Consider the following 288,358-nt stretch of genomic DNA (forward strand, 5'->3'; position numbering starts at 1 on the left):
CTGAGACCAAGCTTGTGCTCTGTGTGAAGCACGTGGCTTTGCTAAACTCCATGCCTGCTGCTGCTGGTGGTGTTAGCAGAGCGCCCGTGCTTGTCATTGCAACTGTGTGATGTTGGCCCATCCTTCAAGTCCACCTGGTGGGAGCCCTGCCTTGTCTCTGCATGTGTGCTGAAACTTGGGCATAAGGAGGGCGGAGGCTGAGGGTCCATTGTTTTAGTTTATCCCCAGATTCCATTCTCACCTAGCTGGATGCTCTGTTCTCACATTACTCACACATGTGATGATGGTCTCCATGGAAACTGTACTTAATTAGAACTGTCCATCCTATTTTGACATGAATGAGACCATTCCAGTCTGTGGCTTTATGTTATACTTAATGTGGGCATTTGGCAGATGTATTTCATTAGCTGAAAGATGCAACTTAGAGTATGCAAAAAGTGCTGTTAGCCTTGAAGAAATGGGGTTGAGTTATGTTAAATCATTTGAATGAGCTGTCTCGTAAAATACTTAACCTAATTCACATAGCTACTTCTTATACATGTATATTTTTTAAAAAGCTGTAACTGGGCAATCCCATAAAATGAAATCTTAGTTCACATTACCTGAGAGGCAACTGTATCCTCTTCATCAGCATCTCACATTCCAAATCTGTCATCTTCCTTTCCTGACCTTCTGCCAACTCCCTGAAAACAGCAGATGCCGATTTGCTGAAACAGGGGTGGTGACAGCAGTGTGAGTGGCTCCAGCATCATGTTCTGAAGTAAATCCTTTTGCAGACTACAGCCTGGCTAACTGCATCTAACACTTGGGTCAGGGGTGGGGGCAAATGTGAGATGTGCCTCAAAGCCTGTCCATGAACATTGGAAACCCATGTATGTGTGAATACATGCCTAGAGTCCGAACCTGCAATCATATTTATAATTATATTTTGGGCACATATGCCAAAGTGGTGACAAAGATGTGTGTACATACATGTGTCATCGTTCTGATACATACCCCATAAATAACATGTTTACGGGCATGTGTAACATGGTGCCAAATGCTGCCTTATCTGATGCTCCCTGTCCGCCTCCTCAGGCCATTCCCCACCCCTCTCACTGTGGCTGGTGTGAGGCAGAGCCTCCCTGGGATCCGGCTGTGTCTGCGCTGCCTCTGCAGCCAGGTAGAAACCAAGGCGGCCTGGAGAGTTGGCACCTGGTTTCCTGGGCAGAGCACATCGGGAGGAGAGCCACTGGATGGCGCTCAGTCCAGCTCCCCAGGGACCAGTTAAATAAAATCACAAGCTCATCCGTCTCCCCAGGTCCCTGTTGCCCCACACATGGAGGGAGGACAGTGCTCAGTGACCCCAAGACCTTTTACAGCCACATGGTGATATCATTCTAAGAAAGTGATGTCTGCTTTTGTGTTAGCACAGAGTGAACAATGGAAAATCAATGCCAGTGACCTGGATGATCTCCCAACAGAGGGAAATGAAATCAGTGTTTTGGTCAAAGTGGACCTAATATGAACTAATATTAAACACTAAGACCACAACTGCAGACTTTGAACATTGCAAAATGAGGCTTCGAATGGCGTGAAGCTTTCTAGACAGGAAGGAAAGTCTTTATCATGGACGACGCGGGGCCCTTGCGGGACTCACCCAGCTGCAAGGAACCAGGGACAATCAGAGTGGGCTGATTTTACTGAAGTCTGTTCCAGTGCAAATAAGGCCTAATAAATTTGAAGTTAGGTCAGAGTTAAAGCTGAGAATCATTGGGACTCACTGCCTACGTCCGTGTCTAGGTAGGAGAAATACGTGCATCTGTGGTCACAATGCTTCCTTACAGAAAACAGTGGTTGTTCCTGAGGTTATTGGCACAAAATGCTGGGCTCTGAGCAGTGACATTTGAAGAAATACGAAGGTGTCCGTCATGTTTGAACTGTGTTGAGTGTGGAGGCTTTTGAAGATGTGCTGGGAGTGACTGCAGTCTATACCAGAAACGCATTAAAGAGTGACTTTGTTTCTGTCTTTGCAGAGGAAGAAGGTGGAGACCTGGTCCAGCCGGGCATCAGCTTTCCAGGGCCGGCAGAAGAGGATCTAGGTAGAGTACCTTCGTCAGCCCTACTGTGGCGGGGCCCGGACAGAACCAGGCACGCTCCGGGCAGCTCCCACCATCGGGACCTTCCCACAAACACACGTTAGCATGTTTGTCTTTAGAAAGGGAGCTAAAAAGAACTAAGTACATTGGGACACTTTTTTCCAAAAATAATAGTTTTTAAACATTACAGAAGTGCTGGGTGAGGAAAAGCTGTTCCTGGACCTCAGGAACTCAGGCAGCCGTTCACATAAACAATGCATGTCTCCAGAGGTGAAGGACCCTTCCTTCCCTTGCTCCTCTGTGACTAAACGTATTCAAAGCAACCTCAGGAAGCAGGGAGCTCCCATATTTGCGTTTTTCACATAGCCCTTCCTTGGCAGGAAGCAGCTCATCTCTCCAGCCAGCCCCACACACTGGGGTCTGGATGCTGAGTATGACTGTGCTCTTCCTTCCAAGGACCCGGGGAGAGGCTGCCACGACATACTTTCCCTGGTGCTGGTTAAAATCACGTGGAAATTTCATTTCTGAGCTGCCACTGGCACAGTAAAGCTGGTGCCATATTTTCCATCAGTCTTTTGACATGGAGCTATGCTTACAAGAAGAAGGCCAAATGCTTGTGTTAAAGATGTGAAATGTTGAATACATTTGACATCAAACGGTTGAATACAATCAACGACAAACCACAGCTGAAGACGGAAGCCCATCAGTGGCTCTGTCTGTGGTTATTCTCTAGCCTAAAAGAGGTTTGCTGTCTGTGGTTATTCTCTAACCTAAAAGATTGTTGCCCTCTTCCTCAACCCACTGATGGCTGTCTGCGGTGACAGCACTCAGGGCTGGGTCATGGATCACAAGTTCAATTCATATTTAAATGTGCATTTTTAAAAACGTAATTCGGACTTTTAGCCAATGCATCTGTTGCTGGTTTGATTTGCCTAAAGAATAATGCTGAAAATTGAAGGAGTCCACTTTACATAAAGCTGTGATTTCTGTTAAAGAAAAATACCGCCAAAAAATGTTTGCTTTTCAATGTAAGATGATGGAAATGGGTAGAGTTGTAAAGGATGACAGTCCATTATCCACTGCAACTGGGTCCTAAATTTGTTGCTAACTGACGTTCTACACAGCCTCTCTTCACTTGGAAATAGACGAGTGAAAGTACTTCAACTTCTCATTAGGAAGCAGCAATGGCTATTGTGTTGGAATAATTAGGCATCTGTTTTTCAAACCTCACTCTGGTAATAATCCATCGCGATGAATCTTCACTACTCAGTCCACCTAGGGAGGCTTCCAAATGCATGTGACTCATTTGACATTTGTTTTCTTGAGGCTTTGGAGGTAGCTCAGCTGCCTTTTGCACTGTCTCTGGACAATGTTAATGCCCTAGTTGTGTCTATGCCAGTTCTTCTCCATAGCAGTGGCCCCCACGTGCCCCAGGGGCCTTCTCTTGGGCACAGGCACAGTGAGAAGAACCTGGAGGCTGCAGCAAGGGGCACAGAACCGAAACAAGAGTGCAGGAGTCACTCTGGGGAGGCCAGCTTTGCCCGGATTCCGACCCTGGACTAGGCACACAAAGTGAGAATCAAGGGAGAGGCTGGGGGGCGAAGGAGGCAGAATGTCACACGGGTGGCTTGGTGCAGGCAGGATTGTAGAAACAGAAAGCATTTCTTCGTCTTAGTCCTTTGTAAGTAAGTTCAGCAGCATTAAATGCATTCACGTTGCTGTATAGCCATCAGCACCTCCGTCTCTAGAACTTTTTCCTTTTCGGCAAGTAAAACTCTGTCCCCATGAAACACTCACTCCCATTCCCCTCCCCAGCCCTGGCACCCCCATCCTGCTTTCTGACTCTGAATCTGACTGCTCCGGGGCCGTCCTAGAAGTGGAACCACACGGGATTTGTCATTTAGTGACCGACTCATTTCACACGGCATAATGTCTTCTTGTTACTGCACATGTCAATGTGTCCGATGCCCTTTCTTTTGGAGGCTGAGCCACACTGCACTGTGTGGATGGACCACACTGGTTTCCGTTCCTCTATGGACAGATCCCGGGTCACTTCTCCTTGACTGTTGTGAATGGCGCTGCTGTGAACACGGCGTGCAGCTCTCTCCCCATGTTGCTGCTTTCGGTTCGTTTGGGTAAACGTCCAGCAGTGGAATTGGTAGAACCCGTGGTGAACCAATGCTTCCTCCTTTTGAGGAACCTCCACACTGCTTAGGGACGGGGTGTGCTTTGCGAGCTGCCTCTATGGTCTTGCCATGGGGTGAGGGTTGGCGGTTGTAAGAATGAGAAGGGTCAGATGTTAGAAGCTTTGGAAAGAAGGAAATGAGAGGATTTGGTGACGATTGGCTGAGAGGACCCTCAAACACGTGCCTGGCTTTCCCCTCTTGGGGCGCGCGTGGGTGGAGGGAGAGGGAGGAGCCGCTGTAGCCGTCTGGTGAGCCCAGGGAGCTGAAACAGCTGGGCGCAGACGCGCGGTGACCTGGAGTCGAAGATTTGTGCGGAAGTGCACCTGGTGAGGAAGGTGGACGCACTGGTTCCAGTGAGTCTGTTTAGCCTGTTCACGGAAATATTAGGTCTTGACCCTAGTTCTATGTCAGTCAGGATCACCCTGGAGAAAGTTTAAAAACATACCAGTGCCCAGGCTCCATCTGATGTATTTGTCTGAGGAAGGACTTGGCTACTGTCATCTTTAAAAGTCCTTTACCTGATGCTTTTTTTTTAAATGGAAGAAACGCTTCTTGTTTTACTGTAAAAATATTTTTTCTAGCTTCATTAAGTTATATTCACAGATACAAATTGTGTATATTTACGGTGTACAACGTGACGTCTTGATACAGGTATATGCTGTAAGATGAGTTGTCAAAGCTAATTAACATCTAATTAACATTTAGCCACCTCACATCCTTATCATCATCCTGTGCTTGTGAGAACACTTAGGATCTCATCTCAGCAATTTTCAAGTATACAAACCATTTACCGTGTGGTACCTAGACCTCCTCACTTACTCCTCTCGTCTAACTGAGATGCTGCAGCCTTCTGCCGACACCCTCCCGGTTCCCCCCGACCCTCCCTCTGGTGACCACCCTCTGCTTCTGAGTTCTCTGCTTTCAGATTCCGCGTGTAAGTGAGGTCACATGGCCTCTGTCTTTCTGGGCCGGGCTTGTTCCACTTAGCATGATGTCCTCCAGGCTCATCTATGTTGTTGCAAATGCCAGGATTTCTCAGTTTTCAAGACCGAGTAGGTATTCCACGTTTTCTTTATCTGTGCCTCTGCTGATGGGCTTGAGGCTGGTTCTGTGTGTTGGCTGCGGTGAACAGCACCTCAATGAACACGGGAGAGCAGATTCCCCTTCCACACGTCGATTTTATTTCCTTCAGATAAATACCCAGAAGTGGGATTCCTGGATTATTCCTTTATCATTCTAATGTACCCCTAGGATTGAGAATCCTGATATAAAACATATGAAAGGATAATTAAGAGTAAAAGCAAAAAACACAAGAAGAAAGGAAGAAGGAAGGAACGAAGGTGGGAAGGATATCTGAGTTAGGTTCCTAACGCTATCCTAATAACATTGGGAGCAAATAGCATCATTTTAGTCATTTATTTTTCCAAATTGAGTGTTCCAATCTCCTCATCTTTAAACTGAGAGAGTTAAATGATGATTTTAAGGGATCTTCCAAGTCACAAATTTATGGATCTATAATTCTACTGGGTCAAATTAAAATTAAAAACACTTCATAATGATCTTGATGCTATTACAGTAAATGAGTAACCATCATTTCCAAAATGCGGGGGGACATTTTATAGCACAATATAGGTTAAAGTCATAAAGCAATGAAGTGACATTTGCTTCTGGTCCTATTTCAAAGCATCAATCTTTTTTTTTCCAACTGCCCTCAGTCTCCAAAAGCTCCAAGGAAAGCTGAATGGCATTGGCTGAAGCGCTTAAGATACCATTAGTGCCAGATGAATTAATAAAGCCGTCCATGCCTGTGTTATTACCCATTACCTCTTAAGAACATGTGCGTTCTCTGAAGCTCATAGAGTGTAATGTATGAAAAGTAATTTTATGATGGGGAAAATGGCTGTGAAATATAGGAGGATAAGGAAGTTTTCTATAAAATTAAAGTCACCAATAAAATAGATTAATGTGGCACATTCAAAATGAATACAATGAAAAAGAAAAATCCCACTTTTTCCAGAAGAGAGGTTTCTAGGGAAGACCTTCAGACACACTAGAATTAAATTGCCCTCTTAGTAACGTTTGTAACATTGGCTCATTATAGATGTTACTTCTAAGAATGGCATTTTTCTTTCATTTTCCTGAATGTTATATTTAAACCAGTTGTAAAGAGTTGGTAATTTATTTGCATCTATGAAGATTGTTATATTGACCCAAATTTTGCATTGATAAATGAATGCAAAATGAAATGAAAACAATAGGCAGATTAAATCATCAAAGAATATTAAGCACATATTATATATGCAGCATAACACTGAGAAAATGTACACACTGTGTGATTTTGAAATACCTGAATATTGAAATAATACTTAGAGCTTTCCGCCTGGCAGGCACACAGATTGTGAACACGTTTATATAATGGGACCTCAGATAGCTTTAGTCATCGCCCCAGCATTGAAGTGCACCAGCGTCTCATTCTAGTGATGATCCATATCTTGTCTCACAGGAATTCCCTTTGGGATGTTTCTTTACTTTTGTGTGTTCTTTCATAAAACAAAAACCTGGCTCTACCTGTTCTTGTCACTTTATTGTCCATACTTACTTCCTGCAGGGAAATGTCTAGACATAGTGGAAGCAGTGATGTGCTGAGTTTCTGTCTAGGAAGAAGGTAGCAATCCACCCTCAGTCTCCCAGGCATACGTTCGCCCAGGTCCTCAGCCACCAAGTCCTCCTCCTGCACTGACCACCCTCCTCCACTGACCACCGTCCCTCCACTCACCACCCTCCTCCTCCACTCACCACCCTCCTCCTCCACTGACCACCCTCCTCCACTCACCACCCTCCTCCACTCACCACCCTCCTCCTCCACTGACCACCCTCCTCCACTCACTACCCTCCTCCACTCACTACCCTCCTCCTCCACTCATCCTCCTCCTCCACTGACCACCCTCCTCCTCCACTGACCACCCTCCTCCACTCACTACCCTCCTCCACTGACCACCCTCCTCCTCCACTGACCACCCTCCTCCACTCACTACCCTCCTCCACTGACCACCCTCCTCCACTCACTACCCTCCTCCACTGACCACCCTCCTCCACTCACTACCCTCCTCCACTCACTACCCCCCTCCTCCACTGACCACCGTCCCTCCACTCACCACTCTCCCTTCACTGACCACCCTCCTCCTCCACTCACCACCCTCCTCCTCCACTCACCACCGTCCTCCTCCACTCACCACCCTCCTCCTCCACTCACCACCCTCCTCCTCCACTCACCACCGTCCTCCTCCACTCACCACCCTCCCTCTACTCACCACCCTCCCTCCACTCACCACCCTCCTCCACTGACCACCCTCCCTCTACTCACCACCCTCCTCCACTGACCACCGTCCCTCCACTGACCACTGTCCCTCCACTGACCACTGTCCCTCCACTCACCACCCTCCTCCACTCACCACCCTCCTCCACTGACCACAGTCCCTCCACTGACCACTGTCCTCCACTGACCACCGTCCCTCCACTCACCACCCTCCTCCGCTGACCACCGTCCCTCCACTGACCACTGTCCCTCCACTCACCACCCTCCTCCACTGACCACCCTCCTCCACTGACCACCCTCCCTCCCAGGTGTCCTGTAGCCTCCACTGCCACACTTCTTGGGAGGTTCGGGCTTCAACCTTGTCCCTCCTACACTGCCCAGTGGGAGCACCGTGACCATAGGAGGAGAAGGCTCCTTCTCCACTGTGACATCAAACACGTGGTCACGTGAAACGCCTGGTCTGTGGCACAGGAAAGGGGCTGTGACGTGCAGTGGAAGGTCAGTGTCAGTTAATCACAGGAAGGCTCACTGGGAAGCACTGCATTTTAACAAGCCCATTTTTAAATTTGTATCCGCACAAACACATCAGATACTTTTAAAGTTACACATATCTAACATTTGTGAAACTTAGGATGCTGGGGTTTTTATCTGAATTTCTGGGGTACATTCTACAGCTTTTCTCCTAAACATCACACATTCCAGCCTGGCCCTGCCTCCCGCCGGGCGGTGCCTGCTCCCAGGTTGCCCCCCAACACCCCTGCCACCCCCCGCAAGCCCCCGCCATCACACACATGTGGCTGTTGATCATTCCTGCCTCCACGCGCTCTGGCATCCATTCAAACAGCAGCTACTGGTGTTTTCTCCGCTGTGGGATGTGCCAGTGGGAATGACCTGGAAGTTCCCAGACATACATAGCAGGTTCAACGTCGGGGAGGAGTTGGAAAGAAATAAGGAATCCACAACTGCTGGAGGGAAGTGAACCCAGTGCCTGCAGGAAGCACTGACGGTGTTCCCTAAAAACACAGCCAGCAGGCACGTGAGTGCCGACTAAGCGCCCGGGGAAGACGGGGTGGACGGGCGGACGGGGCACAGGCTCGGGCTCCGGGGATTCAGAGGATCTCCAGAGGTGATCATTTGTAGTTAAGGACCTAATGTTGTCACATTGTCAACGGCTTCTGTTCTGCAGTTCTTTTAGAGCACTGAGTTTTAAACCGTGGGCTACAACTCATTCACGAGCCATGAATTCAAGTGACCGGGTCACTACCAGCAAATTTTAACATGGAAACAAAAATACAACAGAAAAATGTAGACTAGGCCGGGCACGGTGGCTCACGCCTGTAATCCCAGCACTTCGGGAGGCCGAGGCGAGTAGATCATGAGCTCAGGAGATCAAGACCCTCCTGACCAACATGGTGAAACTCTGTCTTTACTAAAATACAAAAACTTAGCCAGGTGTGGTGGTGCGCGCCTATAGTCCCAGCTACTCGAGAGGCTGAGGCAGGAGAATAGCATGAACCCCGGAGGCAGACATTGCAGTGAGCTGATATTATGCCACTGTGCTCCAGCCTGGCAACAGAGCAAGACTCATTAAAAAATATATATATATATATAGACTAGAAAATACCAAAGTACACTCTGGATAATAGGGGCACATGTTTAATGAAACATTTTTTGGTGTGTGTGGGGGTGTGTGGGTGTGTTAGGTTCTGATGTAAAATATACATCTTACTGTGGAATCTAATCCTAAAAGTTTGAAAGCCCTTGGCAGGAGCAGTGCCTTGCAGCAGTCGGGCTGGTGGAGAGAAAGGAAATCGCTTTTGTGCTGTCTCGGGGTTTGAAACAGGAAGCAGTGCGCGTCGTGGGTTCTCAGAGGCAGGTTCTGCGGGCAAAGCCTCCCCTGGAACTTGGGCAATTCACCCAACTCCCCTGTTCTTCTCATTCTTTGTTTGTTAAGATAATTGAATATGGCAATATAAGACCTCAGAACAAGGTGTGGCTCACAGCAAGTGTTCATTAAATGCTGGGTTTTACCATGATTAGTATCATTGTCATTGCTTTTACGCTGTGACAGGTAACCCAGCATCACCTGTCCAGGTGTAGAAGTGCATTCAGGAGGTTTCAGGAGTGCAGCTCTGGAGGACACAGCCACGGAGCGGCTGTCAGTAGATGCCCATCTTCCATGGACGTAAGGGCTGTCTAGTGTAGGACAATCAGTAGATGCCCATCATCCATGGACGTAAGGGCTATCTAGTGTAGGACAATCAGTAGATGACCATCTTTCATGGACATAAGGGCTGTCTAGTGTAGGACAATCTTCCATGGACGTAAGGGCTGTCTCGTGTAGGACGATCGGTAGATGACCATCTTCCATGGACGTAAGGACTGTCTAGTGTAGGACAATCAGTAAATGACCATTTTCCATGGACGTAAGGGCTGTCAAGTGTAGGACAATCAGTAGATGACCATCTTCCATGGATGTAAGGGCTATCTAGTGTAGGACAATCAGATGACCATCTTCCATGGACGTAAGGGCTGTCTAGTGTAGGACAATCAGTAGATGCCCATCTTCCATGGACGTAAGGGCTGTCTAGTGTAGGACAATCAGTTGATGACCATCCTCCATGGATGTAGGGGCTGTCTAGTATAGGACAGTCAGTAGATGGCCATCCTCCATGGACGTAAGGGCTGTCTAGTGTAGGACAGTCTTCCATGGATGTAAGGGCTGTCTAGTGAAGGACAATCAGTAGATGCCCATCTTCCATGGACGTAAGGGCTGTCTAGTGTAGGACAATCAGTAGATGCCCATCTTCCATGGACGTAAGGGCTGTCTAGTGTAAGACAATCAGTAGATGACCATCTTTCATGGACGTAAGGGTTGTCTAGTGTAGGACAATCAATAGATGACCATTTTCCATGGACGTAAGGGCTGTCTAGTGTAGGACAATCAGTAGATGCCCATCTTCCATGGACGTAAGGGCTGTCTAGTGTAGGACAATCAATAGATGACCGTCTTCCATGGACATAAGGACTGTCTAGTGTAGGGCAATCAGTAGATGACCATCTTCCATGGACGTAAGTGCTGTCTAGTATAGGACAATCAATAGATGACCGTCTTCCATGGACGTAAGGACTGTCTAGTGTAGGACAATCAGTAGATGGCCATCTTCCATGGATGTAAGGGCTGTCTAGTGTAGGAAAATCAGTAGATGGCCATCTTCCATGGACGTAAGGACTGTCTAGTGTAGGACAATCAGTAGATGACCATCTTCCATGGACGTAAGGGCTGTCTAGTGTAGGACAATCATTAGATGACCATCTTCCATGGATGTAAGGGCTGTCTAGTGTAGGACAATCAGTATATGGCTGTCTTCCATGAACGTAAGGACTGTCTAGTGTAGGACAATCTTCCATGGACGTAAGGACTGTCTAGTGTAGGACAATCAGTAAATGACCATTTTCCATGGACGTAAGGGCTGTCTAGTGTAAGACAATCAGTAGATGACCATCTTCCATGGACGTAAGGGCTGTCTAGTGTAGAACAATCAGTAGATGCCCATCTTCCATGGACGTAAGGGCTGTCTAGTGTAGGGCAATCAGTAGATGCCCATCTTCCATGGACGTAAGGGCTGTCTAGTGTAGGGCAATCAGTAGATGCCCATCTTCCGTGGACATAAGGGCTGTCTAGTGTAGGACAATCAGCAGATGACCATCCTCCATGGATGTAGGGGCTGTCTAGTATAGGACAGTCAGTAGATGGCCATCCTCCATGGACATAAGGGCTGTCTAGTATAGGACAGTCAGTAGATGGCCATCCTCCATGGACGTAAGGGCTGTCTAGCATAGGACAGTCTTCCATGGATGTAAGGGCTGTCTAGTGAAGGACAATCAGTAGATGACCGTCTTCCATGGACGTAAGGGCTGTCTAATGCAGGACAATCAATAGGCCATATGATCAAAGGTGAACCACAAAATCTGTTTAGGAATTGAAAAGAGAAACATTAGGCTCCAAGTCTTATCAGAGCCTGACAAAAAGCATGCATGTTTTATGTGCACTTCCTACCACCCCTTGGATTTGGCATGGGATGAATGCTAGCTGCAGTTAGCAGTATACATTTGGCTAACAGTCTTCAGAAGTCTCCCAGAGAACGGTGTTCCTCAGCCCTGTGAGGCATCAGCCCAGGTAGGCAGGGCTGAGGGCTGATGGCCTCCCTAGCGCGTCTGGTCCACGGTTCAGCGGGAGAAGCCCTGATGGGAACGGCTGGGTTAGAACACGCTCACATTGCAGAAAGCCTGTTGCTAGCAAACAAACGTCCATCGTAGAAGAATGTGTGCTCCTCCACCATAAATTTCAAAGAAACAAATGTCCATAAACTTAAAAAATAACCCATGAATGTTATTACACTTACCTTGACAACATGATCAAAGTTGTTTATTTCACACAATTTCATAAGCAGAAATCACCAGCTAGTGATCACGGTTCAGGCAAATGGTGGAAGTCGTCAGTGGCATAGGGATGGGGCCCAGCATGGGTGTCAGCTGTGGGTGTGGCAGTTCCATCCTGACCTCGGTGCATGCCTGCTCTGGAGTCTAGCATCGGAAAATCACAGCCCACAAGACCCTCGGGTTGCACTTGTGACTCACGCACTCTCTCGAGAGACGCTGACACCTCACAGCAGCCTGATGCAGCAGCGAAATGCCTGCACTGAGGCTGTCCATTAAAAGCAAACACCATGGCAGTTGCTCTAGCCAAGCATGCTCCTTGCTGAGAATTCCAGGAGGCTCAGCTGACAGCAAATGCGTGAGTACCCCAGCCCGCTGTGCCCATGCAGTAGAGATCTCACCTTCACAGCTTTGACTTATCAATCTAAAGGTTAATCAGACAAACTGGGTGACTACTGCCAACATTTTCTAAAGAAAGGTCACACTCTAGGTTTCTAATTGTCTTCCCAATGACCCTGATCCCGGGAAGTGAGGCCCCAGGTCCCGGTCGCACCGCCACCCTGTACCATCTGCGTGTGCACATTGGTGTCCCAGGCCACAGCGGAGGAGGACAGGAGAAGCCACAGGCCAGCCCCAGGGAGGCTCGGTGGGATAAGCTCTGCCTTTCCCTGGGAACAGCTGGTGGGAGAGGTGCAAGCACAGCCCAGCTCAGAGGGGCCATCACCCCTTCACTGGCAAGCGGTTTGCCTCTGTGGCATAGCACCTGCCCATCTCCCAGAGACAAATGCTGCCTGGAAAATCGCAGCATGGAATTTCTGAACCTAAAAATTGAGGTGAGACCTTGCTAAGCCCTCCTGGTCATGTGAGCCCTTTGGGAACTGCAGTTTTTCTCAGTAAAAGTTTCCTAATCATACGCAATTCCCCATAACTAAAAGAAACACTTTTTAATAACCAATTATAGATGCATAAGAAGTTGCAAAAACAATACAGAGAAATCCCGGGCACCCTTCCCCCAGTTTCACCCATGGGCACATTCATACAGTCCAAGGGCCAACAGGAAACATCCTTTTTCCAGACAATGGCGGTGGAACTCTCCGATCCATCCGTGCCTTCATTCATCCATCCATTTGAGCATTTACCGAAACCCTGCTGCCTACACACTGTGATTGAGATGTTGAACTGAAAGGTACCAGGAGCTCACACATCCCCTCCCCTTCCTGGGTTATCTTACGTGATGTGGGTCACAGTTTTCTTTTAACTGTTGACTTCTGAGCGCCCCCCACTCTGGAGAAGGCATTGGGTGGTGTCTCATGGCCACGTGAGCAGCCCGAGTGAAGCGAAGCCTGCACCCAATTAGACGTTGAGGAATTCACAGTGACGGGAAAGAGGAATTGTACAGAATTAGCCAGAGGTATGTTTTCTCCCCAATACGAATGTCCTCTTTCTGCCTGAATTTAAAGGCAACTCTCATTTTTTCTTATGCCAGTATTCCCAGAAGGCATCCCGCATCCTGCAAAGTGAAGGGGAACCCGGAACAGCCCAGGCGTTTTAAACGTCACACACGGTTCCTACTTTCTGTTTCACGTAACACAGAACCCGAGAGCACGTTTTAAGCTCCACTTTTAAAACTTGAGGAAATTGTATAAAATTCAGCGACTGTATCAAGGAACAGCGAGAAAATATTGTGTTGGAGAATATAAAAGGAAATAATATGAATAGCGATAATCTTTAAGAGCTACAGATGTGGTCAGGAGTGTGAAACTTCTATCAGTCATATATGGGCGTTTGTCACCTTCCAGGCACCACTGGAGGTCTTTGCTTACACTCACCGATGTCACTCATCCCTCCACAGCTGTGTGGCCTCTCACTCTGCTGTCACCCCATCCTAAGGGAGGGGACAGCACATGACAGACCAAGTCCCATAGTCAGTGAATATGGGCATGTGGCTGCACGTGGAGGCCCAAGCTCCTAGCCCGTGTGGCTGCTGCATCTCCCAGCAGGACAGGAAAGGAGGCCGGCCTGAGTCTGGGGGGTGGCGCTCAGGGTGATGCCACCCAGAGTCTGATGGAGCCACACGGCAGGACCCAGGGGAGATGAAAGCCGACCTCACGAGGGGAAGAGCCCCTGCAACGGCACAGCCAGTGGACGGGAGCATGCAGGGAGACCGACATGGAGGGAGGGGACACACAGGGAGACCGACATGGAGGGAGGGGACACACAGGGAGACCGACGCGCAGGGATATCTATCCCTGCAGGGAGACCGACATGCAGAAAATGCATGTGTGGCCTGAAATGGGATGGATGCATCCAACCAAAGAGAAAACAAGGAAGGAGGAGACATGGAAGGCAGCCTTGGAAACAAGGGAGAGTTGTTGCATTGATTGTTTTGCAGCCGATGAGCACGCCCACCCTGCACTTGAGTCTCAGGGCTGAGGTGTCTTTCTTTCATTTGAGGGGTAAAAGGACCTGGGCCAGAGAAACCGTGGAGGCATCCTGGGAGGGGCACAGAGAAAGGAGTCCTATCCCTTCCCTGAAGAGAGGGCAGTCAGCATACACATGCACATACGTGAACATACATGGACATGCATAAACACACAGGCATTCACACATGTGAACACACATGCACACACACATGCAGACACAAGCACACAGACACATGCACATGCATGCAGACATGAAAACAATTGCAGATATGCAAAAATATGCAGACACACACATACACATGCACACATACAGGTGCATGCACATGCAGACACACACAAACACACGTGCAGACATGAAAACACAATTGCAGACATGAAAAAATATGCAGACACATGCACACACATACACAGGTGCATGCACACAGACACATGCAGACATGAAAACAAATACAGAGACATGCACATATTGACACACACAGATGCACAAATATGCAGACACACAAACACATGCACATGCAGATAGGCACACTCACATGTATGCACACACGTGCATAAACATGCAGACACATACAAAACGCCTGACCTGTCTGCCCCTCCAGTCTGCTCGCTGCTCCCATTCCCTCCGTACTGTGCTATGGACTCTTTAATTCTTTTCCCTTTTCCTCTACATCTCACAGAGGGACGAGCTCATTAAAATGTTCAGTTCTCTGAATGGATGAGTGAGTGAGTGAGTGCAGGAGGGAATGATCGAGTGAGTGAATGACCGGGTGAGGGAGTGACTGGATTAGTGACTGAGTTACTGAGTGAGAATGAGTGAATGAGTGAATGACGGAGTGAACAAGTGAGTGGATGAGTGAAAGAGTACATGAATGAGTGACTGAGTACATGAATGAGTGAGTGACTGAGTGAGGAAGGGAAAGAGGGAGGGAATGAGTGAGTGAGTGGATGAGTGACCAAGTGAGTCACTGAGTGAAAATGAGTGAATGAGTGCATGAATGAGTGAATGAGTGAGTTACTGAGTGAATGAGTGAAAGAGCACATGAATGAGTGTGTGAATGAGTGCATGAATGAGGGAGGGAGGGAGGGAGGGAGTGAATGAGTGAGTGAGTGACTGAATGGGTGAGTGAGTGAAAGAGTACATAAATGAGTGAGTGAATGGGTGCATGAATGAGTGAATGAGGGAGGGAGTGAATAAGGGAGGGAGTGAATGAGTGAATGCACGAATGAGTGACTGAGTGAAAGAGTACATGGAGTGAATGAGGGAGGGAGTGAACAATGAGTGACTGGATGAGTGACTGAGTTACTGAGTCAATGAGTGCATGAATGAGTGAGTGAGTAAATGAGTGGCTGAGTGAGTGAATGAGTGGCTGAGTGAGTGAAAGAGTACACGAATGAGTGAGGGAGTGAATGAGTGAGGGAGGGAGTGAACAATGAGTGAGTGACTGGATGAGTGTCTGACTTATTGAGTGAATGAGTGCATGAATGAGTGAGTGAATGAGTGGGTGAGTGAAAGAGTACATGAGTGAGTTCATGAACGAGTGAGTGAATGAGTTCATGAATGAATGAGTGAGTTCATGAATGAGTGAATGAGTGACCGACTACGTGGGTGAGTGACTGAGTTCGTGAATGAGTGATTGAGTTCATTAATGAGTGAGTGAATGAATTACTGAATGAGTGACTGAGTACACGAGTGAATGAGTCAATGTATAAATGAGTTCATGAGTGACTGAGTGAGTGAATGAGTTTATGAATGAGTGAGTGATTGAGTGAGTGACTACATGGGTGAGTGACTGGGTGAGTGAGTGAGTATATAAGCTGTGAGTGAGTGAATGAGTGACAGAGTGGGTGAGTGAGTGAAAGAGTACATAAGTGAGTTCATGAATGAGTGAGTGAGTGACTAAGTGACTGAATGAGGGACTGAGTACGTGGGTGAGTGACTGAGTGGGTGAGTGAGTGAAAGAGTACACGAGTGAGTGTGTTCATAAATAAGTGATTGATTGAGTGATTGAGTTAATGAATGAGTGAATGAATGAGTTACCAAATGAGTGACTGAATATGCAGGTGAGTGAATGGATGAGTGAGTGAGTGAATGAATGAATGAGTGTATAAATGAGTGAGTGGGTGAGTGAGTGAAAGTACACGAATGAGTGAATGAGTGAGTGAATGAGTGCAAGAATGAGTGAAAGGCACAATCAGGGTTGTGCCTTTTGGTGCTTAAGTTATTTTTAAGCAGGTGAAACTCCCTACGGCTTCAAGAGGATGAGTAGATGCATTTTCTTCTGTTTGCTTGAAACAATAAAATACATGAAAAATGAAGCACCTCATCCACTGTCTCAGGCAGCGAGGGCCTGCTGGTCCCCACCAGCCCCAGGGTGCGGAGGTGAGGAAGGCTTTGTCACCACCGGGGTCACCAGGAATCGAGGTTCAGTAGAATCACCCCATCTTGAAGGCCGCAGCCTCAAGGTCCAAGTCTTCATTCCCCAGGTTGAGGACGTGAGCTGGGGACCCACGTGGCTCTGGGTGGAGGGTGAGTCCTGGATGTAGTGCTTCATTCTGTCTTTTGGAAGGGGTGATGTTACAAGGTGAGTTCTGGCAGCCATGGGGAGGAAGAAGTCCAGACCTCTGTGGGGTGGGGAGCTTGGAAAAAGAACCCTGAAGAGTTAGATTTGGAGTGGCTGGACCTAGGCAGGGGTAGAAGAACGGGTGTGGAGCCCAGGAGGAGCAGAGGGCATGCCATGAGGGAGGGGCCGTGGCAAGCAGCACCCCTGGGTGCCCATTGCTGGATCCTGCACAACCTTACATCTCAGGATGTTTCCCCACCCCCTGCTCCACCGAGACCCTCCCACCCCGGCCTCCTTTCCTCCACTGAGCTGAGCTGTGCACCTTCAGCGCGATAGAGCAGAAGAGCCGCTCCTCTTTGGAAAACTGAGAAGCTCTCCTCTGAGCCAGTGCTCTCCCCATCCACCAGCATGGGGTCCCTCCACCCGAATGCAGGCACACACCTGCTAAAATGCACCACGCACCAGAAGGGCCTCCCGTTTCTGGCTAGGAGAGCCCTGCCTGTGGCAGGCGGCAGCATTTGCAAGCCTTTCTGCAGTTATGCTAGGAGTTTTGGTGGTGTGGAAATAGGCAAGAAGTCGATGTCCAGCTGCTTGTTGGACTAGGGATCACAAATGTGTGTTTATTTTCCAAAAACAAAAGCCATCCTTCATCCTTCACGTCAGGGCTCACACTCGGCGTTGGTAGTGTAACCCTGGAATAAGAGGGTCATAGAATAAGACAGGGACCGGGGAACCTTGCACAAAATAAGCATTCCCCACGGTCTATTGTTTGTACCTGGGAACTTTCTGGAGCAAATGCCCATTGTCAGTAAGACTAACTGAATTTCACTCAAGGCAGATTTGTGGACTATTTTGTTGAAATGACATCTGTAGAAAAATTTAAAAGTGATTAAAACTGATGGCTGCTGCCGGATGATGGAGTCCGGTGCATCTCAGACAGCCCTCATTTGGAACCGTCTGTGGGCATGTCTAGGTTATTGAGTGTTACGCTTCTGTGTTATGTGACTTGTCCGTACCATTTAGCCTTCCAATTGGACACAAAATCGAGTTTGCTAGCGTCCAGCCCTAACTGGAATGGCGACTGCTCCCAAATTGCATTCTGGCCCTAATGAAATCTGTCTGCTTCATCCTCATCTGCCAGGACACAGCACATTAGCTCTTATGGGTTTTGTTGTTTGTTTTTGTCTTCAAATTGTTGATTCTGTGGCTGTGGCAAACCAAGTGGAGGTTTAAAATGGACTTTTAAATACAAATTATGAAGGGAAAAAGCAAGTCACCTCATATATACATGTGCGTTTACAAGGCACGTAGAACAAAGCTGACATTTATATAATGTTTGAGTTTCCTAAGAGCATGGCTGTGGTGATTATCCTATTTTTAGATGAAGAAATTGAGTCTCATCCAACCTTGATTAACTAATAAATGACCGTGTGGTTATTTGGACCCAGACACCCTTATGTTCCTACTAGATTTGAGCTCAGGTCATATAAATTTGGTTCTCCCTGCCATGGACCATGGTTCTTGAGTAAATTATGGAGTCTTTGAGACTTGTTTTTCTCAGGTTCCAAATATTGTGATAATATGTAAATTGTACAGTGATTCTGCAAACCATATCAAACCAATGTTAGATATTTGCATTCTAGTCACCATCTTTGGCTATTGGAAAATAATTGTATGTGCGTGCACGTCGGCATTCGGCGGGTAGTGAATGGCATCTGGATATTTAGTAAAACACATTCTCACGCCAGTGCCCATGCTTCTCCCTCTGCATGGCTAAGATGAGACCAGCTCTGCTTGGAGGATCCTGTCCGTCCCAGGCCCACCCGACCCTGCATCCTCCAGCTAATCCCAAAATTCTGAGTGCCAGGATCTCAACAACGAGCCACAGACAGGAGCCTGCGGTCCCTGCCGTGAAGGAGCTGGCAGAGCTGGCAGTCCAGGAAGGGATATGAAGGCTTAGCTTTCACATCTGAGGTGCTAAGGTGTCAGAAAAATTAACAACGCTGCCCTGGGAAGTGAAGAACACCAAAGTCAGCTCGGCTTTCTGCAGCGGCACGTCCCGTCCTACGCCTGAAAACCAAAAGCACAGAACCTTGTCTACTTGGAAATCTTTAAAACAAAAAAACATAAAATCTAAACATGTGCTTTGTGTGTCCAACTGTAGCTCCAGGTTCACTTACTGCCCAGAACTCTGTGTTTTACGTGACAAGTTCATTAACCTGCTGCTGAAGGAGACTTTGAAATTCAAGGTTGGACCCATCAGAAAATAAAATATGGAATCGATAAAGCTCCCTTTTCAACTCAGTACTTTATTTCCTCTCCAGTAAGAGACCTTCGTTAGAGAGGCACAAGCTGCCTTCTCTGAAGTCGAAGTGAAAAAGCCCTGATCCCCTTGTTTAACGGTTCCGTTGACCCTGAGCCTGGCTCTCCCCGTGCACCTTCCCCATGGATGCAACCTCTTGCCTAAACTAGATTAAATGTTCCAGACCCCAAAAGAAAAGTCCAGAGTTCATTGTGGGCCTGGGATCCATATGCATTTTCCTGCCTGCGAGAAGCCAGCCTGTGGGCCCGGCCCAGCTGGGGTGCCAGCATCCTGGGGACCTGGCTGTCCGCTGCCTGTCACAGTGGGTTTTGTGCTCAGCAGGTGATGGCCTCGGCAGGGCCCCCCATGGCCTCCTTTGGGGGCACAGAGCAGGGGAGCATGGGCGGGGTGGGGATCCTAGACCCGAGGGGCTGGGTTTGGGTCCATCTTCCCATACCTGCCCGGGGAGCCTCAGTTTCCAGTCTGCGGAAGGAGGAGGAGCTCCCAGCTGCTTCGCAGGGGCAGGAGGTGTGGGCCATCGCTGTTGGTTACATGTGAAGGAGAAGCCTTCTCCACCGAGAGCTCTCTGCCCTGGAGTGCTGGGCACGTCGTCCCCGTCTCTGCTTCCTGGCACACCATGGGCCATACACCTGATGGACGTGTTAGTGATTATACGACGAGATCAATGATTCATCAGCTATTGATGGTGTGTCCACAGTGGCTGAGGAGAACAGCTGCAGGCCCCAACCCCGGAGCTCATGGTTCAGAGAGGGAAGAAGATGGGAAAACACAGGCACGTGGAGGGGAGCGCCGCGATTGGGAAACCCAGAGAGTGCTTGGGGAGCAGGAGGAGGTTCATCCCGAGTGGTTTCCCGAGCTCTTCACCCCTCGCACTGGCGTGGTGCATCTGTCACTACTGATGAGCCAGAATCGATGCATTAGTGACTAAAGCCATCCTTCATCCTTCACGTCAGGGCTCACACGTGGCGTTGTCCACCCTGTGGGTTTGGACGAGTGTGTAATGGTGTGGACCCCCCACTGCCGCGTCACACGGAGCAGTTTCCTTGCCCTAAAAATCCTGCGTGCTCCCCCCGTTCCTCCCTCCCCGTCCCTAACCCCTGGCAAACACTGACTCTTTCACTGCCTTTTCCAGAACATCCCATGAATTCAAACAGGGTGTAACCTTTTTCATGGCTTGGGAGCTCATTTCATTTTAGCAACTGAATAATATTCCACCGTCTGATGTAACAGTTTACTCACCTACTGAAGGACATCGTCCAAGTCTGGGCAGTTAGGAATAACGTTGCTATAGACATCTGTGTGCAGGTTTATGTGTGGATGTCAGTTTTGAGTTTGTTTGGGTGAATAACTCGGGGTGTGATGGCTGGATTGCATGGTGAGAGTGCCTAGTTTTGTAAGAAACCGCCAAAGTCTCTTCCAAAGTGGCTGCACCGCTTTGCACTCCCACGGGCAATGAAGGAGAGTTCCCGTGGGGCCCATCCTCGCCGGCGTCTGGTGCTGTCGGGGTCCGGATTCTGGCCATGCTAGTCGGGGTGAGGTGGTGTCTTGTTTTAATTGGGAATACTTGGGCGGCAGGCGGCATGGGGCATCTTTGGTTCGCCCACTTGGCATCCGAGTGTCTTCTTTGGTGGGGTCCGCTTAGACCTTTCGCCCATTTTTCCCAGTTGGGTTTGACGTGGCAGCGTCCTGCCATGTAACAGTCTGGTTCTGATGCTTGCTCCGTTTCTTCAAACTGCATGTTCTGTGCTGAAGTACGCCTTGTGGTGATTTTGCTGAAAGCCAAAACACTTCGGCTTTGGGTGGAAGGAACTGAGGGGGGAGATTGGCCTGGTGTGTGAGGCTTCGTCTTTACCTGCCGGACATCAGCCCAGATTCACTGCACCTGTGGGTGTCCGAGACCAGTACCTGCTCCGGCATTCTTGGCTCTGTCTCCCCTGGGATGCAGCAGCCCTGTTGCTGAGTGAAGATGTGGGTTGGGGAGGTGTCCCTGGGTCCAGTGACCAGTCCCCTCTGTCAGCCAGCCTGCGCCCCAGGCCTGCCTTCCCCAGAGCTCCTCAGATGCCCCTTTCTCTAATGTAGGTGGGACACGGTGGTTGCAGGGGGCTGGAGTTAGTGTTTTCCTTCGACAGGCGGGCAGGCTCTGATAAACCCCAGCAGGGTGGGGTCTGGTTAGCAAGTTTCCCCTGAGGGCAAACCTCATTAGAAACACCCAATGCCCTGGCATTTTCCAAGATAGTTCCCTTCCCCTCTGCTGGCTGGAAGTTCGGGGAAATTTTTCTCAGTATTTACTGTGGGAACCTGGTTGAGCTCTCGGAGGTAACATTCACCAAGCGCAGGTCCCCCATAACTGGGTTCCCCTGGAGTTTTTCTCTCTCACTTGTCCAGGTGGCATCTCCAGAAATTCATCAGCAACAGCTCAGGTCCCTGGCGCTGGCCCTGCGGAGTTCTGCTCCCATCAGCTGAGGTTCCCAGAACCCGCTTGTCTGTGTCTCCAGTTTTGGGTCCGTGCTTTGCCTTGTGACTTAGTTCTCTGAAGAATGAAGAAGGAGAGTTACTGATTTTCAGTTTGCTTGGGGTTTTCCTTGCTGCCAGGATGGTGTGAGGCCCACCAAACTCCTCATGTGTGCAGCAGAAACTGAGGGTCTGACAGGTTGTTTGAAGCCACTGGGCTGTGGGAATTGGTTACAGCCAGGTCCAGCAGATGGGAGGACCTGGCTCCCCAGATGCCGTGGAAGGAGGTGGAGAGACAGTGAAGGAATTCCAGACAGAAGGAAGACACAAGCAACACCCGGACTGGGGGCACAGAGAGCCCACCCCACGAACTCTGTTTAGCGTTCAGGCCAAACCGAGGGGTCTAGAGGCAGTTAGACCACGTAGGAGAAATCCAGGGAATGAGCGGAGCTCTGGCGTGGATCCAGGACAGGGGCCTTGCTGTCTGGAGGGCATGGATTGTGTACCGAAGCAACGCAGACACCTCGAGGTTTTGTGAAGAGGAGAAGCAAATCAGAGCCACGCCTCCAGAAGAGAAAGCCGGACTGATGTCCATCATCGGGGGACGGGCAGGGAACGCAGCTGCAGGGACCACCAGAAGCTGCCGCCTGGCCCAGGAGAGGAGCGAGGACCCGAGTTCAGTGACAGGTCAGTGTGCCACATTGTGGAGAATGCACAGGACTTCTTGGCCCTCCGTGCACTTTAGACTTCACGATGACAGCACAGGTGGCCCCACAGACATGGATGGAAAGCACATCTCAAGGGAGCAGGAGTCCTGGCCTGCCGGGACGGCACACAGTGCCCCGTTGCAACACCCCTGCCGCCTCCTGTTGTGGAGACAGATGCAGAGATGGAGGTCGCCCTCCTAGGAGAGGGACAGGCCAGCGTTGCGGCCTTCCTCCCCACAGCTGAGTGCATGGGGAAGCTGGCAGGTGTGGAGCAGGCGGGGCCCGGGGCATCACACCCACAGGGGCCCGGGGACCTCCCTTTGCTCAGAGCATGGGATCCACAGTGCTGGGGCCAAGGCCAGTCAGAGCCTCACGCACGGGTCCTGGGTCGTCACCTCGGCCAGGAGGCTGGGCCTGCGGCCATCAGCAGATCCCTTACTCCCTACATCTCGGTTTTCTCATCAGTGAAGCAGGACACACAGGCTTCCGTGTGGCCATTGCAAGGATTTAAGGGGACACCTGTAAAGTCACCAGCAGAACCTGGGAGCCGAGTGGAGGAGCTTCTATTTCAGCAGAAAGAGGGAGAATGAGTTTTCCGGATCAGGAGACGGCAGTGACCTGCTGTGTAAACTTTCGAATTATACACGCCAAGTGGTTCTAAATAAATAAATCAGGTTAATTAGCAAGCAACAGCCATTTATTCTCTTTAATAGCCTCATGGGAAAAAATATGATATCATGCATTTTGGAATGAAAATTAGGGAGTAGCTCTCCATTGCTAAAAGGGATGCAGCTTTTTACATGGGTGACAGATGTGTATGTTTTAAAGTAATTTAAATGCCTTACCCCTTGCTCTTCATGGCAGCCACGTAAACTAAGGACTGGGGGCAGCTGGAGGTTCACTGGTCAGAACCAGCAGCACTGGGGTCGCACCCAGGCTGGGAACCCACAGATGGCGCTGCTTGTGAGGCCTCCCCTGAGACCTGGGAGCTTTCACGCCACATGTACAATAAGTTTTGGGGGCGGGAGTGAGGAAAAGGCCCCCTCTGGTGGTCCGGGCCCATGGTCCCGCCAGGGGCCCACAGCATGAAGACATAGCTCCCTCACACACACGTCGAATTTGGATTTGCTTCTCTGGCTTCTGCTGGGGAGCAGGATGTGGGGATGGAAGGACCAAGACACTCGACAGAGAACAGCATCACGGGGTCACTATCCCTCTTCCCACCCCGTGCCTCACAGCACAGACGGGGATTTGCTGACCCCACGCTGGCCAAGCCACTGCTGACTTCACGCAGCCCCAGCCGTGCCCCACACAGACCCACGGAGCCCCAAGGCGGCCAGGTCTCCGGTCCGGACGGGGCTGTGGAGCTGTGCCTCAGACGGCGGGAAGGACTCCCTGCCCCAGGCTGGCACCACACGGAACCTGGGTAGAAAATGGAGTCCTGTTTGGAGGACAGCTGCTCCCACATCTGGGGGCCTCCGGATCTCCAGGGCAGGGCTTTGGTGGTCCATACACATCCCCCGAGGAACACTCCTGGAGCCGTCTGCATTTTATTATTGTCAATTATGGCACTAGTCCTGTCCTTCAGCTAGAGATCCCGCAGTGTCTCTGCTCCCACGTCACATCCCTAAAAGGCAAGCTCAGGACGGCCATCCATGGTGGCCTCCCAGCAGTTCTTGCACTTCATAGCATTTAAAAGAAATCCAGTGAATAAAACAATTCAGCTTCAATTCAGTAACCGCGTGGAATTCCCCTTGTAAGTCGAGAAGTTGAGGGCCTGAGACAATCTTAAGCCGTTGGATCTGTGGGGAAAACAAACATCTGAGGACCAGAATTCGTTTGGAGACTCTGCCGCAGGTCCGGATTCAGCATCAGATCAACTGGGCTGTGCGTGCTTCTGAAGACGTTTCTGATCTGCATGACGTCGTCCCACGGGAGTTCAGCGGTGCCTCCACTCTGGACAGCAGAACTGATCCCCAAACGGGGCTGGCCTTGTCTTTCAAGCAGCGATCGGAGTGGGCTTTTAAAGGTGAACATCTTCAGGGCGAACGTCAGGCTCAGCCTCATGTTCCCAGAGCCCATCAGAGAGGCTGGCAGGCAGCGAGGGACGCTGATCCTTGCTCTTTGTGGTCCACCAATCTCCTTAGAAGGTTGTCTCTTTAGGGGACTAAGTAGAGCCTCACTGGTGCTGACTGGGAGGAAGGAGCCTGGCTCCCCCCAGCCGTGATTCCAAGCAGTGTGAGTCACATTCAGCGTTGTTTGCAGAACTGAAATGCTCCCTGTAGAGTCAGCTGGGGCAGCCCTAACTAAGTAGCCCAGAATGGGCGGCTTAAACAACAGGCATTGATTCTCTCAGGTCCTGGAGGCTGAAGTTCAAGACCAAGGTATGGCAGGGCTGGTTCCCACCGAGGCCTCTCTCCCTGGCATGCAAACCCCGTCTTCTCCCCATGTCCTCACAGCGTCATCCCTCCATGCATTTCTGTGTTCCCATCTCATCTTCTCAAAAAAATAGATCCTGGAGCTCTTTCCATATAATCACATAAAGAACCTTCTCATTGCCATTCCAAGGGTGCAAGTGACGTTACACAGTGAGATGGACACAGTCATCGGACCAGCTTAGTCTTCCTGCCACCTTGCCACAGACCTGGGCTTTCTGTGAACATCTCAGGTTCTTCCATCATTGTCAGACCAGCTTACAGTCTTCCCACCGCCTTGCCACCGACCTGGGCGTTCTGTGAATATCTCAGGTCCTTCCGTCATCATCAGACCAGCTTACGGTCTTCCCGCCGCCTTGCCACAGACCTGGGCTTTCTGTGAACATCTCGGGCCCTTCTGTCTGCATTTCTCTTACCACTCGTGGGTTCAGCATCTTCCCACATGATCCTGGGACCTGTTAGTGCTGTTTTCTGTGAACCCTCCTCCAGCCCTTGGCTGTTTGTCCCCAATCATTTGTTGGTGTTTTTCTTCTTGACTTCTCAGTGGCTTTGTGAGGAGATTGTCATTTTGTGCATGGCAGAGCAACCAATCCTTTCCCTGGCTTTCATTTGCCTTTACTCTGCTTCCATTGTTTTCTTTCTGTTCAGAAGTATTAAGTGTGCTCGAATTCCTTGGTCCTTTTTGTACAGCTTCTGGATTTTCAGCTGTTTTTAGGCCTCCCAGGGCAACAACTTCAAAGCCATTCACCCATGTGTCTCTAGGACTCTGTTGTCTCTCTTTTTTTCTTTTCTTTTCTTTTTTTTTTAACATATGACATTGTTGAAACTTTTGGGGAGCGAACTTACCTTAAAGTCATGAGTTCAAAACTCAAACCAGGGATCTGACAAGTTACTACCACCAAGTATTATCTAATGTTTTCGGTTAATTGCTTTTTAGTTGTATTTTTCTGGATGAAATTGATTGCTGTTAGCTGGTGGAATTACAGGAGCATTTTCCATCCATTTTTTCTGAGCTACACGGTTATTGCGACCATCAGAGTCCCAGTGTTCAGTCCTGGCGATGGTGGAACAGGAGGTGGGCAGACCTCAAAGCTGCGGTCCTCAGGAAATGGAAGAACTCAGGACTTACACAGCAGAAGCTCCACATTTCTAAAGATTTAGTGAATTCCCAGACCCAACCATGTGCGTATCCCAGAAAGAATAGTAGATTTTAAAAGTCACCTTGAGATGCTAATGCTGGGAGGTTCTTCCTAATCTCACCTCTACTTATACAGCATATGCTCACTCCCAACCTCTTAGCAAAATGCTCCAAATCGCCTGTGTGACGTTGGGTGGTGATGGAGCTTGGTGTATCTTGGCCTCATCTCCTGTGTGACATTGGGTAGTGATGGGACCTCAGCGTGTCTTGTCCTCGTCTCCTGTGTGATGCTGGGGGGTGATGGAAGCTTGATGTGACGTTGGGTGGTGATGGGACCTCGGCATGTCTTGGCCTCATCTCCCGTGTGACACTGGGCAGTGATGGGACCTTGGTGTGTCTTGGCTTATCTCCCATGTGACGTTGGGCAGTGATGGAACCTTGATGTGATGTTGGGTGGTGATGGGACCTCAGTGTGTCTTGGCCTCATCTCCCATGTGACACTGCGCAGTGATGGGACCTTGGTGTGATGTTGGGCGGTGATGGGACCTCAGTGTGTCTTAGCTTTGTCTATAAGGTGGATTTATGCTGCAGGCCGAGTATCCCTCTTCTAAAATGTTTGGCATGAGACATTTTCAGATTTGGAATTTTTTTGGAATAGGGAATGTTTGTATTATATACTTACCAAGTGAACATCCCTAATCCAAAAATCTCAACTCCAAAGCACTCCAGTGAGCATTTCCTTTGAGCATCACCGCGGCAGCCAGTAAGTTTCAGATTCGGGAGTAATGATGTTTTGACAATGCTGTGAGCACCTCTCAGTTCCCATGGTGTTCCCAGTGGACTTCGGTTCCCAAACGCTGTTCCTTCCTCTGCTGGAGCCTCCCACATTGACTCCCCAGGTGGACACTGCGGTGGCGACTGTGTTTTTACACTCACGTGTCCATAGCCCTGCTCTGTGGCAGCGCCTCACCTGCATTAACCTTCCTACCTTTTACCTGCACACCTACCGGGCAGGGCTGAGTCTCCCCACCTCACAGGGGAGGAATCAGGGGCTCAGAGGGTGGGAATGCATGTGGGTCCCAGGGCAGTCAGTGGTGGAGCTGGATTTAGACTCATTCATCTTAGACTCCAGAGCCCAGGACTGTAATCATGGGCAGTGATGCCTCTTTATTTTGGAAGCAGATAATGAAACACCTGAATTACAATCATTTGAACAAGCAAAGCTGGTTTGTTCTCATAGTGAGACTTCCCGAGGAGGACAGCTGTGAGTCCTGGCTGACCGCTGAGTCCTGCCACCAAGGACAAAGGCTTTCTTCATCTTTTCACTCTGCCGTCCTTATTGGGATGACTTTAAGTCCTCTTGGTTGCAAGGAGGTTGCTAGATATCCAGCTACTAAGTCCACATCAAGAGAGGAAGGAGGGAGCTACAGTGGTGTGAGCTATGTCTGTCCCTGTTAGTGGAAACCCAGAGCTTCCCAGGGACTCCCCTACATAACTTCCATTTACATCTCAGGCCCAGGGGTCTCTCTGGGCAGCCCTCCTGCAGCAGAGCCTAGAAAGGGGGGCAATGACTTTGCCACCTTGGAGAGGACAGAGCAGGACAAAAGGGAAGGAAAAGTGGTGTGGCCTTGAGTTAGGCTGCGAGCAGCAGGTGCCATCACAAGCCCACCCATTCCCCAGGACTTCACATCGTCTACACCACAGGCTCACGTTCACACATCCTATCCAACCCTCTCCTGTGAGTTCATAAATCCGTGATTGACATGGTGTGCCCCTCATCCTCTTGTCCAGGCTTCTTACAAATAACACATCCCACCCCAGCTTTCAAGTCTTCTCACCAGAGCCTTTGCTGCCCCATGCCTGAGTGACACCACCATCCACCCGGGCTCCAGCCAGAGGCCCCCTCCTCTCCCGCTGCTCCCTTCCGGGCGGGGCCGCCTGGTACATCTCTGAGTCAAGTCACCGTCACAGGCAAGCTCTCGCTTCTCACGTGCAGGACAGATGGCGCCAGGAAGAGGATGTCAGTGGAAAGCCAGAATAAGTTCAAACATGAAATTAGTGTCTCACAGCAGCTCTGGTCTTTGTCAGACTTTAATTAGGATCAGCACAGATTCATTGCCATGGAGAGGGAAGTAAAATAGGTAAATTTCAGTGCATTTCTGAGAGTGAGAAAAGTTTCTATTTTTCCTAAGGAAAGAAGAGAAGTGAAATATGCTTCCTATTATAACCTATCTATGTGGGAATAGAACGGAAATACCCAGAATGTAAAACACTCCTGCCTGTGTCTATGCAGCACGCACGGCTTGAGTGGGGCTGGCTTGAGGGGTCAAGGACGGGCAGGACTCTCCCTGCTATCAAGTGTCTGGCTTGGAATCCATCAGCCAAATATGGCTTACGTATTTAAGCACTGTGTGTATGTATTTTATGTACTTATTATTTCATTCCAGGTAACTGTATTATTTCAAACCATAGGTAAAGTCACCACTGTATTTAACATATTAGCTCCTTGTACTAATTTGGGAGTCTGAACCAATGGCTGGGTCCTTGCAGGAAATAGAGTGTGAGGGCATCTCAGGTGTGTACCGCAAGTGTGAGGGTGAGGACCCGGTCACCTGGCAAGGGGGCAGAGGGCTCTCCCTACTAAGCTACCTCTACTGTCTGTTCCAGGCACAGGCCAAGAAGGAACATGAGGGAGGCACCAGGTGAACTCTGAGCGGAACACACGCAGGTGCCTTGGCGCAGTGGTGTCTGCGTTGTTGTGACCTCACACTCTTCTCACTAGAAACGCATCTGCAAATGCAGCATTGATATTTGTATTGATTCATTTACAATCCACGTATATCTGGCACTTTACTGATACTGTATATATAATAAACATCCCAATAGAATATTTTAAAAGATGAATTAAAGATAAATGAATGAATAATGTATGATAATTTAACATTTTTATTTGTCAATAGTACAAAGATACTCAGTTTTGCTGTAAAATCTGACTACCTGAGAACATAGAATTACAGATGCTAATTATGTTTGAAAATCTCAGCTTTAGCTGTTTATGAGAAGCCCAAGCTCTTGTTCTAAGTTTAGCTTATTTAGATTGTTTATTTAGTAGGTGGCATAAAGAGATGTCTCACACAGTTATGTGACTCAAATGCAAGAACGCATCATCCTAAATCATAATTCATATTTTTCAAACCTATGCAGAAGGATATTGTTGTAATCTGATTGGTAATTTTCTTTCTCCCTAATATTCCTTGGTGGTTCTTAAAAACAAACCTGTAAGTTTTTCATGTTGGTATTCTTCATTTCGTTCCTCAAAAAGCTCTTCCCATGGCACACGTGTATTGCACACAGCAGTTACTTCCTCACTGTCAGCACCACCCCCCTCAGGGGGACACGGTGCATGCATTTAGCATCTCCCAGGACATGTGCTACCTGGAGCCCAAGGGAGAGTCCACCCATTTTTAATGTTTTCTGTTTGAAAAAAATACACAGCTCATCTTTACATTCAACTATTCTTTTAAGTATTTGCAGGAAAAAGAAAGTTCATTCAACTGATTGTATTACATACAATTTTCATGGACATTTTTTGTACAGTGATGACACTTCAGCTAAAAGAAAAATGTCCTCACCGAAAAAGACTTAAAATACAGAAAGCACTGCCTCTCCTGGAGGAACCAGCAATAACGTGGCTTCCAGCCACACCACGGCAGCGACTGCTGTGCGGTCCAGGCCTCCACCCCATCAGATGCAGCGATACCTGCTGAAAAGAGCACCTCCTCCTGGGTTGCTGGGTTCCACCGCTGGAACACCTGCCCCGAGGCTTTCTAGCTTTCCTCCTCAGGCCACTGGCCGAGTCTAGGCCCAAGCAGGAGCCCACCCCGGGCAGGAGGACAAGTACCCCAGGAGGCCCTGAGCCCAAGAACACTCCTGGCTCACCGCCCAGGCCTGGAGTGAACAGGGCATTGTTCCCACCCCAGTGCCAGGGAGGAGGGCAGAGGAAGAAAGTAAAGCAGAACAGAAGACATCATCAACTCCCAAGCCCAGAGCACTGGGAGATCTCACATCCCTGAAAACTTCCCAAAGGGCGGTGCCTCCACCAGGAACAGCAGCAGCTAGGAACTTGACAGAAATGTAGATTCTCAGGGCCCACCCAGGGGGCTGGCCTGCGATGCCCCAGGTGATTCTGATGCTGAGAATAAATGTGACGCTGGCTCTGTCTCCTGTCACCACCTTCAACCTGGAGCCGTCCTCAGTCAGCGTTGGCTTTGCCATTCCAGCTATAGGGACAGGTGAGTGGATGACCAGATGACTGAGCTGAAACAGAGGCCCTGGCAGTAAGGAGCCTGGCCTTCCTGTTTGGAAACAGGAGGATAAGCCAAGGAGGAAACATGGGAAAGGAATGTCCTGCCATCTTAAGGAAGGCCTGGGAGCTCCCCTTTTACAGAAAGCAAACAAATGCTTGATTTCGTAGGTGACTTCCAGGCAGAAAATAGTGGTGCTCCGGAAACGGTAAAAGCCTTTCCACAATTTTAAAAAAATAATTCTCTCCTCACTTATTGATTCCTAGCATTTCCTAAAATGCTTATGTGATATTTAACCTTCCTCATGTTTATAAAATTATAGTGGCTAAAAATCCTTCTGTATTAGTCCGTTTTCATACTGCTTTATATAAAGAACTGCCTGAGACTGGGTAATTTATAAAGGAAAGGGGTTTAATCGACTCACAGTTCAGCATGGCTGGGGAGGCCTCAGGAAACTTACAGTCATGGCAGAAGGTGAAGGGGAAGCAAGTCCCTTCTTCACAAGGCGGCAGGAAGGAGAAGGGGAAGAGCCCCTTGTAAAACCATCAGGTCTTGTGAGAACTCACTATCATGAGAACAGCGTGGGGGATATGGCCCCCAGGATTCAATGACCTCCACCTGGTCTCTCCCTTGAAACATGGGGATTATGGGGATTGTCATTCAATATGAGATTTGGATGGAGACACAAAGCCTGGCCATCTCACCTTCTCATGATGTCTTTCACACCACGGATTCTCTCAGTGGTGGCCGACGAGATGGACCAAAGACTTCAGAAGCCACAGGAGAGCTGAGAGGTTGGAGTGTTCATCAAATACTGAGAAAAAATTCAGGTTTATGGAAAGCACTAAATCCAAAGATATTTATTACCCAAAGAGAGTGATCCACCAAGTGCTGTCAAATCCAAGAGAGGGACCTGAGTTGCCAAAAATTCCAGACAACTGCTGATATGGTGAACATTAAAAAATTACAGAAGTTAAGCTTGAAAAATGTGGAAAAAATGGCAAATAATTGCTCTTTGAACAGACACTCAAATTGTTGTGATGATTATGACAATTCCACGTGCACACCTTACCCACTTCCAGCAGAGGTAGGTGAAGACTTGGGGTCGGAAAAGACTGTTTCCTATGTGTGAATATCAGCCAGTGATGTGGTCTGGCCTATCAGGAATTCAGTAGGCTGAAATTCCAACTGTAAAGAACATTTTTGGATTTAACATATAAATGGTTAGGTACAAACATTTGTTTTCTAACCTTCATCACTTTGAAAGTTCATTCCAATGTTTTGTGTTTAATAAATATTAAGAAACCATAAAGTTTCCAAATTTATTCCACATTTCCTTGAATGTGCTGAAACTTTGTGTTTTTTTCTTTTAAAGTTTATTTTTGAAGTAACTTACGTTCCTCCCCTCCCCCCTAAAAAAGCAGGCAATTGGTTAAGTATGGCACATTTATTAAATAGTAAGATATTAGAGAGCATATGTGTGTGTGTGTGTTCATATTCTTAACCTGGGACAAATTTCATAAAGATAATAATGAGATAAGGACAACCTTCATTCTGTATTCTCCTAGTTTTCCTAGAATAAGTTTCCAGGTGAAATTATTTGCTAAATGGACCTCCTATATTTCAAAAGCTGTTCTCTTCATTTAGTTCAGTGATTTGAATGTTAGTGAGGTTAGAATTTTTTTCAGCTATTTGTTATTAATTTGTATTTTCATGTCTATGAAATTATTTTATATTGATAATTTTTTGAAGGAAGTGTTTTCTTATTTACAGGAATTTTTAAAATATTAAGTATGTTATTTCACTCCAGCCTGGGTAACAAGAACGAAACTCTGTCTCAAAAAAAATTAGGTATGTTAGTGTTTAGGATGTATATTTCCTTTTTTATATTTTAATATTCTCTAAGAGGAAAATTCTCTTTTGATTTTGAAATGTATTTTTCTGACCAACTCGTGTGGTCTTGGGGTGTGCATAACTAAATTTTGTTTCTCTCCTTGCATTGACTGGCAGAAAGTTAGAGCTACGTGTAAATCATGCCTATAGCTAACTGTGAACCCTGAACATTTGAGACAGGTCTCAGTTTATTTAGAAAGTTTATTTTGCCAAGGTTGATGACCTGCACCCGTGACACAGCCTCAAGAGGTCCTGAGGACATGTGCCCAAGGTGGTTGGCGCACAGCTTGGTTTTATACATTTTAGGGAGACATGAGACATTAATACATGGAAGAAGTACATTGGTTCAGTCCAGAGGGGGTTCCAGGTCACAGGAAGGTGAGAGACACATGGTTGCATTCTTCTGAGTTTCTGATAAGCCCTTTGAAGGAGGCAATCAGAATATGCATCTATCTCAGTGAGCAGAGGGATGACTTTGAACAGAATGGGAGGCAGGTTTGCCCTGAGCAGTTCCCAGCTTGATTTTTCCTTTTAGCTTAGTGATTTTGGGGCCCCCGGATTTTCCTTTCACATAACGTGGGGAAGGTCCTGGAACACACTCTGTGTGGAAGCCTCCCTCCCGTGCCACTGCCATTCCGATCCTTCTCTCTCTTGCTTCATATCTGAATACACTATAAATGTACCTGACTTTCTCATTTGTATTTGCAAAATCAGATTAACTCCTTTGTAGAATGTGTCAGGGAGTTAATAAATAAGCAATACGAGATTGGTTTTCTAATGCTACAGAAACATCCTTGTGCAGGGGCGGTGCCTTCGTTCAAGAGTATTTTCAAATGGAATACTATAATTACCTAGCCAAAGGGTGGAAACATTTTTATGGCTCTTAAGATTTGGCTCAGTTTATTTCTCAGAAGGTCACACTAACTGATAAATGCCCTCAAATAATCAATTCTTGCTTTACTGCATCCTAATCATAACAGCATATTTTAATTTTTTAATGTATCTATTTGATTCAAAGAATGTGCAAAAACTTTCACTTTGATTTACAATGGAGTTACTTTTTAAAATAGGTAGAAACGAAAGATTGGGTTTGTGAAAATACCCTTTCTCTGCTTTCTACTGACGTCAGTTAGGAGGTTCTGTTATAGTCAAATGTTTTGAAACAATTTTAAGGAACTGAACTCACAAAAAGGCTCTTCCTAGGAGAGGAACACAAGTCCAGTGTAACTTTCTGAAGTCCTCAGGAGCGAGGCTGCCTTTCCACCGGCCCAGCACGGCGCATGGCCCCCGTGAAATCACACCTTTGCTGGGCTCTGAGGTGCACTCACCTGCACTTCTGTCTACTCTCCTTGCATATACGCTATTTCCAGATGATTCTTTCAAATTCATAGACCTGATCTAACCTGATCTATGGATTCCTAAATGAGATATTCTCCCCCAAAGAAATGTGTCATTTTAAAAAATGTGCAGTTGTTAGTCACTGATTCTGCGGGGCGGGGGAAGATTAATGGCATACATTCATATTGATGTTGCCTATTTATCATTTCATTTAGTAAAAGAATATGTTTTTCCTAAAAATGTTCTGTGCACTGATGGCAATGAACAAATACTGTCTGACCATTTTCAGGGCTTAAATTTAAATGTTAAATTTTATTTAAATTTAAAATGTGGATTTTAAGTTGCAATGTTTAGACCAAGGATTATGAGTTTCTGTCATCTTAAAACTTAAAATTAACTTAATTTTCATAAAACTTCAAGTTGATAAACTGAGAAGGTCATCAACAATACCTTAAAAATACTGTGAATCAGCCTAGGCAACGTGGAGAGACCCTGTCTCTACAAAAATTAAAAAATAACCTGGCACAGCATCATGAGCCTGTTGTCCCAGTTCCTTGGGAGGCTGAGGTGGGAGGATTGCTTGAGCAGGAGTTTGAGGCTACAGTGAGCTATGATCACACCACTGCACTCCAGACTGGGCAGCAGAGCAAGACCCTATTTTTAAAAAATACTATTAATACATATTTCAAAATTACATTTGCTTATGAAATAATTCTTAAAAGTCAAATGTTTTAAGACAAGCATTCTTTTGCTGTATTCTGGTATATACATTTGGAAATTGTCAGCAGGTTATAAATTTGTGTCAAAGCAAAAATATATTCACCCAAAACCATATAAAAGGTAAAAGAGAAAGATTGATTGGTTGGTTTAAATTAAGGAGCCCTTGATTTTGTTTCAAAGGAAACTCAAAGATATTTGGGAAACAATTATAATTACTTTTGTGAAGCGAAAAGTGTGTTTCACAAGGCAAATTCTCTAGCACAGAGAGTAAGGTATGACCTTTTGGCTTGAGGAATAATGAGATTAACTTTACAACTGAGAGCAGCTTTCTTTTGTGCTTTGGAAGTCATTGTTTTCAAAAGTTACAATAAAGATCTGTTTAAAAGCTACTTAGTTAGCCTATAAATAAGATGTCACTTGGTAATTAAGTGCAATTAACTTGCAAATATGCTCACCATAATGCTTAATCGAAAATGTAATGAAATTCTGAAAAAGATTTGAAGGGTTGAACACCTGAGTTTAGAATCACAAAACTCCTTATGTTCACCTTGTACCAATTGAAAGACATCTATAGCAGTTTTTCTTTAAAATTAGAACTTTGATATATGTGGAATCAGTGGGGATTTTTGTTTTAAAGATTTTTTTTAAAGATGGATTTTTTTATCCATCTCGCTATTGAACCTGCTGGTCTGAGAACCTGCTGGTCAAAGATGAATCACAAGGCTCTGTGTGTGTGTGTGTGTGTGTGTGCGTGCACACGTGCGTGTGTGTGCATGTGCGTGCATCTGTGAATGTGCATGTGTGTGTGTGTGTGTGTGAAATCAGACTTTGCATGACCTACTCTGGAACATATTATAAGAGTTAATGCAGTGGTTCATGCCTGTAATCCCAGCACTTTGGGAGGCGGAGGCGGGCGGATCACAAGGTCAGGAGATCGAGACACGGTGAAACCCCGTCTCTACTAAAAATACAAAAAACTAGCTGGGCGTGGTGGCGGCGCCTGTAGTCGCAGCTACTTGGGAGGTTGAGGCAGGAGAATAGAGTGAACCCAGGAGGCGGAGCTTGCAGTGAGCCGAGATCGCGCCACTGCACTCCAGCCTGGGCGACACAGCGAGACTCCGTCTCAAAAAAAAAAGGTAATGAAATCCTAAATATTAGCTGAGATTGTGTTGAATGGATGAAATCTTCCTAGCCAGCTCCATTTCCAAGGTGGCCTTTTCATTCCATTTGCCAGAGCATACTGTTTTTGTGTCCCAGGTGTTCATTTGATTAAGCTCTTTCTGGTTGCAAAGGGCAGGCACCCGGAGCCACCTTCTGTAGGGCAAGGTCCTGTGGAGCCACAGGAGGAATCGACGGAGGCAGGCCCGGTCTCAGCAAGTGCTGGCTGCTCCCTGACAGACGCCCAGAAGTCCCCCCAGGGGTAGTGGCCGCCTCTGTGAGGACACTCAGGCAGAGGACTGGGCTGCAGCCCTGGTCATCACGGCCTCAGCCCTGGACAGCTGAATTGAGCCTGGCAGCTGAATTGTTCTCCATGTTGCTGTGACCCCACTGACAAACTCCTGCCCTGAGTGTCTGGATTTCAAACACCCTGAGAAAGAGGATGTGATTTATCCTCTCCATCACCCACCAACGTGAAATGCACTTGCCTGGCCTCACCCCACGATGGGTCAGGAACGACGGCCAGGAGGGCAGGACGGTACGGGGCTGAGTGTGGCGACACGTGTGTTCACCATGCGGTTGGGTGGGTGTGCCTGGCACACACACGTGTTCATGCAGGGTGTGTCTGGCACACACACGTGTTGCTCACGCAGTCAGATGGGTATGTCTGGCACACACACGTGTTGCTCACGCAGTCAGATGGGTGTGCCTGGCACACACGTTGTGAACTCTTGCATTGTTAGTAAGATGTGTGATGGATTTGGTTTTACCAAAAATGGCGAATGTGGAGTTATTTTTAAGGCATACTTCGTGTGCTGCTTCTTGATGTGGTTTTATCAGACGGTGTTGTTTTCATCCACCTTGGCACAATGGCCATGGTGTTGCAAGAGGAGGTGAGTTCTGAGCAGAATTCTCACGTATCTCCACTTAGGACACAGTGTTGAGCATCGACGTGTGCCAGAGACTTGCAGGGCATTGAAAACAGACAATGGGCTGTCCCGTGCCGGCTCTCAGGGCCCAAGCCTGGATGACTTGGGCATGGATGGTGCTGTGGATGGATGGTATTGGTGATCAGCCAGCACAAGCACTGCTCTTACGTCCCTTGCATGGCAGACACGTTGCCATCCTCTTCGAGGCTCGACCTGAGAGTCTGTTGTGTGTGCTATAATGTAACAGTCATGACACGTGAGTAGCATTAGCCCCAGTTTCTCCATTAAAGGAATTAAACCTTTTGTGAGAGTCAACTCGGTGTAGCAAGACAAGCACCTGGGGCAGGTGGGGGCACCCAGAGTATTCAGGAAAACTGTTGGTTGATGGAGTGGAAGAGGCAGAAGCCAGGGCATCGTGGTTCTGGCTGAAACTTGGGCACCTACAAGCCATCCGAACTTGGGAATGTCACCTTCTTGGAGCAGTAATGTTGCCATCTGCCAGTCATGGGTAGTGACTGATGACTTCCTGGGATTGTTAGCAGAATCACATGAAATCAGCACCATGCCGATGACCATGAAAACTGCCTCTCATTTCATACCTAAGAACCAGTATCTTATTCATTCCTAAAAAAAGGATTATCTAACATCCATGGGGTCAGATTAGCCGTACAGAGGCAGATGCATTAAAATTCTGAATTTTCAAGTGAACTAAAAGATCTTCCTTTTTCCATTCCGTAAACCAGAGTACTGCCTTGATCTGGAAGCATTTTGAGCCTGGTGTGATGGACTTTGCGCCTCTGCTGAAGTGTGGTATAAATTCCCACAGGGCCAGCCCTGCGTCCTGACCATCCCCGAGGACTCTCTAGAGAAAGATGTCAAGAGTAGCCCTGTCCTCAGATGCAGTCAGCAAAGTCTTAGTCTGAACCCCATTTGGTCTCATATTCATTTCCTCTCCCTTTTGCCCAAAGCATCGCAATTCCTGTTCTGCCACTTCTCTCCCAAGTTTTCCCGCCTCTTTATTTTTATTTCCATTCAAATATTTCATTTTGACACCACTGAACTAATTTCTCCCTGTAGGAAGCACCGGCCAGGCCCAGGAGGAGACATGAGGGCAGTCAGTGCTCGCAGTGGCTAACATGTGATCTGCTTGCTGCAGGCCTGGCATGGTCCAGGATGTTTCCCTGTGTTGGCTCATTTAATGCCCACCATGACCCTCCAAGGCAGGGGCCCTTCACACCTAGGAGGAGTCAGGAAGTCTCCCAAGGCGGCACCGCTGGTATGTGGTGGATCGCTGCTGCTCTGCAGTCTGGCTTTCAAGCCTCTGGGTTCTCTTGGAGCTTACGACCTAATGGGTGTGCATGCGTGCATACATGTGTACAAAAGCATGTGTATCTATGTGTTTGCATGCGCTTGCAAGTTTGTGCATGTGCATAATCATGCATGTGTGGTTACACATGTGCACATAGTTGTGTGTGCCTTTGTGTGTGTGTGAGTGTGGGTTGGGGTGGAGGTGAACAAGGCAGGAAAAGCGGGAGGCCGTGACAGTTTTTATGTCATTAAAATGATTTCCTATCCTTGAGTTCCAAAGGATGTCTGCCAAAGCCTTCCCTGATTCTCGGATGCCTGCCACCACCACCCTGCCCCAGTCTCTCAGCTGTACCCCTTTGTCTGCAGGAGAAACCCTATTCCAAGGATTGTCTTACTCACCGGTTTCTCCTGTTAGACTATGAACACCACACCTTGCTTCTGTAGGACAGGGACCATCCTGCTCATCTCTCTATCCCCAACATCTGCTGTGGAGCCTGCAACTCATGATGCCTGTGGCTTCATGGATGCAAGGATGGAAGGATAGATGGAAGGATGGATGGATGAAAGGATGGATGGATGAAAGGATAGATGGATGGAAAGAAGGAAGGAAGGATAGATGGACAGTTGGATAAACAGATGGATGGATGGAATAAATGTCATAGGAAAAGTGCAGATAAAATTCTAATGTTCAGAGAAAAGAGAACTAAATTTAGGTAGGAGAGTTTAGGAAGATGCTTATAGGAGAAGAAAGCTCTTACGTGTGGGTCTTAAAGATGGATGGAGTGGCCGTAAGTAAGGAGGTGAATCAGAGCAAGACACTGCCGGGGGAACAGAGAGCTGTCCATGGTGAGGGCAGCTGTAGCCTCATGCAGAGTGCCTGCATTTGAGGATGAGAAGCTGGCCTGGGGCATCTGCAGGGCTTGGGGCTGCATGTCCCACACACCATGGCCTTAGTCCTCCCTGCGTTCCTTGCCTTTTCTTCCTTTTCCTTCCTGTTTTCTCTCTCATTCATTCTCAATTCTCTCTTCTTTGTATCACTATCTACATCACCCAAATACACTTCTTAACTAATTAAAATCTCTACAGTGTGTTCAAAAGTTATTTCTCACCTGCAGGACTCCCTTGACCTCCAGGCTGTCCGTTCCCCCATTTCATTATGCCCCCAAAAGGCTGTGCACGTTTTAAAACATGTTCTCTCCACAAACACAGAATTCCCTGAGCCCCTAAGCAGAACTGAATAGAGAGGAAATGAAAAGCATATTAAATTCCTCTTAGATCCCCAGGCTGATTTCTTTAAGGCTCAGTGCTCAGGCTGCATGATAAGATAACCATTTTGTGAAAAGATGAAAGCTGCTCCGGGCAGGCCGACTTTGTGCAGGTACAATACAGATAGGGAGGCGCTTATGTCTCCATCCTTCCTCCCCCGCTCCCATCTCACCACCTCTTTTCTGTTGAGATTGTCTAGAATGCCCTGGCCCTCTTTTCTATCCATTGGATTTTACCATTTTCATTCCAACCTCTCTTGTCAGAGGCAAAGCCCCAGGGTGCAGCCCTCCCCGCAGCGTGGCCACAGTCACTCAGAAATCCAGAGAGTCACGGCCCCCCGTGCACATGTGTGTGAATCTATCAGCGCAGTTCCCTCAGATCCCCACCCTGAGGCACAGCCCCTCATGTCATGACAGCTGTCACTCATCTTTTTTTTTTTCTTTTTGAGACAGAGTCTTGCTGTTACCCAGGCTGGAGTGCAGTGGTGCGATCTGCACTCACTGCAACCTCCACCTCCCAGGCTTAAGTGATTCTCATGCAGCCTCCTGAGTAGCTGCGATTACAGGTGCACACCACCACGCCTGACTAATTTTTGTATTTTTAGTAGAGATGGGGTTTCACCCTGTTGCCCAGGCTGATCTTGAACTCCCAACCTCAAGTGATCCACCTGCCTTGGCCCCCCAAAGTGCTGGGATTCCAAGCTTGAGCCACGGCACCTGGCCTGTCACTCATCCTTTTTCGTTTGTTTTCATAACTAACAGCATGTCCACCAACAGACTCTGAGAAAGCTCAGGCAGCACATATTCTCTGGGGCATAATCGCTGCTGTTGGCCGGATGCCTTCCGCATTGAGATTCAACCCACAGACAAGTTGTCAAGTCCATCTGGGTAAGGACTCGGAAGAGGAAAACAGATTACCACGTGACACAAGTAGCCACACCATTAAAACACTAGCGACTGTTGCTGTGATGGACAGCTCTAATCTCGGTGCCCTTGGGGATAACAAGCCCATCCCCACGAGCTGAGTGAGAATTTAACTTGTGCCTGGAGCCAGAAGCGTGACGCGGAGTGGACGGGGGTCCGTTGAGCCTTGCCAGGATCCCGCGCCTTCACCGGGAGCTGTGATGGGGCCACCTTTTCCCTCTCCAGGCCCCACTTTCCTGTTTGGAGGATGCCAACAGCGAGACCTGCCCACATTGCATTGCTTTGCATGTCTAGCTGTGCTTGATACAGAAGACCTTTTGTGTGGATGTGTGACACGCCTCAGAGCTGGCAGGTGGGACACAGTGTGCCATGAGCACCACGGCCCACGTCCTGTGGGACCTCCCTTCTCTGTCTTCTTCCTGTACCCCCGAGACCCCTCAGTCCATCCTCAGCAGCCGGAGAGACCCCTTCAAGTGTCAGTGGCTTCCCATCTCTTCTCTGCTCCTATGGCCTCCAGACTCAGAAGCCCGGCAAAGTCCTGTGATTGCCAGCACCACCCTTCAGGACCCAGACAGGGCCTCCTCTTGCCTGTTCTCCCTGTGGTCCTCCTCCCTAGCAGTGCCGCCCCAGGCACCAACTCAGAGCTGTGGCGCACGGTGCCCGGAACCCTCCACCCAGGACCCTCAGAGAGCCGTCCTACTTCCTTAGGTCTCTGCCCCAGTCAAGCCCTCCCCGCCACACCTGTCCCAGGGGGTAAAGCCTGGACACGCATGGTGATCAGCCCCTTGCCCAGCGTTTTTTAGAGTGTTTGTCACTGTCTGACGTGTGCCTGTTTATCTGTTTATTGCCAGTACCACCTCCCAGCTGAAGACTGTGGAGCAGGGGCTGTTTCACTAACTGTCCACCACGGTGCCTTGTTTGCAACAGGTGCTTTGTAAATTTTGTTTGAAAGGCTGGGTTGGGTCATTAATGAAAGAGAGAGAAAGGAAGGCAGGAAAACACTTTTAAAACTAATACCACAGAAGATCTATCTAAAACCTCTCCAATGCTATAATTCTATGACCTCATGAGAAAACAAAACAAAAGCAAAAAAAAAAAAAAAAAAAAACCCAAAAATAAAAAACACCCACCTAGTGACCATGATGTAACAACTTCCTCCTGGGCTGGGCGCTGGAGTTGGCTGCAGCTGCACCGCTCTGCTGCCTTGCAGACCCCTCCAGGGAGCTGGACACACGCTGGTGTCTCACCCCACGGAGGGGGCATCGCTGCGGCCAGAGCCCAGCGGGGGCGGCCGTGACCGGCGGTGATTCCTCTCAGAAGCTGCCTGTACCTTCTGGAAATATGAAATACGGCAACCCCACAACCATTGCTGGATAATACAGTTCTACCTTTGAAAATGGTTTGAAACTACACAAACATCCAGGTCTCATCTATTTAGGGCTACGATTTTAGAAACAGTAGAATTTTTCTTACAAAAACATTTAAATAAAAAAGTACAAAGAAGCGCCTGCGAGTACAGCAGCAGAATTGTTTCTACAGAATTCGGCCCAGGGATCCACAGTTCGGTAACCGGGACGGGATTTTCCACGGAGCCCAAGATTTTCTCGGAGTCCTTCCTCTCAAGAGCGTCAGAGTGCTTGAAAATATTAACCGTGTGTTATTTGGAGCAATTCCAGCCTTGGAAATTTGCGGAGGATGAAAACTTTGCCAACTGACCTAGAGGAGAGCTTCACCCAAATTCTTACCTCCACTGAGCCCCTAATGCACACCTCCTCTTTACGTTTAATCCATTTATTTATTCATTCCATTATCAAACATTCATTGAGACCTCTGTTGGTAGTTTAAGAAATTCTACTAAGTATACAGCATGACTCAGATTAAAGAGGCCAATTGGGACACACAATATCAAACATAAAAATTAATGTAAGACAATGCAGAGCGTAAACCTGGTAGCTACTGATATGTGCTGATATCACAGACTCCTGGGCTGCACCCCAGAGGTATGGTCTTGCTGCGCCTGGGATGATGTCCAGAAATTTGTCCTTTACACACTTCCTGGGTGATGCTGAGGTGTAGCCTCGGTTTAAAGCCCTTTGAACTATGGGAAAATAAAGGCAAACCTCAAACAGATAAGCAAATGCAAGACCCCAGCGAGCTGTCCCAGGACCAGATCTTGGATCCCATGAGTGGGAAACAGCAGAGCCCACTGGGTTCCGGACCCTCTGCCAGCTCACCCAGATGGGATCTAAGGATTTCCCTTAAGCTTTCCTCAGCAGTTATCTGGGTGGGGGATAAAGAACCATCAGCCATTTGTGTGTAACTCAAACTCACATTATCGGGTCAGTTAACGGATTTAGTAATTTATACCTTGCTTCATTTCATGAGGAACTGAAGTAAGAGCAGAAACGTATACAACGGAATGATGGAATGTCCACTGAATCCACAATCGTGGTCAAGGAACGTTAAGCGGGAATGAAGGGCAAAGAAGAAAGACACATGTGACTGTCACAGGACCTTCGATTATTGATTTAAGAGCCTCAGATGTGTCTCTGAGCCATATGGTGATCAGAGCAACCCAGGAAACAGCTCCAGCCACATTCTTTGTTCTGTGGAGAAGGAGGAGATTTAGAAGCAAAAAATAAACATACCTGCTTTCCTAAATTTTACAAAACAGAGCTTTTACTGAGTTCTAAAGCAAGTGAAGAAAAATTTTAAGTGAAGTGTGTCCATATTCGATTTTGAGTTTCTGTGTATGTCTTCCTCCATCACGTGTGTGTATTTATTTTATTCGAGCTTTATGGGGATAGAAGTAACACACCATACAAGTCATGCTTTAGGATGTACAATTCGGTGGCATTCAGTAGATTTACAGGTATGTGCAACCATCACTCTAATAAATTTAAAACATCTTTACCCCAAAAAGCAACCCTGTGCCTTAGCAGCCGCCTGCCCTCTCACCCACCGGGCGATGCTGGGAATCAACAATCTGTTTTCTGTTTCAAGATCTGCCTGTTCTGGACACTTTATACAAATGAAATCGTACATTGGTGGTCCCTTGTGACTGGCTTCTTGCCCGTGGCATAAGGTTTTGAAGGCCCTTCCCTGGCGCAGCACGTTTCCGGGCTTAACTGGTTTTCATTGCTGAAAATGATTTCATCGTGCGGTGCAGCCCCCATGTTTGTCCAATTGTCCGTCGGGCGGCATTCAGGTTGTCTCCACTTCTTGGCGACTATGAATGATGTCGCTGTGACATTCTTACACAGGCTTTTGCCTGGATGTGTTTTCATTTCTCTTGGATGTGCACCTCGGAGTGGACTCACTGGGGCATTTGGTGACTCTGTGTTCAGCCTTTTGAGGACCCGCCAGCCTGTTCTCCCTTCCCCAGCAGCGCGTGAGGTTCCAGTTTCTCTGCATCGTCATCGAGGTTTGGAACTGTGTCCTTTTCCCTCTGTCCACCCTGGGGGCTTGAGTGGCACCGCACTGTGGTTTTGATTTCATTTTCCTACTGGCGAATGATGCTGAGCGCCTTTCTGTGTGCTCTTTGGCCGTTAGGACGTCTTCTTTGGAGAAATATTCAGCTCCTTTTTTTTTGGATGCCCATTTTTATTTGGATTATTTGTCTTATAATAGAGTTGTCAGATTTATAGATTCTAGATTCAAGTTCCTTCTCAAATATGTGATTTACAAAAATGTTTCCCATTCTGTGGATGACCTTTGCATTTTCTTGATGCCATCTCTTAAACCATAAAAGTTTTTACTTTTAGGTAGTTCATTTTATCTATATTTTTTCCTGTGCTTTGGTGACATGTCTAAGAAACCATTGCCTGGTTCACAGTCACAAAGAAATGCATCTATGTTTTCTTCAAATAGCTTTACAGTTTGAGCCCTTTTCTGTCTTTAAGCCACTTGAGTTCATTTTTGCAGATTGTGTAAGATGGGGGGTTAAATTCATTGTTCGGTGTGTAGAAACTGGGCTATCCCAGCATTATTTGTAGGAGAGACTATTCTTTCCCCTCTGGATGACTTTGTCTCCCTTATCAAAAGTATCACAAGTGCAGGTGCATGTCTGAACTCCAGTTCAGTTCCATGGGTCCATGTGTGCACCCTTGTGTGGGGCCCCACCCTTTTGATTACTATCACTTTGTGACTCTTGGGATCCATAAGTGTGAGTCTTCCAACCTGGTTCTTCTCTCTCAAGATTGTTTTCACTTCTCAGGACCCATTGCATTTCTATATGAATTTGAGGATTGGCTTTTGCACTTCTGCAAACAATGCCATCTGAGGTTTTGGCAGGAATTTCAGGGAATCTGTAGGTCACTTGGTGTAGGACCTACCTCATCTTAACAATATTAAGTCTGCCAATCCATGAACATAGGATGTCTTTTCATTTGTGTAAGTCTTGCTTAATTTCTTTCAGTAGTAATGTTTTCTAGTTTTCAGTGTATGAATCTTTCACCTCCTTTTTTAAAGTTTACTTATTTTTTATTATACTTTAAGTTCTAGGGTACATGTGCACAATGTGCAGGTTTGTTACATAAGTATACATGTGCCATCTTGGTGTGCTGCACCCATTAACTCGTCATTTACATTAGGTATGTCTCCTAATGCTATCCCTCCCCCCTCCCCCACCCCATAACAGGCCCCAGTGTGTGATGATCCCCTTCCTGTGTCCAAGTGTTCTCATTGTTCATTTCCCACCTGTGAGTGAGAACATGCGGTGTTTGGTTTTCTGTTCTTGTGATAGTTTGCTGAGAATGATGGTTTCCAGCTGCATCCATGTCCCTACAAAGGACATGAACTCATCCTCTTTATGGCTGCATAGTATTCCATGGTGTATATGTGCCACATTTTCTTAATTCAGTCTGTCACTGATGACCATTTGGGTTGGTTCCAAGTCTTTGCTATTGTGAATAGTGCCGCAATAAACATACGTGTGTATGTGTCTTTATAGCAGCATGATTTATAATCCTTTTGGTATATACCCGGTAATGGGATGGCTGGGTCAAATGGTATTTCTAGTTCTAGATCCTTGAGGAATCACCACACTGTCTTCCACAATGGTTGAACTAGTTTACACTCCCACCAACAGTATAGAAGTGTTCCTATTTCTCCACATCCTCTCCAGCACCTGTTGTTTCCTGACTTTTTAATGATCACCATTCTAACTGGTGTGAGATGGTATCTCACTGTGATTTTGATCTGCATTTCTCTTATGGCTAATGATGATGAGCATTTTTTCATGTGTCTGTTTGCTGCATAAATGTCTTCTTTTGAGAAGTGTCTGTTCATATCCTTCACCCACTTTTTGATGGGGTTGTTTTTTTTCTTGTAAATTTGTTTGATTTCTTTGTAGGTTCTGGATATTAGCCCTTTGTCAGATGAGTAGATTGCAAAAATTTTCTCCTATTCTGTAGGTTTCCTGTTCACTCTGATGATAGTTTCTTTTGCTGTGCAGAAGCTCTTTAGTTTAATTAGATTCCATTTGTCAATTTTGGCTTTTGTTGCCATTGCTTTTGGTGCTTTAGAAATGAAGTCCTTGCCCATGCCTATGTCCTGAATGGTATTGCCTAGGTTTTCTTCTAGGATTTTTATGGTTTTAGGTCTAACATTTGAGTCTCCAATCCATCTTGAATTAATTTTCATATAAAGTGTAAGGAAGGGATCCAGTTTAAGCTTTCTACATATGGCTAGCCAGTTTTCCCAGCACCATTTATTAAATAGGGAATCCTTTCCCCATTTCTTGTTTTTGTCAGGTTTGTCCAAGATCAGATGGTTGTAGATGTGTGGTATTATTTCTGAGGGCTCTGTTCTGTTTCATTGGTCTATATCTCTTTATAAGAGACAAAATCTCACTCTGACACTCAGGCTGGAGTGCAGTGGTGCAAGCTCGGCTCACTGCAGCCTTGAAATCCCAGACTCAAGTCCCAAGTAACTGGGACTACATGTGCCTACCACTATGCCTGGCTAATTTTTGTGTTTTTTGTAAAGATGGGGTTTTGCCATGTTGTCCAGGCTGGTCTCAAACTCCTGGGCTCAAGTGATCCCCCCATCTCAGCATCCCAAAGTGCTGGGATTACAGGTGTGAGTGACTGTGTCTGGCCCTCTTTTACATCCTTGGTTAGGTGGTCCCAGGGATTTTATTATTTTTTATGTTATTTTAAGTGGAATTGCTTTTTAAATTTCCTTTTGGGGTTTCTCATTGCTAATGTATAGAAATACAATCGATTTTTTATTTTGCTCTTGTAACCTGCGCCTTTGCTGAGCAGCAGTGAAAGTGCGCATCCTTGTCTTGTTCTCTTCTCACAGGGAGCGCTTTCAGCCCTTCATCATTGAGTATGATGTTAGCTGTAGGTTTCCCACAAATGCCCATTATCATGTTGGGAAAGTTCCCTCTAGTCCTAGTTCTCTGAGTGTTTTTATCATAAAATGACGGTGTACTTTGTCAAACGCCTTTTCTGTATCAACTGTGCTGAGTATGTGGCCTTTTCCCCTTTGTTCTATTAAAGTGATTTATTACATTTATTGATTTTCCTATGTTGAACCACCCTTGCACAGATGGGATAAATTCTATGTAGTCACACTGTGTAATTCATATATGCTGCTATATTTGATCTGCTAGTATTTTTGAGGATTTTTTTTTTTTTTTTTTTTTTTTTGAGACAGAGTCTCGCTTTTGTCAACAGGCTGGAGTGCAGTGGTGTGATCTTGGCTCATTGCAACCTCCACCTCCCGGGTTCAAGCGATTCTCCTGCCTCAGCCTCCTGAGTAGCTGGGACTACAGGTGCAAACCACCATGCCCGGCTTACTTTTGTATTTTTAGTAGAGATGGGGTTTCACCAGGTTGGCCAGGATGGTCTTGACCTCTTGATGTCATCGTGATTCACCTGCCTCGGCCTCCCGAAGTGCTGGGATTACAGGCATAAGCCACCGTACCTGGCCTATTTTTGATGATTTTTGCATCTGTATTTATAAGGGATATTTATCTATAGTTTTCTTTTCTTGTCTTTATCTGGCTTTGCTAGCAGGGTAATTCTGGCCCTGATAGAATTACCGTAGAATGGGCTTGGAAGCATTCCTGCCTATTCTAGTCCTGGGAGACTTTGAGAGGGATTGGTGTTAATTCTTTTTTAAATATTGATAGAATTAACTTGTGTCACCATCTGGTCCTGGACTTTTCTTTGTCAGGAGTTTTTCAATTATTGATTCAATCTCTTTGCTTGCTATTGGTCTGTTGGGATTTTCTGTTTCTTCTTGAAGTAATTTGTGTTTTTTATGAATGTATTTATTTCATCTAGGTTATTTAATTTTTATCATGTATTTTTTGTAACATTCTCTTATAATCCTTTTTATTTTTTAAAAGTCAGTGGCAAGCCCTTTTATTTCTGATTTTAATAATTTGAGTTTTCTCACATTTTGAGTTTTAGTCTAGGTAAAGGTTTGCCAGTTTTGTTGATATTTTTTAAAAACAAAATTTTGATTTCATTGATTCTCTATTGTTTCTTTTTTTATTTATCTCTGTGCTGATCTTCTTTCTTTCATTCTGCTAGCTTTGGCTATAGTTTTCCTTTCCTTTTCTTAAAATTCTGTGAATTTTAAGATCAGCTTTTGAATTTCTAAGCAGTAACCAACTGGAATTTGATAGGGATTGTGTAGAATCTGTACATTAATTTGGGAATTCTTTCTGTCTTAACCACGTCTTAACCATTGGATTAAGCATTCCAATCCATGAATATGGTATGTCTTTCCATGTATCTAGATTGTCACAATTTCTGTCAACAATGCTTGACAGCTGTCGGCATTCAAATCTTATACTTTTTGCTAACGTTTTAAGGAACTTTTTAAAAATAGGGCTTCAGATAGGTTCCTTTTGCCATATGGTGGACTATGCCTTTCATACCATCATACAGTAAATACAGGAATAGGTTCAAACTCTCTTTCTTACTATGATCCTTGGCCTATGTTTGCACTTGTGTTTGACCAATGTTTTGACCAATGGCAGGGTGGGCTCCAGGGCCTGGGGGGCTTTAAGAGAAGCAGGATGAGCAGGTATCACTTGGGGGACAGAGAAAGGGACAGCAGAGCAGATGGAAAGACCAGGATGGCCGAGAGAGTCAGTGTGACTCCAGCACCACCAGGGCTGTCTCACCATGTTCAACAACTGCAATTACAGTTTCTGAGGAAACGTTGCTTATGTTTAACTAGTTTGTGAAAAATACACTGTGGTAGAGTATATCAGTTTTTATTTAGAAACTCGCTCCATGGTCCACTTTATAAAGCTTTTGTTGTTCTGTTTTGTCTTGGTTTGTTTGGTTTCTGCTTTAAGTTCAGCAGGCTTCCACTTCCAGCAGGGCAATTCTTTCTAGGATGGAGGGCAGGAGAGATACATGCTGAGGGTCTCCCCATCCCTTTCCTAAGCAGGAGAAAATGCAGGCAGATAAGGCTGGGTCAGACGAGCTTCAGGCAGGGAGGAAGAACTGGCATTCCTAGTGGGAAGGGCCCCCCATTGCCTGTAGTCAGGGGAAGGCTGGGGAGGACCCCTGTGCTCGGCCTCTTCCTCTCTGCTCTCACACTGGTGGCTGCCCTGGGTAAGCTGCAGGCTTTCCCCAAAGCCCTGGGCTGAGATCGTCACCGAGGTGTGCAGGCAGCTGGCTGGCTCAGGTCAGCCCCGTGTGGAACTACTCGCTGGGTTTGGACAAGAAAGTAGGAGAGTAAGGCTCCAAACACTACCTTCCCATCCATCAGCGGCCAAGTGTAAGATGTGGGAATGCTGCCCACCCACCCTCAGTTTCCTCAGCCTGCAACAGGGTAAGCGCTGCTCCGTGAAGACTGTCGGAGGGTCGGAGGGGACCTCCCGGGAAGAGCCTCCCAAGCACGACGTGCACCCTGTAAGTGCTCCATGAAGGGATGGAGGGTTGGAGGGGACCTCCCAGGAACAGTCCCACAAGCATGGCATGCACCCTGTAAACGTTCACTGCGTTCTTCACGTTTTTATTCCTACGCTCACAATATGCTGTTTAGATTGGGTAGGCCAGCCGTCCTATAAGTGCAACAGTAAGACTTGCATTTACATTCTATTCTGAATTTGGGGAGATGGTTGTACGTTCATGAATAATGACTATAATTGCTGTTTTTTCTCTTAATGACAAAAATGGTGTCGTGAAGAGCTGGAAATTAGGAAACTAAGATGCTTTCCGCCTTTTGTGTTTGCGACCTCATTTTCACAAAAAGAAATTACCAGCCCCTAAGTATTTATTATAACACATCGTGTACATCTAAAAAAACCCAAAAAAACCTAGCTCAGTACTCATTACACGTTCTAGTGTTGCCACTGTTTACAGCATGCTGCCATTGTCATTATTGTGATAATATTTTAAAGTACATGTTTCCATGCATCCATCAGGAAATCCAGTCCTGTACAGTGGAAATGAGAATGTGGTATCAACATGTGGCACAATCAAATTTAATTCATTTCAGTTAAATTTTATCTTTTATGCCGTTCTTTTATGGAGCCACATTCATAAGATAGCTTCTGGGCTAAACATTAGGCAGAAATAGGATACGTGAGTGGGGCAGTAATGGACTCGCTTTTAAATATGAAGGGAGATTAGAATTGTATTAAATTACACGTTAATGGAAAAACAAAGTAAAAGATAATAGGATGACAACTTTATGCTGCTGTAAAGTCTGGATTACAGCACATAGTTTTGCTATTTAGCAGTTGAATATTGAATTTCATTTGGAAACTTGCTTTTAATTATATTAAAATAATATCTAAATATTCCCCCAATATATTAAAGTGCCCTCGTTATAATTTGACTATTTGAGAAAGGAAGACGCAGCCGGGCCGTTACAGCAGGTGCTCCTGTGAGACGGCGTGGGCACCTGAAATATAACACAGTGAGGCTCACTTTGAAGTTAAGGGATCTGTTTATCCTTGAACTGGAGACTGTTTACTGTGAGAGGATGCAGGAGAAATCGCTTTGCTGGCCTCAGTGGGAGAAACAGCCCCACACCTTGCTGTCAGTCTTGGGATCCCTCAGGAAATCTTTATATTCCCTTCTGCTTTCACACCTGGATGTGAGAAGCTGATCCCTGACTTCCCAAGGACCCATGAAATTGCATCCCTTCCTTATCCCATGTTTCCGTGGCCATGCTGGCCCAGACGGCCAGCAGCCCTGGATCGTGAAACGGGACGTTTCGAGGCTATACCTAGGATTAGTCATTTGGTAAACTTTCTCAGCAGGGGATTTGTTTTTTGTTTTTTTTTGTTTTTGTTTTTGTTTTTGTTTTTTTGCCTTGGTTACCTGGAGGGTTGGGGTTGGACGCAATGGGAAAACTCTCACTCCCCATCACTCCGCTTGCTTTCCCCGGCATCCACGTTGCTCAGGGAGTCAGAGTGGGCGGCTCTGTGAGTGCAGGGGCATGACGGACTCACCCCAGGACTGCAGGCAGGGGTGCGTCTCAGGCTGCGGAGGGTGGTGGGGAGAGAGGAGCAAGTGGAAGAGACGCTTATGGTGATAGGGGAGCTGGCAGGCAGGAACTCGTTCCGGGATCCGAGGCATGGAGATGGCCCAGGGGAGGTAGCTGTTGGACAAACGTGCGGGGGATAGTTCCCTTCCTGAGGAGATGGCCACACTCAGCCCTTGAGGAGGCCACTTCTTGCTCCTGTCTGGGTCTTTGGCCTCGAGGACAGCACACAGCAAGGCCGAGTGGTGTGGAGCCGGGTCTTGGAGTGAATGCAGGGGATGCATTCCAGGCCTGGGAGCAGAGGCGGCAGAACCCAGGCAGCGACATCGACAAATGATGGCAGCCCGGTGTGCTTAAGGCCCAGCAGACGCACAGGGACGTGTGGACCGTGAGGCAGAGGGAGGCTCAGCAGCTCCTCTGGTCATCACAGAGCTCAGACGTCTGGTCTGGGCCTGGCACTGCTCCAGGGTGGCCCATGGCTGTCACAAGGCAGGCAGCTGAGCCCGCAGGGAGCTCGCTGTCCTAGCCGTGGACTTGGTTACAGGCCAAGAAGACAGGGCTCCCCTAAAAGTTGGCGGATGGGCTGGGGTGCATTTGAGGGGGACAGCCCCACAGCTATGTCTGGGTGGAGGCAGGGGAGAGGGAGACAGAGGAGGAGGCCATCATGATGGTCCTGGTGACAAGGAGGAGGGTCTGGGAAGGGAGGGGCCTGGGATGGAGGAGTCAGGTGTGGGGTTGTGGGGGGCCTGCCAGGAGGAGGAAGATGTGGGTGCAGAGACCAGGGGGAGCAACAGGCCGTGGAGCTGGCAGATCCTCCTTCTCTGCAGGTCACCCCAGCGCCCAGCTGCCCTCCTAGGGAGAGAGGAGAGAGCAAGCGACCTGCCCCTTGGTGGCTCAGCGGCCATAAGACAGGCTGTGCTGTGTTGTAGCCACGGCCTCACTCCCCCAGGCATTCAGGGAAAGCTCACTGCAGGCCGAAGAAGGGCACAGGGAGGAGTTGGGTGGGCAGGCATGCAGCCTGGCCTCTGGGAGGAGTTTGGTAGGAGGGGATGCAGCCTGGCCTCTGGGAGGAGTTTGGTGGGAGGGGTTACAGCCTGGCCTCTGGGAGGAGTGGGGTGGGCGGCGATGCAGCCTGGCCTCTGGGAGGAGTCGGGTGGGAGGGCATGCAGCCTGGCCTCTGGGAAAGGAGGCATAGCTGCCCCCACACAGATGGGGCCTCGAGAAAGCCCCTCCCATCCTCACTGGCCTGTAAGAATGTGAACTGAACAAATGATTTCGCAATTAATATATGTGTATGTGATACATGAGCTTCCCAGACAATATCACCCATCAAATACCAGATGCTATTTTTAAAACTTCTTAAGCTGTACCACACAACTGAAATCTAAGTGAAATACAACTATGCTTTTCCCCCAAATTGTTAATTTCCTTTAATACCACAAAATCCAGCTGTCAAGAGACCTGTTGAATCTACTAGCTGCTAAATCTTGGTCATTAACCATTTGGGAACATCAGTGTTCCCTCTCCACTCCTCACACTTTGTGATATAAAAACAACTGCCTGGCCGGGCGCGGTGACTCACACCTGTAATCCCAGCACTGTGGGAGGCCAGTGATCACCTGAGGTCAGGACTTTGAAACGAGCCTGACCAACATGGCGAAACCTCACCTCTACTAAAATTACAAAATTAGCTGGGCGTGGTGACGCCTGCCTGTAGTCCCAACTACTCAGGAGGCTGAGGCAGGAGAATGGCTTGAACCCGGTAGGCAGAGGTTTCAATGAGCTGAGAACGTGCAATTGCACTCCAGCCTGGGCGACGGGGCGATACTCCGTCTCAAAAAACAAACAAACAAACAAACAAAAATTAGCCGGGGCAGTGGCGGGCACCTGTCATCCCAGCTACTTGGGAGGCTGAGACGGGAGAACCGCTTGAACCCGGGAGGCGGAGGTTGTAGTGAGCCGAGATCGCGCCCTTATCCTCCAGCCTGGGCGACAGAGCAAGACTCTGTCTCAAAAAAAAAAAAAAAAGAAAAGAAAAGAAAGAAAAAAAAACCAGAAACCACAAACCTGCCCTCTCGAGTGCCCAGGCCAGACACGGACACTGATTACTGAAAACACAGCCCACGGTGGGGGTCACACGTTCCCCTTCCCCGCGCCTGGGGGTTTCCGCCGCGCTTCCGGGTGCTGAATGCCGTTTCTGTTTCCCCGCAGACCCGCAGTACTCATGGTCGCCCACGCAGCACTTCAATGAGGAGCGCTACTCGCCCGCGCCCAGGAGCATGAAGGGCCTCTCCGGAAGTCGGACCCAGCCGCCGCTGTGTCCCGGGCACACGTGCGGTCTGGCGCCCCCCGAGGACTGCGAGCACCTGCACCGCGGGCCCGACGCGCGGCCGCCCTACCTGCTGAGCCCCGCGGACAGCTGCCCCGGGGGGCGCCACCGCTGCTCGCCGCGCAGCTCGGTGCACTCGGAGTGCGTGATGATGCCCGTGGTGCTGGGCGACCACGTGTCCAGCAGCACCTTCCCGCGGATGCACTACAGCTCGCACTACGACACGCGCGACGACTGCGCCGTGGCCCACGCGGGCACCAAGATCAACCGCATCCCGGCCAACCTGCTGGACCAGTTCGAGAAGCAGCTGCCGCTGCACCGGGACGGCTTCCACACGCTGCAGTACCAGAGGACGTCCGCGGCCGCCGAGCAGCGCAGCGAGAGCCCCGGGCGGATCCGCCACCTGGTACACTCCGTGCAGAAGCTCTTCACCAAGTCGCACTCGCTGGAGGGCTCCTCCAAGAGCAACGCCAACGGCACCAAGGCGGACGGCCGGGCGGACGACCACCACCACGCCCACCACGCCAAGCACAGCAAGAGGAGCAAGAGCAAGGAGCGCAAGCCCGAAGGCAAACCCCGGCCCGGCGTGAGCAGCTGGTGGAGCTCGGACGACAACCTGGACAGCGACAGCACCTACCGGACGCCCAGCGTGCTCAACCGGCACCACCTGGGCCCGGTGGCCCACTGCTACCCCGACGCGCTGCAGAGCCCGTTCGGGGACCTGTCCCTCAAGACCTCCAAAAGCAACAACGACGTCAAATGCTCAGCCTGCGAGGGTTTGGCGCTGACGCCCGATGCCAAGTACCTGAAGCGCAGCTCCTGGTCCACGCTGACGGTCAGCCAGGCCAAGGAGGCCTACCGCAAGAGCTCGCTGAACCTGGACAAGCCGCTGCTGCACCAGGACGCCAAGCCCGCCCTGAGGCCGTGCCACTACCTCCAGGTAAGCAGGCGCAGGTCCCTGTGGAGGCCCACTCGGCACAGCAGGTGGTTTTGTCGTTATTCCATTTTTCATTGACAGATGACAACTGCATACACATTTAGGGTATGCAACAGGATGTTCTGATATACGGATATGTTCTGGGACCACTCCACTGAGCTGTTAAAACACACATTACCTTACATACGTTTTTTCTTTTGTGGTGGGAACACTTAAAATCCACTCTGGGTGATTTCCAAGTATTCAATACACGGTTGTTAACTGATGCTACTGTGCTGGCCAACAGGTCTCTTGAGCTGACCCCTCCTCACTGAAATGTCCGTTGACCAACATCTCCCAGTTCCTCCCCATCCCCAGTCCCTCTGGTAACCACAGTTCCACTCTCTGCTTCTATGAGTTCAGCTGTTTCAGATGCCACCTGTGAGAGCAACCGTGTGGCCTGTGTGCGCCGGGCTCATCCTGCTTTGCAGTTTCTTCCAGCTTCCCCATGTTGTGGAGAGTGGCAGGTCTCCCTCTTTCAAAGGTTGAATAGTGTCCCCTGTGTATGTACCGCGTCTTCTTTATCCATCATTTGCTGGTAGACTCGAGGGTTGACCGCACGCTATGGCTTTGTGTGTGGGGCTGCAGGAATGGCAAGACGTTATTTACAGGCAGCTCTCACGCGTGACTCCGGCCTTCTCTGGGAGGGCCTCTGGAGATCCCAATTCCTCCTGGGAACCATCCCTCTAAACACAGTGGGCCATTTCTTTAATGCCTCTAAGGCTGGAGGGTTTAACAACCACAGCAAACACAGACTAGCCTATGTGGATGTTTTCCACGTGAAAGCTGATGGACCGGCCTAATGGAAATGGGCCTGCGACATTTGTGAGTTCACTCCCTGCAGCTGACTGCAGCCTCTCTAAGCCCCACCACCACAAAGAGCCTGATTATGGAAAAGGCCTCTGTGTCTCTGGGGTGTGGCTTAAATGAATTTACCAAAGGCAAAAACAAATGAAAGAAGGTACATCCCTAGAGCTGGCGTATTGCGGAATTGTCTGTTTTATGTGATTTCCCTCTCTGTCTCTGAATTGTGCTATGCCGGAGTTTACTGGGGAAGTCCTCTGGGAAGCACACGCTACTTCTGAGGATGCTGCTAAGTGAAGACTCCCCTCAGTCAATAGTGCTGTTAACAAAACATAACTTGTGTGTCCCAACTCACAAATCCCTCCTGCTTGCCTAGAGCAGCAGCTGTGGGCTGCTCGTTGGGTTGGAGATGTCTTCATGGAGTAACGAACGGGACATTGATGGCTGAGCCAACGGGCAGTCAACTAACGGGGCAGCGAGAACCAGCAGCCGTGATGCTTTCTGGGAGTCGTGGTGGCAAATGCTTCCAGCGGCACCATCGCCGTCAGGTCCAGCGTCCACGTCTCAATAGCTCTGTTTTGAAAGGAAATGCTGACCAAATTGCCTTTGCAGGCAGGTTTATTCAGAGACAAATTGGTAGTTGCATAAAATATTATTTTATAGCAATGGAAGAGGCACAAATTTTGTTTGCTGTTTGCAAACCCTAATCATATCCAAATGCAAAAGTTGTGTCTGCTTGTTTAGAGAAACCTGCTGTAAAGAATTGGGGTTCACTCTGATCGGTCTCCTCGTTGTCACAGACACACAGCTCTCTTGTTTTTGTCTGTAACTGGGGTGTATAGTCTGTTCCCTGAGTGAACACTTCAGGACGCTGTCAGAGCCTCCAGGTTTTGCCCCAGGGTCACCTGCCTCCAATGCCTGCCACTCTTCCCCAGCCCTTCTACCCGTGCCTTCTCCTCAGGTCCTGTGCCCTTTGGACCTGCCTTCTCCCAGGAGTTTCTCCCACACACTTCCTCCCAGGCACACGCTTCTCTCCACCTCCAACAGCTACTCCATGGTGTAGGTGCAGGGAATACCAATCATTCACAAAGGTGAAGTGAGACAGAATGAACCTGCACACCGTCAGTCCCTTTCAAACACCATCCCTCCGAGAGTGACCTCATTCCCTCTGCACTCACGCCTTCCCACCCAGGCTTCACTGCGACAAATCCCACACGGCAGACAGATACAACTGTAAATATGCCTGTGTTGATCTCCAAAAGATCCACACGGAACAATGAGGATGCTTTCTTTTGAAGCATAACCACCTGCATTATGAGATATTGAAAACAATATCAGCCTGGTCAGTGGTCACATTCCCCTGAGGGCTCGCTGTCTCTTGTCGGCTTTTATTTGGATCAGGATCCAGAGAAGGGGCCCACCTGGCAGCTGGTGATGAGCCTCTTCATCTCGTTCAGGCTGAGGTTTCTCCTGTCTGTCCGCTCGTCCTTCTCCTGGATTTTCTTTGTTTGGAACCAGCTGGTTGGTCTGATTGTGTCTGTCAGTCTGAGTTCCGTGCCATGGGGTCATTTCAGACACTCTGGTCCTGTTGTTCTGCAGCCGGCCACCCACTGCTGGACTTCCCTGCCCCGAGGCCTCTCACCGTACATGTGTGGGTCACCAGGTACCTTTACGTTCATCAGCCGGGTTTCCTGGCAAGCCTGTAAGAGCCTTGAGGGCAGAGGCCAGGTCAAACCTCCCTTTTTCTGGGGTCCCCCCACAACTCTGCCGAGCGCTGAGAGCCAGCAGGGCAGGGAGCAACCTGGGTGGGGCCGAGATGTTGTCCCAGCAAAACGCATTTTCCAGACTTCAAAATGTGATGTCTTTTTATAGTAACAGGTAAAGAATGACAGGCTGGCCAGGCGCGGTGGCTCAAGCCTGTAATCCCAGCACTTTGGGAGGCCGAGACGGGCGGATCACGAGGTCAGGAGATCGAGACCATCCTGGCTAACACGGTGAAACCCCGTCTCTACTAAAAAAATACAAAAAACTAGCTGGGCGCGGTGGCGGCGCCTGTAGTCCCAGCTACTCGGGAGGCTGAGGCAGGAGAATGGCGGGAACCCGGGAGGCGGAGCTTGCAGTGAGCTGAGATCCGGCCACTGCAGCCCAGCCCGGGCGACAGAGCGAGACTCCGTCTCAAAAAAAAAAAAAAAAAAAAAAAAAAAAAAGAATGACAGGCTGTGATTTGACCCCAGGAAAAGGTGTGATTCTGGGGACACAACATTGAGGTGAAATCCCCCTGGAATTCAATGACGTGGCCACAAGACAGAGAGGAAAGAGAGGAGAAAGCAGCCACCAGGCCTCACACCCACCAGGGCTTCCCTGCAAACAGCTTCGTCTGCTTCTCCATGGGGGACAGCGGCCCTGCATGCAGCACAACACCTGCCATGGCCACCAGCCTCCCTCTCATGTCCACTCAGGTGAACATCCTCGGAAACTGAACCCAGAGCGTTATCGTGCCAACATTGGGAAGCACTGCCTGGAGGATGGGAGGACATCTGCAGCCACGGCTTTCATGGTGCTTGTTCACAAGGGCACTTTCTTGCAGTAGCAAGCTCCCTGCATCCCCACATCCACCTCCCAGTGAAACCACCTCTTTCGGGGATGCAGCTCGGTGACTTCTCTCCCCTCCTCACTGTCCCCAGTGGTCACCACTGGACCCTCGTGGAATGATCTATGAAGCTGAATATCAGGAGCTGTGTGCCACCTCCTCAGACTGCTTCTGTCTTAGGACCCAGCTGCATTGATGTCTGGCGTTTTCAAAGATGCCTGTGCAGGACTGTCCCTTCCTGTCGATTGCATTAAACTTTCTGGTAGAAAACTTTAGGTTTCTGGGTCCTCACAAACCCAGATTTTATTTCACAGCCAGGAAATAGTGAAACTAAAGGAATTTGTCTGTGGGTCCTAGTGTATGGATAAGATTTAAAAGAATTAGAAGAGAGAAGTAATGTTTATAAATTACATTCCTTTTTTTTTACTGGGAAGACTTGCGGCTGAATGACAGGATAACTTTTTATTTTCACCCTTGGTTTGTACAGAGCATGTGGTTCATATTAGAAGAAGATTTTTTTCTGGTTTTTAAGTAGTTCAAGACAGAGACTAAGTGGAATTGAAAGGCAATTCTGACCTCACGTTATTCTTTCACAAAGCTCTTATTTTCATCTTTTCTGTATCAGCAGACTAAGCATCTAAGGTCAAACTTTTAATGAGCATTGTAGGAATGCAGAAGGGATTCACTGAGGCTTAGCTCCGGATGCAAAAGACTCTCTATGCCACAGTCCACAGAAAGTCCCAGGGACATGCAGGGAAGGAGAGACGCCGCCTCCCCGGGAAGGCTCCCGGCGGTGTCAGATGGAGGGATAGAGGGTCCCTGCTGCCTCCCACAGAAGACCTGGCAGCCCCTCCAGCCCTTGGCCTCCGTCCCCGCCTCCTTCTCTGCTGTCCTCAGGCCTCCTCTCTGCGGCATCCCAGTCTCCCACCCCCTCCTGCGCTCCTGGTTTTCTCCTCTTCCAGTGTCCTCCCCACCTGGCATCTCCCGGCTGCAACCCTGGCCCTCCTGGGGAAGAGGTTCGGACCCTAGGTTTTATTTGACTTGAAGAGGTTCAGACCCCCCGTTTTATTTGGCGTGTTCACAGGCAGCAGCCAGTTAGGCTTTGGGTTTTACCTGTCAGGCTTTTTACCTGTTCACGTGTTGGAAGCAAACGGCAGAAAAGAACACAGAGGGGAGGGGGTGGAATGAAAACACGGAGCCATGAGCGTTTCCCGCCCGCGTGTGAAGTATTTCAGAGCCTCTCCCTGCTGCCGCCCTCTGCAGCGGGTCCCAGCACCGAGTACGGACCCTTCCTCGCAGCCGTTCCTCTGAAGGACGTGTCTGTTTTGTAGGCTGTGCAGATCCCTGCCTTCCAGGCTCAGCTACTACATTGGTGAAGTTTCCGGTCAGGCACAGAAACACGTCTTAAAAATCCATCTCCCCGGTCACCAGGTCATCCCTGTGGTGTAGTTTAGAAAAATCATCCATCTTTTACAAAACGGAGCCAGGCTCCCCTGTTTCTTGTCTCTACAATAAGCATTTAAAAGGCTTGTCACGGGGCCAGGCACGGTGGCTCACACCTGTAATCCCAGCACTTTGGGAGGCCAAGGCAGGGGGATCACCTGAGGTCAGGAGTTCAAGACCAACCTGGCCAACATGGCAAAACCTGTCTCTACTAAAAATACAAAAACTAGCCAGGCATGGTGACGAGTGCCTATAGTCCCCGCTACTCAGGAGGCCAAGGCCTGAGAATTGCTTGAACTTGGGAGGTGGAGGTTGCAGTGAGCCAAGATCGCGCCACTGCACTCCAGCCTGGGTGACAGAGCAAGGCTCCATCTCTAAATGAAATAAAATAAAATAAAAATAAATAAATAAATAAATTGTTTGTTTGTCATGGAATGCACAATGCTGACCATTTGCTTCTTTCTGCCCGGTCTGGGGTGGAACCTGAGTTTCATCAGAGTTGGGACAGCCTGGGCCACCTCTGGCCCTCCCGCCACAGGGCCACCTCCACGTGCTGGGTGGCCCCTCCTTGCTTGTTTCCTTCACACCCTCAGCTCAGCTTGGCCTCCACCTTGGCCTTTATGGAGGGTCCCTCTGCTCGCCATCTGTCTCCCGGGCCCGGGTGCTGTCCTTGTCCCACTTTACCTCTGTATCTAGGAGGGTCCAACACACTCGGTACCGATTCGCGAGGGGGCACCTGTGTCCTACAACGTTCCAGAGGACGCTGGCTCGAGCATAAGGATCTTTCTGGGCACCTCAGTGTCCCATGTTCCAGAACTTGGCAAGCAGGAAGGCCCCAGGTGTCCCAGTCCCCCACCCCACCACCCTCACAGTGTCCCCACCTGTTCAGGAAGGTCCCCACCTGTTCAGGAAGGCTGGAGTTGTGGCTTATAGGGTGCTTTCAACTCCAGAAAACCAATAGTTCTGACAAGCTTCTCAGAAAACTTTGTATTTGTAGTTTTAGGGCCGAAAGAGTGAGAGAGGAGATGGCTGTGGTTGGTTCCTGTCCTTAGCCATTCCAGTGCTCAGTGGAACGGAAGAACCAGCCAGTCGGGCCGTGCTCCACTCTAACGCACATTTGCAATTTGAAAGGAGAGCTTTTGTTTTAAGTGGCTCGTGGTGTAGATCTTGGGCCGTGAATGGATAGGAGAGTTGGGGTGTGGTCACACCTCACTTCCAATCCCGTAGTGGAACACCAGGGCTGGGAGGAGCTTCTCATCCCCTTTTAAGCTGCTCTGGACACAAACGCACAGCCCTGCACTCCTTCCACAGCCCCTTGAGTTCCTTGTCTGGATCTGTCCGGCACTAACACCTGGCCACCAGCTTCCCCCTCCATCTGCTGTGAGTCCTAAAACGCCTCATTTGGACAAAGCAGTGGCCTCTGCACCAGCACCAGGAGCCACGTGTGCCCGCCCCCCACACTCTATGTTCCCCATCCTGTGGCCCAGGCCACACCATCTCCTGACTGCAAAGCCCGTGTTGTGAGGGGCACCTCCACAACGGCCCTGCCTCTGGGGCACCCCTTCCTTCCCCCCAGCCCCGACTGCCACGGAATCCTCTCTCACCTTGAGAAACGTCACACAGGGCTTGGCAGGATCACGCTGGTGCTCACCGAGCCCGTTCATGTAATCAGGGACCATCTGCAGGAGTGCGGGAGATGGGCCTGTGCCTTCGAGCCTCCCGGATTACGTGAGGCCACTCACTGTCTCCCCGGCTGGACTCCTCCCATCACCCCCCGTTGTCCTGGGACCCGGCATGTCACTGCTGGGAGCAGCTTGGTGCTGGGCAGGCAGGGAGATCGCTGGGCTGTGTCACATTTCAGTGACATCATCTTAGGACCCACCACGTTCTCATCCCCATGACAGAAATTCCAGCAATGTTTGTGGAAACGCTGACGGATGTTGAAGGGTGTCTGGTTTCGGGTTTTTGACCAACCTTGTGTCTGGTAAATCTTTCTGCCTCATCGATCCTGCATGCCTCAGTTTGTGATGAGATGCAAGACAGTGTCCTGAAAAGCGCATTGGAAATCATGACTCGTGTGAACATGGAACACTGGGTGGGCACATGCGCTGTTTTATCCAGGTTTACCAGGTGAGAATGGCACAGCCTACATGTAACTTAAGGTGGCCGTGGATGCAGAGACCTCGTGGTGACTGGGTACAAAGACCCTGTGGTCTGTGACTGGGTCCTTGGATTCTGTGATCTAAGACCCTGAGGAACCAGCTGCATTTAAGCAACGAGGGTCACCAAGTGGTCACCTTGTTCTGGGCACGGTGCCCTCGACTTGGCAGCTAAGGCTCTGCTCCTGCAGGAGTGCAGGTGGATGGGGTCCTGTTCTGTCCTCTCCCACCCAGGATAGCTGAGGCTCTGCTCCTGCAGGAGTGCAGGTAGATGGGATCTGGCTCTGACCTCTCCCACCCAGGACAGCTGAGGCTCTGCTCCTGTGGATATGCAGGTAGATGGGGTCCCATTCTGTCCTCTCCCACCCAGGACAGCTGAGGCTCTGCTCCTGTGGGTGTGCAGGTGGATGGGGTCCCATTCTGTCCTCTCCCACCCAGGACAGCTGAGGCTCTGCTCCTGCAGGAGTGCAGGTAGATGGGGTCTGGCTCTGACCTCTCCCTCCCAGGACAGCTAAGGGGTCTGCTCCTGTGGGTGTGCAGCTGGGCAGAGTCTGGCTCTGTTCTCTCCCTCCTAGGGCAGTGGATGCCCCAGGGTTCTCTGTCCCCCTGAGTCTGTGTCTCCTGTCATGGACTTGGTGGTCCACACACAGTGCTGGTCCATGAATGATCCTGGAACGGCTGGCCCAGCCCAAAGTGCAGCAGGACTGGGAGCTGTTGGAGCTCAGGCCAGTGAGCTACGATTTAAGTCATCCCTCGTCTGTCTTGGTGTTAGGGAGTGAAATGGAATCAAGTTTGTCCTTAAGAAAATGAAGTGGGCAGCTGAACCCTAAACCTAATCCTGACTTGGTTTCAATGGCTCAGGGGAAAAACCACAACAAACAAGCAGGAAAGGAAAAACTTCCCACCCAAGCTAAATTGTTGTAGGGACCCCAGGGTGGATTGAACAGCGTTGCGAAGATCTCTTCCGCTGAGATGTGCACCCCGGGAGGCGCAGCCACGCACCCCGCGTTTCTCAAGCCCAGCATGGCGGGATGGGGGTGGGCGATGCTTGTGGGGTCCGTCTTATGCACTGGGAGATGTCGAGCAGCATTTCTGGGCGCCACCCACTACCTGCCAGAAGCACCCCCATTTAGTGACAACCAAACACGTCTCCAGATGTCACCAAGTGTCCCCTGGGGGCAGAATTACCAGATTGGGAACCGCTGGTGTCATCCAAAGAGCGTGAGCTTTAGAACAAGACAGACACGTGGGATTCTTCTTGTAAGCTGTGCAGCCAGGGGGCTCTGAAAAGGGGCTTTCCATGGAAATGAACGGCTATGACTGTGCCTGCCTAACCTCCCTCAGGGTCCCGGAAAGAGCCCCTGGTGAGATGGACGTGTCAATGGCCACGGGTGTCCTCTCAACAAGGAGATGGTGATGGAGGGGCGAGGACGCAGATGGGGCAGAGGGCAGGGGTGAGCAGCAGGGAGGAGTCGCGGCCAATTCTGAGAGAATTCGGGTGCCGTGTGAACTCAGGGGTCCCCGCACCAAGGCAAGGAGTGGGCGTCCTGCCTTCGTGCCGCCAGCCTGGGTGGTACATGAGTCAGCTCAGGTGCCATGACGGGCATCCACACCCGCGTGGTCTAAAGGCACATTCATTCTGCAGGGTCCTGGCGGCTGGCGCCCAAGACTGTGGAGTCCCAAGGCCAGCTCCTGCTGAGCCTCTCCTGGGTGTGCAGACGCCGTCCTCTCCCCGCATCCCCACAGGGTTGCCTCCTCTCTGCCTGTCTGTGACCTCATCTCCCCTCCTTAGGAGGACGCCAGGCAGATGGGATCAGTGCCCACCCTGGGGACCTCATCTTACCTTCATCACCTCTGTCAAGGTCCCACCTCCAAATAATCACATTCTGAGGTCCCAAGGGTTAGGGTTCAATACAGGAATTTGGGGTAACACAATTCAGGCCATAACCTGTGTGTTCTTCCCAGGGAGGGACATGGGGGAGACAGCTTTCTCCCGCTGAGGGGCTCAGGGCACGCCCTGGAGAGACTTAGCCGTTGGCCGGCACCTCCCAGCAGCTTGGAGCGGGCACCTTGGTCCTGGAGGGGTGAGTGTGGCATCCACGCATCCTGGGACTCCTGTGTGGCTGGGGTCATGCCGGGCATGCAGCGCCTCCGTTGGTGGCCTCCCGGTGTCCGTGAGCCCGTGGCTTCCATTCCTAGTATCAGCATGAGGGTGAGAGGAGCTGGACGGGGCCAAGGGGCCCAGTCACGTGTGCCCAGTCACAGGCGGGTTAGATGGGGGTTTTGTAGACTCAGCTGTGGTGCGGCCCACAGGTTTGGAGACAGCCGTAGGAAAGACAGTTCACAACTCACAGCCCCAGAGGAGGGTGAGGCCACACCCCAGGCCCCAGGGACACCCCTATGGGTCAGGAGGCGGGGGAGGAGGGAAGCATGGGCAGGAGCCTTTGCCACAGTCTCCCGGAAGGAGGGAGACACATACACAGATGCACACACATACACACATAGGCGTGCATGCACAGCCATATACCTGCACACACACACACACATATACGCACATTACACATACACACATGCACACACATACGCACATAGGCGTGCATGCACAGCCATATACCTGCACACACACACACACATATACGCACATTACACACACATACACACATGCACACACATACGCACATAGGCGTGCATGCACAGCCATATACCTGCACACACACACACACATATACGCACATTACACATACACACATACACACACACACACACACACACACAAGTCTTGAAGGAATGCAGAAGACATTTGCCTGCGGGCACGTGCAGCAATGGACGATAATGTTCTTCCTCGGTTCCAGCGCCTCAAAGAGAATATGGTGATGGAATCCTGGCCCCTTTCACCTGGGCTTTGCAGCTTGGAAGAAAGAAAGGATATTTCAGTTTGTGCAGTGTTGAACTATCCCTAAAGCAAGAAACAGGAGACATCGAAATGTATGCTGATGTCACCCTTATGAAAATGCCTTTTTGTTAGAAATTATGAACATCACCCATCACGAGGTGCAAGGAGGTAATTAGGGTAATTGATTGCCGTGAAATGCAGCAAGGACTGCAAACTGGATTTGCAGAGTCTGGTAGCTGTCGTGAAAAGAAATTTATTCATTCCTTCACTGAAGGCCATAAAGCCATTTGGGTTTCAGAGCGTGCACTTGGCCACCCTGGGCTGAGGGCTGCAGGGTTCGAACGCTGTAACAAACGGAGAGAGATTTGTTTGCTGAGGCAGGCTGGTGTTTTAGTATTGCTCTTCTGTTCTTTTGATAGTCTCCAGACATACGCTTTGGAATGGGGATTTGGTACTTGAATTCATGCTTTGAAACTGACTCTGGTTGACATTCTTTCTATATTGAAATTTCTTCTGTCAAAGCCTGTGAAATTGGCTTCTCAAATCAGAAACAAACGTACAAGCTGGTCTCATTTGTAGTTAATTTGCAGGCTGCTGAAAAAAAAAAATCTTTACTTTGTTTTTTGTGGAAACATGTTTTTAATTCACACAAAAAAAAAATCTCATAAACCTGCCAAAGTGAATCTCTTCTCTGATGGCAGATGAGCTGCTCTTCCATCTGCCGCCAGCCAGCCTCAGCCTCCCTTCCCGAACCCAGCTCTTCACGCGTTCCCGGGAGGGTGGCAGTGCGAGCTCCCCTGTGCCCAGGAGCCTGGAGGCCGGGCCTCCCTCTGCCCCGTCGCCTCTGCCTGCACCTTCTGCTGGTCCAGCTCAGACAAAAGGGAACCCGGACCTCACCCCAGGACCTTCCCTGATCCTGGCCCCTCCCATCGGCTGACAGTGACCTTCAACACGTGTCCCCTCCACACTGGCTTCTCCACCCTAATGATGCTATCCCTCATTTCTTGTCCATCTCCTGTACCGAATTGTAACATCATTGAGGACTGTGGCTTTTCTTAAATTAAAAATAAGGGTGTTGATTACAAAAGTCATAAGGGTTCATGTAGACAATTTAGAAAATATAAGGAAAAGTCATTGAAAAGCCCGTAACCCTCATCTCCTAGCGACGGCCCCTGTTTCACATCTTCTGGCTGTTTCTGCACATAACACAGTTACATCTTTAAAAGGCATAAAAAGGTCAAGTGGACACTGTGCTTTAAAAATTGCTTTTCCCCCTCATGAGCATCTTTTCATCACTAAATACACATTCTGCAATGTTATTTTTGATAGCTGGGTAGTATCCATCCTGTGGTTGTAATAAATATTGTAAGTCATCTCCTATGATGTAGTATTGTTGTTTCTCCTTTCTCCCTGATTAGCAATTCCCCAGTCCCTGGCGCTGGGTCGCACTGTCTTGAGGAAACTTCATGGAAAGAAAGTTGCCCAGTCTAAGGACATGACCAGTCCGAAGGCCTCCAGTCATCTCCAGAAAGACTGGGAGCTTCACCGCCCACCACGTGGCCTGAAGACACGTAGATAAGAATCGTCAAGTCCCCAAAGTTGTGAATGTTTTATTCTTCCTTAGTCACTTGTTTTCAGTGCTCCAACTTCCTCACTGTCAGGAAATGTGAAACCAAAATTCACATGGACAAAATTTGAACAAAACATGGGCAAATGTATGCCTGTTTTCTTAATTGCTGATTTCTTGCTGGGAGAACCTGCTGTGGCTGAGGCCCCAGGCCTCTCTCTTACCCAACCTACAGCTCTGCAGCTCTGCGGTGTCATCTGTGGGAGTTTTACCTTGACCAGGTCATTAATACCTGATATGGTTTGTGTCCCCGCCGAAATCTCGTTTTGAATTGCAGCTCCCATAGTCATCATGTGTCGTGAGAGGGACCTGGTGGGAGGTGATTGCATCGTGGGGGTGCATCTTTCCTTGCTGTTTTCATGATAGTGACTAAGTCTGCTGAGATCTGATGGTTTTATAAGGGGGAGTTCCCCTGCACGCACTCTTTCGCCTGCTGCCATGTAAGACATGACTTTGCTCCTCATTCACCTTCTGCCATGATTGTGAGGTCTCCCCAGCCATGTGGAACTGTGAGTCCATTAATCCTCTTTCCTTTATAAATTGCCCAGTCTCGGGTATGCCTGTATTAGCAGTGTGAGAACAGACGCGTACAATACCTCCAGTTCCCTTTCAGCGTGGTCTGTGTTCCTCTTTGAACCGTGCAGACCTGGGCAAAAGGCACCAGGTCATAAAGGCTTTAGAAGAACCCGGCTGGAGAGGACCGCAGACGCTGCCTGTCCAGCTCACAGTCACAGGCCAGGATCCTTCTTCTGAGCCTTTTGGCCTCTTGGAGTCTGGGTGGAAGGAGAATCTGGAACTTTCCATCCTGTCCAACCGTCTCCTCATCACAGCATCTGGATCTTCTAGTGTGCATGGTGCTGGGGTGTCACTGTGAGCTGCCGTATGTCTGGGCCACCTTGGGGGTGCTACAGCTGTGATCTACCTGCACTGTGACCCACAGGGGCTTGAGGGACTGTGGTGTTCAGGTTTCTGCCCCTTGTTACTGAGGGACTGTGTGTTGTTCGGGTGTCTGCGCCTTGTTACTGTGGGACGGTGTGGTGTTTGGGTGTCTGCTTCTTGTTACTGCAGGACTGTGTGTTTGGGTGTCTGCACCTTGTTACTGTGGGGCTGTGTGTTGTTCGGGTGTCTGCGCCTTGTTACTGCAGGACAGTGTGGTGTTCGGGTGTCTGTGCCTTGTTACTATGGGACTGTGTGTTGTTCTGGTGTCTGCGCCTTGTTACTGTGGGACTGTGTGTTGTTCGGGTGTCTGCGCCTTGTTGCTGCGGGACTGTGTGTTGTTCGGGTGTCTGCGCCTTGTTGCTGCGGGACTGTGTGTTGTTCAGGTGTCTGCACCTTTTTACCTTGGGACTTTGTGTTGTTACGGTGTCTGTGCCTTGTTACCTTGGGACTTTGTGTTGTTTGGGTGTCTGCCCCTTGTTACTGCGGGACTGTGTGTTATTCGGGTGTCTGTGCCTTGTTACTGTGGGACTGTGTGTTGTTTGGGTGTCTGCGCCTTGTTACTGCGAGACTGTGTGGTGTTCGGGTGTCTGCTTCTTGTTACCACGGGACTGTGTGTTGTTCGGGTGTCTGCTTCTTGTTACTGTGGGACTGTGTGTTGTTCGGTTGTCTGCGCCTTGTTACTGTGAGACTGTGTGGTGTTCGGGTGTCTGCGCCTTGTTACTGCGGGACTGTGTGGTGTTCGGGTGTCTGTACCTTGTTACTGCGAGACTGTGTGTTGTTCGGGTGCCTGTGCCTTGTTACTGCGGGACTGTGTGGTGTTCGGGTGTCTGTGCCTTGTTACTGTAGGACTGTGTGTTGTTCAGGTGTCTGCGCCTTGTTACTGTGGGACTGTGTGTTGTTCGGGTGTCTGCGCCTTGTTGCTGCGGGACTGTGTGTTGTTCAGGTGTCTGCACCTTTTTACCTTGGGACTTTGTGTTGTTACGGTGTCTGTGCCTTGTTACCTTGGGACTTTGTGTTGTTTGGGTGTCTGCCCCTTGTTACTGCGGGACTGTGTGTTATTCGGGTGTCTGTGCCTTGTTACTGTGGGACTTTGTGTTGTTTGGGTGTCTGCGCCTTGTTACTGTGGGACTGTGTGTTATTTGGTTGTCTGCCCCTTGTTACCACGGGACTGTGTGTTGTTCGGGTGTCTGTGCTTTGTTGCTGCGGGACTGTGTGGTGTTCGGGTGTCTGCCCCTTGTTACCGCGGGACTGTGTGTTGTTCGAGTGTCTTTGCCTTGTTACCTTGGGACTTTGTGTTGTTTGGGTGTCTGCCCCTTGTTACTGCGAGACTGTGTGTTGTTCGGTGCCTGTGCCTTGTTACTGTGGGACTTTGTGTTGTTTGGGTGTCTGCGCCTTGTTACTGCGGGACTGTGTGTTGTTCGGGTGTCTGCCCCTTGTTACTGCGGGACTGTGTGTTGTTCGGGTGTCTGCGCCTTGTTGCTGCGAGACTGTGTGTTGTTCGGGTGTCTGTGCTTTGTTGCTGCGGGACTGTGTGGTGTTCGGGTGTCTGCCCCTTGTTACCGCGGGACTGTGTGTTGTTTGGGTGTCTGTGCCTTGTTACTGCGGGACTGTGTGGTGTTCAGGATCCCTTGCCACACGGGGTCCATGGTAAGGGGAGCTCCTGCTCGTCCAGGCTGGAAGTCCAGGATATGTGAGTGACAGAAATGAGCATGGCTTTCCCTCTGCCTTGGCTCCTGTCCTGGGCTGCAATGTGGAAGATGTCAGATCTGCCAGAGCGCTGGTGTGGCACGGCATTTAGGAATGAATAAAGGGGCCTTCAGCCAAAAGACCTGCCTTTACCACCAGCCACGCAGATTCCTGCTGGTCGTGCTATCGATCGACTCACAGGCAATATGGACACTGGAAAGATAGCAGGTTCCTTTTACGATGATATAAAGAATATACCTCAGTATCTAAATATTTTACAGCAGGGGAAAAAAATACCCTGTCTGAAGACTTTTTAAATATGGAAATTTTTTATTTTCTTTCTCTGTAAACAGCATTTGGGGAGATTCTCTTCTCCAGCATGAAGAACACACTACCTTAGTTCCCTGACTACCGACGGTGGGTGATGATCCGGTTGCTATGGAAAGCTTTGGAGTTCTCTACGCTCAGCGATTGCATGCTGTGTTCTTTTGCTTTTGTAATGTGAATTTGACCTATGGAGTGAACTTTATCCAGAGCCTCTGGGGAGCTGTTCAAAGCTAATGAACCGTGGGGAAAAGAAACCATGTCCTGAGCCGCACAGAGCAGCTCCCGCGGCGCAAACCACCGCGCTCCAGTTCCGTGACGTTTTGCTCATTGCCGCGTCGGGTTTCCAGTTTCACAGATGGTGGATGGAAACAGAATATTGGCCCGCGTTGTCGTCTTCATGGCTTACCCTCCCCTCAGAGAGACACTTAACACAAACACACAGCAGGCAGCCTGTGGGGCCGTTGTGGGTGAGATATAAAATGCACGCGGGTTCGGTTCTGGGCCAGTCAGATACACAGCACAGGGGGCTGCTCAACCCCACGCCTGGCAGGATAAAATATGCACACCCGTCCAGCTCCGAACAAGGCAGAGCATATAGTGCCGGTGCCCGATGGTGTGCCAGGCGGGCATGTAACGTGCACATGCCCAGCTCTGAACCAGGTGGACATATTATACGTGTGGGCTCTCAGCTGTGTGCAAGGCAGGTATATAGCATGTATGTGGGCCCAGTTCTGTGCCAGGCAGATATATAATGGCATAGGTGCTCACCTCTGTGCCAGGCAGATATATAATGGCATAGATGCTCACCTCTGTGCCAGGCAGATGTGTAACATGCACAGTTGCTCAGTATGGTACCATGCAGATATATAACATGAACGGGTGCTGAGTTCTATACCACACAGATATACAACATTCGTGGTTGCTCAAGTCTGCACCAGGCGGGCATATAACATGCTCAACTGTGTACCACACAGATAGATAACATGAACGGGTGCTCAGCTCCGTACCAGGCAGATGTATAACACGCACAGGTGCTCAGCTCCGTACCAGGCAGAGGTATAACACGCACAGGTGCTCAGCTGTGTACCACACAGGTATGTAACACGCACAGGTGCTCAGCTGTGTACCACACAGGTATGTAACACGCACAGGTGCTCAGCTGTGTACCACACAGGTATGTAACACGCACAGGTGCTCAGCTGTGTACCACACAGGTATGTAACACGCACAGGTGCTCAGCTGTGTACCACACAGGTATGTAACACGCACAGGTGCTCAGCTGTGTACCACACAGGTATGTAACACGCACAGGTGCTCAGCTCTGTACCACACAGGTATGTAACACGCACAGGTGCTCAGCTGTGTACCACACAGGTATGTAACACGCACAGGTCCTCAGCTCTGTACCACACAGGTATCCAACATGCACGGGTGCTCAGCTCTGTACCACACAGGTATACAACATGCACGGGCGCTCAGCTCTGTACCACACAGGTATACAACATGCACGGGCGCTCAGCTCTGTACCACACAGGTATACAACATGCACGGGCGCTCAGCTCTGTACCACACAGGTATACAACATGCACGGGCGCTCAGCTCTGTACCACACAGTATACAACATGCACGGGCGCTCAGCTCTGTACCACACAGTATACAACATGCATGGGCGCTCAGCTCTGTACCACACAGGTATCCGACATGCACGGGCGCTCAGCTCTGTACCACACAGGTATCCGACATGCACGGGCGCTCAGCTCTGTACCACACAGATATACGACATGCACGGGCGCTCAGCTCTGTACCACACAGTATACAACATGCACGGGCGCTCAGCTCTGTACCACACAGTATACAACATGCACGGGCGCTCAGCTCTGTACCACACAGGTATACAACATGCACGGGCGCTCAGCTCTGTACCACACAGGTATACAACATGCACGGGCGCTCAGCTCTGTACCACACAGGTATCCAACATGCACGGGCGCTCAGCTCTGTACCACACAGATATACAACATGCACGGGCGCTCAGCTCTGTACCACACAGGTATACAACATGCATGGGTGCTCAGCTCTGTACCACACAGATATGCAACATGAACGGGCGCTCAGCTCTCTACCACACAGGTATACAACATGAACGGGTGCTGAGTTCTGTAACAGGCAGACATATTCCATGCGCAGGTGCTTAGTTGTATATCAGCTGGCATATGATGTGGCTGGACAAGATCCTTTTGCAACTCTGAGTGCTGAGAATTTGCATGTGTGATAGAACTCGGCTTCTGGAGTTAAAACTGTCCTCCTTTATTTGCTTGCAAATAAGATATAAATGGACAACAAGATAGGCATTTTCTCCCTTGTTTTCTTTTTTTTCTTCCTTTTTTTCTTCGTTCAGTTTCTCAAGTTTCAGTTTCCTCTTATACCAGAGGGAAATAAACTAAATTTTAGCCAGTGCTTTCTCCCAGCTGCTGAGATTGCAAGTTTCCTTCTTCTCTTACTTTTCTCACATGTTCTCACTGTATCCATATGTTTACCTATCACTTATAATGAAGAAAAACCAATGTTTTTGTTCATATCCTTTTAGGGTATGCATTTTTTTGCATCTGACTTTAACCGATAAATGACCGTAAAGAGATATATTTTGATGGAATTGTAGAGGATTTGTTTCCAAAAAGGAGCTGATGCCACCGTTCTCAGTGACAAAGCTGATGGGTGTTTCGTGTCTGTCTGCTCCTAGGTGCCTCAGGACGAGTGGGGAGGGTACCCCACCGGTGGCAAAGATGAAGAGATTCCCTGCAGGAGAATGAGAAGCGGGAGTTACATTAAAGCCATGGGGGACGAGGAGAGCGGAGAGTCAGACTCCAGCCCCAAGACGTCACCAAAGTCGGCGATCCGACCGGAGCCGCTGCTGAAGTCCATCGGACAGAGACCGCTTGGAGAGCACCAGACGTAAGTGAGGCCAGCTGCCTTCCCACTCCAAGCGCTTCCCACTGTGCTCCCTCTGCAAAACCCCTTCGCCGTGAGCTGAGTGCCATCCATTTAAACCAAATTCCCAAGCCAGAAATAGTAGACACCATGGCCATCAATTTTCAAGTTTTTTGTTTGGTTGGTTTGGTTTGGTTTGGTTTAGAACAACCAGAGCTTTGGCTATTTATTAATCACATAGTAATTAAGGAAGTATGCTTGGGCAACTTCCATTTCAAATTTTAAAGCCAATGTGATCTGTTGTATCTTTCTGATCATTCAAATTATCCTCAGGACAAGCACACGTCTCTGTTTGTATGAATGTGTGCATACGGGTGTGTGTTTGAATGTCTTTGTGAGTAAAAATCGTTAACAGGGAATTTTGTCGTTGTCTATAACTTTATAAGTGCATTTCTAGGCAACACATTTTTTGTGAAGGAGGGAGGAAGTAGACTAGCTTTATAAAGATAAAACCCTACACTTTACATATTTGCCCAAAATTTATTATTAATAAATTTAATTTTGAAAATATAGACAGATAAAACTCTTTGGGAAATCAGCAGTTCCTACGAACCATGAAAATATGACTGTTACTCTCAACAGCCAGCTGCTGTGAATCTTGAGTCCCACAGGTTAGTTCGGGTGATAATACCAAGAACTGCCTCCCGCGGCCGGCTAGTCCCACAGGTTAGTTTGGGAGCTAATGCCAAGAACTGCCTGGAAGCCCCCCGCCCCCCCTGCCTCCCGCGGCCAGCTGTGTGGTCCTGGGCAAGTGGACAGCCAGGGCGGAGCTGCTTCTCAGCCTTGGCCAGTGCCACATAAGAGATATTAATCATACCCACACGTCAGACACAGAGCCCCAGGCCGCAGGGCCCTCCCTGTATCGTCTCTCTCCACGCCAGGTGCACCCAGCGATGAACCAGTGACCATGTGACCTCTTCCAATGTTTCCAGTTGTTCATTACTGTTGACTTACAAGATGAAAAAGTGAACTTTTAAATTGCAACCAAATCTTACAAATTAGAACTTAACAAATCCGAACTCTATCATTATTGCCTAGTTCAACTAAATTCAAGCGCTATAGTGTTGGAATGGCAGACAAGACATGCCCTGAGACCAGGCCCCATGTCTGCCCAGCCCAGGCCCATCCATCTCCTCTTCTTCCACAGAGGGTGGTCGGTGCCAGCTTGTGGGACGAGTGGCTGAGAACAAAGCCAAAGTCTTACCCTGGGGAAGCTCTTAGACTCGTTGGAAGGAAATGGGGAGGAGGTGTTTGTAAGCCAGGAAACAACCAGGAAACATGATTACCAGGAAGGGGCTGGGGAGCTGGACGGAGCTGGAGGCAGAGCCAAGTTGTCTGACCCATCTGCTCCAACAGGCAAGTGAAGGATTGGACTGGGTGTCGGCTCTCACCCACCTTTTATTTGGGGCACTTAAAGACATTAGGGGAATTATGAATTATGTGAGACCTCTTCCAGGGGAAAAGCACACACATGCAGAAGCTATGCTTCGTGGGTCCAGGGCTGCCAGACCAGCCTCAGTCCTGGGGTTTTGGACCCCCAGCTAAACAGCCATTGATAACTTCACACTTTAAACGTTTGTGATTCACTTCATGATTCTATACATTTGAAAGCAAAGCATGAAAAGAAGAAAAAATAAAAAGTCTTCTTTAGACCATGGGCAGGAACTAAGAATTTTAAGAATTATTTCGTAATTTTAAGAATTATGAAAGGCATTTTCATGTTAATGGGTTCCTTCTCCCACTCATTCACCATCACTGCTGCGGGTCCCCCAGGATCGTTATCACCTCATTCTTCAGTGGCAGAGACGGTGTCTCCTTCCTTTCTTCACATCAGGGACTGGCCCAGAGTCCTGTACGAGGCTCCAGTGCTAACGATGTTCAGAGGACGCTCCCAGAACTTTACATTTGCAAAACTCACACCATCACCCAATGTAGTTGAAACTCTTCGAAAAGCCAGGGATTTTCGAAGGGATGTGAGCCCGAGGCCCCCTGACAGCATCACCTAAACACTGGCAAAACCCTCTGGGAGTTCACCCACCAACAACCCTTAACACCTGACCAGAAAGCATTCCACAGCCTCAAATCTGATCAGATGTGAGGAAAACGGGTGAGACGTGCTGCCTAAGTTACTCCTGTTCTAAACACAAATCCGTCTCTGCCCGTGGCCCCCGTGCCGCCATCCACTCGGCAGACACAGGTCCGACTCTGCCCGTGGCCCCCGTGCCGCTGTCCACTCAGCAGAGATGGTGCAACAGTTGGGTCCATTCTTCCATTTATCCAGGATTTATTGCTTCATTGATCAGTCCAACAAATGTCAGGCATTCTGCCAAACTCGATTTATGCGTGCCCCAGTCATTCTTTTTCCTTAAATCTGACACCGTGGTGTGGATGACAAAACGCAGACAGCAGCTGTGTGATGGGTCTAGACCACACCCTGCCTGCCGGGAACTAACCTGAAAGTCCCCGAAACTCCCATGGGTCACTCTTTGGGGTTAATGTAATGAAAATTTCTGCAAAAAAAAAAAAAAAATTGTTACCAGGAGGTATCACCACATTTTTGCTATTGCCTGTTAGCACCTTAGTTTATCTTATATTCCTTTACGTTTTATGGATTCCAATGTAATTCATTTACCCATTTTCAATGGCATTGCCGAAGCTCAGCTACGGAACTCAGGGAAGCTCTGATGATGCCTGTTTTGTGGACAGAAACATGGCTCAGGGAGGTGAGGTGCTGGAGGCTGCACAAGCCACCAAGGCTCTCAGCTGAAGGTAACTCAGCCCCAAGCCCCGTGGCCTTCACCCCGTGGCACTGCTCTGTGGAGGGCAGTGGCTGAGGCCAGAGTAGATACTATGGGGAGAGGAGAAAAAGGAAGAAAACGGCCAGGACTGGGAGAACTCCCATAGTTGCCACTCTGTAACCCTGTGTTTCCAGGAAACAAGGGCACACTAAGTTGTAGTGAGTGTGGACAAAATTTCCTTGAAGGATTTTAACAGTGGAGATGTCAGAAGCACATCACAGGGACCTCAGATGAAACAGGAAAGACAAGACTGAGGAGGCACATACACATCCATGTGCTGTCTTCATTCTCCTGGCCTCCAGAGTCGTGTTAACTGTGCTGGGAACGACTTGGGTTTCACCCACGTGAACTCCCAGCACCACCCATGACTGTGGCTGGCACCGTGATGTCGTCTCTGCATCCTGTTCCATTACGCACAGCCCTTTCGTAACGTTCACTCCTGGGGTCCTTTCCATCTGGGCACATTTAAATATCTGCATTTTTAATGTGTAGCAGGTGAATATTCATATCCAAACATGTTCTCCTAATCCAATTCCTCATTTATCTTAGTTTTAGAATTGATTTCTGAATTGACCATTCCCACCTAAGCTTGGAGAAGGCTCAGTTGGATTTCACATGTTCACCACAGTACGGGTGCAGACGCCATAATGCCCAAGAGGCTGGCTGTGGAGGCATCTGCTGGGATGGAGAGGAGAGAGGGTGAACTGTGGGGTGTCATGAGATGGAGAGGAGAGAGAGGTGAACTGTGGAGGTGTCTGATGGGATGAAGAGGAGAGGGGTGAACTGTGGGGGTGTCTGCTGGGATGGAGAGGAGAGAGGGTGAACTGTGGGGTGTCATGAGATGGAGAGGAGAGAGAGGTGAACTGTGGAGGTGTCTGATGGGATGAAGAGGAGAGGGGTGAACTGTGGGGGTGTCTGATGGGATGGAGAGGAGAGAGGGTGAACTGTGGGGTGTCTGATGGGATGGAGAGGAGAGAGGGTGAACTGCGGGGGTGTCTGATGGGATGGAGAGGAGAGAGGGTGAACTGTGGGGGTGTCTGATGGGATGGAGAGGAGAGAGGGTGAACTGTGGGGATGTCTGATGGGATGGAGAGGAGAGAGGGCGAACTGTGTGGCATCTGATGGGATGGGGAGGAGAGAGGGTGATCTGTGGGGGTGTCTGATGGGATGGAGAGGAGAGAGGGTGAACTGTGGGGTGTCTGATGGGATGGAGAGGAGAGAGGGTGAACTGTGGGGGTGTCTGATGGGATGGAGAGGAGAGAGGGTGAACTGTGGGGGCATCTGATGGGATGGAGAGGAGAGAGGGTGAACTGTGGGGGTGTCTGATGGGATGGAGAGGAGAGAGGGCGAACTGTGTGGCGTCTGATGGGATGGGGAGGAGAGAGGGTGATCTGTGGGGGCACCTTATGGGATGGAGAGGAGAGAGGGGTGAACTATGGGGGCATCTGATGGGATGGAGAGGAGAGAGGGTGAACCGTGGGGTGTCTGATGAGCTGGAGAGGAGAGAAGGTGAACTGTGGGGGCATCTGATGAGATGGAGAAGACAGAAAGAGTGAAGAGTGAGAGAAAAGTCCTGTAGACCCCTGACTGCTGTCTGTGGGCTTCACAGCTTGGGGAACGTGTTCTTGCTTAAGTTATATTTAATCATCAATAATAACAGCTCATTTATTCGGGAAGTATGTAGGAAACATCACATGCTGTTCTGGTGCCCAAATGCAGGAAAATTAACACCAGAGAATGGAGCTTTCAGTCCAGAGGCTGGCCACCAAGGGCTGGCCAAGGGCCTGTTTTGTGAATAAAGTTTTATTGGAATGTGGCCCACTCGCTGGTCATCATGTTGCTGCAGCTGCCTCCCAGGTTCAGGTGGGCTGAGCAGATGTGAGGCACCCCGACACCTGGCAGACCCTAGAATACTCACATCTGGCCCTTTACAGAAAGCGTGAGCCGACCCCTTAGAATCTAACAGAGCCCGTGCCCTTTAGTGAGTAGTCACAAGCGGTGTAGGTAACTTACATGTGTAAAGTGAGGTACTCTCTAAATGCGTGAGACAGGACTCCTAACCCATTCCGGGAGCTCCGGGCTTGTCTCTCTGCAGACTCACATCTGCACTGAGGGGTCCAGCCTAGAGCATGAGGGTAAGCGGTGGGTAGGAGAGCATCGGCCCTGCGTAGAGCAGGACCAAGTTCCTAAAATGCAGCATTTTTACGGGAGAGGGAAATGATATTTTATAATAGCACTATTTCATGTTGAATGCCAACTCTGTTGCATCACTCAGGTGCGATCAGAAAATGGAAACACGTTCCGCGTCACCAGATTTTAGTGTACGAGGGGTAAGGTGAGACCGGAGAGTGATGAACTAGGCATAGTGCTGGCAATAATTACAGGACTTGTAGTATACCAAGAACAACAGCCATCCCAGCCCTCACCGCTCTGGTAACTGTGCTGAAGCAGACACCATGGCCCACGCCTGAGAGATGAAGAGCCGTGTCTCAGCGAGTCACACCGCTGCTGGAAGTCAACTCTAGGTCTCTCGGTTTTATGCCGCTAAACCACGCTGCCCCCCGCCCCCAGAGGCAGCAGAATCTCCCCTCGGTGATGAGTCACGTCCCTCGGTGATGAGTCACGTCCCTCGGTGATGAGTCACGTCCCTCGGTGATGAGTCCTGTGCGTGGCCTTCCCACCAGAGCCTCAATATCCATTGAGCAAGCGCATTTATTAAACAGTTTGTTGGCGTTTCCATTTTATTATGACCCAAATCGTGTGTTACTGCAAATAAAAGCTCCCACTTAGGCTGAGCTAAGCACCTTTACTGATAAAGTTGGCTGACCCACATTAAACTGCCAACATTCAGCCAATATTCAAAAGCAGAAATTGTATATGGTTCAACCTGATCATTCCGGCCCCAAGAAAGGAAACCCACGAACACACATGATGACGGGAATCTCACTCTACATAAATATGTGACTCGTGAGATTTTGCAATCCTTGAGAAAATACCGAATGAGTCTCTCTTGAAGATGTTTCTTCGCCTAAGAGTTGTGTTTGGAATCCCCTGCTGTGCTTCCTGCTAGTGACTGAGTGTCTTCTATAAACACACACATGTGTACACACTCACAACACAGGGACAGAGAGAGGCAAGCGAGGGAGAAACACAATGTTAGGTCATAATGATGCGTAACAAGAGGCTATGAACAATACAAAAAATCATCACCAGCGACAGAGTTTCTTCCTCTTTAGGAGTGACTAGTATTCCACACCGTATCTACTGCATTTTCATCCACTCACCCCTTGGTGACGGAGGTTGACTCTGTGACTTGGCGATTGTGAGCAGTGCTGTGGCGAATGAGGGAAGGCAGACATGAACGGAAGCAGAGGGCATTAGGTTACATGAAATAAGCCAAAATACAGAAAAACAAACACTGCAAATCCCCACCTAAATGCAGGACCTAAAACAATGGAACTGACAGGTGCAGAGAGTGTAATGGAGGTTCAGAACCTGGGGGTGTAGAAAATGGAGAGACAAGGGTCAAAAGAACCAGCCTCAGTGAGACGGGAGGATATTCTTCATGTTTTTAGATCACTATGGCACGCTGAATACTGCGAGTAATTGAGTACTGCACATTTCAATATCACTGAGTGAATTTCTAATGTTTTCATCACACAACTGTTAAATATTTGAGCTGATAGCTATGTTAATTCACTTAATTTTTTACATTGTATTTAAAATCACAACACACTTTTTAACCCCATAAATACACATACTTTGTCAATATACCATAAAAAATTTTTAAGGGGCCGGGTGCAGTGGCTCACACCTGTAATCCCAGCACTTTGGGAGGCCAAGGCGGGTGGATTGCCTGAGGTCAGGAGTTCGAGACCAGCCTGGCCAACATGGCAAAACCCCATCTCCACTAAAAATACAAAACTTAGCCAGGTGTGGTGGCACATGCCCATAATCCCAGCTACTTGGCAGGCTGAGGCAGGAGAATTGCTTGAACCCAGGAGGCAGAGGTTGCAGAAAACCGAGATCACACCATTACATGCCTGGGCTGCAGAGTTAGACTGTCTCAAAATAACAGTAGTAATAATAATAATAGTTCAAGTAAATGTCACGGGACATCCAACAAGAGGTTTATTGTGAGAAATGGAAGAGGAAAGGCGGCCTTGCTGGAGGCTGCGTCCTGATGTCCCTGCAGCAGGGACAGGTGTCGAGAGCAGCCTGCGGCCGGGGGAGTGAGAGGAACCTGCAGAACCCAGGAAGGAGCAGCAGCCTCGGAGTCCCACGGCGGCCCACGGCGTGCTGGGGAGCGGGCAGCACTCAGCGCAGTCAGCACTGACCTTCCTTTTCAACCCGCCTGGGCCCCGCGGGTCCTGAGCCCCCGCCCGGTGCCTCGGAGCTGCCATTGGCACCAGCACGGGTGCTCATAGCTGCCAGAGGCAAGGTGTGGAAATCTGCGTTAACGTAATCTGACGACGTTTTGCCGGTAAATTACACAAAGAGACACCCTTATCCTAAGTTTATTTTATACCCAAAGGCTGCTTTAAACAAAATGGGTGATTCTATAATTGTATTTTGAACAGAATTGAAAGTAATTGGATACAGTGCACTGAGTGTTTTTCTCTTTTTTGCACCAAAGAGCTTCCCAGCAGGAGCTGATTGACAAAATCTGTTAAGTTGCCAAGTGATTCAAACGATAAAAATGTGAATGAATGTTCACTTGTCTCCGTGAGGCTTTTATTCTCCTCTTGGTGTGCACGAACAACTTCTAGTCACCTGAACAGTAGTTAAGAATGCAAATGTTATGGGAAGATGGACTTACTAATTGTACTTAATTTTAATTTGATAGGTATGGGTTCAGGTTCTTACCCGGAAGTTATCAGGCACACCAAGGCCCCGGAGGCTCTGGACACCTGCACTGACCGTGCCGTCCTGCAAGATGGACTATGTCAGCAGTTCTTTTTTGACTGCCTGGTACGGGAGTGGAAGAAGGCTGGGTCTTTAATTAGCTGTTATCAGCCCTCCTTCCGGACCACAGAGCAGAGCACTCCTTCTGCAGAGACTGCAGGGATTCTACTTCAAAATGTTCCACCTATGCCAGAATTATTCTGTTAAAAACCATCTTATCTTCCTGCTGTAAAACTGAGAAAAAAATCAGTCTTCTCATTAATCACTTAATATGCACATCCTAATTATACATATGAGCACTCTCACTTATGCCCTGCTGTATTTTCTAACATGGTGCATGATAACAGAAGGCCTTGCGCTCTCAAAACTAAAAATAAAAACAAGCAGCAATCCTGTCCCACCTGTCTCATGCCCTGGTGTACAGGTTCTCGGCCTCGTGTCCCCAGTTGGAAAGGTCGATCCCCGGGACTGATGGCCCCGTCCATGGGTCAGACCCTGCCCATGTGCAGAGCACCACTTAGAATTATTATCAACTAATTGAAATGCAAATTCCAAGCCCTGCTGAATCCAATTTACTGCATTTCTAAATTAGCTTATGTATTAGTGTTTGAGATACTGGACTTGCTTATGTATTAACATTTGAAATACTTGAATAACCAATTCAATTCTGATTGTGATGAAAGGTAGACCAAATAATTTCATTTGGAGGCCTTTGCTTTTTTTCTCTGCTTAGTTCAGTTAAAAAGTCAAAGCTCTAATAATTTTAAATATCTCTGAGTCATTCTCTAGTGAAGGTAGCACTTTAAATTTATAAAGAAAAACGAGCTTATTTCAAAGATACTTCATATCATATATAAAGATAAATTCTGATGGATTAAATATGTAAGCATAAAAATCATATATCTACACACATATATGTGTGTATATGTATAGACACATATGTATATGAGTATTCTATACTCTTGGGATGGAGAAGAGGTATCTGGGCCTGATTCCATGGGGCAGAATTATAAAGATACCACTTTAAATTCATAAAATTGAAAACTTATTTATGATAAAAGCCAACAAGCAAACTAAAAATACTATCACCAAAGTAAAACCTGGGAAAGAGTTTTTCAATATAAGTAACAAATGTTTGTATTTTTAATCTATAAAGCTCGCCTTACAAATCAATAAAGGAAAAAATGAATGACTCTATGCAAAAATGAGTAAAGGCCAAGCAAAGACTATTCATCCACCTTATCAATAACTAAAACTTTTGGAGAGCATGCCATTTAAAACTGAAAATCTAAAAGTTTCTTCTAAAGAAATTCCTGAAAAGCATGCAAAGACGTGAAAAATACAGCCACGTTCACTAGCGTGTTACACATCATTGTAAAAACACAGTACATTGCCTAAGTGCCTATCGTGAGGGGTTGGTTTGGGTGAAGTGGGGGCACTGAGAAAACCTCTCCATGCCCTGCTACCAGCCTCAGCAAAAGGCAGCTCTGGAGGAAGTAAAGTGTGTGCTGTGGCACAGACAGCCCCAGGGCAGCACGATTCAGCCAGCTCTGCACCTCATCTGATGGTCTCAACACCTCCACCGAAAGCCCGATCGAATAAGAGAGCCCTGTCCGCTTCCCAGCACTAATACCATTGACCTCCATGCCCACTGTTCTGTACACAATGACCAAGATTTCATCAAAACTTAGGAGACATAGTAAAATTAAAGCTCATTCTCAAGACACAGGGCAGTCGAGACAAGATTCAGAAGTGGCATGGATGTCCCCGCAAACTCTCAGAGAAGCCGTTAAAGTAACCATGGTCATGTGATCAAGCAGCAGCACAGTGGGCCTGGCTCAGTGGGAAGCAGCGGAGAGAGGAGAACTCTAAGAAAGAGGCAGAGGTAAAGACCACAGATGGGATTCATGGTTTCAGAAATCAGTAATTTTCCTGATGAGTCATCAGTAGGCTCGACATAACGAAGGAATCAGTGACCTTGAAGACAGGTCCATGGAAATTACCCAGCAGAGGCTCAGAGAAAAAGCGTGGGAACTGGAAGGCAGAAAAGAGCATCTAAGAGCTGTGGAGAGGGATTAAATGTTCTCACACACACAGAACCCGAAGCCCAGCGGAGGGAGGAAGGGAGAGCAGAACAGGAGAAACGTGGGAAGCGCTGTGCCAGGGAATTTCTAACATTAACGAGATACGTCACCTCACAGACTGAAGAATCTGAGAAAATCTCAAGACAGATCAACCCCGGAAACAAACCCCACACAGAACTGAAGGATACAGAAAAATCTCTCCCATATGCACACACCACAGTCAAACCAACAGAAGTGAAGGATACAGACAAAACCCCGCCCATACACACACCACGGTCAAACCACTGGAAGTGAAGGATACAGACAAAACCCTGCACAGATACCACAGTCAAACCACCAGAAGTGAAGGATACAGACAAAACCCCACACACGTACACACCACAGTCAAACCACCGGAAGTGAAGGATACAGACAAAACCCCGCCCATACACACACCACAGTCAAACCACCGGAAGTGAAGGATACAGACAAAACCCCACACACGTACACACCACAGTCAAACCACCGGAAGTGAAGGATACAGACAAAACCCCGCCCATACACACACCACAGTCAAACCACCGGAAGTGAAGGATACAGACAAAACCCCGCCCATACACACACCACAGTCAAACCACTGGAAGTGAAGGATACAGACAAAACCCCGCCCATACACACACCACGGTCAAACCACTGGAAGTGAAGGATACAGACAAAACCCTGCACAGATACCACAGTCAAACCACCAGAAGTGAAGGATACAGACAAAACCCCACACATGTACACACCACAGTCAAACCACCGGAAGTGAAGGATACAGACAAAACCCCACACATGTACACACCACAGTCAAACCACCGGAAGTGAAAGATACAGACAAAACCCCACACATGTACACACCACAGTCAAACCACCGGAAGTGAAGGATACAGACAAAACCCCGCCCATACACACACCACAGTCAAACTACCGGAAGTGAAGGATACAGAAAAGACCCCGCCCATATACACACCACAGTCAAACTACTGGAAGTGAAGGATACAGACAAAACCCCACACATGTACACACCACAGTCAAACCACCAGAAGTGACGGATACAGACAAAACCCGCACAGATACACACCACGGTCAAACCACTGGAAGTGAAGGATACAGACAAAACCCCACACATGTACACACCACACTCAAACCACCGGAAGTGAAGGATACAGAAAAAACCCCGCCCATATACACACCACAGTCAAACTACTGGAAGTGAAGGATACAGACAAAACCCCACACATGTACACACCACAGTCAAACCACCGGAAGTGACAGATACAGACAAAACCCCGCCCATACACACACCACAGTCAAACCACCAGAAGTGAAGGATACAGAAAAAACCCCGCCCATATACACACCACAGTCAAACTACCGGAAGTGAAGGATACAGAAAAAACCCCGCCCATATACACACCACAGTCAAACCACCGGAAGTGAAGGATACAGACAAAACCCCACACATGTACACACCACAGTCAAACCACCAGAAGTGACGGATACAGACAAAACCCGCACAGATACACACCACGGTCTAACCACTGGAAGTGAAGGATACAGACAAAACCCCACACATGTACACACCACAGTCAAACTAACAGAAGCAAAGGATACAGACAAAACCTTTTCCAAAAAAAAAAAAAAAAAAAGCCAAGAAAATTAAAGACTATTGTATACAGAAGAATAAAGAACTACAGCAAACTTTTCATCATAAACTATTTCGCCAGAACACAATCAAGTGGCATATTTAAAATAGGAAAAGAAAGGACGTTAGCCCAGAATTCTAGACTGAGAGAAAATATCTTTCATAAATCAAAGTGAAATAAAGACATCCTTAGGAAAAAAAAAAAAGCTGGGAAAATCCATTGCTAGCAGACCAGTACTGCCAGAAATATGAAATGAAGTTCTTTCTCCTTCCCCCCTGCCACCCAAGATGAGGTCTCGCTCCCTCAAACCAGGCTGGAGTGCAGTGATGTGATCTCAGCTCACTGCAACCACCTCCTCCCAGGTTCAAGCGATTCTCCTGCCTCAGCCTCCCGAGTAGCTGGGATTAGACGTGTGCACCACCACACCCGATTAATTTTTGTATTTTGTATTTTTAGTAGAGACAGGGTTTCACCAGGTTGGCCAGATTAGTCTCAAACTCTGGACCTGAAATGGCCCGCCCGCCTCTGCCTCCCAAGAAAGGAAGTTCTTGAAGCATGGCTGTGAGAGAAGAGGGCAGCAGGAACTTAGAACTGCAGTGAGAGGAAGGGCTGCATGTTTCATTGTGGTGGTGGCTGCGTGACCGTGCATTTGCCGAAATTCTTACAGCCATGGAGAGAGTGAGACACATTGACTGATTCAGCATCTGCACCTGAACTGCCAAAAATGAATCTTCCAAAACAATGGATAGTGGAGGATGCAACAGAATCCTGTGAAGCAGTTTCTCCAAGGTGAGAAATAAACTGTATTCTTGTACATTTTTCATCATATACAGGAAGAGTATGTGATGAATATGACATCATATATATGTCATATACATTTTTCATCATGTACAGGAAGAGAAGGGGCAGACCTCAGCCTCCTGACACCCGTTTGGGGATATATTTATGAGTAGCCTATTTAAGTCATGAGATGGCTCCAAGCCTCTTCTCCCTGCCATCTGCCGTTGGTTGGGTGAGGTGATCAAATGAGTAACCAAGAGAACACCAGCTATTGGTGGACGCATCTGAGAAGAGCTCAGAAGACAGGCCTCAGACATTCCTCCTGGCCCATCAGCCTGCCCTGGAAACACCTTTTGCTCCAGACAGCGTAACACCACCATGCTGGCAAGCTGGTTGCCTGGCCCGGGGATCTCCTAGCGTCCACTGGACCATGGCAGGTGGCTGTGCCTCCATAGGCAGGGAGCGTCAGGGCTGCTTTTGAGACTTTGCAGAGTCAGGCTGACATCTGAGTCGGAAGCCTTTCAAAGAAATCACAGTTTTTGCGGAATCCATCTAGAAAGACGAAAGACCCTTCAGAGCCGCTTCCTGTGTTTCTAAGCCCAGCAATCCTGACATTGCTGCGTTTCCTGATGCTGAGACTCCATTTGGTATCTCGGCTTTCACAGCTTCCTTCACACCACTCAGCTCCTAGCACGTCTTGGCCACCAGCTCCAAGTCCTGCCTCTCACGTCAAAGGCTGATCTCATGTCTCAGCTTTCTGTTTGAGACCCTCCACGCTCCGGTTGCAGGGGTTTGCCATATCCCAGTGCAGATCCTTCATGATCTGCCCCGGAAAGCCTTGTTCCCCTGACAGCTTTCTTCCTCCTCACTCCCCTACTTGAAGTTGGCTGTTCACCGTCTCCTCCCCGACTGCCTCCTCCAGGAAGCCTCCCTGGAGTTAGGTCCCCTGCAGCGAATTTCCACTGCTCGTGCTTGTCTCTGCCACACGCCTGTTTGCTTTCCCAAGAGTCGCCATAGCCTTTGAAAGCAAGAGCTGTCTCACTTACCACTGCCATTGCACCTGCACTGGGAGGCATTACACGTGCTGCGCACACACTGGATGAATGGATAAAACCAACGTCTTATGATGTACTTGTCAGGGATTATTGATAATCAACTTAATAAATGAACTGCTATTAGCAACGCCGATAAAGTAATCATGTTTAGAGCCTAAACATAAAGATAATCAATTTAAAAGACGTGTGTAAAGCTGATTCACATTCCCCCGATTTCTTAAGCTGCTTTAGGTTCTATCAGTCAAAACGGGAGCAGACGCCAGCCTCCTCGTGCGTGCCACACACCTGCAACCTGCAGTTCTTCAGGGAATAGGAAGCTATGTGCTCCTGCGGGGGAGGTGTCCTCTCTCTCACAGTCTCCTCCACCACTGATGGGCTGCTGGCTCCACATTTTTAGTCTCAGCTGGAGGGAAGCGGAGGGGAGATTCTGGTCCAGCCTGTGTTGCAACCGTTGCCAGCACGTGTGGAGAGAGCATTTGCACTCTGATCGGTCCAACCCTAGGGGTTCCCAGGTCTCTGATGACGTCTCTCATCAGAGGCACAGGCATCCGGGCACGAGGTGAGGGCCTGGGGATTCGAATGGCACTTGGCACTTGCTCCTGGGGACTCTGCCCATCGGGGAAGCAGCTAACCCCACACCCGGCGGGCCCAACAGGCAGCCGTGAAGAACGGCCGCGGGACATTATCCAGCCACCTGTTTCGTGCTGTTCCCAGTATCTCACCTTACATCTCTTCATGGATTTCATTGTTTCCCTAGTAAATTCTTCGCTTTTTACCTCATTTCTTTTTTCTTGTGCATACCAACTCTAGTCTCATTCTAACTTTTTCTATTAGAAAAAATTTTAGTTAAATCAAAAACTTAAGTAAAAGGAAAGACAACTTAAAAACTTCCATTTTTAAATTTCACGCTTTACTTATTCTTTTCTGTTCTTTCTATATTTCTCATATTTTACTTCAACATCTAGTTTTCAACCTGCTACAACTGATATTGTTTTCATGAAGACCTTAGTTAAGAGGGAGGCTCCTAAGACTGGGGCCTGCTTTGTTCATTAATACTGACTGGGCACACGAGGGCTCACACCTGTAATCCCGGCACTTTAGGAGGCCGAGGAGGGCAGATCACTTGAGGTCAAGAGTTTGAGACCAGCCTGGCTAACGTGGCAAAGCCCCTTCTCTACTAAAAATACAAAAAATTAGCCAGGCGTGGTGGTGCATGCCTGTAATTCCAGCTACCCAGTAGGCTGAGGCAGGAGAATTACTTGAATCTGGGAGGTGGAGGTTGCAGTGAGCTGAGATTGCACTACTGCACTCCAGCCTGGGCAACAGAGCAAGCAAGAAAAAATATATATATACTCCTTAGGGATGTCAGCTCAGAGGGCTGCAGTGGGTGCTGTGTTTCACCATCCAGCCCTTTACAGAGAACTGCAGCCTAAAAACACATCATCCACAGAATACATACGCTTTTCTTTAAGCCAACTGTGCCATTGCAGGTGCAAACAAGAAATGCAGCTTAGCGAGCTCACCACAGGGAGACGTCCCTAGAGATGTGTCTCTGGGAAACCTGGCAGCCCTGTGCCCCCACCACCCAGCTGTGGGCAGTGCCTGGGCAGTACTGTAGCCAGCCTCTCAGCACACTCGCACTCCATTCAGTAAATGAGTTATTAAGCTGATGCTTAAACTGTAAAATTAGGACTCATCGTAAAGAGCTAACACAATATGTAATTATGTGAAGTGGAGTATCACTCTGTCTCTGCCATGTCCATCCCCAGGGGTATCCACTGCCCATGATTTTACCCTGTCCAGACACTTTCATGTGTGTATAAAAATGTACACGAATGGACGTATTTTACAATAAACATGAGGTCCCACTGTGCGCATTACTGTACAATTTCCTTTTCTCTCCCAAATATTTTGTTAGTTTTCTGTTGCTATCATAAAAACTGCCACAAACTTAGTGGCTTAAAACAAGACGTTTATCCTCAGCCAAGTCCTGCAGGTCATGAGCCCAATATGGGTCTCTCTGGGCTAAGGCTGAGGTGTGAGCAGCCTGCCCTTCCCGGGGCTCTGAGTGGGGAGTGGGTTTCTTGCACATCAAGGTGTTACAGTTGCAGGACCAAAGCCCCGTGTCCTTGCTGTCAGCTGAGGTCAGCCCCCCGTTTCCAGAGGTCGCCCACAGGCATGTGTTGGCTCTGGCCCCTGCCTGCATCTTCAGAGCCAGCTGGACAGGGTGGGGGGTCTCTCACTCTGCAGACCCCTCCTGTCTCATGTCCACATCGATCTCCAACTCGCTCTGCCTTCCTCTTCTGCTCTCAAGGCTCCTGCGATGAGCGGGGGCCTGCCTGGGTCATCAGGAGGTTCTCACTACCCCAGGGTCGGCTGGTTAGCAACCTCAATTCCGCCCGCACCCTTCATGCCCGCTTGCTGTATAGCGTGACGTGTTCACAGATGTGGCACCAGCGTGGAAGGCCCCAGGGGTCAGAGTCCCGCCTGCAGACCTACCACATGCATCCTTCTGCGACAGACTCAGGGCCCAGATGTTGCTGGACGGACACACTGCTGCGCGACTTTAACTTTGCTGTTGGGGAACTGCCTCTACGTTTTCACTGCTGCACAGAGTGTGGCAGAGAAAATACTTGTGAATGTGCAGCCACCAGTCTACTTATTCCCGAGGTATCTCTTCTGGGCAGCGCCACAGGGGCGTTTTCTGGGGGTGTGGCTGCCTCTGAAGCTTTTATCTTCATCAGTGCAGCTAAGGAGGTTCTGACTAGAATGGAGGTTATTCCAATTTTTTTTTCTTTTTTTTTTAATGGGCTCACTATACCCGTAAACTATGCATAGTGTAACCCCTACCTCTGGAAAGTCCTGGCGGGAGGGCGAGGACCCCACAGACGCTGGCTTACTGCCTGTTTCCCTAAAAACGTAACAGCATGCTTTCTTAAAAACATCCTACTTCCAAAGGGCAGCTTGAGAATCTCCTAATTTTAGGCAGCATAGCCTTATCCCAAGTACCGGTCTCTCTGCAGAAAGCCATTGCCCATTCATCTATAGGAACGATTTAATTTCAGGAAATAACTTTCTTAGAAGATTTTTATAGATTTGCTTCTCAGGGAAAGTACCTTTGCCTATAGTGGTCTGCCAGCTTCAGGGGGATTGTCCTGAAAACTGAAAATGGTGATCTGGGGTGAAGCCAGAGAGGAAGTGGCTCGTGGGTGGATTTAAACATTTTCAATTGTTTTCTAATTCATTAACTTCTGCTTTTATTGCTATTTCTTCTTTGGCTTTCCTTAGACCTATTTGTTGTTTCATTCTTCATCTGAAAATATATTTAGTAATAAAAGTATATGAGGCTATGAGTGTTCCTAAGAATATATCTTAGCTACATCACACATATATTGATAGATAATGCTTTTACAGTCACTAATTTCTAAACACTCAGCAATTTTGACTTTGATTTCCACTTTGACTCAAGGGATGCATGAATGAAAGGAAGGAGAGAGAAGGTTGCTAGTGCAAATATAGCCACTATTAATTATTTTTCTTCCTTTAAATTACTTTTTCAAATTTTTATAATGTGTAACATTATTTAATACTGGCCTCTTTCTCTTTTCAGCCCATGCTTTCGGTAGGGAGTTAGGTTTAGAGACATAGATAAAATACCATCATTTTTTTCCATTTCTAATTATATGAAGTCTTAACTTTCAAAAACAGCTAAGTCATTCATGATAACACTCAGAGCCACAAAGTGCATTTACTAGCTCTTCAGTATACCAGTGAGCTACTTTTCTGCATTTTCCTCTGACTGTGATACGTGCATTCCTGCCCCATAACCAAGGGCCTTACCTGAGTTCATCGCACGACTCCTAACAGAGGTCTGGCCGCGCAATGGACAAAGCATTTTTCACATTTGCATGGTGAAGAGTGTTCAGAATAATCATTCCTTAAACATGAGTCACTCTCTTTACTGTCATGGACTTCAGAATGTCTAACAGCAGCAGCGCAGATAGTTCAGCTAAATACTTCTGTGAAAATTCACACAAGGCTTTCTGTTCATGTCTCTTAATCTAATGGCTGTTGAAGGTCTGACACTTCAGGATTCCAGAGAATGTACTGAATGAAGAGAATACAGCAAAAAAGAGTCCAATCTGTAAGATTTCAGGACACAGCTAAGTAGAATCACACCATTAGTAGAACCTGGTGCTAACCTTGAAGCAGCAGTGAGTTTTACTAAACAAGTCATCTTAGATGTAATTCTCCTTAACAGTAAAGACAGTGTATTCTGTGAGTTCATTGTCTTCTTTGGCGTATGATACCTAATATATGAATTTATTCATTTATTCATTCGGTAAGTAAATACATATTAAGGACTGAATAGATAAATTAATTGTCAAGTAAATAATATGTGTATAGACTGTTAAAACATTAACAGTGTTTAACAGGGTGCTGTGGCTCACACCTGTAATCCCACCACTTTGGGTGGCTGAGGCGGGCAGATCACTTGAGGTCAGCAGTGCAAGACCAGTCTGGCCAACATGGTGAAACCCTGTCTCTACTTAAAAAAAAAAAAAAAAAAAAAAAAATTAGCTGAGCGTGGTGGTGCATGCCTGTAATCCCAGCTACTCAGAAGGCTGAGGCAGGAGAATCACTTGAACCTGGGAGGTGGAGGTTGCATTGTGCTGAGATCACACCACTGCACTCCAGCCTGGGCCAGAGAGTGTGACTTCATCTCAAGTTTGGAGGGAAATCTGCCAATGTAAGCATTCATCTCTTCTAAAACACACCTGCACATCAACATCCATGCAGGTGTTTGACCATATGCCATGGTACCACATCCTAGTTGACACACACAAACTATCGCACACAGCAGTGAAAACTAATAATGCATGAATGCACAATAATCCTAACAGTGGTTATCTCTGGGTTTGTGGTTGAATTGTATTTTCTTTTAAATATTTTCCAAAATTCCTGCAAAAACCATGTAGCACTAAAATAAGAAAAGATATTGAAAAACATTAGGTTCATTGTCTTCTAAGCCCCCTAGCAACCTATAAGTACAGTTTTTTCCAATAATAATGCTGCATTTAAAAACAAATTATCCTTGTGTTGCAGTTACCATAGTAATAAATTTGTGATCAACAGCTTTATTATACTTTTCAGCTATGAGGGGAACGATAATTTTATGTGTGTTTCAAAGCTTCAGAAATGAAATTTATTCTTAGTGTATTACCACATTTTGTGTCTCCAAGGTCATTTTTTTTGAGACAGGGTCTTGCCCTGTTGCCCAGGCTGGAGTGCAGTGGCAGAATCACAGCTCCCTGCAGCCTCAGCCTCCCCAGGCTCAAATGATCCTCTTACCTCAACTTCCCGAGTATCTGGGGCTACAGGCTTGTGCCATCATGCCCAGCTAATTTGTTTGTCTGTTTTGTTTTGTTTTTTTGTAGAGATGGGGTTTCACCATGTAGCCCAGGCTGGTCTCAAACTCCTGGGCTCGAGCAATCTACCTATCCCAGGGTGTTTTTAAAGAAGATGTACAGTAAGGGAATACTTAGAGACAGAACCACATCATGGGGAGTGGTTGGGGTTTGCTGTTAGCACCAGGGAACCCCTTGCTTTGATGGAGAGTGAGGAATGCGCATTTGAGTATTGCTGGGATAGAAGCTTTCTGAGGTCGCTTCCGACTCAACACCATTTACATTTGGGGATGGACTGTACTAGTTTCTGGGCTGCCATAACAAAATACCACACACAGGGTGGCTTAAAACAATAAAAATTTACTCTCTCCCAGTTCTGGAAGCCAGCAGTCTGAAATCAAGGTGTGGACAAGGCCCCGCTCCCTGCACGTCTCTAGGGGAGGATCCCTCCTTCCTCTTCAGCATCCGTGGCTATGGCTGCATCACTCCGCCCTCGGCCTCTGCCTCCCAAGGCCTTCCCCATCTTCGTCCCTTCTCTTCTCATAAGAGCGCTGTCATCCTAGGAGCCCGCTCCGGTGACCTCATCTCAACTCATTCCATCTGCAGTGACCCTATTTCCAAGCGAGGTCATGTTCTGAGGCACTGGGGGTGAGGATCTCCCTGGACCTTTTCTAGAGGGAGACACAGTTCAGTCCATAATAGAAGCAATCGCGTAGCCAGGATAATGAAGTATGCATAAAATGGCACCCCTCTATCTTGGTAATTATCAGACACTGTTTCTGAAACTTATTTCCGTCTCCATGTTGACTTTTCTCTTCCGGAATCTGTGGTCAAACACGGGATGTCATTTCTCCAGCTGGGTGACCATGGTGATTTTGCTGCTGACTACTGGAAGCACGGATTACTCAGCTGAAACCTGATTTCCCTTCCTCAGTTATCTGTCTTCAAATCAGTTTAGCGAATGATTGTGATTCTTCATGAAGAGCAGTAACTTTAGCTACCTAAAATAAAGAGAAGTGTATATTCCACACTCTCAAGTTCCACTTTAATTTCATGGTTAACTGAGTTTGTCGTTCTAAGAAATTGGTTGCTCAAGATCTTGTTCTGTCCTATTCGCCTGAAAATGGGAATCCCACCTGTGTGCTCCTGGGTCCTGCTGAGGGACATTCCTTCCTCCCCAGCCCGTTCGGAGGCTCCCTCTGGTCCACAGCAGACAGTCCCTTGCATCCCTGAACCCCACCCTGGCGGAGGCCTTTACTGTCAGTGTCACTACCAGGGACTGCTGGATCTCTGTCCCTTAACCATTCTTTAAGCCGCCTTAGAGAAATCATCTTCAGTGGTGTTGGAGGACCAAGCAAACATATGTGCTTCTTGTCTTGGGATAATTAAGGAAACTCAAAACATGAGGATGTCAATATGAAAACATCTTACACGTTCTTGCCCTTCCGTGCTCGGGACCCATCCCCATGCCGGCAGCTGCAGAACTGGGTGCACCCAATCTCAGGTGCCGCCCGTGAAGACACCAGCCCTTAGCCCTGTGCAGACAGACTTGATGTCTTTTCACCTTCAGTCTGTTTTCTTATTCAAAGTTCTGTTCTTCCATTCCCTCTGCAAACCTCAAACGTTAATTTCTAGGGACTTACAGGGAAGGGAGGTGAGAGCATGGGGGTCACTCACACCCCCTCCCCTCCCTCTTCCTAATGCTGGCTCCATCTGGGCCGGGTGTGAAGGAGGACAGAGGAGAAAGAAGGCTGTTGACTGAGCAAAAAGAAAGGGCCTTTCTGGTTTCTGGTCGCTGCTTCTCTAAGACTGGACATTGGACTGGGCATCTTTCAGTTCTTTTGAGCATCCTGATGTGGTCTTCCCTTCCTTTCTGTTCTAACATGGAGAGATGGCTCAACCTCCCCTTTTCCTGCCTGACACCCTCCTCCGCCTCCCACCTCCACGGCTTACCCCTACAGCCTGTTTGGATCCTACACTGTGGGGCACGTTTCTTCGGGACTCATTGTGGGTAAAATGACCCACACCTGATATTTGCCACGCATCTACTTGACCTACAGGAAATATGCGTGTGATTGCTCTACCCAAAGGCGGGTGTGCAGCCCAGTCTACACCCCACACAGCACATCTCTCCTGGCCCCACATCACACCCAACTGCATCCTGGATCTCCAGCAGGAGGTCCTCACCCAACCCCAGCAGAGGGAAGCCCTGCTTCGCTTCGCATTTGTGGATTCTGGAACCCACGCTTGGCCTCTACGTCAATAATTCTAGCACAGGCTACAAACTCCGATGGACTCCCAGGGAGGTGCCTGCCACCCCGAGTGGCGGATGGAGGAGGAGCGGAGGGAGAAGGTGGCATGCAGACAGGCCTTGGAAATCCGAGCACGTTCCCTGGGATCTAGCTTCATGCCTCCTGCTGCACAATTCTGCTGGGAGCTGGGGCACCGAGTATCCAGTCTCACGTATCCCTTATCCACCGTGGCCCTTGTTGGGCGCAGACACACAGAAAGCTGTGATGGCTTGCCCCAGCACACGCCCGCCCAGCCTCACCTAATGGGGCCGTCTCCTGGTCGCAGATCTCCACGGTTCCCCACTGCCAGTTTAGTCCAGTTCACATTTACCAAGAGCCTTCACAAAATACGCACCCATCGGCTGTTTCTTATTACTCTAAGGTAGATTATGTTCGATTATGTTCAGTAAAAATCTTGAATTATGAAAACTCTGAAAATCTTCACATTCTATTTTTTTATCCCTGTCTAAAATCTTTATATTGACGATTGGCCTGATGTGTGCCTCTGGCCTCTTTGACTTTACCCCTGTGTTTCTGCTTGGAAAGGCTCCCTGAAATGCAAATACGGTCCTGTTGCCCCTTTGCCCCCTGAAGGTCCAGAGAGCGGTCCCCAAATCCCATCCGGATGTAACTGGAAGGAACTTCCAACATCCTCCTAGTCCAGCCAAGGGGTTTCCCACCACGCATTTCCTTTTCAGGGTTCCCATTGCATGACTGGAAAACTTCTAACTGTTGAAAATTTTCCATTGTGAGAATTCTCCGTGTGTCATTTTTCTGTAGTTCCATTTAATGCAGTGATGGTTATTTTTTATCTTCTGTGTTTTCTCTACTTCCTGATTAAATTATGGCCTCCTCAGATGGAAGGGCAATATAAACTCATTTCTTTTTATTATCCCACAGTAATTGTCAGGCTCAGACTTCTCTGTGAGCATCACCGGCTGACCAGGGTACCGTTGGCTGGGATGTTACATGGTGCGGTTACACTAGCATTTTAGTTTCAAATGGATGGACATTCAGCAAACACTTTGATTATCTAAAATCACAGCAGGATGATAGATTTTACTGTCTACAGATCCTTACATTTATATTATGAAGTACTCAAATTATTTATTAATTCGGCATTTGTGATTATACATTGTAACAGTAAAAATCTTTTGGGGAGCGATTTCAGTAAGATAATGCAGTACGATGGTCTGGGCCCTCCTTCCTCTCAACAAACACAGCAGTTCAACAATAATTTGTGGAAAAATTCCTTTTACAAAAATTTAGACACTAGGCCGGGTGCGGTGGCTCATGCCTGTAATCCCAGCACTTTAGGAGGCCAAGGGGGGTGGTTCATGAGGTCAGGAGATCGAGACCATCCTGGCTAACACCGTGAAACCCAGTTTCTACTAAAAATATAAAACAATTAGCTGGGCGTGGTGGCAGGCACCTGTAGTCCCAGCTACGCAGGAGGCTGAGGCAGAAGAATGGCATGAACCCGGGAGGCGGAGCTTGCAGTGAGCCGAGATCACGCCACTGCACTCCAGCCTGGGTAATAGAGTGAGACTCTGTCTCAATAAATAAATAAATAAATAAATAAATAAATAAATAAATAACACTAATTGAAAATCTCCTGCACCCTGGGAAAATATAAAACCAGACTTACCAAAGATGCTTGGGAGATTCCCTCAAGAATTCCTACCCTGGCACAGCACCCTATAATCAGGAAGAGACCCCCTGGCTCCCACCTTTTCCCGGGGGAGGGAAGGATCAGTACATCCAGCACCCTAACTTTTCTAAGAGGGCCCCCAGAGGTCTCTGACCTGCAAGCATTGGGCCTGCTGGAGTCTGGCCTACTCTGGCTGCCTGGGGGAGAATGAAGACAGTGGCATGGCTGGTAGATCCCTCCTCAGCACAGAATAAGCAAACAAGAACTCCGTCTTTCAGCTTCCCACTGAGGAGGAAAGAAGTGATCCATGCATCCCACACCTCAGCTTCTTCAGGGTTGCACAGAGAACTGCATCTGTCTTCCAAGCCTTCCAGTCTTGGAGCTCTGATGGGTCCAGCCATCCAGCCACTTAGGGGAGGACAGAGATGACAGCTTAGACTAGTAGATGACATGTTGTTCATCCCTGACTCAGCCAGAGCAACCAGGCAAAAACCACAGTACCTGCTTCTCTCTGGAAAGGGAAAGAATTGGCTGAGACCCTCAGAATCTCTGAATGATTGGTGGGGGTCTTCTCACGTATAAGACAAGGTCACGAAGACTGAGAGAGGCACCGATGCAGAGAGTCAAGGAAAATGAAAACTCAGGCAAAGATATTCCAAGGAAATAAAACAAATCTCCAGAAACCGACCCTAGTGAAATGAAGTTATATGATTTATTTAACAGAGAATTCAAAACAAGGCATATGAAGATGCCCCCTAAGGTCAAGAGAACAATGAAGGAACAAAATGAGAATTTCAACAAAGTGATGGGACATATTTTTAAAATGTGCCAAACAGAAATTATGGAGCTGAAGAACATAATTGACCTGAAAAATTTACTAGAAGGATTCAACGACAGACAAGATCAAACAGAAGAAAGCATTGGTGAACTCAAAGACAATGTTATTACAAATAATTCAATCAGGACAGCAAAAAATAATAATAAAAAGAATGAAGAAAGCTTACAGAACTTATGAAAAATCACCAAGCAGGCCATTATAAACATGACGAAAGTTCGAAAAGGAGAAGAGAAAAAGAAAGAACCAGACAGCTTATTCAGAAAAATCATGGCTGAAAACTTCCCAAATATGGGGGAGGAAATAGACATTTAGATCAAACAAGCATGAAAAACCAAATATGGAAAACCGAAAGAAGTACCACCAAGATGCACTATGATCAATTTGTCAGAAGTCAAAGGCAAAGAGAGAATTTTGAAAGCAGCAAGAGAAAAGTAATTTGTCACATACAATGGAGCCTCTCCATGCCTACGATTGAGTGGATTTTTCAACAGAAACCTTGGAGGCCAGAAGGGAATGGAATGGTATATTTAAAATGCTCAAAGAAAAAAAAGTGCTCACACGGAATGCTATATATGGCAAAACTATCCTTCGAAAGTGAAAGAGAGATAAAGACTTTCCAGGACAAACAAAACCTGAGGGAGTTTGTCACCACTGCACCTGCCTTACGAGAAATGCTAAAGAAAGTTCTTCAAGTAGTAACAAAGGACACCAAGCAGTCACATGATAACACAAGAAATTTCAAACCTCACTGGTAAAGGCAAATGTATAAACATACAGAATACTATACTACTGTAATAGTGGTAGGTAAATCACTTTTCATTCTAGTATAAAAATTAAAACGCAAAAATGTTTAAAGCAACTATAACAAAAAACATTAAAATACACAATTTAAATAGTTATAAATTGTGACAAGGAGAGCATGGCATGAAGAAGGAGCGACAGTGAAAGTTCAGAGCTCTATGTGATTGAACTAAATTGCTATCAGCTTAAAATAGACTGTTATAGACTGTTATATGTTATGTAAGTCCCCAAGGTAACCAAACACACCAAAAGAAAAAACTGTAGAACTTACACAAAAGAAAAAGAGAAAGAATTCAAAGCATATCAATAAAAAAAAAAACAAGATATAAAGACAACAGAGGAAAAGACAGACAAAAGAACTGTGAAACTAACAGAAAACAACAAAATGGCGATACTAAATCCTTCCCTAGTAGTAATTATTTTAAATAGAAATGAAACTCCCCAATCAAAAGACAGAGTGCCTGTACAGAATTTTTTTAAATAAACAAGACCCAACAATATGCTCTCTGTAGGAAACTTGCTTTAGATTTAAGAACACACATAGGCTGCAAGCGAAAAGATGAAAAAAGATATCCCAAGCAAATGGTAACCAAAAGGGAACAGTTGTAGCTATACTTATATCAGACAAAAACTGTCAGAATAGACAAAAAAGGACATTATGTAATAGTAAAAGTTCAATCCAACAGGAAGATGCGACAATTATAAATACATGCACTTAACATCAGAGCACCTGAATATATAAAGCAAATATTGACCGAATTAAGGGGAGAAGTAGACAGCAGTATAATAATAGTAGGACCCAGAAGCAATGACGCATGACAGAAACCAGCATCTGCAGCCAGGCGTTGGTTTCCTACCACCGTCTTCTCATAACAGGAACCAGGCTCTTGGGAGAAATGTCTGATCCCAGTCCCAGGCAGGGAAATGGCAAGAGCAGCGTGGAATCTATGTGGCTTCAGAAAACACAGAAAGACTGGAAGCATGAGAGGAGCAGGCAGAAAAGGCACAGTGGAGGGAGCCAGCCTCCGCCGCCCTAACCACGTGCTCAGGTGAAGGGCAGCCCTGCCGGACACCTTGACATCAAGCGGCCTTGACGCTATGCACCGACAAACCCCGACATCACGCCTGTGGGGTTCTTGCCAAGAGCATGTTTCCTCCATCTAATCGTGGGCAAGCATCACGCAGCCCAAAGAAAGGGGTATTTTGCAACATAAATGACAAATGCTCGTTGGAAGCATCCAGGCCACGAAAGACAAGGGGAACCCTGGACCGTGTCACCAAATGGAGGAGGTTTAGGGAGGCAGGGGAGTGAGCGCAGTGTGGGGTCCTGGACTGGACCCAGCACCGTGGAGAGATCCTCAGCGGGATACAATCCGGATGAGGTCTGTCGCCAGCTGGGAGTGCCGTCCTCGTTGGAATTTCCTGGTCTTTCTCAGCCACTGTGGTGATGTAAGATGTTAACCTTAAGGAAAGGTGGTGAAGGGTAGATGGCAGCGCTCTGCATGGTGTTTGCCACTTTCTTGTTGGTCTACAATTATTGCAAAGTTAAATATTTTAAATGTTAAAAATTGATTATTGAACTCAGAAATTTCCAAAAAGTAGACATATCCAGGCCATACTCTTTTTTTTTTTTTTTTTTTTTTTTTTTTTTTTTTTTTGAGACAGAGTCTCACTTTGTTGCCCAGGCTGGAGTGTAGTGGCACAATCTCGGCTCACTGCAACCTCTGCCTCCCAGGTTCAAGTAGTTCGCCCACCTCAGCCTCCCAAGTAGCTGGGATTACAGGTGCACCACCACACCCAGCTAATTTTTGTATTTTTGGTCAAGATAGGGTTTCACCACGTTGGCCAGGCTGGTCCCGAACTCCTGACCTCAGGTGATCTGCCCACCTCAGCCTCCCAAAGTGCTGGGATTACAGGCATGAGCCACCGTACCCATCCAGGTCACACTCTCTTATGATGACTAATAGAACTAGAGTTTAACTGCCAAAAATATGGTTTAAAAAAAAGTTAAACATTTTAAAAGTCTAACACTCATCCCTGCCCCTGCTCTTTCTCTGTGCTCTACCTCCTGCCAGCCACACCCCCTGGACACAGCCAATTCTGTCCCACCTGTGTCTTCTTCCTACCACTCACTCGGGGCTCCAGCTGTCAGCAGGACCATCGTGGGGTCGCTCCACTAACTGGCCTCCTGCTTCCTATCTTGAATCTGTACACACTGTTCTCCACGCAGCAGCAGCTCCTAGGGTTTCGTTTTTTTTCTTTTTTGAGACAAGATCTCACTCTGTCACCCAGGCTGGAGCGCAGGCCACGATCTCAGCCCACTGCAGCCTCAACCTCCTGGGTTCAAGCGATTCTCCCACCTCAACCTCCCGAGTAGCTGGGATTAAAGGCACCTGCCACCACCCCTGGCTAATTTTTGTATTTTTAGGAGAGATAGGGTTTTGCCACGATCCCCAGGTTTTACAGGGTTTTTTTTTTAATATATATAAACTTTTTATTGACACATAACATACATACACAAAAGAGGAGAAATAATAGGTTCCCACCTCAAAAATCCTCCCAAATACTGAAGTCAAGAAATAGGTCATTCTGGAAGTCCCCAGCGAACTCCCCACCCAGTTACTCCCTTCCCAAATTCACCACTACCCTGCCTATTATTATTTTTTAGATGAAACCTGGTAATTTTATTGTTTGACACTCCTATATCTTTTTTTATTATTATACTTTAAGTTCTGGGATACATGTGCAGAACATGCAGGTTTGTTATATAGGTATACATGTGCCATGCTGGTTTGCTGCACCCATCAACCTGTTATCCACATTAGGTATTTCTCCTGATGCTGTCCCTCCCCTAGCCCCCCACCCCCTGACAGGCCCCTGTGTGTGATATTCCCTTCCCTGTGTTCATGTGTTCTCATTGTTCAACTCCCACTTGTGAGTGGGAATGTGTGGTATTTGGTTCTCTGTTCCTGGGTTAGTTTGCTGAGAATGATGGTTTCCAGCTTCATCCATGTCCTGCAAAGAACATGAACTCATCCTTTTTTATGGCTGCATAGTATTCCATGGTGTATATGTGCCGCATTTTCTTTATCCCGTTTATCATCGATGGTCATTTGGGTTGGTTCCAAGTCTTCGCTATTGTGAATAGTGCCGCAATAAACATATGTGTGCATGTGTCTTTATAGTAGAATGATTTATAATCCTTTGGGTATATACCCAGTTATGGGATTGCTGGGTCAAATGGTATTTGTAGTTGTAGATCCTTAAGGAATCACCATGCTGTCTTCCATGATGGTTGAGCTAATTTACACTCCCACTAACAGTGTAAAAGCATTCCTATTTCTCCACATCCTCTCCAGCAACTGTTATTTCCTGACTTTTTAATGATTGCCATTCTAACTGGTGTGAGATGGTATCTCATTGTGGTTTTGATTTGCATTTCTCTGATGGCCAGTGATGATGAGCATTTTTTCATGTGTCTGTTGGCTGCATAAATGTCTTCTTTTGAGAAGTGTCTGTTCATATCCTTTGCCCACTTTTTGATGGACTTGTTTTTTCTTGTAAATTTGATTGAGTTCTTTATAGGTTCTGGATATTAGCCCTTTGTCAGATGAGTAGATTGCAAAAATTTTCTCCCATTCTGTAGGTTGCCTGTTCACTCTGATGGTAGTTTCCTTTGCTGTGCAGAAGCTCTTCAGTTTAATTAGATCCCATTTGTCAATTTTGGCTTTTGTTGCCATTGCTTTTGGTGTTTTAGACATGAAGTCCTTGCCCATGCCTATGTCCTGAATGGTATTGCCTCGGTTTTCTTCTAGGGTTTTTATAGTTTTAGGTCTAACATTTAAGTCTTTAATCCATCTTGAATTAATTTTTGTATAAGGTGTAAGGAAGGGATCCAGTTTAAGCTTTCTACATATGGCTACCCAGTTTTCCCAGCACCATTTGTTAAACAGGGAATCCTTTCCCCATTTCTTGTTTTTGTCAGGTTTGTCAAACATCAGATGGTTGTAGATGTGTGGTATTATTTCTGAGGGCTCTGTTCTGTTCCATTGGTCTATATCTCTGTTTTGGTACCAGTACCATGCTGTTTTGGTTACTGTAGCCTTGTAGTATAGTTTGAAGTCAGGTAGCATGACACCTCCAGCTTTGTTCTTTTGACTTAGGATTGACTTGGCAATGCAGGTTCTTTTTTGGTTCCAGGTGAACTTTAAAGTAGTTTTTTCCAATTCTGTGAAGAAAGTCATTGGTAGCTTGATGGAGATGGCATTGAATCTATAAATTACCTTGGGCAGTATAGCATTTTCATGATATTGATTCTTCCTATCCATGAGCATGGAATGTTCTTCCATTTGTTTGTATCCTTTTATTTTGTTGAGCAGTGGTGTGTAGTTCTTGAAGAGGTCCTTCACATCCCTTGTAAGTTGGATTCCTAGGTATTTTATTCTCTTTGAAGCAATTGTGAATGGGAGTTCACTCATCATTTGGCTGTTTGTCTGTTATTGGTGTATAAGAATGCTTGTGATTTTTGCAAATTGATTTTGTATCCTGAGACTTTGCTGAAGTTGCTTATCAGCTTAAGGAGATTTTGGGCTGAGACGATGGGGTTTTCTAGATATACAATCATGTCATCTGCAAACAGGGACAATTTGACTTCCTCTTTTCCTAATTGAATACCCTTTATTTCGTTTTCCTGCCTGATTGCCCTGGCCAGAACTTCCAACACTATGTTGAAAAGAAGTGGTGAGAGAGGGCATCCCTGTCTTGTGCCAGTTTTCCAAGGGAATGCTTCCAGTTTTTGCCCATTCGGTATGATATTGGCTGTGGGTTTGTCATAAGTAGCTATTATTTTGAGATGCATCCCATCAATACCTAATTTATTGAGAGTTTTTAGCAGGAAGGGCTGTTGAATTTTGTCAAAGGCCTTTTCTGCATCTATTGAGATAATCATGTGGTTTTTGTCATTGGTTCTGTTTATATGCTGGTTTATGTTTATTGATTTGCGTATGTTGAACCAGCCTTGCATCCCAGGGATGAAGCCCACTTGATCATGGTGGGTAAGCTTTTTGATGTGTTGCTGGATTCGGTTTGCCAGTATTTTATTGAGGATTTTTGCATAGATGTTCATCAGGGATATTGGTCTAAAATTCTCTTTTTTTGGTTGTGTCTCTGCCAGGTTTTGGTATCAGGATGATGCTGGCCTCATAAAATGAGTTAGGGAGGATTCCCTCTTTTTCTGTTGATTGGAATAGTTTCAGAAGGAATGGTACCAGCTCCTCCTTGTACCTCTGGTAGAATTCCGCTGTGAATCCATCTGGTCCTGGACTTTTGTTGGTTGGTAGGCTATTAATTATTGCCTCAATTTCAGAGCCTGCTATTGGTCTATTCAGAGATTCAACTTCTTCCTGGCTTAGTCTTGGGAGGGTGTATGTGTCCAGGAATTTATCCATTTCTTCTAGATTTTCTAGTTTATTTGCATAGAGGTGTTTATAGTATTCTCTGATAGTTGTTTGTATTTCTGTGGGATCGGTGGTGGTATCCCCTTTATCATTGTTTATTGTGTCTATTTGATTCTTCTCTCTTTTCTTCTTTGTTAGTCTTGCTAGCTATCTATCAATTTTGTTGATCTTTTCAAAAAACCAGCTCCTGGATTCATTGATTTTTTGTGTGTCTCTATCTCCTTCAGTTCTGCTCTGATCTTAGTTATTTCTTGCTTTCTGCTAGCTTTTGAATGTGTTTGCTCTTGCTTCTCTAGTTCTTTTAATTGTGATGTTAGGGTGTCAATTTTAGATCTTTCCTGCTTTCTCTTGTGGGCATTTAGTGCTATAAATTTCCCTTTACACATGGCTTTAAATATGTCCCAGAGGTTCTGGTATGTTGTGTCTTTGTTCTCGTTGGTTTCAGAGAACATCTTTATTTCTGCCTTCATTTCGTTATGTACCCAGTAGTCATTCAGGAGCAGGTTGTTCAATTTCTTTGTAGTTGAGCGATTTTGATTGAGTTTCTTAATCCTGAGTTCTAGTTTGATTGCACTGTGGTCTGAGAGACAGTTTGTTATAATTTCTGTTCTTTTACATTTGCTGAAGAGGGCTTTATTTCCAACTGTGTGGTCAATTTTGGAATAAGTGGTGTGGTGCTGAGAAGAATGTATATTCTGTTGATTTGGGGTGGAGAGTTCTGTAGATGTCTATTAGGTCCACTTGGTGCAGAACTGAGTTCAATTCCTGGATATCCTTGTTAACTTTCTGTCTCGTTGATCTGTCTAATGTTGACAGTGGGGTGTTAAAGTCTCCCAGTATTATTGTGTGGGAGTCTAAGTCTCTGTAGGTCTCTAAGGACTTGCTTTATGAATCCGGGTGCTCCTGTATTTGGTGCATATATATTTAGGATAGTTAGCTCTTCCTGTTGAATTGATCCCTTTACCATTATGTAATGGCCTTCTTTGTCTCTTTTGATCTTTGTTGGTTTAAAGTCTATTTTATCAGAGACTAGGATTGCAACACCTGCCTTACTTTGTTTTCCATTTGCTTGGCTGATCTTCCTCCATCCCTTTGCTTTGAGGCTATGTGTGTCTCTGCACATGAGATGGGTCTCCTGAATACAGCACACTGATGGGTCTTGACTCTTTATCCAATTTGCCAGTCTGTGTCTTTTAATTGGAGCATTTAGTCCATTTACATTTAAGGTTAATATTATTATTTGTGAATTTGATCCTCACATTGTGATGTTAGCTGGTTATTTTGCTCATTACTTGATGCGGTTTCTTCCTCGCATTGATGGTCTTTACAATTTGGTGTGTTTTTGCAGTGGCTGGTACTGGTTGTTCCTTTCCATGTTTAGTGCTTCCTTCAGGAGCTCTTGTAAGGCAGGCCTGGTGGTGACAAAATCTCTAAGCATTTGCTTGTCTGTAAAGGATTTTATTTATCCTTCATGTATGAAGCTTAGCTTGGCTGGATATGAAATTCTGGGTTGAAAAGTATTTAAGAATGTTGAATATTGGCCCCCACTCTTTTCCGGCTTGTAGAATTTCTATCAAGAGATCTGCTGTTAGTCTGATGGGCTTCCCTTTGTGGGTAATCCAACCTTTCTCTCTGGCTGCCCTTAAGATTTTTTCCTTCATTTCAACTTTGGTGAATCTGACAATTATGTGTCTTGGAGTTGCTCTTCTTGAGGAGTATCTTTGTGGCGTTCTTGGTATTTCCTGAATTTGAATGTTGGCCTGCCTAGCTAGGTTGGGGAAGTTCTCCTGGATAATATCCTGAAGTGTGTTTTCCAGCTTGGTTCCATTCTCCCCATCAGTTTCAGGTACACCAATCAGACTTTTCACAGAGTTCCATATTTCTTGGAGGCTTTGTTCATTTCTTTTAATTCTTTTTTTCTCTAAACTTCTCTTCTCGCTTCATTTCATTCATTTGATCTTCCATCTCTAATGCCTTCTTCCAGTTGATCTAATCAGCTACTGAAGCTTGTGCATGCATCATGTAGTTCTCATGCCATGGTTTTCAGCTCCATCGGGTCCTTTAAGGACTTCTCTGCACTGGTTATTCTAGTTAGCCATTTGTCTAATCTTTTTTCAAGGTTTTTAACTTCTTTCTGATGGGTTCGAACTTCCTCCTTTAGCTTGGAGAAGTTTGATCGTCTGGAGCCTTCTTCTCTCAACTTGTCGAAGTCATTCTCCAGCAAGTTTTGTTCCATTGCTGGCGAGGAGCTGCGTTCCTTTGGAGGGGGAGAAGCACTCTGATTTTTAGAATTTTCAGTTTTTCTGCTCTGTTTTTTCCCCATCTTTGTGGTTTTATCTACTTTTGGTCTTTGATGATGGTGACGTACAGATGGGGTTTTGGTGTGGATGTCCTTTCTGTTTGTTAGTTTTCATTCTAACAGTCAGGGTCCTCAGCTGCAGGTCTGTTGGAGTTTGCTGGAGGTCCACTCCAGACGCTGTTTGCAGCAGAGGCTGCAGAGCAGCAAATATTGCTGAACAGAAAATGTTGCTGTCTGATCGTTCCTCTGGAAGTTTCATCTCAGAGGGGTACCCGGCCGTATGAAGTGTTAGTCTGCCCCTATTGCGGGGGTCCTCCCAGTTAGGCTACTCAGGAGTTAGGGACTCACTGGAGGAGGCAGTCTGTCCGTTCTCAGATCTCAACCTCCGTGCTGGGAGAACCACTACTCTCTTCAAAGCTGTCAGACAGGGACATTTAAGTCTGCAGAGATTTCTGCTGCCTTTTATTCGGCTATGCGCTGTCCCCAGAGGTGGAGTCTACAGAGGCAGGCAGGCCTCCTTTAGCTGTGGTGGGCTCCATCCAGTTCAAGCTTCCAGGCTGCTTTGTTTACCTACTCAAGCCTCAGCAATGGCGGGCGCCCCTCCCCCAGCCTCACTGCCACCTTGCAGTTCGATCTCAGACTGCTGTGCTGGCAATGAGCGAGGCCCCGTGGGCGTGGGACTGTCCGAGTCAGGCGCCAGATATAATCTCCTGGTGTGCCGTTTGCTAAGACCATTGGAAAAGCGCAGTATTAGGGTGGGAGTGACCCGATTTTCCAGGTGCCCTCTGTCACTGATTTGCTTGACTAGGAAAGGGAATTCCCTGACCCCTTGCGTTTCCGGGTAAGGTGATGCCTCGCCCTGCTTTGGCTCACGCTCAGTGCGCTGCACCCACTGTCCTGCACCCACTGTCCAACAAGCCCCGTGAGATGAACCCGGTACCTCAGTTGGAAATGCGTCACTCACGCTGGGAACTGTATACTGGAGCTATTCCTATTCAGCCATCTTGGAACCCCTTTTTTCAAGGTTCTTAGCTTCCTTGCGTGGAGTTAGAACATGCTCCTTTAGCTTGGAGGAGTTTATTACCCACCTTCTGAAACCTACTTCTGTCACTTTGTCCAACTCATTCTCATCCAGTTTTGTTCCCTTGCTGGTGGAGTTGTGATCCTTAGGAGGAGAAGAGGTGTTCTGGTTTTTGGAATTTTTAGCCTTTTTGAGGTGGTTTTTCCTTATCTTCATGAATTTATCTAACTTTGGTCTCTCATGCTGGTGATCTTTGGATAGGGTTTTGGTGTGGACGTCCTTTTTATTGGTGTTCATGCTATTGCTTTCTGTTTGATAGTTTTCCTTCTAACCATCAGGCCCCTCTGCTGCAGGTCTGCTGGAGTTTGCTGGAGGTCCACTCCAGACCCTGTTTGCCTGGGTTTCACCAGCAGAGGCTGCAGAATAGCAAAGATTGCTGCCTATTTCTTCCTCTGGAAGCTTTGTCCCAGAGGGGCACCTGCCAGATGCCAGCCGGAGCTCTCGTGTATGAGGTGTCTGTCGACCCCTGCTGGGAGGTGTCTTCCCATCCAGAGGCACGGGGTTCAGGCGCCCACTTGAGGGGGCAGTCTGCCCTTTAGCAGAGCTCCAGTGCTGTGCTGGGAGATCCCCTGCTCTCTTCAGAGCCGGCAGGCAGGGATGTTTAAGTCTGCTGAAGCTGTGCCCGCAGCTGCCCCTTCCCCCAGGTGCTCTGTCCCAGGGCGATGGGAGTTTTATCTATAAGCCCCTGACTGGGGCTGCTTCCTTTCTTTCAGAGATGCCCTGCCCAGAGAGCAGTTTTACAGGCTTTTCACACACAGATCAGACCATGTCCCCGAAAGCCCCGTGACGGATGTCTGTCACGTTGAGAGTGAAATGGATCCTCTCCACCGCAGCCCACAAACATCTCTGTTACCAAGACCGGTCTGCTTGCTCGCCACTCTGGTCTTTAATTTACTCAAACACTCAGAGTTCTCTCATAGCTTAGGGTCTTTGGAGTTGCTGTTTCCTCTCCCTAAATGGTTCCTCTCAATCCTTGCATAATTAGTCATTGATATATAAGCTTAAATAGCACTAGTTCAGTGATACTTTTTCACCACCCAACAGAGGTAGCTATGTAGTCACTGTTGATCCTAAAAATTTAATAGGGTGTGTGTGAGAGTGTGATGGGTGTGTGTGTGTGTGAGTGTGAGTGGTGTGTGTGTGATGGGTGTGTGTGTGAGTGTGAGTGGTGTGTGTGTGATGTGTGTGTGTGTGTGTGTGTGTGAGTGATGTGTGTGTGTGTGTGTGAGTGTGAGTGATGTGTGAGTGTGATGGGTGTGTGTGTGAGTGTGTGTGAGTGTGAGTGTGTGTGTGTGATGTGTGTGTGTGAGTGGTGTGTGTGTGATGTGTGTGTGTGAGTGTGAGTGGTGTGTGTGTGAGTGGTGTGTGTGTGAGTGTGTGTGAGTGATGTGAGTGTGATGTGTGTGTGTGAGTGTGTGTGTGAGTGTGAGTGTGTGTGTGTGAGTGATGTGTGTGAGTGTGAGTGTGTGAGTGATGTGTGAGTGTGTGTGATGTGTGTGTGTGTGAGTGATGTGTGTGTGTGTGTGAGTGATGTGTGAGTGTGTAAGTGTGAGTGTGTGTGTGAGTGTGTGTGTCAGTGGTGTGTGTGTGATGTGTGTGTGTGTGAGTGTGTGTGAGTGTGAGTGATGTGTGTGTGTGTGTGAGTGATGTGAGTGTGAGTGTGTAAGTGTGAGTGTGTGTGATGTGTGTGTGAGTGTGAGTGTGTGAGTGTGTGTGAGTGTGAGTGTGTGTGTGAGTGTGAGTGATGTGTGTGTGTGATGTGAGTGTGAGTGTGTAAGTGTGAGTGTGTGTGAGTGTGATGTGTGTGTGTGAGTGATGTGTGTGTGTGAGTGATGTGAGTGTGTGTAAGTGTGAGTGATGTGTGAGTGTGTGAGTGATGTGTGAGTGTGTAAGTGTGAGTGTGTGTGATGTGTGTGTGTGAGTGTGTGTGTGTGTGTGTGAGTGTGAGTGATGTGTGTGAGTGTGTGTGAGTGATGTGAGTGTGAGTGTGTGTGTGTGATGTGTGTGTGTGAGTGTGTGAGTGTGTGTGAGTGTGTGAGTGATGTGTGTGTGTGAGTGATGTGAGTGTGAGTGTGTAAGTGTGAGTGTGTGTGTGTGTGATGTGTGTGTGTGTGTGTGAGTGTGTGAGTGATGTGTGTGTGTGATCAGCCCGTGGTGCCTTCTTGCTTGCAGGGGCCTCTCTCCCTCACAAGCAGTCAGTCATGCTGCCTGCTGCATCCCAGACCTCGGCCACAACGGCTGCATTGAAGCCCTCAGCCTATGGTTGTTGAATATGTGAATGAGGGAGTGAGTGAATGGATACGTTCTTAATGCCCCAGCATCATTCACAGTGCATATTCGATATTAATATTTGTTGAATGGCCCAATATGACAAGAGGAGTAAAAGTGTTCTAGTAGAAAGTGTAAGCTAATGTTGATATTTCTAATTAATGATATTCTAGTAGAAAGTGTGAGACAGTGTTGCTGTTTCCAATTAATGGTGTGCTCTGACTAATCAGTGTCATTGAAACGGGGTCTTCCTTTAAAAATGCTGACATGCTTTATGGCCTGCGGCTTCAAAGTTGGGCATTATTAAGAATCTCCAGCTTTCACAGTGAAAGGCCCGTGCCACACGGGGAGTTCACAGTGAAAGGCCACACGGGGAATTCACAGTGAAAGGCCACACGGGGAATTTACTGACTCATGCAGCTGCGTTGTCCAGAGCTGGCCAGGGCTGGAGGCCCGAGTCCATGGGGCCAGGCCAGGCCACCCCAGCACCAGGTCTCAGGCCTGCCCACCTGCTTTGGCTTCATTCACACCGTCCCAGGCAATGATGAGATGGCACCAGCTACTCCAGGCTGACCCTCTACCAGCCCAGAGACCACCAGGGCAGGAAGGAAGCCCCCTCCTCCCCAGGAGTGACGTCAGTTCATTCATTCATTCATTTATTCATTCATTCATTCATTCATTTATTCATTGCACAAGTGTCCCTTGAGCTCCTCCGTGTGTCAGGAGCTGCTCTAGATGCTCCACAATGCCGTGAGCGTGGCAGGCAGTGACCTCCGCCCTCGTGCTTCCCACCCTGTCACCGAGGAGGACAAGTAATAAGCAGTCAGCATGACAGGTGACCAGTAATAAAAAGTGAAGTGTGTAGCATCTTAAAGGTGTCGAGTGCCACGAGGGAGAAATCAACAGAGTGAGGGGGTCTGTAAGGGTGGGAGGCTGTGTCTCAGTTCTGTAGAGGCTGGTTAGGGCGGAGGCTGGGTCTCAGTTCTGCAGAGGCTGGTTAGGGCGGAGGCTGTGTCTCAGTTCTGCAGAGGCTGGTTAGAGAGGAGGCTGCGTCTCAGTTCTGCAGAGGCTGGTTAGGGCGAAGGCTGGGTCTGAGTTCTGCAGAGACTGGTTAGAGTGGAGGCTGGGTCTCAGTTCTGCAGAGGCTGGTTAGGGTGGAGGCTGGGTCTCAGTTCTGCAGAGGCTGGTTAGGGCGGAGGCTGTGTCTCAGTTCTGCAGAGGCTGGTTAGGGCGGAGGCTGTGTCTCAGTTCTGCAGAGGCTGGTTAGGGCGGAGGCTGTGTCTCAGTTCTGCAGAGGCTGGTTAGAGATGAGGCTGGGTCTCAGTTCTGCAGAGGCTGGTTAGGGCGGAGGCTGGGTCTGAGTTCTGCAGAGGCTGGTTAGAGTGGAGGCTGGGTCTCAGTTCTGCAGAGGCTGGTTAGGGTGGAGGCTGGGTCTCAGTTCTGCAGAGCTGGTTAGAGTGGAGGCTGGGTCTCAGTTCTGCAGAGGCTGGTTAGGGCGGAGGCTGGGTCTCAGTTCTGCAGAGGCTGGTTAGGGCGGAGGCTGGGTCTCAGTTCTGCAGAGGCTGGTTAGAGAGGCGGCTGCGTCTCAGTTCTGCAGAGGCTGGTTAGAGTGGAGGCTGGGTCTCCGTTCTGCAGAGGCTGGTTAGGGTGGAGGCTGGGTCTCAGCTCTGCAGAGGCTGGTTAGAGAGGAGGCTGGGTCTCTGTTCTGCAGAGGCTGGTTAGAGAGGAGGCTGCGTCTCAGTTCTGCAGAGGCTGGTTAGAGTGGAAGCTGGGTCTCAGTTCTGTAGAGGCTGGTTAGGGCAGAGGCTGGTCTCAGTTCTGCAGAGCCTGGTTAGAGAGGAGGCTGGGTCTCAGTTCTGCGGAGGCTGGTTAGAGTGGAGGCTGGGTCTCAGTTCTGCAGAGGCTGGTTAGAGTGGAGGCTGGGTCTCAGTTCTGCGGAGCCTGGTTAGGGTGGAGGCTGGGTCTCAGTTCTGCGGAGGCTGGTTAGAGTGGAGGCTGGGTCTCAGTTCTGCGGAGGCTGGTTAGGGTGGAGGCTGGGTCTCAGTTCTGCAGAGGCTGGTTAGGGTGGAGGCTGGGTCTCAGTTCTGCGGAGCCTGGTTAGGGTGGAGGCTGGGTCTCAGTTCTGCGGAGGCTGGTTAGAGTGGAGGCTGGGTCTCAGTTCTGCAGAGGCTGGTTAGAGTGGAGGCTGGGTCTCAGTTCTGCGGAGCCTGGTTAGAGTGGAGGCTGGGTCTCAGTTCTGCAGAGGCTGGTTAGAGTGGAGGCTGGGTCTCTGTTCTGCAGAGGCTGGTTAGAGTGGAGGCTGGGTCTCAGTTCTGCGGAGGCTGGTTAGAGTAGAGGCTGGGTCTCAGTTCTGCGGAGGCTGGTTAGGGTGGAGGCTGGGTCTCAGTTCTGCGGAGGCTGGTTAGGGTGGAGGCTGGGTCTCAGTTCTGCAGAGGCTGGTTAGAGAGGAGGCTGGGTCTCAGTTCTGCGGAGCCTGGTTAGAGTGGAGGCTGGGTCTCAGTTCTGCGGAGGCTGGTTAGAGTGGAGGCTGGGTCTCAGTTCTGCGGAGGCTGGTTAGAGTGGAGGCTGGGTCTCAGTTCTGCAGAGGCTGGTTAGGGTGGAGGCTGGGTCTCAGTTCTGCAGAGGCTGGTTAGGGTGGAGGCTGGGTCCCAGTTCTGTAGAGCCTGGTTAGGGTGGAGGCTGGGTCTCAGTTCTGCAGAGGCTGGTTAGAGAGGAGGCTGCGTCTCAGTTCCGTAGAGGCTGGTTAGAGTGGAGGCTGGGTCTCAGTTCTGCAGAGGCTGGTTAGAGTGGAGGCTGGGTCTCAGTTCCGTAGAGGCTGGTTAGGGTGGAGGCTGGGTCTCAGTTCTGCGGAGCCTGGTTAGGGTGGAGGCTGGGTCTCAGTTCCGTAGAGGCTGGTTAGAGTGGAGGCTGGGTCTCAGTTCTGCAGAGGCTGGTTAGAGAGGAGGCTGGGTCTCAGTTCCGTAGAGGCTGGTTACGGCGGAGGCTGGTTCTCAGTTCTGCAGAGGCTGGTTAGAGTGGAGGCTGGGTCTCCGTTCTGCAGAGGCTGGTTAGAGTGGAGGCTGCATCTCAGTTCTGCAGAACTTGGTTAGGGCAGAGGTTGCGTCTCAGTTCTGCAGAGCTTGGTTGTGATGGGAGGTTGGGTTTCAGTTCCACAGAAGTTGATTAGGTTGGGAGGTGGGGTCTTAGTTCTGCACAAGTTGGTCAGGGTGAGAGGCAGGGCCTTCCTTCTGTTAGGTTGTGCAGACAAGGCAATGGCGTCGTTCTCAGGCATTGCTTTGCTCATGTGTGGTCAAACCTCTTCACACTAGCACGAGAGCAGAGACTTTGCCCCCGGTGTCTCCTCCACACTGTGACGGGCCCAGGATCCAGTTCACAGTAGCTGGAACAGTCAGTATTTCCGTCTTGGGGCTTATTTGCCTATGGAACTGGGGCTGAGGAGGGATCTGCAGGCTTCTAAACCTGACTACATCGTCCTCCCCACACATCCTCCTGGCAGGAGACGGCTGTTCCATATTTGACCCCTTAATATTTGGTGAGATTCCATGCAAATTATTAAACTCAAGTTGCCTTCACGCGAGGTGTTTTCTGAGTCCTGCAGCTCCTCCTGCCACCTCCCCACACACCCCAGCCACCGTCTGCACCTCTCCTCAAGTCAGGCAAGCTGCAGCCACACATTCCCATTCTGATGCCCAAGACACAGCTGGGACAGGACATGTACTTAAAGACACTTAAGTGAACAGCTCCAAAGATGAAGGACCCTTCTTCATTTTGTGAACACTGCAGACCCTGTTCACATACGGCCGGTATTGACATGGATTCAGAAATCATTTTCCTGGAAACGTTGCTGGGTAACTGGGGGAGCAGGGACCTTGCTGCAAATGCACTGGAGTTTGCTGAAAATATAAATATGAATCTTGTCTCCCAGCACCAGGGAGAGATGCTTCGCTGGGGTGTTCATTATGATTCGCAGATGAAATGGACAGAAATTCAGATTCTCTAAACAGCACCTCAGCGGGGCACCCTGTCCCTCCATCCAAATAGATCCATACTTCTCAAAGTATGGCCTGGCCCATAGACCACCAGGAATGGAATCACCTAGAATGTTTATTTAAAATGAGGATTTGGGGCTGACCCCACCCTTCTAAATTTCATCTCTGGGAATGCAATCCAGGAATCAACATCACACAAAATCCAGGAATCAACATTACACACAGACAAGAAGACCGTGATCCAGGAATCTATATATTACATACTAGCCTGCAGGAGACTGTGATCCAGGAATCTATATTACATACTAGCCTGCAGGAGACTGTGATCCAGGAATCTATATTACATACTAGCATGCAGGAGACTGTGATCCAGGAATCAATGTCACACACAGACAGGAAGAAGACCATGATCCAGGAATCTGTTACATACTAGCAGGCAGGAGACTGTGATCCAGGAATCTTCATTACATGCAAGCACACAGGAGACTGTGATCCAGGAATCTATGTTACATGCAAGCACACAGGAGACTGTGATCCAGAAATCTATATTGCATACTAGCACGCAGGAGACTGTGATCCAGGAATCTACATTACAGGTAAACACGTAGGACACTGTGATCCAGGAATCTTTATTACATGCAAGCACACAGGAGACTGTGATCCAGGAATCTTCATTACATGCAAGCACACAGGAGACCGTGATCCAGGAATCTATATTGCATACTAGCACGCAGGAGACTGTGATCCAGGAATCTACATCACATACAACCACGCAGGAGACCGTGATCCAGGAACCTACATTATATGCAAGCACGCAGGAAACTGTGATCCAGGAATCTTTATTACATGCAAGCACGCAGGAGACTGTGATGCAGGAATCTACATCACATACAACCACGCAGGAGACTGTGATCCAGGGACCTACATTACATACAAGCAGGCAGGAGACTGATCCAGGAATTTACATCACATACAACCACGCAGGAGACCGTGATCCAGGGACCTACATTACATACAAGCAGGCAGGAGACTGTGATCCAGGAATCTACATCACATACAAGCACACAGGAGACTGATCCAGGAATTTACATCACATACAAGCACACAGGAGACTGATCCAGGAATTTACATCACATACAAGCACACAGGAGGCTGTGATCCACACTGGGATTTCAAAACCATCCAATGAATGTTTGCTTGTTGCTCCAACACCAGCCTTTAAATGTAAACTGATGACAGTCAAAACTATTTATAAAGAAAAAAACAATGTACTTGTTTAAAAGAAAACTCAAACATAAATGGCTGAGATGTAAGTAATAATGAAGATGCCACAGGCAGAATCACAGCTTCTCTGTGAGAGGCCGGGGGTTAGAGTCGCTGTGCTTAGCATCTGCCAGGAGCTGCTGCAGAAAAGGTCCGGCGTTTGGCATCACGTGTGGAGCGGCTGTGATGTAACAGGATAAAGATAGTGCCGTCGCTTTGTTGTTAGAAGCAACAGTTCCAGAAGCCAGGCAAGGCGCACCACCCTACAGCCAGCCTCGGTGTCATCGGCTTACCTGACTTCATCGGCCCCTGATGATGCAGGTCAGACACGATCATTGCTTCCATTGTCAAAAGAGGAAACTGTGGGCAAACAGCATCCGTGACTTACCCAGGTTCACATGGTGAGGACGGACAGAACCGAACGCAAGCCCCAGACCCAGACCTCCTGACCTCCACTCCTGTGTTCTGGACACAGCCCCCTGCCACTCAGGGCAGGTTCATGCAGTGAGGATGACAGAACCAAACGCAAGCCCCAGACCCAGACCTCCTGGCCTCCACTCCTGTGTTCTGGACACAGCCCCCTGCCACTCAGGGCAGGTTCATGCAGTGAGGATGACAGAACCAAACGCAAGCCCCAGACCCAGACCTCCTGGCCTCCACTCCTGTGTTCTGGACACAGCCCCCTGCTGCTCAGGGGAGTGGACCGATTTCAGCCAAAGATGGTTACATACTTGTTTTGCACTTCCGTCACCACTCAGGTGAATACAGCAGGGCTCTCAGAGCGCGTGCCTTGAGATGCTTGAGAAGCAAAGCAGTCTCCGTATTCCCCTGACGTTTTCTGTTCATGACTTGAAGGCAGCAGATGATCACAAGAATCTCTCGTGAATGTGAGAATCCGGGGCTCTAGTGAGAGCGGCCTCTACTTAGCCATGAGCTTTAGAAACATGCTACATTCTTGTGGGCCTAAGTGCCTCTTCAGGATGAAATCTTTTCAATTAGCGGCCTAAGGCTTTTATGCCCTGCTCCTTTCGACAGTCGTCCCCTTCAGCAAACCTGTGTCTCTGCTGATGTTATGTTCCCTGTTATAAGGGAGAAAACAGACCACAGCCTTTGCTAACTGCCCAAGCCCACAGCATCCATGAAGGGCTGAGAACCGAAGCCTGCAGCTCCCCACTCTGGAAGTAAATTGTTGACTCGTTTCCGTGTTTGTCTGAATTATTAGTTTATCATATAGTTGTAATAATCCATGGCAAATGTTTACAATATGCCACAAAAGCAACACATGCCAAATTTGGAATCGGAAGGCCTTCAGGCTCAAATCGCAGCTCCAGCTTGTGCTGTGGAGCCTGTCCCCTGTAAGTGAAGACTTTCTCCTCTTGTTAAAGCAAGGTGAATTATACCTTCTGCAGAGAATCACAACCAGCACCAAATGAGAGGTGAAGAATGAAAGTATTTGTGGAAAATGAATTACTGTTAACTCTGCTGCCTCAGAGCTCCCTCACTGTCCTCCCTTGAAGCCCGAGAGAGAAGACGAACTGAAGGTACCAGTGGTTTGTTTGTGAAAGTTTGTTTCAAGTCTACATTCTGAGCATACAGTTCGTTTCAAGTTACAGATGAGGCAAAGCTAAATAGAGTGCTCTTCGTATCTTGTTTTCATCCTTTATTGAGATACGATTTAAGTGCCATACAATTCATCCACTTGAAGTACAATTCAGTGGTCCTTAGTTTATTTATGGAGTTGTGCGAACATCACTGCAATCCATTTTAGAACATTCACTTCACACCGAAAAGAAATCCTGTACCGTCACTCCCCGCTTCCCCTAACTCCTCCAACCCCTGGCAACCGCTAATCTGCATTCTCCCTGTCATAGCCATGGAACCCCACAATATTGGAGCTTTGTGTCTGGCTTCTAGCATAATGTTTTCTTTTTTTTTTTTTTTTTGACGCGGAGTCTTGCTCTGTGCCCCAGGCTGGAGTGCAGTGGCGCGATCTCGGCTCACTGCAAGCTCCGCTCCCCCGGGTTCACGCCATTCTCCTGCCTCAGCCTCCCGAGTAGCTGGGACTACAGGCGCCCGCCACCTCGCCCGGCTAATTTTCTTGTATTTTTAGTAGAGACGGGGTTTCACCATGTTAGCCAGGATGGTCTCGATCTCCTGACCTCATGATCCGCCCGTCTCGGCCTCCCAAAGTGCTGGGATTACAGGCTTGAGCCACCGCGCCCGGCCATAGCATAATGTTTTCAAGGTTGATACGCATTGCAGCATGTGTCAGAACTGCAATTATTTTTATGATGGAACCATATTCCATTGTACGGATAGACCACAGTTTATTTACCCGTCCATCATGGATGTATACTCAGGTTGTTTCCTTTCGGGGGCTATTGTGAATAACTCTGCTATGATCATTATTCTTTTTGTTTTCTGAGATGAAGTCTCACTCTGTTGCCCAGGCTGGAGTACAGTGGCACTATCTCAGCTCGCTACAACGTCCGCCTCCTGAGCTCAAGCAATCCTCCCTTCTCAGTGCCCCCAAGTAGCTGGGACTACAGATGCACACCACCACACCCAGCTAAGTTTTTGTATTTTTGGTAGAGATGGGGTTTCACCATGTTGCCCAGGCTGGTCTCAAACTCCTAAGCTCAAGGGATCCACCTGCCTCAGCCTCCCAAAGTGCTGGGATTGCAAGTGTGAGCCACCGCACCCAGCCTCTTGTATGAGTTTTTATGTGGACACATGTTTTCATTTCTCCTGGGCATATACCAAGGAATGGAGTTGCTGGGTCCTTGATAACTCGATGTTCAACCTTTTGAGGAACTCCCAGACTGTTTTTCAAAGTGGCTATATTACATATAATATTAAATAACATAAATGAGTTGCATATGTAACATTATTGTATTATATGTTTTCATATACATGTTGATATGAAAATTCTCCCTCATTTTTAAAAATCTGATTTGTGTTCTTTAATCTCTAAAGATTTATAGAGACACGATTTTGTAGCAAGAGCAGATTTTTCATCTGTCTTAAAATTTGTATGTTCGTCAGTATGCATATACTGACACCCACATCCTGGAGGACGAATGAATGGAGGATTTCCATAATGCTCATCACATATTTTCTGATGTGTAAGTCACTCTCCTTTCTCAGAGGGAATCTAATTTATTCTCCTTAGCACAATATTGCTCTCTTTTCTTAGAAATACATTTCACAGTGGAAATATAAAGCAATTTGAGAAAAATAAGATTTTTAGATTGACATCGAGCATCTGTAAATATATCCTTTAGAAAATTGACTTCAACTGAAATTTCTACACTGCACAGCCAGCTCCATGAGGACAAGGGCCATGCCTTCATAAACGATGCCCAGGAAGTATTTGATAGATGAGTAACTCATTTTCTAAGTTAACATATATTAGAAGAATATTTTAACAGCAGCAGCGAATGCCCGTTTTCGAGAACCTGTTCTGCCCTGGTTCGGACAGATGTAGGTCTCCATTCTTCCGAATTCATGTCAACCCTGCGTGTTCAGTTCACTCACATTGGCCTCCTCTGTATTCTTTTTGGAAAAACAAATCATAGAGAAAGATTAGCAAATTGAATTTTTAAAAAATAAGCCTCAAAAATGTTGAATGCCAAAGGATTAAATTGCTACCTTCCATTCTAGTTCCATCAACCATTCCCAGTACAAATATCAACGATAAGGCCAGGCTTTGCAATGTGTGACCTGACAGGTCTGACTCGTCAGTGTTTTCCATGAAAATGGGCCTCGGGGGGCCTTCGGCAGAGCCAGGTGGGGGAGGCTGGTTCACTGCAAGTGTATGCCCTGGCTTCAGCCGTGGCTGAGTCCTTGTAGCCTAGGGGACATGGTGGGTCATCACATACTCTCATGGGGTCCTTCGCAAACCCCACCAGTACTTCAGCAGATGGAGAAATCAACTCTTCATAGGCAAGAAAAAAAAATGGATGGCACAGAGCTGGGGTCTCCTGAGTATTTGCAGTCGGGCAAGAGAGCAGCTGGGGGGCCTCTGCAGCCAGAGGGGGAATCTCCCCTCAGAACTGCCTCAGTGAACACGGAATCACCAGCCACGTTGGCAGAGACCTCAGTCAGTGCTGCTGGTACCACAGGCAGGACGAGGGGTGCCGAGGTTGGAATGTGACCACAGACACCCGGCAGACTGGAGGTGGCCGCTGCCGCAGCTGCCATCAACAGCTTGGACCCCACTTTGTGTTGCCAGCATCACCTCCAGGTGTGGAGAAAACACGTCTTACCAGAGGACCTTGTGCCCACAAGAGCTCTGGGGAGTCTGGAAAGGAGACCCCCCAGGCAGAGGCCCCCGGTGGTGCAGCCTCTGCCTCTACAGTGCTGGGCTACCCAAACCAACCACCAAAGCAGCAGAACTGATATGCAGGTTGGCCGAACCAAGGACAGACAGATGCTCACCCTGGTGACACGATTTTTTTTAATGTAATAAGGAGTTCTGGCTCTGGGATAGTAGCTTATATTGAACAAACGCTCACACAGAAGACAGCCATGAACTGTGGAACCCACATACACATGCACACACATGCACACGCATGCCCACACACACACGCACACACGCACATGCACACACATGCACATGCACACACATGCCCTCCTGTTTGAAAGCAGAGTTGGGCAGGAAGTGGAGACTATTCACATTTTAAAGGAAAGGCACCACACTCACTCAGGGCTGTCCACGGTCCCGTGAGCTCCCTCTGACCCCCCTCGCTACCCACCGCGGGAGGGCAGTAGGAGCTGGAGCAGACAGCCGCAGTCTCCTTGGATGTGTCTGTTACAGGATGGGATTTGGGGCTGCCAGAAGAGGTGGGGGTCAGCACAGAAGGGGTGGAGCCACAGAGGGGAACCCCAAAGTCTATTAACACTTGGGGACCACTCAAAGAGTTTAGTGTCCAGCTGCTGACCACCGATGGTGAAGACCAGGCTGGAGGCTGAAGCCCACCAAGTGCATGGGCCGGGTAGACCATCTGCAGCCTCCCCAGGCCCGCCCCAGCAACACACGAGCCAAACACCCAAAGCTCAGAAGGACTGGCCACAACCAAAACCAGCACACGCCGGAGGAGGGAGCAGGTGCCAGGGTCTCCTCCAGTCGTGTCCTTTATGCCAAAAAGAGGCCAAAGTTGTAGCAACGTGGAACCCACATGCGAGGAAAAACCTGAAGTGCTCAAAACAAAGCCTGAGAAGACCTCAATGTTAGAATTCACCAGAAAGATCTTTAAAGCAGCCATTGTAAGGTCTTATGAATGATATAAAAATGTTAGAATTCCCTGGAAAGATCTTTAAAGCAGCCATTGTAAGGTCTTACAAATGATATAAAAATGGCTATTACAAGATTAAAGATCTTAAAGGAAAAGAAGGTCTTAATGCATGACTAGATGGAGAAATGAAAGCCATGAGAAAGAACCAGATTGAATTTTCAAAAACAGAAAACCACAATGTCTGAAATGAAAAGTGTATGGGATGGGTTTAAGAGTGGATTGAGAGAGCAGGATAAAAGCTTAGTAATTTGAAAATAAACCAGTAGATATTGTCAAATATGAAGAAAGTAGAGGTGAGATATTAAAAAAAAAAGAACAGAGCCTCAGTAATATGTGTAAGAAGAAGTGAAGGACACACATATAATTAGAGGACCAGGGAGAAAAGTGGGAGAATTTGGCAAAAGTTTTTGAAGAAACAATGGCCAAATATTTTACAAATTTGGTTTAAAAGAATCCATAGACCCAAAATGCTGAGTGAACGCTAAAAAGATAAATAGAAAAACATCATACCTAGCCACAAAATAGTTAAACTGTGGCAAACCAGAGAGAGATAAATCTACAAAACAACTGAGGAAGGGGTCAAATCTGAACACACAGGAATAATTAGAAAATTATGACTGACTTATTGTCAGAAGCAATGGGAGCCAAAAGACAGTGGAATCATGTCTTTAAAGTGATCAAAAATGTCTATCGATTCAGAATACTATACCCAGCAAAAGTACCTTTTAAAAAATGAGAGCAAAAAAATACTTTTCAAATAAATAAAAGCTAAGGAATGTATTTTTAAATTAAATCCATGTCTCCACATGTGGCCACTATCTTTTTTTATCTTTCATTAGTTTCAGGGGTACAGGCTCAGATTTGTTATTTAGGTAAACTCATGTCATGTGGGTTTGGTGTACAGATTATTTCATCATCCAGGTAATAAGTGTTGTACCTCATAGGTATTTTTTCTGATTGTCTTCCTCTTCCTGCCCTCCAGGAGGCCCCAGTGTGTTGTTCTCCTCTCTGTGTCCATGTATTCTCATCATTTAGCTCCCACTTATAAGGGAGAACATGGAGTATTTGGTTTTTTGTTCCTGTGTTGGTTTGCTAAAGATAATGACCTCCAGCTCCATCCATGTTGCTGCAAAGAACATGATCTCATTCTTTTTTCTGGCTGCATAGTATTCCATGGTGTATATGTACCACATTTCCTTTATCCAGTCTACCACTGATGGGCATTTAGGTTGATTCCATGTTTTTGCTATAGTGAATAGTGCTGCAATGAATGTGCATGTGTCTTAATGGTAGAATGAGTTCTGTTCCTTTGGGTGTATACACAATAATGGGATTGCTGGGTCAAATGGTAGTTCTATTTTTAGTTCTTTGAGGATTTACCACTCTGCATTCCACAATGGTTGAACTAATGTATGCTCCCACCAGCAGTGTATGAGCATTCTCTTTTCTTCACAGCCTCACAGCATCTGTTTTTCCACTTTTTAGTAATAGCCATCCTGACAGGTGTGAGATGCTATCTTAGTAGGGTTTTGATTTGCATTTCTTTAATGGTTTGTGATGTTGAGCATTTTTTCATGTGCTTGTTGGTCACATGTATGTCTTCATTTGAAAAGTGTCTGTTCATGTTCTTTGCCCACTTTGTTTTTTGCTGGCAAATTTGTTTAAGTTCCTTATAGATGCTGGATATTAGACCTTTGTTGGATGCATAGTTTGCAAATATTTTCTCCCATTTTGTAGGTTTTCTGTTTACTCTGTCAATGGTTTCTTTTGTTGTGCAGAAGCTCTTAAGTTTAATTCACTCCCATTATCTACCTTAATGGACAGCACACCTCTAGAGCAACACTCAAATACTAATGCTATGCTGTACAGCCAATAAGAGCTAAAGCTCAATATTAAAAATATTTGATTAACCCAAAAGAAAGCAAAAAGAAATCAGAGGAACAAATATATGAATAGGACATATGGAAAACAACAGTAAAACGGTAGACTTCAACCCAGTCATTATAATAAGTGTATTAAAGTAAGTGGAATAAGTAAGTAAAAGGCTACAATTCTAACCCTGGAGAAAAAATGTCAGCATTAAGGGTGCAACATTTAACTCCCTCCCTAAGATGAGATAAAACATAAGGATGCCAACTCTCAGCTCTTCTACTTAGCATTCTAATGGAGGTCCTCGCCAGACACAGAGGCAAACCAGAGAAGAAAAGGCACAAAGTTTAAAAGGAAGAAGCTCCTTCCATGTTTATAGTCCAGGTGTATTCTTAGATCACATGATTGTTTACATAGAAAACCTAAGAAAACTACAAATCAAATCCTGGAACAGATGATGCCATTCGTCAAGGCTAGGACGTGAATGAAATGGGTAGAAATCCATTGCATTTCTGTAGACCCGTGATGAATAATTGGAAAATGCGATTAGTTTTAAACATCTCAACAGCACTGTAGAATTGCGGTGCTCTAAGAGAGACCATCTGAATAAATCGAGAGCTAGACTGTGATGCATTGGAAGTCTCAGTGATGTGAAGATGTGAAATCTCCCTAGACTGAGATATGGATTCAGTGTGACCTCAGGAGAATCAACGTGATTCAAGCAACCTCAATTTTTAGAGAAACTGACAAGAAGGTTCTAAAATGTGTGAAAATGCGAAGAACCTAGAAGTGTCAAAACACCCTCGATAAAAAAGACCACAGTTGGAGGACTCACAATCTGATTTCAAGACTTGTGTTACATCTTGGGACAGTGTGATATGCATGTAAGAATAGAAAAGGGTCTCTCAACCTCAGCACTGTTGATATTTGGGGCCAGACAATTCTGTCTCACTGGGGGCTCTCTGTGCACCTTCAGCACTCTTGATATTTGGGGCCAGACAATTCTCTCTTGTTGGGGGCTTTCTCTGCACCGTAGGAACTTTTGGCGGCATCTCCGGCCTCTGTCCAGCAGACACAAGTAGCACCCTCCTCTAAGTTGTAGCAAACCCAAAATATCTCCAGACACCACCAGATGTCCCTTGAGGGCATAATCGCCCCAGATTAAGAACTACTCAAATAGACAAAATAGATCCATGTGACAGAATAGAGACTCTAGCCATCAAAATCTTTAAATTCTGTTCATTAAAAGGCACAATTAAGAAAATGGAAAGGCAAGCCATAGAATAAGGGAAATATCTAGCTGACAAAGGGCTTGAATGCGGAATATATAAAGAACTCCTACAAAACAAGAACATAAAGACAACCCCACAAAAATGGGCATAAAGCCAAAAGTTTACTTTGCAAAAGAAGGCACACAAATGTCCAATAAGAATTAGTCATCCAGTAGGTGAAAGTTAAAACTTTAATGGGATAGCACTTCAGTTTCATTAGAATGGCCTAAATTAAAAAGATGACAATACAAAATGTCCATGAGGACATGGGGTGGAGGCCACAGATAGTCAACATCTGTCAAAACTCACTGATTCCTACCTGTGCCTTTCACTGTCTATCAGTTTTCTCTCAATTAATAAAATTTAATGAGTATTTATTTTTCTGTTTCATTTCTATGTAAGAAAGAAAAATAATTTTCTTTTGGGTAAGTTTACCTTGTCCTTTTCCCAAAATAAAAAATAAACAGTTGAAATGTTCAGACCAGTTCTTTCTGAGACATCTACCAAATGCCAACATCTGGAGTCACAATACAGGTCTCTCAAAGACAAATTAAACAAACATAGTATGTGTTAATATTAACTAAGTGCTTACTATGTGTTATACTTGTATTACATGCTACATTCTTGCCTAATATTCACAGAACTCCATGAGTTATGTCCTGTGACTACCGTCCTCATTGTATGTTGCTTAGATTAAGAGATTTGTCCAAATGACACTGTTGGCAAATGGCTGAGCCAGGATCTGAACGTGGGCTGTCAGGTATCAACACGCGTGCTCCCTGTGCATGCACACTGCCATCTGCACGCCATGTTACTTCCGACCTGTACAGCACATTTCACGGCCGAGCACACCGTTGGTCTCAGCCTAGCATTTCCCGCAGACAGGAAAAATGATCCCAGTCCAGCCTCTTTGAGTGTCTTTCCCATGGTGTCTTATTTTCACCTTCTAAAAATAAATGTTCATGTTGTCTCATCCTCCCACCCAAGAAAACTCACAGCCTTTCTCAAACTGCCTGTCCGCGCTGCTCTTTCCTGACGAATCGTCCAGAAGTTCCACTCATGCTTGCATTTTCTTCCTTTCACGTTTGCAATCTCGTTTCTGCACCCAGATCCGCTGCAACCGTCTTCCAGGTTCCTCCATCCGACAGTCTTCCCCATCTCATTCCACTTGGTTTCTCAGCATCTGATCCAGGCCGGACTCCTCCTGCCCCACGGGTGCCCAGGAGCCTCCCCCGCCCCACGACCCTCTCACTCTCCTCCTGGACTGCCTTCGTGGCCCCGCCTCACCCAGGAGGCCTCCTCCACGATTCTGCGGCATGACCCTCACAGCCCGACGCCTTCCACACTTCGCATCTGAAGCGCTCGGAGGTTCACAGCCCTGACCGTCTCATTGGCTCTGTTCTTTCACAGACTTCTTGGAACTGCCTTAGAATCCGCAGGTCCAGATCAAACTCAGGCCCAGCCTCCAAAACCTGCTTTTCTTCCTAGCATAGATCTTGCCTTTGTTGGGAAGTCTACGTGCCTTGGAATCATCTCAGCTCTAACACATTCCTCGTTCCTGTGGGCTCAGTGTCCCTAAAATCCAAGCCCTCTGGTGTCTCATGCGAAACCACCCCCGCTCAGGTCTGTGTGAGCCTCTCGGGGTCTGTGTCCAGGGCACCACTTCCTGCATTCAGGCTCCTCGTCCTCCAAGCCCCAGGCACAGGGACCTTCCTGAGCTCCCAGCCCACAAGTCCCTGATCAAGAACTTGCAGTACTTTTCTTTTGCCTGTGACATAAACATCAAGCTCTTTGGGGTGTCCCTCAGTTTCCCCCTCTGCTTCCACAAACTTCTCTCCCAGAACGCCTTTCCCCGCTTACCCTCTGCTCTCCAGACAAACAGTGCTCGCTCCCCGCCTCCAAGCCGGCGCACGCTCTAGATTTCCTTTTAGCATTTTGCATTAAAAATATCTATGTTCCAGCCTTTGTCCCCAACACACTGTCAACAAGCGCTACTCTTGCTATCTTGTGGAAGGCCTTTTCTGCACTTCCAAGCACCCAGACTTATGTGGCAGGTGCACCTTACTGAGATGCCTTCTCCTTGTGTTCTGTTTGGGAAGCCTTTGGTGGCACATCCTTGCAAACCTGCCCAGCCCCGGTTATAGCAAAGGATGGGTATAGCCAAGTGGACGAGAGCTGGAGGAGGTTGTCCTGGCTGGTTCGGGGTCAGCTGCAGTGGGACCAGGGCAGAGGAGAGCCAGAGGAAGTTGTCCACACTGGGTCAGGGTCAGCTGCAGTGGGACCAGGGCAGAGGAGAGCCAGAGGAGGTTATCCACACTGGTTTGGGGTCAGCCCCGTTAGGACCCGGGCCAGCATCATGCATCAGAGCATGCTGGCTCTCACAGCTGGCCCTGAGTCAGCCACTGCAGCCCCACCTGCCACGGGCTCTGGGAAGAGCAGTCGTCAGCATGGAGAAGGCCGGACTCTGCTCAGAAGCCGCTGAGCAGGTGCTCCATGGACTCACCAGCTGGAGCGGGGTCCCACCTCGGAGGCTCCGTCAGCACCAGGAGGGCGTCCAAGCAAGGGTGTGGCGCTTCCGAGCCTCTGCAGTCAAGAGCCCAGAGATGGGTTGTCGGGGTAACTGTGGGGCAGCCCAGATGTGGGCACCAACAGTGAGAGGCAAATGTGGTTTTCCCCAAAAATGTGCAGTTAGGGAACAAGCATGCCTTCATCTCCTGCAAGGGCACAGAAAGCTCAAGAACGCTTTTTACCCTGAATGTGGAAATAATCAGGAAAGAAGCCATTTTCTGAAATCCAGTCATGCACTGTGATATTATTTAAAATGTGTACTGAAAGATGTTCTAAGAATTTCCCTTTTGCAGGTAGAATACTACACACACGTGCACACACAGCACACACACGCGTGTGCACACGAATGTCTGTTTCACTAGCGCTGTTTAGCATGCTCCATTTTCCGTTGAATGCAGTGAAAGAAACACTTCTTACATTTGGGAGCTTCTCCTGTCAGATCCCATTTATAGAAATGAGAAGATGCTCTCTGTATTTCAAATGAACGCATTTAGTATGGAAAAAAAAAATCTTAAATGTCTCCTTAGCACAACCTGCATAGAATCCTTACTGCTTTCCAAGGTAACAAAGGAGATGGTTTACGCTGTGTATTTTCAAGCATGTTTAGATGGATCTAAACAGCTGGGGTCAGAGGCCCTTTCAAGGGTACCTTTGTTATGTACGTTTTTTCTCATAGTGACCTAAGTCACAGAGGAGGTTTTGAGCCAGGATTCAGCAAGCAGCTCTGGAACCATTCGCACGTGGCGAGAACAAGGTTGAACACCAGGAATCCTGCGGTTCTCTCGGGATTGTGGATTCATCTGCACGGCTTGTCCTCTCGCCTGTGTGTGGATGACAAGCTAAGGGGAGCGACATCTGAAAGGCACAACTAGAACAAAAACATTTCTGTGTTATTCTAGAAAACTTTTCACTATTTTAAAAAAAAATTTCTGAGCTACTAAGTGTATACAGCAAAATATGTTTCTGTTTCTGGCACCTGGGATGCCGTAGGAATTTTACCACTTGGAGAGATAACCAAAGGGGCTGAAAGTCAACTTCAAAATGCCCCGGGATGTCCGAGGGGGATTTTCAGGAGGAAGCACCAGGCGGGTTTTGTGGAGCAAGCAGTGCTGGGGGCGTCACCGTGTGTCACGTGGCAGGGCCGCCAGAGGGTGCATCCCCCCATCTCGATCGGCACCCCTGGTCCTAGTTCTTGAGTTTTGATCTGTGACTGTGAGGAACCTAGCCTTCTGGGACGCTATATGATAAAATGCTAAGCCATTATAATATTTTTTAAAAAGCCTCTTAAGCCAAATGAGGCTGAGGTTTTGTTTGTTATTTTTTAACTTTTTAAAATGTCTGTGTCAGAGGATGGGATCTTTTGGGCTCCGTAGTCCTGTGACTCAGCAGCTGTGACCTTGAGATTTTAGGGCATGAATTCCAGAGTCAAAATGCCTGGACTCAGAGGGGAGCGCTGCCCCCACCCCGCCCAAGCCTGAGTGCTTTAACTGGCACCAGTGCGTGGTGACCTGGCACCAGTGTGACCAGTGTGTGTGACCTGGCACCAGTGTGACCAGTGTGTGTGACCTGCCTGAGTGCTTGACCTGGCACCAGTGCGTGGTGACCTGGCACCAGTGTGACCAGTGCGTGGTGACCTGACACCAGTGCGCGTCTGATGCTGCATTCATAGGAGGAGGGTTGGGAAGAGGCCTGGTTTATAGGACTAATGTAAAAATTAACTGTGTTAGGACAATGCAAAACACTTATTAGCATCTCTGGCGTAATTGTGCCTAGAAAAGGTTAGCTACTGTGAGTCCATGTTTTAAAAAAAAATTATTAGCTGTCTTCAGTGGCAACATTTACATGTCACACCCCATTTTGAAATAAAGAGAATCATTGAGAGAATACGTATTTGAAACATAGACTCACAAAGCACGTTGATCCACCTGTGAGGGCCGTCCAGCAGCCACCACTAGGATGATGAGCCATGGCTCGAAGTGATCCCTTCATTCGCGTACCACGCGCTGTTTAGACAGCAGATCCAGAGGGTGAGAATCCTTCTTTTAGGTTTTCTCAGTCTAGAAGGCAGCCTCAATTTGAGAATGTTAAAATGCAAAATGGTGGTATTAATCAGAAGGGATGGCTGTTGTATTGGAAGAAAATTGGTAATTGGTAGAAAGTGCTGAGTAGTAGAAATGCAGGTTACGAAACCAGCAATCTCAAGGAAGCACAGAAGGAGAGCAGACTTGCAGGAGGTTTATGTTTCTGCAAAAACAAAGGTGAATCAAGTTAAGAGCCTCAGTCAGGGCTCTTGGCATCCACCTGAGGCCACACAGCTTGGGCTCCACAGCTCAGGGCTCCGTCCCCTGCACATGACCCTGTGTTAAACACGCACAGGCACGTGGACACATTCAAAGGAAGCCAGCGGTGGTCTCTTGCAGAATGAGTCCACGCATCCATCAACCTGAGCCTCAAACTTGCGACCATATCTCAGAATACTGTTGACATATTGCCACTCTGTGGAACCTGTGCACTCAGGGTGGTGACAGCCAAGGTCAGGGGTCCGTGTTTGTTCACCTTGTGTTCACTGGCAGGTGACCTGGGGGATCCACAGAGGAGGGGAGGGGACAGGGCCCCTGCTGGTGCAGGTGCAGGTCCCCACATCTGCAGCAGAGCTGCCCATCCCACTGCCCAGGTGCAGCGGGAGTCGGCGGGCGTCGACGTGAAGACCATGTGCTTCATACATAGTGAATTTAGAATTGGCTCAAAACTAATTTTCTCCCTTTGCTTTCTCTCTCTCTCTCTCTCTTCCTTCCTTTCTTCCTTCCTTCTCTCTCTCTCTCTCTCTCTCTCTCTCTCTCTCTCTCTCCCTCCTTTTTTTGGTCTAAGTCAGGGAGGGGAAGATAGGTAGGAGCTGGAATATGTTATACATTTTCTCTTAAAGCAAAAATATTTAGCAGAAAGAATGACTTTAAATCTATAATGAATAAGCTTCACTTAATAAGAATTCATGGAGTCCAGTTTTTTTCTCTGATATTCCATTTTTAAAGACTGAAGTAAATCAGAGAAAAACTGCACCAAGTGTTTAATTTGAAAAGCAAGTGCGTGCTTTAATGCCCAGCTCTGGAGTCAGAATCATCCACCTAACATCTGGATACATTTTTATGTACCTGCTTGTGCACTGATATTTAATGTTCCTATTATGATCCAAAAGAGGCAAGAAGAATAATTAATCATTTCGGTCCACATTTCTACAGCTTTTGATAAAATGAAATGAATTTTGCTGCATTGTGGTAAGATTGTCAATAAAACTGGAAAGTGGTCCAGTTAGACAGAAATGTAAGCTAAGCCAGACCTTCGATCTACCAAACACTCACAAGGTTCTTCCACGCTTTTAACATTTCACAAAATGGCAAGAAGGAAGACCAGAGAACGCTGATTTATTTTAAGGGAGTTTGGAAGGAAATGACCATTATGATAATAAAATGGATTTCACTCAGCCTACTCCTATTATATTTGCCGATATTGCATAACCTGGACAGCTTTGCATAAGTTAAAACTGAAAGCGAGCCTTGTATTTTTTCTGTTACTTTTTAAATACGTAAAGTTGCCAGAGAGCTAATAATTTTTATGAAACTCTCAGTTTTTTGGCGTAAATTCAGGAGCTGAGTTTGCTATTATGCTGTAGGAGTTACTAGTGCTTTCAGCACTTTTCTAAAAAAAAAAATGTGGAATGATCTTAATTTCACTGCCTGGCCATAAAATCTCAGGTTTCAAAGGCAATTTTGTAAATAGCCTCCCCTATTACTTCTGATGAAATTCACAATCGTAAATGTGAATCTCAGAATATTTGCATAAGGCAAAGCTACCCATCAAAAGACACAGACATTCCGCTGGAAATGTGATGCTGGCCTCTCGGTGGGTTGGACGATTGTTCCCATCTGTGCCCTGCGGTGGGTGTCAGCCTCTTGGTGGGTCGGACGATTGTTCCCATCTCTGCCCTGCGGTGGGTGCCAGCCTCTCGGTGTGGGTTGGATGGTCATTCCTATCTCTCCCCTGCGGTGGGTGTCAGCCTCTCTGTGGGTCGGACGGTCGTTCCCATCTCTGCCCTGCGGTGGGTGTCAGCCTCTCGGTGTGGGTTACATGGTCGTTCCCATCTCTCCCCTGCGGTGGGTGTCAGCCTCTCGGTGTGGGTTACATGGTCGTTCCCATCTCTCCCCTGCGGTGGGTGTCAGCCTCTCGGTGTGGGTTACATGGTCGTTCCCATCTCTCCCCTGCGGTGGGTGTCAGCCTCTCGGTGTGGGTTACATGGTCGTTCCCATCTCTCCCCTGCGGTGGGTGTCAGCCTCTCGGTGTGGGTTGGATGGTCGTTCCCATCTCTCCCCTGCGGTGGGTGCCAGCCTCTCGGTGTGGGTTACATGGTCGTTCCCATCTCTCCCCTGCGGTGGGTGTCAGCCTCTCGGTGTGGGTTGGACGGGCGTTCCCATCTCTGCCCTGTGGTGGGTGTCAGCCTCTCGGTGTGGGTTGGACAGTCGTTCCCATCTCTCCCCAACGGTGGGTGTCAGCCTCTCAGTGTGGGTCGGATGGTCGTTCCCATCTCTGCCCTGCGGTGGGTGTCAGCCTCGCGGTGTGGGTTGGATGGTCGTTCCCATCTCTCCCCAACGGTGGGTATCAGCCTCTCGGTGTGGGTTACATGGTCATTCCCATCTCTGCCCTGCAGTGGGTGTCAGCCTCTCGGTGTGGGTTGGACGGGCGTTCCCATCTCTGCCCTGCGGTGGGTGTCAGCCTCTCGGTGTGGGTTGGACGGTCGTTCCCATCTCTCCCCCACGGTGGGTGTCAGCCTCTCGGTGTGGGTTGGACAGTCGTTCCTATCTCTCCCCCACGGTGGGTATCAGCCTCGCGGTGTGGGTTGGACGGGCGTTCCCATCTCTGCCCTGCAGTGGGTACTCACAGAATACCTTTTCTCCTTTCTTCTTTCCTGTAGCCAAAGCTACCTGCAAGCTGCAAGCGACGTGCCTGTGGGCCACAGCCTGGACCCCGCTGCGAACTACAACTCCCCGAAATTCCGCTCCCGGAACCAGAGCTACATGAGGGCCGTCAGCACCCTGAGCCAGGCCAGCTGCGTGAGCCAGGTCAGGTCCCTTCGCCCTTCCCCTGGGGTCCAGTCTCCCAAGCCAGGCTGGCACAGAGGCCCCGTGCGCAGGCGGCAATGGCACTGCCCTCCCATCAGCAGCGCTTGTGCAAGGCCACGCCAAAGGGGGTTCCGCCTGGAATTAGCTCTGACCGATCAAAGACTCACGGACTTACTATTCTTTTCGACATGTCGTGTCATTTTGCGATAATTTTTTCTGGGGAAGCAATGACCGGAAGGCTGGACATCCTGGCCTCTCAGGCTGTCTTCCTTCTTCCCAGGCTCTTTTTCCAGTAAAAGGGGGCTAGGGAAAGGCTCTGGCAGCACGGCTTTCAGCTGTGTCCTCTGAATTGTGCCTCAGAAAGTCCTGTGAGAGGAGGGCCTGGTGTCACTCACAGAGTCCTGCCGGTCGGGCCCACTCCCAGGCAGGGCTGGTTTCAGGACAGGCACAGTGGCCAGGAGAAGGGTCCCTGGGCACCATGCGAGGGGTCGTATTAAAATCAGGTCCCTGAGACACGGGGGCTGTGAAAGGGAGGTCCCCCTGCTCCCCCACCTGTGGTGGACAGGCCTGAGAACGCACGGTGACAAAATGGGCAGGTGTCCTTCAGTCTAATCATCCTATATTATATGGTAAAGAAGAATCGAAATTTTATCATTTTAATTACACACATTGCTTACTCATTTAAATGCCTCGGAAAACAGTGCTTGAGTTGACCTTGAGTTTGTATACCTAACGTTTTCTCTTAGTGTGGAGTAGGGATTAAGAGCCTGAGCTGACCGAACATTTTCTCTGACTTACTGTGGAGTAGGGATTAGCCTGGGCTTTCCGTGCCCTCCCATGACGCCATTCACCGCGTGACAAAATAAGTATGCAGTCCATTTTGGATGTTATTAGGTAAAGAGTCCAGCATATACTGAGTACTCAAAAACGATAGCGCTTATTATTACCATGATAACAGTAAGTAATAGTATATGATTCTGGGCACGAAAGCCCCCCTGACTGCAGACCGTGCTATGAGCTTTGGAAGCATCCCTGGGGCTCAGTAAGCACAAGTCTTTTCTTTTGCCACAGACTTTAAATTCCTCATGAGGTAGAGTCTATTCATTGTGCAGGTTTTTTTCTCATCAGAAAGTTGTACTCGGAACTTTTTCCACTGAACTATTAAGGTTTTTCCTAGTCCACAACTCAAGAAGTCTACCGCCTCTTTTATCTACCCAGTTACCTCTTTGCTTCCAGAAATGGGATTAAGTTCTCATCTGCGGCAGGAATTGCATTGACTCTTTTTCCCAATGACAAGGAAAGACCATCCCCAGCCCTGCACTCAAGTCCTGGGCAAATGGGAATGGTGGGCCCTCCAGCCCCTGCAAACAGTAACATCAACGGACCCTCAGCAGCTAGATAATTGTAATTATTTTAATAATTGAGGAAATATTCTGTTTCAGCATAAAGTCCGAGATGATTCTGGGAGACACTAATGAACTGAACAGAGTAACTGAAAGTCAGTGATACATTTTAACAACTTTCTTGCTACACAGAGATGAGGATAAAGCAAACTTTCTTCTTTTAAAGCTGGCACCTTCCGTTTCAGTTGATATAACCTGGTTTACCAAAATACAGCTTTAAAAATCAGATGTAACCCAACAAAAGGTTTAAACGGAAGTGCAAAGGTATCCCATCTGAGGTATGAACGTTCATCTCTAATGCTTTCCACAAACAAGTTTCAATTAAATGGATCTCACACCTCTTTAGAGACTTTTATGAAACTTTCAGAGGCTCTCTGCGACTCGTCGCCATTTTTGGGGGTAAACGTAAGCTAAATATACTAGTTCTCTCGTCATCTTGCTTTTGATGAACCCAAGATGGTATCTACAAAAATAAGCCAGTAAAAATAACATTTTCTCACATCTTTTTCTATCTGAAAGGATTGACATTGGAAACAATGGTTAAGCAGACAAGTTGGGTGCTTGGGGGTTTACTTAACGACTTTGAAATTTAGAATTCTAAGTCATTCCTATGCAGAGTTCTGTGGCATTACTTTAAATTGAACTCAGTTCTGAATTCTCAAAAAAAAAAAATAGTGTTATTTAAAATAATCCTGGAACGCTAGTAGTAGCTGAGACTGTATCACACCCAGAAATAAACTTCCACTAATTGATTGTCCAGCCCTAGGCCATGAGACCCAACAATTCTGGAAGGAGAGGGGACAGTTCCCGTGGTTGAGGATGGGACAGCTGGAATTTCTAACACTTCAGGGCTCTAGGGAGATGTGAATTTGGTGACAAACCAAAGTTTGTTAAAAGTTTGCCCTTCATCTTTAACACTCAATTTTTTCTCAAGCACAAAAAGGGAATTAACAATCTAACTGAAGTCTTGTGAGAGGCACTTATGTCCATGCCGTTTCCTCGTTGGAACCTCAGTAGCTGGACTCTGCTTGGGTTTCCTGCAGCTCGTGTTCCGAGAGTCTCGGGCAGAGGTCCCCACGTCCTGAGTGTCTCGGCAGGAGGTCTGGGTGTCCTGAGTCTCGGCGGGAGGTCTGGGTGAACGGATCATTTTAATTCCCTGCTGGACCAACTTGAGATGCTCCTCAACCACTTTTTATTTGTTTTTGGGAGGAGGAGTCAACTTCATGTCTAGAACCTCATTGAAAGGCTTTTAGCTGGAAGCACAGCCAAGGGTCCTTGCTGAGATGCCGGCTTCTGTTTGTGAAATGCACGCACCAGGTTAACGGTGTCTCCAGATTCTTTAGGAGCGAGGGCAGCTGGGCCCAGGGCCGGGCTTGCAGAAGGGTGTCCACTGAGGCGTACCAGGGCCTCACATAGATTCGGACCTTCTCACACTGTCTACTATAGATCTTTGACAGGAATGACACAATCTAAGACTTTTCCATACAATTCTACGTAAGTGAAAACTTAGATTGGAAGAAATTTATGGTCCAGAAAAACGTCCCGATTCCAAGCCAGTGTGTGTGTTTCTGAGCACTTTGCTGGGTTCCTGAGGCCGTGCTGCCGGCTGTGTCCCGGTTGTGCCTGCCTGGGTTTGTCTGTCTGTCCAGCATCAGGAATCCTCAGACCTTTCTGAAAAAGGCCACCCGCCGGTGTTGTGCCAGCTCTTTCTGCAGCCCGGCGTGGGCCTGTCTTCCCTGCAGGGTGGCTTCAGGCTTCGCTGCCCTTTGCTCACCCTCTGCCTGTCCAGGGTCAGTGCTGACTTAGGCTCACGAGGAAAGAGGCCGTGTCCTTCCAGCACGTAGGTCACCTCAGGGTGAAACCAGAGAAGTCCACGGGTCTGACCTTGGAGACGGCACCAATTGTCGTGTTGTGTCAACAACACAACTACTAGAGGGAGAACCTGATTCTTTCACTTTGCCTTTTACTCTGCTGACAACTAGAGGAAAAGAACAAATCTGGTGTTTAAAACAGTATATTTTTAAAATGTATCTGCCAACATAATCCAGGGAGTTCAGAAAGTTGTTGGTGCTTTGAGCTCTCACACATCCCCAGGAGAAACAAGAAGAGAAATAATCTGAATGGGAGCGGGTGAGGGGAGAAAGAGAAAGAGAGGAGGGAGGGAGGGAGGGAGGGAGGGAGGGAGGGAGGGAGGAAGGAAGGAAGGAAGGAAAGAAGGAAGGAAGGAAGGAAGGAAGGAAGGAAGGAAGGAAGGAAGGAAGGAAGGAAGGAAGGAGTGAGTATACTAATATCCTGAGCTAAGGAAGAATAAGAAAGCCTGGAATTTAGGTAAAGTAGCATGTTTCATGTGGACAAAAACACCAGTACAGCCATTTCTTTCTCATCTGGACTCAGATTGTTGCCGTAATGGTGAGAAGGAGATGAGTTTAGAAGCCAAATTTGTGATGAGTTGCCGTGGCAATGGGTAGAAGCAGACTCCGTATTCTGAAAAGGAACTGAGTAGTTAGTGTACGCACTGAATGGGCTTTTCCTTACACGGCCTCAGTGCCCGGAGCCATCATGCCATTAGTAGCTTGGAAAGGTGGGACAGTCATGTGGGAAAGGGAAGGAAGAAATGGATTCTAAACAGTTACTTTGTACCAGGTACTTTGCTAATCTTTTAAAAGTCCTCTCTCTCTCTTAAACTTTGTAAAAACTGTCAACCTTACCTCGAAGGTTCGCCTTGTGGTCCCCCAGAATTTCATCAACGTTTGGGACTGGCTGTTTGCCTAAGTGTTTTGTAAGGGAACACCAGTGATCTCTTCCCCAAGCTCAGCCGTTGTCCGTGCTGACTTCGGGTTCACTGGGCCGAAATAGGAGGCAGTGAAAGGGAGCGCGGGAATGAGTGCTGTCTCCTGGCTCTTCTGTAATGTGACGGTGACCCTGGAGACCGGGGCATCACTTGTGCTGTTGATGATTGCAGGTGAGCGAGGCGGACATCAATGGGCAGTTCGAGTCCGTGTGCGAGTCCGTCTTCAGTGAAGTCGAATCTCAGGCCATGGACGCCCTCGACCTCCCGGGATGTTTCCGAACAAGGAGTCACAGCTACCTTCGAGCCATTCAAGCCGGCTACTCCCAAGATGACGAATGTATTCCCATGATGACACCCTCTGACATCACCTCCACCATCAGGTCAACAGCAGGTAAGGGAACGCCGTTTTCAGCCTTTCAGCGGGGCCTCTAGAGGCTTGCCTGTCTTCCTCCTAGAAGGAGCGAGGAGCCGCATCACAGGCACAATGTACCCTCCTGACGTTTAGTAACATTTCCTAATTGCGTTCGTTACACCGTCGCATTCGCAAGGGTGTTTTGTCTCTTGTAGCTAACCTTTCTTTTTCTTACAACTAATTATCAAGTTTCCTTAAAATAACCAAGTGTAACTAGTATAAAGTTTCAGAGAGGAGGGAAAAAATGGAAGTGCTAACATTTGGAAGGTGATCGACCGGGCGTGGTGGCTCAAGCCTGTAATCCCAGCACTTTGGGAGGCCGAGACAGGCGGATCACGAGGTCAGGAGATCGAGACCATCCTGGCTAACACCGTGAAACCCCATCTCTACTAAAAAATAAAAAAAAAAACTAGCCGGGCGCGGTGGCGGGCGCCTGTAGTCCCAGCTACTCGGGAGGCTGAGGCAGGAGAATGGCGGGAACCCGGGAGGCGGAGGTTGCAGTTAGCTGAGATCCGGCCACTGCACTCCAGCCTGGGTGACAGAGCAAGACTCCGTCTCAAAAAAAAAAAAAAGTGTTAAATATCAAAGTGTAATGGATTGCAGTGAGACCTCAGCTGATGAGTGGTGACGCCCAGGCTCCCTGGTAGCGACGTGCAGCCGGTCTCTTGCTCAGTAAACAGATCTGTAAACACGACTCACCACCGCTAAGCAGGTACATCATTAATGCAGCTGCACTAATCATCTTAGAGCTCTGAAGACTCAAGTCTCTCTATTTCCTTTAGTTCTCATGGAAAACCATACCCACCCCTTCGAAAATTTACTGCCCAACCTCAGTATTACTGCCTAATATTTTACTGCCTAATATGTTATTATTTCTATAACACGATGAATATACATGGCCTGGAGAAACCCATAAAACGCAGCAAGCAATAAAAGCTCGAGGCGCTGCACAGAGGCTAAGAGAGAAGCTATAAAATAACATAGTGTTGGGGCGTGAGGCGTTCTGAATACCAGAGGGCTTGGAATGCTACAGCTGTGTCTTAGGAATTTACAGGACAGCTCCGAGGGGAAATAGAACAGAGCTATGTTCGTGATAAATCGTGTTAGGAACAGCAGACACATAACAGGAGAGAAGCAAAGAGAAGTTCAGCAGGAGTGAGTGTGTCATCACACCCGTGAAAAGGTCTTGGTTTGTTTCAGTGCTAAAGTGAACAAGAATTCCAGGAGATTGCACTTTGCAGAACCGCACATTGCAGTCGGCACTATCGTCGCACTCTGTGAGGAAAGTATTTCATAGTGGAGTCTGTGGATGGAAGGGAAGGAACTGTGTTCACACTGTCTTCCATCATGTCCTCACTGTAAGACCTTAGGCTTGTTAACTTTTCTGACTCTTGGTTTCTGTGGTATTCAAAACGAAGCTGTAGCCATGGGTAATTTATTTGCATAAGTTTAAAGATTATTTTTCAAAGAAAGCTGTGGATCCTCGGTGTGCTTTCTGTGTGGTAGAGGTTTCTTCAATGCTGGCGCCACTGAGCCGGGGCTTTGGGAGAAAGGCAACAGATCCTGGCCCTCTGGCTCCCAGCAGGGCTTTCTGTGCGAGGGAGAGCAGTGCCCAGGACCTGCCGAGGGATATCCACAGGCTGACAACACGTGCCCCAGGTGCCGCCACCGGGTAGCTGTGGGCACCCGGCGTAGTCTCCTGTTTTCCTCTGGTTTGGCCTGTTCTGCTCACTCCTGCCCCTCAGTGAAATCCTGGGCCAGTTCTCATGCTCTGCCCTGATGTAAACATTGAACAAATTAGAATTCGGGAAGTCATGAGATCTACAATGATTGCATTGAAAAACAGCACTCCCAGACATCATTACTCATACATTCAGCAGTATTTGTTTACTGTCTCTTAGGAGCAAGTAAACAGTTAAGCACTTTCATAGTCTTCAGAAATGCTTTGAAACAATCATTACCTCATAGAAAAGGACTTTATTGTTTTTAGGGCTGTCATTATAGAGAGAATAAAAATAAAACAGATTTCACAGTGATAAGAACCAGTTCTGAGCTCAGACTAAAATTTTAATTTATATATATACAATTTTTACCATGTGTATTTTGTATTCCAAAAATGCACCTACCAAAGAAATTACAAAAAAAAAAAAAAAAAAAAGATTCCATTCAGAGTTTCTATTGTATCTTGGCCTAGTTTTGAGTCAGAATTTCCTCTAGGTGATGCAGGGGACTGTCCGAGTTATGTGACATCTGAGAATCAAATGAGGAAAGAAATGAAAAGCACTGAGGGAAATACTTAGCACTGTAAGATTACAAGTTACCCTTGCGAAGAAATATAAGTACAGACTAATCATTAACCTTTCCTGTTTCCCATTTTACTCTAAGTATTGTATATTAAATATTTAAATCTTTATTTACTAAATAAAATTTAGATGACATACGATATAGTCTATTTAGCAAGATTATGAAAAAGTACCAAAGAAATGAAAAATCCCCATCTGGGAAAACAAAATTATGGAGGAAAACTATCAAAATGTACAGGATGTAAGTGCCTTGATCATTGTGACAGCTGAACTTCAAATTTGATCCAAAGCTTCCTGTCCGTGAGTCAAGTGGATTTCAAAAATTTTCTACTTAAATACTTCTGACTTGTGTATTTAAATACTTGCGAATTGATATACTAACACTACATTCAGTAGCTATCCTTTATCGATCCGTGTGTGTGTGTGTGTGTGTGTGTGTGTGTGTGTGTGTGTGTGTGTGTGTGTATGGAGAGGGAGATTATTTTGACAGATTGATTTTCTTTTATGATTTTCTTTCTAAAACTAGCTCATGAAAATAATTCTAAAGAGCTATTTTTGAAAACATTCCAAAGTGAGTACTTTGAAGAACAAGATTTGTTTAAACACATTACTTTATGCAGGCTCGAAAGGTAAAAGTTGGTGTTATTATTAGATTGTTTCACCTTGTAGAAATACAAATGTATAATATTCATATAATAAATATTGAATATATACATCAAAGATGTATTGAGAATTTAAAAATACATCTTAGACCATCATTGTAAACATGGACAGGTTGAGGTTCCCAGAGGACATTTGTTGGTTTGGGGACACCCCAGTTCACCTGCTTTTTCCCTCAACCTTTAAAGGCAGCTGGTGATTCAGCTGAGATAGACCCTTTTAATCCAATTGCCAGGGAACTCAAGAACAGAATGCACTGGGAGGCGGGTGACCCACACACATGCACGTTCCTTCGTGCCACTATTTCTCTCATTATGAAAACCACTGCATATTGATTAGTGTCCTCGCCTTCAATGAAGTGGTTTTGAAAACATCTAACTTTCATTTCACACATGGTTTCTTTCTCATCTGGGAAATGATTTATCGGATTGCTTTACTTGTCCAAATATGCATCTCACCTGATTTTTCTAGGGAGGGAATATTATTGATATTGTGAAACAAAATGCTGTAAAATTAGGTTATAATGATTTTTCTCTGGGTCAGAAATGTTCTCAACATATGATACAACTGATTCTAGAAGTCGTGAAAACAAAGGGAAAATCTGTAGAAACCATGGCAGAGGAAACAGCCCCAGACTTATTTTATTATTTATATTTCTATAGCAACTTGTCTCTCAAGGGTACATAGTAATTTCATTTCCGAGATAGATACTTGCCAACATAGAGGAGAAAAATTATCTCTATATATCAGTACCTTGAATATAAGAGGCAGAATAACTATTTTTCAATGCTATGATTTTTGTTGCTGTTTTAAATTTTACTTCTTTGCTGACCTTCCTCAGTTTGAATAACTATGATTTATTTATGTATTTGATTCTCCCATTTTTAATCTTCTACAATAAAAGACAGTGTTTTACTTAATTTTATCTTATCACAAAGAGTGGATTTTCAGGCGTGTGAGCCTGGGGAAATTTTCATCATGGACTAAACGTGTTGCCTCAACCTTCTTCTGGTACCAGGGCCTGGTACCGTCGAGTTACTGTATAACTGATATGCAAGTTTGCCTGACAAGATGGTGAACATATTTTAAAACTTGAATTTGAAAAAGTAGAGGATTTAAAAGAAAAGAAACTGAAAATGGATGTCAGCTGGGCTGTTCATAAAATGTTTTGCCAATAGACTAAAGGTGATTTGAAATCATAAAATACCACAGGGCATACTCAGGTGTGTTGGGCCACACGGGCACCCCTTGGTAAACCCAGCTGATGGCTGCCGAGTACGCAGCACCCCAGGTCAGAGGGAAGAGGTGCACCCCAGAGGAGAAGGATCTGTCTGGCCTCTGGCTGGCTCCGCGGGCAGGATGCCTCTGCAGACGTGCTTGCTTGGGGACCAGGTGTATGGTGTGCAGCCTTTCCAGGCCCACGTACCTCTGACCAGGCCCTTCACCCTCCTCTCCTCCCTCCCCATAGGGCTGGCAAGGAGACCCTGCAGCCAGCTTCCCTGCGGAGTTAAAATAAGATGCGCTACATGGGGAAAGGCTTTGGGAAGGACATTTAGCTCTTCACTGGAAAAATGAGCAGCTGGAGATTCTGTGAGCCACAAAATCTGAAAACCAGAAGATTCCCCAAACACGTCTTCTCCTTGGATCTGTCATTCAGACACGAGGGCTGTACAAATAGGCTCAGAAACTGTTGCTTGGGGCTCTCAGACCCACAGCCTCAGGTCATAGCTTTCCACAAGTCAACAGCTACGCGCTGCCAGGACCAGCCTACACACCCCACAAAGGCGACAAAAAGCCACATTTCAGTAAACACATGAACAGAGTCATTTGTTCATGAATGAAAAAAGTCACACATGATCACTTTCTGTTTTAGAAATGCAAAAAATGAACTAGAATAAAGAACAGTCATCTTACACGCCAACTGAAGATTCTAAAGGAAGGATCAAATTACATTTATATCGTAAGCATTTATTAAGCGTTTGCTGTGTGCCGGCCGCGGCACCAGGTGCTCTGAATCCTGAAGCACTAACGTCCTGGGCGTTGGCCCCAGAGGCCTGAATTCTGGAAGCAATTTCAGTTGAAGGCTCGTCAGCCATGGCCACCTGCTGGGTGCTGTGAGATGTGTGTGGACAGCTCTGGAAACCCAGGGGAAAGCCAGCACCTCGGCAGCCTCAGGGATGCCTCGTCCACCTACGGGAAGACTTGGGCTGAGGCTTCAGGCCTGGGCAGGAGAAACCTGGGCAGAGGGAGGTGCCAGCCTGAAGTAATGACAAACCTCCCAAAAACCGCTGGGCACCTCAGCCCCAGGATTCGCAGGGCGCCCTGCGGAAGGCGGGACGGACGGGGGACACGAGCTTACGGGGACGTCCACACTGCGCCTGTGGTGCTTGCACTTGCAGAATTCAGAGGTCACTGCAGGACTCGAAGCAGGAGACGGGGCTGAAATTCGGAGGTCACTGCAGGACTCGAAGCAGGAGATGGGGCTGAAATTCGGAGGTCACTGCAGGACTCGAAGCAGGAGATGGGGCTGAAATTTGGAGAACACTGGAGGACTCGAAGCAGGAGACGGGGCTGTGGCTGGGTTGTTTTCCCCAGACCTGGTGCTGAACCCTAATCCCAGGACCTGAGAATGTGACTGAGTTTCAGACAGACCCTTCGAAGAGGTAACCAGGTAGAATGAGGTCACAGGGGGCCCAAATCCAATCTGTCCGGTGTCCTTATAAGAAGAGGACATGAAGACACAGACACGCACGGAGGGACCAGCCTGTGAGGACGCGGGGAGAAGACGGCATCTGCACACCCAGGAGAGGCCTCAGGAGGCCCCAGTTTTGCCGGCACCTTGGTCTGGGACTCACGGCCTCCACGATGTGAGAGAATCAGCGTTGCTCCGTTACCGCAGCATGGCAGGACGAACACGGGGGCAGAGTCAAGTTATAATGAAGACCCGCGGCCCTGCCATACTGCAAAGGAGCACGAAGACAGCTCCTCAAAGAGCACAGGTGAGAAGGGACAAGGCTGGGCTGTGCCAGGCACAGGTGCAGGAATGGCTTTCAGAGGAAGCTCCAGGGGCACCCAGCTGAGCTCTAGGGAGCTGTGAAGAGGCTTCTAAGAGGCCTCCTGCCTGGGCCGTGGATGAGGCCCAGAAAGCCAGCGTGCAGGCAGGGAGTCTCCAAGACCTCATCCAGGAAGCGCAGTATCCTGGGAGTCCAGGAGGAGAGGCTGTAATGATGGCTCCGTTCAGGGACAGACGCAGAGAAGGCGGCGGACACATGCAGATCCCAGCATGAAAACACATGAACAGTAAACACATGAATAGAGTCATTTGTTCACGAATGAAAAAAGTCACACATGATCACTTTCTGTTTTAGGAATGTAAAAAATGTACTAGAATAAAGAACAGTCATCTTACACGCAACTGAAGATTCTAAAAAAAGATCCAATTACGTAACGGGGCTGTGCCATTTCCTCCTCGGGCTGCAGTAACAGGATGAGGTGATGCTGTCAGAGCCGAGAGAGCTGGGTCATGGAGTGCGGGTAGAAGAAGGGATGACCACTGCGACCGGGAGCCGGGATGGAGTGGGATGAAGTGCCCGACAGCCCTCTCCAGCTGCTGCCCCTCAGCAGCCGAAGCCAACGGGGCCCAGCTCCCACGTGCTGAGCTGAGGGTCCCAGGACTGGCCAACCCAACTTCAGGAAGAGGCATGGAGGTCGAGGCTGGAGGTGCAGTCTGGAACCATGGAGCCACCCCTGAACAGGAGGGTGTAGCAAGAGAAGAGGCCTGAGACCAGAGCCCGCAGCGTCCAGCATGTTGGGGAGAAGGGGCCTCCGGAAGGAGAGTGGAAAGGTGGGAGCCAGGAGGGATGGGGAGGGACCACGGGAGGGAGTTCAACGCTGCCCCAGCTCACCACAGTGGGAACAGAGGCTGCCCCTGCGTCTTGGCACTGTGGACAGTCCTGGGAAGCCACTGCAAGGCCTGAATTGGGCAGCCCGTCTGTTGAGCAGCAGGGGTCCTGTGCCACCCCCCACCCGGGGTAAGCCCAGGCTCCTGGTGTCCATGAGCCCTGCATAAATTCACAGCAGAGACCCCTATGGGTCACCCCAGAGATGGGGCTGGACTGAGGAACCCCTAAAAAGCAGGTGTGTTGGTCTCATATTTGTGGCTATAAAGATGGTCACAAGCCCCGTGGTCTACAGCAGCGCAGATGTACCATCTCACAGCTGCAGAGGTCAGAAGTCTAAAGTGGGTTCTGTGGGGCTAGTATCAAACATCGGGTCCTTCTGGAGGCTCCCCGGAGTTCGCTCCTTGCCTCCTCAAGCTTCTGGAGTTCTCTGCCATCCTTGGCTCCGGGCCACATGGCTCCTGCCTGGGCCTCCATCATCCAAGCCTCCTCCTCTGACTCCAACCCCCGCCCTTCCTCATGTAAGGACCCTGGAGATCACACTGGACCCACTTGGATGATCCAGGATCGTCTCCCCATCTCAAAATCCTGAATTTACTCACATCTGCAAAGTCCTTTTGCCACATAAAGTACCATGGTCACAGGCCCTGGGGACTGGGATGCAGACATTTTTGGAGGAGTGTTATTCTATTTACCATAGCAGGTTTCGGTAAATAATGGAGTATTTACCATTCAAGAATGGTGGACTCATTTTTGAATGAATGAGTCAAGAATGAATGAGTTCTTCTCTGGAACCGAGCCAGTTATAAATGGTGACATTCTCCAGACACTGACCCATGGGGAACCCATTTCTCTTCCAGGAGTATTACACAAATCCTTGTAATAAGTCCAGGTTGATCCTGATGAAGAGGAGCCAGATCTGGCTGGGACTGATGGATGCTGTGTGCAGGCTCAGAGTCCACCCTGGGAAGCCCGGGCGTGCTGCCCCGTGGGTCCTCGGCGTCAGACCTGCTGCTGAAGGGAAGCCCAGGCATGCTGCCCCGTGGGTCCTCGGCGTCAGATCTGCTGCTGAAGGGAAGCCCAGGCGGGCTGCCCCGTGGGTCCTCGGCATCAGACCTGCTGCTGACATCACGTCTCCAACCCCGTAGCGCAGCATAGGCCGGATTCCAGAAACCTGGCAATGACGATATCGTGCGGGAGTTGGTCCGAAATGTCCCAGGGAAGGTGAACGTCTTCCCAGCCGCTCAGGAGGTGCCTCTGGTTGTCATGGTCCCCATTAGAACGTCTCAGAAGCCGCCAATCACGATGGCTTCCATGAAGCCCAAGAATCCTTCAGCAAAAGCTCCACGTTGCAAACTAAAGCCCAGGGTGTGCATCATGAAGATCCCATCCCTGTGTCCGAGGTTCAGAGGCGCGTACCCGGGACTCGGGCATGAGACCCCGTTACGGGCCTGAGCACGGCACCAAGATCATCAAACGCTAAACGCAGGCGCAGGGGGACGTCTCACGTGGCCGCCCCTGTGCATCTAGACGTGTGTTTCACAGGAAATGACGACATGCAGCCCAGATACCTAAAAGATGACAACCGATCTTTGTGATTTCATTGTCTTTGATTTCTTTGAACTACAGCCAAAGCTTTATGTACTTTATCTGTCGTGTGCTGAGCACACAGGATGAGTGGATGAAAGCCGGTCGGCCCTGGGGACTGATGGGAGAAGCCATGGCAGAGCACAGTCTCCGCATAGAGGAGGGAGACCCAACGTCTCCTGGCTGTGGGGAAGGAGAAGCCCTGGGGGGCATGGGTAGGGATCAGGTGTCGGAGTTAGGACAGGAGCCCCCGGTCTGTGCTGTAGAGAAGGAGTGGAGCCAGCTCCCAGTAAGGGTTTCCAAAGATAAAATACTTGACACCTCTCTCTAGAACAGACACGGCAGACGAATCACATGCCTCCCGGTTTGCAGAAGGCGAGTGTGATGCAGGACAGTCGTGCATCTGTGTCAGGAACTGCATGTGTAAGCCGGAATTACTCGGGTGAGAACAAATGTGTTCATAAAGATTTTCCCCAAGTGTGTAGCCCGCTCTTCCCTTCAAAGCCGCCGTTTTCAAGTAATTTGTGTCCTTCTCTGATACAATCCTCCTGTCTACGTACTTAGACTGGAATTACAATGTGAATGCTGGGATGATCTCCCAGGTAATGAGATTTCAAGATGAGGCTGTCATTGAACAAGCGAACTTGTCTAGACCAATTAGTCGTAATAGGAATGAAACTAGAGCCATGGGTTCCTGACTCATAGTCCAGGACTCTTGCAGTTGACGGTGATCTGCATCTGTCCTGGGGCTCCGTCTCCTCCCTAAAGTAGGGGTGCATCTCTCCTGTGGCTCCATCTCCTCCCTAAAATCGGGGTGCATCTGTCCTGGGGCTCCGTCTCCTCCCTAAAGTAGGGGTGCATCTGTCCTGGGGCTCCGTCTCCTCCCTAAAGTAGGGGTACAGTTGGAGGCATATGTTTATGGGGATGGAGTCAGAAGTCCAGTGAGGACTTCCGTATCATTGTCCTAAGAGTAACAGTTACTGTGAGAAAGGATTTCTCATTGGTCATTTAACATCTTATCACGCAGAAAAGTAATGGCTGAAATAAATAATTGATGTTTGCATAAGTCAGTAGGTGAATGAATGAGTCATTTCAGGTTTTCAGATATTGTGGAGATGGAAGTACTGTTGGATCTGCCTCCTACACCCCTCAAACCCACCAGCCCTCACCTGTGTCACCCCTCAGGGCTGAAACCATTGTCAGTGCTCACCTGGGTGCCTGCTCAGCCTCCAAGGCGCCTGGCGGGACTTCCCACCCACTCTCCATCCTGCCTCCAGGACATTCTTGCTAAAAACACAGCCTGACCCTAACCCCGCCCAACCAAGAGCCCTGTCTTGGCTCCATGCAAGAGCCAGAGGAGTGAAGGCTGCCATCCTCTGTGGGGTCGCAAACCCCAGTGACCCGGCCCCGCCAGGCGGCCCGGCTGCCCTCTAGCTCCCACCCCCTCCCGGCCACCCTTCCAGAAATTCTCGCACCTCCACGCCTCCACGGCTGCTGCTCGTCGGCCCAGAATTTCTTCCTTGAGTTTCTGCCTGAGTCCTAGCTGTGCTTTAAGCCCCAGCTCAGAAATCGTTTCTTAAGGAAGTGGCACGACGCGCTTCTGATCTGATCTGTGTCTGCACGAAGCACGGCCTCTCCTTCCCATGGTAGAGAATTATGTTTATCATTTGCTTGTCGTTACATTGTCTCATCAATATATTGAAAATGTATTGACACCGTGGCTTTTATTCTAACAGGATGTTCGTTTAAAAAGCATTACATTAAAAACAAATTATTTAGATTCATAAAATTAAAAACATTCTGAAAACGTTGAGAAAAAATACTTTTGCTCTCCTCGCGTAAAAAACTAGAGTGATGCTTTTCAATGAAATTACTTGCTGGGCGCAGTGGCTCACTCCTGTAGTGCCAGCACTTTGGAAGGGTCACTTGAGGCCGGGCATTCCAGGTTAGAGAAAGCCCTGGTTGCACCACCGCACTCTAGCCTGGGTGACAGAGCAAGACCGTGCCTCGAATGAATGAATGAATGAATGAATGAATGAATGAATGAATGAATGAATGAAAGAAATAAAATCATCCAACATTAGTACAAACCATCCCTGACTTAACGATGGTTAGACTTATAATTTTTCAACCGTATAATAGCATGAAAACCACCCACATTCTGTAGAAACCATACTCTGAGTGCCCACACAACCATTCTGTTTTTCACTTTCAGTACACTGTTCCATGAATTTGAGGAGATAGTCAACATATTATAAAATAGGCATTAATCGAGATGATGTTGACCAACTGCAGGCCAGTGTCAGTGTTCTGAGCTCATTTAGGGTAGGCTGGCCTAAGTTATGATATTTGATGGGTTAAATGTATTAAATGTATTTCCCACTTATGATGTTTTTAGCATATGATGGGTTTGTGGGGACATAATCCCACTGCAAGTTGAGGAGCATCTGTGTATTTATTTCTTCCATGTAATGATGCAAAATATGGATTATATGGAGTAATATTTGAAATTTTTAAAATGTGATCATGAAGTATATATATATACTTTTTGGGTTTATTGATTACCCAGACAATAATCTTACAGATACTATATATTACAGTAAAAAGTTGTAATTTATTTGTTACCTTTTTTTTTTTTTTAATTAAGATGGAGTCTCGCTCTGTCTCCCAGGCTGGAGTGAGCGGCGCTATCTCGGCTCCTGCAAGCTCCACCTCCCGGGTTCCCGCCGTTCTCCTGCCTCAGCCTCCCGAGTAGCTGGGACTACAGGTGCCACCATCGCGCCCAGCTAATTTTTTTTTGTATTTTTAGTAGAGACGGGGTTTCACTGTGTTAGCCAGGATGGTCTCCATCTCCTGACCTCGTGATCCACCTGCCTCGGCCTCCCAAAGTGCTGGGATTACAGGCGTGAGCCACCGCGCCCGGCCTATTTGTTACTTTTATAACTTGAAATTTTCTTCCTTTGCTTCGTGGGTTCCAAGAGTCATTGAGATGATTTAATAGGACATTTTTGGACGTAAACAAAATAGCTTCCTGATAGGTATTCCTGGATCCCAGAGAATTCACCTTAAAAAGGTGTTTTTCCTTCGAAGCATCACATGGAAATGAAAGGAAGTAGACATCTTGCTCCCCACACGCCGTGTCCCGGCCTTGTCTTTCCCGTTCAGTTTGCAGATGGTTAGGTGATGTCTGCCATTGGTGGTGGGGGCCTGAGGCGATGCTATTCGGAATAATGCCGGACAGTTCTCTGGATGGGATAAAAAGTGCGTCTTTGTCTTCACTAGCTTTCACTAACTTGAATTTACAATTTACTTCTGTTATGAATGCAGACAGCAGAACACATTCCTATGAGATTCATACTCACAGCAGCATCAAGATAGTTCATCCCTGAAGGGTTCTTGCAACGGTCTGGAAACGCCACCGTCCCCACACCTGAGGCTGCAGGAGCTGCCGGTCCCCTGCCGGGTCTCTGTCTCATTCCACGCTGGTTGCTGTAAGGAAGCATCATAGCCTGGCTTATGAACCCCACAGATTTATCTCTCACAGTTATGGAGGCTGGAAGTCTGGGGTCAGGGTGTCCAGCGTGGGCAGCCTCCTTGTTCATAGGAGCAGATTTCCCTGTATCCTCACATGGTGGAAGAAGCGTGAGGAAGCTCCCTGGGATCCCTTTATAAAGGGACAAATCCCTCATCCTGCCCCCAGACAATCCACAAACCCACGGTCACAGACATCGGTCGACTTTTATACATTTCATGTCACTACCATGCCCAAGGCCCCTGTGGCGATAAGTCAGATGAGTTTAACCTGTGCCACGTACCGTACCAGGCCAGGCTCGATAAATACGGGTTGAACGTATGAGTGAGTGATTTGAAGATTTACTGTTGATAAGATCTTTAATTCCCTTTCTATTCAGAGTTTGTCCTAACTTAGAGGACTTCGATGTTTAAGTTTTAAACTCCACTGTGCTCGGCTGTTAGCCTTGGCATCGACTGGAGCCTTTTTCTGTAGAATTCCTTTCTGAGGACGATACTTATTCAGGGGCACCCATGCATCCTTATCAGATGTTCTATGTGGACATGATTCAATTATCTATAACCGACATGTGCAAGAAATAATGGGTTTTTTTTTAATCAACTGAATTTCCATTCTGAGTTCCCATACTTCCTGCCTGGTGTCCTGTGAAATTCAGCCTCTGTCATTTCAGGTTAAACTCAGGGCATTACCAAGGCCAGGACTCCCAGGAGGTTTGGAGGCATCTGGGAAGCCTCCTGGTCGTAGGCCATTGGTTCCCTCCGGCTGTGCTGAGATCCTGGGTCCCTCTCGGCATGCAGGATTCCATCAAATCTGCAGGGCTTCCCTGGGGCATGATCAGGACAGGAGCCGTGTTCTGCAGCTGCTCAGGGACCCGCAGCTCCCCTTCTGTGGCTGTCATCATTTCCGGCTTCCAACCTCTTCCCTCCTCTCCCTGGGCCCCTGGTCCCCTCGGTCACATCTCTACTGAGTACAGGCTTTTGTGAAAGTCAAGGTGATCTCTGCCAGTGAGAGGATATCCTGGGGTTGGCTTCCTCCCATAGAAATCTCTGAAAGGAAGAACCGCTGATCTCACTTGAAATGGGAAGAACTGTGGGGAAAAACATACAAATCCCATCACAGAGGTTTATTCTTCAACGTGAGTGGAGTGCAGGCGTTTCCCGGAACGACAGCCAGCACGCGGTCATCCTTGGATGGCGTCTGAACACACGCCTGGGGAGAGGTGCAGAGGGGCCCGAAAAATCATTGCCTGTGACCCTTCAAAATTTAATTTTATTCTCCAGAAAAAAAATTATTCAGGTAGATACATACATTGAATTTGAATAACTGCCTTTACCTAAAACTTAAGATGTCCAAAAGCCAACACTATATATCAAAAATATTTTTAAACTGAAGGAAAAACCCAACCACTGAATTCTTTTTGCTTTTCAAAGCTACCAGAACTACTCAATACCCAGTGTCTAGTTATTGCTAGCTGTTTATATTTTCAGCAGTGGTGTTAGGCTAAACAGAATTTGTTTAGGCCATTTTAATGTTCCTAAAATCAAAGCAAGAGATTAAATGAGAATGATTACTCTGAATTAATCTTTGAACCCTTTTTCAAACACCAAAAATGTAGTGTGCTAGAAACTTCACTGGTTTGGTCTGTGGTTTTAGGTACTTGGGTGGTGAGATTTGTATCACTACTACTGATATTTTCAAATGACATAGAAGGTGGCAATAAAATATAGTAAGGAAATAGTTATATAGGAAGGAAACTTCTATGAATATAGGAAAAATACTCCTTTTTAAAATATGTAATTACGTTGGATTCATTTCATCCTAACATAGCCATTAAGATAGAGAATCGTGTTGTGCTCTTGAAGCATAAGTCATGGGAAAGCTTTGAAAATCCCAGTGGATTCATCATGGGGAATATTTGTATCTCTGTTTATTTATTTATTTATTCAGTTTTGGAAGCCAAGAAGGAAAGAGATAAAGAATGGAATGATGGATTGTATCAAATGTTACCATGAGCATAAGGAAGATAAAGAAAAAGAAAAACATTGATTAGCTAAGGCAACCGAAAGATGATGGTCGATACAGGCAACTGCAGATTCATGGAATTTCTGGAGGAAAAGTCCCACACTTTAAATATGGCGACAGGCTACATTTCCAGTTCTTCATAGGGGCAGGATATGCTCCTAATCTCTTTCTGTAATAAAAACGAGTATTTTTAGGGCCAGGCGCGGTGGCTCAAGCCTGTAATCCCAGCACTTTGGGAGGCCGAGGTGGGCGGATCATGAGGTCAGGAGATCGAGACCATCCTGGCTAACACGGTGAAACCCCGTCTCTACTAAAAATACAAAAAATTAGCCGGGCGTGGTAGCGGGCGCCTGTGGTCCCAGCTACTCGGGAGGCTGAGGCAGGAGAATGGCGGGAACCCGGGAGGCGGAGCTTGCAGTGAGTTGAGATCCGGCCACTGCACTCCAGCCTGGGCCACAGAGCAAGACTCCGTCTCAAAAAAAAAAAAAAAAGTATTTCTTGTATCTGTTTATTGGTTTACAGCAGGTCATTACAACCATTTCGATCAATCACACAATCAACTGAATAAACTCACAAATATGTATTTAGTGCCTGGTGTGTATAAGATAATGGAGAGATGCTTTATAAAAGGAAAGGAAACAGAATTGAAAATAGATTTAGAAGCTCCGTATACACAAAAGGATAATCATGTTCAAAAACTTTTGTCCCTTCTTCTGATCGGTGTTGAATGACTACAAACTGTTCTATGATTCATAAAATGGTCAAAATTCCTGTCTCTTCTGAATATTGACAGCATAAGCTTAGATCATGATTTAATTATAAGGCACAGGAGTGGTCTGCCACACACTTATTCTGTGGATGGAGGTTTTATTCTAAAACACCTGTGTTATCTGGCAGATGGCGCTTAACAGAAATGAATTATGTGACATTTTCGGCTATTCCAGAGAAAGATACTGGGTGTTTTTCAAAAGATCCTCAGAATGTGCATCTGCATTTCTTGACCGAGAGGACAGAAGCTGGGGTGACAGTTGCTGGAGCAGAGATGGGAGGACGGTATAGACATTCCTGCCATTGCTGCTGCTTCCCATCTCTGCCTCCAGCATCCACCACCAAGAAAACCCCTGCTCAGCGGACTACATGGGGAATGATTTGGGGAATTTTGCTAACAGATACATGTATTCACTTTCTCAAACGTACCGTCCAGGGTCCACGTTCTGAAGATAAACAGGTTTACCGATTCTTCGAAAGCACTCAGATACCGTATTTCTTCCTCCCCACCTCTGCCTCGCAGCAGAAGGGCCAGGATTGAAGCAAGAGCCACACCTGTATGTGGCTGGAAATCTTGACCCACTAGATTCTGTGTGTTCTGTGTGGCCCGTCTTCCCCGGGTACCCTGAGCCCAGCCGAATGAAGCGCTGGCCCCGTCAGCAGCCACGGTCACGTCCACTTGCAAGTTCCAAATCCCGAGGTTCCTGCAGAGAGCAGGTCTCTGCTGTGACGCCAGCTCGTGGTGAGGGATCCAACTCCCCTAGTTACCTCCCCCATCACTAAGAGACCGGAAGTTCCTGGCATACAACATAGGCTGAGAACCCCAACTGAGCTACTTCTCCAAAGTGGGGGCAGCAGGCATGGCTCCAGCTCATGGCGGCTGGGGTGTCCATTCCTTCTGGAAGACGCCCCGCCATGGCCACCCCACTCCTGCTGGGCTACTCTCTGGCCCCCAGCTCCAGCTGCTTAAGCCCCCAGCTCTGTTCTCTGCATTCACAGAACCACCACGGGCCGTGTAGCCGTCCCCATGTGAAATAACAGGGGAAGTGGTTTGACTTACAAGGCAACTGCCAGGCAGCAGAAAACCTGATTTTATTCTCCATCTGGGTCTGTGCTCATCAGAAGTAAATTTGAAAAGTTAAAAAAAAAAAAAAAAAACCTACACAAAGTGATGGAGGGACACAGTCGTGTGTGACTACCTGAGGCAAGCCACCTCCTGCACCTCTGGCCAGACGTTCCCAGCGCCAGCCAGCCTTTGTGTGGGCCAGCATCAGAGCCTCGTCAGACCCAGGCCAGGAAGGTAACCTGCCCCAGGCACCCACACAGCTCATTTCTGCAAGCCCCATTTGCCCAGTGAGTCTTTCTCTTTTTCCTTGAGAATTACGTTGTTTTTTTCTGGTCATACACTCCTTAACATGCAGGTGTAGAATTGAGAGATATTTGTGTTTCTTTCCTTTTTTAAGTAATTCCATAAACCTGGTGCTAAGGAAATATTACGTTAGACCCCTGGTGTGGGCAGCAAAGGAGATTGGGTTTTACGCACACCGAGGTTCTTACCTGAAGATGCTAATGACAGTCCTCCAGGAGTTTGTGTGAGCCCATCACGCTCCTCGTCCTGTTATGTATATTTCAGTAATTTGTTCCATTCATTGTGAGTCTCTCCCCCGGCTAGAATATCAGATCCACGGGATCTGTGTTTTCCTTGCTGCTGAATTCCCATGCCTAGAACAGAGCTTGGCACATAGTAGACACAGATGTTTGTTGATTTATTTAGTGAAAACAAGGAACAAATGAATGAATAAGAAGGATTCTCTCTCTCTCTCTATGAACTGCTATGTTCGCACTCCTGCCCACTTGCAAATGACCTTCATCTTGTGAGTGATATTTCTGAGTTTCCAGGAGGGCAGAGACAAGGTAGAGAATTTTGTCAGGTCAACAACATCTGGGAAGTGGTAGGCAGTCCATAGATTTTTGACAAAACCTTTTGTCAGGTCAGCAACACCTAGGACATGGTAGGCGGTCCATAGGTTTTTGATAAAACCTTTTGTCAGGTCAACAACACCTGGGAAGTGGTAGGCGGTCCATAGATTTTTGGGGACATGTACATGGATGAATCAGTCCTTTCTGTGCACTTAATGTAGAACTTCTTTTCATTCATTATGGAATTTGCATCATCTGTTTCTGTCACTCTTGAAGTCAGGGTCAGATCTTTATTTTAAAATAAAGAATCACATGCGAGACAGACAGTAATGAGACCAGCTGGCGAACCCAAATGTTTTGAGCGGTTTCTGAAAAGCAAAGCAAAGCCTCCTTCGTCTGCGTATCACCCATCAGCGTTCGCGTCTCAAGGCTGTGCCACAGATAATTCATTGCGCAATTGTCATGCCAGCCTCTCCAGTCCATATGCCCTCTGCCTTGGGCCCATGAGAGCTGGGATTTCCTGGTGACCCAGAGGACTGTCATGAGCATTTCTCTGTTTTGTTAGAAGCTCTTCATTTTCAGGGTACCGCTGTGAATGGGGGATTTGAAACACATCCATTTCGACCATTAGAATGAAGAAGGAGTGCCCAGATCCTGCCAGGCCTGGAGACACTGGCGTCACGTTGGTTCTTGGTGCTAGCCCTCTGGGTGGGGTAGGGAGCCAACAGTCCTCACCACACAGATGCTGCCAGGCCTGGAGACACTGGCATCGTGTTCGTTCTTAGTGCTGGCCCTGCAGGTGGGGTGGGGGGCTGACAATCCTCACCCCTCTCACGGGGAGGCTGCAGGTGCCTGGGGTCATAGGGCTTCCTGTGGTGGGGCCAGAACCGAGCCCGGGTATCCCGTGGTCACCCATACCCCCACTCTCTGGAGGCTGCTTCCCGGCCACAGGCGTCGTTCATGCTCAGCTAGCTCAAATTGATGCTTACTGATCCACATAGGCTCTGGAGATTGACAGAGCAACTCCAATCCAAGGAGCCCTGATTTACTGGCAGGACCAACGGCAGCCCTCTGATGGGTCCACCTCTCAGAGGTGTGGGCAGAGGGCAAGTCAAGATGCGTGGGCTGTGAATTGCAGGGGCGGATTCCTGTATTTCCTTTTCCATTAGCGTCACCTTAAGATTGAGATTAGACATCCATAGTGTGGGTTGGGGGCCTTCCAACCTTCTGATCAAGCTTCACGGGAGACGTTGACATGGTTTAGGATCTATTCATTTGACTCTGAAGTGTAAGTCAGGGGTAAGCACAGTCTTAACTCTTGCCAGTTGTCTTTGCTTTATTGTTTTATTATTTTTTTAATTGAAGGTCACTTCCTTTTCTTTAGAAAGAGAGACATTAGGCCGGGCGCGGTGGCTCAAGCCTGTAATCCCAGCACTTTGGGAGGCCGAGACGGGCGGATCACGAGGTCAGGAGATCAAGACCATCCTGGCTAACACAGTGAAACCCCGTCTCTACTAAAAATACAAAAAACTAGCCGGGCGAGGTGGCAGCGCCTGTAGTCCCAGCTACTCGGGAGGCTGAGGCGGGAGAATGGTGTAAACCCGGGAGGCGGAGCTTGCAGTGAGCTGAGATCCAGCCACTGCACTCCAGCCTGGGCGACAGAGCGAGACTCTGTCTCAATAAATAGATAGATAGATAGATAGATAGATAGATAGATAGATAGATAGATAGATAGATAAATAGAAAGAGAGACATTAGTAACTTCAGGTATATTAGCTGATGGATCAATGTCTGTGCACTCACTATTTGCCATGTGCATGGTAAAAATAAACTCTTTCATCATTAAATGCAATACCACCTACAGAATTAGGCCTCCCTCTAAATCTTGCTGGAAAGATTTCATTCTGATACAACTTCAGCATAGACGTCATTCACAATTAGGTGTCCCATGTACACACATGCACACACAGAGAGACACACTGACTATGAAAGTGTGTAACAAATGCTGCCTCCTGTACAGTTCACAGCATCTCAAAACACAAGCTCACCAGCATCCTCCAGTTCTTGGTCTTTCCATTTTTCCACTGGAAAAATTATTCCTTTCAAACATGTTTTCATCTAAAAATTTTTGCATTCTTAAAGAATTGGAACATGGCCAGGCACGGTAGCTCACGCCTGTAATCTCAGCACTTTGGGAGGCAGAGGCGGGCAGATCACCTGAGGTTGGGAGTTCAAGACCAGTCTGGCCAACATGGTGAAACCCCATCTCTACTAAAAATACAAAATTAGCTGGGCATGGTGGTGGGCGCCTGTACTAGCAGCTACTCAGGAGGCTGAGTCAGGAGAATCACTTGAACCTGGAAGGCGGAGGTTGCAGTGAGCCCAGATCGTGCCATTGCACTCCAGCCTGGGCGACAAGAGTGAAACTCCGTCTCAAAAAAATAATAATAATAATAATTGGAACATAATTGTGTCCTACTGATCAATTGGATTGGGAAGGAGCCAAACTATGTTGCTGATATGTTTCTTTTTTTGTGTGTTGATGTCAAATCATCCTAAGAGTCAGTGTGTGCCATCACTGATGATGGATTCCTTTTCCAGGTTATCCTTTAGTTTTGTTACCTGGCCCTTTGAACATTCAAAATTCTGTACTTAGAAACATGTGACTCTTCAGTTCACTAAAAGTTGATTCATTCTCAGTATTCTTCAGAAAATACAAGTTCTCACTGTGTGATGTGATGTTCAAACCTTTTAAATGGAAACAGGAAGTGTCTCGAACAGCAAAGCAGCTGTCATCACTTCATTTTACTGTCTACAAGATGTTAAATGCTGGTTAGACTATAATTTCTTGCTAATTAACACATTCAAAATAGACATCTTTGCTGCTAACCTATCAACGTTGCCCCAGAACTCGGGGGGCCCACATAATTTCTTGTAACTTCAGGAAAACCATTGTGTGTATGCTTGTGGGATGTGACTTCTATGTCCCGTCTGATGTATACTTCTGTTTTGTGACTAACATTAATTAAAGTGTCCAAATGGCTTTAATCCTCTATGTTGAATCTTTTGCCTTGGAAGTTTAGTTTGTCCAATATTCATTCTCTCATTCAGACATTCATGGGCTTGATGACTGTAATTCCTTTTATGCGCTCATCCTTGAAGTTCTAATTAAGAGAGTGCAGTGAATTCCAGTGTGGCTGCTGCATTCGAATAGAATGGCAATGCTTGTCCTTCCAAGTGCATTTTATCTTGATTACGTATTTGTGCTTTATGCGATGGAATGCTAATTTTCAAATTCCCGCTTGGCTTGCAAATGACTCTCAGGGATTGAATTCAGAAGTGGTGTCCGGAATTCCAGGTGCAGAAGGATCATTAAACACGTGTTTAAAGCGATGATGGATTCACATTTGCGATTCCTCAAAGCCGTGTGACGTGAGGCTTGTGGAGCAGTTTCTTTCTTCTCATTCACATGAGCTTCTTTCCAGTAAAATGTGTTGGTCCAGAATCTCCTCCACGATGCTGTCTAACCCAACACTGAAGACCTGAAGGAGAACCTTCACGATCAGAGTCCTCTGCTTCATGCGCTGTGTTAGAACACTCGGGGAACTATGTCCAGACATGGCCTTTTCACACAGGACATGTCCTAGACACGGCTGCCAGCACAGCCGTCATGATGAGGAAGATGTTTCACGCTGAGGCAGGCCAGTGCGGTAGCCGCTGGCCACACCTGACTATGAGCGGTGGACACACAGCGTGTGCCGCAGAGGAACCCAAGTGTAATGGTATTTTAGGTATTCAGAAATGTTAGAAGCTTGGAGGCCAGGTGCGGCGACTCACATCTGTAATCCCAGTACTTTGGGAGGCCGAGCTGAGGTTGGGAGTTTGAGACCAGCCTGTGCAACACGGTGAAACCCCATCTCTACTAAAAAAAAAAAAAAAAAAAAAAGCAAAATTAGCCGGGCGTGGTGCTGGGCACCTGTAATCCCAGCTACTTGGGAGACTGAGGCAGAATTGCTTGAACCTGGAAGGCGGAGATTTCAGTGAGCTGAGATTGTGCCACTGCACTCCAGCCTAGGAGACAGAGCAAGACTCTGTCTCAAAAAAAAAAAAGTTTGGGCCATTTGTTGTGGCCGGTGGCTAAGCTATTGGGCAGGGCAGTCTAGAAGGGAGGCTTTCTGACACAATTGCGGTGAACCTAAGTATGTGGGCATTTTCCGTGGGTAGCAGTCTCCCACCCCTTCAGTCTGCCAACACTGCAGCCCCCACTGTGTATTTATCAATTCTGCCATCTCCCCTTCTGACAATCCTTTTGACTCCAGAAATTGGACCAATTTCTTCAGAAAGGGTTTGTAAATGAGATGGGCTCAATTCCAGATACATCTGAGGAAGGTCAGTTTTTACACACCTCTTCCCTGCCCCATTTATTCAGCTCTAACAGGGAGGGACACATCCACCCGAATACATTTCCTTTAAGCATCAACATGCTTCGTTTCATGCAATTTTTGTGGAAATCTTCCTAAAACTTACTATATGCATGGTTCCCTCCATCCTAAGTCGTGTACTTAACCTTTTCTTCATGCCCGAAGTCATTCCATTGGCCTCAGAGTACTCAAGAGGCAAGGCATTTTACACAGTTCCCTCTGACCACAACCCCATTATTCGTGGGGTGACACCAAGATGTATGTGATCCCTGTGAAACAAACAAAATCCAAACCAATTCAGTCGTTGAATTACAAAGCCCAGGTATATTTTCATCTATTTCCTTGTAATTTGGAAGACACTTAGAAAAACATCAGGGATTTTATAGTGTTGTTTACATGGTAAAAGAAACCAATGCTAGGCTTTTAAAACCAGACAGACACTCATGGGAGGAATTGGTAATTATTTTAAAGACAGTAGTCAGGTCAGGTCTTCAGAAACTTTCAGTTATTAAACAATCATTTCTTCTTCTAATTGCAAAATACATATTTGATCACTTATATAATCCCATGTGACTGTTTAGTAATCTCTGTCTCTGTCTTGATTCATCTTCTTTTTGAGGATGTAGACTAGAATTACATTGCTCACTTAAATTTCAAATTTTCAAATACATTTAATGTTGGACATACATATAGAAAGTGATAGATAACACAGCCTATACCTCATAAGGATTAGTTCTGATAAACGCATGCTAAGCGTGCATTCACAGAAACAGAATTAAGACGAGTATTATCACCCACACCATCCAACTGAATGGCTGGATGTTTTTCTGTAATGTGTAAAATGCTTTCATTCATTGATTTTAATCTGTAGCAGCAAGTTGATGTGATCAAATGATCATTTTAAATTCTTTCTTTACTATTGTTTCCCAGCCTCCAATTTTAACTTTAATAAGCCATGTAGGAATTTACAATTCTATCGCACAGGGCTGTACAGGCACAGCAAATGTTTGTCAAAAGAATGGACTAATGAACGAATGGATGCAGTGATGTACTTCCATGTTTCAGAAATCATTTCTTAATGTTAATCTCTATGTCGAAAGCATTTTATGTACTGCAATTTTTATTTAACCAGGACAACTGATAATTTTTAAATTATAAAAATCAAATATTGCCGATATAAGGAAAATGTAAGTGAAACAGCTTCGTTGTCTGGGGTATGTGCCCTGGTCCTTTTGTCACGGCCGAGAAAGAATTTACCACATGGACACATGATTTTAGGGGCAGAAAGTTTAACAGAAAAAGGAGAGAGAAAAGGCTTCCTTATGCTGAGACAGCAGATCGCCCAAAAGAAGGTCTCCCGTTTGCAGCAGAATGCAGTCAGTTCTGTACAGAGGCTTGAGGAGGTGGTGATTGGTTTACAGAGGGCCCAGGGGATTGGTTAGACCAGGTGTTACATTTACGTAGCCCGCAAAAAGACCAGCCCTCCCACCCTCATATTTTATTATGCAAATGTGGCCTCCACCCCCCACCTGGTTGGTCGCCACAATGCCTGTATGCGTGGTTTTACCTGGAGGCTGCCGTGACACCCTGCACACATGGTGACAAGCAAAAGCAAGCCATATTGAATATACCTGGCTTCCAGGTACAGCTGCGCCATTTACATATGAAAGCTCCTAGTCTGCATATCTTTGCCTGACTTCTCAGGCACCTTTCCCTTAAGGAAAAAGAAATGGTTTAGGGGCTACTTTCTGGGTTTTTTTTTTTAATTACTTTAAGTTCTGGGATACATGTGCAGAACCTGCAGGTTTGTTACATAGGCTATGAATCCATCTGGTCCTGGGCTTTTTTTGGTTGGTAGGCTATTAATTACTGCCTCAATTTCAGAACTTGTTATTGGCCTATTCAGGGATTTGACTTACACCTGGTTTAGTCGTGGGAGGGTGTATGTGTCCAGGAATTTATCCATTCCTTCTAGATTTTCTAGTTTATTTGTATAGAGGTGCTTATAGTATTATCCGAACATATTTTGTACTTCTGTGGGATCAGTGGTGATATCTCCTTTATCATATTTTATTGTGTCTATTTGATCCTTCTCTCATTGCTTCTTTCTTAGTCTGGCTAGCAGTCTATTTTGTTGATCGTTTCCTGGATTCATTGATTTTTTTTGAAGGGTTTTTTGTGTCTCTATCTCCTTCAGTTCTGCTCTGATCTATCTCTTGTCTTCTGCTAGCTTTGAGTTTGTTTGCTCTTGCTACTCTAATTCTTTTAATTGTGATATTTGGGTGTCAATTTTAGATCTTTTCTGCTTTCTTCTGTGGCTGTTTCGTGCTATAAATTTCCCTCTAAACACTGCTTTAGCTGTGTCCCAGAAATTCTGTGTCCCAGAGATTCTGAGACACAGCTCAAGCATTGGTTTCAAATAACTTATTTATTTCTGCCTTAATTTCGTTTTTTACCCAGTAGTCATTCAGGAGCAGATTGTTCAGTTTCCACGTAGTTGTGCGGTTTTGAGTGAATTTCTTAATCCTGAGTTCCATTTGAGTGCACTGTGGTCTGAGAAACTGTTTGTTATGATTTCCATCCTTTTGCATTTGCTGAGGTGTGTTTTACTTTTAATTATGTGTTCAATTTTAGAATAAGTGTGAGGTGGTACTGAGAAGAATGTATATTCCATTGATTTGGGGTGGAGAGTTCTGTCTATTAGGTCTGCTTGGTCCAGAACTGAGTTCAAGTCCTGAATATCCTTCTTAATTTTCTGTCTCATTGATCTAATATTGACAGTGGGATGTTAAAGTCGCCCACTATTACTGTGTGGAAGTCTGAGTCTCTTCATAGGTCTCTAAGGATTTGCTTTATGAATCTGGGTGCTCCTGTATTGGGTGTGTATATATTTAGGATAGTTAGCTCTTCTTGTTGCATTGATTTTTTTACCTTTAGGTAATGCCCTTCTTTGTCTTTTTTGACCTTTGTTGGCTCAAAGTCTGTTTTATCAGAGACTAGGATTGCAACTCCTGCTCTTTTTTGCTTTCTGTTTGCTTGGTTAATATTCCTCCATCCCTTTATTTTGAGCCTATGTGTGTCTTTGCATGTGAGATGCGTCTCCTGAATACAGCACCCTGATGGGTCTTGACTCTTTATCCAGTTTGCCAATCTGTGTCTTTTAATTGGGGCATTTAGCCTGTTTACATTTAAGGTTAATATTGTTATGTGTGAATCTGATCCTGTCATTATGATGCCAGCTGGTTATTTTGCCCGTTAGTTGATGCAGTTTCTTCATAGTGTCGATGGTCTTCACAATTTGGTATGTTTTTGCAGTGGCTGGTACTGGTTTTTCCTTTCCATGTTTAGTGCTTCCTTCAGGAGCTCTTATAAGGCAGGCCTGGTGGTGACAAAAATCTCTCAGCATCTGCTTGTCTGTAAAGGATTTTATTTCTCCTTCACTTATTTAGTTTGTTTAGTTTGGCTGCATATGAAATTCTGGGTTGAAAATTATTTTCTTTAAGGACGTTGAATATTGGCCCCCACTCTCTTCTGGCTTGTAGAGTTTCTACAGAGAGATCTGCTGTTAGTCTGATGGGCTTCCCTTTGTGTGTAACCCGACCTTTCTCTCTGGCTGGAGGGCTGCTTTTTATTAAAGGAAAAATCTAGTGAGATCTTTTACCTTTTCTAGTTGTCTAAAAATAATTTCTTAATAACTGCTATATTATTTGTAACTTATTGTTCTGCTATAAACACTCCCATTCAGAACACATGAGGGATTGTATTATTTGCCTATAGGCCCGCTGTAAGTGAGAATGACAAAAGCTGTATTTAAAATAGATTTTAAGTGCCTGTCCCAGGTCTTCACACAGAGATCCCCCTGGACTTCTGTACTCACATGTAAAAATGAGTCTGGTATCTGCATGCCTGGAAGTTTTTATGTGTATTCCTAAATGTTTCTTTAACTTCTATAGTGTTTCCAACTCTTTAAACAGTACAGGTCAGTTATTTATTTCTATTAAAACTATGTGTTGGATTTCCCATGGGGTCATTAACAAAGGGACTCACATGGACAAGTGATTAATATTTTTAGGGGATTAGAAATATCCTACCAGGACACCTGTTCCCTCCTGCAGAGATGGCATTTCAGATCCTGTGGTTGGTAAACCCTCAGATGATCAGTTGAAACTTTCCCTTGGTCCTTTAGCTAAGTGGTCCAAGTGTTTTTGAGAGAACCTGAAGTACTGGTAACATAGTGGGCTTTTCCCCTTGAATGGTGTCACTGAAGAATACGAGGCTCCGTGATTCCATAGCTAATACCTCAACCTTCAGCAACGAGGCTGCTGGGACCCGAATGTTCCACTTCCTGTCTACAAGACAGGGAGAAACTTCACCTGTTTCTGCTGGCAAGGGTTAGGGGAGGCTAGGGGACAGATCCATGTAAAGACAGCAGTGACTGGCAGTTCACAAGCGTTCGAGCACTAGCTGATTCCAAGAAAACGTTGTCTAACTAAAAATCCTTTTCAAAGCCATTCAAGCTGGTTTTCTTCCTGTTCACATTGGAGCCCCAGGAGAGCTCTCATTCTCAGCCTGCTGGGCCCGGGTTCTCCTCACCCCGCTGAGGCGCTGCACCTCAGGGCGGTGGGGGCTGCAGACCTGTGTGATGCAGCCTCAGGGCAGTGGGGGCTGCAGACCTGTGTGATGCAGCCTCAGGGCAGTGGGGGCTGGAGACCTGTGTGATGCGTGACCACCTGTTCTCCATGGCCTCTTCTGTGTTCACATGGCCGGAAGGAGCGCTGAGAAGAGACAGGGAGTAACATCACTGTTGCCAAAAGGCCGGAAGCTGAGTCTAAGGTCTGCTGCTCACTGCACAGAAAGCCAATCACTGAGACAGCAAGTATTGCCAGGGAAAAAGGCTTTAATCAGATGCTACAGGAGATGGGAGAGCCATCTCAAATCCATCTCCCTGGCAAATTAAAACTAGAGGTTTATATAGCAGGGAAGAAGTGTAACCACGTGTGGGAAAACAGGAATGAGGGAGCCGTGAGGAAGAGGCGGCCACCAGGAAGTAGGTGATGGGTTGGGCAGTCAGGGTGGATGCGGGGTCTGTGGTCTCATTGTCTAGATGCAGTGATCTGGTGAATTGCAGCTCCATGATGCTATCTGGGAGGCCCAATGGCTGCTGTCCTTAGAAAGGAACTCAGATAAGACAGATGTAACTTTCTCAGGTTTCAGGACTAGGAGGGTCAGTTTCTATGTTTATTTCAAAGAAACCATAAATATCCGCCCCTATGGGACAATTCAGCCGGTGTCATCACCGTCACTCAGCCAAAACAGAGAACCAATCTCCTGCAAAGCCCGCTCCTCACACTACGACGAGCCTGGGTGCTCTGCCAGAGCAAGGCCACGGGGGAACCTCACAGTACGGCGAGCCTGGGTGCTCTGCCAGAGCAAGGCCACGGGGCAAGAACACGGTCATGGTCACGCGGCTGCTGCAAAGGGTCTTCCGTCCATAGATCATGAGGGAGAAACTGATGCTGTGGAAATCAGTGGGTCCTGCATGCCTTTCCCATGAACCAGGGAAATACATCATCAGGCCAATAAACAAATATTCGAAGTCCTCTTTCCCAAACTAATTTTCATTGATTTGCTATGATTTAAGGAATTGAAAGATCATTTCATATAATCTCCTCTTACTCTGGCTTAAGCCCATTCGTTAATAGTCCCTTTAAACAGTTTGGGTCATGGAGTGTCAGGGTGCAATCTTTAAAATGTCTTCCTCCACCAAAGGCATTTTGATTTTTTGTTTTTAGGAAACCTGGAACCGCCATAACTCTTGCTGAAATAAGTGCCTCTTTCATTGAATTTTGCAGTGGGCAAGGATTCCAATGTGCACTCTTGGACCCGTGTCTTAAATGAGAAAATACTAGATCAGGTCATGAGAAATAAGGTTCTGCTATGTAAATGGTCACAGAAAGAAAACTAGACTCATAATCAACAGCTGGAGAGTCATCTGAATCCCAGTTCTACCATTTTTCTTGTGGGCTGATGTCAGGAAGAGGTTTAAGCCCATTCACACTTCCACCTTCTCTTCCAAGAAACGGAAATGCCAAGACCGCCTACCCCACAAGGTTGTTACAAAAGCTTAATGAACTGCAAAATATAATGTGCTCCACAGAGTGCCTGGCACAGAGCGGATGCTCAGTGAACTGTGGCTGTGTATGAGTGTGTATGACTGTGTGAGCATGTGTGCATGCATGTGTGCATGAGAGGTGGTGTGTGTGCACGTGTGTGCATGTGTGTGCATATGAGTGCATGTGTGCGTGACAGCGTGGGTGTGTGCATGTAAGGGGTATGTGTATGCAAGTGTGAGTGTGAGTGTGCATGTGTATGAGTGTGAGTTTGTGAGCAGTCTGTGCACACGTGCGTGTGTGCATGTCTGTGTGCACGTGGTGTGAGTGTGTGTACATATGTGTGAGTGTGGGGCAGTGTGTGTGCCTGTGTGTACACATGCATGAGTGTGGGGTGTGCGTGTGTGTACACATGCATGAGTGTGGGGTGTGTGTGTGTGTGTGGACATGCACATGCACACTCCAAGGTGACTTTTCTTTCTCATACTGATGAAGGGGTGGTGGCAAGTTTGCAGGTGCTTCTGGCATTTTCTTCTCTTCTTTGATGGTGGAGACAGCCAGTGCTGTTCAGGGATCCGGTGGTGACAGTGCCCTTACTGTGCACCCATCTCCGCCAGCTTCTCTGGATGCTTATCTCCGCTTCGTGAGATGCCGGACACCACAGAGCACCCTCAGACCAAGGGAAGGCAGTTTCTCCAAGATCACACGATGACATCATTTCATGTCTGAAGCAAGAAAGATTGAGTTTAATAGAACCAGAAGGAAGTGTGTGAGATGTCCCTGTCCAAAGATTTTGCAGGAAAGGACCGAGAAGCCCCCTTTCCCTTGGGCCCTGAGCGAAGTGGTTAACTTCAACTAACCCGGCAGGGAGAGGGCCCTGAGCGAAATGGTTAACTTCGACTAACCGGGCAGGGAGAGGGCCCTGAGCGAAACGGTTAACTTCGACTAACCGTGCAGGGAGAGGGCCCTGAGCGAAACGGTTAACTTCGACTAACCCGGCAGGGAGAGGGCCCTGAGCAAAATGGTTAACTTCGACTATCCCGGCAGGGAGAGGGCCCTGAGTGAAACGGTTAACTTTGACTGACCGGGCAGGGAGAGGGCCCTGAGCGAAATGGTTAACTTCGACTAACCGGGCAGGGAGAGGGCCCTGAGCGAAACGGTTAACTTTGACTGACAGGCCAGGGAGAGGGCCCTGAGCGAAATGGTTAACTTCGACTAACCCGGCAGGGAGAGGGCCCTGAGCGAAACGGTTAACTTCGACTAACCGGGCAGGGAGAGGGCCCTGAGCGAAACGGTTAACTTTGACTGACAGGCCAGGGAGAGGGCCCTGAGCGAAATGGTTAACTTCGACTAACCCGGCAGGGAGAGGGCCCTGAGCGAAATGGTTAACTTCGACTAACCGGGCAGGGAGAGGGCCCTGAGCGAAACGGTTAACTTCGACTAACAGGGGAGGTTTGGTCTGACAGCTGTGACTTGCCTGTGAGTCTCTGGATCCTGTAAGTGAAACTCAACTTCAGGGAGTAGTAAAAATCATCTCAAGATATTAAATCACCAAAGGAAAACAGAGCAAAACAAGAGTTCAAGTGTCACAGCACATGTTTTATTTAGAGGAAGAGAGAACGGCAGAACGGTCACTTGCTGTTCTGCCAGAAGGTAAATAGTTTGAGGAAAATTCCACGACACTTGTAAAGAAGAGAAGAGATCAGGCTGTATCCCCAGAGCACTAACGTGACCCGCGGTTCAGCCCCAGAGGAGCCTGCAGACCACTGGGGAAATCCAAGTCAAGTTTGCAGTATCTTTATGCCAGAGAATACTGGTTTTGTTGATAACAACTGACCCATTGATATCAAACCCTCCTCCACCAGGGCTGCCTTTCTAGAGCTGAGGCTGTGGGTGCGGATGCGGCAGCATCAGCGTTTCTGCAGGACAGGCTGTGTCCACTGGCCCTTCCCGTGGCACCATTGGTGCGTCTGCAGGACAGGCCATGCCCACTGGCCCTTCCCGTGGCACCATTGGTGCGTCTGCAGGACAGGCCGTGTCCCCTGGCCCCCTGAGGTGGCATCGGTGCATCTACAACACAGGCCATGTCCACTGGCCCTTCCCGTGGTGGCACTGGTTCATCGAGGCACAGGCCACGTCCACTGGCCTGTCCCACTCCTGCTTCCCAGGAGCAGCTCCATCCACCTCAAGGCACAGCCAGGTTCACCCCCAGGAAGCTTCCTTCAACCCGAGTCTCTCTGGGCATCCCCAGTCTCTGATGCTGCACCCTCGGTTCTCAGGGCTGCCTTTCCAGTGTGACTATGGACCTCACTGGGGCCAGGCTCTTAGGCTCTAGATAAACGCCTCCTGAAAGCAGCGAATCTTACAATCTTACATCCACCAGCGAAGCTTGCCAGGCACTTTACATCCGTGCCCAACGTGGAAGAAAGCCCAGGGTCTTCAGCCTCCTTATCAATGGTCTCCGGAAAGCCTATATGGTCACAGCAACCATGTGGACACTCAGGTTGAACTGAATGCCGTCGTCAAACGTCCGTGTGGGGTTTCACCGCGAAATTGATGATATGTTACAGACTCAGTACCAGTGAGCAGTTGTTTTAAGCAATAATTTTTTTTAAATACTTGGATTCACATCCTAAAATGTGGATTCCGAGAATACAGTAGGCTAAATAATGACTTTGACACTGGAACTTTGCTGATTCGGTGAAAAACAATGCTCTTCCACAAAGTTCTAACTATAACTTAACGAAAGTCAGTCAGTGGTCATCTCCGCACCACCACAGCACAGCTAATTGCTTCAAACCGCGTTTTCATTTTAGTGGTTCTGAGAACAGCCTGGCAGGCATGTGCACACACATTTAGAAACAGTATAATCCCTTTAGTCATCCAGGAAAAATCGCTGTGTGTGCCCTCCCAGGTGGAGTGTAGTAAATTCTTCCTTTTGTAAGCTGGAGGTGAACTGCTCCTTCTTAATCTGTTTGTTTTAAAAGTGTGGCATGCAACTACATTTTTACAAAGAAATCAGTTTAAAAAATCATTTCATCAGCCTGTAGCAAACACCTTATAAAGTGAGAAGACGTGGTATGCGATTTTCCTGTGATATGGAGATAAGTCATAACCTGCCCCATGAGCTTTTTTAATTTACAAGATATTCCACACAGGAAGGAAGGTTTAGTTGTTTTGTGAAATTTTTCAGACTCTTTAAATTTTACTTAAATACACTTAGTAAGGTCTGTGATTTTGAACAGTGGCGACAGGAGACCTTTGAGAGTAACTATGAAACACATAATGAGCCAAGGTGGGGATGAATTTGCATGCATTTGCTTACATTTTCTGGGAAGGTCACTAACTGATTACTTTCCTCCCTGTTGCATTTTCCTGTGACGTGTGGTGACATGGTTATGACGTTTGATATGTGCCATCGTTCCCTGCTGAGGTGAACCTCGCTGGGAAAATCCAACCAATCCGGGGTGTTTAGTGTCACCTTTTACTCACCTCAACCAATCCGGGGGGTTTAGTGTCACCTTTTACTCACCTCAACCAATCCGGGGTGTTTAGTGTCACCTTTTACTCACCTCAACCAATCTGAGGTGTTTAGTGTCACCTTTTACTCACCTCAAACTTGCCAAAGAAAAATATATTTATGCTAAGGCAGATGTCACATTTTAATCTGTATTCCTGCGTCTCTGTTGATTTTGATTGTTACTACCCCTGTTGCTGGGACTCAAAACTTCTTCGGAATCAGTATTTCTGGTTAAGAGAACCAACGCAGAGCCAGCTTTGCCACTGGAGAGGTCACTGAGAGCCCCCGTCCGCAGTCTCGCTCTGGCGCGCAGCAGACACCGGCCTGCCTTCGGCTAGAGCTATACAATCTGAAGACGTGTCATTAATGATGAAGACTCTGTTTTCTGTGAATGTCCCATGACAAATGGGTTAACATGAAAACAGCCACCTGCTCTCCAGGGCTGTCACGTGGAAACCCCTTTATCAATGAGCCCTCTTCACACCTCCACCCGCCGTCTCTCTGATCATGTGTCCATGTCGTACTTAACACCCTTGATAAATCAACACTATGAAACACTGTCAGGAAAGGCGTCATGAGAAACAAGTGTTTAAACGGACCTCATCCCTGCCGAGGTGAGATGAATGCGTGGTAACCCAACGCGTCCCACCCAGAGAGACAAAATGATTTCCTAACCCAGGTCTCTCCCTGGCACTATTGGCCTTTGGGATGGAGAAGTCTTGGGAACTTTCTGAATCTCCTAAATAGTGCCTTGAATATTGTCAGTTTTCAATAATTTTCCTTAAGGGATGGATTGACATTAGGGGGAAACGTCAGGAACAAAAGGAAACAAAAAGAAGACAGGATTTTGAATGTTTCTCTGGTAAAAGAGAAGCTCAGCACCCGACTGATTTGATAACATCTGATCATCCTTCCTCAGTTTTCTAGCCTTCAGATTCGCTTTCCAATGCAAGGTTTTTAAAAATGTATCCACTTTGGGCTGGGTGTGGTGGCTCACACCTGTAATCCCAGCACTTTGGGAGACCGAGGCAGGTGGATCATCTGAGGTCCTGAGGTCAGGAGTTTGAGACCAGACTGGCCAACATGGTGAAACCCCATCTGTATTAAAAATACAAAAATTATCCAGGTGTGGTGGGGGGTGCCTGTAATCCCAGCTACTTGGGAGGCTGAGGCAGGAGAATCACTTGAACACAGGAGGCGGAGGCTGCAGTGAGCCGAGATCGCGCCACTGCACTCCAGCCTGGGCAACAGAGCAAGACTCCATCTCTCTTCTGAACCTAACGTGATAGAATGAGCGTTTTCCATGATGACGTGACCTGCGTAGAAATGATGCCACACCATCATTTGTGTGCTGTCCTGCGGGGACACACCTTGCTTAGCTGTGTCTCTACTGCTGGATTTGTTGGTATTTTTATAATCCTGCACTTTTACAAGTATATTCATGTATGCTGTCTCACTTTCCCCACATTTTGTGCTATTGTCTTAGGCTAGACGTCCAGGAACAGACTTGCTGTGTCAATCACAGGGCGTGGGCATGGTGAAACTGTAGACCAGAGGCTGGTGGGGGAGAACACGCTTGTTGACTTGGGACTTTCTTTTCTTACAGCCGTCTCATATACAAATTACAAGAAAACCCCCCCACCAGTGCCCCCTCGGACCACCTCCAAGCCTCTGATCTCGGTGACGGCGCAGAGCAGCACCGAATCCACCCAGGATGCCTACCAGGACAGCCGCGTACAGAGGATGTCGCCATGGCCTCAGGACAGCCGCGGCCTCTACAACTCCACGGACAGCCTGGACAGCAACAAGGCCATGAACCTCGCCCTGGAGACGGCCGCGGCCCAGCGCCACATGCCCGAGAGCCAGAGCAGCTCCGCGAGGACCAGCGACAAGGCCATCCTGGTGTCCAAGGCGGAGGAACTCCTCAAGAGCCGCTGCTCCTCCATCGGGATTCAGGTAGCTGCTCCTGGCCGCCCGTCAGGGCCTCGCTCTACTCAGTCCTGCCAATAGCATAGAATAAGCCAGAACCCAGCCAGTGGCCCTGGGTCCTTAGCACTGACTCTAACCCCAGCAGGGCTGCGGAACCTGAGAGCAGGGCTGTGCGTTTGCATTGCAGACCTGCCAGCACGGCGAGTAGGCGGGAGACCCCTGAGGTGACGCGGACCCCGGTCCAGGGCTGAAGGAAAGCCAGGGGTTCCAGCTGCCTGTCCCCTGTCACCCTGAAAATACACTCCGGGCCGCGCATTTTCCAAGGGCCAAAGGCTGCCTAGAGAGGATGGAGATAACGCTATTTTGATGCTTAAAAGGGAGGGTTTCTGTTGAAGTCTGATTTTTCAAAAAGCTTCTCAGTATTGTGGCCAAAGAGTTGAGTGGGGGAACCAAAAGGTGTTGGGAATGAAGAGGTAAAAGGAAAGGTAGGCCCTCGTCCATACAGAACCTGGGCGTACTCACAGCAATTTCAGGTACAGGCAGTCCCCTCAGCTGGGGTCACAGATGCTGCGTCCGTGGTTTCAGACCACAGATGGTTGACCCACCGTCCATCCGGGCCCCCAGATGTCTGCCCATGATACAGGCGTGGCAGACGGTTCCTTTCCCCGCGAATGGAGAGCTCTGGCCAGCTCCCGCCCACAGGGCACCTCCCTCTGCAAGTCCGTTTTAGGTGCAGTGCTGCGCACCCAGGGAGGCCGGGAGATTGTCCTGTGATCTGGGTCAGGCAGCCCATCCCTCCGGGATCTGGGAGATGTGGTTGAGCAGGGCTGGATGTCAAGTCCTCCGCCAACACGGCCCACCTCCTGCTTCCTTTTACCCCTGCATTCAGCCTGCGTTCCTCGGAGCTTTAACAATCAGATTCTTGATTGCCGCTGGGGCGGCCCAGGGAGGAGGGTGAGTGGAGCGTGCGTGAGAGCCGGGCCGTGCGCGCTGGTAGCTAGGCATGCGGGCGGAGAGAGCAGGGGAGCCGCCCGCTGGTCCAGGGCCTCCGAACCGGGTCTCCACATGTGGCTTCATTGTTTTGTTTAGGATTCTGAATTCCCAGAGCATCAGCCATACCCAAGGTCAGATGTAAGTACCGAAATGTGCTCCAAAGCCGCGTCCGCATGACTTTCATTTTCTCTCCCTTTTTGGATGTTTATGCGACTGCTCTTGTCGCCTCTGTCCTGATTCTATATGCCAGGCACTATGCTGGGTGCCCCCATCCATCCCCTCTTGCCTCTGTCCTGATTCTATATGCCAGGCACTGTGCTGGTTGCCCCCATCCATCCCCTCTTGCCTCTGTCCTGATTCTATATGCCAGGCACTATGCTGGGTGCCCCCATCCATCGCCTCTTAGATGAGGACAAGGGGCTCACCAGGGTCCATAACCTGCCTGCAGCCCTGGGCCTCGCTGGGCCCGGGTACCCGTAAGCAGGAAAGCCAGGGTGCCCTCGCCTGTCTCCGTCTCCAGGGTCATGTCTGCAGTAGAGACTGGAGAGGTCCCCAAATTAGCCAGGTGACTTCCCACTGCCAGATACTCCCACCCTCTCTCTTTTCTCCTCAGCTGCCTCCCACAGGTGCCCTCCAGGATGTCCACCCAGCCATGACCAAGGCAGCGCCCACTTCTAAGCACGTGCAGTACCGACTTTATCTGAAATGAGTGGGACATAATTTTGGAAACTCATACAGTTAAGTCAGCACGCTGGGCACAATGCCACCGCTTCCTGCCCCACCCACAGCCAGGATCCCACACCCCTCAGTGGTCACCCCTCTTCCACTCCCAGCTCTCACCCCTGGCACAGCAGCCTCTGCTGAGTACAGGCTTCTCCTCATCCCCCCAGCTTCCCCTGCAAAGCTCAGCCTGTGCCTTTACCCCCTCCCGGGGGCCTCTCTGGACCCCAGCCCCACACACTGTGTCCCGTGAGGGGGACTGCACCCCCAGCCTCTTGCCACCCTGCACCCAGCACTGTGCCTGGCACATAGGGAGTGCTCAGTAAATGTTGGGTGAGCGAGTGGACGGATGGGTCGCTGGGTGTGTGCTGGGTGAGGATGGATGCAAAGACAGGAATGAAGTTGGATAACAAAGTCACCTTTCAAGGCAGTAAGAAAAAAAAACAAAACGTACAACATCCTGTGTGTTTTCTGTGCATCCTGTGAGCTGGTGACCTCACAGTTATCCAAAGGAAGCGAATTGAAAAGCTATGGAGAAAATGTAGCTGGAGCAGCTCCGGTGTCAGGATAAGGAAAACAGCCAAAGAATTGAAACCACTGCAGGAGTAAAGGGGAGGAAAAGTAGGAACCGAGTGGATGAAAGACAGTTTCCTGTGGGTGCCTGGGAGGCCTCAGGAGGGGAGCTGCAGACAGCAGCCTTGCCAGGGCAGGAGGTGACAGGCTGAGACCGGAGTGAGCAGGCTGTGGACAGGTGGCCACGTCCCCGCCAGGCACCAAGGCACCATTTAATCCTCATAATAACCCTGTGTGCTGGTTGTTACTGTGCCCAGCCTATCGATGGGAAAACTGAGGCTCAGGGGGGTCAGGGACTTGCCTAAGGGCTCACGGCCAAGATTATGAGTGAAGCCAGCGGTTGAGACTCTGGAGCCTGCACTCCACTCCACTCCTCTCTGCTCTGCTTCTCAAAGAGGAGAAAATCCCAGAATGATTCTGTGCCCTCAGGAGCCTGCCCTGGTTCTGTTCCTGTCCTGGGACACAGGGCAGGTGTCACGCTGTTCTGAGCTCATAGACAAAGCTGGCCAGCCTGTGTTCAACCAGCATCCAACGGGACTGGCTTCTGGGAAACTTTGGGCACAGTTTTGTCTGAGTGCAGATAGCAGGAGAATCTGTGTTCTGCAAATGTCATTCCTACAAATGAACAGTGTCCATGCTACTGAACACATCTTCTGTGTACCTCACGCCCTCTGTGGCCCGCTGGCTCGCAGAAAGACAGCTCCAGGGGGGTCCCGTCCCACAAGGCAGCTCCCTTGTTCACAGTGCATTGCATGACCTTTTACTACCAGGGTTTGAATTCAGGATTCTCATTATAATTACTGGGCTGTGTCTAACATGATCCCCAGTGAGTGAGGGTCCTCAGCTCACACCACCTATGGCCCCCATCCTCCCTCCCTGCCCAGCTTGGAGCAGAGGCCAGTGGCAAGTCCCCTGTTCCTCAGATGTCTGGACATGGCCGTGTGAGTCTGGCCCTTACAGCAGGACACACAGACAGGTCTCATCAGAGCTCCAAATTTGCAGGCTAGATGCCCGTAGGAGAGAATGGGCCCCAGTCTTGGCACTCATAGGCCAGTCCTAGGATAAGGAGGAGAGCTTGTGGGCATGGCTGAGCCACCTCGGAGAGGTCCTCTGACCCGGTCTGGCCTGACCTTGCTTTTCTTCCAATTGGACCATTTGTGTTTTCACTTTCATTTTTATCCTTTGCGGTTTGTCTCTCCTGCTAAGTTTTCCATTTTCTTTTGTGTGCATGTGTGTGTTTGGGGAACTCTGTGGGAAATGTTTACAGCTCCCAGATATTGCAGTTAGGTGAGGTGGAGGCCTGGTCTAACAGTCAGGATCCTTCTGTCCCTGGTGCCTTACGAGCCCCACCTTTAGAAATGAGATCAGTTTTGTTGTTGTTTTTTAATTTTTTTTTTTTTTTTTTGAGATGGAGTCTTACTCTGTTGCCCAGGCTGAAGTGCTGTGGCCTGATCTCGCCTCACTGCAGCCTCCGCCTCCTGAGTTCAAGTGATTCTCCTGCCTCAGCCTCCCAAGTAGCTGGGATTACAGGCATGTGCCACCATGCCTGGCTAATTTTTGTGTTTTTAGTAGAGATAGGGTTTCACTATGTTAGCTAGGCTGGTCTCGAACTCCTGACCTCAGCTGATCCACCTGTCTCGGCCTCCCAAAGTGCTGGGATTACAGGTGTGAGCCACCGCGCCCGGCCAATGAGATCAGTCTCTATTCTGTGATCTCACCAGGTTGTGAGAGGGCAGAGGCAACCTGGAAAAGACGCTGACTGGTGTCTGCCCGATTCTCCAGACACACAGTCAGCTGCTCTTCCTCACGGCTGCCCTGGAGCTCAAAGCCTCACAGGCGGGGCTGGCCACTCACCCCTAACTCTTGGAGGGAGAGCACGTCTCAGAGGGAAAGAGGAGTTTGCATCAAATCGAGGGCACCTGCCCTGCTGTGTGTGAGGTTTGGAAGAAAGAGCAGAAAATGAGCTTGTCGGGAGAGCAGAGATTACAGGTTGGCACCCTGGCCCGATATTACTAGTGAGCGGTTCCTGCTGCCAGCCCTGCCCACAGTCATTTTCTCAGCGTCCCTGCAGAAGCTGGCTCAGAAGCGGCTGGTTGGCTTTGACGCTGCTGCTAGCCTGGGACTGCATGGGAGGCGGGACAGTGATTTTGCTCATTCATCTTTTTTCTTGCACCCATGTATTTTTCAAAACTGTAAGAGATGAGGGCTTGCTGTGTTGCCCAAGCTGGAGTACAGTGGTGCAATCATAGGTCACTCCAGCCTCAAACTCCTGGGCTCCAGTGATCCTCCCCCTCAGCCTTGCAGAGCACCAAGGTTACAGGTGTGAACCCGTGTGCCTGGCCTCAAAACTTTTTAAACCTACTTCTAGCCAGCATTTCCTTTGGAAAAGACTCTTGAATTGCCTTTCCACTGTACAAAATAATTTATTTTCTTTGTCCCAGATTTGCTTTTCTGTCTCACAGGAAGCCTCTCTATGCCCAGGATTTCTGAAATTGATACTTAACTCCTCCTGGCCAAGTATGATTTTACCATGTCTCCCTCAGACTTTACCTTCCAGCAATGCTGAACTTCATTTTCCTTAGAAAGATTTCATGAGACAGCCACGATAAAATCTGCATGGTTCATCATATGCGTGCACCTTTAATGTAATTTTAATGTAATATGCATACCACTATTCACCTGACCATCCTTAAAGCTGGGATGAGAGAACAGGGAATTCGCACTTGCTGTGGACGAACCTACTTGAGTCAGGCCTCATGCTGAGAGTTTTACATCAGTTAACTGAGGCATTGGATGTCCCCTCTTTGAGACAAGGAAGCAAAGATTCAACAAAATTTAAAAGACTTTCCTAAATTGCATGGCCAGCAAGTAGCAGAATCTGACCAGTTCCAAAAGCTGTATTTTTCAAATTCACTATAAAAATAACAAAAATATATTAGAGGAAATTTGGAGACAGAGAAAGGAAGGAAAAGCTTTTACTTTTTTTTTTTTTTTTTTTTTTGAGACGGAGTCTTGCTCTGTGCCCCAGGCTGGAGTGCAGTGGCGCGATCTCGGCTCACTGCAAGCTCCGCCTCCCCGGGTTCACGCCATTCTCCTGCCTCAGCCTCCCGAGTAGCTGGGACTACAGGCGCCCGCCACCTCGCCCAGCTAATTTTCTTGTATTTTTAGTAGAGACGGGGTTTCACCGTGTTAGCCAGGATGGTCTCGATATCCTGACCTCGTGATCCGCCCGTCTCGGCCTCCCAAAGTGCTGGGATTACAGGCTTGAGCCACCGCGCCCGACCAAAAAAGCTTTTACTTTTTTGTGTGTTTTTCGTCTCTTCCATGGTACACGTACTTGCCTGTGAGTATGGGTGTTTCTACGTGTGTGCATGCACCTGGTAATTCTGTTGTCCATGGCACCTGTTAATCTGTGTCCTTTAAAGTCTGTATTATAAGCATTCTTGAGGTTATCTTTATAACCATCTTTATTTTTTAGAGACAGGGTCTCACTCTATTGCCCAGAATGGAGTTCAGTGGTGCATTCACAGCTAACTGTAGCCTCAACATCCTGGGCTCCAGTGATCCTCCTGCCTCAGCCTCTGGAGTAGCTTGTCCCACAGGTGCTGCCACTCAGCTAATTTGTTTTGTTTTGTTTTTTGTAGAGATGGGGTCTTGACATGTTGCCTAGGCTGGTCTCAAACTCCTAGGCTCAAGTGATCCTCCCGCCACAGCCTCCCAAAGCACTGGGATTACAGGCATGAGCCACCATGCCCAGCTCCATCGTTTTCACGGCTGTGTGGTATTCCATGTCACGAGTAAATCATGACTTACTGCACATTCCTATCCCACTGTATCCCCCTCATTCTCCCCAGGTGCTACCTTATAAATAATGCTGCAATGAACACCTCACACATTGGTCAGAATTTAAGATCCTTTGTTTAGGCTGGATTCCTAGAAATAGAATAAGTGAGACAAATATTCTCCACATTTTTATGATAAAAACTTTAAAAGTATCCATTGGAATTTATTTCACTCATATCAGATTTGACAATATCTACCAAAATTAAAAAGTGCAAATGCCTCTGACCCAGACCTCCCATCCGGTGGATACATTCACAGAAGTTTTCACACACACACAAGTACAGACATGTATTTGTAGCAGCATCATTTATAATGGCAGAAAACTAGAAACAACCAGATTTCCCTCCACTGAAGGCTCATTAAATGCACTAGGTTGTATTCATCAAATGGGATCCTTTGCAGGTAAAACACGAGGCAGCTCCATAGGTACAGACGTGGAATTTTAAATCTATTCCTTGTATTACAATCCTTTTGTGTAATAATGTTTATGTCGAGCAAGGTAAGGTTTAATAAAGCCGTGACCCACTTAAAACTAGAAAGGGGAATGGTCAATTCTGACAGGAAGGCCAGGATCTTCACTCAGGAATGTTCTTCCTCCTGTAGCCCGTCTCACTCAGCTATCAGAACACGCATCCCAGTCTAGGGACGGATTCTGCACCTGTCTTCAGAATTACACCCAATGAAAGTGGACGTCTCTGTCCATTCCCCTGGCTCCATGGCCGGCCAAGAGCTCCAGGGTTTTCTCATATGCTTTCTTCCATGCCACACACGGCTCTGGGGTCAGAGAGATCTGGGCAAGAGCCCTGGCCCTGCCCCCAACCAGCTGGGCACTCCTGAGCAAGTCACCCCCCCCAACTCCTCTGATCCCCCAATTCTCTCCTGGGGCTGGAAACATGCTTGGGGTTATTGTATGGATTACACGTGGTAACGCTGGAACCTCAGCATAGTGCCTGGGACAGGGTACGCGCCAAGTAAGTCTTCCCTGTTACCATGATTACTTCTCTTAGCCACAAATCTGAGCCAGTCCTTGTTGACACAGGCTTAACCTTAGGACAGTCACAAACTGCAACTCAAATGTCAATGTGCAGCTCCTCTCTTGACTCCCAGAGAACACGGTCATAATTATTTAATGCTTTGCACCTTTTCCTTGTAGTGATCAGTAATATGTTTAGGAAAAGAGAGATGTTTTATAACTTAGCTGTGACATTTCAGAGAGGGATCAAAAGCCCTTTTGCTACCATAGGTAATATTTTTCTGGAAGGAGGAATGACTCAGTGCCTGGAATCTCATCAATGGCTTAACTAACGTTTGGTTTCAGAGTTTTCCTACTGAGACTTAGGGGTTTTTTGTTTTTAAGAAACTGTACTGTACTAGAATTCCCTTGTGGGATAACTTTGCATAGTTGATGATCATTGAAATGTTTGGTGGGTTTGTGGGGACTTTTTGGCAAATAATATAGCCACAGTAAGAATTCTCTGTGGAATATATGATTTCTGTTCTGATCTGACATCACCCTGCTGGCCATCCTCTTAGCAGATGTGAGACAGCTCTATGGAGGTCAAGGTGGAGAGTTTGCCTCTGTTTCTGATCAATGCTTAAATTCCTTTCTGTGTCTCCCTGTATGTGGCTGCAGCCATCAGTATAATTCTATTAAATTGCTTATTTGTTGCCATTAGCTATGTTTGGTTCATGCTGTACTTTCATCACCGTAGGGCGTGATAAGAGCTTTTAAGTCCTGTAATAATGCAGTTCAACAAAACCTATTTTTTGCCTGAGCTGAACTAAGCAGTTTTATTTGCATACATTTAAAAGACCAAAGTGCAGCTCTGAGTTCAGGTAGTTATGTAAAATGTGATGAGACGCAGGAGCGATGTAATTACTCTGATGTGAATGCATTTCCCTCTCTGTGATTCTACTGGGTCAAGTGTATCTCTGCATTAATTAAACAAATACGTAATTAATTACAGCAAATCAGCAACAACAACAAAATAGTCCCTTGCGCAGGCCCCATGTTTCTGTTCTAAAATAAGATGTTCTCTGTTGAATTAGGTGGAAACGGCCACAGATTCTGACACGGAGAGCCGTGGTCTGCGGGAATACCACTCCGTCGGGGTGCAAGTGGAAGATGAGAAGCGGTAACTCAGCCCCTTCTGACACGCAGTCACCCCCGAGGGAGAGCTCTTTGTCAAATGCCTGATGGAAGCTCCTAGGTCCTGCTGGCCCTCAGTCATGCCTGTGCTTGTGGAAACAGGGCCATACGTTTATACTTTTCCATTGATAGCCCCCAAGTATGAGTTAACACCTGCCTATGTCTTGTTTTTGCAAGAGGCAAGGGAGTAATTCTTTCCAAAGTAATTTGTCACCTCTGAAAGCAGAGCAGCTGACTGCCTGAAAGTCACAGTCCTTGATCCAAAGGAAAGAAGGATGGGCTGAGGCTGGGCACGGTGGCTCACGCCTGTAATCCCAACACTTTGGGAGGCCGAGGTGGGCAGATCATGAGGTGAGGAGATAGAGACCATCCTGGCTAACACGGTGAAACCCCGTCTCTACTAAAAATACAAAAAACTAGCCGGGCGAGGTGGCGGCGCCTGTGGTCCCAGCTACTCGGGAGGCTGAGGCAGGAGAATGGCGTGAACCCAGGGGGCGGAGCTTGCAGGGAGCCAAGATGGCGCCACTCACTCCAGCCTGGGCCACAGAGCCAGACTCTGTCTCAAAAAAAAAAAAGGACGGGCTGAGGGTGACACCAATACAGGCTTCACACCTTGTCATGTTAAACGTGAAATGATAGAAAGACAGCAAAGCACATTCAAGACCTTCGTATAAAGTGAAGTTGTTTCACTTCAAAAATACTACCTGGAAACATAAAGTGATGTCCATTAGTGTTATTTTTGCAACGAGGCAGGATGATCATTTTAGTTTATATTTAAAATAGCATGTATTGTCTATTTCATAAAAACAAATTTTGATGAGACTATTACATTGTGAGGGCTCAGCCAGCCTCTGATAGGGACAGTGTTGGGTGGCCTCCCTCATCAGGGAGCATTTTAGCACCCACCCTCTGGAGATTTTTGATTACAAAGAGATTCTGACCCCAGCTCATGGCTTCCCCAGTTTCCAAGTAGACCTCCTAGAACCTGGCCATATTCTGCACCGGGGAGCCGGGCAGGCTGCCTTCCATCCTGCTCTGTGACTCAGTGTCCCTCCCGCAAAGGGAACACGTGGCAACATTACTAACCAGCTCTGTGCTTCTGTGGGTTCAGCCTGCAGAGCCACGGGGATGGCTGCAGTAGCTGGGGCTATGTAGACACAGAGACACACACCACACAGGCACACACTACAGATGCACATATGTACACATATCCCAAACACAGAGATACAGAGGACACACACGTGCACACACACGCTCACAGCGTTCTCACCCAGCATGCTGGTCTCCAACTATAAGCCCCTTCCTGCCGACTATTTCAGTGATCAGCCATGTGGAAAAGGATGACATTAAAATACAGACAGTGAAAATGTTTTTCAAACACCAAAGTCAGAATTTGGAGTCCTTATTTTGCATATAGGGGTTAATGGGGACATATTAAGTTATTCAGACAGAAGTGGCTCAGGCCCTGAAACACAATTTGGAAGCCACTAAAACTCAGTATGATGTGGGTATTGTTTACATAGAAGAACCCACGACCTCGGCTGTATAAGCTTGTAGCATATTTCTGAAAGGGAGGTAGCCGTTTGCTAATAGCGGTTTCATGAAACACATTAACTCTCATTGTATCATTCAATAAACTTAAATCCCAAGTGGGCGTTTTTTAGGGCCTGAGACTTAGGCAGATGTTAAAGTTTAACGATTTGCAAAACCAAATGTTCTTCCATAGACAAACACCAGCACATTTCACAGACAAACCACCACCCACCCTTGAGCTGCTATGCTGCCGCGCTCAGGTGTGCTCCTGACAGGCCACATGTAGGATTCTGTTGCACCAAGTCCTCTCAGAAAGGCTACCCTCTCTCTTCCTTCCCTCCTTTTGCAGACACGGCCGTTTTAAACGTTCTAACAGCGTCACGGCTGCCGTCCAAGCTGACCTGGAGCTGGAGGGGTTCCCAGGCCACATCACCATGGAGGACAAAGGCCTCCAGTTCGGCTCATCCTTCCAGCGGCACTCCGAGCCCAGCACCCCCACCCAGTATGGCGCGGTGAGAACTGTACGGACCCAGGGGCTCTTCAGCTATCGAGAAGACTATCGGACCCAAGTGGACACCTCCACCCTGCCCCCTCCGGACCCGTGGCTGGAGCCCGCCATCGACACAGTAGAGACTGGGAGGGTGTCTCCGTGCCGCAGGGATGGGTCCTGGTTTTTGAAGCTGTTGCACACGGAGACGAAGAGGATGGAAGGCTGGTGCAAAGAGATGGAGCGAGAGGCGGAGGAGAACGATCTCTCGGAGGAAAGTAAGAGCTCAGGCTTCCCTGGGGCCTCTTAGACACCATTTCTCAGTCATGCAAACATGCACATCACAGCATTAATGGAGAAAAGTTCCTTCCTTTGGTATTCAAGTGAATGAAAATAAACGTGCTTTCTAGTATATCCCCCTCAATTCTAAGAAAAGATATAAATTACATGAAAAGAGAAGCAGCCACTAAGATATCGGTGGAAAAGTGTGTGTTCTGTTCATCAGGTAAGTTGAATAGAAGATCAACTGTGCTGACAGTTTCCTTGGGAGCACAGGTGATCTCACAGTCCACCTAGCAGTTCTCTTGGATTTTGGCAAAAACTTCATTGGGAGCATTCGTATTATTTTCTAGTATTGTTACCAGCTCATGCTTTACAAGAAAATGCCTTGGCATTATGCCGAAGGTAAGTAAAAGATTAAGTTAGTTAACGATGTGATGACGTACCCAAAGGTCTCCTCACCTGGGTGGGACGGGAAGGCCACGTCGTTCCTCTACCAGGTGTCACCAGGCAGATCTGTCCCAGCCCCTTTGGGGCTCAGCTGTGCCTCTGCCTCTCCACGTGGAAGGGGACAGCCCCTTATTCTCCACCTTCCTCCCATTTCTCTAGAGAAACCTACCATCAAGACGGTTCAGACCAGGCGCGGTGGCTCACACCTGTAATCCCAGCACTTTGGGAGGCTGAGGTGGGCAAATCACCTGAGGTCAGGAATTCGAGACCAGCCTGGCCAACATGGTAAAACCCCGTCTCTACTAAAAATACAAATTAGCCAGGTGTGGTGGTGGGCACCTATAATCCCAGCTACTTGGGAGGCTGAGGCAGGGGAATCACTTGAACCTGGGAGGCGGAAGTTGCAGTGAGCCAAGATCGTGCCGTTGCATTCCAGCCTGGGCAACAGAGTGAGACACTGTCTTAGAAAAAAAAAGGGCCGGGCGCTGTGGCTCAAGCCTGTAATCCCAGCACTTTGGGAGGCCGAGACGGGCAGATCACAAGGTCAGGAGATCGAGATCATCCTGGCTAACACAGTGAAACCCTTTCTCTACTAAAAAATACAAAAAAAACTAGCCGGGCGAGGTGGCGTAGTCCCAGCTACTCGGGAGGCTGAGGCAGGAGAATGGCGTAAACCCGGGAGGTGGAGCTTGCAGTGAGCTGAGATCCAGCCACTGCACTCCAGCCTGGGCAACAGAGTGAGACTCTGTCTCAAAAAAAAAAAAAAAAAGAGTTCAGAAGCAGCTCCCATTATAAATTGCTGTATTTGACTTCTAAGCTAATACTACCTGTCTTTGTTTATAGATTACATAATTGCACAGTACCTACAACTAGTGCTTATGTTGAACACAGTACAGTTTCACAAAGCTATTTCTGAATGTCTTGACAAATTATGTTCTTTCTAAAGTGTTTTTCTTTTTCTTCGAATTTATTTGTACATTGACATGATCACTATAAATTCTGAACTTCAAAAGGATAGCTGAGATCCTTGGAAATTTGTCCCTGACATTCCATTTCTAGATGGCTGTGTTAACAGGGCATTCACTAATCCTAGAAATAGAAGTACAACAGTGAAACTACATTGACCGGGACTTACAGAGAACAACGGCCTTGGAGCCTCAGCAGTCTGAGAACATCATTGACGTGCTGATTTTTTATTGTTATAACTTAAGGTCTGAACCTAGGAAGAAAGAAAGAGATTGCCTTTAATTGACTAATCCTGTTCTTCCACATTTGTCTCTTAATCATCAAATTCCACGTATCCTTTACAGGAGGTGACGCTGGACACTGAGTGTTGGGGAGGAGATGTTGCTGTGGGAAAGCCTTCCACGTGACCCAGTCCCCGCAGCACCCACGGCTGCAGGGGGCTGGCGCAAGTCAGTGTAGCCGTGTTCCGATCGTTCCCGTGGCGTTCGCATTTCTCATGGTTAGGGTACATTGAACAGAGTGACTGCTCACGATTTTGACATCTAAAAATCACTCATTTTCTGCAGCACCTTCCCCCTTGTTGGTATATGCCTCAACTTGGCAAAACTGTCTTAATTATAAAAGGGGTTTGTAATCTTTAGCACAAAGATACAACACAGAAAAACTGTATTGCCTAAGTTGATGCCAAATTCGAGTTAAAGTGCCAGCTCTGGTTTGGTGCGTGCTGACGGGGCAGCGTCGGGCTGGGGTACCTTCCTTCCAGGATGAGAGCAGGTGGTGAGACCTGCGTGTCACTCAATCAAGGTGTGTTTTCTGCAGCATGTGGTTCCTCAAAAGAACACTTTTGAGGAGGAGGAGAGAGGGAAAAGTTTACAAAGAGGTCATGTTCGTCAGGGCTTAGCCCATAAAATGCCTATAAAATTGTATCTTATTATCATTTGAGTGTATCCCATTCAGGACACATTCAGAAAGTTCTGTTCTTCTTTAGAAGGTGTAAGACATTGAGACATTAGCCATTACTGTGTTTATAACACAGAGACTACATTCCCTGTCATTTTCCACGTTTAGTGTGTACTTTCAATTTAGTTTCTTCAAGGATTATCATTTTTGAAAAGATACCTTTAAAAAAAAATAGAATCGGCTGGGTTCTGTGGCTCACGCCTGTAATCCCAGCACTTTGGGAGGCCGAGGCGGACGGATCACGAGGTCAGGAGATCGAAACCATCCTGGCTAACACGGTGAAACCCCGTCTCTACTAAAAATACAAAAAGTTAGCCAGGCATGGAGGCAGCTGTAGTCCCGGCTACTTGGGAGGCTGAGGCAGGACAATGGCGTGAACCCAGGAGGCAGAGCTTGCAGTGAGCCGAGATCCTGCCACTGCACTCCAGCCTGGGCGACAGAGCGAGACTCCGTCTCAAAAAAAAAAAAAAAAAATTGGAATCCTCAGCTGGGCGCAGTGGCTCACACCTATAATCCCAGCACTCTGGGAGTCTGAGGCAGGAGGACTGCTTGAGCCTAGGAGTTTTAGACCAGCCTGGACAACACAGTGAAACCTTGTCTCTACCAAAAAAATAACATTTTTAAAAGTAGCCTGGTGTGGTGGCACATGCCTGTCGTCTCAGCTACTCAGGAGGCTAAGGTGGGAGGATTGATTGCCTGAGCCCCAAAAGTGGAGGTTGCAGTGGCCAATATCCCGCCACCACTCCAGAACAACACCCTGTCTCAAAAAAATAAAGGAACAATATCTAGACCAGTTCTCCCTGAACACATACGACAGGTCAGGTTCTAGGCTGAATGCACTGCAGACCTCACTGATGCTCATCCCCACGGACTAGGCGGGTAGTAGTGCCAGCATTCTACAGGTAAACTGGGGCTCTGAGAGATTAAGATCTTGCCCCAAATCACAGAATAGCAGCAATGACTTGGGACTGGGAGTCACAACCCTCTGACGTTGAAGGCTCCGCCTTTCTAACCCGTGGTCCGAAGGTGTCCAGATGTTCCCTTACAGGAAGCACCCCCTCCACTGCCTGCTTCCACGCTGGATGTGCATCCCCTGCTTTCTCCTGCTGTTTCAGACAAGGTTGTGTCCCATCCCTGACCCTCCACCGCTGTGACCCACACATGGCCCACAGAGTCCCTCAGCCGCGAAGCTGAGGCCAAGGTTCTCCCGCATTAGCCACTGGAAAATAAGTGGCGGGAGCTGTAAGGAGGCAAATTATTTCTCAAACCAAGAATGAAAGTCCTTACAATTAAAGGGCTTTAGTGCTGAGGCCCTGTCGCAGTAAGTCCTGGTTTTCTGTCACTAGAGGCATTCCAGAAAATTCTATAAATTATGCCATAAAAGTACTACATGCAAAATTGAATTTGATGACATATAGGGACCCAGATCAACAGTAAGATTCCAAAATCTTAGGATATATAGTAATTTTTTTTTTTTTTTTTGAAAGGGAGTCTTGGTCTTTCTCCCAGGCTGGAGTGCAATGGCATGATCTCGGCTTACTACAACCTCCACCTCCTGAGTTCAAGTGATTCTCCTGCCTCAGCCTCCCAAGTAGCTGGGATTACAGGCACGTGCCACCATACCTGGCTAATTTTGTATTTTTAGTAGAGATAGAGTTTCACCATGTTGGCCAGGATGGTCTTGAACTCCTGGCCTCAAGTGATCTGCCCACCTTGGCCTTACAAAGTGCTGGGATTACAGGTATGAACCAACCACGCCCAGCCAGGATACCTAGTATTTAAATTTCACTTACCTTATTATTAGGCATCTGAAAAACTATTTTTCTTCAATAAGGTAGGGTGGAAAGTTAATTTTTGCTGCCTCCAAATTGTATTTCCTTAAACACATGTTTGGTTTTGTTGTAGGGTTTTTTTGTTTTGTTTTGTTTTTTACCTTTTGGAGCCTCCAGGATCCTCCTCTGGACTCTCTCAGCTCAGTGATGTCTGCATTCAACAGATATTTACTGATTTCTTATGATGGAGCAAGCCACTCTCCGACAGACAAAAATGATGAAACAATGAGTAAGACATGGCAAAGGACCTAACCAGTCACCTGACAGTGGGAGCAGACAGACCAGGGAAAAACTATTTACAGGAAGTGGAAACTGTTTAGTGTCACAAGAGAGGTGCAGATAAAGTACCTTAAAAACTCAGGGGTCTCAGCAACGCTTTCACCTGGGAAGATTCTGAGAAGGCTTCCCGGAGAAGGTGGCACCGTGCTGGGCCTTGACGCGCAGTTGGATTTGGCCAAGGAGGTGGATGGGGATGATAGAAAAGGAGATTCAAGAGTCCACGCAGAGGCAGAGAACTGGGGAGCAGAGGCCCCTTTGTCTCCTTCCTCTGGAGGAAGATCTTCACGTCAGCACTGCCCTTCACCCGGCTTGCGGGGAGGGTGTGCGCTACCTGACCTCTCAGAGCCCTCTCTGTCGGGGCCATGCCCCATGCCCTGGGGGACAGGTGTTCCTCAAAGGATGAAACTTCCCTAAAGCTCCACCCTCTGCCTTCATTTGAGATTTTAGTCTCCTTCAATGCAGTAGTCACATTTAACATTTATCATCCACAGATAGTGCCTCACACATCGCCTGGCACAGAGTGCCATGCAAATAGGAATGGGAAGAAAGGGAAGCAGGAGGATGGGCCGTCTTAGTGAACAGGATGCCACACTCCTGCTCACACATTTATAAAAGCAGAACACCTAGAATCCCAGAGAATCACCCAGCCGTCCTCAGTTTCGGAGGCTGGAAGTAGCTTATACACTTCGCATTCTATAGACATCCACTGAAATGATCCTGATTGTGCTTGTCTTTGCTCTACTATTTTTTTTTTTTTTTAAGACAAAGTCTCACTCCATCGCCCAGGCTGGAGCGCAGTGGTGCAATCTCGGCTCACTGCAACTTCCGCCTCCTGGGTTCAAGCAGTTCTCCTGCTTCAGCCTCCTGAGTAGCTGGGATTACAGCTGAGCGCCCCTATGCCCAGCTAATTTTTAATCAGAAAATGTAACTGCATTGCTATAAACTTTGAACACAAGGAACAGAGAATGGATGAACTTGATACTTTTTGTGATTTTCTTAATTTCTTTTCTTAAATTGCCCAGATACCTTCATCTTTTTGTGGACAAAGATGTCAAAACACTTGTTATGCCTCTCATCTATGTACTTTGTCCATAAAACTAGCACAATATTAATCAAGCTCAGATAATTCCCTAAATGTTTAAAAGGTAAGATGATAACCTTAATTTCTAGTCCTAATTTTAGGAGCAGATACAGGGTTATTGGTTATGGCACTTTTTAAAATAAAGATTAAATTAAATGGCTTATGAGACAAACTCTGATCTCTGAATATTGAAATTTCCATTATATGAAGTAATTTTTGCCCAAAATATAATTTCATAACACAGTTCCCTGAACTGATTGAATGAATCTAGATTAATTCTATGGTTAATAAAACTATTGTGAACCCAAAGAAATGCTGGTCTGCATGAAGTCACATTAATGCAGGCCTCCTCTTGTTAATAAAAGTACTCTCAAGACATTGTAAATCATTACTAATGTTTTAAGATTTTTGTATTAATTATGTTAAACAAAATAGGTAAATACATAAAGGAAAAATCAAAAATTTGCACATTTGCTAAAACAAAAGGAATCCTTCCCAAGCTAAGACTTTATTGAATAATTCCATTGAGATGCAACTCTCATCAAGAACTCACCAAGGGAGCACATGTACAGATCTTTTCAAGCGGTATCGGAAACTTCCTTGCCCCAAGCAACTCCTCCCAAAGTAACAAATAATCTATGTGTTCACCAGGTCAGATGCCACATTCCAGGCAAACACTAATGCTGGGAGGCACATAGGGATTTGCTCACTAAGGTCTCCTTTTACAGCCAGAATGACCACAAGTCATATTAACACAAGAGCTGGGGTCAGATGTGTGGCGTTGTATCTCCTGGGCCATCTTCCATCTGAGACACAACGGTCTGGATGGGAAGAAGCACCCGAGCAGTCGGCACTCACACAGAGGTCAGCAGATGACAAAGAGCCCAGAGCAACTCTGAGAACGAGAAGAACACATGCTCCGTGCAGGGGATGAGGAGGACATGGCCACAGAGAAACTGTGCCTGTGTCCATGGTTGACCCAGGCGGTCTCAGACCAACAGAGAAGATGGAGGAATCAGAAATACTGATGATGTTCTGAGCACAGCAGATGCCTGTGCACATATTGGCAGCTACCAGCCTTAGGGGTCAATGTATCACACAGCTTAACGGAACATCCACTGCTTCCAGATCTCCTGGGAGATGCAGGTCATGGACTGTGTCCATTATGCGGATCCAACTAAGAGAATCAACCCACTGACCAGGCCTCTGCTAAGCACCTGTGAAGATGTCACCACACAACCCAACTAAATGGCCATGGGGAAATCGGACCATAAAAAGGCATAGATGCTTGTCAGCACAGGAGAAGTAAACAGTCAGCAAAGTAAAAAGACAACTCACAGAATGGGAGAAAATGTCGGCAAACTGCACATCTGACAAGGGACTAAGAACCAGAATATATAAGAGAGCTGAAACAACAGAAAACACACACACACACACAATTCAAAAATGGGCAAAAGACCTGAATAGACATTTCTCAAAAGAAGACATACAAGGGGCCAACAGGTATGTGATAAAAAGATTCGACACCACTAACCATCAGGAAAATGCAAATCAAAACCACAGTGAGATATCACCTCATCCCAGCTAGAATGGCTATTATCCCAAAGACAAAAAAAAAAAAAAAGCAGAGCTCATGAAGGTGGATGGTTCTCCAATCTACTCTGGTAGATTCCCAGAGTCTGGGAAGGGAACAGGAGGGAGGAGGAAGAGAAGTTGATTAATACTAATGGGTACAAAAATACAGTTAGGTGGAAGAAATAAGTTCTAGTATACAATAGTACAGTAAGAAAACATGGTTAATAATGTATTGTGTATTTCAAACTAGCTAAAAGAATTGTAATGTTCCCAACACACACACATAAATGTTTGAGGTGATGCACGTCCCTGTCACCCTGATTTGATCATAGCACATTGTAAACATGTGTCCAAATATCACATGTGCCCCCAGGAATATGTACAACTGTGATACATCCATTAAAAACACACAGAATAGATGTGCTCAAAAACATGAAAATGATGAGGCTCGTCTTCAAAGGAGATTTCTGGGAGCCATAACTTAGGCAGACCCCACTACAAAATTAGTCACAAGGGAATCTCAGGGGATCAGAGGTTACAAATACTCAAATGATCATTTCAGACTCTCTGCAAATTTTATAAACATCCATCTCAAATATTAGAACACCAGAATAGTGTAAATTATGTTACTTCATACCAAATTTAGATAGAATTGGAATGATAGAAAAAATAAAAGAGCCAAGTATGTTAATCAAATTTCTTTGTACATCAAAGGCAAGGGTTCTAGCAGGTTCTCTGTGAATTTGCATTCGGATGAGAATTAGTCCTTAGTGTAGCTCCTGCAAGTGTCTAAACTATGGCGAAAGTAGAGACTGGAAGAGAATAAATTGAATTTTCACTTCAACTTCTTTGCAATTATAGAAAGCTATTTACATTATAGGTATCAGATAGGATCATTCTCAGTCACTGAACAGCAAAATTCTCCTGCCATTAGCAGGCATGTCATTAGCTACACTCTTTGACATTCATTATCTCTCCCTAGCAATATTCAATTTATTCCCTTTATAATAACTCTCCACTACATTAAATCAATACCAAGATATTGCCCATATATTCATGTTGTGTTAAAGAGTATAAATTGAAGTACTTTGTATTAACAGTTGAGTTGAATTCCACTTTAAGAGAAATGTGAAAATTGGGGATTAAACTTCAAATTTTAAAAAACTGATAGACTTTAATTACAGTTTGAGGAAGAATAGAGTTGGCAAAATAAATTCATCTATTCATCCACTTCTATATATTTCTGCAGCAACCACTTGCTTAAAATAGTCCCTTTAAATATCTTCATTAATTACCCAGGTTTTAGAATACAAAAGAAATAGAAATTCAACATTTCAAAAGCAAAGATGATTCCTCCCCTCATCATCAGCGAGACCAAGGCTGCAGAACACGTTCATTCTGGGGGCATCGGCGCGCGGAGGAAGGATGAGGGGCTTTCACCATCACCCCTTTCAAGAAACCGCTCAAGGGCACCTGTAGTCCCAGCTACTCGGGAGGCTGAGGCAGGAGAATGGTGTGAACCCAGGAGGCGGAGCTTGCAGTGAGCTGAGATCCGGCCACTGCACTCCAGCCTGGGCGACAGAGCGAGACTCTGTCTCAAAAAAAAAAAAAAACCGCTCAAGCCCCAACGCCTCCAGCTGCATCTCGACCGCAGCGGCCCCTCCACTCCCCTCACCCCAACTCAGAGCCCTGCCAGCTCCATCCTAGGCCACATGGGCAGGGGCTCCAGCCTCCCTTCTCCAGTCCTCCCCTCCCTTCTCTGTTCCCAGCCTGGCTGGCAAATCAGCTCCATGGAAGAGCAGCCTGTCTTGAAGTGGATTTGTGAGCAGCACGAAGCCCCGGTGTTAAGATGCCCGACAGACAACCTTCCATTCTTTTCTTCTTTTCAAGACTGAAATGATGCCAAAGTGTTATCCGAGTTATTTGCTTTTATTAAAGTTATGCTTTCTTCATCTTTTTCATACCCTAGAAGCAATGGAGAATTAGATGATATTCAGGAACTATTGTCACCTTCGCGGGGGTGACAGTGACCCTGGTTCTACAAGGTGGTCGCAGGTAAAGGGCTCAGGAAGAGATACCACAGGACAACACTAACAGCCGTCTCCATGGAACGGGGAGGGAGCTGTGGGTTCCACTTTTCTTCCCCATTTTCTGCATGTGTGAAAAGCTTCATAATAAAACTGTGGGGAGCAAAACAATCTTCACTTTAGAAAAATAAGACAAGACAGAAAAGGATGTTTTTAAGTCCATTATCCCACCCAGGACAAAACATGTGGCACAGAATGCCAGACCTTCCTGTTCTGAAAAAGGAGGGACACACCGCACACCCTGCTGTGTGGTCGACTCCCGGGTCACAGCGTGTCATAAGCCCTCTCAAATCAAAGTGATCTTTGCAACGTCATTTTCGCCTGGCTCATAGCATTTTATTACATGAACATTAAGGCCCTTTGTGCCCATGACATGTGGTTCTTCTTCCCTAAAGCAGCGCCCTAGCTTGGGCGGCAGGATGCCAGGGTCTCTGATGCCAGTTTCTGGATCGTGTGGAATGAATCTCACCAGTAACTGTCTCTGGGACTGACTGTTAAGGAATGTTTGGGGAAAGAGCTGTTGTGGAAGAACCTCCACGGGGGTTGAGTTCACTTCCCTGGACCTCGGTTTCGACTTCTGGAAATGCTGTCTAGGCTTCCAGTCAGGTGTGCCCTGGGAGCCAGCGGGGGCATCTCCTAAATGCTCGAAAGAAACGGACTCTCTGGCCCACCCAGACCCCATGAGTCAGGCCATGCCTGGCACAAGATCCCCAGGCGAGGCACAGGTGGGTCTGCAAAGTCCCCTGAGCTCCAGGCACCTGCACGTCTCTAGGCAAAACCTTGAGCACATCAGTATTCCCTCGCGAAGTACGTAAAACCACAGATGTAAGTGGGGATGGATCTCTCGCCTCTGCGTTCAAGGGGGCAAATCTCCAGGATAAATGCCCTCTTTTCCTTCCAGTGAAAGCAGGAGAAAGGGCTGGGCTCGTTAAACCAGCAGCACTTTCAGTTTTAGGGTGTGTCGTGTAGGTTAGTGATTTGTGCGCTGCAGAGAATCTCCAAGGAGAATAAAAAGAGCAGGTGGAAGAATCAGCTTGGCCGGAAGAAGCGGAAGATGCCTCCTGAGCAAGCTCAGGAAAGACGGCCCCACCTTGAAGCGCCCGTGCTGAAGGCCATGACGGGGAGACTTGGTGTGAACTGAGAGGCGAGGAGATGCTTATATCATCTGCCCCCTGCCTGGTGGGCAGCCTGGCCCCAAGTGCTGACCTGGGTACAGAAAAGCCACATACGTGTACTGGGCACGCTCTATGGAATGACGTTGAATTGTTGCTCCAGTAAATAAAACCTAGCAGAGATCCATGGGCCCGGGGTGCACTGGTAAGAAATGGGTTCCAGTGGATTCCTGTGTGCTTTTGAAGATCATGGTGAGCTAGGATCTACCAAAGCTATTATTTACAAAGTGGGGACCAGGCTGACAGCAGACGCAAGAGTGGGTGTGAACACGGGAGGAGGGAAATGAGGAAGCTCGGAAGGCTCGGAGACAGACTCCTTGAACAGAGTATTTTTTTTGACTAGTCTAAACGCAAAAGTAGCTGCACCTATTTTTCTTGGTTAAATTATTTCCACTGATAGAATTATATTATGGCCAGTCGTGGTAGTTCACGCCTGTAATCCCGGCACTTTCAGCGGCCAGGATGGAAGGGTGGCTTGAGCTAAGGAATTGGAGAGTGTAGTGAGCTACCTGCCACTGCACTCCAGCCTGGGTAGCAGAGCAAGACCGTCTCTAAAACACACACACACACACACGAGCCAGGTGCGGTGGCTCACGCCTGTAATCCCAGCACTTTGGGAGGCCAAGGCAGGCTGATCACTGGAGGTCAGGAATTCAAGACCTGCCTGGCCAACATGGTGAAACTCTGTCTGTACTAAAAATACAAAAATTAGCCGGGTTTGGTGGCAAGCGCCTGTAATCCCAGCTACTCCGGAGGCTGAGGCAGGAGAATCGCTGGAATTCGGGAGTTGAAGGCTGCAATGAGCCAAGATCACGCCGCTGCACTGCAGCCTAGGTGACAGAGTGAGACTCCATCTCAAAATAAGTAAATAAAAATAAACACACACACATACAGTATATTCTTTTTAAAAATCTTACAGCTGGGCACAACAGCTCACACCTGTAATCCCAGCACTTTGGGAGGCTGAGATGGGCAGATCACTTGAGGTCGGGAGTTCGAGACCAGCCTGACCAACATGGAGAAACCCTGTCTATACTAAAAATACAAAATTAGCCAGGCGTGGTGGTGCACACCTGTAATCCCAGCTGCTGGGGAGGCTGAGGCCGGAAAATTGCTTGAACCTGGGAGGCGGAAGTTGCAGTGAGCCAAGGTCACACCGCTGCACTCCAGCCTGGGAGATAAAGCGAGACCCTGTCTCCAAAAAAAAAGAAAAAATTACTATTTGATTAACCAAATAAAGTCACTGCAATTAGGAACCATTTGTAGATTAATTCTTCCTACCTCACTAAACTGTGGTCTGCTGACTCAGCACTTCAGAAGTGTAGCGTGCGCATTACACGTTTACTGGGTACCTGGATTGGTGAGTTTAGTAGCTGTGAGCATATTCAGAAACTCGTGACCCTTTTGCCATCTTCAGGAGAGGAGCCACGTCTTAGCTGCTACGACCTTCCTTGTGTGGCCTCTGTCCACACAGCCTCTTCCTACATAACACACACCTCACAGCACTGCCAGGAGATAGCGGCCCACAGTCCACTAGAAATTATTTAATCAAATCCAATGAGAGAACACATATGGATGTGTTTGTTTTCTAAAAATGAAGGAATTCGCACCTAACCGAGTTCACTAACACGTCACAGAGTCCAAAAAACAGGAAGAACTCAGTGTTGCTTTTACTCACACGTGTTCTTGTGTCTTCCAGCTCATCCAAACAGCAGCACTGAAATAATCTCGATGCCAAAATAAGGAAAACTCCCTGAGGTATAGGCCGCCTTTTAAACTAAGTTTCTCCCAATACCCAAGGAGAATGTCCCCGCGGTGACGTCTGGTCGTCTCTGGATTTCCTTCGTGAGCTGGGGACGGAGCAGGCGGAGGCCCGACTCACCGGCGAACGCACTCGGCACGATGAAGTCCTCGGAGTTTCCTCTCCGGCCGGACCCGCTCCCTTGGTGTGATGTTTCTGCTTTTGTTTAATCGACCCAGTTTTGAAGCTGTTGTTTTTTTGTTTTTGTTCTAAACAGTTCTCGGGAAAATCAGGAGTGCCGTTGGGAGTGCCCAGCTTCTCATGTCCCAGAAATTCCAGCAGTTTTATTGGCTTTGCCAACAGAATATGGTAAGTGGATCCTCAGAGAACCCCTGTTCCCTGTAACCAAGTTAATGGGCGTCGTTCCCTAGATCCTCACTGTTTTCTTCCTTGTCAAAGAGTTCCTATCGGTATGCAGCATATCACACGCATTACACAGAAGACTTCCCGCCCTGGGGACAGAGACAATAGGCCCTGGTTTAAACACGATACCGAGGCAGGGAGGCTGATACAGGCCTGGTTTAAACGTGGTACCGAGGCAGGGAGGCTGATACGGGCCTGGTTTAAACACGATACCGAGGCAGGGAGGCTGATACGGGCCTGGTTTAAACGTGGTACCAAGGCAGGGAGGCTGATACGGGCCTGGTTTAAACACGATACCGAGGCAGGGAGGCTGATACGGGCCTGGTTTAAACACGATACCGAGGCAGGGAGGCTGAGACGGCCCTGGTTTAAACCTGGTACCGAGGCAGGGAGGCTGAGACAATAGGCCCTGGTTTAAACGTGGTACCGAGGTAGGGAGGCTGATACGGCCCTGGTTTAAACGTGGTACCGAGGTAGGGATGCTGATACGGGCCTGGTTTAAACGTGGCACCAAGGCAGGGAGGCTGATACGGCCCTGGTTTAAACGTGGTACCGAGGTAGGGAGGCTGCAAGGGGGAGTGGGGGCAGGAAGAGGGGGGCTACAGCAGCACGGGGCAACGCTGTGTCTTTGCAACTGGGTGTCCCACCAGAGCATCTTAGAAGAGGAGAAATAACAGAAATCTCTATTATGGCTAATGTCACAAATGAAGAAAATGATCTGAGGTGCCTGGAAATAAAAACACGTAAACAATTACAATGAAGAGATTAAGAGGATATTTTGCAAATAATTTATCATTTGTATTTTATAGTCGGTAGTGAAACAAATACACCATGAACTAGATGTATTAATACAGTTGATGTTAAACTTGGTTATTCCTGACAAAGAGAAAGAAAAACCACATATATATTTACATATACTTAGATATATACCTGTTAATATATGCTTATATGTGCTTATATATAAATATATATACACATGTTAATATATAAATATGTATTTGCTATTTCTGGCAGAGCAGAAAAGCTCATATATACATCTCATATATATTAGATTTATACATGATTATAATCATGTATGCATCTATATGTTTTTATATATACCTATATAAACATATATAGGTGTAGTGATATATAAACATAAATATTAACATGTATATGAAGGTTTACTTATGTATCCTTATATATACATGTTAAACATTAACATATAATATATAACATATTAACTATATATTTTATATATACAAATATATAGTATATATAAAATACACATAGTATGTGCGTAGGCAAATATATAGTATACATAAAACATATGTAAATTTACTTGGTAATATATTTTATATATATTATATATTTGCCTACACACATACATATACACTTTATATACACTATATATGTAAGTTTACATATATATGTTAACATATTTTATATATACTATATATTTGCCTACACACATACATGTATACTTTTCCTTAGCTGACTAAAGTATTCACTATTTTGAGAAATAGCTAAATAATATTTATGCTACTTAATAGGTTGTTTTATAATATACACATCGATTTTTTTTCAGACCAAACATTTTCAGTCAAATGCAAATAGGTCTCCTCTAGGCCTCGCATAGCAATGGTGCCAGGTGTTTTGATTGTTTTCCCTGGCTTTTTCACACGCAAGGAGACATATTATTCTTACATATCAAAGGATGCACAAGCAAGCCAGAGTTGCCATCTCATGTCTTTTCATTAGGATCATTAAAAAGTGTGCCTTCTCTAACACTTTCCAATCAACCCCATTGAAGTTCACAGCAAATTTAAAGAGTTATCAACACATCACTCTGACAAAGTTATAATCATCATTTAAAAGGGAGAAACAGAAAGGTTTGGAGTGCCTTGAAAGAAGCTGCTAACTGTGTAAACACTGAGCTGTCGTGTCGCCTGTGAACGTCCTTGCCTCCTCTGTAGTATCTATTTAATTGTTACCTTTAAAGGAATTCATTCGGACCACTGATGAACTCTGTGTAATATCATGCAGACTCGGGTGAGCCTAGGCAGGCGCTGTCTTTAGGTAAACGCTCGTCCAAAGCTTCCCACACACAGCCCAAGGTGCATATTCAGGCTTGCTACATGTTCCTTTCTGCTCTGCCAGAAATAGCTAATATTTGGCTTAAAATTGTTCATTCTAATATTTGTTATGCCTTTTGAGTTTTGAAATAGCTGGCTTGGCTACATCCTTTTCTTTCGACTTCTATTCAGGATTAGTACAAAAACACTGTGACACGTTTGCTGGGGAAGAGTGGTGTGGGGAGGGGGTGGTGCCTGAGACAGGCCTGGCATGAGAGGAGCGCTGATATGGCAAGACATGCTTTGCTCATCAAAGCCAAATGGTCCACAGCACGAAGTAGCACCACTGTCTGCTGGAAGTTGTTGGTGGGTAACTAAGCTTTAAGTCAAAGAGTGACCCTAGAAAATGTCAGAACCCCACCCCGAGATTGAGGACGGACCACAGGGAGCGGAGCCTCTCAGGGTCGGGTTGTACGGGTGGCTTGTGACGCAACCAGAAGGCACATAATACCGGAAAGAACTTTCCCTCAAAGCGTGCGGCCTGATTGCTGTGCTTCTGGGACCAGCAGTTTGGCATCCCCAGAAAGGTTGTTACAAACTCAGTCTCATTCAGACCCACTGAGCCTGCCTCTGAATTTTAACTCCATCCAACCCCAGAGGTGTGTGCGTCTGAGCAGGTGCCAGCGCACAGAGAGCTGCCCCAGGCCACACGGGGCACCGAAGTTCCTATCCAATGGACCAGATGCCAGAGCCACAGGGCTGTGTGAATTTAAAACAGTGGCAATTTCACAGGAACGAGGCCCTGCATGACTTTGCTGGTGTAAAGGGAATGGCATGGCACAACCATTGACTTTTTTATTATAAACACCTTATTGTCTCTGAATGTCCAGTGGATTCAGGTGCAACCGCCTCCCCCACCAAAAGAAAACAGAAGACAAAGCCAAATCCTGATCATGCCAGGCTGTGCCCGTCCGGCCCCAGTGTGGTCTGGGTGAGCCCAAAGGATGGGCATGTTGTTGCCAAGGAGAGGGGCATGGAAAGGCGATGCCTGCTCTCAGACCAGGGCAGCCTCCGCCACAGTGGCCGGCCATGTTCCTCCTGCGTCCCCTGGGAGATGTGACCAGGACCACTCAGCTGCGGGCGAGGGAGGAGAAGCCGCTCCGCTTCCCCCCACACCATCAGGCAGAGCCATGCCCAGCCCTCCAGAAAGAGGGGGCACAGCCATGCCCAGCCCTCCAGAAAGAGGGGGCACAGCCATGCCCAGCCCTCCAGAAAGAGGGGGCACAGCCATGCCCAGCCCTCCAGAAAGAGGGGGCACAGCCATGCCCAGCCCTCCAGAAAGAGGGGGCACAGCCATGCCCAGCCCTCCAGAAAGAGGGGGCACAGCCATGCCCAGCCCTCCAGAAAGAGGGGGCACAGCCATGCCCAGCCCTCCAGAAAGAGGGGGCACAGCCATGCCCAGCCCTCCAGAAAGGGGACATTGTTAGGTTGGCGAAGACTTCTGGAAGCCAGGCAGGCACCACCCCTACAGCCCCTGAGCAGCCTCCCTGCTGCTGCTCACCCGGCCCGGCCTGCCCTGAGGCTGCAGCTCCTGGCGTCCCTCGACTGACTTCGGTGCAGAACGTGGCCTCCTTGCCAGGCACTTTGGTTGTCCCCACCCACAGAGGCTGAGTTCGGGCTCCCGGCCGGCGGCCAGTGCCGCCCTCCCCGTGCTCCTGGGGGACGCCTCAATGGCCTGGTGGGGCTCTGAGCGGCCAAGGCTGCCCTCGTGTGGCTGCAGAGGAGAACGGGCTCAGCCGAGCAGAGGGCAGCTGGGGACGCCAGGTCCTGGTTCTGGATGAGGAATCGCAGAGCTGTCCGTTCAGCGTGCTCTTCACTGAGCGTGCCGAGTGTGCACTGCTGAAACCGGAAGCAAATCCAGTTGAATGTCGACCCACCAGAAACTCCTCTGACTCTGCTGAACCCCCACTGAATCAAGGGAACCATGCCTGGAAAAGTCATTCGGATTTCAATGTAGGGAGCAAGCCAGGCGCGGTGGCTCATGCCTGCATCCCAGCACTTTGGGAGGCTAAGGCGGGCGGATCACCTGAGGTCAGGAGTTCGAGACCACCCTGGGCAACATAGCCAGACCCCATTGCTACAAAATTAAAGAAATTAGCTGGGTGTCGTGGCCTATGCCTGTGGTCCCAGCTCCTTGGGAGGCTGAGCAGGCAGGATCTCTTGAGCCCAGGAGGTCAAGGCTGCAGTGAGCCATGATCACACCTGCGCTCCAGCCTGGGCAACACAGCAACACCCTGTCTCAAAAATAAATACATAAATGTAGGCAGCTGGTGGAAATCATGTATCTATCAGGCACTGTGCAGAGAAACCAAGCACATCTCTGGGTCCCACTTGGCCAGGGCTGCAGCCCAGCAGCATCACCTGTGCCTCCTAAGTGTGGGCGCCGGTTGGTGAGAGCGTCCTGTTCCTTGGCACGTTACATTTGTAAGGTGTCATCCCGTAAGAACGAGAGCTAAGAGCCGTCAGAGAACAAGCAGGTAAAGAACGGGCTCCAAGCTGGTTCCCCACTACCACCACCAGGCCAATACCACGGCAGGCTCACAGAGCCCTGTCCCTTCCGAATCATCCACAGGTGACCAAAAACACAGGGTCCTACTGCTTTTATGAGCTGTGGAGCATTTAGAAACTCTCCCATGTTCCCCATCCCCAGCATTTTCAACATGGGACAATGAACGGCTGTGCTACGTGTTTTTAAGCCATCAGCAAATACTTGTGCTAAAGTAAACTGTCATGGAAGCACGGCAGGCCTTCCCAAATGTTTGCCTCAGGGTGGAATTAGCCACGCTTCTCCCTAATCCGCCTCTTGAACGGCGCGCGTGGGGAGGAGCGGCCTCCCCCAGCCCTGCGCCCGCGGGAGACTCTCCTGGCTCTGAACACCCTGTGTGTGTCCCCAGGACCCCAGCGCCATGCCGAGGCCGACGTCGCAGGACCTGGCCGGCTACTGGGACATGCTGCAGCTCTCCATCGAGGACGTCAGCATGAAGTTCGACGAGCTGCAGCGGCTTCGGCTCAATGACTGGAAGATGATGGAGTCCCCGGAAAGAAAGGTAAGGGCGTCTGTGCAGGGCCAGCTCCCCGCAAACCCCCTTTGCCACCGCAGTAACGACCTGCTGCAGGTACCGCACGACAATGGGGTTCTCAGTCTTTTGCTGGCAGCACAGGAGCACGTTTCCCTCTATGTATGTGTGCATGTGTGTGGCATGTGCCCAAAATGGGGCGGAATCGAAGCCTTGGGCATGGGTGGTAAGTCATAGGGCCTTCGCTGCTCTGTCTCTTCTATATAAGCCTTTCAGAGACACACTAGCCAAGATGACAGGAAAATCTGCAGCCTCATTCCGGACAGGCGTCTCACCTCTGAATTATATTCATCAAACCTGTTCTGATCGTGTAAATATGAAGCTGGTTTCCCACAGGGGAAGTTTTAGCCCTGCTTATGGACTGTCTCCTAGTCAATATACCTTCTAGTACAGCCATGATAGGCAAGGCAACATTTCATACCTTATCGAACAGTTTGATGAATTAATCTTCCTGTAGATCCATCAGCCTCAGCCCTTAAAATAGGCTGAAATTTCCCATTAAATCTGAACCCTGGCATTTCACTTCTTCCATGTTGCTGTCATCAGAAGAACTAGTAGATGGTTCTGAGTCAGCAGCAGACATTGACTTCCTCACACGTTTTAGAGACATCCTGAGGAACCATCATTGGATTTTTCTAGACAAATGTTATCAATTAAAATGATAAAGAAAATCAAGTCAGCATCCTTTGGGGGAAATGGTGTTTGGTATCCAGCAAGGATGCACACCTGGGTCATTAGAACGAGAGCCAAGGCTGATCGTCCTCATCATCAGCTCCTCCCAGAAGGTGTCCTGGCCGCTAGAGGAGTTCCAGGCCAGATGCTATCCATCCAGATTCCCTCTCATCCCAGATGACTGGGGAGCAGGGTGGGAGCACACAGGGTCTGTGTAAGCCATGCATGGGAGAGATGCACATGAGCCACACCTGGGACAGGTCCACATAAGCCACATGTGGGACAGGTCCACATAAGCCACACGTGGGACTAGGCAGGTCCAAGTAAGCCACGGTTTGGATCTGAGGTGAAGGAAATGATCAGTGATGTTGAGTAAGAAGGCTGTTCAAATGGAACGTACTGAAGTTAGCCCAGGTGCATGCGATGGTTCCATCTAGTTTCCATTCTTTGGTCATTGAGAGTGAATGTGAGCCCATCTACCCAAGCTGCACATAGAGTATGATTCTCAAAATGGAAATGTCTTTGGGAGGCTGGGTTGATCACGAGGTAAGGAGATGGAGACCATCCTGGCTCACATGGTGAAACCCCATCTCTACTAAAAATACAGAAAGTTAGCAGGGCACGGTGGCTCACGCCTGTAATCCCAGCACTTTGGGAGGCCGAGGCGGGCGGATCATGAGGTCAGGAGATGGAGACCATCCCGGCTAACACAGTGAAACCCTGTCTCTACTAAAAATACAAAAAAAGTTAGCCAGTTGTGATGGCGGGTGCGTGTAGTCCCAGCTACTCAGGAGGTTGAGGCAGGAGAATGGCGGGAACCCGGCAGGCAGAGCTTGCAGTGAGCCGAGATTGCGCCACTGCACTCAGCCTGGGTGACAAAGTGAAACTCCATCTCAAAAAAAAAAAAAAAAAAAAAAAGAAATGGTTTCTTGCTGAGAGCAGAGCACACCAGTCCAAAAAGTGAGCAGAGGCTCCATGCCTGAAGAGGCAGCCCTGCCCCTCCTGAACATGGCATCTTAAAATTCCCTGGGGTGAGACTGGCGGATCATGAGGTCAGGAGATCGAGACCATCCTGGCTAACATGGTGAAACCCCGTCTCTACTAAAAAAATACAAAAATCTAGCCGGGTGAGGTGGCGGCGCCTGTAGTCCCAGCTACTCGGGAGGCTGAGGCAGGAGAATGGCGGGAACCCGGGAGGCGGAGCTTGCAGTGAGCCGAGATCGCGCCACTCACTCCAGCCTGGGAGACAGAGCAAGACTCCGTCTCAAAAAAAAAAATTTTCCTGGGGTGGGCCCTGCACGGCATCTGCTGGACACTCCTACAGAGCCACACCCGCAGGCTTAGAAGCTCCTTTGAACGGGGAACCCCACAGTAAATACTGATGTGTGCGCCTCACAAGCTCACAGTTCACGGGACACCAAAGGAGGAAAGGGACCCTCTTCTTTCCTCTCCTCTTGGCGTCCCCTGAACTATGAGGACAGTCATGTGCTGAAACCAGGAATCACTTGTTAAAGTAGCTGAAGGTTTCAGTGAACCCATCGCCCCGGTGTTTTAGATGGACGCCAAGAAGTCAGGTAAGAGTCATTGCTCCCGGCCTAGGTCGTGTAAAATAAGCCGAGGGAAGAAAGTTCCAGACACCAAAGCAGCCTCCGTGCCACAGGCCGCCTCCGCACTCACGCTACTACCTGTCTCCCCGATCTCCAAGCACCTCTGGGCTCCCTGTGGAATGTTTCAGAGGCTGAAGAGAAAAAGACACGAGTGGGGTTTTCGTGCTTTTCTCCCCCGAAATTAGATACCGACTTAGGAAAGTGGTTCTGACGCCTTCTGCCATGCGCCCTTTCCTGGGAAGGAAACAGCTGGCTACAGAGTCCCTGTCATGGCTCCGTCCAGAAGGGGAGATGGGGCAGGCCCCGCTGTCTTTAGGAACGATGTGAACGCACAGTTGTGGACACAGACGTTTTGCGGGGGCAAGTGCAAGCTTTACCCTTTGCATTTGTTGCGTAATTGTGAGATTTATCTTTCTAAAAAGGCATACACGTATTTTAGCGCGACTTATCTGAGAATCTGAGCTAACGGTCAGGAATACTTACTTGCATCTTTTTACAAAGCAAGCCAGTGAATAGTGGTTTTATAAATATCATCCACGTCAGTGGGATTTGAGGCCAACAAGAGAATTCGGCCAGTGTTTCCCAACACACCCACCCATGTAAGATGGTTTTCATGAATACACTTGGAATCCCAGAGTCTGCGGAAATCCCTGCAGTGTTTAATAGGGATGTCCAGCGATGGTGTCCAAAACCCTCGCAGTGCCGAGCTTGGCGACGCAGGTATCGGCCGATGCTCAGAGGAGATGACACAGGGCTTCGGGAAGTGCAGGAATCAGGCAACAATGTCAGAATAACTCAGTGACTCCAGAGACGCAAGGCGCGAATCTGCAGAATGTATTTCCTGATTCGTGAACCCTGCCCCCAACACCTCTGCCCCCTTTGAATTCAGAGTGTGAGGGAGCTTCTAAAATTACATACTGTGCAGAAGGCAAGCCTGTGGCCTGGGAGTCAGGGACCAGGGGAAACGTGGGAAGGGAATGAAGGATGCTGCCACGGGGGTTGTGGTCGGGAAGGGTGTGGGCCAGACCCCAGGGACACTGAGCTGTTAAGGACCCACCTCCGACCACCTGCCAATGTTGACTTGTGATGCTTTTCAGGAAGAAAGAAAGGTCCCACCTCCAATACCAAAGAAGCCCCCCAAAGGGAAATTTCCCATCACAAGAGAAAAATCCCTGGACCTGCCCGACAGACAACGTCAGGAAGCCCGGAGACGACTCATGGCCGCCAAGCGAGCGGCGTCCTTCCGGCAGAATTCTGCCACCGAGCGCGCGGACAGCATCGAGATCTACATCCCCGAGGCCCAGACCCGGCTCTGAGGATGGAGGCCGGCCACCTTCCCCTTGGTTGTTCCTGCTTTTTCACAAAACGCTTGTACAGTTTGTTGCCTCCCTGGTGGTTTCTGTCATTTCTTCCACTGAACACGCCCTTGCTCTCATGCTCCTTGTACCGTGAACACAGTGGAATGCGGTCAGTGGCCTCAGAGTCCACGGAGCTCGTGGCGAGGACGACTTTTGTTTGTTTTTTTTTAACTGGTGGCCTGGCTCACACTCGGCTCTGAGGGACAGGCGTGGTGAGACCTGACTTCTCCTCCGTGTTCTCAGAGGACGGCGAGAAATGCCTCTGGAGCTGGAACCCAGCTTACATTTTGTTATTTCTATTTTTATAAATTGTGTGATAATTAGAGGTAAGAATAACAAATAACTATAAATGGGTGCATCTCACCACCCCCTAGAGGCATTAGACACCCAAGTGGAAGGTGCTACAACCTGAAGTGCAGGAAGAAAGGCCCATTCCCCTCGCACACCCGAGCTTTTGCTCCCTGAGCACAGGCAGCCCATCCACCCGCTCCGCTCTCCTGCTCCTGTTTGTCACAGGCAGAAAACATTAGGCTCCTTGTGTCCAGCTTACTGTGAGGGAAAGTTCTCTCTCCAGCCACCAAACTCCCCACCATACAGTTCTCCAGCATCCCAGGGGATGACAAATCTGAACCCACTAAAATACCCAGCACAGCATCTACACGTTGAAAAGATAAGCCGAGTGTTCCCACGAGGAGGTCACAGGCAGAGAGAGGAGAGTCTTACGGAGGGCTGGGAGCATAAAGGGGAAACAATGTCCTTACTTCTATGAAATAGTTATTGTATTTTTTATTTCTTTGTAACTTAAAATACGACACCCAGTATTTTCTTTAAGTTTCACCATTTACGCTACATGTGATTTTTTTAATGTATGTATATATATTCTCAAATTGTTCTATCAGCTGACTTTCCAGGGTATCCTTAAAAAAAAAAACCACGAAAAAAAAAAAACACAAAAAGTTTGCTTGTTTAAAATGACAATTGTGATGTTGTAAAAAGTTTCAGAAATATGAATGTGAGTGGTAAGTATATCTCAGTTTAAATGGTAAAGAAGAAATGTAGTTTACATTTGTATTTTTCCAGAATTATTTTGTCCAATGCAGTATTGCTTAAGTCAAGAATATATTCCTTGCCTGTGTTAGACCTGAAGGGAAAAAGAGGTCACATATTGTGATTTCCAGCTGTGGAATTCAAAAAAAAAAAAAAAATTAGTGTTCATGACTCTGTGGTCGGTGCCAGAGGAAAATAGGAACGACTAATAGGCTCTCCGTGTGTATCATTAAATTCAGCTGCCATGACCGTTGTTCCAACACGACTTGTTTCACAGTTCAGACCAGTCTTCGAAGGAAAAGCCTATCAGATTTTCCCACTGGGTTCCAGTTTCAGAGTCCTCGTTATTACTCAGAGTAAAAGCAGGACTGCGATGTAAGATGTTTCCACCCCAGTACCTGGTCTTCCTTCCCGGCTTAAGGAGTACCATGTACTTAGCCACAGGCAGAACCGCTTTCGAGGACGACCCATAGCACTTTGTTTCTTCACCTTGATTTGCACTTTACAGCGTCCCCGGCCCCTCTGCAGCCCGTGGCTGGCAGGGCGTTCGAGGCGCAGCTGTCCGGCAGAGCGCCCTCCAGAGCCGCGGGGTCTCCCTGCCTCATTCGCCACATCCCACGGAGCATGGGACCATTGGGAGCAGAGCTGATACTAAAGCATGTTTAGCTTCGAAGTTTTACTTTTTTAAAGCTGAGTAGTTAAGAATTCCCTGTAACAACAAAACCCTGTAAATTAAGCCTCGTATCTGGTATATATTTTACCAAACAGCCTTAAAATATATTTGGAAGCAAAAATCAGTACGAATGTATCTCCTTGAAAAATGCAAAAAAAAAAAAAAAATTCCCTGAAATATTCTTCTATAAATGAATCCTATTTCCCCAGGGTGTTCAAAGCATTTTTCTACCTAAATACCTAAATTTTGAGTAGTGTACAGTAATGATGCTTCTTCCTATATCCACTCTATTATGTTAAAACAAATATATTTGCGAGTATTGGCATTTTAGACTTTAAAAATGCTGTATGATTTCAGATGAACTCTGCTGTTTAGAAATAACCACAGTAAAGCAAAGTCAGTGTGCACTCCGAGTGAAAGGAAATGTAATGTGGATACAGGCCCGCCACCTCCTCACGTTGGTCTATCTACTGGCAGCTGATATGTTTCACTCATTTCCTTGAGCTGATACAAACATGTATAAAAACAAACTGTTAAAGTAGACAATAATTATTCGTCTCAGATCCCAGATTCTATGATCCCTGCTTAAAATGTTCACTAGATGTAGGTTGATTTCTTACGTTGTGTAGACTCATTATTTTTCAATCCCCAAAAGTCTTGGCCTAAACCATCCCTAGGTGAGCAGACCAACCTACCACTACATTGCACAGGGGTTGGTGACTCGACGTGGTGAATGTGGACATGCCCTGCTCGGTCCGCCATGTTCCAAAGAAGATGATTTAATGGTAGAACGGATACCTGCTGCTAGACCTGATGGAATGTTACCTGTCCGTGTTACATAATCAAGTGCAATATACTCAGTTCTCATGCAGGTGACATTCTACCATGAAACGCAGAAGATAAGCCATGTTTATGTATTGTACATGTCAAGAAAAATAAAACTGTTTATGATACTTGTGTTAGTTACTCGAGCTAGCTTATTTCAGCCACTTCTAGCAGATACATACCATGGAGCTCACGTGTGACCATTTCGTCATATTTAAAATATAATTTTAAGAAAAGAGTAAACATCCATTGGAGAACATGGCTGAAAATTATTGTGATGTTCGCTCTAACCCCATACCCACATTCTCTAATGATACAGCCAATGACGGGTGAAACCCAGACACTTTCCGTATAGCTGACAGGTTGATCCTGCTCTGTTGAAGGCTGTAGTTAATAAAACACAAGTATGATAAACAGGACCTCGCATTTAGCCCAGGAAAGGAGAATGCTGCTTGTTACCCAGAGTGCTTTTCTTGTGATGCGTCTCATGCATCTTCACGTGTTATTGTGTTTGAAGTAAAACTAGCTGTTCTCAATGACAATTTTTACCATATTTTTCTCAGCAAATTTATATCACCATCTTAGAATGGTATATAAAAAATTGAACTGTTTATGATACCAAAAAATTAGTTTTGTTTAAAAGGAAATGTTTTCAACTCCAATCAATTCTAAAAACTTCGAGCACGTAATTGAAAGGTAAATGGTTAGATAAAAATATAAATTACATGTAAGGTTATCTGGTTTTTTTGTTTTTAAAAAAAAAGGCTACAAAATCAGTGACCTGCTAAGTAGAGGGAGTTTCTCCCTGCTGCTTCTTATGACAGTGGCCAGGTTTATGATTAGAAGACACAGTGGCAGAGCGCACACGTGCATAGGTTCTGATTATTTCTCTTGGAACGTATGTCCTTGTCTTCCCTGTCTTGATTCTTGCCTTTTCAATGCCATATTAAGCAGCCACTGTTTCCACCCCTTTCATTAGAAGGCCCTGCATCTGTAAATTCGCTCATCTCTGTTTTCGTGAGATCCTTGTAAGCATCGCTACCCCAGTTCAGGATGGAATTCCACAGGAAAGTGAAGGGATACTGCAGGCCTGTGTTTGGAGCGCCTGTAGTGACTATAGAATGAGCTGTATTAGGGACCGCTCTCTGGTTTGGGCCAAACCTTTTGGGGGCGAGTAGGGAGTTAGGGAGGTGGGTCTGAGTCTTCCTCAGGAGGGCCTTTTCTATCGGCAGGACCTCCATCAAGTCAAGCCATCCTGTGGTCCTGAGCACTAAGGGGCCAGGGGACCTCCTGGGAGACGCAGCTCGTGTTTCAGCTGTGTTTCATCAGTCAGCCTTGCTTGGAATTCTGGCAGGTTCCCTGGGGTGTTTCAGCAGACAGGAGGCCCATGTGCTGTGGTCAAGTCAGCCTGGGTACCCCAGTCACCAGCAGGGCCATCCTTGATGACAGGGCCCCCCACGAACCTGGGAGAGGCAGCAGGAAATGTGTAAGAGTGTGTGCAGGGGTACGGACGTAAAAGCGTTGCCCAAAACAGCACTGGTTCGGGGAGGGCCCCTGGATACTTCCTTTGACCCACACTGAAAACTGGAATCGCCCCACCTTTGAGCATAGAAACAAGCTCCTCCAACACGGGCCGAAATAACCAAACTCCCCGTGGTCCTTGTGTGCTCACTTCCCAGCCCTCTTCTTGTCAAGCCTGAACTTCATTTTTTTTCTAACTGCAAATTTAACAGGCTGGTTTAAAACAGCAGTTTTCGGACGACAGCCCCTGGGAATGTGCGAGGGTTCTCTTGTTTTGATCTGCATGTCTGTTTACACTTCTCTGTAGGCATGGGTTGAATACAAGGTTCCAAAACTTGAAAATAAAAGAGAAAACCATGAGCTTAAGAGATGAAAAAGATGACCCCTTTCTGAGTAGGATCCGTAACCCTGTGGACTGGGGCAACGCAATGTGCTTCCTTCAGCACCGTGTCAGCCGTAACACACACCACGGGGGGTCAGATCAGAGCCACGGCTTCCCTTGCGGGTGCCCCATCTTGTTGCTATTAGTTGGGAGTTGCAATTCCTTGTTGGCCATAAACAAAGTGCTAAAGGAAAGGGCTTGTTCTATGCATTCGGCTGAATGTCCCCCAGCACAGAGTAGCAGCAGAATGTTCTGGAAGTAAAGGAGATATTGCTAGGAATCTCTAGGCCGTTAGTCAGGCAACCTGGCTTTTATTCATCCTCAGCCAGCAACTCATCTCAGTTTTTTCCTCTGGAAAGGGGATTATAGTTCCTGTCCCCATCTCCCTTGAGGACACATTGTGAGGATTAATGATATATTGGCTCTAAAGTCCTTTGAGCTCCTGGGAACAGGTGGTGAAAGTGTGAGTTCTTGCTAAGGATGAGTCCCTGGCCTCTTCTGGAATGCTGCCCTCCCAGCTCTGCAAGGGATGCTGCCAAAATCCAGGCTGGTTGTAAACATCTCAGATAATCAGGGACCACCAGAGGCAAAGGCCATGAGACTGTCTTTGGAAAGGTTTGGAAATGGAGAAATAACTATAAGGGCCATTCTCCTTAGCTTCTGGCTGTCATTTCAACTGTTTCTAGATGCTTCCAAGAACAAGAACCCAGCATCAACCAGAATTAGGCCACGTTTTCACCATTACTTAAGCTCAGTTGCCTCTTAGATGAAATGAGGAGATACACTAAACATTAAAGTGATAAAGGAAAAAAAAAATTTGGAAGCAGAAAATTGCATGGGTAGGGAAACAGCAGGAACGAAATCAGACACAGTGACTCAAACCACAGAAGGGTTTGAGAAGCCCACCCCTCTAATTAATTCCTCTATTTCACACTTCAGAGAAGGCAGAGGTGGTCCGTGGGAAAGCTCTGGGAAATAACCATCTTTCATCCTTGCCACATTGAAAAATGTCCACAATTTTATGAATTGCTGTCCTAACTCTGGCGTTTTTATCCAGTGTTAAAATAAATTATTTCAAGTTTCAATGTAAACACTTAACAGATGACTTCTTTGCAGAGGAAATGTTCGTTACCTACTATCAAACTACTTTTTAACAGATTTTGTACATACACACACCAAGGTGACAGAGATTTACCTCCCTACTTTCTTAGATTTTATGTAACTCTTTTCATTGGTGCTTATTCAGAACCTGAAAGCCTTGGGCATCCAAGCTTTCACCTACTCAATGGAGGAGAGGTGATAATGAAGGAAAAGATTGACACCAGGTTTCTTGGACAAATTTAAGTTCAAATTCATCTCTTTCAAGTAGACCATGGTCTCCCTAGAGAGTGTGTTGGTTTGGGTCTGCCAGTACGACAAAGGATGCTCCCAGCTTGATCGTGGTACCTTATGGAAGCCACTCACCCATTCTCTGATTTACCCCCAAAACACTACCATGCCCCAGCCCCACTCATTTGAATAATACAATCATATCACTTTCAAAGGGCTCAGCATGAATGTCCCCCTCACTCCACTTTCTAACTGGTTTGCTGAACTCAACAAAGCTTCCCCTTACGAGCAGTGAGACCTAGTCTCCTTTTGAATGCTTCCTTCCGAACGGTGAGCCACTTCACTCTCGGACAGGACAGGTCCTCCCTGCAGAGACACAACTCATCCCTGACCTTCCATACTACAGACCAAAATACCCAGGTGTGGCCTAAGGACTACATTAAATGCCTCCTATAGAAATTCAAGGAATGTTAGAACCAGGAAACTAGCTGTTTAGTTAAAGTTTTAAAGAAGTATATAAATATATATATATAAAAATATAAATATGAAATCATATCGAGTGTGAGGATGAACAGAGTGCCAAATATTCAGCATCTGTACAAAGTCATTCACTGGAATTAAACTATTTTATGTAATTCTTTCTCATGCTTTTATGGTTCTTTTGATAAATTCTATTTAGTAGCATGCAGGATACCTAATCTGAATGTGCAATATGCTATTCATCACCGCGACAATTTCTTACTTCTTCTTAGTAACTTATCAGAATGTTGGTCGTTCCTTTAAGGCATTTAAGGATTGCTTTATTTGTGTTCTTTTTTCCCATGACTTTTTTTCACTCATCTGACTGTAAGAAATGCGCACCGTTTCCGCCATAACCCTCTGTGATGATGCCTCCATTTGACTTCTGTATCGCTGTTCACCTCCTGTAAATAGTTCTGCAATTAAATTTTTTGAGAAAAGTAATGTTTACTTTTTTATTGGAGTGAATTCTCGTGTTATTTTAATCTCAGAAAAATTATATAGACCAAAGAGTTTTATCCGAAAAGAAATTACACTCTTCCTCCATTATATATTTCATTGTTGAAATACCCTCAATTTCTCTATATTTTAAGAAGTAATGGACATTTATTAAGGCTACAGATTTAATATGTATGCAAAAATGGTATAGATTAAATGAGTTTTTAATTAATAAATCCTACAGTATTTAGTTAACGGTTGTTTTACGCTCTTTTGAGTTGCATTGAAAAGAGACGCACATTAGTTCCCTGGACCTCACAGATCCAGGCGTCAGTGAGACGGTGGGATGTGGACATGGTGACGAAACTCCAGGAGGACAAGTGGGTTCCACTGAGCCTGCAGCTGCCAGGAAGCAGTGAGAGCCAGTCCATCCAGGGAGGTGGACCAGTCCGGGGAGGGGACCAGTCCGGGGAGGGGACCACTCCAGGAGGTAGACCGGTGCGGGAGGTAAACCAGTGCGGGAGGTAGACTGGTTAGAGAAGGTGGACCAGTCTGAGGAGGGGACCAGCCTGGGGAGGTGGACCAGTCGGGGAAGTGGACCAGGCCAAGGAGGTGACCAGTCGGGGAGGTGATCAGTCGGGGAGGCGGACCAGGCCGGGGAGGTGGACCGGGCTGGAGAGGTGGACCAATCCAGGGAAGTGACTGGTCCAGGGAAGTGACCAGTCCGAGAGGTGGACCAGTCCGGGAAGAGGGACCGGGCCGGGGAGGTGACCAGTCCGGGAGGTGGACCTGGCTGGGGAGGTGACCAGACCAGGGAGGTGGACCAGTCTGGGGAGGGGGACCTGGCCGGGGAGGGAGACCAGTCTGGGGAGGGGGACCTGACTGGGGAGGGAGACCAGTCTGGGGAGGGGGACCTGGCCAGGGAGGGGGACCACACGTTACCACTCTGAGCAATTGCTCCCTGCCTTCCACCTCCTTGATCAGCTGCACTTTTTCTCTTGCCTGTGACCAGCTAGTCTCACTCCCATCGGTGAAGTCCTGCTGCCTTATGTCTCTGCGCCTTCTTTCTATGCACTCCTATGCCTGGATACTCTGAGTAGTGCCCTCCCGTCTCCCCAAGGGCACAGTGCAGCTCCTGAGGATGACCTTCCCCCAGTGCACATCAGGACTGTGTTTCATGCATTGGTTTTCCTGTCTTTCCTTTATGGTATTTCTTTTCATGATACACTTATAACCAGCAAATGCAAAGCTTTATATAGTTTTCTTTTTTAATGCCATAGCCCTTCAATAAATATTTTAATTTACTTGGCCTTTCATTTGAAACTTTATACCTTCATCCTCATGTGGTCAAACATTTTCCCAGAAGTCAGTAAAAGTACAAATAAATTAATATGGAATTCATTTTAAATTATAACAAGATAATTTATAGAACCTTTTAATTAAAAACCAAGGGACCAGTGCATGAGAATTTCTGGTTTCTCATAAAGCATTCTATCCTCACAACAAGAAAAAGTGGAGCAAGCTGAAAATCAGCAATTCTTTGTAGATTCTTATCAGAATGAATGTCACAGGCAAACAGCTCCCCCAGAAGGGCAGAGGCCGACACAGAGACTCCCAACCCACTGAGCAGATGCCCAGGTACAGACGCCTCCGTGAGGACCCAGGCTGGGCTGGGGAAGCCTGACCTGCAGCTGACAAACCCAGAAGCTCAACATGGACAAAGCTGAGGACTGAAAACTCGAGGGGGCCCAGTCTTAGGACGCCCCTCACACTTTGTGAGCTTTACCCCCAGGAACCCCCCTAGGTTCTCAGGGTGTAGATCAGAGAAAAACGCCCTTGTGTTTCCAGCAGGTGGGGAGAAAGTAGCCATTCTGAAATATGCCCAGAGCATCTGTTCACCTGACAAAAGGCCCTCCAGTGAAAGAATCCTACCAAAGCCTAACAAACAGACTTAGGGTTTGCCAGAGTCTGACGTATCTAGGGGAAGCCCCCTCTAGCCATCCTAAGGCAGGGGTGGGGAGGAGGGACTGAGAAGGATTTATGAAGATCAGACCTCAGGGCACAGGCTCACTGAAAGACTGAGACCCAATCATAGGATAAGAGAAAGCTTCCCCTCCCCTCACACCTTACCATTCCATCAATAGCACTTCTGTATTTAAAAGGGGGGAGGCCGGGTATGGTGGCTCGCACCTGTGATCCCAGCACTTTGGGAGGCCAAGGTGAGAGGATCACTTGAGCACAGGATTTTTTAAAAAAGAGACCCAACAACATGCTGTCGACTAGAAAAGCGTTTTAAATATGAAGAAACGGATTAAAAGTGGCACCGTGGAGCAGTGCATACCGTGCTGACACCAATCCAAAGAAAGCTGCAGGTACTGCATCAACACCAAACAGGGCACCCTTCAGACAAGGAGTCTCCTCCGGGACACAGAAGGACATGACATGATAAAGAGGCCAGTTCTCCACAAAGGTGTGACAGTGCTCAACGTACCTGTGCCCAAAAACAGTATCAAGTGACACAAAAACAGCAGAACTACAAAGAAAGAAATCCACTGTGACGGTTAGAGAGCTCAGCACCTGTCTACCAGTAACCGACAGATCCAGCCAGCAGAAAATCAGGAAGGACATAGCTGACCTCAACAGCACCCCTGGTTACCTAGCTATAATGAATGCCTAACACCCTACTTCATCCAGCTACAGCAGAACACACATGCTTCCCAAGCTACACTCTGGGCTACGAAACACACCTTAACAAATGTAAAAGAATAAAAAGAATAGAGTCACACAATGTATGCACTCTCAATTCCACAACAGAGTTAAACTAGAAATCAGTAACAGAAAGAGAGTAGGAAAATCCCAAAACATGTGGAGATTAAGCAATGCACTTCTAATAACACACGGATCTACAAAGAAGTCTCAAAAGAAATTTAAAAATATTTAAACGGAATGAAAATAACAACACAATATATGTAAATTTGTGAGATACAGCAAAAGTAGTACCTGGAAAAAATTCTAGTGTTCAATGCCTGTATTAGAAAAGAATGATCTAAAACCAATCATTTAGATTTCCACCTTAGGAGGCGGTTAGACCCAAAGTAAGCACAGGAATAGAAATAAAAATTAGAGCAGAAATTAATAAAATTGAAAATAGGAAATAGAGAAAAATAATGTAATCAAAAGCCAGTGTTTTGAAAAGATCAATAAAATTGATAAGCCGCTAACCAAGCTAAGCAAGAAAAGAAAGAGAGATGACATAATTTACTAATACTAGAAATGAAAGAAAAAGCATTACTACAGATCCATGAACATCAAAAGGATAACAAAATAAAATCATAGGGCCAGATGTGGAGGCTGACACCTGTGATCCCAGCACTCTCGAAGACTGGGGCAGGAGGATTGCTTGAGTCCAGGAGTTTGAGACCAACTTATGTAACACAGTGAGACTCCATCTCTACAAATTTTTTTTTTTTTAATTAGCCTGGTGGGGACTCACTGGCAAGATGGCTGAACAGGAACAGCTCTGGTCTGCAGCTCCCAGCAAGTTTGACGCAGAAGGCGAGTGATTTCTGCATTTCCAACTGAGGTACCCAGTTCATCTCACTGGGACTGGCTGGACAGTGGGTGCAGCCCGTGGAGGGCGAGCTGAAGCAGGGTGGGGCGTCACCTCACCCAGGAAGCGCAAGGGGTCGGGGAATTCTCTACCTACCTAAGGGAAGCCACGAGGAACTGTGCTGTGAGAAACAGTGCACTCTGGCCCAGATACTGCTCTTTTCCCACGGTCTTTGCAACCTGCAAACCAGGAGGTTCGCTCCAATGCCTACGCCACCAGGGCCCTGGGTTTCAAGCACAAAACTGGGCAGACACTGATCTAGCTGCAGGAGTTTCTTTGTTTTGTTTTGTTTTTTGTTTTTTTCCATACCCCAGTGGCACCCGGAAAGCCAGTGAGACAGAACCGTTCGCTCTCCTGGAAAAGGGGCTAAAGCCAGGGAGCCAAGTGGTCTGGCTCGGCAGGCCCCACCCCCAAGGAGCCCAGCAAGCTACGATCCACTGGCTTGAACTTCTTGCTGCCAGCACAGCAGTGAGGTCGACCTGAAATGATCGAGCTTGGTGAGGCTTGAGTAGGCAGTTTTACCCTCACAGTGTAGCAAATCCTCTGTGAAGTTCAAACTGGGCAAGCCCATTGCAGCTCCGCAAAGCCACTGTGGCCAGACTGCCTCTCTAGATTCCTCCTCTCTGGGCAGGGCATCGCTGAAAAAAAGGCAGCAGCCCCAGTCAGGGGCTTATAGATAAAACCCCCATCTCACTGGGACAGAGCACCTGGGGGAAAGGACGGCTTTGGGTGCAGCTTCTGCAGACTTCAACGTCCATGCCTGGTGGCTCTGAAGAGAGCAGTGGATCTCCCAGCACAGCATTCAAGTTCTGCTAAGGGTCAGACTGCCTCCTTAAGTGGGTCCCTGACCCTCATGTATCCTGACTGGGAGAAACCTCCCAGTAGAGGCCAACAGACGCCTCATACAGGAGAGCTCTGGCTGGCATCTGGTGGGTGCTCCTCTGTGGTGAAGCTTCCAAAGGAAGGAACAGGCAGCAATCTTTGCTGTTCTGCAGCCTCGGCTGGTGATACCCAGGCAAATGGGGTCTGGAGTGGACCCCCAGCAAACTCCAGCAGACCTGCAGCAGAGTCCTGTTAGAAGGAAAACTAACAAACAGAAAGCAATAGCATCAACAGCAACAAAAAGGACGTCCACACCAAAACTCCAGCGGAAGGTTATCACCATCAAAGACCAAACATAGATAAATCCACGAAGATGGGAAGAAACCAGCGCAAAAAGGCTGAAAATTCCAAAGACCAGAGTACTTCTTCTCCTCCAAAGGATCACAACTCCTCACCAGCAAGGGAATAAAACTGGACAGAGAATGAGTTTGACGAATTGACAGAGGTAGGCTTCAGAAGGTGGGTAATAACAAACTCCTCCGAGCTAAAGGAGCATGTTCTAACCCAATGCAAGGAAGCTAAGAACTTTGAAAAAAGGTTAGAGGAATTGCTAACTAGAATAACCAGTGTAGAGAAGAACGTAAATGACCTGATGGAACTGAAAACCACAGCACGAGAACTTCGTGAAGCATACACAAGTATCAATAGCTGAATCGATCAAATAGAAGAAAGGATATCAGAGATTAAAGATCAACTAAATGAAATAAAGCGAGAAGACAAGATCAGAGAAAAAATAATGAAAAAGAATGAACAAGGCCTCCAAGAAATATGGGACTATGTGAAAAGACCAAATCTAAGTTTGATTGTTGTACCTGAAAGTGACAGGGAGAATGGAACCAAGTTGGAAAACACTCTTCAGGATATTATCCAGGAGAACTTCCCCAAACTAGCAAGACAGGCCAACATTCAAATTCAGGAAATACAGAGAACATGACAAAGATACTGCTCGAGAACAGCAACCCCAAGACACAAAATCATCAGATTCACCAACGTTGAAATGAAGGAAAAAATGTGAAGGGCAGCCAGAGAGAAAGGTCAGGTTACACACAAAGGGAAGCCCATCAGACTAACAGTGAATCTCTCAGCAGAAACCCTACAAGCCAGAAGAGAGTGGGGGCCAATATACAACATTCTTAAAGAAAAGAATTTTCAACCAGAATTTCGTATCTAGAGAACTAAGTTTCATAAGCAAAGGATAAATAAAATCCTTTACAGACAAGCAAATGCTGAGAGATTTTGTCACCACCAGGCCTGCCTTACAAGAGCTCTTGAAGGAAGCACAAAACATGGAAAGGAACCACCAGTACCAGCCACTGCAAAAACACACCAAATTGTAAAGACCATCGACACGATGAAGAAACTGCATCAACTAACAGGCAAAATAACCAGCTAGAATCATAATGACAGGATCATATTCACACATAACAATATTAACCTTAAATGTAAATGGGCTAAATGCCCCAATTAAAAGACACAGACTGGCAAATTGGATTAAGAGTCAAGACCCATCAGTGTGCTGTTTTCAGGAGACGCATCTCACATGCAAAGACACACATAGGCTCAAAATAAAGGGATGGAGGAATATTAACCAGGCAAATGGAAAGCAAAAAAAAAAAAAAAAAAAAAAAAGCAGTGGTTGCAATCCTAGTCTCTGATAAAACAGACTTTTTTTTTTTTTAATTTATTATTATTATACTTTAAGTTGTAGGGTACATGTGCATAACGTGCAGGTTTGTTACATATGTATACTTATGCCATGTTGGTGTGCTGCACCCATCAACTCATCGTTTACATCAGGTATAACTCCCAATGCAATCCCTCCCCCCTCCCCCCTCCCCATGATAGGCCCCGGTGTGTGATGTTCCCCTTCCTGAGTCCAAGTGATCTCATTGTTCAGTTCCCACCTATGAGTGAGAACATGCGGTGTTTGGTTTTCTGTTCTTGTGATAGTTTGCTAAGAATGATGGTTTCCAGCTGCATCCATGTCCCTACAAAGGACGCAAACTCATCCTTTTTGATGGCTGCATAGTATTCCATGGTGTATATGTGCCACATTTTCTTAATCCAATCTGTCACTGATGGACATTTGGGTTGATTCCAAGTCTTTGCTATTGTGAATAGTGCTGCAATAAACATACGTGTGCATGTGTCTTTATAGCAGCATAATTTATAATCCTTTGGGTATATACCCAGTAATGGGATGGCTGGGTCATATGGTACATCTAGTTCTAGATCCTTGAGGAATCGCCATACTGTTTTCCATAATGGTTGAACTAGTTTACAATCCCACCAACAGACTTTAAACCAACAAAGATCAAAAGAGACAAAGAAGGCCATTACATAATGGCAAAGGGATCAACAAGAACTAACTCTCCTAAATATATGTGCACCCAATACAGGAGCACCCAGATTCATAAAGCAAGTTCTTAGAGACCTACAGAGAAACTTAAAATCTCCCATATTGTTGTGTGGGAGTCTAATACTCCACTGTCAATATTAGACAGATCAACGAGACAGAAAATTAACTAGGACATTCAGGACCTGAACTCAGCTCTGGACCAAGCAGACCTAATAGACATCTACAGAACTCTCCACCCCAAATCAATAGAATATACATTGTTCTCACCACCTCATTATACTTACTCTAAAATTAACCACATAATTGGAAGTAAAACACTCCTCAGCGAATGCAAAAGGATGGAAATCCTAACAGTCTCTCCGACCACAGTGCAATTAAATTAGAACACTCAGGATTAAGAAACTCACTCAATGGCTGAGCACAGTGGCTCAGGCCGGGGCGGGCAGATCACCTGAGGTCAGGAATTCAAGACAAGCCTGACCAACACGGAGAAACCCCGTCTCTACCAAATAAAGGTACACAAACTTAGCCGGACATGGCGGCACATAGCTGCAATTCCAGTCACTCGGGAGGCTAAGGTGGGAGAATCCCTGGAACCTGGGAGGCAGAGGTTGCGGTGAGCTGAGATTACACCATTGTACTCCAGCCTGGGCAACAAAAGCAAAACTCTGTCTCAAAAACAAAAAGAAAAAAACTCACTCAAAACTGCGCTGTGTAACTACATGGAAACTGGACAACCTGCTCCCGAATGACTACCAGGTAAATGATGAAATTAAGGCAGAAATAAAGATGTTCCTTGAAACCAGAGAGAACAAAGACAACGTACCAGAATCTCTGGGACTCAGTTAAGGCAGTGTTTAGAGGGAATTTTTTTTTTTTTTTTTTTTTTTTTTTTTGAGACAGAGTCTTGCTGTGTTGCCCCCAGGCTGGAGTTCAGTGGTGCAATCTCAGCTCATACTGCAAGCTCTGCCTACCAGGTTCACGCCATTTTCCTGCCTCAGCCTCCTGAGTAGCTGGGACCACAGGTGCCTGCCACCACACCCAGCTCATTTTTTTGTATTTTTAGCAGAGACAGGGTTTTACTGTGTTAACAAGATGGGCTCGATCTCCTGACCTCGTGATCTGCCCGCCTTGGCCTCTCAAAGTGCTGGGATTACCAGCGTGAGCCACCATGCCTGGTCTAGAGGGAAATTTGTAGCACTAAATGCCCACAAGAGAAAGCAGCAAAGATCTAAAATCGACACCCTAACATCACAATTGAAAGAACTAGAGAAGCAAGAGTGAACAAATTGAAAAGTTAGCAGGACAAGAAATAACTAATATCAGAGCAGAACTGACAGAGATAGAGACATGAAAACCCCTTCAAAAAAAATGCATCCAGGAGCTAGTTTTTTGAAAAGATCAACAAAATAGATAGACCACTAGTCAGACTAATAAAGAAGAGAGAAGAATCAAATAGACACAATAAAAAATGATAAAGGGGATATCACACTAATCCCACAGAAATATACAAACTAACATCAGAGAATACTATAAACACCTCTATGCAAATAAACTAGAAAATCTACAAGAAATGGATAAATTCTGAGACACAAATACTCTCCCAAGTCTAAACCAGGAAGAAGTCGAATCCCTGAATAGACCAATAACAAGTTCTGAAATTAAGGCAGTAATTAATAGCCTACCAACCAAAAAAAGTCCAGGGCCAGACAGATTCACAACTGAATTCTACCAGAGGTACAAAGAGGAGCGGGTACTATTCCTTCTGAAACTATTCAAAACAATAGAAAAAGAGGGAATCCTCCCTAACGCATTTTATGAGGCCGGCATCATCCTGATACCAAAACCTGGCAGAGACACAACCAAAAAAAGAAAAATTCAGGCCAATATCCCTGATGAACATCGATACAAAAATCCTCAATAAAATACTGGCAAACCGAATCCAGCAGCACATCAAAAAGCTAATCCACTACAATCAAGTCAGCTTCATCCCTGGGATGCAAGGCTGGTTCAACATACACAAATCAAACATAATTCATCACAAACAGAACCAGTGACAAAAACCACATGATTATCTCAACAGATGCAGAAAAGGCCCTCAACAAAATTCAACAGCCCTTCATGCAAAAAACTCTCAGTAAACTAGCATTGTTGGAATGTATCTCAAAATAAGAGTGATCTATGACAAACCCACAGCCAATATTATACTGAATGACCAAAAACTGTAAGCATTCCCTTTGGAAACCAGCACAAGACAAGGATTCCCTCTCTGAACACTCCTAGTCAACATAGTATTGGAAGTTCTGACTAGGACAATCCGGTAAGGGAAAGAAATAAAGCGTACTCAGTTAGGAAAAGAGGAAGTCAAATTGTCTCTGTTTGCAGATGACATGATTGTATATTTAGAAAACTCCATCATCTCAGCCCAAAATCTCCTTAAGCTGATAAGCAACTTCAGCAAAGTCTCAGGATACAAAATCAATGTGCAAAAATCACAAGCATTCCTATACACCAATAACAGACAAACAGAGAGCCAAATCATGAACTCTCATTCACAATTGCTACAAAGAGAATAAAATACCTAGGAATCCAACTTACAGGGGATGTGAAGGACCTCTTCAAGGACAACAAGAAACCACTGCTCAAGGAAATAAGAGAGGACACAAAGGGAAAAACATTCCATGCTCATGAATAGGAGAAATCAATATCATGAAAATGGCCACACTGCCCAAGGTAATTTATAGATTCATTTATAGATTCAGTGCTATGCCCGTCAAGCTACCAATGACTTTCTTCACAGAATTGGAAAAAAACTACTTTAAATTTCATATGGAACCAAAAAGGAGCCCACATAGTCAAGCAAAAAGAACAAACCTGGAGGCATCACACTACCTGACTTCTAACTATACTACAAGGCTACAGTAACTGAAACAGCATGGTACTTGTACCAAAACAGATATATAGACCAATGGAACAGAACAGAGGCCTCAGAAATAACACCACACATCTACAAACATCTGATCTTTGACAAACCTGACAAAAACAAGCAATGTGGAAAGGATTCTCTAACTGCCTAGCCATATGCAGAAAACTGAAACTGAACCCCTTCCTTACACCTCATACAAAAATTAACTCAAGATGGATTAAAGACTTAAACATAAAACCTAAAACCATAAAAACCCTAGAAGAAAACCTAGGCAACACCATTCAGGACATAGGCATGGACAAAGACTTCATGAATAAAACACCAAAAGCCATGGCAACTAAAGCCAAAATTGACAAATGGGATCTACTCAAACTAAAGAGCTTCTGCACAGCAAAAGAACCTATCATCAGAGTGAACAGGCAACCTACAGAATGGGAGAAAATTTTTGCAATCTATCCATATGACAAAAGGGCTAATATCCAGAATCTACAAAGAACTTAAATTTACAAGAGAAAAACAAACCACTCCATCAAAAAGTGGGAGACATGAACAGATACTTCTCAAAAGGAGACATTTATGTGGCCAACAAACATGAAAAAAAGCTCACCATCACTGGTCACTAGAGAAATGTAAATCAAAACCACAATGAGATACTATCTCACACCAGTTAGAATGGTGATCATTAAAAAGTCAGTAAACAACAGATGCCGGAGAGGATGTGGAGAAATAGGAATGCTTTTACACTGTCGGTGGGAGTGTAAATTAGTTCAACCATTGTGGAAGATACTGTAGCAATCCTCAAGGATCTAGAACCAGAAATAGCATTTCACCCAGCAATCCCATTACTGGGTATATACCCAAATGATTATACATCATTCTACTATAAAGATGCATGCACCTGTATGTTTATTGCAGCACTATTCACAATAGCAAAGACTTGGAACCAACCAAAATGCCCATAAATGATAGACTGGATAAAGAAAATGTGGCACATATACACCATGGAATAATATGCAGCCATAAAAAAAGGATGAGTTCACGTCCTTTGCAGGGACAGGGATGAAGCTGGACACCACCATTCTCAGCAACTAACCCAAGAGCAGAAAACCAAACACCGCGTGTTCTTACTCATAAGTGGGAGATGAACAATGAGAACACATGGACCCAGGGAGGGGAACATCACACACCAGGGCCTGTCGGTGGGTGGGGGTTAGGGGAGGGAGAGCAGTAGGAGAAACACCTAATGTAGATGATGGGTCGATGGACGCAGAAACCACAATGACACGTGTATGTAACAAAACTGCACGTTCCGCACATGCGCCCCAGAACTTAAAGTATAATTTTAAAAAATTAGCCTGGCATAGTAACCTGCACCGGATTCTGGTGCATGCACCTGATAGAATAGCTGTAATCCCAGCTACTGGGAAGGCCAAGGCAGGAGGATCACTCAAGTCTGGAAGGTCAAGGCCACAGTGAGCCCTGATCGCACCCCTGCATTCCAGCCTGGGTGATTGACAGAGAACCTGCTTTAAAAAAAAAAAAAAAGAATCGTATAAACAACTTAATGTCTAAATTTGATAACTTAGGCGAAATGGACCAATTCCTAGGAACATACAATCCAACGAAACCCACATAAGTAGAAACATGTATTCTGAATAGGACTATATTTATTAAAGAAATTAAATAACCACCTTCCCAAACAGAAAGCACCCATCCCAGATGAGATCACTGGTGAGTTCCACCAAACTCACCAGTAACTATAAGAATCACACCAATGCTCCATCATGTCTTTTAGAAAATAGAAGCAGAGGTACTAATTCCTAACTCATTCTGAGGCCAGAATTCCCCTAAAACCAAAGCCAAACAAAGACATTAAAAGAAAGAAATTCTAAGATCAGTATCTCTCAGGAACATAGATGCAAAATTCTCAAAAAAAGAAAAACCCAAAATTAACAAATCAAGTTCAACAATATGTAAACAGAATTATATACCACAACCAAGAGGGATTTATCCCCAGTATACAAGATGGTTACAAACATTTGAAAATCAATTAATGTAATCATCACATCGACAGGCCAAAGGAAAAACAAAATCAAATGATATCAGCAGATACAGAAAAAGCATTTGGCAGAACCCAACACCCATTCACAGTGAAGACTCTCAGCAAACTCGGAATACAAGGAACTTTCTCAACTTGATAAAGAGCATCTGCAAAAGCCTACAGCAAGCACCATATTTAATTATGAGAAACTGTAAGACTCCCCAGCAGGATCAGGAACAGGGCAAGCACGTCCCTCTCACCACTACTGTTCATCATCACACTGAAGATCCCAGCTAACACAAGAAACCAAGGAAAGACGAGGCACACACATTGGGAAGAGATTAAAAATCTTTGTTTGCAGATGACAATTGTCTGTGTAGAAAATACCAAAGAAACAACAAAAAAACACTCATGGAACCAAAAGTAATTATAGCCAGGTTGCAGGATAAATAGTATGAAAAAACAATTGCTTTCTTACATAGAAACCATAGACAATCGGAATCTGAAATTCCAAAACATCTTTAATGCAATCGCAATAAAAATCCCAGCAAGTTACCTTGTGGCTACTGACAAATGGATCCTAAAATGTATATGGAAAGGCAAAGACCCACAATAGCCAACAAAATATGGAAGGAGGAGAATAAAGTCAGAGGAGTGACACTTCCCACCTTCGAGTCTGACTCTAACACCACAGCAATCAGGACAGTGTGTGATTTGCTAAATAACAGACCAGATCAATGAAACAGAATCAAGAACTGAGAAACAGACCCACATTAATGTAGTCCACTGATCTTTGACAAAGGAACAAAAGCATGTCAGTGGTGAAAAGATCGTTTTCTAAACAAATAGTGCTAGAACAGCTGGACAGCCACACGGGAAAAAAAAAGAATCTAGATTTAGACTTTACACTGTACACAAAAATTCTTATTATAAATGGATCATGGCCTGGTTGGCAGGGCGGTTCACTCCTATTATCCCAGCACTTTGGCAGTTTGAGGTGGGAGAATCGCTTGAGCCCAGGAATTTGAGACCAGCTTGGGCAACATAGAGAGACCCTGACTCTACAAAAAACAAAATTACCCAGGTATGGTGGCGGCACCTATAGTTCCAGCTACTTGGGAGGCTGAAGCAGGAGGATTACTTGAGCCCAGGAGGTCGAGGCTGCAGTGAGCCAAGATCACACCATTGTACTCCAGCATGAGTGACAGAGCAAGACCCTGTCTCAAAAAAGTAAAAAGGAAAAATATAGAAACTTTTAAAATAAAAAATAGATCATAGACCTAAAAGTAAAGTGCAAAGCTATAAAACTTCCAGAAGATAACATAGGAGAACATCTAGGTGACCTCGAGTTTGGTGATGATCTTTTAGATACAACACCAAAGGTGTGATCCATGAAAGAAAGAATTGATAAGTTTGAATTCATTAAAATTTTAAAACCAATCTATTCATGAAAGACCATGTTCAGAAAATGAATTGGCAAGTCATAGACTGGGAGAAAATATTTGCAAAACATTTATCTAATAAAAGACTGGCATCCAAAATATACAAACATCTCTTAAAACTCAACAGTAAGAAAACAACCCAATCAAAAAATTGGCAAAGAGGTGCGGTGACTCACATCTGTAATCCCAGCACTAAGGTTGAGGGGGGAACATCACCTGAGATCAGGAGTTCGAGATCGGCCTGGTCAACATGGTGAAACCCTGTCTCTACTAACACTATAAAAATTAGCCGGGTGTGGTGGCGGTCACCTGTAATCCCAGCTACTCAGGAGGCTGAGGCAGGAGAATCGCTTGAACCTGGAAGGGGGAGGTTGCAGTGAGCCAAGATCATGCCATTGCACTCCAGCCTGGCTGGCAAAATTCCACCTCAAAAGAAAATAATAATAATAATAGTAATAATAATAGACGAAGACCTGAAGAGATACCTCACCAAGAAAATGTCCAGAAGGCGAATAAAGCATATGAAAAGGACATCGCGTGCCATCAGGGAAATGCAAATTAAAGCCACAGTGAGATACCACCACACACCTGTGAGCATGTCCGCTCTTCACACCACTGACAACCCCAGACACCAGAGAGGATGCAGGTTAACAGGTGCCTTCGTTGGCTGCTGGTGGGAATGCAAAATGGTGCAGCCACTTTGGAAGACAGTTTGGCAGTGTCTCATAAACCTAAATATTATACTGAAGCTATTAATATGCAGAGTATGAAGACCTAAATTTTGATCCCTATCTAATGCCTACAACAGACTTTAAACCGGGAGAACCACTGCTCTTTGAAGTTGGTAACTGGGTAGTCGTACCTGCTGAAATGTCCATCCACATATCAGTCTCATCTGGAGACGTACTGCCCTCCTGAGCTGGCCCATCTCTAGGCCTAAAACAGATTCAGATCCAAGACTTTCAGACAGAGCAGCTCCGACATCAGCGCGGCCTGACCTGGACCGTGGACAGTGCTTAGACATTTCGAATTGAACTTTCCATTCAATCCAGGAATTGTGCTCCTTGGTGTCTATACAAAGGAGTTGAAAACTTGTGTCCACACAAACACCTGCACCGAAATGTTTACATGCATAATTGCCAAAACCTGGAAGCAGCCAAGAGGTCTTTCTGTGGGTGAAAGAATCATGGTGCCACCTCTACCACCATCTTATCTTGGACAAACCTGACACAGACAAGAAACGGGAAAAGGAGTCCCTATTTAATAAACGGTGCTGGGAAAACTGCCTAGCCATATGTGGAAAACTGAAACTGGACCCCTTCCTTACACCTTATATAAAAATTAATTCAAGATGGATTAAAGGCTTAAATGTAAAACCTAAAACCATAAAAACCCTAGAAGAAAACCTAGGCAATACCATTCAGGACACAGGTATGGGCAAAGACTTCATGAATAAAACACCAAAAGCAATAGCAACAAAAGCCAAAATTGACAAATGGGATCTAATTAAACTAAAGAACTTCTGCACAGCAAAAGAAACTATCATCAGAGTGAACAGGCAACCTACAGAATGGGAGAAAATTTTTGCAATCTATCCATATGACAAAAGGCTAATATCCAGAATCTACGAGGAACTTAAATTTATGAGGAAAAAAAAAAAAACTCATCAAAATGCAGAAGTATATGAACAGACACTTCCCAAAATAAGACATTTATGTGGCCAAGAAACATATTTTAAAAAGCTCATCATCACTGATCATTAGAGAAATGCAAATCAAAACCACAGTGAGATATCATCTTATGCCAGTTAGAGTGATGATTATTAAAAAGTCAGGAAACAACAGATGCTGGAGAGGATGTGGAGAAATAGCAATGCTTTTACACTGCTGGTGGGAGTCGAAGTTAGTTCAACCATTTTGGAAGACAGTGTGGCAATTCCTCAAAGATCTAGAACCAGAAATAGCATTTGACCCAGCAATCCCATTACTGGGTATATACACAAAGGATTATAAATCATTCTGCTATAAAGATACATACGCACATATGTTTATTGCAGCACTATCTACAATAACAAAGACTTGGAACCAACCCAAATGCCCATCGTTGACAGACTGGATAAAGAAAATGTGGCACATATACACCATGGAATACTATGCAGCCACAAAAAAGAATGAGACCATGTCCTTTACAGGGACATGGATAAAGCGGAAACCATCATTCTCAGCAAACTAACACAGAAACAGAAAACCACACACCTCATGTTCTCACTCATAACTGGAAGTCAAACATGAGAACACGTGGACACAGGGAGGGGAACATCACACACCGGGGCCTGTCGGTGGGTGGGGGGCAAGGGGAGAGATATCATTAGGACAAATACCTAATGCATGAGGGGCTTAAAACCTAGATGACGGGTTGATAGGTGCAGCAAACCACCATGGCACATGTATACCGATGTAACAAACCTGCACGTTCTGCACACATATCTCAGAATTTAAAAATAAACTGCGGTGCATCCAGACAATGGAATATTACTCAGCACTTTTTAAATATGAGCTATCAAGCCATGAAAAGACCTGGGGGAAATTAAATTCTTATTACTAAGTGAAACAAGTCAACGTGGAAAGGCTACACACAGCATGACTCCATCTGCATGACCTTCTGGAAAAGACGGAGCTATGGAGACCGTAAAAAGATCAGTGGTTGGTAGGAGTTAGGGCAGGTGGGGTGGGGTGGGTCAGGCAGAGCACAGAGGATGTTTAAGGCAGTGAAACTATTCTGTGGATACCATGCTGGTAGATCCACGTCATGACACATTTTCCAAACCCACAAATGTACACCACCAAGAGTGAACCTGCAAGTAAACTACGGACTTTAGTTAATAGTAATGTGTAATTGTAAAATCAATGATAAAATATACCCACCAATGCAAGATGTTAACAAGAGGGGAAATGGAGGTCAGAGCGAGGGGTATGTGAGAATTCCCTGTACCTTCTGCTCAATTTGTCTGTAACTTAAACTGCTAAAATTAAAATCAGCAACAAAACAGGAGGCGATGAGAAAATGTCAGATACAATAATTTGAATGTTTTCAGCTTGTTTTCCATTATTTGAAATTTTAAATGAAGTTGCCTTTTTAAAATTAGAACACTGGAAAGAGTTCTGTTCCTTATTTTTAATCTTGTGAGTTCTTAAGTTAGCATCACTTAATATGTCCCGAGAATTGCTACTTGTGTCTTAGTGAAGGTGAGGAGCAGTGCACAGGTGTTGGGCCGGGAAAGAACAAAAGAGATATTGGAAAGGGCTGCTCCCAGACTGGCATCCAGCCACAGGGTGCAACTTGAATACTGGGGACTTCTCCACACAGCCTCCACTGTAGTTTAAAATGGGCTAAGTGGATTTTTCCCAAACAATTAGGGTCCAGTGCAGATGGAAATCCATTTCCAAATGATCTCATTACACTGCTATGGTATGTAACAATTTAGAGTGTGAAAAATTCAATTTTATACCAACACCACATTTTGCATAGCCAAGATTCTCTGAAGATGCAGACCACATTCAGGACACACCACCCGGTGCGTGGGCCGCCGTGGCTCTGGTCCTCCCTAGTGGCAGCCTGGTGCTCACAGCCCTGCCCTCAGTTTCCCTCCATTGAGGGGCCCTCCGCAGGCAGGCCACAGGAGGAAGACTAAGGCTGCTCCGTGAGCCTCCCCTTTCTGGGCCCCCTACCCCTTCTCAAGGTGTCCAGCCTTCGCCCAACCTTCCCCGCTCTCTGCACAGCACAGGACCCAGTTTCCGGGAGCGAGACTCTGCCTGGGGGGTGGGCACCAGGGGGCCAGGCGGGCAGCCCATGTCCACGCCTCTCACTCCTGTTTGTCTTCCTGGTCACAGTCAGCCCTACTGCCCTCAGCAGCCTCCTCCACTTGTGCTCACACAACATCCGTTTCCTATTGAGCACATGCATAACGCTGGCAATAAGCTGTTTCTGAAATTCAAATTCCCCAAATGGCTGCTTCTGGCTAAACCATTTCAGTGACTCCTCACATTCACAGAACCCGTCCACATCTTAATCCACCTTGTTCTCCAGCCCAGCAGCCACTGTGTGCTTGATATTCCCGCTATTCCCAAATTCATGCTCCGTCCAGGGCTGTGCCTTTCCCTCCACGTGCCCTCAGTGCCAGCACCCCCATGCTGCCTGGACCACCACCTCCAAGGGCCTCCCTGGTCCTTCAGGGTGAGTTGATCACATTCCTCTTCCCTCTCCCAAAATGATAGTCAACCTGGCAACTGTCCTCATACATCACAATGAGCAGCAAGCATTTGTTAACTTGCTTGTGATCAAATTGTGAGCCTTTTAGGAACGAATATATATATATATTCTTATGTCTCTGGCTCCCGAGAAAGTATGGCACTGGATACATCCTCAGTGTTCTTAGTGCACGCTGGGTGACTGGTTGGATGATGAAAAGACCAAACTCCTCTGTGTGTCATTCATTGATTCAATAAATATTTACTGAACAATGCTTATGTGCTGTCCACTCTGCTGGAAATACTGTATTTAAACAAACAAACTACAATGGGTGCGGCTTCCTGGAGGCAGTCAGGTCCCACCTCGAAGAGGATGGAGGTGACAGGGGACACCAGGGCACCAGAACCCAGCGAGATTCAGACTCTAAAGCTGGGCTAGCGGCACTGCAACTACAGCCATGAACAGTGCAGGTGGTCACCTCCCGCCTCGAGGACCTGAGCAGCAAGGCCTGTGACAGCCTGGCCATTGACAAGTCCCTGCCACTGGTCACCCGGGTCCTGCAGAGGCTGGCACCGTGGTGATGAGGATTACTTCCTGTGTCCGCCTTCCAATACTAAGTGCTTGGTAGTGACCGATAATGAGAAGAGGGCATAGGACAATTCTGATGGAGATGCGGCTTTGGTTTCCCAGGCATCCTTTGATGTGAATGAAATGTAGCGGGTCGTGGTTGAAGTGGAAGAATGTGGCCAGGCGGCTGAACGAGGCTCCATCCAGTGCCATCCTCCTAACAGAGGAGGACCATCCCGTGCTCAGACCTGGTTCAGCAACTAAGCCAAGGCTGTGCCACCATCCAGGGCCGCAGAACACGTTCCAGCAGGTGCTTGGCAGAGGAAGCAGTCCGTCCGGGCAGCTCCTGGAGCTGTACCTCCAGGCTTTGGAGAAAGAGGGCAGCCTCTTGTCAAAGCAAGAGGACTCCAAAGCAGCCTTCAGTGACGAGGCAGAGGCAATAGACATGATTTCAACAAAAAGACCTCCTCTGGGCCAGGCGCGGTGGCTCACGTCTGTAATCCCAGCACTTTGGGAGGCCGAGGTGGGCAGATCACTTGAGGTCAGGAGTTCGAGACCAGCCTGGCCAACATGGTGAAACCCCATCTCTACTAAAAATACAAAAAAAAAAAATTAGCCAGGCATGGTGGTGTATGCCTGTAGCCCTAGCTACCTGGGAGGCCGGGGCAGGAGAATGGCTTGAACCTAGGAGGCAGAGGTTGCAGTGAACTAAGATCACACCATTACCCGCCAGCCTGGGTGACAGAGCAAGACTCTGTCTTGGGGCAAAAAAACAAACCAACCAACCAACCTGCAATTGCACTGAGGAGCCAGTCCCTTCCCACACTTCAGGAGAAGCCGGCCCTGGAGCTGGGTGTGTCTACTCAGGATGTGGAGCTGGTTACCAAGGGAGACCCCAAGGCGCTGGCTGTTGCTTTGAACTGGGACATTATGAAGACAAATTGTTCAAATGGCTGGTGACCAGGTGCTCGCCCTGCGCAGACGCAGAGCTTGCATTCTCTCAGGGACATCTCAGCAGGGAAGAACTCACTCCCAGAGAACTGCAGAACCCTAAGCCAGCCAGGCGAGACTCCACACGGCTGCAGTGGGAAGTGTGCCCCGGAAAGCCCTTGTCTCTGTTATTGGTATCACCTGGTTGCTTTACTGTCCACGCCTTACTCTACCAACTACCTTAGAGCACGTTCCGGGACAGGCTGGGAAACTGGCTTTTTGCTCCTCCGGAAAAGCTATCTCAGGTCTCAACATATGCCCTTCCCCGTTTTTTTTGTTTGTTTTGTGTGTGTGTGTGTTTGTTTTAATTTTGGCCTCACCAGGTTCAGGACTTCCCCCAATTTTGAGATGGAGTTTTGCTCTTGTTGCCTAGGCTGGAGTGCAGTGGCACGATCTTGGCTCACCACAACCTCCACCTCCCAGGGTTCAATCAATTATCCTGCCTCAGCCTCCCAAGTAGCTGGGATTACAGGCATATGCCACCAGACCTGGTTAATTTTGTATTTTTAGTAGAGACGGGGTTTCTCCATGTTGGTCAGGCTGGTCTCAAACTCTCGACCTCAGGTGATCCACCCGCCTTGGCCTCCCAAAGCGCTGGGATCACAGGTGTGAGCCACCGTGCCCGGCCTGGACTTCCACCAATTTTAAATGGTATAGCTGTACCAACAATATCCCACCTCCTCTAATTACACACTCTTATGTTCTCTGTATAGCAGTAGTTGTTGGCAGCTCCACTGCACTGCCTGAGTTAGCCCCGCTCCACAAGGAGCGATTTTAAAAGAGAAAAAACATCAACAAATACGGAAACAAAAGTAATTGTCAGCCTGGGCAACACAGCAAGACCCCGTCTGTACAAAAAAATTTAAAAATTAGCCAGGTGTGGTAGCTCACACCTGTAGTCCTAGCCACTCAACAGGCTGAGACGGGAGGATCTCTTGAGCCCAGCAGTTCAAGGCTGCACTGAGCCGAGATCGCGCCACTGCACTCCAGCCTGGGTGACAGAGCAAGACCCTCTCTCAAAAAGAAAAAAAGATAATTATCAAGGACAATGAAAAGAAATGCTTGTATTTCAGACTCATCATCTTTATTCCAAAGATAGTACTGCAGAATTTTAAGCACAGATCATGGTAGAGGAGGTGACATTGGAGAGTGTTACGGCCACAAACTTGTTTCTCAAGTTAATGAGTATTTTTAATTCGTTTCAAGGCACATGTTAATTTTGCAGACCCTAGGGACATACGCAGCGTCTACTTCACCATTTCTAATGTCTAATTCAGTGTTGTGCAATTGTATCTGTTACCACTGTAAAACTCTTTTCAGTTTTCTAATTGTTTTATCAGCAGGGCATATAAAAGGTCATTAAAGCAATTTCCATGTGGAAAAAAATTAAAATTAAAATAATAAGCTCTGAACTTACGTTGAACTGCAAGGTCACGAATTTTCTTTTGCTTTACTTACAAGTTAAAAAGTTACCTGTTGCTAATTCATTGACGCTGGTAGAAGTCGGGAGCCGCGTGGATCAGAGACCGGATTTTATTCCTCACTGCGCAGAAGCAGCACGAACAGCAGCCTGTGGTTCCTTTGGCCCCACATCCCGCGGGGCCCCGTGGAACAGCTCAGCTGGGCGCCCCGTGCACGCTGGCTCTGTGTCCCGGACACGGACACGGACGCCGGGACCCTGTTCTACAGCAGCCAGCCGATGCCTGCACCTTGTCCGCGGGGCACACGCTTCCTCCTCCCTCGGGGTGGCTCCCTGCAGGCACAGCCCTGAGAGCGGGTCTGGGAAAGAGCGGTCCAGCCACTGAGCTCTGGGCATGCCTGAGGAAGGCACTTAGACGTGGGAAGGACCCTGGGACTGTCTAGCAGGAGAATAGGGAATTAGGGCAGCCACGGGCTGAGGCTTTAGCAAAAGAACAGCAGGTGCGGCCAGTTCCGGGCAGGATCCCGCGATACACAGGCCACAGCCTCGCTCCTGTGGTAACAAGACAGAAGCCTCCACTGCAGCCTCTGATTGACCACGGCCGTCTCCACTGCGGCCTCTGATTGACCACCACCGTCTCCACTGCAGCCTCAGATTGACCACGGCCGTCTCCACTGCGGCCTCTGATTGACCACCACCGTCTCCACTGCAGCCTCAGATTGACCACAGCCGTCTCCACTGCGGCCTCTGATTGACCACCGCCGTCTCCACTGCGGCCTCAGATTGACCACAGCCGTCTCCACTGCAGCCTCAGATTGACCACAGCCGTCTCCACTGCGGCCTCTGATTGACCACCGCCGTCTCCACTGCGGCCTCAGATTGACCATGGCCGTCTCCACTTCAGCCTCTGGTCGCAGGCCCATCCTTCATAGGCAATAACCAATTGGAGGCCACTAAAGGGCACCTGGGTGCTGCCACGTTATTTTGGCTTTATAAAAATCCTAATTGGGCCAGGCGCAATGGCTCACACCTGTAATCCCAGCACAAGGTGGGTAGATCGCTTGAGGCCAGGAGTTTGAGACCAGCCTGGTCAACATGGTGAAACCCCATCTCTACTAAAAATACAGAAAGAAGCCAGGTGTGGTGGCAGGTGCCTGTAATCCCAGCTACTCAGGAGGCTGAGGCACGAGAGTCCCTTGAACCCGGGAGGTGGAGGTTGCAGTGAGCTGAGATTGTGCCATTGCACTGCAGCCTGGGCAGCAGAGCGAGACCCTGTCTCAAAAAAACGAAACTACAACAAAAACCTAATTGGAGAGGTTCTTGAGCCGCCTGCAGAAGCCCATCCCGCTTTGTGAATTGTGCTTTTACTTCTTCAGTAGATCTGTGCCTTCCTTACTCCCTCGGTTCTTCTGTTTCCTTCTTTTGTTACTTTGTGCATTTTGTTCAGTTCTTCCTTCAACACCCCAGGAAATTGGACAACTCTATCCAGTAACATTCTGTTCTGAAGCCACAAAGATAACAAGATGCCCGTACTGAGAAGTCAAGTCCAGGTGGCATTTTCTTACCCCCATCCTGACGCTGCCATTTTCTGTTTCGAACCCCAGTCCACCCCTCGGCTCCAAACCACCCTCCCTGTCTCCAGTTACAGCTGGCACCTGCTGCTGCACTGAGGTGGGGCAGCCACTGTGATCTGAGCCCGGAAGCTTAAGGCCAGGCTTTTGTGCACTGGGCCAGCCGGTCCAGACGGGAGCGCTTGCCTCACTCCAGCACTATACATAGCACCTGTGATTTGCAGGTCATTTCTTAAATTAACATCTACAACCTAATTCCTAATGAATCTTGGAACTTCTCTAGCTCCCTGAATTCTCCAGGGCTAGCCTTGCAAAGTGATTGTGTGCTCACTAAGGACATGTGACCTGTAATTTGGTTTTTTAAAAAAGAAGGGACCGGACACAGTGGCTCACGCCTATAATCCCAGCACTTTGGGAGGCCAAAGTGGGTGGATCACTTGAGGTCAGGAGTTCAAGACCAGCCTGGTCAACATGGTGAAACCCTGTCTCTACTAAAAAGACGAAAATTAGCCAGGTGTGGTGGCAGGTGCCTGTAATCCCAGCTTCTCAGGAGGCTGAGGCATGAGAATTGCTTGAAGCTGGGAGGCGGAGGTTGCAGTGAGCCAAGATTGCACCACTATACTCAGCCTGGGCGACAGAGCAAGATTCCATCTCAAAAAATAATAAGTGTAAAAAAAAAATTTAAAGGGAAAAGGAGAAATATTTTAAACGTTTAGCTCTAATAAAAGCCTATTTTAACTGTATCAAAGAAGATGGTGATTTCGTAAGACATTCCAGACAAACCAAAATTCTAGCCGCATTTGCGCTCCTAACCTGATCCAGCCATTTCCCTGTGAAATGCCCCCAGGCCATCTCCATTTGAAATATGAGGAAAAGAGGCTTCCAGAGGTGAGACAGGGAATTGGCTTTGGGGTTTAACAATTCTCTGCACATATTCAGTTCTAGAGGGCCAGCCAGCTTTCCCCCATAACAACCATGAAGAAATCGTCCAGGAATTCCTTATTTGAATTAAGTAATTGAAACCAAGCGAACGTTTTACGGATTGATGCTTTATGAAGGAGCTATGAAGGGCTAACCGACTTTGTAAAGTAAAACATATTTTATCTTTGCTGCCTAAGGATATTTTTGGCTTCAGGCAAATGAAATTAGATTCACTAGATTAGACTCAAAAGTGTAAAGCTCTGCAGCGTTCAGGATCTCACACAGGAGGGCAGTGTGCTCGCATTCCGAAGCAGCAGAGCCTCTTCCTGGGCTCGGCTTGAATTGGAATTGACAACTGAGAATACTATGATTAAATTCTGATTTTTAAGTTTATCTCACATAAAGTCAGTGTTCAAGGATGTTGAATAAACAAGGATTAGTAAAACAACATCGTATTTCAAAATATGTGCAGTCTGATCAAAGCTGTCACAGAGCTGCAGTTGCTTGACAGGAAACAGTATCTCCCATAACTAGCAATTCTCCTCTGAACTAATGAGCTATGACCCAGAAAGTTAGATTAACAAGAAAATGTGGCCGGGCGCGGTGGCTCACGCCTGTAATCCCAGCACTTTGGGAGGCCGAGACGGGCGGATCATGAGGTCAGGAGATCGTGACCATCCTGGCTAACACTGTGAAACCCCGTCTCTACTAAAAAATACAAAAAACCAGCCGGGTGTGTTGGCGGCACCTGTAGTCCCAGCTACTCGGGAGGCTGAGGCAGGAGAATGGCGGGAACCCGGGAGGCGGAGCTTGCAGTGAGCTGAGATCCGGCCACTGCACTCCAGCCTGGGCGACAGAGCAAGACTCCGTCTCAAAAAAAAAAAGAAAAGAAAAGAAAAGAAAATGTATAGGATACATTGAGTAAGAAGTGGCTGAGGTATTTTAATTTTAATCCTTAGTCAAAATCAGCCAATAACTGTTGCCTCTTCTAAGCTATTCCTTGCATGGAAAATCCTTATCAGCTGCCCCTGGACTCTGGACAGATGTCTCTGCCCCACACGGACCTTCCTGCTGTTCCAGGCGTAGAGAGTCTCACGGCATCTCTCAGGAGAAGGCTGAGCCCCAGCAGTGTAGACCACGAGGATAAATCAGATGTGATGCCGTCCACATAGGGCTGGGGAGTTTTCCACCGAAGCTTCTACATTATATAACGTACAGACTTAATCTTGTTTTAATTCATTAACCATTTTAACTCCTTTGAGGCCAGGCGTGGTGGCTCGTGTCTGTAATCCCAGCACTGAGAGGCAGGGGCAGGCGGATGACTTGAGCTCAGGCATTCAAGACCAGGCTAGGCAATGGCGAAAACCCATGTCTACAAAAAAGAAGACAAAAATTATCCAGACATGGTGGCATGTGTCCGTAGTCCCAGCTACTCGGGAGGCTGAGGTGGGAAGATGGCCTGAGCCCGGGAGGCGGAGGTTGCAGTGAGCCAAGGTCATGCCACAGCACTGCAGCCTGGGCGACAAAGCCAGACCCTGTCTCAAAAAAAAAAAATTTATTTTGAGTGCACTTGCATGTTTCCCCTTCTTAGTCATTCTACACACCAGGGAACCAAGGGAGGAAGGAAAGAGAGAGACCGACAGAGAGACAGGAAGGGAGAAAGGGAGGGAGATGGGGAGGAAGGAGGCTAATTTCATTAGGTGTTGGGCACAACATTGGAAACGTTAACACCTGTTTCCCATTTAACCCTAACACAGGCTTGTCTCAAGACAGATCAGCAAGAACCATTCCCCACCTTACTGTGGTTGGTGTATTCGTCTGTTCTGCGTTTTGCTATAAGGAATACCTGAGGCTGGGTAGGATATGAAGAAACAGGTATAGGTGGCTCACGGTTCTGCGGGTTGTGCAGGAAACATGGTTCCAGCATCTGCTTCTGGGGAGGCCTCAGGAAGCTTTTTCTCCTGGTGGAAGGTGAAGGGGGAGCAGGTGCGTCAGATGATAAGAGAGGGAGCAAGAGAGAGAAGGAGGTGCTAGGCTCTTAAAACAGCCAGATTTCCAGTGGACTCACTGGAGACAGCAGGGAGGCACCAAGCCATTCATGAGGGATCCGCCCCCACGACCCAGTCACCTCCCACCAGGCCCACCTCCAACACCGGGGGTCACATTTCCACAGGAAATTTGGAGGGGCCACACATCCAAACTATATCAATTGGTTTGTTTTTTTAAAAAAAATCACTTGCAAAGAATTGTGCTGGGCTCAAATATGATGACCCCTCCACTCTCTCCCAGAGCTCGTGCTACCCCCACAGCCTCCCTCCTCTGCCCCCAGTGCCTCATCCCCATGAAAACCCTCTTTACTTCAAAACCAAGCCTGCCTGGCTCGTCCCCTCACCTGGGACTCCGACAGCCAAACTTTGCCGTGTTTGTGAATGTTGGGATGAGAAAGCTGGAATGTTTAGCTTTGTGCTCACATTTCTCTACCGAGGTCGAGCTGGGCAGTAGGAAAAAACCTCTAATTTACAATTCTAAAACACGAAACATGTTCACTATCTGGTTTAGTCGTAAGTTTAGGGAGAAAAATAAAAGTGAAACTCAGCCCTCAAACAGCACAAACCCTAATTGGATTGAGACGTTTTGTTCCCACCCACATGCCTGCCACGAGTAAAAGAAAATGCTTCCTGAAGATAATACATCCAGATCCCAAATCGTGTCTACAGCCTTTAACAGGCAATAGCAACATTCAATCAAAACTTACCTGACAGAGATAAGACAAGAAAGAAATTACCGACAGTCAAGAAAAACAGGCAATAGGACGAGGTCATGGGAATTTCAGAAGCGGAGTTATGAGATGTGTCCTCTAAAAATACATGGGGTTACTCCATCCAAGCGCTGACGTGAGCTGATGGAGAGTTTCACCAGAAAAGTGAAAACTATAATAATAAAAGAGTCAGGCCAGGCGCGGTGGCTCAAGCCTGTAATCCCAGCACTTTGGGAGGCCGAGACGGGCGGATCACGAGGTCGGGAGATCGAGACCATCCTGGCTAACACGGTGAAACCCCGTCTCTACTAAAAAATACAAAAAAAACTAGCCGGGCGAGGTGGCGGGCGCCTGTAGTCCCAGCTACTCGGGAGGCTGAGGCAGGAGAATGGCGTGAACCCGGGAGGCGGAGCTTGCAGTGAGCCGAGATCTGGCCATTGCACTCCAGCCTGGGTGACACAGCAAGACTCCGTCTCAAAAAAAAAAAAAAGAGTCAGGTAGAAGTTTTAGAAATATGAAATGTGATACTGAAAATAAGAACTCTAACATGGACTGTAGGCAGCAAAGGAGGGGACAGGGAAAATGGGCAAGGCCTCCGAAGCATTTGCACAGCCCAGGCACAGGCAGAGAACAGAGGAGGGAAACAGGCAGGGGGCAGAAGAGACCAGGGCACTCAGGACGGGGGAGCAGGTCCCCTGTGTGCACACAGCCCCAGAGGAGAAGAGAGAATGGGGCAAAAGAATCATAAAAGAGGTGAGAACCAATTATTATTTTTGTTTATTTATTTTAATTTTTTTTTTGAGACGAGTCTCACTCTGTCACCTGAACTGGAGTGCAGTGGTGCGACCTTAGCTCCCTGCAACCTCCGCCTCTCGGGTTCAAGTGATTCTCCCGCCTCAGCCTCCTGAGGAGCTGGGACTACAGGCGCCACCATGCCTGACTAATTTCTGGATTTTTAGTAGAGACCAAAAATCTCTACTTGGCCAGGCTGGTCTCGAACTCCTGACCTTAGGTGATCCACCTGCCTCTGCCTCCCAGAGTGCTGGGATTACAGGCTTGAGGCTGCACCTGGCCCACTGATTTTTTTTTTTTTTTTTTTCGAGACAGAGTCTTGCTCTGTCACCCAGGCTGAAGTGCAGTGGCGTGATCTCGGCTCACTGCAACTTCCGCCTCCCGAGTTCAAGCAATTCTCCTGCCTCAGCCTCCCGAGTAGCTGGGATTACAGGCACCTGCCACCACACTGGGCTAATTTTTGTATTTCCAGTAAAGACGAGGTTTTGCCACATTGGCCAGGCTGGTCTCAAACTCCTGACCTAATGATCTGCCCACCTCAGCCTCCCAAAGTGCTGGGATTACAAGATTATTTTTAATAACCAATCAAAGTGAAGGTAAACTCCAGCACAAACAGATGAGTTTCCTGATGGTTGTGCACAGGCTTCTGACCCAAGGCAAAGTCTTCCTGTTTCAAGCCCCTCTGCCATCATCCTGCCTCCCCACACATACCCCAGTGATATCGTTTGGATGTTTGATACCCCCCAAAACCTCTGGCTGACATTGGATCCCCAGTGTTGGCAGGAGCCTGATGGGAGGTCACTGGTGTGGTGGGAGGTGTCTGGTCACTGGTGTAGTGGGAGGTGTCTGGGTCACTGGTGTGGTGGGAGGTGTTTGGGTCACTGGTGTGGTGGGAGGTGTCTGGTCCACCAGTGTGCTGGGAGGTGTCTGGGCCACCAGTGGTCACTGGTGCGCTGGGAGGTGTGTGGTCACTGGTGCGCTGGGAGGTGTGTGGTCACTGGTGCGGTGGGAGGTGTCTGGTCCACCAGTGTGCTGGGAGGTGTCTGGGCCACCAGTGGTCACTGGTGCGGTGGGAGGTGTCTGGTCACCCATGTGGTGGGAGGTGTCTGGGTCACCAGTGCGCTGGGAGGTGTGTGGTCACTGGTGCGGTGGGAGGTGTGTGGTCACTGCTGTGGTGGGAGGTGTCTGGTCACTGGTGTGGCCCCTATATAAATGTCTTGGTGCCATCCTCATTCTATTTGTCTCATCCCATTAGTTCTCATGAGATCTGATTATTAAAAAGAGACTGGCACCTCCTTTCGTCTCTCTCTGTCCCTCTCTACAGCTTCTTTCCTCTTGGCATGTGATGCCTGCTCCCCTTTCCCTTCTGCCATGAGCAGAATGATTTCTCACTTTTTTTTTTTTTTTTTTTTAGACGGAGTCTCACGCTGTTGCCCAGGCTGGAGTGCAGTGGCGCAATCTCGGCTCACTGCAAGCTCCGCCTCCCGGGTTCCCGCCATTCTCTTGCCTCAGCCTCCTGAGTAGCTGGGACTACAGGCGCCCGCCACCGCGCCCGGCTAATTTTTTGTATTTTTAGTAGAGACGGGGTTTCACCGTGGTCTCGATCTCCTGACCTTGTGATCCGCCCGCCTCGGCCTCCCAAAGTGCTGGGATTACAGGCTTGAGCCACCGCGCCCGGCCGATTTCTCACTTTTTTTTTCTTCCTTTTTTTTTTTTTTTTTGAGAGGGAGTCTAGCTCTGTCACCCAGGCTGGAGTGCAATGGCATGATCTTGGCTCACTGTAACCTCTGCCTCCTGGTTCAAGCGATTCTCCTGCCTCAGCCTCCCGAGTCACTGGGATTACAGGTGCCTGCCATTACGACCAGCTACTTTTTGTATTTTTAGTAGAGATGGGGTTTCGCCAATGTTGGCCAGGCTGGTCTCGATCTCCTGATCTCAGGTGATCCACCCCACTCGACCTCCCAAAGTGCTGGGATTACAGGCGTGAGCCACTGTGCCCGGCCAATTTCTAACATTTCTGAGGCCTCCCCAGTTGCAGATGCTGGCACCATGCTCCTTGTGAAGCCTGCAGAGAGGTGAGCCAAATACACTTCTTTTCTTTATAAATTACCCAGCTTCAAGTAGTCCTTGATAACAAAACAAGTGGACTGAGACACTCATCCTAACTCAGACCCCAGCTTCCCCATGAAGCTGTCAGCAAAAACAGCAGCTATGGTCCCCTCCTCCCACCGGAGTCTGATGGCCTCAGTCCCGCCACAGTTCAACCTCCAACTTGACTCTGCTTACCTCATGCAAATGAACCTATTTCTTTATTTTTCAGGATCCAAAATGGCAACTCCCTGAAGCCAGAGCACCCATCAGAACTTAAAAACAGACAATTTTTTAGAGCAGTTTTTGGCTCACAGGAAAATGCACAGAAGGTACAGACACCTGCCATGCACTCCCTGTCCCCCTCCCTGCACACACAGCCACCCCCACCGGCAAGCGTGGTGCGTTTGTTACCATTAGTGGACCCACATGGACACATCGTCATTGCTTGAGTCCGTGGTTTACACAAGGTCTCGCTCTAGGTGTTGTCCATCCTCTGGGTTTGGACAGACGTGCACTGACTCCTAGCCACCATGACAGTACCATACAGAGTAGCTTCACTGCCCTGAAAATCCTCTGTGCAGTGTAACTTCATCGCCGTTAGGAAGAAAACAATCTCTTTTAACATCACGTGTGAATAAGACAGATGATGTCCCAGCCCTCCACGGGGTTTCCCATTCTTGTGAGGTGGGAAGGGCAGGACAGAAAAGAAACAGTCCACAAAGAGATAAAAATAATTATCATGCCATTACAGATTAAGATCATCCAATGAGTGAAATGCAAGGACAAGAGTGAGTAAGAGAGGGAGGCAGGCCCGACAGGTAGCGGCGTCCCAGGTGGTAGCTCCTTCTCAGAGCCCAGCCAGAGTCAAGACCTGAAGGATGAGGACTTGGTCCTTGGACAATGGAAGAAATAAAGACCAGGTAGAGGCAAAAGTAAATGTGAAGGCCCAGAAGCTTGAAAAGGCTGAGCCTGTCCTGGGAACTGTCAGAGGCACAGTCTGATTGGAGCAGAGTCAACAAGGAGGGGCGGTGAGACCCACGCTGGGTAGGGACAGAGAGGTCCCAGTCTGATCGGAGCGGAGTCAACAAGGAGGGGCGGTGACACGCACGCTGGGTAGGGACAGAGACTTCCCATGTTTGAGTCCTTGGACACATGACCTCAGCTTCCTCGGCTGTAAAACATGACAGGAGGCAGCGCGCGGTGGCTCACGCCGGTAATCCCAGCACCTTGGGAGACTGAGGCAGGCAGACCATGAGATCAGGAGATAGAGACCATCCTGGCTAACACCATAAAACCCCATCTCTACTAAAAATTCACAAAATTAGCCAGGCATGGTGGCGGGCGCCTATAGTCCCAGCTACTCTGGAGGCTGAGGCAGGAGAATCACTTGAACCCAGGAGGCGGAGCTCACAGTGAGCAGAGATCACACCACTGCACTCTGGGCGACAGACAGAGACTCTGTCTCAAACAAAACAAACAAAAAAACACAAAACATGACAGGAGCCACCTGCTATTATGGAGGTAGCGTCCAGATGCTGTGAGGGATAAAGAAATGAGTGATGGCAGAATCTTTGTTTCCAAGAGTTTATAATTTGGTGGAAATAAAGTGGAGAAGCGGGAAGACCTACAGAGTGGACTGGCAGAGTAGCAAAGTCCCCTGACCGTGCTGCCAGGCGTTTCAAAGAGGACAGTGGGGGAGGGGGTGTCTGCTGTCTTGGGAAACCTTCCCTGGAGGTTTGGCAATGTCTTCCCCATGCTGACGCGATAACCTTCATCTCTCATGAGCAGGTGAAGGCTCAAAGAAAAACACAAACACTGATCCTGTCAACATCCTTACACACGACCTTGTGGGAAATATGTTTGAATTTCCGCTGGTAAGGAGGAATTGCTGGGTCGCCATGTAAGCTGAAGTTCAGCTTCAGTGGTTATTGCTCCAGGGTCAGTGCAAAAATGGACCTTCCCCCCAGCGGTGCGCGAGTGAGTTCAGTTTCCCCCCAGTGGTGTGCGAGTGAGTTCAGTCCCCACAGTGGTGTGCGAGTGAGTGTCTCACTCGCACACCACTGTGGGGACTGAACTCACTCGCACACCACTGGGGGGGGGACTGAACTCACTCGCACACCACTGGGGGGGAATGAACTCACTCGCACACCACTGGGATGGATTGAACTCACTCGCACACCACTGTGGGAACTGAACTCACTCGCACACCACTGCACTCCAGCCTGGGCGACAGAGTGAGATCCTGTCTCAAAATTTAATTAATTGATTAATTAATTAATTTAATTAAAATAGTCAGGGATCAGCAAACTTGTCCAGTAATGGGCCAGAAAGTTATTCTTTTAGGTTTTGTGAGCCACGTGGTCTCTGTGGGACCTATTCTCCCGCTGCCACATAAAACAGCTGCAGACAATACTAAATCCATGAGCCTGGTGCTGCTCAGTTCATCTTATTTTGATGGACTTGAAAATGTGAACAGCATATCATTTTTACATGTCACAAAACATCACTCTCCTCCTACATTTTTGAACCATTAAAAAAAAAAAAGATAAAATTCATAGTTAGCTTACAGAGAACACAAAAAAATGGATGGTGGACCTGATTTGGCCTGAGGGCCTTCTTTTGCCAGCCCCGTGCTAGATGAAGATCCTGGGTCAGTTACACACCTGGCAAAAGCTTCCCCCAGTTTCCTAATGTTTTCCTTTGAGAAGTGAAAATGTTTTCTTTGGATGCAGCCCTGGTCCTTCCTTCGGGCAGCTGGCTCATTTGGACTGGAAGGAAACTGCATCTCCCCTGCTCTTTAGTGTCCTCTGGAGGGATAGGAGCACCCACAGATCCGCAATGACGGGCGCCAGCCGCCCCGGGCGGGAGAATGAGTGCTCGCTGCGAGGCAAACAGTCCCACCACTGAGAGGGGCTTGTGCAGCCCTGGCCTGGGGGCTGGTCTCCACCATGGGCCCGCTCTCCCCCTGCTATGCCTTTGCCATTTTCGTAGCTTATTCTCTTTCTCTGCTCGGAACCAATAGGCAGCCTAAAACCACAGCCTTTAAAACGTTCCCATAAAGGCACTTGTGGCGTTGATGAGTGTGGGGAGGGCTTCCCAAGGGAGGGGATGAGTGGGGCTCGATGCGCCCATGGACGTCTGTGCACACACTGGCGACACCAGTAACCCAGTGCAGGTTCATCAGCTGTAACACCGGACCACTCATGGCGTTGGCCTTTCTCTGTTTTGGGCACATGTAGAATGACACGTACCCACCATTACAGTGTCACTGCCTAAAATTCCTTCGTGCAGCATCACTTTTCCGCTGGTAGGAGGAAAGCAACATCTTCGAGCCTCACAGTGTGAATAAGAACAGACGACGTTCTGTAGAAAATAGCCGCTCCTTCATTTCCACTTTCTGAATTTTCTGCAAATCTCTCTTCCCGCCAACAGGAAGTTGGAACCATTCAGGGAAGGGAACTTTGAGAAACACAGATTAGCCAAGTGAACACGGTACAGAGCCACTCGGAGAGAAGAAGAATGAGTCATCACGACAAAGGCTCATCACTGATAGGGTCAAGGCCCTTCTAGTGACAGAACAGGCAGGGGAGAGCCAGTGGAAGGAGCCGCGTGCCTGGCGGGAGGCTCTGGGGAGGCTCCTTGAGGACGAGAGGAGATGAAAACTCGGGAAGGCAGCTCCCAAGGCAGGTCTTGCGTGATATGCAGGAACTCTCCTGGCCAGGAACGTGACAATGAGACGTGACACCGGGAAAGATGGCAGCATGTGCACAAATAATGAGTGAAGGTCGAAGTTGAGGTCTGGAAACGGGCTGGTGTGGCCGGGAGGGGGACTTCCTGGAGGAAGGTGCAGGGCGGTAAATGGGAGCAGGGCCCTGGAGGGGGCTGGTCCAAGGGGAGGGCACCCAGACACTTCGAGCACCCAATGGCGTGCCGCATGGCACTTGCTATGACCTTGGCATCAACACAGGACCTGGCTCGTGATGGGCAAAGTGCACAAGGATAAAAACCTTCCCCTGAGATGTCAAGAGAAAAAAAATTGGCTGGGTGCGGTGGCTCACGCCTGTAATCCCAGCACTTTGGGAGGCCGAGGCTAGTGGATCACCTGAGGTCAGGAGTTTAAGACCAGCCTGGCCAACATGGATAAACCCCATTTCTACTAAAGATACAAAAATTAGCCAGGCATGGCGGCACACACCTGTAATTCCAGCTTCTCGGGAGGCTGAAGCACAAGAATTGCTTGAACCCGGGAGGCAGAGGTCATGCTGAGCTGAGATCATGCCATTGCACTCCAACCTGGGTGACAAGAGAAAACTCTGTCTCAAAAAAAAAAAAAGAAAGAAAGAAAGAAAAAGAGGAAAAACAATCACAAGAACAGCTAAACAGCTCCACGTGGCCCTGAGCCTGGCACTTAGGTAGCACTTGGTGAATGCTGGATGAATGGCTTAATGAGTCAGCAAAGGAAGTTCACCAGTTCTTCTTTTCCATAATGAAAAGGTAGTTTCCCCATAGGGCCATAGGCTCTCAATGGGCAGGGAGCGATGGAGACAGCTCAGCCTTTGATTCTAGCCCTTACATGGAAGACAGCATATTGCAGAGACTCAGCCACAAAGATGATCGAATGCAGTGTCTGAAATTCTCCTTCTCCTGAATTCTCAATATTGGTGTCTTTTCACTTCTGAACAGGGTTCCCTGAGAGAACCACGAGCCTGGCCCAAACGTGTAGGCTGTGGCTGGCTGTTTTGTTTTACTGTGGTTTGTCTGGATGCACAAAAATGCTTAAGCTTTAAGTCTCTGATACTTTTCATTTTGTAATTTAAGAACAAGAAAAAAACTTCCTCTAACCTAATGCTTTCTGCAAACCAGAAAAAACAAACAAACAAAACCTGCTCTGCTCAGCTTCCGTAATTCCAAATATGTTGTAAGGGTGACTGCAGCACTGGCGGCTTGCTATTTCTCCAGACTGTGGGCTGCCCCCCACAGCCAGGCCATGACTCAGTCACCTCTCACTCTCTCTTGTTGTCTGCCCACTGGATTTGTCACAGAATCAGAGGTCCACTGGGTGACCAAGGCTTGCCTGAGCAGGACACGAAAGCTGCGCTGCTAGCATCTAAGCTGGACCGCAGCACAGGCCACACCCTTTCCGTACTCACCGCCCTGTAACATGACTGATGTTAGCTGCGGTGGGGCGAGGGACGCCCCTCTTGTGTCCTGAGTCTGATCACCTGGTCAGACCACAAGTTGGAGGTGTGGGTTTCTGAAGCGACAACATCCTCACTGAAATTCTGCCCATGCACTTTCTCTTCTCATTTTTGTTTCCGCCCACCGTGACCGTTTTCCTCTTTTTCCACCCCAAAGGAAGAGAAATGTCGAGAAAATAACACTACAGAGCACAGATGGAGGACAGGCAGACGGTGTGAAGATTGCAATAACTGTGTCCCTCCAAGTTATCGGATGATGAAATAAGGCAAGTGACGGGACCCGTGTCCAACATGGCTCGGCTAGAAGGTGCTTTCTGCTTTAATATGTGGGGATTCCTGAGTGTCTCTGGACTCTCCCCAACAATAAGTCCACAGTTAGTGAACCCTGAGTCAGCAGGCTGTGAGGGCCTGAGGTCCAGCAGCTCTGCACTGTGGCTCTCGGCCCCCCCCAACCCCAGCTTGTGACCTGTGAGTCACCCAGCCCAGCAGACACCATTGTGCCCTCTGCAGATGCACAGGCTGCTTCCTGCCTTGCTTTCCTCCCAGAGCTGTTTGCCATAAATGACCACACGCGTAAGAAAGCACACTGCATACTTCTAACATGCGGTGTGAGCACCACGTGTGCACATAAACAAGTATCCATGCATTTATCTACAAAATAGAAGTAGTCCAAGGATATGGTACAGTTGTTAAAAGGCTTGATAAAATTGAAACACAGTAATGGTGCTTCTGAAGTTTGCCAAATTTCTATGACGATGAAAAAGTTTTTATCCTGGATACAAACCCTTTACTCTCAGTATCATCTAATGACAAGTCGATGGGATTAGGCATTAAAAGATGGGATGAGGATTAAGTAGGATCACTGGGTTTTGGTGAAAGACACTGCTATGAGTTAAATTATGCCCCATTCAAAAAAAACGATATGTTGGCGTCCTAACCCCCACATACCTCAAAATATGACTTTATTCGGAAATAGGGTCTTGTCTATTTCCAAAGAGGGAATGAAGTTAAATCAAATTCAGATGACATCATGAGGGAGGATCCTAATTGAATACAGCCAGTGTTCTTATAAAAAGGGGAAACTGGGACACAGAGAGACACACACAGAGGAAGAACACCACGTGAGGACTGGAGCTCCACCACCCAGCCGACGAGCCACTGAGCCAAGAAGCCACTGAGCCGAGGAGCCACCGAGCCGAGGAGCTACCGAGCTGAGAAGCCAGCCAGCCGAGAAGCCACCTGGCCAAGGAGCCACCGAGCCAAAGAGCCACCAAGCTGAGAAGCCACCCGGCCGAGGAGCCACCGAGCCAAGGAGCCACCGAGCTGAGGAGCCACTGGAGGCCGGATCCAGGCCCAGCTGGGACAGACTTTCCCCTGGAGCCTTCAGGGGAGCTCGGCCCTGTGGACACTGGGATCTCAGACTTCTGGCCTGGGAGAGAAGACAGTCCTATTGTTTGTGGCACTTGGTTATGGCTGCCCGAACAAACGGATACAAACCCTAAAGCGAGAGGGGCGGACACAGTTCTGGCTTTGAAGGCACAAAAGCCCACTTTTGCATTCCGGTTCTGATGCTTATTGATGGTGGCATCACCTGATTTCTCTGAGCTTATTTTCTTTCCCTTTACTTATTTTTGAGAGGGAGTCTTACTCTGTCACCCAGGCTAGAGTGGAGTGGTACAATCTCAGCTCACCGCAGCCTCCGCCTGCTGGGGTCAAGCGATTCTCCTGCCTCAGCCTCCTGAGTAACTGGGACTACAGGCACCCACCACCATGCCCAGCTAATTTTTTTTGTATTTTGAATAGAGACAGGGTTTCACCATGTTGGCCAGGCTAGTCTCAAACTCCTGACCTCAGGTGATCAACCAGCCTCAGCCTCCCAAAGTGCTGGGATTACAGATGGGCCACCGCACCTGGCCTTATTTTCTATGTAAAAAGACATATGTATCTATATGCACATACACATTACAGACACAGATGTGGATATAGATGTAGCTACGGACATAGATGTAGCTATGAACATAGACGTAGATAGATACAGTAATATAGTGTAGATATTTGTCCCCACCCAAATCTCATGTCGAGTTGTAATCTCCAGTGTTGGAGACGGGACCTGGTGGCAGGGGTTTAGGTCATGGGGGCAGATTGCTCGTGGTTTCGTGCTGTCCTCACGATGGTGAGTGAGTTCTCAGGAGATCTGGTTGTTTAAGTGTGTGGCAGCTTCCCCAACCCACTCTCTCTCTCTGACTTCAGCTCTGGCTGTGTGACGCGCCTGCTCCCGCTTCACCTTCCGCCATGAGCAAAAGCTCCCTGAGGCCTCCCCAGACGTGGAGCAGATGCTGGTACCATGCTTGTACAGCCTGCGGAACCATTAGCCAACTACACCTCTTTTCTTTATAAGTGGCCCAGTCTCCGGTATTTCTTTATGGCAAAGCAAGAAGGGCTTCACAGATATAGACACAGCTGTGATATGGGTGTAGATGTAGATATATAGAGACATGGGTATATGACTATAGATGCAGGTGTGGATGTAGACACAGATAAGGATACAGATATGCGATTGGTGCGCCTACCTGGGAGAACACAGATAAAGATGCTTCCTCTCTCTTCTGCTAGACCGGGAGCTCACTGGCTGCAAAGACTCCACATTGCTTCCTGTGTCTGTCCCAGTGCCACAGGTGCACCTAGGCACACAGCAGATGTTCTTGAGCACCTGTCAGGAAGGCTGGCACAGCCTAACCCCCTTGCCCACTCCTCCGACCTCCCACGTGAACGGTACCCCGTCAGCCACTGTGGTGATGAATAACCAGAGATCAGTGTCTGGCTGGAAGTTCTCTGGCTTTCAAAAATTATTTTATATACGGAACATATGGTTCAATGTTCAAATTCTTTAAGCTTGACCTACGTAATGGAGCTCACTGATTAGCCCACAACTAAGGAGTCTTTGCCATCACATCTATGTCCTTCTCTTTATCTCGTTTCCAGCAGCACCCGCCGCCCTAGCCTGAGCCTCCCCACAAATGGATCTTTGCCTCTACCTTCCCCAGCTCTGCCCCAGTTCCAGGTCAGGCTTTTGTGCTCCACAAATCATCTATGGATTTTCTGCATTAACGCCCATGACAATTCAGTGTCTCTTACCAACATCGGCATCCCGAAGCTACACGAAATGCCTGGATGTGAAATCGATAGTAACAGCTCCTGGGTAGCTCTGTGCCCCAGATTCACCGATCAGCCTGCACACCATTTGCACACAGGCTTTCGTTTACACCAAGAGCCTACATTTTAGCATGAGGCAGACAAGAAACTCTCCCAGAACTCGTCTGTTCTTCTTTTCAATTACTTTGTAATTATATACTTTCATTAAGAAGTTAATTACTTCAACATTAACCTTCCATCTATCCTTTTAACATAAAACAAACGAAGATTGGGTAAAAATACAAGGACTTACTAAAATGGCAAACGCTTATATAGAACACTTATGAGGCGGCAGGCGGGGTTTCCAGGGCTCTGCTCATCGAGTATATTAACTGGGATTCCCTCGAGGGCCGTGAGACAAACACAGGCAGCGCTCAAAACGCTTCACAGCCCGTTCAGCTCCACGTTGATTGCTGAGTCGTGGAAACGTGCAAGGGGTCCCGGGGAGTCAACTCTTTACCTACTGGCTTGGGAGTATTCAAATGTGTAACAACGGAATGCTGCTGTGCCAGGGTATGTGGCCTGAATCCCAGCCTCTGTGGCAGGGACAGCAGCAGAGTCCATTTCACAGAGAAGGACACTGAGACCCAGAGACAGGAAGCGACATTCCCAGGGCCCACAGACAGCGTGGGTGCAGACTGTGCAGTCTGGTTTCCACAGCTGAGCCAGTGGCCTCTGCACTGTCTCAATTCTGGGACTGGAAATGGACTGCGTGTGTACGTTGCAACATTGTTTTAACAACCAGATATATTTTCTCACTTACTAGGAAAGCTTTCAAACGGGCACAGAAAAAGTGAAAAAGAAATAAGATGAATACTCATGTACTAAACAACCAGATCAACAACTCTTACTGTTTAGTCATATTTACTTTAGCACATACACATACACAACACTCTCACACCCATACACACACACACATACTCACATGCTCACACACATAGACAAACACATACACACATATGCTGACATACACACACACTCACATACACTCTTGCACACACAGCTGAGCCCTTTCACAATAAACTACCATACTGTCCCTCCAGCCCCGTGCTTCAACACATTTCTCTTAAAAACATAAACTTTTGGCTGGGCGCGGTAGCTCACACCTGTAATCCCAGCACTTTGGGAGGCCAAGGTGGGCGGATAACCTGAGGTCGGGAGTTTGAGGCCAGCCTGACCAACATGGGGGAACCCTGTCTGTACTAAAAAAAAGAAAAATACAAAATTAGCCAGGCGTGGTGGCGGGTGCCTGTAATCCCAGCTACTGGGGAGGCTGAGGCAGGAGAATTGCTTGAACCCAGGAGGCAGAGGTTGTGGTGAGCCGAGATCATGCCACTGCACTCCAGCCTGAGCAATAAGAGGGAAACTTCTATTCAAAAACAAAGAAAGTCAGCAGTAAGTCACTAAGATTACCAAATGCTCAGTCCATATTGAAATGTCCCCAGTTGTCCCTGCGAATGTGTCTGACCGCTGCCTGTTGGAAAAGCTTCCAATCACGGCTCCCGTGGCGAGTGCAGTTGTCACGTCTCTTCGGTTGTTTTAATCTAGACTCAACTCCCTGACACACACACACTCCCCCAGCCGCTCCCAGCACACTGACCTGTTATGGAGACCTGGCCAATTGTCCGGCAGAATGTCCACATTCTGGATTTGTCTGGTTCCCTATGGCTTCATTTAACTGGTTCCTCTGTGGCCTGGATTTTCTGCCATATGGAATTTCAGCCTTGATTGGCCAGAAAGCTTCACAGGGAATACCTCGACTCACAGCATCATGCCCGGCGGCAGGTCCCCTCAGGCTGACCACATGCATTTTAACGATCGTCAAAGATGTATCAAGCAAGATAATTTAGTAAAAAATTCTGATGTTAATAAATATGCTGACTGGGTGTGGTGGCTCACGCCTCTAATCCCAGCGCTTTGGGAGGCTGAGGCGGGTGGATCACCTGAGGTCGGGAGTTCAAGACCAGCCTGAACAACATGGAGAAACCCCATCTCTACTAAAAATACAAAATTAGCCAGACGTGGTGGCGCATGCCTGAAATCCCGGCTACTCTGGAGGCTGAGGCAGGAGAATTGCTTAAACGTGGGAAGCAGAAGTTGCAGAGAGCCGAGACCGCGCCACTGCACTCCAACCTGGGCAACAAGAGCAAAACTCCTTCTCAAAGGATAAATAAATAAATAAATAAATAAATAAATAAATAAATAAATATGCTGGTCAGGTGTGGTGGCTCATGCCTGTAATCCCAGCACTTTGGGAGGCTGAGATGGGCAGATCACCTGAGGTCAGGAGTTCGAGACCAGCCTGACCAACATGGTGAAACCCCGTCTCTACTAAAAACACAAAATTAGCTGGGCATGGTGGTACATGCCTGTAGTCCCAGCTACTCAGGAGGCTGAGGTAGGAGAATCGCTTGAACCCAGTAGGTGGAGGTTGCGGTGAGCCGAGATCGCGCCACTGCACTCCAGCCTGGGCAACAAGAGCGAAACTCTGTCTCAAAAAGAAAAAAACAAAATCTGATGTTAATAAAGATGCTGGCTGAGCATGGTGGCTCACGCCTGTAATCCCAACACTATGGGAGGCTGAGGCAGGAGGATCACTTGACCCTAGGAGTTCAAGATAATCCTGGGCAACATAGCAAGACCCTATCTCTACAAAAAATACAAAAATTAGCTAGAAGTAGTGGCTCACACCTGCGGTGCCAGCTAGTCTGGAGGCTGAGATGGGAGGATCGCTTGAGCCCAGGAGGTCAAGGTGGCAGTGAGCTGTGATCGCACCATTGCCCTCCAGCTTGGGCGACAGAGCAAGACTGTGTTTCAAAACAAACAAAAACATACACACAGACACACAGACACACACACAGACACACACAGACACACAGAGAGACACACACAGACACACACGGACACACACGGACACACACACACAGACACACACAGACACACACACAGACACACAGAGACACACACACAGACACACACACAGACACACAGACACACACAGACACACACACAGACGCACAGAGACACACAGACACACACACAGACGCACAGAGACACACACAGACACACACACAGACACACAGAGACACACACACAGACACACACACAGACACACACATAGATGCACAGAGACACACAGACACACAGAGACACACACACAGACACACACACAGACTCACAGAGACACACACACAGACACACAGAGACACACACACAGACACACACACAGACGCACAGAGACACACACACAGACACACACACAGACACACAGAGACACACACACAGACACACACACAGACGCACACACAGACACACAGAGACACACACACAGACACACACACAGACGCACAGAGACACACACACAGACACACACACAGACACACAGAGACACACACACAGACACACACACAGACACACAGAGACACACACAGACACACACACAGACACACAGAGACACACACAGACACACACACAGACACACACACAGACACACAGAGACACACACACAGACTCACAGAGACACACACACAGACACACACACAGACACACACACAGACACACACATAGATGCACAGAGACACACAGACACACAGAGACACACACACAGACACACACACAGACTCACAGAGACACACACACAGACACACACACAGACGCACAGAGACACACACAGACACACACACAGACACACACATAGATGCACAGAGACACACAGACACACAGAGACACACACACAGACACACAGAGACACACACACAGACACACACACAGACTCACAGAGACACACACACAGACACACACACAGACACACACATAGATGCACAGAGACACACAGACACACAGAGACACACACACAGACACACACACAGACTCACAGAGACACACACACAGACACACAGAGACACACACACAGACACACACACAGACACACAGAGACACACACACAGACACACACACAGACGCACAGAGACACACACACAGACACACACACAGACACACAGAGACACACACACAGACTCACAGAGACACACACACAGACACACACACAGACACACACATAGATGCACAGAGACACACAGACACACAGAGACACACACACAGACACACACACAGACTCACAGAGACACACACACAGACACACAGAGACACACACACAGACACACACACAGACACACACACAGACACACACATAGATGCACAGAGACACACAGACACACAGAGACACACACACAGACACACACACAGACTCACAGAGACACACACACAGACACACAGAGACACACACACAGACACACACACAGACACACACACAGACACACACATAGATGCACAGAGACACACAGACACACAGAGACACACACACAGACACACACACAGACACACAGAGACACACACACAGACACACACACAGACACACAGAGACACACACACAGACACAGACACACACACAGACACACAGAGACACACACACAGACACACACACAGACGCACAGAGACACACACAGACACACACACAGACACACAGAGACACACACACAGACGCACAGAGACACACACACAGACACACACAGACACACAGAGACACACACACAGACGCACAGAGACACACACACAGACACACACACAGACACACAGAGACACACACACAGACACACAGAGACACACACACAGACACACACACAGACACACACACAGACACACACATAGATGCACAGAGACACACAGAGACACACACACAGACACACACACAGACTCACAGAGACACACACACAGACACACACACAGACACACAGAGACACACACACAGACACACACACAGACGCACAGAGACACACACAGACACACACACAGACACACAGAGACACACACACAGACACACACACAGACGCACAGAGACACACACACAGACACACACACAGACGCACAGAGACACACACACAGACACACACACAGACGCACAGAGACACACACACAGACACACACATAGATGCACAGAGACACACACAGACACACACACAGACACACAGAGACACACACACAGACTCACAGAGACACACACACAGACACACACACAGACACACACATAGATGCACAGAGACACACAGACACACAGAGACACACACACAGACACACACACAGACGCACAGAGACACACACAGACACACACACAGACACACAGAGACACACACACAGACTCACAGAGACACACACACAGACACACACACAGACACACACACAGACACACACATAGATGCACAGAGACACACAGACACACAGAGACACACACACAGACACACACACAGACACACAGAGACACACACAGACACACACACAGACACACAGAGACACACACACAGACACACACACAGACGCACAGAGACACACACACAGACACACACACAGACACACAGAGACACACACACAGACACACACACAGACGCACAGAGACACACACACAGACACACACACAGACGCACAGAGACACACACAGACACACACAGACACACAGAGACACACACACAGACTCACAGAGACACACACACAGACACACACACAGACACACACATAGATGCACAGAGACACACAGACACACAGAGACACACACACAGACACACACAGACGCACAGAGACACACACAGACACACACACAGACACACAGAGACACACACACAGACTCACAGAGACACACACACAGACACACACACAGACACACAGAGACACACACACAGACACACACACAGACACACACACAGACACACACATAGATGCACAGAGACACACAGAGACACACACACAGACACACACACAGACACACACACAGACACACACATAGATGCACAGAGACACACAGACACACAGAGACACACACACAGACACACACACAGACACACAGAGACACACACACAGACACACACACAGACACACAGAGACACACACACAGACACAGACACACACACAGACACACAGAGACACACACACAGACACACACACAGACGCACAGAGACACACACAGACACACACACAGACACACAGAGACACACACACAGACGCACAGAGACACACACACAGACACACACACAGACACACAGAGACACACACACAGACGCACAGAGACACACACACAGACACACACACAGACACACAGAGGCACACACACAGACACACAGAGACACACACACAGACACACACACAGACACACACACAGACACACACATAGATGCACAGAGACACACAGAGACACACACACAGACACACACACAGACTCACAGAGACACACACACAGACACACACACAGACACACACACAGACACACAGAGACACACACACAGACACACACACAGACGCACAGAGACACACACAGACACACACACAGACACACAGAGACACACACACAGACACACACACAGACGCACAGAGACACACACACAGACACACACACAGACGCACAGAGACACACACACAGACACACACACAGACGCACAGAGACACACACACAGACACACACATAGATGCACAGAGACACACACAGACACACACACAGACACACAGAGACACACACACAGACTCACAGAGACACACACACAGACACACACACAGACACACACATAGATGCACAGAGACACACAGACACACAGAGACACACACACAGACACACACACAGACGCACAGAGACACACACAGACACACACACAGACACACAGAGACACACACACAGACTCACAGAGACACACACACAGACACACACACAGACACACACACAGACACACACATAGATGCACAGAGACACACAGACACACAGAGACACACACACAGACACACACACAGACACACAGAGACACACACAGACACACACACAGACACACAGAGACACACACACAGACACACACACAGACGCACAGAGACACACACACAGACACACACACAGACACACAGAGACACACACACAGACACACACACAGACGCACAGAGACACACACACAGACACACACACAGACGCACAGAGACACACACAGACACACACAGACACACAGAGACACACACACAGACTCACAGAGACACACACACAGACACACACACAGACACACACATAGATGCACAGAGACACACAGACACACAGAGACACACACACAGACACACACAGACGCACAGAGACACACACAGACACACACACAGACACACAGAGACACACACACAGACTCACAGAGACACACACACAGACGCACACACAGACACACACACAGACACACACATAGATGCACAGAGACACACAGACACACAGAGACACACACACACACACACAGACTCACAGAGACACACACACAGACACACAGAGACACACACACAGACACACACACAGACGCACAGAGACACACACACAGACACACACACACACACACACACACAGAGACACACACACAGACACACACACAGACGCACAGAGACACACACACAGACACACACACAGACACACAGAGACACACACACAGACACACACACAGACACACAGAGACACACACACAGACGCACAGAGACACACACAGACACACACACAGACACACAGAGACACACACACAGACACACAGACGCACAGAGACACACACAGACACACACACAGACGCACAGAGACACACACACAGACACACACACAGACGCACAGAGACACACACAGACACACACACACACAAAACAAACCTGCTGAGACTGAAGTGTGGATGCCCTGTAAGTTCAGGGGTAGGGGTGATAGTGGAGTCGTGTCAGGGAAAGCAAATTTAAATTCCCCGAAGAGCTTGTTCGGGTCATAGAGCTTTGTCCATTTCCTAAAAGAAGAACCTGTCTTGAGGTGTGGGCCGGTAACCTGGCTCCGGGCTTGTCCCTTTTGTGGGGAAGTATTTAACAGTCGGTGGCCAGCCTGTCTTGTCACACAAAGTCCATGTTTTGTGCTTAACCTTGACACCCCAAATTCTTGACACACCAACCTCTGGCCATCGGTCCATTGAGAAACCCTGTGCACAAAACACAGGAGGAGGTTGGGCGGCAGGTGAGAAGATGTCATTGGCCTACCTGGTTATCTTTTTCACTCTTTTAATAGAATCTTTCCAAATATCATTTTCTTCTTATTATTTGTCTTTTATTATGAAAATTTCCAAACATACAGACATGTTGAGATGACAATAATTAAGGAACAGAAACACGCTCTTCTGTTTGATTTAACGGCTGCTGACATTTTGCCTTCTTCACTTCATCTGGCTTTCTTTCCTGCTGATGTATTTTAAAGTAAATTGTGGACATTATTACTTTTCATCCCTAAAAGCATCTCTACGCATCTCTAAAAAATAAGAACATTTTCCTGTAGAACCACAATGCCACTAGCTATCCCACAAAATTAATGATCTAACATCCTCTAAAGCTGGCTATATCCATAATTTCCCCATTGTTTGAAAAATGTATTTTCCAGCTGGTTAGTTGACATCCGGATTGAATTCAGGACACACATTTGGTTTTCTGTCTTAAGTCTCATTTAATGGGATAGTGCTGAGTGTTTTTTTTCTTTCATAGCATTGAATTGTTGAGAAGACAATGCCTGAAGTCTGAATGTGTCTGTTTCCTTGTGGTGTCATTTAATTTGTTTCTTATTCCTGTATTTCCTGCAGACTGGTAAGTGAATCAAGAGTTCTGTCGATTTAGGTTAAACATTTACTCAAGAATCCCGCACAGGTGGTCCTGTGTGCTTCCTACTGGACAGCGTTGGAAGGCATGTGGCTCACGTCCCACTGTGATGACGCAAAGATCTTCCTCTGAGTTAGGTGGTGGCAGCCTCATCTCCTCATCAGCAGGTACATTTTCCCCCTTCTGGTAAGCACGTAAGTTGGGGGGTTGGGTACGTGGCAAGATGTGCAGCTCCTCACTGCCTTTCTGCCTAATGGTTTCAGGAATCTATTACTGGTTCTTACCTGCCTCATTATTTTTATTAGGAGTTGCCAGATGGTGATTTTGAAATTTTGTCATTCCCGGCTGGGCACGGTGGCTCACGCCTGTAATCCCAGCACTTTGGGAGGCCGAGATGGGCAGATCAGCTGAGGTCAGGAGTTCCAGACCAGCCTGGCCAACATGGTGAAACCCCATCTCTACTAAAAATACAAAAATTAGCCAGGTGTGGTGGCAGGCACCTGTAATCCCAGCTACCTGGGAGACTGAGGCAAGAGAACGGCTTGAACCCAGGAGGTGGTAGTTGCAGTGAGCCGAGATCACGCCATTGCACTCCAGTCTGGGTGACAAGAGTGAAACTGTCTCAAGAAAAAAAAGAAAAAAAGGGCCGGGTGCGGTGGTTCACACCTGTAATTCCAGCACTTTGGGAGGCCAAGGCAGGAGGATCATGAGGTCAGGAGATAGAGATCATCCTGGCTAACACGGTGAAAACCCATCTCTACTAAAAATACAAAAAAATTAGCCGGGTGTGGTGGCGGGCGCCTGTAATGCCAGCTACTTGGGAGGCTGAGGCAGGAGAATGGCGTGAACCTGGGAGGTAGAGGTTGCAGTGAGCTGAGATCATGCCATTGCACTCCAGCCTGGGTGACAAGAGGGAAACTCCATCCAAAAAGAAAAAAAAAGAAAGGAAGGAAGGAAGGAAGGAAGGAAGGAAGGAAGGAAGGAAGGAAGGAGGGAGGGAGGGAGGGAGGGAGGGAGGGAGGGAGGGAGGGAGGGAGGAAAGAAGGAAGGAAGGAAGGAAGGAAGGAAGGAAAGAAGGAAGGAAGGAAGGAAGGAAGGAAGGAAGGAAGGAAGGAAGGAAAGAGAGAGAGAGAGAAAGAGAGAAAGAGAGAAAGAAAAGAAAGAGAAAAAGAAAATAAAGTTTGTCATTTCCTTGCATACTCTTTACTGGACAGTCCTAACAGTCCTAATCAGGGAGGGGGATTCAGGTTGGTGGGACCAAAGGAAAGCAAAAGGAAAGTGGATAAGCTGTGAGCCTGCCTTTCTTCATGGTCCAGGACGCACAGACCCCCTGCACAAATAACTCAGTCTTCCTGTGCCCAGTGATAGCCAGACCTTCGGCTGATACAAAAATTGCAAGTTAGCTCCCTGAAACCTTGGCATTACGAGCACTGCACATAGCCCTCTCCAGCACACACCACGAGCATCGTCCTATCAAATCCCCCGCAAGCCTCTGTCTCCTGGCAGTCAGCGCCTCTCCTGCTGACCCGCCCATTGCTCCCTTGCAACGTACTTTCATACTTTTTCTAATAAATCTGCCTTTCTTTACCAACAACTGTCTTGGTAAATTCTTCTGAACCCCTGCACCACACCACTGGCTTGAGATAATCACCAGGCACTCAACAATTACTTTCCAATCTTATGTAAAATTGAGCTTTCCCTCTCAACTGGGTCCCTTTATTTGTCTTTACTATCTTTATTTGTTTTGAATATCTTTATTTGGTCTCAACATGTCTATCAGCCTGGTTCTCTTTTGTAGTGAGGACTTTCTTATAAGCATTCCCAGGAGATAACGGATATTTTCAGAACTTGAGATCTTTCTGAGAGTATAACAGTGATATTCTTCTTCTCCAAAACACTTCAGCATCTAAAGCTGCTGTCAAACACATTTTTCATCCTCAGACAACTACTCATGGGAAAGCACCCAAGAGGGAACTTGGTGGGAGGCTGGGTGAAAGTGGAGAGCAGGGACTATGGGCAAGCCATCCCGAGACATGCCAACACCATGCCTGCTCTGAGGATGCAGTGAGCTGCAGAAAGCCAGGTGACTCAGTGGATAGTTCACAGCACATGTGTGGGTTCAGCTGCTCACCTGGTGCCCTGGGGTCCAACAGGCCATCTCTGCCTGCCCAGAAGCAGGCCAGAAGTTCTTTCTTCAAAGGAGATCAGCCACTGAAGGAGAAGGAGCCTGCCTGCAAGGCCTCAGAGCCCCTTCCATGACTGTGCAGCTGGTCTTGTGATATCCTCCTCCCCTACATACCTCCGAGCCCATGAGATCTGCTGGGGCTGCCGGATCTGCTGGCTCCTAAGGGCCGCTTCAGGTTGAGTCTACCAAGACCTTTATCATTCCTTGAACTTCTCCCTTTCCCAGCAAGTGAAAGAGAAGTGACCTTTCTGGGAAAGGGAGAAGTTGATGGAATGACATGGGTCTTGATAGACACAACCTGATGTAGACTAACAGAGGGGTTAGTCTAACTAACAGAGGGGTTAGACTATGTCATGCATTAAACTTTCCTCTGCTCTGGGTCCAAACCTTACAAAGTCCTCCATGGAGTTAGAGATTGGATCTCCACCCGATTCCCCTGGCTCTTCCCATCCTGTTTTCTCTCACTGGCGTGGGGCTTTAGTCTCCAAGCCCCTCAGCGGCCCCACACAGACCCCTCCCCACCTTTGTGGTCTGGTGAGAAGCCTCTGCCCACAAGATACAAGCGCCTCCCCGCCGCTCTGCCCCTCCAAAGACAGCTGGCTTGTGTTAGATGCTCTCTGAACAGCAGGTCACAGGTCCTGACATATCCCCTGCTCTTTACCTTGAAATGACTGACACCACCGGCCTGCCCAGAGGGCAGGGGTTTGGACGCACCACAGCCTGGCCCAGCCTCTCCTGGGTGATGATGGACAGCCCGTCGGGTGGCAACCCCACTTCCTCAGCAGCGACAACATCCTGTTACACCCTCTTTTCATGCTGAGCGGCTCTAGCCTCCTCCGGAATGAACTCCATGCCTGCAGAGTCATCTTCAGAATGAGTCAGCTCTGCCCTTGTCCCAGGCAGGAGACTCGCGAGTGGATGTGAAATGCGGATTCCCGGTGAGACAGAGCACATTCCGTATCGCGTCCCCTCACGACTGTGTGGGTCTAGTTATTTCATAGGAGAGGGGGAAACGTGAATTGTAATTTTATGTCCTAAGTCCTGTTCTTGGTGTCTGACCAGCTGATCCCAAGTTTCACATCCTTGTCTGTGAAGCTAAACTCGATGCTGCTGTGTGGGAAGATTCGGAGAGAAAACTCTTAGGTAAGTTTTCACTGTTTGGTGTTTAACAAATACACCACTTCCCTGAGTTGCTTTCGGGAGCTGCCTGCTTTGTAACATTCTACCTGACATTTTAAAGACACGAAATTTCACTAACTTTCAATATCTTTTATACATCTACATAGTTGATTTATACCATATTATGCTGTGTGTTTGGGGGAGAGGGGAGGCGAGGTTTGAGTCTGTAAATTTGTTCCTAAAACAGTAACAGAGATGAAAAATAAATCAAAGTGATTATACTTCTCTATAGGTATGAATTAAGCATTCCTTTTTTTTTTTTTCTTTTTTGAGACGGAGTTTCATTCTTATTGCCCAGGCTGGAGTGCAATGGCACGATCTCGGCTCACTGTCCCGGGTTCAAGCAATTAACCTCCCTCAGCCTCCCAAGTAGCTAGGATTACAGGCAACCAACACCACACCCAGTTAATTTTTGTATTTTTAGTAGAGACGGGGTTTCACTATGTTGGTCAGGCTGGTCTCGAACTCCTGACCTCAAGTGACCCACCCACCTCAGCATCCCAAAGTGCTGGGATTACAGGGGTGAGCCACCACGCCCAGCCTGAATTAAGCATTTCCTAAAGCTGCACTAAAATCCTTTAGTCACTCAAGTGCCATTTGATATCATTCCACGAGATGAAGCTGGAAAGAAGACCTATTATTTGGGGCAGTGGAAAGTCCACTTTGAGTACAGCGTCCCTCTCTCTACAATTTTAGTTTTTAAGCGGAGGAGTGTCCTTTTCCAGGATATAGATTTTTCAAGCTCAGCACCATTGATGTTGGGGCTGGGCCATTGCTGTGGGGCTGCCCCGGGCATTGTCAGAAGTCTAGTAGCCTCTCCGCTCTGAAGGTCAGCAGCAGCAACCGGCCTCTCGCCCCGGGTCATGACAACCAAAAACGTCTCTGGACACGCCAGATGTCCCCATGGGAGGGGGCCTAGAGGACGGTGTGCTATGGTGGCCCCACAATAGCTGTCTTTGTAGCCCTAGAATCAGTGTGATCTTGTCAGGGCACTTTTTTTGTTTTGTTTTGTTTTGTTTTTTGAGATGGAGTCTTGCTCTGTCGCCCAGGCTGGAGAGTAGTGGCACAATCTCAGCTCACTGCAACCTCCGCCTCCCAGGTTCATGCAATTCTCCTGCCTCAGCCTCCTGAATAGCTGGAATTACAGGCATGTGCCACCACACCCAGCTAATTTTTGTATTTTTAGTAGAGACGAGGTTTCACCGACCTGGTCACTAACTCCTGACCTCAGGTGATCCGCCCACCTCGGCCTCCCAAAGTGCTGGGATTATAGGCGCGAGCCACCATGCCTGGGCACTTTTTAAAGGCTCGTTGTTATGGGCACTTTTTAAAGGCTGGTTATTATGGCAATATCTTCGTCCAATGAGGATTTAAGGCTTCTTTGGGTACCAAGATAATTATGGCCATTATCTCAGGGTTATCATTTTCAACAGGAATAACCCTGTCCACTGTTGTTTGTCTGATCCTCAAATAGCAGAAGATTCAGGATCATCTAGCTTTAATGCTGGAGGAGACTTTAGGGACCAATCTCATCCTTTTACACTTGTGGCTCAGAGAGGTTAAGCAACCTCTCCAAGGTCACACAGCCAGCAGAAGTAACACCCTGCGTAGAGATCATCAAGACAGCATCAGAGCCCTTTAGTACGATATCCCGAGTGTCCCGCATGCAAGCCATCGGCACTGTGTTTTGTGGCTCAATATTTTTCAGTTTTTAAGAAAGATACACTTTTTGGAAAAAGAAATGAACACAGTGAATGCCCACATCAGCAGAAAGACAGTTTTCTATAATGAGTTCTTTTTATCTTTATTTCGAAGAAGGTTTAATTTTGCCACAGTTGCTAAAGAAAACATTACACACGGCCCTTATTAAAAAACGGTGCGACAGACTTGTCAACAAAAAGAGTCAAATTTGTAAAATATTTGATGAGATTTATTCTGAGCCAAATATGAGGACCATGATTGGTGACACAACCCCAGGAGGTCCTAAGAACTGGTGCATAAGGTGGCTGGATTCCAGCTTGATTTTATGCATTTTAGGGGGACAAAAGTTACAGGCAGAAAAAAAGAAAAGGGCAAGACGATCCCCTGCCACCTCCATGACATCATTTCAGTTGTGTCTTCTCCAAACACCTCACGGCATCGTATTTCAAAATTTGGCTTTGTCATTTAGCAGTGTGTGGAGGTGTACACGTTGCCAGTCGATACGTGTAAGGTGTCCAGTGGTTTGGTCCAGAAAGGTGACACAATTCCAGGGATGGAGGTGGGAGGTGTCCAGGTCACAGGTGGAGTCAACGATTTTCTGATGGGCAATTAATTGAAAGAGTTAAGTTATTATTGTAAAGACCTGGAATGAACAGAAAGGATTGGGTTAAGATAAAGGTTGTGGAGACCAAGGTTTTTTTGTTTTTGTTTTTGTTTTTGTTTTTTATCTTCAGAGCTCTTATTGGACCTAAAAGAGGTGCCAGACTCTTAGTTAAATCTCTCCTAGATCAGGGAAAAGACCTGGAAAGGGAAGGGGATTCTGGCGGGATGTAGATTTTCCCCTCGAGAGACAGCTGTGTGGGGCCCCTTCAAAATATGTCAAATAAATATATTCTGGGGCAAAATGCTTGATTTCTTCCAGGGCCTGCTCTCTGTCATGTGATGCTGTACTAGAGTCAGGTTGGAATGTAGTATCTTACTGCTGCAGAGTCTGTGTTGTCAGTCTTAAGAGCTCTGCTTTGATGTTAATGCAGGTCAGCTGTGCCCGGAAGGCGGTTATAAGGAGCCTGTCCAACCCCCACTTCCCATCACGGTCTGAACTAGTCTCTAAGGTTTACTTTGGAAAGCTCGTGGCTGAGGGGGTTTGTGGGGGACTAGAATTTTATTTTTGTTTTACAGTCTCAAGGGAATCGCAATAGGTGCGGGGCCACTGCAGTGGGACTGGGCTCAACTCTGAGTATAACAAGAAAAATGGGAATGTACAGCCATGAAGCGGGTGAGGGCAGATGGAAAACTATGAAGAGGTGACATCAGGCCAGGGGGGTTCTTGTTAGAACCACTTGGCAGGATTCCTGCCGCAGGCAGGCCTGGTGATAAGATACTGAGGGTGGGGGATGAGGAAGATGATCAGATATCGGGGGTGGGGGATGAGGAGGATGATCAGATATCGGGGGTGGGGGATGAGGAGGACGATCAGATATCAGGGGGTGGGGGATGAGGTGGACGGTCAGATATCAGGGGGTGGGGGATGAGGAGGATGGTCAGATATCAGGGGGTGGGGGATGAGGAGGATGGTCAGATATCAGGGGGTGGGGGATGAAGAGGATGGTCAGATATCAGGGGGTGGGGGATGAGGAGGATGGTCAGATATCAGGGGGTGGGGGATGAGGAGGATGGTCAGATACTGAGGGTGGGGGATGAGGAGGATGGTCAGATATCAGGGGGTTGGGGATGAGGAGGATGGTCAGATATCGGGGCAAGGAATTGTCACTGCATTGACTCAGCAGGATTCTTTTGGACGGAAGGGGCCAGGGGCCCAGGTCAGAGCCCTGAGGGACTGGAGTTAGGTCAGGGAGAGTCTTTGCCACAGTGAGGCTGAGAAGCTGAGCATCTGATCTGTGGGAGTCCAAAGACCCTTATGCTTACTGAGGACTTGCTGTCAGCAGATCCTGAACTTAGGTTCCTGTGTTTTAAAGTGTTGTTTGCAAGCACAGCGGTCCTGCTCTCCCACCCACAGAACTCCTATTGCTCACTGGTGAAGGACACTGTGGGTTTAAAATCAGGGACGTTCTTCTTCCTCTCTCGCTCACTATACAGCCCTCTGAGAACACAGTCATTTTGCTCTGTTTAGGAGGAAGAAACAGGCAGAAGAGAACTCCTCCCGTCCCTCTGCTAATGGCTTTTAAAACGGTCTGTCTTTTCTGTAATGGAACAACCAAACCTCCCAATGAGCGCATATTGCTTAGGTGAGCAGAAAATAAGAGTAAGACAGTCCCCTGACACCTCGATTAAGTCATCTCGATTGTCTTCTCCAGACACCTCATGGCATCGTACTTCAATCTTCAGCTTTGTCATTTAGCAGTGTGTGGAGGTGCACATTGCTAACCTCAGCCTCACTGAACACTGGTTTTTTTTTTTCTATGACATGTGGATAATGGTGCCTGCCTCAGACACCTGTGATGTTTGAAAGAACCAATTTACCAAAGGGCTTAGCCTACTGCCAGATACACCGTGCGCCCAAGATGAACGTTTGTTGTGTCATTCGATCTGTCGGAGAAGGAGGTGAGACACCTGTGGGAGGCAGGGCAGGAGGGGAGTACACAGGCTGTGAACAGCAGTGCCCAAGCTGTGACACAGCAAGCTGGGAATCCGCCTGGGTTTCATTCAGTCTTCCACATCCCACATGACTACTGGTTATACCTGTGATTGTTTTTTAGAAAACAAAACTGTTCTATCATTCTGCTTTAAAGATGGCCGAGTGGAAAGACGCAGTCCTGGAATGTTTAAATTCAAGCTGAGGCACTTACCAGCCACGTGACTGAGGAGGTTTTGGTTTCATCTTTCTAAGCCTCAGTTCGTTCTTTGTAAGACAGGCCTCAGTGTGCTGTGAGCGTGAATCCGAGGAACCCAATGCTGCTGGAGAAAGAGGTCCAGTCCAGACCCCAAGAGAGGGTTCTCGGATCTTGCGCAGGGAGGAGCTCAAGGGAGTCGCAGAGTGCAGTGAAAGACAGCTGCTCTGATGCAGAGTGGGACGCCTGTGGAAAGCAGGAGGAGGAAGGTGCCATCTTTCTTTCAAAGGCATCTTGTATCAGTGTATAAGCCAAGCTATGTGTAAGTGCAGGTGGGCTGACGGTGTGACAAAATCTAGTACTTTGTGGATGTACTTTGTGGCATTTCAGTGTGTACCTACATCTTAGCATGACTATAACCATCCAAATTTTTTTTTTTTTTTTTTTTTGAGATGGAGTCTCGCTCTGTTGCTCAGGCTGGAGTGCAGTGGCGTGATCTTGTCTCACTGCAACCTCTGCCTCCCAGGTTCAAGCGATTCTCCTGCCTCAGCCTCCCATGTAGCTGGGATTACAGGCTAGTGTAACCGCCACACGGGTTCGTGTTGCCTGCTGCCTAGACAGAGCTGATTTATCAAAACAGGTGAACTGCATAAAGAATAATTCACACAGAGCTCGCTGTGCGGGAGACCAGAGTTTTATTATTACTCAAATCAATCTTCCCAAGAATACGGAGTTCAGAGTTTTCATTGTTGTTTTTGAGATGGAGTCTTGCTCTGTTGCCCAGGCTGGAGTGCAGTGGTGCAATTTCACCTCACTGCAACCTCCACCTCCAGGGTTCAAGCAGTTCTCCTGCCTCAGGCTCCCAAGTAGTTGGCATTACAGGTGTGCACCACCATGCCTGGCTAATTTTTGTATTTTTAGTACAGAGGGGGTTTTGCCATGTTGGCCAGGCTGGTCTTAACTTCTGACCTCAAGTGATCCGCCTGCCTTGGCCTCCCAGAGTGCTGGGATTGCAGGTGTGAGCCACTATGCTCAGCCCTGGAGTTCAGAGTTTTTAAGGATAATTTGGTAGGTAGGGGACCAGTAAGCTGGGAGTGCTGAGAGGTCAGATCAGAGATGAAATCATATGGATCAAAGCTGTACTCCTGGCCTGAGTTAGTTCCTGGGTGGGGGCCACAAGATGAGATGAGCCAGTTTATCCATCTGGATGGTCCCAGCTGATCCAGCAAGTGCAAGACCTGCAAAATATCTCAAGCACTGATCTTAGCTTTTTCAATAGTGACGTTATCCCCAGGAGCAATTCAGGGAGGGTCAGAATCTTGTAACCTCCAGCTGCATGAATCCTAAGCCATAATTTCTAATCTTGTGGCTAATTTGTTGGTCCTACAAAGGCAGTCTAGTCTCCAGACAAGAAAGGGATTTGTTTCAGGAAACTATAAACCAAGTTTCTTCCAAAGTTATTTTGGCCTACACCCACGAATAAACAAGGACAGTTTGGAGGTTAAAAGCAGGATGGAGCTGGTTAGGTCAGATCTCTCGCTGTCTCTCTCACTGTCTCAGTTACAATTTTGCAACGGTGGTTTCACTGGTTTTAAGATGGAGTTTATTTTATTTTTATTTTTTTGAGACAGAGTTTCATTCTTATTGCCCAGGCTCGAGTGCAATGGCGTGTTCTCGGCTCACTGCAACCTCCGCCTCCTGGGTTCAAGCAATTCTCCTGCCTCAGCCTCCTGAGTAGCTGGGATTACAGGTGCCTGCCACCACACCTGGCTAATTTTTTTGTATTTTTAATAAAGACAGAGTTTCCCCATGTTGGCCAGGCTGGTCTCAAACCCCTGACCTCAGGTGTTCCACCCACCTCTACCTCCCAAACTGCTGGGATTACAGGCGTGAGCCACCGCACTGGCCATGATGGGTTGATTTTTAAACGGTGTCACCCTGGCTCTCCTAGGTTCCTGTTCCTCTAACACATGAATGCTGCTGGCAGTTCTCCGGCCTCCAGGGAGGCCTCCACACACATTTACCCATGTTCTTAGACAATCCTAGGGACTCAAGGTTTCAACAAACCTAAATGAGCCAGCAGAAAAATAAACTTGAACATGAATGTCAACGTTTTCCCACGTGTACTAAAGGGTTATAATAATTTTGAAATGTTTATTTCAAAGAGCTTTGGTAATTTAAACGTCCTATTTAATCCCCAAAACAGTCATGAGGGGGAGATAAGGCAGTTATCTTCATGGTACAGGAAAGGAAAAAAGCGAGGGTCCAAGGCCCACTATACCCTCAGCTCCATTAGCCCCCGAGGCCTCCCCCGCCAGGCGGGGAGGACACTCCCAGTGCAGATGTTCTGTATCGATCGCATGCTATCGGTTCTTTCAACGAACTGTATTGATCACCAATTAAGTGGTAGGTACGCCTCTAGATGTCGATTTTAAAGAGGGAACAAACATATTAGAAGAAACATAAATAACTCGAATAACAACCTTAGCGAACTGCTGAAACTCCTACAGACAAAAACTCAGGCGTGGGCACAGAAGGGCCGGGGATGGGCTCGGTCAAGACCTGAAGGCCCGGGACTTGGGCCCTGTGAACTCAGCGCGCGCCCCGGGGAGGCTCCGGCTCCGTCCACACCCGGAGCGCGACTCAGCCGCAGCCGGGCCAGGGCTGCTCTGCGGAACGGCGCGGTCGGGCTCTGCCGCAGCTTTCAGGTCCCCTCGGCCCCCTCCGGGTGCAACGCGACCAGGCTGCCCGCGGAGCTCCACGGCCCCCTCGACCCCGCCCGCCAGGGTTCAGCCAGGCCCCGCCCCCCGCCGGCCCCGCCCCTCCCGCCGGCCGAGGTTCTGCGCCCCCGCCGCCCCGCCCCCCGCGCCCGCCGCCGTGGTAGCGCCTAGGCGGGGCCTCTCGTAGCCACGCCCCCGAGGGCAGAGCGCGTGCGCGTGCGCGTGCGCGGGCCGTGTTTGAGGCCGGCCAGTCGTGACCGGGCGGCAGTGGCGTCAGTGAGTGCCGGGTGTTCTGCAGGCGCGCGGCGGCGCCAAGCGCGGGGAGCCCGGGTGAGGGGCAGCCCAGGTGAGGGCGCGGGGAGCCGGGTGAGGGGCCGGGAACCCAGGTGAGGGGCAGCCCAGGTGAGCGCGCGTGGAGCCCAGGTGAGGGGGCCGGGAAGCCCGGGTGATGGTGCCGGGGATCCCAGGTGAGGGGCCGGGAACTCAGCTTAGGGGGAACTCAGATGGGCGCGCGGGAGCCCACGTGAGGGGCAGCCCCGGTGAGGGGTCGGGGATCCCAGGTAAGGAAGCCCGGGTGAGGGGTCGGGGATCCCAGGTAAGGGAGCCCGTGTGAGGGGCTGGGGTGGCTCCTAGCGTCCGCGGTCTCAGCCTTGCCTTCCGGTGGGCGTGCGGCACCCCCGGCTGTGCCGTTCCCGGACAGTAGCTTGTGGGGGGCGTTCGAGCCCTGCAGCCCGGAGTTCTGCCCGCGCGGGTGCATGGTGGGCTTGGGGGGCTCCTTACCGCGACGCTGACTTTGGAGCCCTTGAGCGGCGCGGATGCCGGACGGTGGGAGGGGACAGGCGGAGGCGGAGGCGTCGCCCCTGACCTCGCTCCCCGCAGACCGGCCGGGCAAGTATGGTCAGCTCACCTGTGTGCCCACGAGGCAGGGAGGCGGCTCCTGCGGAGCCACAGAGGTGCTGTCGGAGCTGCTGTCAAGGACAGCAGGTGTCACGTGGGTGTGGCCTCCACTGGTCACCGAGTTAGCTGGGGCGGAAGGGGACAAGGTGGTGCTCAACAGGGTGTGGGAGGCGGAGGGACGCTGGGTCAGTCAGCACGTGTAGGAGGGGGGAGGGACGCTGGGTCAGGTCACCAAGGTGTGCGGAGGAGGGGGGGACGGGGGCGGAGTGAGCGGGCGCTGGGTCGGGTCAGCAGCGGGTGGGAGCCGCCTGGGCTCTGGGCCCTATCGCCAGCTGCTCTGGGTTGGGGTTGGGTGTGGACAGTAAGGAGGGGAGCCAGGGGCTCCCCAGCCTGTGTAGATTCTGCTGTGACTGTTCTCTGAAAGACTGGGGCGAGGCAGCTGTTTCTGACTCCTGTTTCCGTTTACCCTCTGTGTGAAATCTGGAACTATCCAGCTTCTGCTTACCTCACTCCCATATTTTGAGTTTTATTTACATACAACTTTTCGGGAAGGCTGTGAGAGGAAAAAGCAGTGAGCAATGGTGAAGGAAGCCTAAGTGATGGAGGGAATATGAGATGGCCACAGCTCCCCACGGAGCTTGAACACTTTTGTGCCTGCCTTTCAGACTGGCTGTCATCGAGGCTGTGGTTTTTAAGGAAGTTCTTCCTGAGCATGCAGTTTCCGTAAAAAGAGCACAGGTTCTCCAGGTGGCCTCGAGATGTTCACTACAGAATGTCTCATGATAACGAGGAACTGGGCAAAAGCCTGGCAGGACATCGGGTGGTAAATGGTGGAGTCCCTGCAGCCGTTTTACCGAAGAGGATTAGCTGTTGCTAAGAGAAGAGAAGCAGGCCAGGGAGCAGCTTGTATGCTGTTATCCCCTTTTACGTAAAAAGGAAGAGTTTATATCTAGAAAAACAATTGATGCAGCAGGCACCAAAAAATAGTGATAGTGCTTGGAGCTGTGTAAGAGGATTGTGAGTGTTTATTTTTGTATTTTTATGCTTGTTTATATTTTCTGAATTTTGTGTATTAAACATGTATTTCTTTTGATTTTGGAAAACATATTTTTACCAGCCATCAATGTATAATTTCCAAAATGTTAGGAGTATAATTCTCATGTAAATAGCTCTTGTCAGGTTATATTTCAGTCACTAATGCAGTATCCAGCAGGATAGGAGTGCCAGTTCAAAAGAGAATACGCAAAACTAGGGTTTTCTGAGTGAGTGGGTAAAAGGAATGCTGAGAAAAGATTGCCGGATTAGATATAAGATTGGTGAATATCCTGTGTGCATTGAAGCCACAGGTTTTGGGATTGTCTTTTCTTCTTGATGGAAGGAGAATTAACTTTGCAGATTGTAAAATGTGTGACCCTCAATCAGTGGTAAATAGTTTAGTTATTTCTCCTAGAAAGTCAAGTGATTGTCGGGGTTGTAAAACACTCAACTTGTGTTAGGGAAAAAAGCATGCAACCATTTTTTCCTTTTTGACTTCACTTCAAAGTTTGGATAAACTATCTCAACAAAACACAAAAATGCTGGTATCCTTAGCAGTTTAGCCCCTAGTAAACCGGAGGAGCGCATAGATGCATGACAGAGCCGAAGGGTTCCTGTGGCCACTGAGCCTGGTTCCTGGTCACAGTGCAGCAACAGAGCTAACACTCTTACTGATGTGTTTGCATTCAGATTACTAAAAACTGCATGGCTCAGTGCAATAGAAGAGCTGAAACCACAGAATCTTAGAAGACAAGATTTTTGTATACATTTTCCCCAAAGAAAGTGAAGATCTGCAGAGTCAAGAGACGGTGGCCTTCCAGGAGCTGTTTCTTCTCCGGCTCTGCTTTCTCTACTGCAGAGAGGAAAGGGGCTGGTGTGGAAGGGCTTGGAAGCCTTCTAGAGTGAAAGAACAGGATAAGTCCATTAGGTTTGGCCTCCAGTTTTTCCCATGGAAGGAACAGCGACTTCCAGCTGTGCATTACACTTAAGGACTCCTTTGTGTGGCCTGAGCCTTGTGGAGCACAGCAAGGCAACAGTGGGAACCCCTGTGTCCCATTTTGCATATCAAGAGTGAGAGGGTGTGGTTGGGTCAAGAAGCAGAAATAGAAACAAAAGGAGAAGCTGAACTCTTCCCATACCCCTTCTCCGCTGCCTGTCAGAACAAGGCCTAGTCACACTTCTGTGGGTGCCTTGTGACTTGGGGTGAAGCACAGCTGTTCTCATTACAACACTGAAGCCACAGAGGGACAGCAGAGCTCTGCAGGACTCCAGGAAGACTGGCCACTTGGGCGGGACCCTGCCTCTGGGGCTGGCCTTCTACCCTCATGGCTGAGAGAGCTGAGGGGTTCACCTCCTTTGTGAACTCCTGGCTGGAAGATGCTGGTTGGCACTAACGAAGCTCAGAGACGCACAGTCATGAGTTAGACTAGAACAGCACCAGCTTACCCAGAAAGTTCCTGTGCACACTACTGTGTAGAAACACACACAATCAGGAGGTCTGAGCAAAGAATCAGAACAGGGATTCGCTACAGGATTGGAAGGGGTGGTAAGCATTCTGGTCTTTATAATCTGCTGTTTCTGCATCCCTAATTGGCACCTGTTCTCTGACTGCCAGGAGGGTTTGCCCACTCTCAGCTCTGGCTCACTTGTTTCTGTTTCAGTGTCTTTCACCTATCTGCCATTTTTCTGTAGATATGGTAATCTCTCCACAAAGGTATCTGGAAAACTTGAAGACCTGGTAGCTATGTGCTCTTCAGGTGGAGATCACACAAACTGGTTGAACATCTGGCTTGTAGTAGGTGCTTCATTTCCACTGCTCTGTATGTTTCTTTTCTTTTTGAGATAGAGTCTCAACCTGTTGCCCAGGCTGGATTGCAGTGGCACAATCTCAGCTCACTGCAACCGCCACCTCCCGGGTTCAAGTGATTCTCCTGCCTCAGCCTCCCAAGTAGCTGGGATCATAGGCACGTGCCACCATGTCTGGCTAATTTTTTGTATATTTAGCAGAGTTGGGGTTTGACCATGTTGGCCAGGCTGGTCTCGAACTTCTGACCTTGTGATCCACCCACCTTGGCCTCCCAAAGTGTTGGGATTACAGGTGTGAGCCACTGCACCCGGCCTGCTCTGTGTGTTTCTTTTTCCCGTAGTCAGACACTGGGGTCCAGGGTGGTTAAGAAAGAAACTCGTTTTCTTTCTTTCTTTTTTAAATTGAGATGGAGTTTCACCCTGTTGCCCAGGTTGGAGTGCGGTTATGTGATCTCGGCTCACTGCAACCTCCACCTCCTGGGTTCTAGCAATTCTCCTGCCTCAGCCTCCTGAGTAGCTCAAATTACAGGTGTGCGTCACCACGCCTGGCTAATTTTTGTATTTTTAGTAGAGACAGGGTTTGGCTATGTTGGCCAGGTTGGTCTTGAACCCCTGACCTCAAGTGATCCACCCACCTTGGCCTCCCAAAGTGCTGGGATTACAGGCGTGAGCCACTGCGCCCGGCCTGAAACTTGTTTTCTTAGCTTCTAAATAGAGAAACCAAGATCAGAACCCACTAAGCCAACTGCTCTTCTTGGTTTTTGGTTCTCATGTCCTGGAGTCCTTCTCACCTTGACCAAACCAAAGACCTCCTGAAGCATCACTTGGGCTAACCACTTCCACTGAGGTGGGTTTGAGTCACTGCTCTGGGCAGAGCCTTCTGGAGGCGGGGACTCTCTCATCTCAAGGCAAAGGTCCCACAGAAGTCAGTGGTCTTGGCCAAGAGCAGCATATTGATGCACCTGTGGCAAAATGGGACCTGTAACCCAGATCTCATGACGCACTCGTGGAAAAGCACGGGAAGAAGTTTTAGGAGGGGTCCATATTTTAACCTTTAACAGTGCTGTTCAGGGGAATCCTTTTAATGGATTGCCATTCTGTGCTTGACACCTGTCCTTTCCACCCAGCCTGCTTTTCTTTAGTGCTGGTAAGCCGTCTCCCCTCCAGGCATTAGGCTGCACTTGAAGTTGATCTGCTCTGGGAAGCGCATAGGGGTTCAGTGACGCCTTGCTGCACACTGAATACCAGAGCCAAGTGCTCTTGCCAGCCCCTTAATACCATGTTCAACCTGGTTTGTGTACAAGTTAACAGAAGTGCATTTGGAGATGTGTAAGTACACTGGAGTCTTGATATAGCATGACCAGAAGCATGGGTCACGAGGGCACACGTGGGCACAGCAGCCCTTCAGTCGTCATCCATAGCATCTATCAGAGAGCACACCTGTGTGCCCTGAACACACGCACCAGGGGCAGCGTGACACGGGAGCCGTTTCTCTAGGGAGAAACATGAATGCCAGTGCTGTCTTTCCCGGCATCAGATCTGTGTTCTCACAGAGCTAGTCTGTGTTAAATCTGGAGTGTCGATGGAGAAACAGACAAACACTCGTACTATTTTTGCCTTTGATTACATGACCATTATCAAACCAAGAGGTTGGGAGTTATCAGTGCTCCCTTGTCATTTGCATCAGGTCCCGGGACTCACATTCAGTGCATGCTGGAGTGAGCTGGTGCTTCGCATGCCCCTTGGGGTGTGGTCACAGCGACCTTTTTGCCTGAATAATGATTGGCGAGTTTTTGCTGAATGGCCACAGTGAGTGGCCCCTCCTATGCTTCTGGCTCTAGTCGTGCTCCCTCACAATTCAGTCAATTCTGGGGTCCCTTCCAGAGAGCAGAGGGTCCAGCTGTTTGGGGAGTGAGGTGCTCCCAGCCCTGCTGTCTGTTCGCTGGCTGTGAGTGACAAGAGTCCCCACCCCCGGCAGAAATTCCATTATCTGGGCAAGTCCCTACATACTGGGTGAGGGGGAAGAGGGGGATCTGAGGCTTTGTCGCTAGCCGTTCCTATGTCCTCGTTGTGTGCCTGGGGTTCCTGCCATGTGAAAGGAAAGGCTGGAATCAATCACAGGTCCCTTCCAGTTTTGAGAACTTGAGACTCTGGTGTTTGTAGCTTTGCAGACAGGTTCAGGCTTAGGTAAACTGGACCCCTTGAGCGTGATTCAGCGTCTGTTCATGTGTTCCACAAATGTTTCTTGAGGGCCCGCTGTGGACCCAGTGCTGCATCAGGCAGAGGAGATGCTGTGATGAAGGCAGGTGTGGTCTGTGCCCTCACAGAGCTTGCTGTCCAGTGGAGGTGAGGATTTAGTAAGCACTTGTATCAAAAATGAGTATTTGGGGGATGTATCAGGAGCTTGTAGCAAAGATACTTAACCCAGTCCGTGGGACTCCCCTGCTCTGGGAGGGCATCTGGAGCAAATGGCCTTTAAGTGAGGACCTGACAGGTAAGATGGCGCCACCTGCGGGGAGGCAAAGACTTTTCCCGGGAGAGGGCCCAGTAGCTGCAGAGCCCGCAGGTGCAGGAGAGCGTGATGTTTTCAAAGGACTGGAAGGCTGTAGCATGGAGTGAGATGCCGGGGTGGTGAGAGTGGAACCGTAGAAGGCCGCGTTCTGCAGAGTGCCGTAGGCCACAATCAAGAGTTCAGGCCTTCCCTGCCGGTGTTGAGAAGCCGTTCCATGGCCTTAACCAAGGAATAACACGAAGAACAGGAGCACAGGTTCTCATGACATCCTTGGGGTGTTAACTAGGATCAAACAGCAGAAGTTCAGTGCTGTAACAAAGTGTATCCCAGTGCAACGAGTTAAGTATGTTTCATCCTGCGATGCTTGAATTGTGTGACTGACCGGGGCTGCTGTGAAGGCGGGAGCCTTGCTGGTGGGGTGCACATAGGACGAGCATAGGACCTCGTGTTCCTGCCAGCACTGCTCCAGCCTCCTGTTCATGGCTGGACCGCTCTAGCTTTAGTTTCATTTTCTTTCCTCCTATACTGTCAGTGGATATTATCTTGGTATGTTTATGTATCCTGGTAAATGCATTAAGAATAAGGTACAGAATTAATTTGTCGTTGAATGTTTGCGTTACTGGGGTAGTGATGTGTCCTTGCTTCTGTTGAGTCAACATAAAATGAATGATCTTTTCTTTCTTTAGATTGAAGATGGACACGTGACAGTCCCAGGGACCGCTGCACGGACTTCGTTTCCTTAGACAAGACACAGTGTAGGGCCCGGCCCGTGTTGGGCCCAGGACTCCTTTGGAATACAGTGTGGACAATGAATCCTGCGAGTGATGGGGGCACATCAGAGAGCATTTTTGACCTGGACTATGCATCCTGGGGGATCCGCTCCACGCTGATGGTCGCTGGCTTTGTCTTCTACCTGGGCGTCTTCGTGGTCTGCCACCAGCTGTCCTCCTCCCTGAATGCCACTTACCGTTCTCTGGTGGCCAGAGAGAAGGTCTTCTGGGACCTGGCGGCCACGCGTGCAGTCTTTGGTGTTCAGAGCACAGCCGCGGGCCTGTGGGCTCTGCTGGGGGACCCTGTGCTTCATGCTGACAGGGCACGTGGCCAGCAGAACTGGTGCTGGTTTCACATCACAACAGCAACGGGATTCTTTTTCTTTGAAAATGTCGCAGTCCACCTGTCCAACGTGGCCTTCCGGACATTTGACTTGTTTCTGGTTGTCCACCATCTCTTTGCCTTTCTTGGGTTTCTTGGCTGCTTGGTCAATCTCCGAGCTGGCCACTATCTAGCTATGACCACATTGCTCCTGGAGATGAGCACGCCCTTTACCTGCATTTCCTGGATGCTCTTAAAGGTAAGTGCATGTGTCAGCAGAAGATGACACGTGCCTCACGCATTTAATCACTGGCTAGAATGTCTTGGACGCTGCCATAAACTCAACAGCAGGCGGGATTGCAGCACACACATTCAGTTAAGACTCATTTTAGTTGAATGCAATTTTCTTAATTTTAAATCTTTTAGGCTCTCTACTCCTTAGGGAAAGAAAGCTCAGTAGATCTTATGGCTCAGTAGTGTCTGGAAGCACTTAATTATTTTCTTTCTTTTAATACTTTTATATATATCTGTATATATATTTTTTTGAGACAGAGTCTCACTCTGTCGCTCAGGCTGGAGTACAATGGCATAGTCTTGGCTCACTTAACCTCCATCTCCCGGGTTCAAGCGATTCTCCTGCGTCAGCCTCCCGAGTTAGCTAGGACTACAGGTGCACACCACCACGCCTGGCTAACTTTTTGTGTTTTGAGTAGAGACGGAGTTTCACTATGTTGGCCAGGCTGGTTTTGAACTCCTGACTTCATGATCCGCCCGCCTGGGCCTCCCAAAGTGCTGGGATTACAAGTGTGAGCCACCACGCCTGGCCTCTTCTAATACTTTAAAAAAAGTAAAGTAATATATGTGTGTACACAGGTGTCTTGCTTGCTTTTTAGTTTTGAATAAGGTTGTTTTAGTAGTGCTCAGAAGTATTGGGACGTTGCAGAGTTATTTGCCTAGCACTTTCTTTGTTTTTGAAGAATATGTTTTAAAAATGTTTGTCACTTGATTGTCATATTGATGTCAAAATGTTCTTCATGTTAAACAATTTAATTTTTTTTTTTTTTTGAGACGAAATCTCACTCTGTTGCCCAGGCTGGAGTGCAGTGGAGCGATCTCGGTTCACTGCAACCTCCGCCACCCAGGTTCAAGCAATTCTCTTGCCTCAACCTCCCAGTAGCTGGGATTACAGTACCCACCACCACGCCTAGCTAATTTTTGTGCGTGTGTGTATTTTTAGTAGAGACGGGGTTTCACCATGTTGGCCAGGCTGGTCTCGAATTCCTGACCTCAAGTGATATGCCCGCCTCGGACTCCCAAAGTGCTAGGATTACAGGCATGAGCCACCGTGTCCAGCCTTAAAATTGTTTTTACATAGATTCTTGCTATCTTTTATGACCCATCACGTTGTTTATGCAATATTTGATACTAAATTTGAGATCCTGCAAAATGTTCCACCATTCACACGAATGGGTCGTGTTACTGCACGTTTCTTGTGTACAGGAGACTGGTAGCCTTGAGAGGAAACATAAGCATAACAAATTACTCCTGCCTTTGGGGTCTGGGTGGGTAGATGGTATCAGTCCATCAAAAGTGCACTGAAGTGTAAACAGTACCGACTGTTCACGCGTAACCCCCATGGACGCCAGCCGCGTGTCAGACACTGCTGGCACCTGGGAACTCAAGGAGGAGCTTGTGTTCCTGCTGTCCCCTGAGGTTGGCCCCATCTGGCAGCAGATGGGGTGTGTGAGCACAGTGACAGGAAAGTGCAGAGAAGCCATGGCTCCAGATGGGGACCCTGTGCAGGAGGAGAGGGCGGCACGTCGGAGTTAAGGCAAGTGAATGAGGGTGAGTCGGGCATAGTTATCGCCAGTGCAGAGCCTCACAGGGTGGCCATGGAAGTAGATGGAGCCCACAGCAGGCGATACTGGAGACGTCCTTGTGAGTGCGTGGTTTGGGCGGTGGCAGGAGGAGTTTGGGGGCAGTTGTGATTTAGGTAGACCTTACCAGGGAAGAAGGGTTGGAACCATGAATGGTTTGAAAGAGGCCCTCGAGTGACCTGGCTACTGAGTTCCCTTGCTGAGCAAATGACTGAATATGAATCTGCTGGTCTAAGTGTGGGGTCATTTTAGGAACGATGCTGTGACCTGGGACCTTATCAGCGTCCTGTGCGCGGCATGCAGTTTTCCAGTTTTCTCTTTGTGGGCGTTATTTCCATAAGAGCGCGGGCTTCTGGGGATGTAGGGCAGAGCTGTGACTTCCCCGGGTTTGTCTGGCGTGAGATCAGCGTGGAGTGGAGAGGTGTGTGCTGGAGGAGGAGGCCTTGGCCTGCGCCCCGCGTTGCCTGCTCCTCTCACCTGAAAACAGCAGACTTCAGGAGTCACTCGGCTGTGGCAGAAAATAGAGTTCTTGAAAGGAAAGCAGAGGCGCTGATTCACATCGATTCCCTAAACATCAATACCGCATCAATGTCCCGAGTGGTAAACAGTGACTGAATTATTAATACATCCCACAAGATCGTGTGTTTGGGGTCATTAGCGTGTTTTAAGAAATAGATTAATAATTACCTTGTATTTTTTTTTATTACAAGTTCTTTAAAAAAACAACAAGAAATGAGTCAGTCTCTCCAGTCCTCGGGGGAAAGCAGTGTTGGGTTTCTCCAGGGTTTTATCTGTGCTTCTCCTGGAGCCGGGTGTGGGGACAGCGCCTCCTGCAGGATTTGCCGACACAGGCGTCTCCAGCGGTTCTCCCTCCCCAGGTGTAGTGGTGGAGCCCAGCCTCCAGGAGGACAGGCTCAGAGCGAGACTTCATTTTGGAGTTTGCACATTCTCTAAAGCTTTTAGGGTGCTGTTTGTGTAGAATGGAGAAAGGGTTATTTAAGTATTTACTTCTAACCCTGCTCATGTTAACTGTGTAAAGCCAACAGACCTCAATAACAGAAAATTATAACCTAAATTAATATAGCTCAGGGCCAGTATGTCTACATAGTTCTATTTCACTCTAGTTGAAATAATAGTAAATGCAGTAAGAAAACACTGTGTCTAAAATTTTGAAATTCTTTTAAAGCTGATAGATTCTCGCATAGCAGTAGGGCATGAGGATTCAACATTTCTCCCCCATCAAGGTCTGATTTGATCAGAACTAAAGGATGTAAAGACAAAATACGACCATCAATTTAGTAGGATGGGTGTCTAAGTCGAGCACAGTGGCTTGTTCTTCGTATTAGATTTCTGTCTTAGATTTGGTTCTGGAATGTTTCGAATTACATAGGACTCAAACATCTAAACATGATTTATCCACAGACTCACTAGTTCAAAATACAAATGAGGTGATATAAAAACACTGTCAGGCCGGGTGCGGTGGCTCACACCTGTAGTCCCAGCACTTTGGGAGGCCAAGGCAGGCAGATCACTTGAGCCCAGGAGCTCAAGACCGGCAACATGGCAAAACCTCGTCTCTACAAAAAATACAAAAATTAACTGGGCATAGTGGCACACGTCTGTAGTACCAGTCACTTGGGAGGCTAAGGTGGGAGGATCACCTGAGCCTGGGAGTTCAGGGTTACAGTGAGCTGCGATTACACCACTGCACTCCGGCCTGGGCAAGAGTGAGACCGTATATCAACCAAAAACCAAAACCCACTGTCAGTTTTAATATATTTTGTATTTATACATGTGTGTGTACATATATGTATGTATATAGTCAACTTTCTGATTCCATGGGTTCTGTATCTGGATTCAACCAACTGTGGATCAAAAATATTTGGGAAAAATTTAGAATAATACAACAATAAAAAATATAACAAATACCAATACAATGTAACAATTTTATATAGCACTTACATTGTATTAGGCATTATAAGTAATCTACAGATGATTTAAGGAGTAAGGGACAGTGTGCTTAGGTTATATGCACATACAAAGCCATTTTATGTAAGGGACTTGAGCATCCGTGGCTTTGGGTATCTGCAGGGAGCCCAGGAACCAGTCCCCCAAGGATACTGAGGGCAACTGTATATTTAAGTATGGATATAACTGCCGGGTGACAGAGCTTGGCATGTGTTATGTCACAAATTTTGTTCCTGTAGATTTTGCCTCTTTTTTCAGAGCCTTTGGTGACTTTGACTACAACAGTTTTAGTGCCTTAGTAAAACCAAAGAACTCTCAGTTCTCAAGCTTTGAGTTTTCTAAACTTAAGGTAGTGATTATATTCTGATGTGACTATTGATAATTTAAGATGACTACTTTCAGTAAGTGAGGAAAATGGTGGAGGAGAACTTTTTGTGAATTGTGAGGGAATGGCCGAGTGAATGAAGACTGAGCTCGCAAGAGCCTGGGACTGAGTGCACGGTGTACTGTATAGTTCATCACTGTGTGGGGCCTTCCAGCTAACGCAGAGGATTCTGACGTTCAAAACGTCGACTCTTCAGTGTTTTGTCTTCACACACTGTTTTCACTCCTGTTGATACCGTACGCTCTCTTGAGGAGTAATGAGCACTCTTGCAGGCCCTGTGCCAGGCGCCGGGTCATAGCAAAGACGATTCTCAGTCTTCCATAAGGGAATCTGTGGCAGGCACGTGTGCGTGTGGCGGTGCTCCGGCACACACATGACAGAAGATTCTGGAAGCTGAATCTGTGAAGGGCACACGTGTGTGGTGGTGCTCCGGCACACACATGACAGAAGATTCTGGAAGCTGAATCTGTGAGGGGCACACATATGGGTGGTGGTGCTCCACACACATGATGACAGAAGATTCTGGAAGCTGGAATCCATGAGGGGCACACATGCATGGCAGTACCCCAGGACACAAATGATGACAGAAGATTTTGGAAGATGGAATCTGTCAGGGGGATACTTGCATGTGACTGTGCTTCTGTTCACACAGAAGGTTCTGGAAACTGGAATCTGTGAGGGGCAGCTGTATGTGTGGTCATGCTCCAGTACACATGTGATGACAGAAGGTTCTGGAAGGTGAACTCTGTGAGGGTTGGATATGAATGTGACCCTGCTCCAGTACACACACATGTGATGACAGAAGGTTCTGGAAGGTGAAATCTGTGAGGGTTGGATATGCATGTGGCCCTGCTCCAGTATACACACGTGATGATAGAAGGTTCTGGAAAGTGAAATCTGTGAGGGGCAGATGTGTGTGTGGCCCTGCTCCAGTACACACACACGTGATGACAGAAGGTTCTGGAATCTGGACTCTGTGAGTGGCACACGTTCGTGTAGCCATGCTGCAGTCCACTGCGTGACAGAAGGAGCATTGTCTTTCCTTCAGTTTGTGTCAGCCGTTTGATAAATGCTTGAGTGTCCAGTTTGATAACTAGCGAGGGAAAACAGTGTGTGAGACTTCTGGTGTCCTTGCGACTCCATGCATAGGTCTGTGCCTGACCCCAGTGCACCCACATGTTCACTCGAACAGGGGTACTGGGATTGTCTTAGCCACGCTGTTCATTTGGCCTCAGACTGCATCCTACTGAAGCCCCATCATCAGTGGAAAGGGCTTGTGAGCTGAGTTTGTCCACGCAGCAGAGGGGTGGGCAGCAATATGGATGGTTTACACAGACACGGTCAGAGACGTTACCCAGACCCAAAAGAGTACACAGTGTGTGATACTGTTCCATGTACAGTCATGTGTTGCTCAACGACGGGTGTGTTCTGAGAAATGTGTCCTTAGGCTATTTCGTCATCGAGCAGCCGTCATAGAGTGCCCTTCCACGTGTCTAAGCCAACTCCACCCTCGGCTCTATGCACCAGAGCCCATTGCTCCCAGGCTGCACACCTGGACAGCACGTGGCTGTACTGAATACTGCAGGCGAGTGTAAAACAACTGTAAATATCTGTGTATCTTAACATACCTAAGCATAGAAAGGTATAGTAAAAATACCGTGTTAAAGATGAAAAATGGCACACCCATGCAGGGCGTGAACTGGGAATGGAGCTTGCAGGACTGGAAGCTGCTCTGGGTGAGTCAGAATGAGTGGTGAGTGTGAGGGCCGATCACTGTGCACTCCTGTAGACTTTATGAACTCTGTGTACTTAAGCAATGCTAAATTTATATTAAAAATTTCTTTAATCATAAATTAGCCTTAACTTACTGTAACCCTTTTACTTTATAAATTTTAAATTTTTAAAACTTTTCCACTCTTTTGTAATCACACTTAGCTTAAAACACAAATACATTGTGTGTGTGTGTGTGTGTGTATATATATTCTTTATACCCTTATTCTGTAAACTTTTCTTAATTAAAAAAAATTTTTTTAAATTGTTGCAATCTAAGACGCAGATACACATTCACCCGGCTCTGCACAGGGTCAGGATCGGCCATATCACTGTCTTCCACCTCCACAGCTCGTCCCCCGGAGAGACTTCAGGGGCAGTAACAGACACGGGGCTGCCACCTCCCGCGATGACAGTGCCTCCTTCTGGACCTTCCTGAAAGACCTGCCTGGGGCTGTTTAGAGTTAACTTTATTTTCATCAGAGAAGGAGTACACTCCAAAATAATGATAAAAGTATAGTATAGTAAAATAGTAAATGATAGGAACTGTTGAGCTCCATTATGATCTCGTGTGGGCCACCGTCTGTCTGTACACTGCGCTGTGGACTGAACAGGCGCTGAGCCCTGGACACTGCTGTCGGTGCAGTTGTCAGGCCTCACCTGGGTTTGGGCCCACCTGGTCCTGCCACTGTGGGTCTGAGGGAGGTGTGAGATCGAAAACTTGCCTGTGCCAAAGTCCAGCATTGTCCTTCACCACTTTTGGACCTGGTGGTTGTGGCCGGTTGTCAGAGTGACTATATTGTTTACCACCCAGACAAGGATGTCAGGGACTGCCCAGGCAAACCAGGATCTGCAGTCACCCCAGGGGCTGAGAGCCAGCTACATTTGGGACTTTTGCTTTGGACATACCAAGAACCTCCAGGAACTTGTAGCCTAACTCTCTACTTTCACAAGTAAGAAATAAGTTATAGTATTAACTCTTCACATTTCGTTTCAATCCCACGTCACTTAACCGTCCAGAACTGACAGCCACGGGTTCTCCTGGTCTGCGTGAGTTTCTCCCCTGTCCTGTTCAGTTTGGAGGCTCCAGGCCTGTTTTGGATCCTGCTTCCTCTGCTCTTCTTCCTGAGTGTTCGTTGTGCCTCAGCAATGCTGAGTGCGTGGGAAGTGTGTGGTCCCGGCCAACCAAGGTGGCCCCAAACACAGGTGGGAGCGTTTCGTTTGCACCCGGGGTTGGGGTGATGTTTGTGGAAAGCGGCACTGGCAGTCTCTGAAGGCGTGTGTGTGTGTGAGGCTGCCGTGATGCACATGTGGGAGCCCCGATGTCCCCTCTGAGACCTGGGAAAGACTCCAGTGACAGCTGTGTGAGGCAGGCTGGGCTACTCCGTTCTGCTGGCCTTTCTCTTCTAATTTCCCTCACATTTATTTTTTCAGTCCAGACTTAGAATGGATGCTCTTCGACTCAGGATGGGGTTACATCCCATTAAGCTCATCATAAGTTAAAAATATTGTGTCGGAAATGTGTTTAATACAAGCAGCCTACCAAACATCATGGTATACAGCCTGGCCTGCCTTTAACATGCCCAGAAGACTTGGATCTGCCTACGCTTGAGCAAAATCTTATAGCACAAAGCCTGTTTTACAACAGAATGCTGAACAGCTCCCATAATTCAGTGAATGCTATACTGAAAGTTGAAACAATGGTTATGTGGGTACTTGAAGTACGGTTTCTACTGAGTGTGTATCACATTGGCACCATAAAATCAAACAATTGTAAGTCAAACCATTGTGAGTAGCGGACTGTCGATAAAAGCTAATACACTTGGGGCTTTAAATATTCAAAACTACCAGAAGAACATGTTAGAACTTTTTATTTTATTTTTTTAAGACAGAGTCTCACACAGAGTCTCACTGTTTCTCCAGGCTAGAGTACAGTGGCACGATCTCAGCTCACTGCAACCTCTGCCTCCCAAGTTCAAATGATTCTCATGACTCAGCCTCCCAGATTAGCTGGGATGCCATGTTGGCCAGGCTGGTCTCAAACTTCTGACTTCAAGTGATCTACCCACTTCGGCCTCCTAAAGTGCTGCAATTAGAGGCATGAGCCACTGTGCCCGGCCCAATTAGAATATTTTGCCGGGGTGGTATACTGTATTAGTCAGCTTAAGCTGCCACAGCAGACTGCCATAGACTAGGCAGCTTGAACAGCAGAAATTCCTTTCTCACAGTTTTAGAGGCTGCAAGTCTGAGATCAAGGCACCAGCAGATTCGTGTCTGGTGAAGACCCACTTCCTGGTTTACATGGCCACCTTCTGGCTGTGTCCTAGCAGGGAGGAGGGGAAGGCTCTGGTCTCTTCCTCTTCTTATGACACTAATCCTGTCATGGGGCCCCACCCGCATGACCTCATCACTTCCCAGGGTCTAGGTATGGGAGCTTGAGATACCTGTGTCTGGTTTTGCCAAATAAATATTGCTTATTTACCTAATATGTGCAAATTCAAGATAAAACAAAGACTGAAGGGAGACCGAAAGAAAGGTTGAATTTATCATAGCTTTAGGGAACGGAAGTCAAAAGCAAGAGGAGCAGGAGAACAGCATGAGCGGGCAAGGGTCAACCCTGCTGGCCCAGGCGCGCCCACGGAGCCGGCGGCCTCCTTTCAGAATGAAGTCCCAGTGAGAGCAGAGCCCTGGGGAGGAAATTCTGTTGCTTTGAAATGAATTTGTTTTGCTTGGTAAGTAAGGTAGCAAATACCTCTTTGTGATGTGAAGAATGAATGTTGGCAGTTTCGTATTAACTTGTGCGTTTGTCTTGTCTCCATGCAGGCGGGCTGGTCCGAGTCTCTGTTCTGGAAGCTCAACCAGTGGCTGATGATCCACATGTTTCACTGCCGCATGGTCCTGACCTACCACATGTGGTGGGTGTGTTTCTGGCACTGGGACGGCCTGGTCAGCAGCCTGTATCTGCCTCATTTGGCACTCTTCCTTGTCGGACTGGCGCTGCTCACACTAATCATCAATCCGTACTGGACCCACAAGAAGACTCAGCAGCTTCTCAGTCCGGTGGACTGGAACTTCGCACAGCCAGAAGCCAAGAGCAGGCCAGAAGGCAACGGGCAGCTGCTGCAGAAGAAGAGGCCGTAGCTGCTCCGGCCGGGGCTCCTGGGCACCAGCGGATCCGGTACACCGATTCTGGGAAGCTCCGTGAATAATGGCTTTTGAATTAATGAGGCAGCGAATGTTTTGTGTTTAGTTCTGAGGGCAATACTAACTTTATTTCTCATTAGTATTAATTTTGAAGTAGGTACAAAGTATTTTTAAGAAATTATAATTTTGTGAATGTCCTGGCAGGTTCTGTCAGTGTAGCCGCACCAGACCGTGTCAAGCATCTAGGAGAGGAGTCCATGGCGTCCGGGGGCGTCACACCTGTTGAGGAGTGGGGTGGCTTTGTCTGAATGCTGGAAAGGGCTTCATAGTAAAGTGCCTCCCACTGGGCGGGTGGGTCAGCGTCAATTCTTTCCAGCCACACACTCATATGCCGTGTGTCTTATTCAGAAGTCACATTGTTTTCAGTTGGAGAGAATTGGGCTAAGATAGAACATAATACAATTTGTTTCTTGTTAAAGTTTCCCAGCGTATGAAATTCTAAGCTGGGCGGGGTGGCTCACACGCAACGTAATCCCGGCACTTTGGGAGGCTGAGGCAGGCGGATCACTTGAGACCAGGAGTTCAAGACCAGCCTGGCCAAGATGGTGAAACACCATCTCTACTAAATTACAAAAATTAGCCGGGTGTCGTGGCACACATCTGTAATCCCAGCTACTTGGGGGGCTGAGGCAGGAGACTCGCCTGAACCCAGGAGGTGGAGGTTGCAGTGAGCTGAGATCACACCACTGTATTCCAGCCTGGGTGACAGAGCAAGACTCTGTCTCAAAAAAAAAAAAAAAAAAAAAAAAAAATCTAAACCCAGGTGTACGGCAGCGCCATCTGGTGGCAAAGGGTGCAAAGACAACGCCGAGGGATAGTGACGCTCCGGTAGCAGCAGAGGCTCCTTGGAGTCTAACCCCACCAACCAGAGCCGGGGTGGTCGAGTGAAATCTTGCAAGTTTTTTTTTTTTAAATCATGGAACCTGTTTTAAAATGAGAATTTGTCATTCATACTGTATTGCTCATTTGACAAAATAAGGTAGGTATTTCGTAATCAGGTTGTCTGGGTTTTAGAGCTGTTTTTAATTGACTGAGTTACCTACAGGCACCCAATCCAGACCCTAATTCCGTGGTTGGTGTTTCTCTGTAGATTTCTTTTCTTTTCTTTTCTTTTTTTTTTTTTTGAGACGGAGTCTCGCGTTGTCGCCCAGGCTGGAGTGCGGTGGTGCCATCTCCCCTCACTGCAAGCTCCGCCCCCCGGATTCACGCCATTCTCCTGCCTCAGCCTCCTGAGTGGCTGGGACGACAGGCGCTGCTACCACGCCAGGCTAATTTTTTGTATTTTTAGTAGAGACGGGGTTTTGCTGTGTTAGCCAGGATGGTCTTCATCTCCTGACCTCGTGATCCTCTCACCTCGGCCTCCCAAAGTGCTGGGATTACAGGCGTGAGCCACCACGCCTGGCCTCTCTGTAGATTTCAAGACAAGTAGTGATGTCATTTTCCCACTGAGCTGTAGGATAGACCTGGACCCCTTCAGAGATGCTCAACTGCAGGGTCCTGGGGTCCCTAGAATAGTCCGGCAGCAGCTCGTGGCAATGAGCTGCCTGATGATGAGTCCCAAGGTACCTTGTTCCTACTGTTTTATATCCAGGTAGAAGTTACACACCAATTTAGCAATTTTGTTACCAGACGTACAGAATTGCGTGTGTGTGTGTGTGTGTGTGTGTGTGTGTTTTGACATAAACGTGCAATTGAAATTCAAAGTTTATTTTTTATCAAAAGCACCTTTGAAATGTATGTGGAAAATGTCGGCTGCTCGTGAGAATCCTGTGTGATTATGTTCCTTATGTTTCGTGGAACTCTCAGAACACTGTTTTGTTTTTGTTTTTGTTTCTGTTTTTCTGAGACAGAGCCTCACTCTGGCTCCCAGGCTGGAGACCAGCGGCATGATCTCGGCTCACTGCAACCTCCACCTCCCGGGTTCCAGTGATTCTCCTGCCTCAGCCTCTCAAGTAGCTGGGATTACAGGCGCCACCACCACGCCTAGCTAATTTTTTGTATTTTTTCTAGAGACAGGGTTTCACCATGTTGGCCAGGCTGGTCTCCAGCTCCTGATCTCAAGTGATCTGCCAACCCTGGCCTCCTAAAGTTCTAGGATTACACACATGAGCCACTGTACCCAGCCCAGAGCAGTGTATTTTGATTGGTGGTGCTTTAACTTTATTGATCACGGTGTATAGTAACCTATTTATGACATTTTACAAAGCGATTTTAATCTTAAACCCATCGAGCAAATGGTGTCCCTGCTGCAACTTTTAGCTGGAAACCCCACAGCCTGGCATCCTCTGCAGCCGCGCCCTTGTGGAGTCAGCAGGAGCTGGTGTTTTTCAGCCAGACAGAGGCATGATAAAGTGACTGATGTTTACAGAACCCAGACGATGCCTTCCTCTCTCTCAAAATAACTAACCTGTTCCCATTGCTGTGAATGTTTTATCTTGGAGATAGAAAATATAATGATAAATCGTCGTGTGTTCAGAATTCGGTTTGGAGGTGGAAGTGGACAGCCTAATTTTTATCTCACCTCCACTAGGACTTTGACCTTCCCCGGGGTCCACACTTTACCTCCTGTAGCTTCATACGCACGTTTGGATGCACAGAGATGGAGGCGCCATAGAGAAGCACAGGCTCACTCGCTCCGTCCAGTGTCACCCACACATTGGTCCAGGGACCCCTCAGTGCAGAGCCTGAAGTTGGGGGCTTGTGGGTAGAAAAGGCTTTGTGAACTGTTATGATACGGACCCCTTCCAGACGGCACAGCACTTTCCCATGGTGCTCACTGGCCTCAGTCTCCCCGACCGGCAGTGGGAGGGGATGGATCCATAGTGGAGCGTGTGGTGCAGGTGACATTCACGAGCTCCGACTTCTTGGTGCCAGGTTGGCGTGAGCCTGGGCCCGGCCCACTCAGCAGCCCACATTGGCCAGCATCCATCTGCACGTGTGCACTGCGTGCTTCACATCCTCTATTGAGAGTTGCAGCAAGTGTTAAACGAGGCGAGTTCACATAACAGGAATTCTGGAACTGCTTGAAAACCAGGAAGATTGTGCAATATCGGCCTTAACTCCACCTGATGGCAGGTGGCCCGGATAGAAAATGGCCCTGCCTTTAGCCAGGACGTGGCTCTCCAGCTTGTCTTCCGTGTGATCACTTGTCACTGCGCTTTTTCTTTCGGTAGTGAAATCCTTCTCCATGCCACGTTTTGTTTTGTTTCTTAAGTTGGGAAACAGAATGGGCCAAGGAGGCTGAGTGACTGAAGACCGAGGGTCGGTGCAGCCTCCTCGCCGCGCTGCAGGGCTGGGCCGTACAGGCCTTCTGCTCTTCTCGGTGTCCAGCCTCCTTCGGTGACGCTGGAGCTGTCATGGTGGCAGTTCAGTGTGAGATTTTTTTTACCAGGTATTGTGCTTAAGGACATGGTTTTCCGTTTTCTTCGCCCTGACGGCGTGAACGAAATAGGCCCTGTTGATTCCACTTCAGCCGAGGAGCCTCGGGGCTCGGAGCTGGTGGCGTGCCCAAGGTGATGCAGCTCGTGGGCAGCCATGCCTGCCTCGGGCACAGCCTCCAGCGCCAGGGCTGGGCTCTTCAACGCGGCATTTAGCACAGAAAGTCGTGTTTCAGGCAGTGTGGGCCGCTATAACAAAACACCTGAGACTGGGTAGTTTATAAAGAACAGACATTCAGGCCAGGCGTGGTGGCTCACGCCTGTAATCCCAGCACTTTGGGAGGCCGAGGCGGGCGGATCATTTGAGGTCAGGAGTTTGAAACCAGCCTGGCCAGCATGGTGAAACCCCATCTCTACTAAAAATACAAAAAAAACTAGCCGGGGTGGTGGCGCATGCCTGTGGTCCCAGCTACTTGGGAGGGTAAGGTAGAAGAATTGCTTGAACCTGGAAGACAGAGGTTGCAGTGAGCCGAGATCACGCCATTGCACTCCAGCCTGGGTGACACAGTGAGATTCTGTCCAAAAAAGCATCATTTCTCACAGTTCTGGAAGCTGGAAGTCCAAGATGAAAGTGTGGGCAGATTAGTTTCTGCTGGGAACTCTGCATCCTCATGTGGCGGAGGGGATGGAAGGTCAAGAGGCCTCAGCCAGTTCCCCGCTGCCTTTTTATGAGGCATGAAGCCATTTGCAAGAGTAGGGGGCCCACCTCTTAGTACCACTGCAATGGCAATTACAATGTCATGTGAATTCTGGCGGGACACGGTCACACCGCAGCACCCGCACCCGGTGAATGTGGTTCTCTCCCATATCAGAATTTTGTGAGCTCCACACAGGGTTGCATCTGTTTTATTCTCTGATTGATTCTAAGCCCCGTGTCCCTGGCATGGGATGGCTGCTTGGCAGTGGGGAGTGGATAAGCCAGTGGTACCCAGGGCTGCCAGGCAGGGCCCTGCAGGGAACAGACCCAAGGGCTGACATGGGGATGTCTGCTGAAGGGCGTATTTACCACAATAAGGGCAGGGCTGGGAGACTGGGCAGCCAGTTTCACCCTCGCACAGGGTACCTGGCAAGACCAGCGGCCGGAGGTGACGTCCTCAGTAAAGAACAGTGGCCACTGGAAACTGCGCGGCTGGAAGGGGAAACGCTCGGGCCTCTGGTGGGCACCGGCCTGGGGTGGGGTCGGCCAGGGTCAGCTGCCTTTCCTCCATGCTGGGACGGAGATGTTGTGTGTGTGTGACAAAGCATTTGATAGCACGCCAAAAGTTTCCTCCATTATGTGTGTGTGAAGTGTTTGACCAGGTCAGAAGTCTTGTTCCATGCGCGTGTGCTCACACAGAAGCAGAGGGGCCCCGTCGCTCTGCCCTCACGCCACTGAACCGCAGAGTTCTCCCACTCGTCAGGCTTGCGACTCAGCTGCTAAGTGTGTCAGGTGTGCCTCTTGGGCTCTCCTTCGTGCTCTGTCCTATGGTGGCACAGGCAGGGGGGTTAGGCAGGTACCGGTCAGATTACATACAGTGGCACAGGCAGGGGGGTTAGGCAGGTACCGGTCAGATTACATACAGTGGCACAGGCAGGGGGGTTAGGCAGGTACCGGTCAGATTACGGTGGCACAGGCGGTGTGGGGTTAGACAGGTACCGGTCAGATTATGGTGGCACAGGCGGTGTGGGGTTAGACAGGTACTAGTCAGATTATGGTGGCACAGGCAGGGGGGTTAGACAGGTACCGGTCAGATTACGGTGGCACAGGCAGGGGGGTTAGACAGGTACCGGTCAGATTACATACAGTGGCACAGGTGGTGGGGTTAGACAGGTACTGGTCAGATTATGGTGGCACAGGCAGGGGGGTTAGACAGGTACCGGTCAGATTACATACAGTGGCACAGGCAGGGGGGTTAGACAGGTACCGGTCAGATTATGGTGGCACAGGTGGTGGGGTTAGACAGGTACTGGTCAGATTATGGTGGCACAGGCAGGGGGGTTAGACAGGTACCGGTCAGATTACATACAGTGGCACAGGCAGGGGGGTTAGACAGGTACCGGTCAGATTACGGTGGCACAGGCGGTGGGGTTAGACAGGTACCGGTCAGATTACATACAGTGGCACAGGCGGTGGGGTTAGACAGGTACCGGTCAGATGCATGGGCTCCCCACACCCCTGCTGTAGCTTTGGCAGTAAGGACAGGACACACCCACGTCACAAGAGGAGCACAGGCAGGGGTGTTGGTGTTGGGGCAGCCCTCAGGGTCTCCAGACCCCGGCCCCCCTCACACAGCAGCCCAGGAAGGAAGGGCAGAGTCCCAGGTGTCACCCAGGATCTCCCAGGAGCTGCCCCTTTCTGCAAGTCACGGGACAGGAATGACAGGTCGGGGGACTGCAGGAAGCTGCCACCTCTGGGGTCAGAACCTGCCCAGGCTGCAGGGGCTCCACTGCGGGGTCTTCGAGAGCCAGACAGCCTGCCTTGTGCTGCACACCTGGCTTTGCTCTGTGCAGAACCCAGCACACGTGATTTTGTGTGACATGCCAACAGCCTGGCTCCCCGGACAGGAGGCCTGCCCTGGGGGAGTGGCTGCAGGAGGAGGGTAGGGCGGGCACCCCTGAGTCTGGCCAGCCTTGTCACAGATGCGTCGCCCGCCCTGCAGTCCTGATTTCAGCTCACTTCAGAGTAAATCAGAATAAACCGCACCTGGACTTTCACAAATGCATGTCGACGCTTTCAGTTCACCCCTTCCTTTGCTAACTTTCTTCCTATTTTCTTCTAATGCAAGAGCTTATTAATTCAATATTTATCATTTTGAATAACGTTTTCCCTTTTTCGTAATAAAATGTACTCCACTATTAGTAAAATGTATTTACTATTTTAGTAACAAAAATAGACTTGCCTAAACATGTTTAAAATACAGTGATGTGAACAATTCAGATGTCTCTATTTTCTTTCTTCTGATGACTCAACCCCAAATGTCTGGAATTGACTCCGAGGTATCCAGGGCCCAGAGCCAGCCTCCAAGAGGAAAAAGAAACCACACCCTTCTTTCTGGGAACCTGGCCAGGAACCCCAGAGCACAGGCGCCTGGCCTCAGTAACGCTTCATTTCCACATCTGCAGGCCCACGGTGTGAATTCATTTCTTTTCTCTTGTCACTGCGTGTATTTTGCTTTTACTGTTGTGCTGTTTCACACTTGGCAGCCTCAGTTACACTCCAGCCCGCCTGAAGCTGTGCATAGCCCATTCCTACAGGGTTTGATACCTGCAACCTCAAACCCATCGAAAGATTCCAAAAATTGAACCAAAGTTAAAATCCTCCATTATTACAGAAAGTTATTAAATGTCAAGTCTCAATCTGAAAAGTTTCTGCCAAAACTTTACAGAAAAAACTTTTTTTTTTTTTTTAAAATTCAAGACAGGATCTCTGTCGGCCAGGCATGGAGTGCAGTGGCGTGAAGTGCAGTGGTGTGATCATGGCTCACCGCAACCTCAAACTCTTGGGCGTAAGCGATCCTCTTGCCTCAGCCTCCAAAGTAGCTAGGATCACAGGTGCATGTCACTATGCCTAGCTAATTTTTAAATTTGTTGTGTGGAAATGGGGGTCTTGCTCTCTGGCTCAGGCTGGTCTCAAACTCCTGGGCTCAGGCAGTCCTCCCATACTGGCCTCCCAAAGTGCTGGGATTACAGGCTTGAGCCACCGTGCCCGGCCTACATAGAAAACTTTTATAGTCCTTGTAGCTTTCGCATTTTCTGTGTTGTTTTTCAAAAATAATATGTGAAATGCAAAATCCCAATTGGAACACAGTGCATTTTAGCCGCAGTTTCATTGGTTACAAGGAATTTCCAAGCATATCTGGTCAACCCCAGAGATTTTGTTTCCACACAAAACAACCACAGAGCACAGAACGTTGGAGACGTAGAGTGGTTTTGTGCAACAGCCAAAGCTTAGAAAGGTCGAGGCCACCATGCGATATTCCCATTGTGTGTTTTCTGTAATTTCAGATTATCTCACATAGAAAGCACGCAGCCCTTAAAAAAAATAAAGCTCAGGAAAAATCTCATTTGCTAAACGTGGCTTTTTACATTTTAATTTGGAGCTAGTTGCAGGACTGGAACTGCGTCCTGCCAGCGTGGGTCCCTGGTCAGCCAGTCCTCTGCCAGCTGGTGTCTGTCTTCTGGCCCTTGGTGTGCACGCAGCACCGTTCTGGCCACTGAGAAGGGGAGGGCTTGTGGCTGAGTGAGTTTCCTTTGCAAGTGAATGCAAGGCTGGGTCGAGGACACCTTCCCACCCCTTCCTGCCTCGCTTTTGCTTGAAATGTAGTCCTGATGCCTACGGGGCACCTGCTGTTGGCACCATGAGGGGCAGGCGTGAGGATCCACATCCATACTCAGGCACGGGCAGCAACGGGTGGCACAGCCCTGGGCCACCAGCCTGGGATCCCGTCACGCAAGAAAAACACCAGCCTGTTGGCAGCAGTGCAGGAAGCACCCCACCTGCCGTGTTGACCTTTACCCTTTCTCACAGGTTCCTAAACACACAGGATGAAAAGTGTTAACCTGCTAAGCATGTTAACCATGGGAATGATGAGAAAACCCGCCCTAGGAGACACTAACAGTTTGCAACTGTGGACTTTTAAAAATCATCTTGACTGGGAGGGGAGACAGAGTTGGGGGGCCTGGACTCGTCACCTGTGTCTCAGATGCTGCAGCTTCAAAAGGAGGCTTCCTTGTTTAAAGGAAGTTACTCTGTTCCATTTTTTTTTTTGGCTTATTTTGAATTAATTTCAAACTTACAAAAATTTGAAGGGAAAAAAAACAAACCTTCCATATACTCTTTAAGCATATTTATCCATTTTTAACTTTTTGCCGCATGTCATAGCAGTCTCTCTCCCTTTCCCTCTGTCTCTCTCTCCTTGCCTCTTTCTCTTTCTTTCTTTCTTTCCCCTACTTTACTTTGTATCCCTTACCCCTTAATACTTTAGTGTTTATTGGCTGGGCACGGTGGCTCACATCTGTCATCCCTGCACTTTGGGAGGCCGAGGCGGGTGGATCACCTGAGGCCAGGAGTTCGAGACCAGCCTGGCCAACATGGTGAAATCTCGTCTCTACTAAAAATACAAAAAATTAGCCGGGTGCACACTTGTAATCCCAGCTACTAGGGAAGCTGAGGCGGGAGAATTGCTTGAACCTGGCAGGTGGAGGTTGCAGTGAGCCAAGATGGCACCACCGTACTCCAGCCTGGGTGACAGTGAGACTATGTCTAAAAAAAAAACAAAAACAAACAAACACAAAAAAAGTTAGTGTTTATTTCCTAAGAATAAGGATATTATCTTATGTAACCACACAAGCTATCAATTCAAGAACTGTAACGTGGAGCCAGTACTTTTTATCTCATCTACAGTTTTCATTCTAACTTTGACAGTTTCTTTCCTATCCTTTTTTTTCTTGGTCCAGGACGGAGTACCAGATCACATCCTCTATTTAGTAATCACATCTCTTTATTCTTTAATCTGTTGCAGTTCTTCAGCCTGTCTTTGTCTTTAACAGCAGTGATATTTTTGAAAAAATACCAGCCGGTTGTATTAAAGCGTGCCCTCAGTTTGGTTTGGTCTGGTATTTTGTCAGGGTTGATTTCGAGTTACATATTTCCGACTGGAGTGCTCTGTAAACAATGTCCTTGAGATACGGAACACGGAGGCGTCTGTCAGCCTGCCCTGATTGGCAGTGTTAATTTTGGTCCCCGATAAGGTGGTTCCTCCTCTGAATAGTCACTGATTTTCCTCATCCTTGGGTGTCCTGCGGGAGATCTGCTGAGGCTGAGAACGCCCTGTCTGCCCTTAAAGCCTCCTCCTGCCCCAAGCTGGCCTCACTGGCACCAAGTCACGTTTGCACTCAACTGGGTCAGCCATTACGGTGACGGTTCAATCACGTTTGCATTCAGCTGGGTCAACCGTTATGGTGACGGTTCAATGTGTTGATTTTCCACCTCCGTCACTTCTCACAGCATTCGATAAAGAAGGGCTACTTTCTTCCCAGTGTTTGTTTACTATCCCTGTGGGTTCATGGATTCTCTGTTCGGCAACGTTATTCTATTTATAGTGGGTTATAAATGATTGTTGTTCTGATAGATGTTGCTGCTTCCGTTGTTCCAGGTTTGCTGTGGGGGTCTGTCCAGGCTGTTCCAGCATCTTTCTTTGGACCAGTCCTTGTTTTGAGTACATCCTTATTTTCTTTTTCTTTCTTTCTTTCTTTTTTTTTTTTTTTACATGTCTGCATTTCTTTCTATTATTATTGTTTTTATTATACTTTAAGTTCTAGGGTACATGCGCACAACGTGCAGGTTTGTTACATAGGTATACGTGTGCCGTGTTGATTTGCTGCATCCATCAACTCGTCATTTACATTAGGTATTTCTCCTAATGCTCTCCCTCCCCCCTCCCCCCACCCCATGACAGGCCCCAGTGTGTGATGTTCCCCACCCTGTGTCCAAGTGTTCTCATTGTTCTATTCCCAACTATGAGTGAGAACATGCGGAGTTTGGTTTTCTGTCCTTGTGACAGTTTGCTCAGAATGATGATTTCCAGCTTCATCCATGTCCCTGCAAAGGACTTCAACTCATCCTTTTTTATGGCTGCATAGTATTCCATGGTGTATATGGAGCACGTCCTTATTTTCTTTTCTTTCTTGCTTGCTTTTTTCTTTTTTTTTTTTGAGACAGAGTCTCACTCTATTGCCAGGCTGGAGTGCAGTGGTGCGGTCTTGGCTCACTGCAACCTCTGCCTCCTGGGTTCAAACGATTCTCCTGCCTCAGCTTCCTGAATAGCTAGGACAACTGGCACACGCCACCACGTCTGGCTAATTTTTGTATTTTTAGTAGAGATGGGGTTTCACCTTGTTGGCCAGGATGGTGTCAATTTGTTGACCTTGTGATCCGCCAACTTCTGCCTCCCAAAGTGCTGGGATTAAAGGCGTGAGCCACGCACGCGACCACGTCCTTGTTTTCTATGCAGCGGATGCACCTTCTCTGCTGTGCCACTGAATCCAGCCCTTTCTCTGAGAATTCTGGTTCTTTTTAGTGAGGAATGGGATTTGAAGTTAAGATGTGAGTGGGAGAAGTGCTTGTTGCTAGTGGGCCATCAGAACCTCCAGACCCTTCTACCTCCACTACAACCCAGCCCCACGGCACTTCCTTACCTGCCTCACTCCTGTGCGTCCCGTCTTGCATGGTGACCACCCCGGCTCACGGCCGCAGAGGGAGCATCACGCGTGGCTCAAACACGCCGTAACACAGCAGGTTTGGAATGGCTCCACCCACAGGACCACAAGAAACAAACCTATTGAGACTTCCAGATCTGTTTGCAGCTTTTTTCTTTAGTCTGAGGGTATGCAGTCAAAGTGCTGTCTTCAAAAATTACTTAAATTTGTTTTGTCCCAACTCTCTTTCAGATGATGGCTAATTATTTGAAAGTCACTCGGGTTCCTTTGTTGGCATTCTGTTGTAGCATTTTCCCCAATTCTTGATAACTTTATTATTTGAATATGTAAAATGTCATGATTCCAAAAGTTAAAACTATTCAAAACGCTGTGCTCAGAGAAATGTCTTCTCTCTATTTCTTCTGTCCCGTTTTCTCCAAAAGGAAGCAGTTCGTTTATTTTTATTTTAACAGCTTTCCTGAACTATAATTCACATACCATAAAATTCACCCGTTTAAAGTGTATTTAGCGGGTTTTAGTATTCATGGAATTGTGAAACCACCACAATCAATTTTAGAACGTTTTTATCAACCAAAAACAAAAAAAGAATTTGTACCCATTAGTAGCTATTCCCCGTTTCCCGACCCCGACCCCGACCCGATCCCCTTAGCAGTCCTCCTCCCTGACCTTAGGCAACGGCTAATCTTTTTGTCTCTGCAGATTTGCCAATTCTGGACATTTCCTATACGGGGAGTCCTACAATACATAGCCTTGTGCACCTGACTTCTTTCACACAGCATCATGTTTTCAGGGTTCATCTGTGTTGTAGCGTGTATCAGTACTTTATGCCCTTTTATTGCCAAATCATACCCCATAGTGTGGACTGACCACGTTTTATGTAGCTGTCTGTCAGTGGATGGCCATTGGCATCGTTTCCTCTTTTTGGCTGTTATGAACAACTCTGTGATGAACATGGTGGCATGTTTTTGTGGGGACATAGGTGTCCCCTCTCTTACGTATTACACCAGGAGTGGAACTGCTGGGTCCTACATTCGCTCTATGGTTAGATGCTGAGGAACTGTCAGAGCATTTC

General features: G+C 47.8%; 2 protein-coding genes, 2 long non-coding RNA genes and 1 other non-coding gene across 12 annotated transcripts; 3 read left to right on the top strand and 2 right to left on the bottom strand.

Annotated features, from left to right (window-relative positions):
• Window positions 1–1,998: 1,998 nt before the first annotated feature.
• On the top strand, window positions 1,999–198,419 carry DLGAP2 (DLG associated protein 2). The gene is made up of 12 exons (XM_028852306.2): window positions 1,999–2,081; window positions 52,576–53,633; window positions 70,878–71,089; window positions 127,728–127,875; window positions 132,241–132,460; window positions 164,830–165,179; window positions 166,242–166,283; window positions 173,331–173,416; window positions 175,313–175,728; window positions 188,150–188,241; window positions 193,304–193,456; window positions 196,863–198,419. The coding sequence occupies exons 2-12, from the start codon at window positions 52,644–52,646 to the stop codon at window positions 197,079–197,081; spliced, it is 2,928 nt and encodes a 975-aa protein (XP_028708139.2). The 5' UTR covers window positions 1,999–2,081; window positions 52,576–52,643; the 3' UTR covers window positions 197,082–198,419.
• A 25,565-nt stretch (window positions 198,420–223,984) lies between these two features.
• On the bottom strand, window positions 223,985–244,554 carry LOC144330666 (uncharacterized). Of its 3 annotated transcripts, none has more exons than XR_013397019.1 (3): window positions 229,227–230,071; window positions 227,899–228,795; window positions 223,985–225,843 (listed from the first exon to the last, which is right to left on the bottom strand). It is a non-coding gene; the product is annotated as an uncharacterized LOC144330666 (long non-coding RNA). The 3 variants fall into 3 exon arrangements; XR_013397020.1 differs by lacking the exon at window positions 223,985–225,843 and adding an exon at window positions 242,466–244,554 and having other exon boundaries at window positions 226,755–228,795; window positions 229,227–229,325; XR_013397021.1 differs by lacking the exon at window positions 223,985–225,843 and having other exon boundaries at window positions 226,755–228,206; window positions 228,681–228,795.
• A 3,975-nt stretch (window positions 244,555–248,529) lies between these two features.
• CLN8 (CLN8 transmembrane ER and ERGIC protein) lies at window positions 248,530–276,789 on the top strand. 6 transcript variants are annotated; one of them, XM_015144679.3, is made up of 5 exons: window positions 248,530–252,655; window positions 252,780–252,860; window positions 257,048–257,159; window positions 267,043–267,707; window positions 276,272–276,789. In XM_015144679.3, exons 4-5 carry the CDS (start codon window positions 267,165–267,167, stop codon window positions 276,587–276,589), a joined length of 861 nt encoding a protein of 286 aa, XP_015000165.1. In that variant the 5' UTR covers window positions 248,530–252,655; window positions 252,780–252,860; window positions 257,048–257,159; window positions 267,043–267,164; the 3' UTR covers window positions 276,590–276,789. The 6 variants fall into 6 exon arrangements, with proteins under 6 accessions (XP_015000165.1, XP_015000167.1, XP_077798844.1 ...); XM_015144681.3 differs by lacking the exon at window positions 257,048–257,159; XM_077942718.1 differs by lacking the exons at window positions 248,530–252,655; window positions 252,780–252,860; window positions 257,048–257,159 and adding an exon at window positions 260,373–260,492.
• On the bottom strand, window positions 254,684–261,252 carry LOC114680159 (uncharacterized). The gene is made up of 3 exons (XR_013397023.1): window positions 261,014–261,252; window positions 257,405–257,632; window positions 254,684–255,240 (listed from the first exon to the last, which is right to left on the bottom strand). It is a non-coding gene; the product is annotated as an uncharacterized LOC114680159 (long non-coding RNA).
• Window positions 276,790–280,377: 3,588 nt separating the features above from the next.
• On the top strand, window positions 280,378–283,003 carry LOC106999647 (uncharacterized). Its single transcript, XR_013397022.1, has 2 exons — window positions 280,378–281,629; window positions 281,810–283,003. It is a non-coding gene; the product is annotated as an uncharacterized LOC106999647 (transcript).
• The last annotated feature ends 5,355 nt before the right edge of the window (window positions 283,004–288,358 follow it).

The sequence above is a fragment of the Macaca mulatta genome, chromosome 8 (genome assembly GCF_049350105.2).
Source record: "Macaca mulatta isolate MMU2019108-1 chromosome 8, T2T-MMU8v2.0, whole genome shotgun sequence".
Classification (NCBI taxonomy): domain Eukaryota; kingdom Metazoa; phylum Chordata; class Mammalia; order Primates; family Cercopithecidae; genus Macaca; species Macaca mulatta.

Bases quoted from the DNA above. Each gene is read 5' to 3' on its own strand.
- CLN8 (XM_015144679.3), top strand. From the start codon at position 267,165: ATGAATCCTGCGAGTGATGGGGGCACATCAGAGAGCATTTTTGACCTG. The intron at 267,708-276,271 runs GTAAGTGCATGT...GTCTCCATGCAG, and splicing joins TTTCCTGGATGCTCTTAAAG to GCGGGCTGGTCCGAGTCTCT.
- DLGAP2 (XM_028852306.2), top strand. From the start codon at position 52,644: ATGAAGGGCCTCTCCGGAAGTCGGACCCAGCCGCCGCTGTGTCCCGGG. The intron at 127,876-132,240 runs GTCAGGTCCCTT...TGATGATTGCAG, and splicing joins AGGCCAGCTGCGTGAGCCAG to GTGAGCGAGGCGGACATCAA. The intron at 173,417-175,312 runs GTAACTCAGCCC...CTCCTTTTGCAG, and splicing joins CAAGTGGAAGATGAGAAGCG to ACACGGCCGTTTTAAACGTT.